This window comes from Heloderma suspectum, chromosome 4 (assembly GCF_057233095.1).
Source record: "Heloderma suspectum isolate Gila_16-S chromosome 4, 16-S_ref, whole genome shotgun sequence".
NCBI classification, from domain to species: domain Eukaryota; kingdom Metazoa; phylum Chordata; class Lepidosauria; order Squamata; family Helodermatidae; genus Heloderma; species Heloderma suspectum.
The window spans coordinates 174,748,453-174,973,971 of record NC_139461.1 but is presented as its reverse complement, the minus strand read 5'-3'; the positions used below and the strand labels follow the sequence as shown (position 1 = coordinate 174,973,971).

General features: G+C 43.7%; 1 protein-coding gene across 2 annotated transcripts; it reads right to left on the bottom strand.

Annotated features, from left to right (window-relative positions):
* Positions 1-2,771: 2,771 nt before the first annotated feature.
* On the bottom strand, positions 2,772-209,218 carry C4H1orf21 (chromosome 4 C1orf21 homolog). Of its 2 annotated transcripts, XM_084851363.1 has the most exons (6): positions 208,825-209,218; positions 137,040-137,259; positions 101,260-101,354; positions 42,557-42,633; positions 22,675-22,735; positions 2,772-6,050 (listed from the first exon to the last, which is right to left on the bottom strand). In XM_084851363.1, exons 2-6 carry the CDS (start codon positions 137,131-137,133, stop codon positions 6,012-6,014), a joined length of 366 nt encoding a protein of 121 aa, XP_084707489.1. In that variant the 5' UTR covers positions 137,134-137,259; positions 208,825-209,218; the 3' UTR covers positions 2,772-6,011. The 2 variants fall into 2 exon arrangements, with proteins under 2 accessions (XP_084707489.1, XP_084707488.1); XM_084851362.1 differs by lacking the exon at positions 2,772-6,050 and having other exon boundaries at positions 22,481-22,735.
* Between the last annotated feature and the right edge of the window lie 16,301 nt (positions 209,219-225,519).

Sequence of the window (225,519 nt, the reverse complement as noted above, 5' to 3'; positions counted from 1 at the left end):
GGAGTGGGGATTAAGGGGGGGGGGATGCATGCCATGAAGTTAAAAAAAAAACTCCCCTACCCATTATATGGGGAAGTTTAAGGATGGAAGAAAGGGAAAAAAGAACACTTTTTCCTTTCCCACTCTCAAGAAACCTTCTCAAGATAGAACAATCAAGTGCTGGGGTTTGAGCTTGCCAGCCAGTTATGACCTCAAGCCCTTTATAGCACCCAGGGGAAGGTTTCAGGGGTGTGGGAAAGAAAAAAGGTTGTCTTTTTCCTCTGCCCTCCCAGTGCCTCCCCTGAACTCCAAAACATTGGTAGAATGCTCCTATTCCCAGATAGTTGGAGCCCTGAACAGGAACACGTCTCTTATGGGCTGGGAATAAACTGCAACATTTTGTGTAAGTCCCCGCTTGTTCCCTATAAACAGCAGACTTGATTGGTTGAGCACCTATCAGCTAGGAAGCAAAACAGGGCCACCCAAAAATAAAGTGGTGTTTTTTACACACTTGGGGAACATGGCCTGACAAGGATCTGTGAACTTCTAGAACCAGCAGAATGTTGAACGGGGTGGAAAGGGAATTGGCCTGCTCAAACCTGTAACAATTTATAGAATATATTCTGGAGATGCATGCAAGAAGAGGTACACGAACTCGTTCTACAAATACTGATACTGCTAGGAAGAAGCCAAGAAGCTAGGAAATATCATCCAAGTATCTGGATAACTATTGTAAAATGACCAGAGTCTATGTGGAGATACCCAAAATATATTAGACTGGGAAAGAACAGATTTACATCATTAGTACTGTCCTGGCTGTGTATCCAACACACACAAGAATGCAGAATTCAGGCACAGAAATATAGGTCGGAAATCCCATGCCATTGCTTCATTCAGATGGGAATAAAGCCACATGGGATCCCAAGCCACATGGAAACAAGTCAAAACAAAGCAGTTTCCACCTGGCTGTGACTATGGCCTGGTTCACACAATGCAAGTCAGAGTAGGGGTTGAGTATGGGTTGTTCTTGAATTGTGGGTTGCTGTTACGTGTGAACACTGCACTATGGTTTAACTATGGGTTGTTAACCACGAACAACCCAGGAAGAGAACCCATGGTTTGTTGTTGCATTGTGAACTCTGGGTTGTTTGTGGTTAATAACCCATAGTTAAACCATAGTGCAGGGTTTGCACGTAATGACAACCCACGATTCAACAATCCACGACTCAACCCATACTCTGGAATGTCGTTACATGCAAACCAGGTCTATGTCTAAAGGGCACCTATGTGAAGCCAAAGAGAATGATGATAGGATGATTGGTTAGAAGCTATACTACCCAAAGCTGTGTCAGGCAAACTGAAGGAAAAGAGTGGCAAACCCATTTTGTCTTCCATAAAGAACATGTGGTACAGAAGCTAAATGACACGTTCTTCCAGGAAATGAGAACAAAATTGCACTTTAATACTGTTAAGTAGTTCCCAACTTCTATGTTCTGTCTTACAATATTGCGAATTACTTAACAGTATTAAGGGAGCAATTCTATGGCCGCTAATCAGCATCTAGATGGCCATAGGATATGTGGTTTTCCAGGAACTGAACAGCCCCGAGCTCCGTGCTCGGAAGAGGGGCATTCCGGGAGGTGTTCTGGGGTGGGGAAAGTGGAAATGCCAGTACAACACATCCTATGTGTCATCCGGCAGCCACCTGCCCCGCTCTGCCTTCCCGCAGCTAGACAGCTGATGCAGGGCAGAAGCGTGGAGGGAATGATCCCCTCCGCGCTTCTCCTGCCCTGCACTGGATAGGCGGTCACCTCCGAGTTCGGAGGCGGACTCCTATCCTCATAGGATTGCGCCCTAAAAAACATTTTTCTGCTCCCACTGGATTGGCTTTCTGTTCTATTTCTTCAGAGTGGAGGTGGCCCTCTTATGTTTCTTCTTCTTCTCTCCATCAGGAAAACATAGATTCAGGGAGAAAACAAGGTCCTCAGTTCTGAAGCTGCAGATATATATATATATATATATATATATATATATATATATATATTGCTAATCTATGGATTTTGATCTTCCACACAATACAGAAACCAAGTGCTTCAGAACTTAGTAAGTGCCTCAGGAGGAGAAGAGCAAGATGTGTACCATGAGATTAATTATCTCCCCTCCCAGTCCTTATATGGGAATGATTCAGGAGGGAAGAAAGGAAAAAGAGCACGTTTCCCCTTTCTCACTCTCCAGAAACCTCCCCCGTCATGCCATGCAGCAATAAAATGATCAGGTTGAGTAGCTGGCGGCCAGCCCCAAACCTGAACATTTTTGTGGTTTTTAACACTGTTAAGAAAAGCCCTCCTCACAGTGCTTTTTAACACAGTACGTTTTAACACTGTGTGGAGGATGATAAAGGGGAAGAAAGTCCCTTTTCCCTTTACCCCTTTCTGGAAATTCCTCTCCTTCTCCAAGCCCTGAACACCACTACAAGGTTCCTCTTCCAGGCTGCATCGCTGAACAGGAGAACTCCTCTTAGGGGCTGGGGATACACTGCAATATTTTGTTGTGGGCCCTCAGTTAACCCATGTATTTTATTCAACTTTTAACATCATGTAAATAAAAATGTGTTTCATATGTGGAATCCTATAATCCTTTTGGGCTCAGGGGGATTAACTTACCTGACCAAGGGTTCCTTGGATTGCAGACTCTGTCCCAAATTTTGCCTACAGGTTAAAAATTATCACTTTTAATGGGAAGTTGCCTTGCTCAAAAGTGGCATCACTTGTGAAATAAAGCCAACACCAGATAGGAGAACAGAAGCCTCTGTTTTAATTCTAGAGAAAAACCAGGATAAACTGGACTCTGATCAAACAAGACAAAGGATACCCAGAAAAGCAAGTTTAACTTCCAGTAAATTTGGAGAAACTAGTACTGATGAGACTATACACATATTCAGGAATTTATAGAATAGTTCATACGTGAATTTATTTCACACCTGGTTATTTTTACCCTTCCAGGCAATCCCCCTCCCCATACAAAACCTCCCAAAGGAGTGATGGCATTTAAAAAAAAAATGGAGAGCTGAAAGAAACTTGAACAGACTGTCATGGCTATGGTATTACAATTTGTGCAGCATGAATGTGATTTCCACATGTAAATTTTGCTTGTCTGTATTTTGTATATTGGCTTATTGTCACAGGAAAGCATTTCATATCATGGGTTTAAGCCCCCTATGGCTGCATTGGCCTCCAGAAGAGAGCAGGGTCCCTTCCATTGGGGGTTGTTATAGATGGCATTGGATGAAGATATTGTCAAGCACCCTGAAAATATTTTGTCTATCCCTTTCCTTTCACCATATTTAGGACCCTCTTTTCTGGAGAGGGTCCTAAAGGGGGAGTGGGATGGGGGGATGAATCCATGTAATCCCTTATCTTAATATATGCCTGCATGAAGTAGTCCCTGTACAAAAAAATTATTATAGGCTTCTCCACATGGAACTTTTCTCCTGCTATTGAGATTGGTTACTCACGGAAGTTTGTGGGTCCTTTAGATGATGTTGTCAACCTCCAGGGTGTCTCCCGCACTAAATGACCTTTATTCCATTTTTTAAAAGATCGGAGATAATGAGCTATCAAATTACTGCGCTTGAGTTCCACTTGAGTTCTCTCCATGAAAAGGGGAAAACCTCTAAGAGGAGCTAGATTACAGTGCCATCTAGTGGCTGTATAATGAAACATATGGAACACACAAATAAGGGGGGAAAGGGAAGGGGGGAAAGGAAGCACATGTAAAGAGAGTCTGTTGTGATCCTGCATTTAAAATGGAAGCAAAAAGCCCTGTTTTAAATGCAGAATTTTAAGCTGGTGTAGAGATGAACTATATCTGTAGGCTTACAATAGGAGGTAGAAATGATAAACAGAGGAAAGGAAGCAGCAGAAGGTAAGGGAAATTAAGAACAAGGTGCCAAGCTCATGGGGCTGGGAAATCAGAAAAAGCCTAAAAGAAATTGTCAAGAGGTGAAGCAATGAGAGTATCAGAGAGAACAAACCTGTTCTCATAAGAAGGTGTCAAAGCAGGAAATGAAGAGGCATGGAAAGGAACTGGAATAATATGAGGTGTAAGGAAAAGACCAGAACCAGCAGAAACTACGGTCAGAAGTAAAAAGGGTGAAAAAGAAGCCAATGAGAACAGATTTAAAAGTCCGATCAAGGAGCTTAAAGTGAATAAAGAAAAGAAAAATGTAATCAGTGAAGATAAGGAAAGGGTAATAGGTGAATCAATTCCATCTTAAAGACCTCTGTTTTTGTGTGACATACTTTAGAACACAGGTATCTCTTAAGCAGAAAGTACTGTTGCCTTTCTCCTGTGAAAGACTTCAAAACCACTTAACAGAATAACACCCAAAAGCTTACTGTTAATGGCATGTAGGCAATACTTCAGTTTTTAAAAGGTTAGGCACCTACCTCAGAATCAAAATGCCCCTGAACAGTCAGCTATACACCCAAGGCTTGAAAGACCACCCTCTATGGCATCAGCTAAGGCTGATAACGGAGCAGAACTAATGACAGACAGAGGAATGGGACCTAGATGACTAGCCAGAGCCACTGTGACATCAGAACAGATCATTCATCAAACCAGAGACAGGCAGAGACCAGAGCTGGAGAAGTTCGACAAATCTCACAGTCCATTGTACTGATGGGTCCTTAGCTAGTAAAGCCTAATTTATCCAGCTGGGCACACAAAGACCTAAAACAAAACAAAACAAAACAAAACACCACCCTACATGCAATGTCTATCTTGATCCTGGGTAAAATCTTCACCTTAACATATTACATATTCCACAGACTGAATTAAAATGTGCTTTTTCAATTTGTACAGTTTTACTGATGAGCTGTCATCTTGATACCTTAATAAGGCAAATGAGGAATTTTAAAAAATCATCTTCTATTGCTACGAGAAGCATTTTTTGTATGGTTAAACCCCTCAGAGACACAGAAGAGAATCTGTCACCAAACTCTTTAAAGAATAGATGTAACAGGTATGTTAAAAAATAAATGCAAAAGTGTTTTTTTAACCTTAGGATTATTTTTACTCATGACAATATTTGTTAAAAATATTACATCTGCCTTTGAGAAGAGAGAGTATCATCATTTTATAATATGGAAAAATAAACTCTACAGACATCCCAAATTGACACATAGGCGCTTTAAAATAACATTCTCTCCCAATTATAATTCCAAAGGGGTGCTTTCCCCAACTTCTTTTATCCAATTATCCTTAACACGCTGGACTGTATGAAGGGTGTAAGACAAGAATACCTAAAAACAGTAAAATGTTTATTTTCTTAGAAAAAAAAGAGGGATTCAAACTGATTGCGATCACAACTTCCATTTGCGGTCAGCAAAGCCAATATTGCAAGCTTATTCCTCAATTGAAATACCGAGTAAAAGAAACTGGTGTTTTTTAAAAAAAATACAGATTTCTGCTCCTCCATCACCATATCCAGTATTTGTGTGACAACATGCTTTTTAATTGATAACTTCTTCCTAGCAGAGAAACGACGTCTGTCATGGCAAAGCATCCCATCTCCAAAGCTCTACATTGTCAGTGTTAATAAGAATTCCACAACCCACTGGTGGGTTGATAAACAGGGTGGACTGGAAGATTCAACTGCTCAGTTATGGAAGGTTTTGTACAACACTACCTCAACCAATAGTAAAAAGGCCAATAGCCCAAGTGAAATCTACAGTGTCACTCAGATTTTATGTCAAAGATTTGCTGTGTTTCTGGACACCAGATAATTGAAAACTTGCAATAAGTTTCAACTAGCAGCAGCAAAGGCAGTTCCATACAAGTTGTTCTTCTTTCCTTTAGCAATGTTCATTGTATGGTCATTAAGAAACAATGTAACTGAATGGAGCATACAATGTGGAAATGATCTTTTGCTATGTAGTGCTGTTCACTGGAGAAGACTTCCAAGAAAGATCTTGACTGGACCGTAATCTATTTACACAGTAGTATTCCTGTTTTGAATGGCAGAATTGGCACTATGTGATATCCTCTTCTTCTGAACAGTAATCACGACCCTTTAAAGAGAAAAACATTTTTTTTATAAAAATTATGTTAAAGTTATTTAAAACAATAGAATCAAGGACACACAATAGAAAACTATGATGTAGGTTTATGCAAGTTCCATTAACATTCTAACTTATATGCAACAAACTTCTCCATAGCATAGGAAAAAACAGAACTAGCTACACTGATTCTCACTCTTCTACAGCCGGGGTTCACTACTATGATGCTTTCAGTAGTATCTACAACATGTTGTTAGACCAGACTGTACAATTGAGTACCATGCTAATGAAGCACTTACTAATGCAGCAAGTGTGACAAATGCAATACATAGCTATGAGATTCTCCTTAGATGATACTGGATGTGGTGTGAGAGCAACCATAGAATAGCAACCATCCTTCTCCATGTCACCTTGAAACAGGGGTTAAACTTTGCAGGAAAACATCATGAGGACTAAGGTTTATGTATCAGTGCTGCATTCAATTTATGGTGGAATGGCATGTTCCTGATGTGTTGGAGCCCAAACACCTCACAATACATACAAAGTGTTGCTGGTGGGTCTAGGAGAGCAGTGGTGGTCTAGCTAGGGAGGTGCATTTCCTCTCTGTGTGTGTGTGTGTGTGTGGTGTTTCACTGTTTTGAGAAGGAGATATAGATATAGATACGGATATATAGCTATAGCTATATATAAGTATAGATACTGAAATGGATGGATGGATGGATGGATGGACAGACAGACAGACTCATCTGCTGTGGGGTATTTTTTTTGGTGTGGGGTGTCTCTGTACTGTAGAGCGCTGTGTCATGTTACAGGGGGATAATATTCACAGGGTTCTTACAAGGCGTGGGAGGTTCACGCCTTATAAGAACCCTCCAGGGTTCTCCAGATGGCCCCACCCCTTTGCCTGGCCTCACCTACCCTTGGAATGCTGTCCCCAGGAGCTTCTCCAGAACTGAGTTCAGCCCTCAAGCTGAAGTGGTTTCCCACCCCTGCTGTAATGATTGATGTGATAATTCAAGTTGCAAAGGCAGCCCCACATACAACACATTACAGTAAGCTAAGCGAGATGTTAACAGAGCATGAATAATGACAGCCAGCCAATCTCTGTCCAGGAGGGGGTCACAGCTGACACACCAGTCAAAGTTGGTGGAAAGTGCTTTCTGCCCCGTTAAGTAACTTGGGCCTCCAAAGATAAGGCCAGATCTAAAAGCATTCCCCCAGCTGACAACTTGATCCTTTCAGGGGAGTGCAGTCAGACACCACCTCCTGTCAGACAAAGCACCCACCAGCTGTACTTCTTGTCCTACCAAGATTGAATTTCAGTTTATTGGCCCTCCGCCAATCAATTTCTGATGCCAAACACCAGTCCAGTACCTCCACCATGTCATCTGAAGCTGATGAAAAGGAATAGTAGAGTTCGGTGCCATCAGCATACTGATGACACCTCACCCCAAATCTCCATATGACTTCACTCAGCAGTTTCATGTATATGTTAAATAGCATGGGGGTGGAAACAAGACATAGCCTTGTGGCATGCTACAGCCTAACTACTATGGGCCACGAGCCACAGTCCCCCTGGCACCACCTTCTGGAAACAGCCACTGAGATACAAGAGGAACCCCCACAGCTGGTCCAAAAGGATTCCATGGTCAATGGTACAAAAAAGCCACGGAGTAGTCCAGAAGATTTAACTGAGTCACACTCTTCTGGTCTTTCTCCCAGCACAGGTCATCCCCTCAGGACAGCCAAGTCCATCTGGGTGCTAAACCCAGGCCTGAACCCAGTCTGAAATAGGACTAAATCATCAGTGTCATTCAAAAATGCCCAGAATCGCACAGCAACCACCTGCTCCAGCATCTGGCTCTAAAAGGGTATACATTTATGACTGCCAGAAGGCTTCTTTGGGAGTGTCCTCAAAGCTGTTTCCTTTGACCACTTCCTCTAAATCAGGTCGGGTAAGCAACCCAGTGCCTCCCAGATGTTTTAGACTACAACTCCACACTAACTGATCGCTGGCCATACTGGCTAGGGCTGGTGTGGCTTGTAGTTCAAAACATCTGGAGGTTATTAGGTTGGCTACCTCTGCTCCCTGCTCTAGGGATTAAGAAAGCAAGAGGAGGCAGCAGCCAGGTCCTACAAAAAGCAGTCCATGTAGAGGAGGAGGAAAAACCGGCTCCTTGCCCTCCTCAGCAACCCAGTCACTAGGGGATTTTTGCACCCTGCGTAATTATTATTCCTTGATTTGAAATTCAGCTCAAGCTCTCGTTCTACTTTTTAAGCATCTTGTCAGCCTTCTGATTACTTTGCGTAGGCAGCAGCAGCACTTGAGAAAAAGAAAGGAGAGGGCGAGAACAGACACACTGGTTAAGAAATGAAGGATGCAGCCCACGTCTTCCTGAAGCGTGACAGGTGGCTCTTCGGCACACCCAGTCTCCGAAACCAGCCACCATGAGAAAATGGGATCACGGCTACACGTATTAATTGAATTAAGCAGCTAGCATAATGTTATGTTTGGATATAGGTCACTATCATACAACCTTCATACTGATCTGTTTCACTTTGGAGTTTTGCAAGTTGAAATATGAATTAATTTTCCACCTTTGCTTTACAGCAAAGGCATAAGAAACAGGCTTTAACCAAATCACTTCTAAGACGCGAGGGCAGGCCATCAGTTTATGTACACAGATTTACTAACCACTGTCTCCCACATTTTGAAGGGAGTGAAAGCTCCCTTTGGAATAAATGTTTCCAATCCTTGGATTGGATGGAGGGAGCCAGGGGGCTCATGAGAAGATCTACCTCTGGCTATGGAGCATGGGTCAGCATGGCTGGGCACCTGCCAAGGCCCCACTGACAAGAGCCCCCTGGGCTTGCTCCTCCTCTTCCTCTCCCCTTGTTCACTGCAACCTGCTTATTCACCTGTCTCTCACTCTAGCCCAAGCAGATGAGGGTGGTGGTGAGAAGGAGCAGCAAATGCCACAGACTACTTGTTCATAGGATCTCTGCCTGTCAAGTGAGCAAGTGGTACCAACACTAAGAAAGAGGATGAGAAGCAACAGCAGCTGGTGACTATGATGGTGAAAAGGCAGACAGAGGGGGCCCCTTGAGTGCATCTTGCCCAAGGGCCTTCAAAAACTGGAGCCAGCACACTTGGCTAGACCAAGCTACTAGAGTACAATCCCTTAAGGCAGCCTTACCCAACCTGTCACCACCCAAAATGTGCCGGACTACAACCCCCATCACCCCATACAAGTGTCGTGCTGGCCAGGGATGATGGGATCTGTAGTCCACCACATCTGGAGGGTGCAGGTTGGGGAAGGCTGCTTTAAGGCATGAGCAGACAACATGGAACCAACCAAGTATTTTTATGTATCCTAAAGTTCCACATCCTGCTAAAGCTAAGTAAGGGCTCCATCACACAGGCAGAGAATTCCACATCAATGCCAGTTCTTTCCCCATCCAGTATCACTGCAGGACTGGGGCGTTCTCTTTAGATGGCTGTCCCCATCATGTTATTTTTTGTTTCTTTCCTTCTCTGACGGGGGTAGTGAAGCCGCTCAGAGGCATCGCCACCTTTCTGCAAAAAAGCATTACACACGATTGGGGTGTAGTGACAGCTCCTCCCCGGTTCCTGCCCCTTTCCTAGGGATGGGGGAGAATTTCTCCCCGAAACTTCGGGGGGCCGAGTGCCAACGCATTCGGCCCCCCGAAGGTTGTTCGGGGATAAATTCTCCGCCCCCCCTCCCCCGCCCCCAGGATGGAACCTACCTTTCACGAATGTCCCTCCTGGCGGTGGGTCCCGGCAGTGGTTCAGCAGGTCTTCGTCAGGGGCAGGGGTGGCAGCCGGTCTTTCGACAGGCTGCCGCCGCCGCCATTACAAGAAAAGTAAAAAAAAAAGAAAAACGCCCCTGTGATAGGCTACGTGACGATTAACGTAGCCTATCACGGCTGACTTTGCAAATCTAGCCGTGATAGGCTACGTTAATCATTACGTAGCCTATCACAGGGGCGTTTTTTCTTTTTCTTTTGAAGTTCGCGGCCGGGGAGACGGGGCTCTTCTCCCCGGCCTGAATTTCGGCCGGGCGAGGAGGGAAGCCTCCCCCCCGGCCTGAACTTCGGGGGGAGCAGCGAAACGCCTCCCCCGCACCGCGAAGCAAGCTGTGAGACCAGGTAAGTGACTTTCGTGCATCCCTACCCTTTCCCTCTCCTTGCACGTTACTGGTAGATGGGGACTGACATGCAGACAGTCCCCTCACCAATCTCCCCACCCCCCCGCCTCCCGGGTCAATGTTTTTGACAATCTCTGCCATTTACTCAGCCATTTACTCAGTGGGAATGCAGAGCAGGGGGGTGTCCCAGCAGGGCGGAAAGCCAGCACACTGCTCTGCCGACCTGCCGCTCTACCGACCTGCCGCCTTGTTCAGAATGCTGCAGGCCGAAAATGGCAATGACCCAAAGTGGTGTAGGCCTGGGAAGGCAACACGCCCCACAGCCTGTTGTCACCGCCTTCACCATCATGACCGCCCCTCCCAACAACCCAAAGCAACCACCCACAGCTGCCAACATACAGCGGTTCATTCGCGCAATGGGAGAAAGACATGGGGAAGTCACGGTGCTCCATTTGTGCATATTTGGAAAAATACCACATTTTTCTGTTTGAGGAAAACATGGGACAGGTGGGTGGAAATGGTGGGATCATGACTGGATGATGATGACATCATGTAATGGAGCCGCGTAATTCCATGAGTGGCCAATCATGAATGTGCAATAAACTGGAGGTGTAGAGATGCCCTAAGTGTTATTCCCTGGTTTGGAATGCAGTCAAGGGTCTTGTTTTGCTTTTTAACCATCTTGTCAGCTTTTGGACTCCTTTGCATAGGCAGCATTACATTCGTAAGTATCTGAATCCTAAAAACCACAGGCTGTATTTGCAAGGGGAACCCACCCTGCCCCCCTCAGAGTTGGAACGAGGTTTGATAAATGCAATGGTGTTAACAACAAAAACAATTCTGAATTATTAAAAACAAGAAAGCATACCCGACAGAGGCCAAATTCAATTCACAGCTAGATTTTTCAGGGTTGAAGACCTTTTGAGGATTGATTCAGGCTTTTTTCACATTGGAAGAGAATTAGGGTAGGAATATTGTAGAGTGAGGGAAAGATGAGTCATCATCTAAAGTTTAGCTCTGGCCAGGTCTATGAAAGTGATACCCACATTATGTTAATTACATACGACTGAAATACAAATTAGATTAAGCACTGTAGCTGCAAGCAAGTAATGATTTATTTCCTAAATGGCACATGAGTAATATGAAGGAATGACTTGTGTCCCAGAAAATATCAGACAGGAACCTTTTATACTACTATTTGTGTATTTTTATATATTTAAAAATCTTAGATGCACAAAGAACAGATGAATATTACCTTGCTATTATTTGTCATTCCAGTATAACAAGTATTGTCCAACATCCAATAAAGTTCTTTCCTTGTTTACCATCTCATGCTCTCACGATGTTCATTTTGTCAGGAGTGCAATTGAGAGGCAGTGTGATATAGTGCTTAGAGTGTTGGACCAGGACCAGGGAGAGTTCAGTTCAAATCCTTACTCAGCCATGAAGCTGACTGGGCGGCCTTGGGCCAATCACACTCTCAGCCTAATCTACCTCATAGGGCTGCTGTGATGATAAAATGGGGAGGGGGGAAAGAACCATATATACAACCCTGAATTCCTTGGAGGAAGTGCGAGATATAAATTTAAATGAATAAACATAGTTCAAATTCTTCTAAACTGTCCTGAAACTGATGAAACTAAAGCTCCCCCAACCCTGGCTGCCAATTTGATACAGTAGATATATTTCTAAAAGTTCCCAAAAGAAGAAAGATAATCCAGGTAATTTCTAATACAAATATTGGGTGGGATCAGCATCTGTCTTATGCCTGATTTAGAGGGATTGCCCCTCCCTACCTCACCATGGCTCACCCCATAAAGCAGGGTCCCCAGGGGGGCTGGAGGGGCTGCCATGGGAGGGGGCAGGGAAGTCCATGTCTGCCAGTGCAGTTGCTCCAGTGTAAATCTGGATCCAACCCATTCTGTTCCTATAATCTTAAAAAATCATAGCTGTTTCTATTTCTAGAAACTGTTGGATGTTCAAAGAAACACTTAAATACATGTAAATAAAGACTCAGTTCTAGCATATTTGGTTCTCACAGCAGCAGCATACACAGAGGTCTCAATTTGAATTTAACACAGCAGGCTCCTTGCTCCCCGCCCCCCACCCCAATTTTTTACAGATAAGGACTGCCATCATTCTCATATTCTTACCGGCATACTGTATGTGGTCTACAGTGTCATTTTATTAGCTGCTGTATTGTTTTAAAATGACAGGTTAATAAACAAACTGACACCACAGGAATACAGAAGTTCTGTAAGCTAAATGCCTCTTTTGTGTAGCTATAAAGTTGTCCACAGTGTGAGGTTAGGGAGAGCAATATGTATCTATGGCAACACAGCGTCTTCTATCACTCAACGGGACTCCGTTTTCTAACTGCCATTCAAAGGAAGTAAAGGCAGAGGATGGGAGGCCTGTTGTGGTGAAAGTAACTGTGCCAAACAGTGTCTCCTTTAGCTATTGCAAAGAGACATCGTCGCCTTTTTCATAAATAGCTCTCCAAAGCAAGGAAGAAGCAGCTCACTACTACAGGAGCTCCCAACGTCTGTTTTCCTGGCGTGCCCAGAAAAGATGGAGCAAAATTGCAGGTGAGTGTGCGTGCATGCACATGCAATGTGTTCACTCTCATTTCTTGCAAAGGAATTAATGGATCTATCAAGAGCACACCCACTTTAGCCAAATTAGTTTAGTAGCGTTACTGGAATGGCAGTCGAAGTCACATTTCACAGAACCTTCTGTTTGTTGTACAAAAAGGCCGCCCTGTACCTCTCAGGCAGGAGCCCTTTTCACAATTCCACAACTGAAGTGGTTTATTGTGGCACTGCAATGGGATGGCTTATGCTGGCATTAGCCAATGGTCTCAGATTTTTCAAAAGTACACATGCACACAGGTAGAGAAAATCCTTCACTGAGCAATGGACAGCAACATTATGAATGGCAATCCAGCCCTCTGAACCGCTGCACTGGTGGTGCACACATATACACACCTCTTCTAAATGCGCTTGTTTTGATCCTCAGTTTTTAGGTGACTTCCCACTACCCCCTTTGGAAAAGTCCCCTTCCCCTCCTGAATTTGCCTGCAGCTGAGTCTGAAAGGAAGCCCTCCAAATAGAAAAAGGAAGTCAAGGTGGTGGTCCCAACCCGCACTCACCTGAGCCTCCCGCTCTCCACCTTCTCCTTTCCACACTCCAAGGAGGCTGCCGTTAGTGTTGCACTTCTACAGGGCAGCCCTGCTGGCAACTGCTCCCTTCCTTCTCCTTGAGACTTAGAGCTAATGGAATGTTAGACAGATCCCAGAGCCTATGTGGAGCTACCAGGGAGGCACTAAAGCAGGCAGAGGTAACCTGGTGCCCTCCAGATGTTTTGGACTGCAACTCCCATAATCCCTACCTAGCATGGCTAATAGTCAGGGATTGTGGGAGTTGTAGTCCCAAAAATCTGGAGGGCTCCAGGTTGTCTACCCCTGTACTAGAGAGACTGAGATTGGTTTGTGTGGGTTACATTTTTGCTCATGGTTCACATTACTCTCACAGTGCATCACACACGCACACGCACACGGTGGAACTTAACACTGAAAATGAAATAGTGGCACTATCAATCTACTCAGGGCCAAACTAGATGAGACGTGGCAGGCACATATGTTAGAATGGTCTGAGACCAAATTCCAACGAAGTGTGGGGGTTGAGGTGAGATTTAAAGTGCAGCTTGGACCAGCAGGAAAAGAGAATTAAATTCTTTCTCCCACACAAAATCTCCACAAATTGCTTCTATGAAGCTGTTCCCCCCCCCCCCATGAGACTATAACCTGGTTTGCATATAACAACAAGCCACTGTGGGTGAATTTCCCTGTGGGGTTTCTTGTTGCGGTGGCGGGCACCATTCTGAATATCCGAGCCATGGAGAGGGCACGCTGTAACTTGTTGTTATGTACAAACCTGGCAAGGGTGGGCTGTTGGGGTGGTTAACACGCCACCCACAACTGTAAAACAGTCTAAGGGCTCTGGGTGACTTGTCAACCACCCCAACAACCCACCCTTGCTGGGTTCACACATAACAAGAAGCTACAGTGTGCCCCAGCTGTGGTTCGAGCATTCAAAATGGCTGCTGCCACTGCGACAACAAGCCCTGCAGGGAAATTCACCCATGGTGGCATCTTGTTATGTGCAAAGTGGGCCTATGTGACTAGAAGCAAGCCCCAGAGGAAGAAGAAAAAACAGGTTCAAGGAAACTGGGGGGGGGGGGAAGGGTGAAGGAAGGATTCAGCCCTGTGAGCCATCGCACTACCTAATCATGTTGAACTTCGAATTTCCCATCCCCCATGCTTTATAGGAAACATGTACATCCCAATTTAGGTCATGTTGCTGTCACATCGAGTCTCACTCTTAGAACAGATATATGCAGTTGGAAGTCTCTGCATCAAATCTGGCTCCAAATGCTTCCCACCTGGTTTTCAGCAGAGCCCCTGACCCCAAGAAGGGAGGAGAACCTAAGGAAGAGCTATGCTCTTTAACTATAATGCAGCTTTGTGCAGGTACACATCCATGGGTGGAGCCAGTGGCTGGGTTCACACAACACAACTCATACTCTGGATTGAGTGTGGGTTGTCATTGAACTGTGTCTTGTTGTTGAACCTTGGGTTCTTGTATTGTGTGAACCCAACTGTGCTAACAAACCATGGTTTGTTAAAATTGAACACCACTGTTTGTTACCCACAAACAACCCACAGTTCACAACCCAACAAACAATGGGTTCTCTTCATGGGTTGTTCGTGGTTAACAAACCATGGTTGTTAGCATGACTGGGTTCACAGAACACAACAACCCAAAGTTCATCAACAACCCAGACTTTGTGTTGTGTGAACCCAGCCAATATTGATGACCCTTCAACTCAGCTACCCAACCCTCCCACACACACTCACACGCGCGCACACACACACACACACACAGTAGAAAGTCAGTTGTCAACCGGGACTCAGGACTTCATCAGGAAGATGGCATTGCTCCATTTCAGCTGTTTAGCTTAAATTGTTTCTGAAAGGTCCTATTTCAGGACTGGCCCAAGACATTTCATGCCTGCGTTGGGAAGTCAATGCATAATCCCCACTCCCACTGATTAATTTGGGGTACTATCTATCTAGCAGTTTGTCAAAATCAACAGGAACTGGAGTCCAATGAATTTTGATAAGGCTTACATGGAGAACTTCCCTCTGGATTGTGCCCCAGTCAGGTCTGCCTCCCACTCTGCACTCCTTAGCAGCACCCAAAATCTAACACCTGACCTTGCCTCATGGCAGGGCTCTCTCTGTCTTCCAATAGCAAGAGTCAATTTCAGATAGTATTGCCTGAATTCAGCGACATTCTTCACAAGACTAATTAATTCACTTCAGAGAACGGGTCACCTGTGGTGACTCTCCAAGAATTCTCAGTATTTTATTCTCATTGTTTTGTTGCGTCTCATAACCCACAGTTTCAGAAACTAATTTTCATGGCTTGATTTCTAAGGTCAAGCTAGTGACTTGTCCTTCTGACCCAATCCCCTCTAACTGACTCCTGGGACTCATTCCTCAGGTCTAATTGATGCCATTATAAATTCTCCATTCTCCACTGGGAATCATCCCTTGCGATTTTAGCAATGCTTTGGTGAGTCCTATTTAAAATACATCTTTAAGCTTATTAAGCTTCCCCTAAAAATCTACCCTCCACCATTACCTTGGCTTCTTTCACTTCCTTCTCATTTGTGTAGCCTGTTACTTACTTTGGATTATATATTAACAGCAGGTTCAAATTTGCATATGAAGCCCAGGGCTCTAACGCTGTAGCAGGAGATTGGATCCAACTTGCTCTGTCACACAAGGGGGAGAAGCAGAGGGAATCGGAAGTGCCAGCTATGTCTGAAAGTGGCCAACTGTGGAAAACAATGTTAATGGCCTTGAGAAGCTGGACTGGGGATGTCGTCAGCACCAAATGAAATGGGACTAGTAAAGTTGCAGCCCATCAAACCCTTTTCCATATTAATTTATTTCAAGGTGCCCAGAGTTAGCTGATTATGAACACATCCAAGTACCGAAAGCCATATATGTGCTTCTTTTGCAATTCCTTTCTTTCAAAACCTAATGGTACATATTACCAAGATGGATGCTAGCAGATATCTCCATCTGGATGTTTCAATCTGGAACTCAGTTAATCCAAAATGACATAGTCTGTATCACAATAAACAAAGGAAGGCAGTTTTGTGTATTCTTATACCATGTTGTCTTTGGACAGCAAAGACAGCAAACTTCAAAGTGTTTCAGCTAGCTATCCTGGATCACAGAGTGGGGTTAATTTACAGAAGAACAAAAACGGCAGCTCTTCAATGCAGCTCTTCGATGTTTTATTCAGGGATTAAATGGCCTGAAGTTTTTGAACATGTATTGACTTCATCAGGAGCAGAGTCTATATAATGGCCCAGTCTGGACAATCTAACAACTCATGACGAACAAACCATGGGTTGTTTGTGACCATGTATATGCAAGTGTCTTAGTTCCTGCCTACTTGCCTGCATCTGCTTTTGTGGCATCCCTGGGTTGTCATCATGACATCTGAACCAAGGAACTCTTGTGTTCTTCAGGAGTTAAAGAAGGACTAACTCAGCAATCGTACATGGTGTATTGTCAGATTAACTCTGGTTTTTTAACCCCTAAACAACTCAGAATTCCTGGATTCGGATGTCATAGGGTGTACCTGGGTTGTTTTAGAAAGCAGAGACAGTGAGCAAATGGGAGGCAGCATGTATGAATGTTCCAGCACGCCCCCACCAATTTCAGCATTAAACAACCCAGGAATTGGTTGGGATGTGTGAACTGGGTGAATCACTCTTATATTCTAAATGAAGAAATGTTCTATTGCATATCTTTATGTGCTATAAGAACATAAGAAGAGCCATGCTGGATCAGACCAAGGGTCCATCTAGTCCAGCAGTCTGTTCACACAGTGGCTAACCTATTGACTGGGAACCCACAAGGAGGGCATGAGTGCCACAGCACCCTCCCACCCATGTTCCCCAGCAACTGGTGTACATAGGCTCACTGCCTCTGGTAATGAAGGTAGCACACAGCCATCAAGACTAGTAGCCACTGATAGCCCTTTCCTCCAGGAATTTGACCACCCCCCTTTTAAAGCCATCCAAATTGGTGTCCATCACTACATCCTGTGGTAGCAAATTCCATAGCTTAACTATGTGCTGCGTGAAGAAGTACTTCCTTTTATCTGTCCTGATAAACCTGTCCTATATATGTGCTATAGAAGTCTTCTGAACTAATAACTGAGTGTGCCTGTTACTTTTATTTGCTGCTGTGCCCTTCTGATTTGTTTTTTTGTTTTTAATATGGTTGATTTACAGCAGACATTGCCTCAATGCAGGAGGTGGGCATATGGTTCCCAACATGCACTTGTAACCTCCATGTGCCATATGTCTTGTAGAATTGTCCTCTTTATAGGTCAAAAAGTTAAATTCATGGAAGCTTCACATTTATGGCCCTATTCGAACTACAGAAGTTGTTGCTATTGCACATTCATTCAGCCATTTTTTCTGTTGGTAGGTGTTAGAAACATGAAGTAGTGATGAACAAAAACAACCACCAACTTTGAACCAAAATTGAGAGCACTGGAATTCCTCTAAGGAAAAAACAAAAGCAAAATGGAATGGGTTCAGTTGCAAATTATCTTCTGGCTTGAAATGTAGGAGACAGGTATCCTGGCTCGTAGCAGATAAAATGGAAAACTTTGCCTTGGTAGGTGAATTCCTGACCCTTGGGAGGAAACAATTTTAAATGTGCTAGAAGCCACCAACAAGGTTATATCCAGCCAAGAAGTGAGAACAATGGGTCGCACTCCTTCTAGGATTCCTCCTCCTCCAATTTGTTGTAGGAAACAATTCTAGGAAATGCACAGCACTCTCATTTACTTATCAAATTTAAAGGATACCTCACATATTATGCCAGGGAAATATGATTTTCCAAACAGGAAAACTAAATTTTCTGTAGAGGTATGGTACATACCTATATGGCAAAATCAAAAGTTCCCAGAGGCATGTACCTATATCACATGCAAGATTCAAAACATGTTATTTTAGTTAGTCATTCAATAGGGGCCAATTTTAACTGGTAGGGATGTGAGTCAAGGGCACACCTCATTTTTTGTTTTTATTTATTTTTTGCTATTTTGGTTTTGATGTGTTGCAATGAGAAGGAATGAAACATTATTAAACTTTGGGGAGGAGGAGGAGCTGTTCTTTACTCTGTTGCAAGTTCTCACTCTTCCTTCAACCACAGAGAGAATCAATCACCCATCTTCTGCCTTTGCCAGGCACACTAAGGATTATTACAGCTTTCAGGGATGTAAGGAAGACCACTTTAGAGACAGCCACCTAAAGACTGTGGCCATAACCAGGGTTAGGTGGACTTAGGTCCACTGGACTCTGTCAAGCCCCAGGTGTCATGTTGCCACAGGAGTCATCTTCAGAGGAGGAGCCAGAAATGTCAGAACCAGTTGGCCTCTCAGGAAACCCTGCAGCTAGCCAAGACAGTCCAGGACCTTCAGGGCTGATGCTTTTGAATCTGCCTCCTAGCAAGGCAGACAGTTCAGCTTCTGAGGCAGAGGGAGATGCTGAGCTGCCCCCAGCCCCCAAGAACGCTGGCGCCTTAAGGTCCATGATAGGGTGGTTGCCAGGCGAAGGAGTGCTCACTTACTGAAGAGGACTGCTCGTGAGTCAGGCCCTCCTCATGAGGAGGACATCCGACAATTATTTATTATTTATTTCATTTATATCCCACCTTTCTTCCATCGTGGAACTCAAGGTGGCTACATGTGGTCCCCGGATGGTCTCCCCTCCAAGCATTGACCAGACCCAGACCTGCTTAGGTTCAGCAAAGTAGCTAGCTGTCTCATGTGCCTTCCAACCATGCCTGGGACAAGCCTCTAGTGAGAAGCAGCTGAGCAGTGGGTGGGGTTCTAGTCGCTTTAGCTATATAAGCTCTCACTGGCAACTTGACAACTGTTGGAAATAGTGCCTCTGCTAGCTCCAGTATCTGCTACCTTGCCTTGTGATGGATGTTCTGTGCTACTGGCTCTGCTTCTTTACTGAGTAATGTACCTGACTGATTTACTGTGTTTGACTTCTTGCTTGTTACTTTGACCACTCCTGCTGTTGCCTGATCCTTGCTGCCTGCCTGCCTGCCTGCCTGCCTGTGTTCTGACTTCTGCCTGGATTTTGACCACTCCTGCCTTAGCCTAAACCTCTTTGGACTGAAGCCTGCGCACTTGACCATTTGCTTGCCGAATTAACTATTCTATTGCATTGCTCCTGTATTACTTGCAAAGAGCCAGGACTCAGTCTAGAGCAGGACAGTATCAGTGAAAGACTTACTCTATGTTCGGTTGTACTTAATGCCTTTAAAAAGATGATCTACAAATGTCATGTCAGTTGCCTAACCCATGCATTGTGCATGCATGTCAAAACTTTGACAGTATTTATTGCAGCATTTGCAACAAATGAAGGTGGGACTACAGAACTAGAGCAAAAGGATGACTGCTTATTTCATATCAATATGTGTTTCCAGCTTCTCTCACCTCTGGGCTATATACAGCTCTTTTTTCCAGATTTCTCCCTACAGTCTTCTCTTCTTTCCATTCCTATGACCGCTAACAATCTGACCTAGAGTCCCCGAGCCAGCTGCTTTCTCAAGTCCTTCTACTCCTCTTTCCCTAATCCATTTTATCTGCCTTTCTAGTATTCGTGTAGTTTGGCCAATGGCAGCCAGACTCTTTTGTCTGTGCCACCCCTCTGTGACATTAGGACAGCTCAACCAACCATTGCCTGGGATTTCACCTCCACCACAAAAACCTTTTAATGTATTATAGTTCAGAATTCACCACTGTAGCGGTACACATGAAATAAAAGCAGTGTGTTCAGATGTTCTATTTAGCCAGTGTGCTTATTATTAGTCCAGGCATCTGCAATGACAGTTGGATGAACTGTCTCTGATACTGGAGGTAGCACGTGGCCATCAGGACTAGTAGCCATTGATAGCTTTCTCCTCCAGGAATTTGTCTAACCCCCTTATAAAGCCATCCAAGTTGGTGGCCATCACTACATCTTGTGGTAGCAAATTCCATAGTTTAACCATTCACTGTGTGAAGAAGTGCTTCCTTTTATCTGTCCTGAATCTCCCACTGATCAGCTTCATAGGATGACCCTGGGTTCTTGTATTTTGAGAGAGGGAGAAAATTGTCTCCCTATCCACATTCTCCACACCATGCATAATTTTGTAGACCTCTATCATGGCTCCTCTTACCCTCCTTTCTTCCAAGCTAAACAAGCCCAGCTGTTGTAACCTTCCCTCATAGGAGAGATGCTCCAGCCCCCTGATCATTTTAGTTGCCCTCTTCTGTACTATTTCCAGCTCTACAATATCCTTTTTTAGGTGTGGTGACCAGAACCATACACAGTATTCTCTAAGTGTAGATTAACGTAACAGCAGGGTCCTCTATCAATTAACTGCACAAAAGCTACTCTTCCATTAGAATATCCTTCATTTCAAATTTTGCCTACTATCAAAACCAAAGCGGAAAAAGAAGAGCCAAATTCTAAGATATTGTATTGCATTACAATGCTTTCCAACCCCCAAAAGAAAGATATTGGGCTATTTCGGACATAATGCTACATCAGAGTTTAGCATTACAAGAATGAGACTAGTCTCCCTCCTCCAGCACAGTCACAACAAGGAGTTTGGACACATTGGTTACCTTAACTATGGATGGTGGAAACAAGCCAACTTCAAGCCATAGTTAATGAAGCTGCCTTGTTTTTACTAACCATAGCAAAGATCAACCACAATTTAGGATCCAGGTGATATGCTAATTTAAAATGGAAACAGATGCTTCCAATCTCCTCCTTGCAGCCACCCGGGGGTAGGGGGGGCAGAGAGCATGTAATCCCGGGTCAGAGTGGGAGAGCTAAATTCATTCTCGAAATGCTAAACCATGGTTTAGCTGAATGTTCCAATGCAGCCATCGAAATGCCATATGGAAACACTTGGGTAAAAGGGAGAAACACACAACACTCTTACTAAATGCTTAATTTAGCTTCTTGCATGAAGAAATAATTTTCCCCTGTGCATTTAAAAGTAAGTTACAGTTTTGAGGATTAAAGTTGTTTTGCATTTGCTGATGTCACCAAATGGAATTACTTGTAGTTATTTACTGTGTTCCTCCCAGTAATGGCCAGAAGTGATTTTGTTACTTAGGATAATGACAATATGTCCCACCTGGGATGAATGTGCTATGTTCTCAGAACAATCGTTTAATGCTTCTGTAGTAAGGGACAAGGAGCACCAATCAGAACAAAAAGTACAATACTACACGTGCTGAGCTGAGTGTTAGGGACTGGGGCCCACTGGGGTCAAAGATGGAAATTGCAGGAAGAACAGACATAATAGTAATCAAAGAAGTCTCCTTCCATCAATATGCCAGGGCAGGGGAGATAATACACTCTTAAGTGTATTAAGAGAGCCAGTGTGGTGTAGTGGCGAGAGTGTTGGACTGGGAGCTGGGAGATCCGGGTTCTAGTCCCCACTCGGCCATGGAAGCTCACTGGGTGACTTTGTGCCAGTCACACACTCTCAGCCCAACCTACCTCACAGGGTTGTTGTTGTGAGGATAAAATGGAGAGGAGGAGGATAACGTAAGCCGCCTTGGGTTCCTTGCAAGAGGAAAAAAGGCGGGATATAAATGCAATAAATAAATAAATAAATAAATAAAGTGCTACGAAAGCTTCCAGGTCAGGGTTGCTCACTGGTCTGAGCAACTAAGAGACCTGTTCTTCTTGGCTACAGACTGCTTGCCCTGTCCTCAGGACCTGCATCTGATGCCGAGATACCTCCAATGCAGGTTCATCTAACAGCACCGGTGTCACAGTTCCTACTGGAGCAGAACACTCCCCTCAAAGTAAGTTCTTCCCCCTTGAGCTGCTTCTCACTGCAAAATGCCTGCCTTGGCGTTTGTCTGTTCCTACTTACAAGGAAACAATTCAGAAGAGTTTTCACATCCCATTTAAATTATGGCCAACCAACAAAAGATTGGTTCAGCACCCACAAGTTGGTTCTCACTCTTGCAATAAATCATGAAGACTGTTCACACAGCAACTGCAATGTGTGAAACTGCTATTATCGACAAGCAGCTGATTACTGCAATTAGAGTATGATTATCGTAACATGAAAACTTGTCTTGTGTCAGTAATAAATCCCAAATGGATTTTAGTCTCTTAGCACAAAGGTTTACATGTCCCAATATGTCAGATTCCATAGTTATTTAAAACATTTCTATACTGCCCTCATTCCTCTTTAGGATTTCAGGGTGGTGTACAACCAATTGTATCACAGTACCCATATAATGATCAAACTGATAAAGTATTTTCTTAGTTGTTCTTACCTTTTCAATTTTCTCATCCAGCATTCTGAAGAATTCTTGTTGGCTTTCAGAGATGTGCATGCTGAAACACAGAAAGAACAGTACATTGACAGCCTCAGTGGTGTTTACAAGTTGATAGACTTTACTAGAAAAACACAGCTCTTATGCCAAGCTTTTAGGCTACCATTTTCAGCAAAAGAGAATCCAATGCCATTTCTGTGTCAACACTAGCAAATGGTTCGTATAGCTAATGTATAAGATGCTCCCATCACCTCTCCTAAGTTTGATGGATATGCAAAAGATGCACTGATTCAGCAACACAGCTAGTCACCCACCCATATATCCCCCCCTTCAGCTTTTCTTAAACAAGCTTGAAAATCAGTCATCTGATAAACTAAAGCTTTAGCTGATTGATGACTGCTTTTATATCAGTGAGGGCAAAGGTTATTCTGTGTTAGGACTTTGTCTGATGTTTTTACACTGATTTGGTGTGTTTCTTTAATAGATCTCAACAGATGTTTTAATAATATGTGCATTTAAAAATTCAAATGATTGGTTAGCAGGCAAATTACTTACCAACTAAAAACATTTACTCAGTTGATAGCCCAATTTAAACACACACAGACGCCCACACACAGAGTTCTGGATGCTTCTATTCCCCTGCCAATACAAGGTTTTGAGGGGGAGGGCAGACTTTTGCAGAATCAGTTTCTTTGTGAAAAGTGCGTATTAGAGATCTGTGGTGATTCTGTAATATTTGTTCATTCACAAGTATACAAAAAGAGAAAGAGGAGCAGATAGGTGCTCCAACCAATAGTCCTAGCCTTAAAGATGCATTAGCTTTCCCCCAAAATGTACAAACCGTCACCTGGTTTCCAGAGCTTTCGTTGGTTACACAGCCCCAAACTGTGTCTACAATATATTTAGTGCTAATTAAAGAACACCTTTAGATATTACCTAACCAAAAGCCTAGACTGTCGTCTCTTCACTTAACACAGCACAGTGGGCTGGTTTGTACGATCAAACATCCCACCGTCTGCCAGCGGCCATTTTGAATATCCACTACCTGGCTGTGGTGTGTTGTGCCATGAAAATCCGGGAGGAGGAGGTTGAGCAAGGATTAAACAACCCTTGCATAACCTAACAACAGATTGTGGGTTATGCAAGAGTTGTTTAACCCTCGCACAACCCCTGCTGCCCAGGTTCGCATGATATGACAAACTGCGGCCGGGTGATGAACATCCAGATCCCACCCGGCACGCCCTGCAACTCACCGTGGCTTAAATGTTTTGATCATGTGAACCAGGTCAATAGCATTCTCATTAACAATACACTCCTCCATGCAAGGACATTTGAAATACTGTCTAAGAGGAAAACAGATCCTGTTGCCGTCTTCTGTTTCAACAGTAGTTTACATACAGCAGTTTTAAAAGGCACTCCCAAGAACAGAAAGCAACTGAGCAGGGATGGCTACCAGAAAAACATGACTGTCCCTGGACCATTAGACCATACAGCAAGCAACTGCCTAATGGCAGACTTGAATAGAAGGGACATGGGTTCTGGTTACATTTCTGCCATGGTAGAGAGGGAGCTAACCTAGACAGAGAAGGGCCCAGTACTCGGATTCAAGGGGGTTAGTGGGGGCTTTGGCCCTCTACTTTTTGGGAGGGTACTAGGGGGGCATGGTTTGGCTAAAATTTGGGTGAGACCAGAGGTGAGAACCGTGGATTTAATTAAGCCCCCCCCCCACACACACACACACCTCACCTTCCAAATAATTTGGGCACTACAGGTGCTTGTGTTGAACATCACGATTTCACAAAGCAGCCCACAGAACCCAACTGGGTATTTGTGAGAGCAAAGCTGGCATGATTTAGAATTTTATCCTCGAAGACCCTTCTGTAGAGTCCAGATGTAGCACAGTAATGCTTTCCATTAAACCCATTAGAAATCTCTGGCCTACACTGACTTTTCCCAGACCAGGTTCCCCATCCCACCTTCATTTCTCTTCAAGCAGAAGGTCAGATAATTTACTTCCATTAACAATGCAGTACACCATGGGGCCCAGATCAGTGAGACTATGTTTCACAGTAGTGTGCAGGATTGGGAAAATACTATTATTAGTTGTCGGCAAAGTGCCGTCAGTGCATTTGCACAGTACAGGAGACAAGACGACAGACCCTGCCCCAGGGGAGCATAAAAGCTGAACGCACACAGTAAGAGCAGATGCCTTCACAATGCCAGAGGACACAGGAGGCTCAGGGGATGTGTCCTGAACACTCTACGTGCACGCATTAGTCAGCGCACTTATGAAATTCACAGAAACCTTTACAGTTTGAGAGTGGTGGTTGATTGGTTGGTTTTAAGAGTGTCTGGCACACTGGGATATGTGAAAACCTGAACTCTAGAATGAAAGACTCCTAGGTAGTAAACAACTAAATGGCACAGGATCAGTTTACATCCCACACTCTGTGTGGCCAGCTCCCCCCCACCCCGCCATTCATAAGTGAATACGATCTATTTTTTCCAATTTATTAAAAAAAATAAGGCTGTGTGTATGCTGTCATTTTGTGTGTGAGAGCAGAAAATGTGTAGAGTATGGTACTGGGCACATAATTCAGCTTTCTGAGAATCTTAGCTTTCTTTTTTTTAATGTTAAAAAGGCATGTTTCTAGTCCTTATAAGGCAGTGAAAATATGCTTAAAAGTAGGCAATTTTTGCTTAAATCTTAGAAGACAGAGGAGGGAGACTAGACAAGATTTCCAGTAGTTGGAGGCAGGACCTCAGCACTCTGTGGAGCATCTCTACCCTAGCCTAAAATCCTGCATTTAAAATGGGGCTTTTTGCTTCCGTTTTATTTATTTATTTATTGCATTTATATCCTGCATTTTAAATGCAGGATCACGATGGTGTCAGGGTGAAAACTGAGCCCATAGAACCCCAGAGCAGTTCTGATTCTGAGGAGGAACAGCAATCCGTGGGAGAGGAGCACGCTCATCTCTCACAGGCACAGCAGCTGGCAGAGATTCCTCCTGCCAGCATTCCTGAGATAGTGACCCTGGCAGCGAGAGAGTGCGGGAGGGGGGCTTGCTGGAAGCTTGGCGCGGACGCCGGGAGCGCCGACAGCTGGAGGGCGCGGAAAGGAGGTGTAGCGCTCGTTTGGCATGCAAGCAACGGTCGCGTCCCGAGGACCCAAGGGAAAGAGGGAGGATCTCTCCCTAACCCATAAGTTCAGGGTCTTCCCGTGATTCTCCTTCAAATGGGGACCAACTGCCTAACCTGGAGCCTAGGCTACTCTGCTGTTCCTTGCTTAGTCACTGGTGATTAGCATCTGAAAGAGTCATTAAGTTGTAAAAGGATTAAAGCCTTGAAAAGAATCCTTTTGTCTGTGTCTTGAGTTAGCTATTGGAGTAGCCTGAAAGAGGCTGCCAGGGCACTCCTGACAGATGGACTCCCTTTACATGTGCTTCCTCCTCCCCTTTCCCCCCTCCTTTTCCTCCTCATCTGAGTCTTCCATATTCCATCCCATTGATCTAGCTCCTCTTACTGTGGCTTTTCCTTTTTCACAGAGGGAACTCAAGCAGGGTAATTTGATAGCTCATTCTCTCCAATCTCTTTAGCAATGGAATAAAGATCATTTAGTGCAGGAGATGCCCTGGAGGTTAACGATGGCATCTAAAGGGCCCACAAACTTCCATGAGTGAGCAATCTCAATAGCAGGATAAACGCTCCATGTGAAGAAACCCTGTATACCCCTCTGCTGCTTCCCATGACTAGCAGAGCAGCATAAATTATGCAAAATAGTAAAACACACGCACGCAGTGGGACATACAACAAAATGCTGCACTGCAGAGTGCCACCAGAGATGCCCCATTTCAGGATATTCTGTTCCTTTCCCCACTCCTGCAGTTTTCTGGGGGTTTTGCTGAACACATACTCAGCACTATGTGGCCACTGAGTATGCTCGGTCCTTATTGAGCGGGGGGGGGGGGGGCTTTTACCCCCTTTGGATCCCCCCCTTAAAGATTTTTTGCAAACCTTGGGGATCTTCCAAACATAACAATACCTCTGTAGTTGTGTTTCAGCAAACCAATTTGGTTACAATCCCGCCAGCACCCATCTGCTGAATTTGCTCTTAGAGGCAGCGATGATATAGAATAAGATTATGGAAAATAAATTTGACAATCATACTTCAATTCTGGTAAGTTATTTCTGAGTGGTTAATAAACATTATCGTGGCCAATTTCTCAAGACATGTTATGCACTTACATTGGTGTACCTACTATCAGAACAAGCACTTAGGGCATTTCTATACCAGCCTAAAATCCTGCATTTAAAACAGGGCTTTCTGCTTTCGTTTTAAATGCAGGATCACAACTGACTCCCTTTACATGCGCTTCCTCCCCTCGTCCCGTCCCGCCTTCTCCCCGTATCTGAGTTTTCTGTTATCTTTCATTCATCTCGCTCCTCTTCTTGCTGCTTTAAGTCTTTTCACAGAGGAAACTGAAGCGGAATTTGATAGCTCATTATCTGCAGTCTATTTAAAAACAGAACAAAGGGCATTTAGTGCAGGAGGGTCATGGCAGGGTCACAGCCTCATGTAAAGAGCCTGCAAACATCTGTGAAGGAGCAATCTCAATCGCAGGATAAAAGCTCAGTGTGATGAAGCCCTCAGAGAGTGTGACTGCTTGCTCCCAAACACAGAATGGGGGGAAGCCAAGCTTTTACCAGGAAAATGCAAGTTAAACAAAAATCAGAGCCAACTAGTTATAAGAGAAGGGCTATTTCCAGGTGTTGTTTTTTAAAGGAGAAAAGCTACATCAAAGGAGAGCTTGCTGAATTCTCAACTCTTAAATTATTAAGTGTGGGTTTTTTTTAAAAAACACACAACACCTGCCCACACATCTAAATTAATATTTTTTCACTGTGGTACTGTATGCTCTGTACAGCGCAACAAACAAAAAGGACAGTTTTCGGCTCTGGGGAGGCAACAGGGAAAGTAACGGATGAGAGAAGCAAACAAGGGATGAATGGGGAAATCCTATGCATGTTTAGATAGAAAAAAGTCCTACAACTCCCAGAATTCTAGTTGGGGAATGCTGGGAGTTGTAGGACTTTTTTCTGTCTAAACATGCATAGGATTGATTGCACTGTTAGCCTTCCTCCTTATAAATCCCACCGCACACTTCTGCAGGTACCCAGTGGAGAATGGTTAGCGTGAGGGAGGCTGTTCGCCAGCAGCTCTCTCCATGATTGCAGCAGCACTTCCGTCATTTGCTCCTATCCTTTCCATGAGGGACTGTGGAAGCATTTGGTAGTACTTCAAACTGGCCATGAGGCAGCTTAATCTTTTTAACAAGCAAGCACTTTTTTAAGATGGAAGGATAAGGAGCCTAATAAATAAATAAGGAGCCTAATTAACTTGGCTAGCAAATTCCAGTCATACAGACATATGCCCTAAGTCCTCTCCTTCTCAGATCAAGCCAAATGCAGAGTAATGGAGATGTGATTCTGATATGCCATTTATAAAAGGTGATGTGGCAATTCTGCAGCAGCTGATGGCCTGCTTGACATGCAGATATGGTAAGACTCAGCCAGAATGCCCATCAGACAGCTTGCTTATCCTATAATGTCATCCAAGGCAACAGCAGTGCAGCATTTGAAATTCAAATCTGCTTCTGTAAGTCTCTAGGTACCAATCACAGTAAGGTTTGTTCACAAAACAAAGGTTTCATTTTTAGGAAGACAAATTACAGGGATGGAACATCTAATTACTAACGAGGGATGTATGTTGAAAAAGTTCAATAATACACTTGTGATGTTAAAGATCTGCCAAGTGCCACTATTATAGCCCATTATATTTTTCCCATTATTACACAATTTCATTTTTACAATTTGAAGGGGAAAATAGGGAGAGAATGAAAACAAGGTAGTACTACAAATAGGCATCAAAAGATTATGTCCCTGAAACAGCAATGTAGTGGCTATACATTAACAACATTTGGCCTCTCATCGTAGGGTTGAGTTTCGATACAGTTTTGAAGATTCAAAAGTAACCAATTATATTGTAAGAAGATTTGGAATTAGTCACGATGAAGCCTCAAGATCCCTTCAAACTTTGTCATTTCTGATTCTAGGATTTCCCTGAAGAGAGTGATCAGTATGGATTGCCCCGAGGAAATGTCTTTTAAGATCTGACAAAAGACTGTTGATAGGTGGAAATATTCAAGGTGATAAGTCTCAATGGGAGCTCAGATGGACCAACAAGACATAGGTGGTGGACGGAGATGACTCACTAGATCTAGGGGAGTGGGCAAGCCTCTGATCCTATTTGGAAGAATAAGCCATGGGTTAACTTGGACTTGTTTAACCCACGAATAACACCAAGTGCCCTTGACTGGACATCGCAGAAACAACCTAGGTGTGTCTAGGATGTGGTGCACATCCCCGCAAGTCATGGGTGGGTTAATTAACCCACAAATTGCCACCAGATGCCATCACTACATGCCAACAGGGCCAATGTGTACCAGGAAATAAAAGGACAAACTGGGAGCTACGGGGGTTCTGAAAGAACCGGGCAGCCCCCTTGAAATCTAATGAAGGAGCAGTATCTCTTGGTGTGTTAATGCTGTGAGTCCCCATCTTTTGCTCAACCTGTATATATGTGTAAATAAACCATATATCACAATGCACCAATCTACCGTAATTTTATTCCAAGGAAACCAAAACCCTGGGTAATGCTTACATCCCTGGAGTACTCACTATCTGGGGAACTTGGGGACCAAGGGTGTAAGAATACCAGCACTCTCCCTTGGTACAAAGAAAACAAAGATCTGTCACCACGAGATCTTTTGACATCAACATACATAAGAGGAGCCACTGAGCCATGAATATTTTGTTGTTGTTGTTCAGTCGTTCAGTCGTGTCTGACTCTTCGTGACCCCATGGACCATAGCACGCCAGGCCTTCCTGTCCTGCGCTGTCTCCCGGAGCGTGCTCAAATTCATATTCATTGCATCCGTGATGCTATCTAGCCATCTCATCCTCTGCCGTCCCCTTCTCCTTTTGCCTTCAGTCTTTCCCAGCATCAGGGTCTTTTCCAGAGAGTTTTCTCTTCGCATTAGGTGGCCAAAATATTGGAGCTTCAGCTTCAGTATCTGTCCTTCCAATGAGCACTCAGGGTTGAATTCCTTTAGGATGGACTGATTTGACCTCCTTGCAGTCCAGGGGACTCGTAAGAGTCTTCTCCAGCACCACAGTTCGAAAGCATCAATTCTTCGGCGCTCAGCCTTCCTTATAGTCCAGCTCTCACAGCCATACATTACTACTGGGAAAACCATAGCTTTGATTAGACGGACCTTTGTCGGCAAGGTGATGTCTCTGCTTCTTACTATGCTGTCTAGGTTGGCCATAGCTTTCCTCCCAAGGAGCAAGCGTCTTTTAATTTCATGGCTACAGTCACCGTCTGCGGTGATCTTGGAGCCCAAGAAAGTAAAATCTGTCACTGCTTCCATTTCTTCCCCTTCTATAAGCCAGGAAGTGATGGGGCCAGATGCCATGATCTTCGTTTTTTTAATGTTGAGTTTCAAACCAGCTTTTGCACTCTCCTCTTTCACCCTCAACAAGAGGCTCTTGAGATCCTCTTCGCTTTCTGCCATTAGGGTGGTATCGTCTGCATATCGGAGGTTGTTGATAATTCTCCCAGCAATCTTAATTCCGACCTCTGATTCATCCAACCCGGCATTTCTCATGATGTACTCTGCATATAAGTTAAATAAGCAGGGTGACAATATGCAGCCTTGTCGTACTCCTTTCCCAATTTTGAACCAATCGGTTGTTCCATGTCTGGTTCTTACTGTTGCTTCTTGACCCTCGTACAGGTTTCTCAGGAGACAGGTAAGGTGGTCTGGTACTCCCATCACTTTAAGAATTTGCCACAGTTTGTTGTGAACCACACAATCAAAGGCTTTAGCGTAGTCAATGAAGCAGAAATAGACTTTTTCTGGAATTCTCTTGCTTTCTCCATGATGCAGCGAATGTTGGCGATTTGATCTCTAGTTCCTCTGCCTCTTCGAAACCCAGCTTGTACTTCCGGTAGTTCTCGGTTCTCATACTGCTGAAGCCTAGCTTGTAGGATTTTGAGCATCACCTTGCTGGCATGTGAAATGAGCGCAATGGTGCGGTAGTTTGAACACTCTTTGGCGTTGCCCTTCTTTGGAATTGGAATGTAAACTGACCTTTTCCAGTCTTGTGGCCACTGTTGAGTGTTCCAGATTTGTTGGCATATTGAATGCAGCACTTTAACAGCATCATCTTTTAGGATTTTAAATAGCTTGGCTGGAATACTGTCATCTCCGCTAGCTTTATTGTTACTAATGCTTCCTAAGGCCCACTTGACTTCACTCTCTAGGATGTCCGGCTCAAGTTCAGTGACCGCACTATCATGGCTATCAGGGACATTAAGATCTTTCCTGTATAGTTCTTCTGTGTATTCTTGCCACCTCTTCTTAATCTCATCTGCTTCTGTTAGGTCCCTGCCTTCTTTGTCCTTTATCATGCCCATCTTTGCACAAAACGTTCCCTTGAGATCTCCAATTTTCTTGAAGAGATCTCTAGTCTTTCCCATTCTGTTGTTTTCCTCGATTTCTTTGCATTGTTCACTTAAGAAGGCCTTCTTGTCTCTCCTTGCTATTCTCTGGAACTCTGCATTCAGTTGGGTATATCTTCCCCTTTCTCCCTTGCTTTTCGCTTCCCTTCTTTCCTCAGCTACTTGTAAAGCCTCATCAGACAGCCACTTGGCTTTCTTGCATTTCTTTTTCTTTGGGATGGATTGAGTTGCTGCCTCCTGAACAATGTTACGGACCTCCGTCCATAGTTCCTCAGGCACTCTGTCTATCAGGTCTAATCCCTGAAATCTGTTCCTCACCTCCACTGTATATTCATCAGGGATATGATTTAGGTCATACCTGAACGGTTTAGTGGTTTTCCCGACGTTCTTCAATTTAAGCCGAAATTTTGCAAGAAGCAGCTCATGATCTGAGCCACAGTCAGCTCCAGGTCTTGTTTTTACTGACTGTATGGAGCTTCTCCATCTTTGGCTGCAAAGGACATCATCAATCTGATTTCGATATTGACCATCTGGTGACATCCATGTGTAGAGTCGCCTCTTGTGCTGTTGGAAAAGAGTGTTTGCTATGATCAGCACGTTCTCTTGGCAAAACTCTATTAGCTTTTGTCCTGCTTCATTTTGTACACCAAGGCCATGCCTGCCTGTTATCCCGGTGATTTCTTGACTTCCTACTTTAGCATTCCAATCCCCTATGATGAAGAGGACGTTTTTTTTTTGGTGTTAGTTCTAGAAGGTGTTGTAGGTCTTCATAGAACCGATCAACCTCAGCTTCTTCGGCATCAGTGGTTGCGGCATAGACTTGAATTACTGTGATGTTGAATGGTTTGCCTTGGATTCGTACTGAGATCATTCTGTCATTTTTAAGATTGTACCCCAGTACTGCTTTTCCCACCCTTTTGTTGACTATGAGTGCTACTCCATTTCTTCTAAGGGATTCTAGCCCACAATAGTAGATATGATGGTCACCTGAATTAAATTCGCCCATGCCTGTCCATTTTAGTTCGCTGATTCCCAAGATGTCGATGTTCAATCTTGCCATCTCATGTTTGACCACCTCCAGCTTACCTTGATTCATTGACCTTACATTCCAGGTTCCTAAACAATATTGTTCTTTACAGCATCGGATTTTCTTTTCACCACCAGACACATCCACAGCTGAGTGTCCTTTCGGGTTTGGCCCAGCCGCTTCACTCTTTCTGGCGCTACTTGGAAATACCCTCTGCTCTTCCCCAGTAGCATATTGGACACCTTCCGACCTGAGGGGCTCATCTTCCGGCGTCATATCTTTTAGCCTTGTGATACGTTCCATGGGGTTTTCTTGGCAAGAACACTGGAGTGGGTTGCCATTTCCTTCTCCAGTGGACCACATTTTGTCAGAACTCTCTGCCATGACCTGTCCGTCTTGGGTGGCCCTGCACGGCATAGCTTATGGCTTCACTGAGTTACGCAAGCCCCTTCGCCACAACAAGGCAGTGATCCATGAAGGGGCCATGAATATTTAGTGTCCAATAAACAGGATATACCATGAGAGACAATAGGGCTCAAGCAGAAACATCCATGAGGCTTAGTCTGTTGCACCTGCTCATGGTGCTCAGGTATTATGACAACCAATTATTTCTGTACATTATTGAAGGATTAGGGCAAATATATGCACACTAAGTAGGCTTCTGTAGGAATACAAAAACACAGGAAGCTGCCTTATACTGAGCCAGAGCATTGATCCATCTAGCCTAGTACTGTGGACACTGACTGGCAGCAGCTCTCCAGGGTTTCAGGCAGGACTCTTTCCTAGCCCTACCTGGAGATGCCAGGGATTGAACCTGGGACCTTCTGTATGCAAAGCAGGGGCTCTACCACTGAGCTACAGCCCCTCCCTATGGAACAGTATAACTGAGATGTATGTCAGTTCATTCCAAAATAGGAAAACAACTACTGAACTAGAATGCAAGTTATCAACTGGCTGTAACATTTGTTGTGCTGTGTAGAAAGGAACAAGTATTGGGGGCTGGGTAGTGAGGAGAAAGTAAAATTGTTCTCTTCTTTCTGAAGGCTTTTCTTGCAAAACCATGGTTCTGAGAGAGAAAGAGAAAGAGAAAGAGAGAGAGATTGGTATGCCTCCCTGAGAAAGCAAACTCACATCACAACCCCATGGCTGTTTACTCAGAAGTAACTCCCATGTTGTTCAAGTGTACATAGGCCTGAGGCCTAAGTTGCTGAGGGCAAGAGCTTCAAACTTCTTTAGGTGAAGGAAGGTACATTCTATAATAGAACAGATGCTTTTAAACTTGTATCTTACCATCAGTCTAGGTGCTTGAAAGATGATCCTTAATATGCCTTCAGAAGACAAAACCCATTCAAAGGAGAAGCACTTTCAGGAAGTGCCCAGGTAGTCACTTCTGAACCAACCAAAGATCCCATTCTCCGTTACCATTAATAGTATTCTTATTATCAGTAGACCTGCAATGAACTGTTGCAGTGTATCCTCACTTTTCTAAGGGGCTGTTCACACAACACACGAACCCACACTCAATGGTTGAGCATGGGTTGTTTGAACCATGGGCTGTTTCTTGAACCATGGGTTAGTGTGTTGTCTAAACACAGCACATTTTCCGCAGGGTGGGTTATCGTGTAGTCTGAAGGCAGATAGGGTGGTTTGTCAACCATCTAGTGTGGCTTGTGCCATGAGTTCTCAAGGTAGCTTGTTTGAGAAAAGTAAGCCACACTGTATGATTAACAAGCCACCCTGGCTGCATTCGGTCAACACGATAACCGATGGCTCAACAAACAACCCACACTCAACCACTGAGTTTGGGTTTGCGTGTTGTGTGAACAGCCCCTAACAGGAATGCTAGCCAGCCCTGTCCTCCTCCAGGATACTCCATTCCATCCCCCATCTCTACTCCCATTTCTATTTTCCTTTTCCAACTGAAACTCAACAGTCTGCAGTTACTGAGCATGCTCAGCTTCAGCCTCATTTGGCTGTTTTTTGGAGGAGTGGGTTGTCTCTTCAGGGTTTTTTTATTATTATGTTCTGCAAACCTCTCTCCCAAGAATGCTCATACCTCCCTCTTGTTTCCCAGTGGCCCCATTTTGGCTCTGTTTCTTCTGGCACTCATCAGTTAAGTTTGCTATTAGAAGGAATGATTAAACTAGTTTATCAATAACCTTAATTGTTGAAGGTTTCTTTGCCATTGTTGTGTAAATTCATTTTATTCGTAACTAATCATTTCATGCTTTGAGTTATAGTCAACTGCTCTTTTAGGAATAGAAAAACATTGGAAATGTTCTCTTTGGCTTGATTTCTGATTCAGACAGTTTTAGGAACACCTTGTATATAAGAAAATGAGGACATGCATTAAAGTGACATCCCACAGGGTTTTTAAGTCTAAGGGTGCAATCCTATGCACGATTAAACAGAAAGAAGTCCTACAACTCCCAGCATTTCCAGCCAGCAAGGCTGGCTGGGGGTTGCTGGACATTGTTGGACTTATTTCTGTCTAAACAGGCATAGGATTGCACGCAAACTGTACTCTTTATTTAGAGTGAAGATCATCCAAACTAGCCCTAAATACTTTAAAGCAAGAGAATTCACAGAGAATAATTTCCAACTGAATTGGGGGGAAGGGGTGGCCTGAGTACTCCCAGCAGCTGTGTGGGCAGGAAGCTTCAGTCTGTTTCCTGCCTCCCAACTGAGCAGAGCAGAGCAGAGGAAGCTGCTCCAGGGACTACAGAAGCAAGCAAGCTACCAGAGAGCGAGCGATCAGAGCGAGTGAACAGGGGAGCAAACAGGAGTTGGCCAGGGGATTTGCAGTGGTAGAAGAGACAAAGGAGACAAAGGCAAAGAGGTAAGTGGGCTGGAGGAAGCCCAGAGGGCTGTCCTTTGTCCTTCTGAGTGGCTGTGAGCTCACCAGGTGCTCCTGAAAGCACCAACTGAATTGGGGGTGCGTGGCCTGAGTACTCCCAGCAGCTGTGTGGGTAGGAAGCTTCAGTCTGTTTCCCGCCTCCCAGCTGAACAGAGGAGAGCAGAGCAGAGGAAGCTGCTCCAGGGACTACAGAAGCAAGCAAGCTCCCAGAGAGCAAGCAATCAGAGCGAGCACACAGGGGGAGCAAACAGGAGCTAGCCAGGGGAGGTCAAGGGGGAGGCCCCTAACATTTGTTTAAAAACCTTTTTTTCATTTATTTGTCTTGTAACACACACTTCCATACCAGTGGGACTCTGCTTTTAACCTCCAGTAAGTAAGGGCCAGGCACAGGCTACTCTAGAACAATCAGAAAGCCAGACACAAAAAGGAAAACAGACAATGGAAGGACAAGACTCTCCAGTGGTGGTGACATGCAAGATGTGTGCAATTTTTGTTTTCTTGCCTGAGAACAACATGGCCTACACCTGCAACAAGTGCAAGTTGATCACACTGCTGGAAGAAAAAGTAAGAGGATTGGAGCGGCGAGTGTCAACCCTCCAGGGAATAAGAGAACACGAAGAGTTCTTGGACAGAACGGTGGAACTACAGCAGCAAAGCGAAGTACAGGAGCTAGAACAGCAATAGCAAGCTGAGGCAGAAGAGGGAAATGCTGAGGTGAGGAAAAATGAAGTAGAGGATACTCCTTGGAAAAGGGTGACAGGAGCAGAAGAACCAGAAGCCACTCTGCACCAGTGAAGGCAGTGGAACTAGGGAACCGTTTCCAGGGACTTGAGGATGGGACTGGAGGACAGCTTGCAGAGGAAGAATTACAGGGGAGTCTGCATGAGAGTGAGCAGCAGGCTGAAAGTCAGTCAAGCAGAGGTGATGAAACCAAGGCCTACAACAACAACAACAGAAGAGGAGTAGTAGTGGGAGACTCCTTGCTGCATGGGATCGAGACCCAAGTATGTCACGAAGACCGTGGACTCGCCAGGTATGCTGTCTCCTGGGAGGACAGATTAGAGATGTGAGTGAAGGGTTGCCAGCACTCATAAGGCTCACTGACAGGTATCCCTTTCTTCTCATCCATGTGGAAACAAATGATACTGCCAAGCGGAGCTATGAAGAAATTAAGTCGGACTTTGAAGCTTTGGGAAGGAAACTCAAGAACTTCGGGCCCAGACAGTTTTCTCATCCATCCTTCCAGTAGTTAGAAGAGGGATAGAAAGGGAAAGAAAAATACTCTGGGTGAATGACTGTCTACGAAGGTGGTGCCGACGAGGGAGATTTGGATTCTAGGACCACGGGCTATACTTCCTGTTAGCAAGGGACGGGTTGCACCTCACAAAGGCTAGGAAGAATGTATTTGGCCACAGCATGAAGAACTTTATCAGGAGGGCTTTAAACTAAATGCTATGGGGAAGGGAGACGTAAAGTTGGGGGTAACAATGGACGCAGGCTCATGCACCGCAACGGAGAGAACAGCTCTAATAGTGCCCAATAATAGTCTTCACAAACATGTAGGAAGAAAGCCAAAATATGAAGCACATGGTCTTCAGTGTCTATATACTAATGCCCAGAGTATGGGAAACAAACAGAATTAACTTTTAATTTTAATACAGGAGGGAAATTATGACTTGATAGGTGTAACTGAGACTTGGTGGGATGAGTCTTTATGACTAGAATACAGCAACTGAAGGATATAACTTGCTCAAAAAGAACAAGAGGAACAGAAAGGGAGGTGGGGCTGCACTATATGTGAAAAATACATATCTCTGCACAGAAATACAGGAGGATGAGCTTGGTAGGGTTAAAATAAATGGAGCAAAGAATAAAAGGAACCTGGTGGTCGGAGTCTACTACCGGCCACCCAATCAAGGGGAAGATGAGGATGAAACTTTTGAAAAGCAAATAGCCAATGTTTCAAGGAAGAATGATATAGTAATAATGGGGGACTTCAATTTCCCCGATATTTGTTGGGAGACAAATTCTGCAAAACATAGCCCCTCCAGGAAATTCTTGATTTGTGTGGCAGATAGCTTCCTCCTACAGAAAGTAGAGGAAGGAACTAGAGGATTGGCTATCCTTGACTTGATCCTAACCAACAGATGACTTAGTGGATAAAGTAGCAGTTACAGGAACTCTGGGGGAAAGCGACCATGTTATACTTGGGTTCTTGGTTCTAAGGCAAGCAAAAGCCGAGTGTAGCCAAACGCGTACCCTGGATTTTAGGAAAGTGGATTTTAATAAACTCAGAACAATGATCAGTAAGGTCCCATGGCAAACGACTCTAACGAGAAAAGAAGATGGGTGGGAGTTTTTTAAAAAGGAAATTCTCACAGCACAATTACAAACAATTCCAACAAGAAAAAAAAAGTGGAAGACAGCGGAAGAAGCCAATGTGGCTTCACAAAAAGCTTAGAGATGACCTGAAAACAAAAAAGCACACATATAGGAAGTCGAGAGAAGGCCAAGTAACAAAGGAAGAGTACAGGCAGGTAGCACAGAATTGCAGGGATGGCGTCAGGAAGGCTAAAGCTGAGAACGACCTGAGGTTAGCGAGGGATACTAAAAGCAACAAAAAAGCTTTCTTCAGCTACATGCACAGTAAAAGACAGAGGAAAGAAATGGTGGTTCACCTATTAAATAAGGATGGCAAATTGTTAACAGATGAGAAAGAAAAGGCAGACGTGCTCAATTCCTACTTTGGCTCTGTCTTCTCCCAAAAGAGGGTCTATGACCCCCTGGCAAAGGCGAAGTACAGGCTGAAGGGGAAGGATTGCAGCTTGAGATCGATAGGCATATGGTCAAGGAACACCTAATTACTTTGAATGAGTTCAAATCTCCAGGGCCAGATGAACTGCACTAGAGTAATAAAGGAACTAGCAGAAGAACTTTCAGAGCCACTGCCTATTCTCTTTGAGGAATCATGGAGGATGGGTGAAGTGCAAGATGACTGGATGAGGACTAATGTTGTCCCTATCTTCAAAAAGGGTAAAAAAGAAGAACCTGGGAACTACAGACCAGTCAGTCTGACATCAATCCCTGGGAAAATTCTGGAGCAGATTATATAGCAATCCATCTGTAAGCACCTTGAAAACAATGCAGTGATTACTTGAAGCCAACATGGATTTGTCAAGAACAAATCCTGCCAGATGAATCTGATCTCATTTTTTGATCAAGTAACCTCCCTTGTGGACTGTGGGAATGCTGTGGGCATAATATACCTCGACTTCAGCAAAGCTTTCGACAAAGTGCCCCATGATATCCTGATGAGCAAACTAGCTCAATGTGGGCTAGATGGAACAACAATCAGCTGGATCCACAGTTGGCTACAGAATCGGACTCAAAGAGTGCTTATCAATGGGATCTTCTCAAACTGGGGAGAAGTAATGAGCGGGGTACTGCAAGACTCAGTCCTGGGCCCAGTGCTCTTCAACATTTGTATTAATGACATGGAGGAGGAGGTGCAGGGAATGCTGATAAAATTTGCAGATGACACAAAATTGGGCGGGATAGCTAATACTTTGGAAGACAGAAACAAAATTCAAAGTGATCTTGATGGACTGGAGCACTGGGCAGAAATCAACAGAATGACATTTAATAGGGATAAATGCCAAGTTCTGCACCTAGGAAAAAGAAACCAAATGCACAGTTACAAGATGGGGGATATGTGGCTCAACAACACGACAAGCGAGAAGGATCTTGGAACTGTTGTCGATCACAAGCTGAAGATGAGCCAACAATGTGATGTGGCTGCAAAAAAGGCAAATGCCATTTTGGGCTGCATTCATAGAAGCATAGCTTCCAAATCCCAGGAAGTATTAGTTCCCCTCTACTCAGCACTGGTTAGGCCTCATCTGGAGAACTGTGTCCAGTTCTGGGCACCGCACTTTAAGAAGGATGCAGACAAGCTGAAGAGGATTCAGAGGAGGGTAACAAAGATGATCAGGAGACTGGAAACAAAGCCCTATGAAGAGAGACTGAAAGAACTGGGCATGTTTCGCCTTGAGAAAAGAAGACTGAGGGGAGAGATGATAGCGCTCTTCAAGTACTTGAAAAGTTGTCACAAAGAGGAAGGCTAGGATCTCTTCTCGATCATCCCAGAGTGCAGGACACAGAATCATGGGCTCAAGTTACAGGAAGCCAGATTCCGGCTGAACATCAGGAGAAACGTCCTGACTGTTAGAGCAATATGACAATGGAACCCATTACCTAGGGAGGTGGTGGGCTCTCCCATGCTGGAGGCATTCAAGATGATGCTGGACAGCCATCTGTCAGGGATGCTCTGACTTGGATTCCTGCACTGAGCAAGGGGTTGGACTCGATGGTCTTGTAGGCCCCTTCCAACCCTACTATGCTATGATTCTATGATTTCACTTACAGAAAGTCTGTTAATATTCTAAAGCCACAAAGCATGAGCAAAGCAAGCTATTTAGAAGGCAACATGCCACAGTTTAAGTACCAAGTCTCTGTCCCTGTAAGACCTTTGATTTGTAATATAGAGGGTGCTTTAGATATGGAGGTAATCATCAGCTCTGTTACAAGCAGGTAATGGCAGAAGATATAAACATGCTTATTAAAGGCAGAGGTGTGCAGAGCACGGATGTTTTCAAGGAGAGAGGAATGTAATGCTACTGAACTCTGTTATCTAAGGGTTGTTGACTGCTTCACAGCTCATGGTCAAAACCTCATCATCAAGACCATTGTTCTGATGTTGACAGTCTACCTATAGCCTAGTTCCCAATGAGGTGGTAATCTGTGCCTAGGCAGTACCAATTCAGGCCGCAGGTGGGAAATCACATGAGTGAATGTTCCTCCATTTAAAAATATTTCTGCACAAAAGAAACTCACAAATTGGAGAGAACACTACATGAGAATTCCTCTCTCTGACATGCTAATTTTTTATGTGCAGGGATTATCTGTGTGTGTGTGCGCGCGCATGCGTGCGCAGGGGGAAGAATGGAGGAGCATTCACTCATGTGTTTCCCCCTCCTGCAATCTGAAGGTATATAGCCCAAAAAAAGTTTTACCACTTCAGTGAGAAGTAGAGGACAGTATCTTCTCATATTACACCCTCCCGCCGCACGTATCCTTGTAATTGCTAAACCATTATAGAAACTGAGAAATGAAGACCCCATCTTCCCTGCATAATGCAGTCCGTCGGTGGAGGTCTTGTCGGAAGCCTTGTTAATAACAGAAGTGAGAAGAGTGGCGAGTGAGAGAGAGCCTTCTCAGCAGTTTTCTTAAGGCTTTGGAATGTCTTTGGTAGGATACATTGGTATCCTTTTGGCTTACTACAGACTGGGCCTGTTCAGACATCACGCTAGGCCATGATGGTCAGGGAATATGAGCAAACCATGGCAGCTTAGTTTGTCATGGGTAGGGACCACCCACTAACCATGGTTCCAAAAGAACCCTGGCTAACCACCACCCTGCAGCAGGGTTAAAGGGCCTGGGGTGGCTTACTGTTACATGTGTTGCGCTCCCTGGTTGCTAAAATGGGCTCCAGGTGGTGTACAGGCAACTATAGAGATGGCAGCCTAGAGCATCTCGCTCTTCTGCTTGATGCTCTAGCTGGCACAGACTTCCTCTATGGTCACCGGCGCATTGCGATGGATGGAGCGGCCAGCATGCATGTTTTTGTGGCACGAGGGCCGCTGAGATCAGTGGCGGCAGGAAGGTGGTTACAGTAACCGTGGAGGAGGATGGTTATGGGAACAACGCAGCGCCACATGGTTCCTGGTTGTGTGACGGGCGCGCATGTTGTGGTTACGCTACCCCGCCCCCATGGTAGTTACCCTAACATCCTCTCTCTGTGCGTGTCTGAACAGGCCCACTGTGCAAGATCTATTTGTCCCAGCAAGCCCTTGGAGGCTGGTATTTTCTCACTGCAAAGTTTTAACCATTTTCCCTATCACTGCATTTTACAAAGTTAAAATTGCATTTTCATTGTTTCAAATGTTTTACACTATTTTCTGTGTTTTACATTATTTTGTCTGCAGCCCTGAGTGATTCTTGATCAGACTGTTAAATAAGCCATTTACCTGGTCACCTCTGGCAAGTAAAAACTGCCTCCAGGCAATCACGGAAGAAAGGTTTGGGGGTTCTCTCCCTGTTAAACCACAAATATCTAACGTAAGAAAGTGTAGGCTTGTAAAGGTTTGTGGGCTAAAAATGTTTGCAGCCTAAAAGGAAAACATTTCTTGCACGGTGGCCTTTAACTGACTAATTAATTAATGGTAGATATAAATAGGCAATAGAAGCGATAAAGGGGGAACACTAGGGAAACAGGAGCAGCCCCCACCCTGAAAATTAACTGGGCCTCTTCTAGTGTTCCACTCAAACATTTAAATCTCTCGTGGTGGTGGCGAGGCGGACATTGTAAGAAGCAAGGGGGTAATTCCCAGCAGGCTAGCAGAGAAGGCACAGAGTGTTCTGTCCCTTCTCTGCCAGTGCACTGCATTTCTATCTTGGCCACAGAGAAGATTTCCCCTCCTCCGTAGCCGGTATAGAGTTGTTTTCTGCTCCCAGGTCAGGGAAGAAGCCCCCTCTGTGCCAGCAGCAGAACAGAACGTGTTGTTACCCAGGAAGGGATGCTCAAACTTTCATAGGAGTCCCCTTGTCTTTGCCCAACATGCCCCCTAGTGCCAGGTATAGATGCTGGCTATGCCCATCCAGTGAGATAAAAGGCCATTTCACACATACAGAGAGGTTCTGCTCCTCTAAGAAGCCCACTGTCTCAACCTCTATACAACAGAATCAGGTTCTGGGACCTGAAATGAAAATTTCAGACAGATTTCAGGACGCAACACCATGGCTTATTTCAGACATTCCTCCAGACCAAACTTTGAACTATCCATAGTTTAAAATCCAACACATGGCCTGAGATTGCAAACATACTAAGAAGCCACAATTTAGAACTGATTCTCTGCTTGGTTTCCATCTGCTCCAGTCTCAAGGTGCGATTGCCTCCAGAAGTGAAACAGTTGATGTCACAACTATTCATCCATTCACACATCATCAAACTGTAGTTACCACAAGCCATGGATTGCAAGCCCACTTCAAGCCACGACTTCTGCTTTGCTGATTATTTCAAATATTTCCATCTCACTTTCCTATTTTAAAAAATAGTGAAAGTTGCAAACACCACAATATCAATTTAAAGCCACAAAAGGATTATTTAAAATATAGAACAGCCAATCCCCAACTAAAATTAGCAATTTAAGCATGTCAAAAAGCCTGATAGTATGGGGAGGGGGGGAGAAATGTGGGAGAAAAGAAAGGAAATACCACTTTGGGGTAGAAAGATTTTCATTAAAATGTCATTTCATTTCATTAAAATAACACAAAAACAAAAGAGATGACTTACTTGGCTCTAGGTTGATGTACTAATCCTGGAAGTTCTTTATTAGGCTTAAGTCTTACATGTGAACTGGCACTTTTTTCCTGGGAAAACAGAGAGACAGACATAGTCTATTTAGATTTCTTTAAAAATATGGAACATTTATTTGCCATAAAATAAAGCAACTGCATAATAAAGAGGCCATGTATAAATACTGCAGTTTAAAAATATAGGAAGAGTGTGTTACAGTAATGAGCTATGACAAACCAGCTCAAAGTTCAACATCCTGTTTGAAAACTTTGTTTGAACACCTGATTCTAAGAGGTAAGCCTTTTCTCTCTCTTTTATAAGGCCGAAAAGTGCTACACTCCCAAGTCTTGAAAGAAAGGCTAATATAATGACAACACCCACACCCAGATCTGGTTTGCACATAACTACAACCCAAAGTATGGGTTGTTGCCTTACTCAGAGTTTATCCTTGATTTGACTGCCATGCCAGATGATTGTGCAATGTGCAGGTTCCCCCCTGCCCCAATTCCTGGGTTGTTTGATTCCCTCCTCTGCCCACTCCCTCCCTGTATCCCAAATGCTTTTGTGGCAATGTAATACTGGCATGTAGATGCCTGTTACTTTTTATCACTCTTGCCTGCTGCCTCTGTAGCCTGGCAAAACAACCCATGAACAACCCATAGTTTTGGGTTCACATGTAATGACAGCCCATAGTTAAAACAACCCAGAGTCTACAACTCAACAGTAAATCATGGGTTCTCTTCCTGGGTTGTTCGTGGTTAACAACCCATGGTTAACAACCCATAGTTAATCCATAGTTCTAGGTTTACACATAACAAAAACCCAGGAATCAACAACTCATACTCTAGCTTGTTACGTGTGAACCAGATCACTATATTTATTCTAGAACTCACAAGGTGGGTGGGTGGATAATGAAAAAGAAGTGATCACTTTAAAACTACAAAAAGCTTGGAATATGGTAATAGAAAGAAATGTCACTGAAGAAGCTATTTTATGTAGAATGTACCAAAAATCATCTTATGGAGTACAGTCAGTGGACTGAACTTGGTGTATAGCAAAGCAACAGATCAGAAAAAGCAACACGGGGGTGGGTGGGAGTAATGGGATGATACAGGACTTCAAAATCCTCCAGTCTAAATTCAGAGCAGCCATGCACCCACTTTGATTTACTGTTAAATGCCAAATAACATGACGAAAATATTATCTCGAAAATTAATAGGTCAACAGACCCTCAGGATTTTCTCTTGGGCAGCATTCTCCAACCCGATGCCCATCAGATGTTTTGGACTTCAGATCCCATCAGCCCCAGCATGCATGACCAATGGGTAGGAATGCTGGGAGTTATAGTCTAAAACATCTGGAGGGCACTAGGTTGGGGAAGGCTGCTCTAAGGCAGGGGTGGACAGAAAGTAAGATCTCCAGATGTTTTGAACTTCAACTGATCATTGGCCAGGCTGGCAAGGGTTTCTGGGAGTTGAAGTCCCAAAAATCTGGAGATCTATTTTCTGCCCACCCCTGCTCTAAGGAATTAGTACCCAAGGTGTTTCCAGAGCTATATAAAGAGCTGTTTATTCTTCACTCACCTGTCTTTCCCAATCCCAGGAGCTTTCGAAGAAGCAGTGGCACACTACACCTACAGTACCCACAAAAACAGGTCTGGATCCTCTTCAGCAAACCCATAAACCTGTTTTTCAGTTATTCCACTCCATTCTGCAAGCATGATGGAATGCTCCCTCAAGAAAACAAGAACACAATCCTACACATAGAAAGCTACACAGAGAAATCCTACACATATCAGGGGGCAGTCTAGGCTGGAACCCTCCTGACATTTAGGGCCCAAATGGGAATGTTGCCTGTTAGACAGAAACCTACAAGCTTGGAGGCTTCTGAAAATCCTATGCCCTACTGGGCTGTTCCAGCAGGGTGGAAGGAGGATGGAGGTAATGTCACCTCCTCTTCTTCCTAAAAACAGCAACAAACCAGCTAGATGAGCCTCTGAGCCTGTCTAGCTGACCTACTGGCAGTGGGTGGGGATGGGTGATGGAGAAGCCATAGGATTCTCTGGATCCTGGCCTCTCCTCTTCCCTCCCTTCCCCGCGTACTGGAACACCCCCCTTTTTTTTGCCTCTTCAAGGTCATTCAAAGTCACTACTGTGACCTTGATAAGCAGCCGGTGCAGTTCTTTCCGCAACAGTGTAGGGAAGGAGAGGGATCCAATGTCAGATTCCCCCTCCCAAGGTCACAGCTGTGTCTACAGCCTTGGCTGGAGGACTCCAAAATATCCTATGTTCCCAGGAACCACAGGATTGCTCTGCCTGTTGTCTGTGTACAGGGAACTTTTGGGGGTATGGTGGTGCAGTCAGTAGTCACGAGCCCCAACCTGCAGTTCTGTTTGGCATGGTGCAGACAGATTTACCATCTCAGCAAGAACTAGGCCAGAGTCTCAACCACTTGGATCACTTAGGGCGCAATCCTATTGAGATAGACAGTCGCCTCCAACTTCAGAGGAAGTTGGAGGCAACCGCTTATCCAGTGCAGAGCAGCTGAAGCATGGAGGAGAGCATTCCCTTGGTACTCTGGCTGCCTGCAGTTTTCCTTAGATGCCTGATTTGGGGCGTCTTAAGTGTGGCTTCGGGGAGGGGGCGGAAACGGGGCTGGAGACTGCATAGGAAGTTGTCTAAAACAGCTCCTGCAGCCTCCTCCCCAACCCACCTCTGGGAATGCCCCCTTTTCAACCTGTGCTCCGTGCTATGAGCATGGACAGGCACGGAGGGGCAAGCCGGCATGGTTCTCTCCACACTGGCTATGAGGAGGAGGGGCGGGGAGCACGGTTTCCCAGCTACGAGCTCGTAGCGCGCTCTATGAGCTCGGAGCTGGGAAACCAAAAAATCCTATCTCCCCCAGACTACAGGACATATAGGACTGCTCTCTCAAGAGCTTAGTGCTTTTCATTAAAAGAAGCTTTTGAATGCGTGGATACAGAAACTGAATAGCTACACAGCTAATGGATAATTCCACCACAACAGTGATCATTATAATAATTACAGGCTTCCTCTTGGTGCCCCGACACCTTCTAGGGATGCAAAATCACAGGTTGAAAATAAGGAACTAGGATTTAGATAAGCAACACTATGGGGCTGGCTTTAGTTCAAAGCTATCAGTCTTGCCAGACCTTTCCATTCATTCTTCAGTAGTACAATATAGAGCCTCAGAATAAAGAGTACAGCCCATCTGCTGAGTTCTCTTGATCCTACAGGGCAACTTTTAATCTTGCTTTGCCATAGTTATTTCTGGGTGTATTTTCTGCTGACATGCATGATAACCAGACACTACTGTCAAACTGAGAGGGGAGGAGGGAGGGGAGCAAAGAGAGCTAATGAGATTGGAAGAGGCAGGCGATGCTGGAAGTGTATAAAGCCAGAGGTATAAAGTCAGTGTTTACTCGTACATATCCATGTGGTGCATTTGGCTCTTGGCCATGGACCAAATGAGATAACCAACGATGATAACAATTATTTGAAATATATCCCCCACCCACCCAATGCTGTCTTACAAATGTTGGAAACCATAAATATAATAGAAATGTATGTATGAGTTTGCATTTGATATTTGTATTAATACTCAAGTGGGAGAGGGTGCTGGATTGCATGCTTCTTCCCTACACCCCCTTGCTTCCACACCATGAATTTCCCTTGCTGGGTCCAACAGTAGCCAGCTAAGCACTAACTAGAATTTCCCCTTAAACCTAGCCTGAACCAAAATTAAACCAATACTAACTCAGGATTTCCAAAGAAGGGCAATGCCAAAGGGTGTTCAAACTACCGCACAATTGCGCTCATTTCACATGCCAGCAAGGTGATGCTCAAAATCCTACAAGCTAGGCTTCAGCAGTATGCGAACCGAGAACTACCGCAAGTACAAGCTGGGTTTCGAAGAGGCAGAGGAACTAGAGATCAAATTGCCAACTTGAGCTGGATCATGGAGAAAGCAAGAGAATTCCAGAAAAACGTCTATTTCTGCTTCATTGACTACGCTAAAGCCTTTGATTGTGTGGATCACAACAAACTGTGGCAAATTCTGAAAGAGATGGGGGTACCAGACAGCCTTACCTGTCTCCTGAGAAACCTGTATGAGGGTCAAGAAGCAACAGTAAGAACCAGACATGGAACAACCGATTGGTTCAAAATTGGGAAAGGAGTAAGACAAGGCTGCATATTGTCGCCCTGCTTATTTAACTTATATGCAGAGTACATCATGAGAAACGCCAGGTTGGATGAATCACAGGTTGGAATTAAGACTGCCAGGAGAATTATCAACAACCTCAGATATGCAGATGATACCACCCTAATGGCAGAAAGCAAAGAGGATCTCAAGAGCCTCTTGTTGAGGGTGAAAGAGGAGAGTGCAAAAGCTGGTTTGAAACTCAGCATTAAAAAAATGAAGTTCATGGCATCTGGCCCCATCACTTCCTGGCATATGGAAGGGGAAGAAATGGAAGCAGTGACAGATTTTATTTTCTTGGGCTCCAAGATCACTGCAGACGGTGACTGTAGCCATGAAATTAAAAGACGCTTGCTCCTTGGGAGGAAAGCTATGGCAAACCTAGACAGCATAGTAGGAAGCAGAGACATCACCTTGCCGACAAAGGTCCGTCTAATCAAAGCTATGGTTTTCCCAGTAGTAACGTATGGCTGTGAGAGCTGGACTATAAGGAAGGCTGAGCGCCGAAGAATTGATGCTTTCGAACTGTGGTGCTGGAGAAGACTCTTACGAGTCCCCTGGACTGCAAGGAGGTCAAACCAGTCAATCCTAAAGGAAATCAACCCTGAGTGCTCATTGGAAGGACAGATACTGAGGGTGAAGCTCAAATATTTTGGCCACCTAATGCGAAGAGAAAACTCTCTGGAAAAGACCCTGATGCTGGGAAAGACTGAAGGCAAAAGGAGAAGGGGACAGCAGAGGATGAGATGGCTAGATAGCATCACTGATGCAATGAATATGGACTTGAGCATGCTCCGGGAGAGAATGCAGGATAGGAAGGCCTGGCATGCTATGGTACATGGGGTCACGAAGAGTCGGACACGACTGAACGACTGAACAACAAACTCAGGATTCCACATTTAACATCACTGCAGATGGAACAATTAAGCATGATTAGATCCAGCAGGGGAAAATTTGAACTCCAGAAAGGATTCAATGGTCTGCTCATGATTACTAAATGCAGCCTTGCAAATAAGTCCACAAAAGTTATGAGCTTGAAAAAAAAAGTACTAGCTTGTCGGGGTGTTGACAGAAGAGTGACAGAGAACTCTTCCCTCTTGCAACAGCCTGCTGCATTTCTACGCTGGTTGCAGAGGAGGGACAGAGCAACCTCACAGATTGTTCTGAGGATAAAACAAGAAAATCCCGTTAGCCACCCTGAATTCCTTGCGGCCAGGGCAGACACTGACCTGATTTGCATGTTCCAACAACCCAGAGTAAGGGTTGAGTATGAGTTGTTGTTGTTGAATTGTGGGATGGTGTTGAATTGTGGGTTGTAGTTACATGCAAAGCCTGCACTATGGTTTAACTATGGGTTGTTAACCATGAGCAACCCAGAGTTCACAATCCAACAACAAACCTTAGGTTCTCTTCCTGGGTTGTTCGTGGCTAGCAACCCATAGTTAAACCATAGTGCAGGGCTCACATGTAATAACAACCCATGATTCAAGAACAACCCACACTCAACCCCTACTCTGGGTTGTTGTTACATGTGAACCAGGTCTGTGTCTGCCCTGGCCCCAAGGAATTCAGGGTGGCTAACAGGGGATTCTCTTGTTTTATCCTCACAACAACTCCGTGAGGTATCTTAAGCTGAAAGAGGCCACTGAGAAGCCTCCCAGTGAGTTTTAGGGCTGAGGAGAAGTTTCAAGCCAAGTCTACTTTGCTCCTGTTCATCACTCTAGCCACTACTCCACACTCTCTCAAACTCAAAGCCATTGCTAATACAAATGCAAATGAGGGCAGCACCAGGCAAGACCTTCAATCAATGAACTGGTTCGCACAATCACCACAGTCCACTGTGGCTTATTTTAGCCACAGTGGGTTGTGGTGTGTGCTGGGCAGCTTTTAAATATTCAAGCCGCAACCATGGCTTGTTGTGTTATGCGAACCTGGCAAGGGTGGGTTGTTGGTGTGGTTAACAAACCAACCACAGTCCTAAAACAGCCCACGGGTTCTGGGTGGTTTGTCTGAATATTCAAAGTGTCCACCCGCACATGCTGCAGCCCACCTTGGCTTAAATGAACCACGGTGGGCTGCATGATCATGTGAACCCGCCCACTGTGACTGTGGCTCAAGCCAAACTATGGCTAAGGAAGCTTAACTATGGTTTGGCATGATCTTTGGGGCTGATAAACAATGGTCCTCGATCAGCCAGCAAACCAAAGAAAAAGAAAACATGGTTTAAATTGCGTTTACAAAGCATGGCTTGTGCTATGATTTGGTGTGGGAACTGAGAAACATCACTCCTCCTCTGGGGGCTGCTGCACTACAGAAAAAAAGAGTGCTGAAAATGAACATAGGCAAGCCTCGCCAAATCAGCCTTCCCCAACTAGGTGGCCTCCTGCTGTTTTTGGACTACAACTCCCAGCATTTCTGATCACTGGCCATGCTAGCGGGGACTGATGGGAGTTGAAATGCAAAACATCAGGAGGGCGCCAGGGTTGGGGATGGCTGCTCTAAACCATAATGTGCCTGAACATTTGATAGCTGAAAGCATGGTTTGTATTCTAGGCTGTAATTAGCACAAATCACGGCAAGCCATCATATCTGAATTGAGCCTTTGTATTTATAGCTGTCACATACAGAGCATACTATCCAGAGGCTGCCGTGGACAGACTTAACAAAAACACATTAGTCGCTAAGTGCATCTAAATTTATCTATCAACTTAAATTGTGTTGTCTAGTAGCAAACAAGGCAACCCTCTTTTTATTTTCCATCTGTTACTCAACTGAATTAATAAGTAGCAGGAAAGGAATTTAACAGCAAAAATAAAACTGAGCCTAATCAAGACTTAGGCCACTCACTTTTAAGCGAGCAGGTCACACTATTTATGTAAGTCATACTTTATTGCAGGCGTGTATTCACAGAAATTCCAAAGACTCATTCACGAAGACAGATTTTTTCCCCCGGAGAATATCTCTGCCAAGTATACATAAATTAAAGGCAGATTTATTACAAGTTCTCTCTGGTTTCTAGTCCCAAACAGTATTTGTCCTTTGTCCTAAAATGTTATGAGTGTTTTAGAAAACACAGTCAAGAGCTTTTCCCAAGGTTGGTGAACCCTCATCTCTGATACTGGGCATCTGTGGCAAATATTTGCCAACACTGGTCTGACTTTGAGGTTTGATAACTTAACCAGCTTCATTTTTTTCTAAGGCCCTAAACCCCAATTCTTTTTTGGTTGTTATCATTTATTGTTTATTGAAAGTTTTTTGAGATTTTTTTAAAACAACAGAACCACTCTCACTTCCCAATTACATAGTTGATGGTACAAGGTATACAACAATAATCCTCCATTTCCCATGTTTCCTTCCCATCACCTTTCCCCCTTCAGGTAGGGATGTCAGAGAATTCCACCACGGACCCCACGAGGCAGGATTCCAAGAATCCATCCCCGTTGGGGTCTGTGGCGGAACGAAGCACTCACCTCCATGCCCCTCTGGAATCTGTCCAGGCCAGCTCCTCCACGTGGTGATGCTGCGGAGCTGGCTGCCAGCTCTGCAGCGCTGGCGATACAGCCGGCCGCCATTGCCATGCCGTATCGCTGTGCTAAGTCTGGACGCAAATGGCGTCCACTATGCCATTTGCGTCCCTGTTTTCACGCGATAGGCTACGCAAATTATATTTACGTAGATATTTGCGTAGCCTATCACGTGAAAAAACAGGGATGCAAATGGCGTAGTGGACGCCATTTGTGCCTGGATTTAACACAGCGATACGGCATGGCAATGATGGCTGGCTGCATCACCAGCACTGCGGAGCTGGTGGCCGGCTCTGCAGCATCACCACGGAGCGGAGCCGGCCTGGATGGATTCCAGGGGGAGGAGGGATTGCTTCCCCCCCCTGCGGACCCCCCCACCCGGAACGGGGTAAGTGATCCACCCATCCCTACCTTCAGGTCACTGACAAGCACAAAGTTCTGTGTCTTACATATTAAACCATTTACAGTTATCACTTTCCACATAATAGCTATTATGGTATTATAGTTTTAAAAAAGAAAAAGAAAACAAAATAATGGGGGGGTAGGAAAGGAGGACCCCTTCATGGATCACTGCCTTGTTGTGGCGAAGGGGCTTGCGTAACTCAGTGAAGCCATAAGCTATGCCGTGCAGGGCCACCCAAGACGGACAGGTCATGGCAGAGAGTTCTGACAAAATGTGGTCCACTGGAGAAGGAAATGGCAACCCACTCCAGTATTCTTGCCAAGAAAACCCCATGGAACGTATCACAAGGCTAAAAGAGATGACGCCGGAAGATGAGCCCCTCAGGTCGGAAGGTGTCCAATATACTACTGGGGAAGAGCAGAGGGAATTTCCAAGTAGCGCCAGAAAGAATGAAGCGGCTGGGCCAAACCCGAAAGGACACTCAGCTGTGGATGTGTCTGGTGGTGAAAAGAAAATCCGATGCTGTAAAGAACAATATTGTTTAGGAACCTGGAATGTTAGATCAATGAATCAAGGTAAGCTGGAGGTGGTCAAACATGAGATGGCAAGATTAAACATCAACATCTTGGGAATCAGCGAACTAAAATGGACAGGAATGGGCGAATTTAATTCAGGTGACCATCATATCTACTATTGTGGCCAAGAATCCCTTAGAAGAAATGGAGTAGCACTCATAGTCAATAAAAGGGTGGGAAAAGCAGTACTGGGGTACAATCTTAAAAATGACAGAATGATCTCAGTACGAATCCAAGGCAAACCATTCAACATCACAGTAATTCAAGTCTATGCCCCAACCACTGATGCCGAAGAAGCTGAGGTTGATCGGTTCTATGAAGACCTACAACACCTTCTAGAACTAACACCAAAAGAAGATGTCCTTTTCATCATAGGGGACTGGAATGCTAAAGTAGGAAGTCAAGAAATCACCGGGATAACAGGCAGGCATGGCCTTGGTGTACAAAATGAAGCAGGACAAAAGCTAATAGAGTTTTGCCAAGAGAACAGGGTGATCATGGCAAACACTCTTTTCCAACAGCACAAGAGACGACTCTACACATGGACATCACCAGATGGTCAATATCGAAATCAGATTGATGATGTCCTTTGCAGCCAAAGATGGAGAAGCTCCATACAGTCAGTAAAAACAAGACCTGGAGCTGACTGTGGCTCAGATCATGAGCTGCTTCTTGCAAAATTTCGGCTTAAATTGAAGAACGTCGGGAAAACCACTAAACCGTTCAGGTATGACCTAAATCATATCCCTGATGAATATACAGTGGAGGTGAGGAATAGATTTCAGGGATTAGAGCTGATAGACAGAGTGCCTGAGGAACTATGGACGGAGGTCCGTCACATTGTTCAGGAGGCAGCAACAAAATCCATCCCAAAGAAAAAGAAATGCAAGAAAGCCAAGTGGCTGTCTGATGAGGCTTTACAAGTAGCTGAGGAAAGAAGGGAAGCAAAAAGCAAGGGAGAAAGGGGAAGATATATCCAACTGAATGCAGAGTTCCAGAGTATAGCAAGGAGAGACAAGAAGGCCTTCTTAAATGAACAATGCAAGGAAATCGAGGAAAACAACAGAATGGGAAAGACTAGAGATCTCTTCAAGAAAATTGGAGATCTCAAGGGAACGTTTTGTGCAAAGACGGGCACGATAAAGGACAAAGAAGGCAGGGACCTCACAGAAGCAGATGAGATTAAGAAGAGGTGGAAAGAATACACAGAAGAACTATACAGGAAAGATCTTAATGTCCTTGATAGCCATGATAGTAATGTCCTCGATAGCCATGATAGTGCGGTCACGGAACTTGAGCCGGATATCCTCGAGAGTGAAGTCAAGTGGGCCTTAGGAAGCATTAGTAACAACAAAGCTAGCGGAGATGACAGTATTCCAGCCGAGCTATTTAAAATCCTAAAAGATTATGCTGTTAAAGTGCTGCATTCAATATGCCAACAAATTTGGAACACTCAGCAATGGCCGCAAGACTGGAAAAGGTCAGTTTACATTCCAATTCCAAAGAAGGGCAACGCCAAAGAGTGTTCAAACTACCGCACCATTGCGCTCATTTCACATGCCAGCAAGGTGATGCTCAAAATCCTACAAGCTAGGCTTCAGCAGTATGCGAACCAAGAACTACTGCAAGTACAAGCTGGGTTTCGAAGAGGCAGAGGAACTAGAGATCAAATCACCAACATTCGCTGCATCATGGAGAAAGCAAGAGAATTCCAGAAAAATGTCTATTTCTGCTTCATTGACTACGCTAAAGCCTTTGATTGTGTGGATCACAACAAACTGTGGCAAATTCTTAAAGTAATGGGAGTACCAGACCACCTTACCTGTCTCCTGAGAAACCTGTATGAGGGTCAAGAAGCAACAGTAAGAACCAGACATGGAACAACCGAGTGGTTAAAAATTGGGAAAGGAGTACGACAAGGCTGCATATTGTCACCCTGCTTATTTAATTTATATGCAGAGTACATCATGAGAAATGCCGGGTTGGATGAATCAGAGGTCGGAATTAAGATTGCTGGGAGAATTATCAACGACCTCCGATATGCAGACGATACCACCCTAATGGCAGAAAGCGAAGAGGATCTCAAGAGCCTCTTGTTGAGGGTGAAAGAGGAGAGTGCAAAAGCTGGTTTGAAACTCAACATTAAAAAAACGAAGATCATGGCATCTGGCCCCATCACTTCCTGGCATATAGAAGGGGAAGAAATGGAAGCAGTGACAGATTTTACTTTCTTGGGCTCCAAGATCACCGCAGACGGTGACTGTAGCCATGAAATTAAAAGACGCTTGCTCCTTGGGAGGAAAGCTATGGCAAACCTAGACAGCATAGTAAGAAGCAGAGACATCACCATGCCAACAAAGGTCCGTCTAATCAAAGCTATGGTTTTCCCAGTAGTAATGTATGGCTGTGAGAGCTGGACTATAAGGAAGGCTGATGCTTTCGAACTGTGGTGCTGGAGAAGACTCTTACGAGTCCCCTGGACTGCAAGGAGGTCAAATCAGTCCATCCTAAAGGAAATCAACCCTGAGTGCTCATTGGAAGGACAGATCCTGAAGCTGAAGCTCCAATATTTTGGCCACCTAATGCGAAGAGAAAACTCTCTGGAAAAGACCCTGACGCTGGGAAAGACTGAAGGCAAAAGGAGAAGGGGACGGCAGAGGATGAGATGGCTAGATAGCATCACTGATGCAACGAATATGAACTTGAGCACATTCCGGGAGACAGCGCAGGACAGGAAGGCCTGGCGTGCTATGGTCCATGGGGTCACGAAGAGTCGGACACGACTGAACGACTGAACAACAACAACAAAGGAAAGGAGGAATTTGAAAAGAAAGAAAAGGGAAATAAGAAAAAATAACACAAAGCATGTTGTTGGTGGTGCAAGGAGAGTGGGCACCAAACCCCCATTCTAGGCGCCTATTCGTTAGTATGTGTGCATGTTGAATTTTGTGTCCTCCTGCCAGCATCAAACAGAAGGGGTGTCACAGCACCTTTCCTCTAACCAGACTTTGTAACTACACAGATACACATTATCCATGCTACATCCTTTCCTGTTTGGCTTTTCACTAGCCCTTCCCTTTATAGTCTCTCTGGGGACCTGTCAGCCACCCATTGTTCCATGCCACCACAGAAGTGGACGCTTTTGCCAATACTGTCAGTTTTCTCTGTAAAAAGATGTGACTTGAGTCTTCAAGCCAATTCCAATTGCCTGGAGCTTGCCCAGAAGCCAAGTAACCCATGCAGCAGATTCCATTTTGAAATCCTTTGAAATGGCTTGATATAAAAGACCCTCTGAATAATGTAAGTGCTGGGGAACCTGCCTGCCATCCCACCTTCACCAGGCAGCACAGAAAGACATGTTTGCCTAGTTAAGGCTGCATTTGCCCCATTTGTATGCCTTTCAGACAGATTTGCTACTGCTTTCTTTTCTTGTATACGCACATGATCTCCAGTTTCCTCTAAAATAAAGCAACTTTCCCTTTAATTGCAATGCTATGTCTAAAGCAGGGGTAGCAACCCCAGACCTTGGGGCCGAATCTGACCCTCCAGGGTTCCCCAGATGGTCACACCCCCTTCCCCTGGCCCCACCCCTTTCCCTCAACCACTGATTATTTGGTGGTTCCCCAGATTGGGGGCAGGTTTCCCCCCATTCTAAAAGGTTGAAACGCCTTTCGTAAGGCTTCGTTACTGGCAGTAAGAGCTTTAAGCTAAAATATGCTGATATTTTAATTTTTGGTCCCTCCCTTTTTGCCTTTGGCCACACCCACCACCGGAATGTGGCCTCAGAGTGCTTCTCCAGGACTGCATCCACCCCTGGGCTGAAAGAAGCTCAACACCCCTTGTCTAAAGTAACTCTGTTTTGTGAAATTTTGAACATTTTAAGGGAACTGCCTGAGGAGCAAGGCTAGGAAGTCAGTAAAAAAAAAAAAAAAAAAACAACCCACCCCTGCTTAGCCCCAAGGCTCTGTGACAACTCCCTACTATAAAAACGCTTAAAAATTTAGGAAGGAGTGAAGTGCTTTGCAAGGAGGGCAACATCCCCTGGCCATTTTTTGAACAGGAGAAAAAGCTGCAATATGATGTGCTTGTCATAAATTGCTCAAGTTGAGTGATAAGCAGCAGCTAGTGTCAGTCATAAAACAATGCAAGGTCAAGAAGCCAAGAGTATCAGTCTAAAGCCAAGGAAAACAAAACCAGATACAGGGTCACCCTGAAGAACAGTCAGAATCGTTCTAGGTTTGAGAATAATCAGAGCTGGGTCCAGGAGCTGGCAGAAACATTTTCTGCTATGGATGAGCATCAACAATTGCTTCCAGCACCTGAACTGGGTTTGATTGAGGCTTGTCTTTTATGCAGAGGCTGATTGATAAGTGAGGCCAGCCAGGTCGAGCTGCAGATGTCTTCCGCCTGCTCATGTGCTGGGCCCCTCCCCAAACGCTCTCAGGCTGAGGTGTTCTGTGTCCTCCTCCATCCCAAACAGAGGTACAACACTGCTGGTCCAGCCCTACATTTAACTTTTCTACAATGTGTGTAGGCAATGTGTGTAGGCAATGTGGGAAAGAATCCCTTAGAAGAAATGGAGTAGCACTCATAGTCAACAAAAGGGTGGGAAAAGCAGTACTGGGGTACAATCTCAAAAACGATAGAATGATCTCAGTACGAATCCAAGGCAAACCATTCAACATCACAGTAATTCAAGTCTATGCCGCAACCACTGAGGCCGAAGAAGCTGAGGTTGATCGGGTCTATGAAGACCTACAACACCTTCTAGAACTAACACCAAAAAAAGATGTCCTCTTCATCATAGGGGATTGGAATGCTAAAGTAGGAAGTCAAGAAATAACTGGGATAACAGGCAAGCATGGCCTTGGTGTACAAAATGAAGCAGGACAAAGGCTAATAGAGTTTTGCCAAGAGAACAGGCTGATCATAGCAAACACTCTTTTCCAACAGCACAAGAGGCGACTGTACACATGGACATCACCAGATTGATTATGTATCGAAATCAGATTGATATGTCCTTTGCAGCCAAAGATGGAGAAGCTCCATACAGTCAGTAAAAATAAGACCTGGAGCTGACTGTGGCTCAGATCATGAGCTGCTTCTTGCAAAATTTCGGCTAAAATTGAAATCAGAAGAACTATACAGGAAAGATCTGAATGTCCCTGATAGCCAGGAGAGTGCGGTCACGGAACTTGAGCCGGACATCCTCGAGAGTGAAGTCAAGTGGGCCTTAGGAAGCATTAGTAACAACAAAGCTAGCGGAGATGACAGTATTCCAGCTGAGCTATTTAAAATCCTAAAAGATGATGCTGTTAAAGTGCTGCATTCAATATGTCAACAAATTTGGAACACTCAACAATGGCCGCAAGACTGGAAAAGGTCAGTTTACATTCCAATTCCAAAGAAGGGCAACGCCAAAGAGTGCTCAAGCTACCGCACAATTGCGCTCATTTCACATGCCAGCAAGGTGATGCTCAAAATCCTACAAGCTAGGCTTCAGCAGTATGTGAACCGAGAACTACCGGAAGTACAAGCTGGATTTCGAAGAGGCAGAGGAACTAGAGATCAAATTGCCAACATTCACTGGATCATGGAGAAAGCAAGAGAATTCCAGAAAAATGTCTATTTCTGCTTCATTGACTACGCTAAAGCCTTTGATTGTGTGGATCACAACAAACTGTGGCAAATTCTTAAAGTAATGGTAGTACCAGACCACCTTACCTGTCTCCTGAGAAACCTGTATGAGGGTCAAGAAGCAACAGTAAGAACCAGACATGGAACAACCGAGTGGTTCAAAATTGGGAAAGGAGTACGACAAGGCTGCATATTGTCGCCCTGCTTATTTAACTTATATGCAGAGTACATCATGAGAAACGCCGGGTTGGATGAATCACAGGTCGGAATTAAGACTGCTGGGAGAATTATCAACAACCTCCGATATGCAGACGATGCCACCCTAATGGCAGAAAGCGAAGAGGATCTCAAGAGCCTCTTGTTGAGGGTGAAAGAGGAGAGTGCAAAAGCTGGTTTGAAACTCAACATTAAAAAAATGAAGATCATGGCATCTGGCCCCATCACTTCCTGGCATATAGAAGGGGAAGAAATGGAAGCAGTGACAGATTTTACTTTCCTGGGCTCCAAGATCACCGCAGATGGTGACTGTAGCCATGAAATTAAAAGACGCTTGCTCCTTGGGAGGAAAGCTATGGCAAACCTAGACAGCATAGTCAGAAGCAGAGACATCACCTTGCCGACAAAGGTCCGTCTAATCAAAGCTATGGTTTTCCCAGTAGTAATGTATGGCTGTGAGAGCTGGACTATAAGGAAGGCTGAGCACCGAAGAATTGATGCTTTTGAACTGTGGTGCTGGAGAAGACTCTTACGAGTCCCCTGGACTGCAAGGAGGTCAAATCAGTCAATCCTAAAGGAAATCAACCCTGACTGCTCATTGGAGGGACAGATCCTGAAGCTGAAGCTCAACTATTTTGGCCACCTAATGCGAACAGAAAACTCCCTGGAAAAGACCCTGATGCTGGGAAAGATTGAAGGCAAAAAGAGAAGGGGAGGGCAGAGGATGAGATAGCTAGATAGCATCACCGATGCAATGAATATGAACTTGAGCACGCTCCAGTTGAGAGTGGAGGACAGGAAGGCCTGGCGTGCTATGGTCCATGGGGTCACGAAGAGTCGGACACGACTGCACGACTGAACAACAACAACAACAATGTGTGTAATCTCACTGCCTTCTGTCGGATGCAAGAACTGGTGTGGTATATTGCCTAGAGCGTTAAGCATGGATGCAGGAGTTCCAAGTCAAAATCTGCACTTGGACATGAAGACCACGAAGTGGCCTTGGGCAAGTTCCAGTCTTTCACGCCAACCTACCTTACAGAATATAAAATAAAGAGTCCAGAGTGCAACAACATGAGCTTCATAAAAGACTACACAATGCCAGATCTGATTAATAGAATGATGAATAAATAATGGTCAAATGCAGTTTTCTAGCTATCATTTCTAGACAAATGACAAGAGACATTTTTTGTTCACGCCATATAAACCACAACTGTTTCCTACTAACCCTGACTGAACATCGGGAAGTTTTAACACAGAATGAATCAAGCACACCTATAAAGAAACTTACAAACAAGCTGCCGAACGTACCCATAAAAAATTAAGGAAAACTACTGTAACACCATCTTGCTCCATGTTTTGTTAATTTAACACATCATAAATAAGCCCTGAAAATGGCATTTTCCTGTAATCTATAGGCTGTAGTTCCCTCAAATTCCAATCATAAAATGTTTTGGCCAAGCTCCAAAGGCCTACTTTGGTTGCACTGATGGGCTCAGGTGTACTCAGGGGATTTTTTGACTCTCCTTCTTTGAGTAGCAGCTCCCCCCACCTCCAGCCTCACCACAAACTGCTTTTGAAACTCCCTTTGGTTTCAAAAGTGATGTACAACATAATATAGTGGCTTGATGCTCAAGACGTACAAGTTGAAAGCTCCATAGGTATTTATTTCTTGACCTTTGCCAATGGGGCCTTCTAACTTAAGCAGACTAAGGCCAAAGATATTATACGTTCAATGTTGTTCAAAGTAACAAAACCTTTTAAGAACCAGAATATTAGTTTAATTAGAAATGTGAAAATACGTACAACACAATGGCCCACTTTGCATATAATGCAAAACCATAATTTAGCATTACCCGCATGAGGCTCTGCCTGATGCACTCCTCTTTCCCATATCCTCCTTCGGTGCAGACACGAGGAAGAGATCGAAAGTTTTCACTTCAGTTTCAACTAACAGAAGTTACTTGTTATGTCTGAAACAAGAACTGTGGTTAGCGTTAACTATGGTTTAGGAAATGAGCCACGACCATTAATCACTGTTTGAGATTGGCTTGTTTCCTTAAACTGTAAACACTAACCAGTTTGTCTGGGTTCAGACATAATGAGTAACTATTATTTGTTTTAAACAGAAGCGAAAGCTTCCAGTCTCCTCCTCATGGCACACCAGAGGAGGAGATGGGAGGGAGAGTGCACAAGCTTGAAGCTCACTGATCCTCATGCATGTAGCAGTAAGCTATGATTTAGCATTACATGCAAAGCAGCCTTTAACAACTACTGCATTCCAATCCTAAATAGGTTTACTTGGAGGCAAGCTCCAGTGAGTTCAATGGGACTGATTTCCTAGTAAGTATGCAACAGATTGCAGCCATAGCTGTATTAGGTAACTTAAAATGCAGAAGGTTAAACATATTCTCAGTTTAACCTTTATTCTTAGAACAATGAACTTTAAAAAAATTCCTGACGTTTTAGTCAGGAGAAAAGTTCAAGTATGATGTATCCCTAGAGATGAACTCTGAGGAAGAATAAGTGAGGGCGGTACTCAGGCCCCATAAGAACATATGTTTCCTTGCAGATTCAAGTGACCAGTCAGATGCCTTCGGAAGGTCAGAAACATGACATAAAGGTGATGGCCAGCCTGTTTGTTTCTAGCAACAGGCAAAAAGAGCTATTCTATCTCTGTTGGTTCCCAACTAACAACCATTTATTAGGGCTGCACCAAATCTTATCTCATCTCAAAAGTAATGCTTGTGGGACAAATGGGGGCAGATATATTTTCCTTTAAAAACTGTTAGCATGTAATCTTTTTTTCTAAAAAAATGTTTGCTGCCATTGTTTCCCCTATCTGCTGCTGCTTCTGTGCCGTCTTTTATCTATTTACTGTATCATCTACTTTCTGAATTAGTCCTGCACGATTCCAGTGAAATCAGGGATCACACAGTGAACAAGAAGATGTCACATTGCTACATAGTCAATCTAACTGGCTATGAGATAATAAAAGCAAAGACAATTGAAAATGAGGTCAATGCTTCTTGGTTGTCACATTGGTGATCCCACCTAAATTGGCAATCTCACAGTGAATGAGCCAAGGTCTTGATACTACATAGCCAATCAGATTTAGCTATGTTCTAATGTTGTTGTTGTTGTTCAGTTGTTCAGTCGTGTCCGACTCGCCGTGACCCCATGGACCACAGCACGCCAGGCCCCCCTGTCCTGCACTCTCTCCCGGAGCGTGCTCAAGTTCATATTCATTGCATCGGTGATGCTATCTAGCCATCTCATCCTCTGCCGTCCCCTTCTCCATTTGCCTTCAGTCTTTCCCAGCATCAGGGTCTTTTCCAGAGAGTTTTCTCTTCGCATTAGGTGGCCAAAATAGTTGAGCTTCAGCTTCAGTATCTGTCCTTCCAATGAGCACTCAGGGTTGATTTCCTTTAGGATGGACTGATTTGACCTCCTTGCAGTCCAGGGGACTCGTAAGAGTCTTCTCCAGCACCACAGTTCGAAGGCATCCATTCTTCGGCACTCAGCCTTCCTTGTAGTCCAGCTCTCACAGCCATACATTACTACTGGGAAAACCATAGCTTTCATTAGACGGACCTTTGTCGGCAAGGTGATGTCTCTGCTTGTTACTATGCTGTCTAGGTTTGCCATAGCTTTCCTCCCATGGAGCAAGCGTCTTTTAATTTCATGGCTACAGTCACCGTCTGCGGTGATCTTAGAGCCCAAGAAAGTAAAATCTGTCACTGTTTCCATTTCTTCCCCTTCTATATGTCAGGAAGTGATGGGGCCAGATGCCATGATCTTCGTTTTTTTTATGTTGAGTTTCAAACCAACTTTTGCACTCTCCTCTTTCACCCTCAACAAGAGGCTCTTGAGATCCTCTTCGCTTTCTGCCATTAGGGTGGTATCGTCTGCATATCAGAGGTTGTTGATAATTCTCCCAGCAGTCTTAATTCCGACCTGTGATTCATCCAACCCGGCGTTTCTCATGATGTACTCTGCATATAAGTTAAATAAGCAGGGTGACAATATGCAGCCTTGTCGTACTCCTTTCCCAATTTTGAACCAATCGGTTGTTCCATGTCTGGTTCTTACTGTTGCTTCTTGACCCTCGTACAGGTTTCTCAGGAGACAGGTAAGGTGGTCTGGTACTCCCATCACTTTAAGAATTTGCCACAGTTTGTTGTGATACACAATCAAAGGCTTTAGCGTAGTCAATGAAGCAGAAATAGACGTTTTTCTGGAATTCTCTTGCTTTCTCCATGATGCAGCGAATGTTGGCGATTTGATCTCTAGTTCCTCTGCCTCTTCGAAACCCATCTTGTACTTCCGGTAGTTCTTGGTTCGCATACTGCTGAAGCCTAGCTTGTAGGATTTTGAGCATCACCTTGCTGGCATGTGAAATGAGCACAATTGTGCGGTAGTTTGAGCACTCTTTGGCGTTGCCCTTCTTTGGAATTGGAATGTAAACTGACCTTTTCCAGTCTTGCAGCCATTGTTGAGTGTTCCAAATTTGTTGGCATATTGAATGCAGCACTTTAACAGCATCATCTTTTAGGATTTTAAATAGCTCAGCTGGAATACTGTCATCTCCGCTAGCTTTGTTGTTACTAATGCTTCCTAAGGCCCACTTGACTTCACTCTCGAGGATGTCCGGCTCAAGTTCAGCAACCGCACTCTCCTGGCTATCAGGGACATTCAGATCTTTCCTGTATAGTTCTTCTGTGTATTCTTGCCACCTCTTCTTAATCTCATCTGCTTCTGTGAGGTCCCTGCCTTCTTTGTCCTTTATCATGCCCGTCTTTGCACAAAACATTCCCTTGAGATCTCCGATTTTCTTGAAGAGATCTCTAGTCTTTCCCATTCTGTTGTTTTCCTCGATTTCTTTGCATTGTTCATTTAAGAAGGCCTTCTTGTCTCTCCTTGCTATTCTCTGGAACTCTGCATTCAGTTGGATATATCTTCCCCTTTCTCCCTTGCTTTTCGCTTCCCTTCTTTTCTCAGCTACTTGTAAAGCCTCATCAGACAGCCACTTGGCTTTCTTGCACTTCTTTTTCTTTGGGATGGATTCCGTTGCTGCCTCCTGAACAATGTTACAGACCTCCATCCATAGTTCCTCAGGCACTCTGTCTATCAGGTCTAATCCCTTAAATCTATTCCTTACCTCCACTGTATATTCATAAGGGATATGATTTAGGTCATACCTGAATGGTTTAGTGGTTTTCCCGACGTTCTTCAATTTAAGCCGAAATTTTGCAAGAAGCAGCTCATGATCTGAGCCACAGTCAGCTCCAGGTCTTGTTTTTACTGACTGTATAGTTACTGAAGGCAAATGAAGTCAATTTGGAGCGAGGGCAATGCTTCCTATATATTTTTCAGTTATTTCAAAGCAAATAACTGAAAAATGGCCAAAGTGCCTTTTGAAGCTCCTGAAAATGTTCACAAAAGGTAGTAAATACCTTTGGCTCAGGTGTCGTCTTTCATATCCAGTAGCTAGCCCTATTGCACTAGCAACAGCAGCCTGAGGAACTGAGATGCTCTTCTCCCACAGTATTCTAATCACATAAGTAAAAATAAGAGTAATGTATCCTTGCTTTAAAACCAGAATTTTTATTTCTATGAACCTGGATTGTTTTCTTTTTCTGCTACTCTGTTCCCTCTCTGCCTGATCTCTTATTGCTTTTAATGGGAAGGATGGGAAGATGTGGCTGAACAAGAAATCAGCCAAAAAGTTCCCACCTCATTAAATAATGCTCACTTATGGTAGACAACCCTATGTATGTCTACTCAGAAAAAGTCCCATTGTTGTTTAATGGGGCTTACTCCTTTGTAAGTACTCTCAGTTTTGTAGATTTGAAATCTGACTTCGCATTTTGTGGTGGGCGTGTGATAGGTGTGCCTAGTGCTTGTGTCACCCTGTGACGCCCCTTCACTCCTCCCCATTCCTTCGTGGCTGTGCAGTTACAGAGGGGCAGGGAAGTGTGCTCATTTCTTCAACCACAGTTTCGCACACCTTCGCAGCTTCGTATCTTTGCAATGGCTGCTTTGGAGTCAGTGGCCCAGGGCTGGGAAGGAGCAGAAGGGTCCAACTTCACTCCAGCCACCATTTTAGAATGCTGGGTAGCCATGTACCTCTCATGGGCACATGCCTTTGCGTGTGCGAACCATCGCAAGAGTCTTGGGCTGGAGAACTGCCGAACAGTTGGCATGGTAATGAAGGAGCAGACCACCCACATTTTACCTAATGAGGAATGGGCAGACACAAAAGAACCCCTAAAATACCAAACAGCACTAAAACCCAAAGTGTTGCATCCCCACCCTCACGTGCCTGCGCACCAGCACATTTAAATATAATGGTTAAAAAAGGGTAGTACAACTACCACAGTTTACTTCACTTCAACAGCTACATGTCAGGGCACAGCAGATTTTCCCGTTGGAGCAGTCTGCAGTAAATTGCGCATGTACCACAACAAAAGCTAATTCTCAGCTGCAATGCTGTGCAGTTATGACGGAGTGAAGGTTGAAAGCGGTGCCGTGTAGATGGCCCCTAAGAAACATATTAAATAAACAAATAAAATAAAGAGCAATTATTTATTTAATCTAAGGGGTAGGGCGCAAATTAATTGAATACTTTATTTGGGGCAATTTTGATAGGAAATTAATTGGTTTGCCTTCTGTGAAATTTAAATTTTAGCAATTATCTCTAAATTTACATATACATATATAAATTAGCATATGAAAATGTATGTCCTCTTTTTTGGTGGTGCAATACCTCCACTTTTGGTGATGCATAAGTGGGTACCCTACAGCCCCACCACTGATCGACTGATGTTTAATGAATTTGTCTAATCCTTTGGTGGATTTAAAAACTATCATCACATCTCGACAGAGATTTTCATAAACTAATTATGCACGGCATGAAAAAGTGCTTTCTTTTGTCTGTCCTAATCCCACTGCCAATCAGCTTCTTGGGATGTCTCAAGATCCTTCGTAACAAATACCCCCACCTCCCATGTTGAGAATTCTGCTTTAAACATGTATTTTTACAGTTCAGCTTAAAAATACTTAGTTAAGTTCTGATACATGCTGTCCAAGAGAAGATATCATTCTGAGCTTAATAGCTGGATATTCTGCTTGCCTATTTCACTGAATAAATGGTTTGCTATAATGATTTCTGAACATTTTATTTATTATTAAATTTATTAATCGCCCATCTGGCTGGTCACCCAGCCACTCTGGGCGATGTACAGCGTACAATAAAACAGTTTAAAACAATAAAATTCTACAGTAAAAACATTTTCTAAAATACCCTAACCCACCCTAAATGCCTGCCTGAACCACGTTTTTAATGCACGACGGAAGCTCATTAAAGAATGCACGATGGAAGCTCATATTACCATCCATACACACACACACACACCCCTACATTATTTGAGGATTATTCATGTACAGTCTCAAGCCAACATCAAAGCCAAAATGAATATATGTGCTAGATGTGTTAATTATCTTTTCACTGCACTAGGGCAGCTTCACTCACAAGAATTTCAGAGTATTAACAGACAGTAGCAACTGCATGACCAGGTGCTATTTGTATAGTAGAAACCCCGTCACTATAATTAAGTCAGTGTTTTCACTACAAGCCAATTTCAAACAAGTTTATGAACTCCATTTTAAATAATTCTCTCTATAGACCAGCCTTCCCAACTTGACCAACTCCAGATGTTTTGGACTACAATTCTCTGCATTCCTGACCATTGGCCATTCTAGCCAGGGCTGATGGGAGGTGAAGTCTCAGTATAAGCCACAATAGTCTCCTACAAAGGCGATGATCTATCAAGTGTCTCTTATGAATAATTTAACTGCTATAAAAGTATTATCAATAATTTACTTACTCTTCAAATAAACATTATGCTGGGGAAGTTTGTTCACTGTGAACCATTGTTCAGCATAGAATGTTAACTCCCCTCATGTTACATTCACACAGGTCATTTGCTGGTGAAAGAACATACAAAGTCTTATACGGAGTCAGATAATTTGTTCATCCTGCTTGGTACTGACTGTACTGGCTTTGCCACAACCTGGTGCCCTCCAGATGTGTGGTACTGCAACCCCCATCATTCCCATCCAGTATGGGGAAGGCTGGTCTAACACTTACTGGGAGCACCTCTCCAAGTCTCAGGCACCCCAAAATCTTTGCTACCCAAAATCCTTTTTAGTACTGTGGATGCTGGAAATCCAGTCTGCATGCAAAGCACAAGCTCTTTCACTGAGCTCTGCTCCCTCCATCTCAAATGCAATAGAAGAATTATTGTCGGACAAACTTCCAGCATTCCAGATCAAGCTCCTTAGTCGTTTTCCTTGCAACTCTGGCATTACATAAAAACTAGTGACAACAGGGTGATCTAAATATAGATTTCTGGTCTTGTTAGATTCTATCCCCACTTCCTTCTCTTAGTTTATGCGAGCAATTATTTTGTTCTAGTAATTAACTTGTCACCCTGCCAGAAACATATTCATGTTATGCAGGGCCACATCCTTCATTTCCTACAATCACAGCCAGTGCAAAACAGTTGGAGATCATCGATTATGCTGCAAACTTACAAAAAAGTGGTATTTAGATGCATTTGGTGGTGGGAGAATAAATTCAGGTTATCATGTGGCTCTACGATTTAGTACCGGAATTGCACATCATTTCCCAAATTGGCATGAAATGGATACACACATACACAGAACCAGAGCCACTATTACAATATTCAAACGTCCTTCTATCAACAAACCATTGAAAAAAATCAGCACTCTTAACAGGAGCCCCTTTCAACGCAATCATGGAAGGTAATTATCATTTTGCAGTACGGATTACGTCATGTTGACGCCTGTACACACAGCCATCACATGAGTCAATAGACTTTGGTACTGCTCCATTATTGATGCACATTTTGCCCTGGGCTCCTAGAAAATACATTTCATGAACTGCCACTGGAGTGAGGTTTTTTCTTTTTCTAGAAGAATACTTCGTAATTGAGGCACTTCAGGCAATAATGGAGCCTGGCCTGTTCATTTTACTAGATGTTGCACAGCTATTTCCCAAAGCATCTCACTGCTGCAACACAAAAAGCACTTTAAAATATGGTTTATGGTTGCATTCTGAATATTGGAGAAACAAACAATTCCCCATCTCCCTTTCCCCTCAAACCAGACCAAGGTTTCCATTTCAAGCAAAACAAAGAACCACTTACAGATTTCAAAAACAGGAAACAGATTGGTAATGTTTGCAAGACTGAGGTCTTGTGCGTCTTTTATGCACCTAAAATATCAGTATGCCTGAAAGCATGAAAGGGAAAACATAACAAAAATAGAAGCACTTCTGAGTCAAGGAGTCAGAAAATCCCTAGAATGTCAACTTTGTCCTTTTCTTTTAGCAGAAAGGACTGTGTGCTATTGTTTGCAAACAGCCAAGCTTTATTTAAGCCACATCTTCCATATAAATCTTTTAAAGCCACTTAATATTTATCAGATCCTTTGGGTGAATAATAAACGATTGTGGGAGGCCAACTCATTTGTGTCCTTGAATCATTTTCTCTTCAGAGGGAAGAAGTCCAAAGACAACCGGGGACCCACTGGGAAGTTCCTTGAGCAAGGAATGAACCATTTGTGTTCCACAACACTTAACACTTCATTAGCACATTCTCCTCCAGTAGCCCCGGAGGAATTTGCAAACAGTAATGAATTGAGCCTTTTAGTTGGAGGAACCTTTACGCTGTAATTGTTCGTCAGCTATAGCAGGTACTAACTGCAGTTCAGAGCTGTTAATACATTTGGAACAACCTTCTGGAATAGCATACTAGCAACCTAGCAATTGGTGGTATTTCTGGAGTAGCAAAGAAGAGCTAGAATACCAAAGTTGCATTTCCTATTTAGATAGTGACACTGTTCACACAGTCACCGTGACTTAAACACCACGGTTTGTTTAAGCCTCAGCACAAGCTGGTGTGAGCTGAATGCCATTTGCCTAATTACCCTCCTGGGACATGGCTTGTCATGTCATCTGAACCTGGGTGGCATGGCTTGTTGAGGGGGAAACAACCCTCAAATAATTCAACAACAGGCCACGGGTTATGACGAGATGACAAGCACCCAAACAGCCAAATGTATCTTGTTTGCAAGCTATATTTGGCCCTTTTGGTGCTCCATAGTCACTATGGAACACCCAAAGGGTTACATTTCACTTCAAAACAAGGTAAATTTAACCACTGTAGCACTCTGCAGTGCCACGGATCTATTTGCCCGCCAAATTTCGGCACTTCTTTTTGTTGGGGGGGAGCAGCCCCATGGACTGCATGATGCTCCATAGACTGTGCCCTAGCCAGGATGGGTTGGGGGACAAAAATGGCTCCTGGACCTCTGGAGGTTGCCCACCCATGGTCTACATCTGTAATTTGAGGCATGGATTTGCTTGGGACAAGATCATTTGAGGGTGCTTCACACATCCCTTTTTAAAAAGAAATATTCAACCTAAGATGCTTTTAAGTAAGTCTTTGAAAGAGTAGACAAACTTGTGCATCATACACATGCACTCACTTTGGCTGTGGCTCTTTGCCTAGTCTACTTTCAGTAGCAAGCCTAGCTTTGATATTTCATACTGTGTGAAACAAGCCCTGAGCCATCCTCTCTCACAACCTGACCAGGAAAGTAGGAGGAGCTCAGAGACATACTTCCTTCATGGACCTGCCCCAAAGCCTCCCAACTAAAAGCCAGCTGAGATGCTGCTAGGTCCTAGAGGGATGCAGGAGGGAAGGGAGCAAAGAAAATCCTATATGCTACCAGGGAAAAGATGCAATGCACTCCGAAAAAGTGTTCATTTTGCATTTTTCCTTTCTGCATTAGGTCCTAGGCTGAATTCATAAGGCTCACATTTTATCCTCCAGGATAAAATGAGGAGGAGAAGGACCATGTAAGGAGGGATGTTGGAGAAATCTGCAACGGAAACAAATGAGTTTGGATTGTCATGAATCCAACCTGCAAATTCCGCAGCAGACCGGCTTTTCTCCTGTCGGGCAGATTCCACAGACATAGGGGCCACTTTTCTAACTTTCCTGAAATTTGAGCAAATGTCATAGAAAAATATTCAAAATAAAAAACCTGGCCAAAAATGGGTATTTCCTGCATAGGCTAAAGGGTGAAAATGCACATTTGAGAGGTAATTTGCACATTTTCACACATGCAAATTTGCACAAATGCACATTTGCGAATTTGCACAAATTCGGGGGGAATCGAATTCTGTTGATGGGCAGATGCCTGACAATCCTCAAAACACAGATGGAACAGATTTTATACAATGCGTACATCCCTACATGTAAACCACCTTGCAAGAAGAAAAAAGGCAGGATATAAATGTAATAATAAATAAAATAAATTGATCATACTAATACTAGAGCTTTAGTTTACAGCCACACCATATAGAAATCATGTCAAAAAAGAAAGAAAAGGAAATTCACAGGTGTGTGTGTGTGTGTGTGTGCATGCATGTGTGTGCACGCACATACATACTTTTTAAAAAGCAGGTTCAGCCAATTATCACAGACGACACAGCAAGTAATATGTAAAAAGCTGAGCTAAGAGTCCTATACTGTTATCTACCTGGTTGGGCATCGTCAAATTAATCTTGTGTATTTTCCAGTTAACAGATAGCCCCATAATGCCTTCCCTTTACTGTCAGAATTGCTTACAGCTTTTGTATGGCAAGCTGCCAGCTCAATAAATCATAAGCAAGCAGTTCACAGACAACTTTTGAACTTCTGCAGATCCTTTAGCAAGGCCCTTCCACATACCCGCCAACACTTCACAGATGAAAACAGGCAGATGTGAATTTGTAACACTTATTCTTATACCAAGCATCATTGCCTGAGCCCTTTTCTCCCTTTTACACATGCTCGAAGATGGCTCCTTCTCTGCTGTACACTGTATACATTTATTCAGAGACAGCCCGATGCTCACAGGCGTCAGAACCAGGAGGTTTCCCTAAACTTGCCATAACAATTTACTTTTTTAAAGCTGAAAAAAGTTTAATAGAATGTTTAATCTCACCATGGATCTCACTGAACTCGCTATGGAATAGCTGCAATTCACACACATTCAATAACAGTTACTATCTGGATAGACCATTATGGGGAGATAGGAACAGTGCACTGTCCATGTGTATACACTGAAATGCATGTACAAGATGCAGCTGTCACCTCCCCTACTCAAAGATTTAAGTTTTAGCAACTCAGGAAAGGAAGTGTAACTTGCATGCATACGAAGAGCATTTTTAAAAAGCATCCTCAATATCTATCTAAACAGCAAAATAGGAACAATGGTACCAGAAAATATTTATATGTGCATAGATTTATGTTATTATTTATAAATATTCACATTTAAATTCTGTTTTCCTTTGTCTCCTTAGTTTAAAGGAGATGCATTCTTTCCAGTTGCTGTTATTTTGTGTACTTATTCCTGGTCTGTTGACAGTAATAAAACGGTTGCTGAGGATGGAGAGCGAGAGAGACCGTCTTTAGAAAAGAAGGAGAGCTTGAACTCATGCTGCTCGGTAACCTCTAACTCTCAAAAGGCAGAACTCTAAACAGAAGCCTTTGAATTAAGAGTTATGAGAGCACACCTAAGGGAGTTTCAACCACATTTGTATACATGCTCACACTTCATCCTAAAATTTATTTTCTTAGCCGGTACCAGGTGTCTGCTGTGCCTATCAAACAATGCCGCCCTTACACAATTGCTCCCCCACATGTATGCCCCACTTCCGAGTGCTCTTACAATTGTGTTTCCCAAGCTTCTCATACCTGACATATCATCCCCCACCGTCAAGCTAAAATTAGGGGTGCGCATCATCCTTTCACTTGAACCGGTCTATTTTTCGAGTGTGCAAGAGCAGCCCCACCTGCAAAGGATATGTCTTGATGTCTGTGTGAGCCACTGTTCTAGGCAGACTTGGCATCACAGAGAGGCGAGCACAGGGTAGTGACTCATGAAGAGATGCAATGGGCAGCATGGTCTCAGGGCAGATAACTGTGTTGCATCGTGAGTGATGGAATCCTAACCAATGCAGAGATGCAGCAGAATTACCCCCTCCTACAGTGAAGGCTGATTAGGAGGCAAGGCAGAGTACCTGAATCATGCAGAGATACAGCAAACCGTTTCCTTCTGTGCATATGGCTTTTGTGCTCAAAGGAATCTTTTCCCTCACAGCACTTCAACAATTCTTTCACCCGGCACACTGTTTAGAAATTACTGTCTTATACAATGACCTGGTTCACACATAACACTAACCTATGGTTTGTTGCCCTACTCAGGGCTTGTATGGCAGACAATCAAACAAACCATGGTTTGTTTTCTCAATATCTGGGTTGTTTTATTTTCCTCCTCCTTTGCTTGCTCCCTCCCTGTATCTCAAATGCCCTTGTGATGCTATAGTACTGTCATGTAGAGCGGCTGGTGTTTTTTTTAAACCACTCTCACCCACCATTTCTGTAGCCTGACAAAAAAAACCATGAACAATCCATGGTTCTAGGTTCGCATGTAATGACAACCCATGGTTTAAACAACCCAGAGGTCACAACCCAACCACAAAACATGAATTCTCTTTCTGGGTTGTTTGTGGTTCATACATCATGACAATCCAGAATTCAACAACCCATGGGTTAGATAAACTATGGATTGGTGTTATGTGTGAACCAGGTCAATGACTGCACTTCAAACACACATGCACGCACATGCACACACAGAGCAAGAGGAAGATGGTAGGGTTGCAAATCTCAAACTATGCACAGGACAAAGTTCTACTCAGCTAGAAAGACAGAATATTGGCAAAGATGGTTCTGTGTTACTTGAAGCACCAACTGATATTCTCAAATGTTGAAAATGATTGGGGGGGTTGTTCTTCTATAACACCTTCCCACAGGTTAAGGCAAACAAAGGATCTGGACTTTCTCACTAGTGGCATCCAAGCTAGGGAATATCCTCCCTCGTTCACCTTTCAAACACATTAAAACAATTTTGTTTAAACATGCCTTTTATAGGACTGTCCAACTGTTTTACTGTACTATGGTATGGTTTTCCATGTCATTTTTTGCATGTTTTTAGTGTCAGTTGCTTTTCTGTTTCTATTTGCACAGGTAAGATGAACATAAATTATTCTTTCATTTTTTCCAACTCAGTCTGTCTTGCAGCCAAGGTACCATGAACTGAAATACATTTTTCCCCAATCTGCAGGATGGCACCAACCAGATGGCTATCCTGCTAACCTCCTCATGTTGATCCTCCAGCAACCCACCTTCAATGACAGCAGTTCTGAGTTTATTCAGTTTCCCTGAAGACTCCAACATGGCCAGCTTTCTGTTTCCTCCGTCATTTATCCTCTTTGCTGGAAGCCATGCTGAACTCCAATAAACAGCAGCTCATTTTAAAGAGGACTTGATTAAAAAAAGTTTTATAGGCTATGCTGACCCCTGCTGTTCCCAAATGCATAATTAGGGCTGTAATTCTGTGGATGCAATACTGGCCCATGGCAAAACAATGGAACATTAGCTACAGTTACAAGATCACTATACTTTTATCCCCTGTGCTTTGGACATACAGCTGCCTCAACCATGAAATAGACAGTGGTTTTCCAATGGCTCTCTGGGGAACCCTGGGGATCCTCAGAAGCTGATCAGCATAGGAAATTGCCTTATACTGAGTCAGACCCTTGGTCCATCCAGCCCAGTTTTGCCGACACTGACTGGCAGTGGCTCTCCAGAGTTTCAGGAAGGGTTTTTTCCGGCCCTACGTGGAGATGCCAGGGATCGAACCTGGGACCTTCTGTATGCAATGCATGTGCTCCACCACTGAGCTACCCTAACTGATCCCCTCCCATTCCCCAAATTCTCTAAACATGCCAGAGGACTCAGTGGAGGTGTGGAGCCTGTCTTGCCTGCCCAGAACTAACCCTTCCTGTCTCTGGGGTTCTCTGCTATGCACAGACACATCGGGGATAGAGAGGGGTCTCACTTTGTGTTGGGCTATCAGTGGTAGATGGTATCCAGAAAAAGATTTGTGGTTGCCACTAGCCAGCTGGTGAATGCATTTACAGAATCCTGTTCTCAGACATCTCACAGCTGACATGCATTCATTCTCTGAATCAAAATTTGGCGAGACACTTCACTCTTGCACCCAAAAAGGTTTACTTTAAGAGTGCATAAAATTGAGAACCACCTAACTTCAGGGGAGCTCATCACCAGCCCATTTGCCTGAGTCATTGGTCTAGCTGTGCTTCCTCACCACCCTGCTCTTGCCTCCTTCCAGTCAGGAAGCACACTCAGAACAGGGACTCATGAAGAGATGCAATAGGCAGCCTCCTCAGAGTGGGTAATCCTGCTGTGCCTTTGTGTTAGGAGTGCTTTAATCGCGTCGGAAGCAGAGACATGGCAGAATTAGAGGCTGGCTGGAAGGTGTATTTCTTTTGGCACAATAGTAGTTCTCTCAAAGCACGCTAATAGTTCCCCGACACTGTCTGGGAATAAATGGCCTAGTATAACACAGCCCTCTTCCTCAAATGGGGCAGCAGGTTGATGGAACTCAGAGGCACCACAGAAGCACCACCATGCCTGGGAAACAGCAACCAAGGGAGAAAGAGAGATACTAGCAGCCTCTCTCACTGAAACTGCTCTTTGCTGTAAGACATGGTTACAGAATGACTCCTCTACATAACCAAATATATGGATTCATAGACAACTTGACAGATTTTCTAACTGCCGAGACTGTGTGACTGGAGGATGACGGAGTCCGTTATCAGGGAATTCCTAATTTTGTGTATTTTGATCCTCTTCTGTATTTTGATGGTGCTAGAATTCAATAAAAATAAACACCGTTAGAAAAAAAATGTCATTGTCCCGAGAATAGATCCCATTTAGATCTGACCAACGTTAATAAGATACTTTCTAGACAAAGATCGGCTTGGTTTGGTTTGGACAATCCTCTGGATGATTGGGAATGAGCCATGAGCATTCCCCCACCTCTCCTGTCATGTGGGAAAGCCTATGGACTAAATAAACATGCTTTTCAGTTAGCTGGTCGAGATTCACCAGTTTGTCTGGGTTCAGACATCATAACAAGCTGTGGTTAGTCTAATAAAGCTTATGAAGGCTCTTCCTTGTGATGCATACTTTAGCTTAAAACCCTTACTGCCAGTAACCAAGCCTTAGGAGAGGCATTTCAACATTTTGGAACGGAGAAAAACTGCAAAAAAGCCAGGAAACCACCACATCATTGGTGGTCAGGGGGAAAGGGGTGGGGTCAGAGAAAGGGGGTGGGACCTTCTGGGGAACCCCAGAAGGCCAGATTTGGCCCCCAGGCTTGAGGCTGTGCATCCCGGAGCTAAATAGAAACTCCATGTTCAGAGGCAGCAAACCTCTGATTACCAGATGCTAAAGACAGCCAAAATGAATGTGGCTGTAACCTCCATGTGCATCTGGCTAGATACTACTGAAGACAGAATGCTAAACCAGATGCAGGTCTTATTTTATATAACTGTTATGATGAAATTAAAAGTTCATTAGTGCAAATGTCTAGGTTGGGGACCAGAAAAGGTAGAAAGAAAATTTTGAGAAAGTTAATATTTATCTTATTATCTAAATCACATTAAATATACCAGACTATATATGGTTTAAGAATGTCAACACACTCAAATGATTTATCTAGCAAATTATATACACATTTGGATGGGCAAAGACTGAAGACTGCATTCACCTGCAGGTCAATAAACGCTAGATTGATTCTTGGATCAAATGTTATGCTTGCAAAGCCCCTAAGAAAGCTGATGAACACCACACGTGACATCTTATTTCTAGTGCATCCCTTTGACTTTCCATTCTACACACATTGGAAAATGATTAGTATGTTTGCCTTCTATGCTAGATCTGATTTCTCTCCCTGCTGCTCTGCATTAAACATGCAAAGAATTCTTAGATTACTCCCGAATGCCTTTTGAAACAAAAACCAGCATTACACAAACGTCTAGTCACCCGTTTAAACACGACATTCAGCATGAAGAACTATTATTAGCTGGAGCTGTTAACCTAGTTGCATTCAGGTATAACTAAACGGTGTGGACTGCTCACCTAGTTACCTATGCCAGGTAAGCATCACCAACAGGGAAGCCACAAATGTCTAACCTAGGCTACCAATCTTTTTGTTTTGTTTTGCCAGCTAGTCATTTTGTGGGTGTGTTGGCAAGGCTGGTATGGGCCATCTGAACAGGAGGTTTGAAAAAAGTGCTGCCCATTACAGCCACACTTTCAGGAAGGTGGTGGAGGTAGTATTTGCTTTAGGGCACAATCCTATGCATGTTTAGACAGAGAAAAGGCCTACAACTCCAGCTGGGGCATGCTGGAGTTGTAGGCCTTTTCTCTGTCTAAACATGCATAGGATTGTGCCCTCAGTCTCTCTTTATCACGCTCTTCTTAGCACAGACTCATAATGAACAAAAAAATCTTCCTAAAAAACAGCCAGAGTCTGCAAGATAAATATTTTAAAGCAGCCTTCCCCAACCTGGCACCCTCCAGGTATGTTGGACTACAACTCCCAGCAATTGTAGTCCAACACATCTGGAGGGTGTCAGGTTGGGGGAAGGCTGCTTTAAAGCCTCACAAACATCTATGTATGTGCAGTAATAATATGCAGAAATGGAACAATGTAGGACGTCAAAAAGAAAAAGCATCAAGACAACACTCTCAAAGAAATGCCTGTTTTATAAGGAGAGTCCTTTGTGGATAAGCTGACGTTTTATAAAAGAAGAAAGAAGAAGAAGAAGAAGAAGAGAACCCTTCTCACAAACAGATAAATATCTCTGGTCCCCGTCCCCTACCATACACATTTCTTGCACTGCATTTTTTTTAATCCATGAAATCTGTTGCTCTTTTTCTCTAGGGGCTGCCCTTGTGTGGAATCATGGCATATTCACAGTCCTGCTTATAATCCTAAGAGCTCAGCATTAGCTTGCTTGTGCTGTGGCCTCCTGAAGGTGGTCAGCTTGGCAGGGCTGGACATGGTATCTTGGGGAAAAAAGAAAAGTTCAGGTATGTTGCTGTCTAGGGGTGACCTACACGCTTCTGGACAGTAGAGAAAATCTGGATTTATGAGGATTCTATCCGGGATTCAAAGGGCTCACTCAAAAGGCATGCGGTAGCCCAAGTGAACATTGGTGGTAGTGGTGGTGTGTTGATTCTATTTTAGTGACTGATGACTCTCATGTTGTATCATAAACCGCTTTTGCATGTGACATGAAGGGCTGCTGTTAGAGAAGCACATGTCTAGAGACCACTTGGGATCATGGGAACTGAATTTTTGCAGGGTTCACTTCTCAGCACAAAAACTGCCATTTCGAGAGGGCCAGTGGAGGCAAACATCCTGCTGAAAGACAAGACAACCCTCTGAAAAACAAACAGTATTGTGTTGAAATAAATGTACAGCACCATCCCTCCCATTGCTATTAATTTAAAATAGTTATAGCTCACATTTTGGAGCCATAACCTCCCCCCAGCCCTCCCCAAGCAATTTGTTAATAGTGAAATCCTGTCCATGTCTACTCAGAAATAAGCTCTACTGAGTTCAATGGGACTTACTCTCAGGTAAACAAGTCTAGGATTCCAGCCCAAGAGGCGCACAAGGGATGTTGTTGTTCACCTCCTTTATAATGGCAGTTGCTGCTTTAAAGACAGCAAACATTTTTGCCCCCCTTTACAGATGCCTGGAAAACTTGCCGGAGCCTCTTTTTCATGAGGGCAATTTTTTATTTTTTTTTTAACAAAATGGACCCTCTTGCTCTGGCTCAGCACGACAGGTTTCACAGTTCTCTGGATGCCAGTTCCTTCCTATGAGTAACTCCCTCTCCTCATATAACCTGGCTGAATATGACTTCCAATCTAGACGGTGCCTGGGAAGGAGTCATTAATGAATCAGAAAATGTACCACACTGATTTAGAAATGCCTATTTGAATGGCTAAACAGAATATAAAGCAACACAAAGCAGCCAAGACGTTTTTTTTGCTCAGGACAACTAAAAACAGCCATGAAAACGGACAGCGAGGAGTCAGAAGAAGCTGACAGCATTTTATACAACAGCATGAAGTCAGCCATGCTACTGGAAGGCTTGGTCATTCATTGCCCATGGGCATAAAAATCAAATGTGTAAAAACAATGACAAGTGCCAAAAAGGCAAAAATGATGGTGGTGGGAAGATCTGAATCAGATAACAGGATGTACTTTTTTACCATCGGGTATTATCTAAACAATGTGCTCACAGTTCTGAAGTATTTTCTTCATAGGATTTTTTGCCTCCAACATGTAGGATGGCTTCCTCATGAGTGGTTTTGACCTCTCCCATTTTCCTGCTAGCAGGTAAATGGATAAAAAATACATCAATATATTTTTCAAATCACCAGACTGGCCATTCTTTTATTTTTTTTTAGATTAAGCTTTTAACTATTTCTATTCTGCCCACCCATCATCCAGAGGAGACGTCACTGAAGTTACAGGACAGAACTTGGGTTATAGAGAAAACAGTTCCTTTCCCCACCCTACTGCAAACTTCAAGACAGTGTTAGTTAAATGCCTGGCATGCCAACGGCCATAAGAATGGACAAAAAACCTGCATGATGTAAGGACCCTGGCACTAGTAGTGTTCAGCAGAGTATGTGCGACAGCTTTTTGTCCCCTTCTCAACTACACCCCAGAACTCTATGGCAGTCAGTGAAAACTGGGCCTGCACCTAACTGCGGGGCCCTGATACCTTAGTCACAGTAGAGAGCGACCAATAAAAATGGGCTGCTGTTAGAGAAGCACATGTCTAGAGACCACTTGGGATCCTGGAACTGAAGTTTTGCAGGGTTAACTTCTCGGCACAAAAATTGCCATTTCAAGAGGGCCAGTGGAGGCAATGTTATTGATATTTGCTACTTTGTGTTTCAGTGGTTGTATGTGACACAAGAAAAACAGCATGGACGAGTGTGCCTTAGCCTGTTATGGCAGTAATTATCGGTGGGACCCATACTTCAAATATATTCCTGAACCAAGATCCATAGTTCCATTTGGCAGACAGATTCCAAATGCAAAAAACACCTTAACAAAATAAAAGTACATGTCTGCTAGAGCTAATGCAGAAAACAGAAAAAAGTACCTTACAAAGTAAAGGACTGTCCCTACTGGAGAGGAACCCAACTTACATCTGGAACAACATGTTAATGAGTCCAAGTTTGATTAGGGGATTATCTGCAGAGCTAAAACTACCCTGAGGTGTATATCTAAATATCAGAAAATACAAGCCTCTCCTGGATCCGATTTTTTTTCCCCCTGTGCAGTTTTCTCATCCAAGAGCACACCCTTAAACACTGGGCTTTGTTTCAGATGTAAAGACCCAGATTAGATCAGGCATACTCAAGACCAGCAAAGGCCCACTGTTTTGATTATCCAGCTCCTGCCTGTTCATGTTCCTGTCTTCCAGGAATAAACTTTTTCTGCCATGGAAAATAACTGCCCATACTTGCAACATACCATGAAGCACTGTTAACAATCAAGGGTATGAGAAAAGGGGATACAACTTCCACATTGTAGAAGGAAGAACTGTAATTAAAATAAACTAATTACGGCACAATCCTATGCATGTGCAGACAAAAAAAAAAAAAGTCCCACAACTCCCAGCATTCCCCAGCCAGCTGGCTGGGGAATGCTGGGACTTGTAGGACCTTTTTCTGTGCATAGGATATATAGGATAAATATGCATAGGATTGCTCCCTTAAAACTTTTTTATGAAGCAAAGCAATTTGGAGCAGAATAAATGTGCCATTTCAATGAGGATCATGAAAGCTTCTGGGTTGCACATGTGCCAGAGTGGAGTGAATGTTGGACCTAGGTGACGTGAGTTCAAATCCCAGCTCAGCCAGGGACTCTGAGATCCTAATGATATAGGGTGGAATATATATATATATATTTTAATGGCTACTGAAAATATAAGTGCAGAGGTGGTTAGCTTTGACAATAAAAGGGAGGAATTTGCATGTAAGAATGAGCACGCAAGCCTCAGTCAAGTCATCTCAGCCTCCGCTCTCCCATTTATAAAATAGTAATAAAAGTGATTTAACTTACAGTGTTGTTGAATGGGACAAGCCACCATTAGCTATCATCCCCCACTCTACCCTGACTAGACATATTCCTAGTTTCCAAAACTATGCCCAAGGCTATGCACGTTTTACAAAGAATCAAAATCCTGCAGCAAGAAAAACTATAAAACTTCCAAAAATTACACAAATCTGCACAAGGCCTGGTGCAAAGGTGACACTATCCAATCTCCTATAGGAGATAATACCCCCATGGCCTCACCCTCACCCAGTCTTCCCTCTCACACACAACGTTCTCCATCCCTTTCATTTATTGAACTAACTGTACTCAGCATAACATTTACCCTGGTATTTTTCGCTAACCATGGTCAGCTCCAAACCACAGTTTGCAAATTGGCTTCTAATGATAGGTGCAAACTGGAGCTCAGTGCTAACTATTCCCAGTTGTGGAATGCCCTCCCCTTGGAGGCCTGACTGGCGCAGACAGTGGTTTCATTTTAAGTTAAAACATGGCTCTTTATCAAAGCCTTTGAGGACTAAATGCATTCCCTAAAGTAGCACACTGTTTTAACTGTTTTATTGTTTAGATTTTAAATTGGTATTAGCTTGCTTAATGGTTTCATATGTTTTTAGCTTTTTAAATTATTTATTGTTTTATACTGTTTAAATTGATTTTAACTGTACGCCACCCTGAGATCCTAATGATATAGGGTGGAATATAATTTTTTTTTTTTAAAGAATGAGCACGCAAGTAAAACATGGCTCTTTATCAAAGCCTTTGAGGACTAAATGCTACTGAAAATATAAGTGCAGAGGTGGTTAGCTTTGACAATAAAAGGGAGGAATTTGCATGTAAGAATGAGCACGCAAGCCTCAGTCAAGTCATCTCAGCCTCCGCTCTCCCATTTATAAAATAGTAATAAAAGTGATTTAACTTACAGTGTTGTTGAATGGGACAAGCCACCATTAGCTATCATCCCCCACTCTACCCTGACTAGACATATTCCTAGTTTCCAAAACTATGCCCAAGGCTATGCACATTTTACAAAGAATCAAAATCCTGCAGCAAGAAAAACTATAAAACTTCCAAAAATTACACAAATCTGCACAAGGCCTGGTGCAAAGGTGACACTATCCAATCTCCTATAGGAGATAATACCCCCATGGCCTCACCCTCACCCAGTCTTCCCTCTCACACACAACGTTCTCCATCCCTTTCATTTATTGAACTAACTGTACTCAGCATAACATTTACCCTGGTATTTTTCGCTAACCATGGTCAGCTCCAAACCACAGTTTGCAAATTGGCTTCTAATGATAGGTGCAAACTGGAGCTCAGTGCTAACTATTCCCAGTTGTGGAATGCCCTCCCCTTGGAGGCCTGACTGGCGCAGACAGTGGTTTCATTTTAAGTTAAAACATGGCTCTTTATCAAAGCCTTTGAGGACTAAATGCATTCCCTAAAGTAGCACACTGTTTTAACTGTTTTATTGTTTAGATTTTAAATTGGTATTAGCTTGCTTAATGGTTTCATATGTTTTTAGCTTTTTAAATTATTTATTGTTTTATACTGTTTAAATTGATTTTAACTGTACGCCACCCTGAGATCCTAATGATATAGGGTGGAATATAATTTTTTTTTTTTAAAGAATGAGCACGCAAGTAAAACATGGCTCTTTATCAAAGCCTTTGAGGACTAAATGCTACTGAAAATATAAGTGCAGAGGTGGTTAGCTTTGACAATAAAAGGGAGGAATTTGCATGTAAGAATGAGCACGCAAGCCTCAGTCAAGTCATCTCAGCCTCCACTCTCCCATTTATAAAATAGTAATAATTTTACAAGCCTGCAGGATGCTCCCATCTTCTAACTATGGATAGATCAGATAGCATTAGGCCTAAACTGAGCTCCAGAAAATTTGACTGGTAACCTAGACAGCTGAAGTGAAAGATGAGCTGAAGTCATCCTCCAGATCCCCCAGATGAAGGGGTGTGTGTGTGTGTGTGTGTGTGTGTGAGAGAGAGAGAGAGAGAGAATGAATCACATTCCAGACTGGATTTTGGGGAAGATGGTGTTTTCCTGGTTAATTTACTGAATAATACTGACATGTTAAAATAGTTCCTAGTATTATGCAACTATGCTAAAAACCAAAATGACTTGTTTGAACACATACATCCCACAGCACACAATTCTATTACAAAGTATAAAACTAATAAGAGAGAATAAGTTCCAAGTGTTACTCAGCAACAGTTCTTAGGAAGCTGTAGTATCCAACATCAATCAATATGTGGCAAAGACTCGTTGTGATCTTACAGAGACTTAGAGAGGGCAAAAAAATACTCTTCTTCAGTGGTGAAAGCAATAGACTCTAAACAGGATCAGTCTTGTATTACCCTATTTTTGGCGATGAAGACATACAACTCTGAGTTTAAAGAGAAATCTAAGGTTTAAGTTCTCTGTGGCTTTTCAACTCTCCTGTTAAATTTCAAATTATTCTTAATGATCCACAGTCTCACTGTTATTTGCAAATGTAATCCCGCAAACAATCAACAGCAACATTTATGCAGATTTTTTCATCTTGAATTATCCTAAAGGGCTCTTCACTCCCCTAAATCGTGAAATCTGTCCATTATATGAATCATATGAGTTTATGTTGAAATAATCAGATAGTTGTTTGGGTAATTGCTTCAGCATAACCACAGACATTTCTCCAGGAGTAAAAGCAAACTCACAAATGATTTCTTGCTTCTTGTCTCCTCACTTACTGGGTGAATTTTATAGAAATTTTATAGACCCAAGGACTCAGGGTGGGTGGATGGAAGAGATTATTATTAATTAGAACATATAATACAAGTAATACCAAATGATTCAGAGAAACATTGTAGATTTGGGCTGGAAAAGGAATAATATCCAACTAAAATCTTTTATAATTTCTTACTTCTGTTGTTGGAAACCACAGCCTCTCATTACACTTGCAATATGTGACAGCCATACAAAGAACTCCTGCAATTCCAAATACACCTGCCTAAGAGAGACTGTGGTAGGAGTGACACGCAAAAAATGAAGATGTTACTATAAGCAATGAGAGAGCCACAGGACCATCTTCAGTCTCTGAAAAGCTGTTGTCTGCACGCAGCCTAAAACAGATATAGGAAAGAGGCCAAAGAGAGAGAAGTACAACAGGCAAGTCTTATGATGCTAAAATCCACTCCAGAAAGACGACATGACTCAGTCTAATTGATGGTCATGAATAGCCTCTCCAAGTAAATATAACCTCGGGATCACTCTTTCCTCATTATACAGGCAGATCTGGATTTGTCACTCTATATTAGCTACACAACAACAATTGAGGTAACCTGCACTTCTAAGGCCATGCAATTTAACACTCAGTTCATGGCTAGTTCCATTCTAGAGAATATTCTTCTTCTTTAGGTTAGGCACCTATTGTGCCCCTTTATGTATAGATACAACACTTTGTCCAAGGAAGACCAAAAGACACCTCTCATGGGGGCTCACAGCTATGAAAAAAAGAGGCTTCTAGAAATCAAGCCACACATCTTTTTTTACTCAGTATGGGCCTGGGAATAGAACTTCTCCGTGGTTAAACCAATCTTCTGTTAACAGGAACATGGGGTTCTTAAAGCAGCCAATCTGCTACCAATCTCCATATGCATTGTGTGTTCCCCATTCATGGTGATCAGCATCAATTTCTCCTTTAATTAGGGTGAGCCTATTCAAAAGGGGCAGGGCTCCCAATCCCTGAAGGACACTGAAGGAGACAGAAGATCTACAGGCTGTCACTTTTCTTTTCTGTGTTGCAATACTGACAAAAAAAACTAGCCCCTGCTCAGCAGTGCCCTCCCTCAGCTTTCATAAGAGGGACACAAGCCCTTTTGATCTTGTTCAAAGCAGGTGCCCAGATGTTTGCTGTCATATTTCTCTACACGATGCTTTCTTAGTAACTGTATTGATCGTGCTGTGCAGGGGTTGGCAACCTGGCACCCTCCAGATGTTTTAGACAACAATGTCATGTTGTCTAAAATGGGGATTGGATGTCATGCCCCCACTGGAGGAGTCCTCTTCAGAGGAAGAGCTAGAAGCATCAGAAGTCCAAGGTCCCCCAGATCAAGGATTGCCACCAGACCCAGAGGAGCTTGAGCCCTCAGAGGAAATTGTGGCAGGGCCACCCCTGTCAGGGGAAAGCGATTCTGCCTCTGAGGCAGAGGCTGAGCCACCCCCTGGCCCCTGGGAATGTCGTCGTCTCAAGTGACAGGCTAGTAGGGCTCCTGTGTGAAGGAGTGCTTGCCTCCAGAAAAAGTCTCCTCAGGAGAAAGTGACACCTCAGGAGTAAGGCTCTGGAAAGGGACGCTTGATTACTGCAGCTGAGCGCTGGGTGGGGTACAGCAGGCTTTGGGCTTAAAAGCCTTCACTGAAAACCCAGCCTACATTGGAACAACCTGGCCCATCCAGCCTCTGCCATGCCTCCTGAATTGTGCTCTCTGATTGATGGTTTGTTTCCTGAACTTTTGGATTGCCTAATGACCCTGCTTCTGGACTGCGTTGATCTCTTGCCTGTTATCTTGGGCATCTCTACACCAGCCTAAAATCCTGCATTTAAAATGGGGCTTTCTGCTTCCGTTTTAAATGCAGGATCACAACACTCCCTTTTTCACCTGCTTCCTTTCCCCCTTCCCTTTCCCCCTCCTTCTCCCTGTATCTGAGTCTTCCATTATCTTTCTTTGATCTCGCTCCTCCTCTTGCTGCTTTTCCTCTTTTCACAGGTGGGACTCAAGCGGAACACAATGGGGTAATTTGATAGCTCATTATCTGCAATCTATTTAAAAACAGAACAAAGGGCATTTAGTGCAGGAGATGCCTTGGAGGTTCACAGCATCATGTAAAGAGCCTGCAGACTTCCGTGAAGGAGCAATCTCAATTGCAGGATGAAAGCTCTGTGTGAAGAAAGCCCTTGACTACTCCTGCTGTGGCTAGATCCTAGCTGCCTGCCTGGTTGCCTGTGTTCTTGCTTCACCTGGGTTTAGACCACCTCTGTTGTAGCCTGAACCCTGCTGGTTAACCACCTGTAGGGTTGAGTGTTTGCTGACTCTACTACATTTACTGTTGCTACAGCCAACGCCAGACAAACAACTCCCATAAACCTCAGCCAGCATGGCCAATGGTCAGGGATTGTGGGAGTTGTAGTCCAAAATGTCTGGAGGACCCCAGGCTGCCTACTCCTACTGTACAGAAAGGCAATAACACTATAGCAGCCTTCCTATAGATATGGGAATTCACAAAGATGTCTTCAGGTGTTCAAAATAAAAAGGGCATGATACATCAATGAGCTCTTTCAAATCCCTTTCACTGAAACAATGAGCTATGTACAAGTTCTGAGTTCCCAAACCCCAAAGTTCTTTACTGGGCTCAGCATAGCATGAAATAGACCATGTTGCAACTAAGCAGTACTTCATATGTGACTTTTTCCTAAACAGTGATCATTTTCACATAGGGAAAAAAAAGCAATTCTATGTTAACATGGAAATGTTGAGCTCCAGTGCATGGCAGGAGGACATTCTGTCCTCTGAAAAGCTCTCACTCATGCCCCAGAAAGCACAGCCAAAATGTCAATCACTCTCAGAGGTGTAGTCCATCTCCCAGAGGGTTGTGCCAAAAACAAGAAGGAACACCAATATAGAACGGCAGCAAAATAAATGGCAGCAGGATAGAACAGATGGCTGGAGGCAAAATGGTAATACCACTTCCTGTATTCTAAGTTGAACTTATGAATAAAGAAATTATATGTCACGTAGACTGCTTGTCTTTATCCCTATGACAAGTGGAGAAGTCTACATTGGCCAAAAGGGATCCTAATAAATGACATGTTCACAAAACAAAATTACTTCCATAGTTACATATCATAAAACACAATACAGTTCATTGTGTAGCACAGCCCTAATCAGTGAATCTGTGTTATTTACTTTCATACACCTTAGCATTTGTTATGACTGACTGCCCAAAATGTAAAAAAAATGCCAACCATCACAAGACAATCCCATGCAAATCCCAGATGGTGGATGTGCAAACTATGGAATTAGGCCAATGAACTTGGATAATCAGCAAAGTCTCCATTCTTTGAACATTCATTGTAACATATATATATTTATGGAGGGAATTACAAGGATACAAAGAAATGTGTGGCATTGTTTACAGTCACAACAAAATGGGAAGGATTTGCCAAGGATGGCTTTAGCTGATGCCAGCATGATCCCAACTAACTGACAAGCCACATCATAAGCTTCCTCTCTCAACTGTGGACCCAAAGCCAAATAAGAATGAGGACCAGTTTGGAAGAGCTCTATGTGAGTAGAAACATATACTCACTGAAGGAGCAGGACTGCAGCCACCCACATCGCTCATCAGTCATGTCTGTCTGACCTGCAGGCCTGCTAGGTGTATGTGCACACAGGTCAATATGCACAGGCTGAAATGCACAGTAGTTACCTCCTACCCAAGATTTGAAAAATGACAGCGTTGTTTGGGCCTGCGTTGATTAACGTAATGCACAGACTCCATGCATGTGAATATCTGCTAGTGTCGGACATAAGACAGCCTGAGTGTCGAGAAGGACCGGCAGTCACAATCCTGCCCCCACATCACTGGTCTCCAATGAGGAATATTAAGCAGCTTACAGAATATTGGTAGATTTCACTGCTTAGAAAATGAACGAAAAGAAAAATCATGATGTACATCACAATTTCAGGTAATAAGGATTGGACTCTTTTTTAAAAAACATGTTTTTTTAAAAAAAATCGCCAAAGACAAAATTATCTAACCCTAGCTATGCACACTCTTGCCAAGAACTCCCCAACCTTGATAAGCAAGAGCACTTGCTCTTGGACAGGTTTTCTGCCTCTAATTTAGTTTCCAAGAAAATGCTGGGTTTACTAATCTAGGAAAACAGAGCAGAGTACAATTATTAAAAATGCATTCATTCTTCAGAAGGGAAATATATAGCAGATTAGAGACAGCATAAAAACTCTCCTGCTGTAAAAGCTTATCTGTGAATTTTGATCTATCCAATCACCAGTTGTTCATTCAGCATTTGAGATCTGTATTTGACTCCCAACGATGTTGGAATTCAAAATCTGATGTGTGCCAGTATTTGATTTTAGACATGCAATGATCTTTTGGCCTTGACATTTAAAGCAGGGATGGGGACCCTGTGACCCACCAGATGCCGTTGGGACTCCAACTCCCTCAGTCCCTGCCAACTTTGCCAATGGTCAGGGACGGTAGAAGGTGAAATCCATAATCATTTGGAGGGCCACAGAATCCCCACACCTGGTTTAAATGGTCGAGGGCTTGCATCCCCTTACAGCAGGGGTGGGCAACTTGTGGCCCTCCAGATATCTTGGCCTACAACTTCCATCAGCCCTAGCCAGCATCACCAACGGTGAGGGATTGTGGGAGTTGTAGGACAAAATATCAGGAGGGCCACAAGCTTCCCATCCCTGATTTACAAGGCATCTGTTCCTATACCTATTTCCCTATGCCCTCAGATCTGCAGGGAAAGTGCTGCTTCACAAAGGTGAAAACTGCAAGGGTCTAGATTGCCCCAAAGTGGAATCTTCACCCAAAGTGGGTTTTATTGCGATGCATTTTAGATACTAGTTTGTTGGAGCTCTTTGCTTCATTCTGTAAGCTGCTTTGGTTGGCATGTAATGGCAGAGAATGTGGCATATAAATATTTAAGTATTTTACTATTACATTTATAACCCACCTATTTTCCTCTTGCAAGGAACCCAAGGCAGCTTATATGGTCGTCGTCCTCCTCCTCTCCACTTTATCCTCACAACAACCCTGTGAGGTAGTTTAGGCTGAGAGTCAGTGACCGGCCCAAAGTCAAGTGGGGACTAGAACCTGGGTCTCCCCAGTCCCATTCTAACCACTACACCAAACTGGCTCTCTAAATAAATGATTGTTTTCCTAGTTCTCAGCTTGCCATACTGCAGCACTCTTCTTAAATACAGGTCATACAGCTTTATTTTGGATTCACTCAATTGTCGGCAAGTTTACGGTGCAATGTCATCAGATAGTACGTCAAAGAGATTACTTGCCTCAAATCAATAGTTGCTACTTATTTTTAAATGCTTCCTTAAAGCAGAAAATAAAGAATATCTGGCAAATAGATGAAAGCGTGAAGTCAGCAAGCTAAAATAATTGAAGATCCATATACTGACAATACTGTTGACACAGAGCCCTTTTTAATTGTCTCACCTTCACAACAGGTCACCAAAATCATAGCTACAAAAAGATGTCAGACTTTAACGAGCCTAAGGGTGCTTCAGGACAGAACTAGATGAGGCAGCGATCATGGGGTTGACACCTGTGTGACGTTCCTTCTCCTCTACCTGTAATTTGTAGCTAAGGAAACACATGATGTGACATCTTTGTACCATGTGTCAGATGTCACATGGCACATTTCCTTAACAACACTTTAGGGTAATAAGGAAACGTAATATAGGGCTGCTTCTTTTGACACTACGCGATGACTGTCATGTCTAGTGCTGGAATAAATAGATGGGTTTTGCAAGACCAGGCCATAGCCATGATTACACATGGCCTATATCAGAGTCTTTATTCTAATCCTAGCCACATAATAATCTCACCTAAAAATTAGTTTCAACAAAATTCCACCCATGTTTTTCTGCTCTACATGTACTTCTACATTAACATGTTGCAATCCTTACAGCAATCAATGTAAGGGAGGATAGTTTTACTGGCATATTACAAAATGGGGGGACTGAGGTTAAGGAGGTGGGGGAACTCGTCTAAGGCTACTTTAGGCAGAGATTCAAAGTATGGACACCCTGATTTGTAGTTCAGTCCCTTGGCCATGACACTATACCAGCTCTGACACAGTTTGTTTCATTTTATTCATTTATACCAAAAACATATTTTAACAGCTAACCCAAATATAGGCTCTCGGGGTGTCTTAAAAATTAAAACACATAAATGAAATAATCATACTTAAAACAATGTACAATAAAAAGCCAAACTGACCAACAACCATAAGCAAGCTTCAGAACTATTAGCAAACACAAGTAGAAATTCCTTTCTACATTTAAAAAACAAAACACCCTTTTTCACTCATCAGTCAAATGGACTTCCTTAGGCACAGATTTCCAAAGAGAAAGTACCACAATCCAGACAGCCCTGCTCCTTCTTATCAGCTGCCTTGCCTAAGACTGAGGCAGCACTGAGGGCAGGGCCTCCTGAAGATCTTAACATCTGGGGAGGCATGCATGTGGCCGGTTAATAGAACTAATTAGTGTTGTATATTGGGAAACACCAAGATAGACAATCAAAGGAGGAGAAAAAATTCTGCCTACACATAACCAATTATTACTTCATCCGTAGCGTCATGCCAACATCTCTTAATGATACTGACTGTCTGCATATGTGTTCCTGCCTATATACAGAACAACCACATTTCAGACACGTGCCTATGTTATCCCAACTAATTTAAGTTGCTAGCTAACTAAAACATCAAGTCCAAAGCCTTTTGATTACTCCTGTAAGGATTGTGTTAATGGATTAATGCTCATTTTTGAATTTCTAAATTACAGCTGGATTTATAGTACCACAGAGAATCTTCATTTGACGTTCAATTAAATCTTTCTGTAAAAAGGAAGTACAGCAAATCTTCTGAACATTTACTACACTTGCAGAGCTACCTACATGAAAAGATGCAAGATCAATATATTATTCTCCCCTCCATACTGTTTAAACTTCAGTATTTGAAGTCACAGACTTGAATTTCACCAGCCTTTCATTTTCTTGAGGAACATATCTTGATAATAATTGTGATAATAGAGACAAATCTGTCTCTAAGGAAGGGCTTTCCAACCATTCCCACCATCTTATTAAGAGGTTCATGAATCCCTCCTATCCAGAGATTAGAAAACCTGTCACCTAATCCTCCAGTGCTCTTAGTGCATATAGGAAGGATGATTCAAGCCCCAGACAATCTGCCTCTGTTGTCACTGCCAGTCACACACCTACCTTCAGCTGAATTCTAGGTTGCTATATCAATAAATACACATTCTCCAAAGCTATCTTCACTGCTCATCCCCCCTTCCAATCAGTGTGTGTGCATCTGTGCCCATATGGGGGCGCTGCAGGCAGTGGGATCATACGCTTCAGTCCTCTCTATACTCTGGAGCAACTTCCTCATTTCCACCTTAAAAAGTTAAAAATTGGCTGGGTTCACACATCACAAAACCACGCAGGAATGGATATGCGGCAATTCCTGGGTTGTTAATTAGAAGTGGCAACGATGAACACACAGTTCAGGTGTTCGCCTCGTCCCAACAATTCCTAGGTTAAACAACCTAGGAGTGATGTGCGAACCAGGTCTCCATGTCATCACCAACGCTAAATGTGATTAAGTCGAACCTGGGCCGTGTTTCCACAACAATGAAAGGAGAAGCTAATGGGGAAGTACCAGATTTTTAATTTTTTTTTTAAGGAATCGGCTTTGCTGCAATTTGGTCCATGCAGGGCTCCAGGAGCGAGTGCTCCGCACCAGTAAAAATCACTTCACAGAACGTACTTTTGGGTGGGGGTTGAAGTGAACGTCATCTGACTGGCAGGAGTTGTTCAACCGATAAGAGGGGCTTCCCTCCTCCCCGCTTTCTCCTTTCCCCTGAAAGTTCAGATGCACCTGCATTTCAGGAGCAAGACTCAATGAGCACAATGGGAGTTACTTCTGAGCAGACACACATATGCTTGTGCTAGGAAAGAGGGGAGGAGAACACAAAGACGGAAACCACTCTCTCATTTTAACCTGCAGTATCTCTATAATGAAGGGTCGAAGTAGTTTCTTCCTAATGCAATAAACCAAACAAAGGAGAATTGGAGCCTCGAGATCACGCTTTACTGCAAATTAGAGAATTGGGCTTTAAACTGTGCCATGTCAATTGGGGGGGATCTCTGTAAGTTCTGTGGGCACTCAGAGGGCAAGCCTCCTTCAGCACAATGGGAGTTGCTTTTGAGGAGACACGAATGGGTTTGTGCAGGGACAGGAAACACACAGGAAACACCCCTTGACCAGGGTCACGGTGAAAGGCACACCCCTGGGCAGGGCTAGCAAACCTGAGGTCAATGCAGGGGTTGGGGCAAACAGCAACTATACGGGGGAGAACCCGGCTTAAGGAAAAGATTCCGACTTTAAGCAGTCTCAGGAAATCTGTTTTTTCCGTGATAAGCTCCAGGGTGGCTGCTGGATGGCCCCAACGTCATGTATCCCTAATGACCTCCACAAACAGCCAGTTTGGAGTAAATCACTGGTGGAAACAGGCCCCTGGATACCTGTTAAACAGTATTTGAAACCAACTTTAAACCATAGGTTCAAACCCTAGTTAAACAGGAGCCCTGGTTATTTTTAACTATTGTTAATATTGGTGCTCACCATGCTTAATCATGATTAAGGCAAGAAGGAGGGAATTCACTCCGGAGACAAGAGGGAGTTAGGGGAAAGCAGAGCGTTAGCCTACCACCCACTCATGATCTCTTTAAAACGTGGTTTAAAAGATGTCTGCAATGATAGTGATTTTCAGCAGCTGGACTTTGAAGTTTCAAATTTGAGTGAATGTAGGGGATGATGAGGACAATCATTCATGCCCTAGCATGCAGCCCAATTCCTCTCCACCCCAACTCAGAAGCAGGGCTTCTAGTGCTACCATTCGGAGGTGTTGTAGAGCTATTCCATCTTCTCTTTAATTGATTTTTTCTGTAAAGAAAAAAGGCAGAAGAAGAGGTAGGAAAACATGGGAGGTTTACGAATGGAAGGCAATGTTGACTGGGCCCTCTGTAAAATTTCATGAATGAGGCCACGTGATTGCACAATAAAAGCCTCATCTAGAATCACCCGGAAGAAATGAAGGTCCAGTTCCTCCACCAGTCCCATTCTGGGAACATTTGCAAACAACTGATTACATTAAAAGTCCACTGCCAGTGAGCAATCCCAGTCCTGAACAAATATGAGAATCTAGCGAAGGCACATGGAAATTGCTGTTTTATCAGGATAATAAAAGTCCGTTATCTTCTCTAATACCAATCTAATTTCCAAGTCCTGATTAAACATTAGATATCTCATCAGCTAGCTGGACAGGTTAACATTTGCTCTGCATATATCAAAGAACAGAAATTATCCTTCATTGATTTTGCTTTAAACAAGATGAACATGTTAAAATATTTACCCTGAAACAAAACCTGCTTGTATAAGGGATCTATACAAATTCGCCCTACTGAATTTCTACTCTTACCCTGCAGCACAAATGATTCTCTGTTAAGTATCACCACCCACAATTTTGTAGCACGGAGACTTTTTTCCATTACCAGGCCTGTTTTGGAAAGCAACTGTGATATATGGAGGTGGTAAAATATGTTTATAATACTTGAAAATATAGCTTGCTTATATCAGCATGAAATTCAAAGACTGGGGACTCTAAAGAACTGTTTACAGAAAGCCAGCTCTTGACACGGCAGATTATTAAAGGCCCTTTCTTCTCATTTGACTAGGGGAACCCCACAATCATGTAACTGCATTTAGGTAAACAAAGTTTACTTCTCAGAAGAGAAGGGGCCAAATTGACTCAACAAGTTGTGACAAAAATATACTGTCAAGTCCAAGAGGCTGCACTTTGCATAAGAAAAAATTGCCTAAGAGCAAGAAGTAATAATAAATGGGATTCTGACAATTCCCATCAACGTTTGCGAAGTTAATAAGCTTTTTGATCTTAAGTATACCAAAACGCATCTGTCAGCATCCTGAAACATTTCAGTGCTAACCATAAAGACAGTATTTTATTCTTTACACCTGAAGTCTCTCTCTTTCCCCCAACACTTCCCACCGGGGGGGGGGGGGGAATACACTGCTAAAGAGAGAGGATTAAACACTAAGTGCCTGTTTGCACAGTAAATTATCCTGGGATAAAAATCTCTAACTCAAAACGAATCAAACCGATGTTTAGAATATAGCAAGAAATTGCCTTAGATTCTACTATTATACCATATGCACAAAATTCTATCACATAAAAACTTCAATTCAGAATAAAGCTGGCTTGTAAATATCCACTCACCTATGGTGAGTGGATCCACAGTGCTCCACAAATAATGTTCTGGGCTTTGTAGCCAAAAATTGTTCCTACTAGCCAGCAAGAAAATGGTAAAAGTGCTTTTTCCTTTCTGCCCAGCACGTGGCAGCTGGTCCTTACCAGTCTTGTTACTTTGTTGTTTCTTATCTTAATCTGCCTTTCTTTCTTTCTGGTGTAGAAAGGCTGTGTGCACGTGAGAGAGAGTGAGAAGCCCGTTGCAAGGAGGCTGGGGAATGGAGAAAGGCTGAGGAGGCAGAGGCACCAAGAGAAGTAAAAGGGCTGTCTGCCTTCTTGCAGTCAATCAGTTTATATAGCAAACCTTCCCGTTGTTCTTAAAAAGTATTTTAAAGTCTACCTACAATTGAAATGAAGTGGCAGGAGCTTGTTGACTAGGAGGTATTTGGAAGGGGTGTATTCTCAGGGTGAAGGGTGGAGGCTGGGGCTGCAAAGGTGGAGGAGGATGCGGCTGGAGGAAGGAAGCAAAGAGACTGCATGGGAGAAGCACAGAGATGCAAAGTTTCTAGAAAGTTTGAAGCCATGGTGAGATAAGCCCCAGAAATTTGGGGTGGGGGGACTGAAAACCAGGCAATTTTTTTTAAGCCCTCTTGACAAATCTGAAATCACTTTATTACTTATGGAACATGAAATGTTATTTTGTATAATTTGGTTTACTCATAAAATTATACTTAAAATTAAAAACATTTAAAAGTATACCCAGTTAGTAAATTTCACAATTACTGTTTACAAATTAATTTTAAATTTCATATACTAAACAGAACAATTTTATGAGAGCTGGTGTGGTGTAATGGCTGGTGTAGTGGCGAGAGTGTTGGACTGGGAGTCCGGAGATCTGGGTTCTAGTCTCCACTCGGCAATGGAAGCTCACTGGGTGACTTTGGGCCAGTCACAGACTCTCAGCCCAACCCACCTCACAGGGTTGTTGTTGTGAAGATAAAATGGAGGACTATGTACGCCACCTTGGGTTCCTTACGGAGGAAAAAAGGCAGGATATAAATGTAAATAAATAAATAAATGAGCAAACCAAGTTTTACGTACTACATTTCAGGAACTTCAAGCAGTCTCTGAAACACTGGGATGGTGCACGAAGCCAGGGACTCGCTCCTCCCTGTGCCAGCAGTGTCCCTTTTTCTGTGCTGACTGAACTCCTGGAGAATCACTAAATGGGCGGAGCAGCTGATGTGGCCACAGCCACCAATGTCATCTGGCCCACGGAGGCATATGCCCCACCTCTGTATTAGGAAAGGAGTGTTCATTTATGTGCATGTGTTTGGCAAAACCCAACTAGCTGAGAATCTTGCACCAGTGCCCTTTTCTGCCACGGGTGCTACAGTTGATGGGACGTGAACTTCAAACCCTAATGACTCCAAGCAGAAGATGACAGCGCGGTGTCAATATGCTGCAAATGTCCTCCTCAGTTTTCACAGAGACACAGTGGAAGGAGCCCCTGGTGCTCCTTTCTGGCCCCCTAAGGTAATCTTTTCCCCACTGGGGACCAGGATGGGCTGGAACAGAAAGCATCAGGCCCCTTTAAGTTGTCCAATGAAACATACTGGACCATGTGAGGGGGCCTGAATAATTTTCAGGGCAAGCAACCTTCTGCTCACCCATCTCTAACACAGAGTGAAAACTATAGCACAACTGAGATAGAAAATGCACAGATTTGACTATTAAGAATGACAACACCGCATGAGGAGACCATTTCAGATTCAGAAGACACACACAGGGCTTAGTTTGATCAGGTACGACTGTCATATTTTACCATCACAAAAACAAGAAATAAACCAAGAACAGAGGCATGTTACAAATGTGTTGGGGCAGGCATAATGTGAAGCAACTGTAAGGCATGGGCAAAGTTAACAAATAGGAAGGGGTGTGATTGCAACATTGCACGACATTGCAGAGCTGAAAACTGGACTTGGAGGTTGGAGGAGGACAGTTTTTCTCATTTGAATAAGAACATCCACAGTTCGGACACCAAGGCCACTGTGCCTGTCAGGGACCTATCTGTCATACACATAAAGCATGCCCCATACATGCCATAACCCTGAGTTCATTTCTTTCATCCTTTCTCCTCCTCATTTTCACTTACGCAAAACAGCCAGGAGGGAATCTCTACAGGAAAGCACATGACCAGCTCATCTTCACAGTGCACAAACCATTCCCCTTTGCTTCCCCTTCAAAGCATAAGGACTTTAGTGCCGCAGGCCACTGTCCAAACACTGCATTTGAGAGTTGAGAGCAATATAAGAGCAGAAGCAAGTATTTTTCAACTTTAATGGCTTTGCGTCCCCACTTGTTCGGTTTCCTTGCAGCTACTGGGCACCATCATCCCAGCAATACATGCAGTCCTGTTAGGTATATGGAAACAAAAAGCAGCAGCTCATCCCCGTGTTAAGCAAAACCAAAGGCATTATCAGGAAGTTTTCTAAGTTAACACTTAGCCATGGTGTGGAATGTTGAAATCTTGTGTCCAAAGCCATCCCTGAAAACAAATCATGGCTTGTTAACCAGCTACAAACCACAAATAGAAGCCACAGTTTGTCTGCTCATCTGCGAGACAATTCATGGTTAAATCAACAAACCATGATTAACATAAAACAGGGGTGGGCAACTTTTGCCCTCCAGATGTTCTGGCATAATCCTGCACCACTGGTTATGCTGGCTAGGGCTGATGAGAGTTGTAGGCCAAAACATGCATGCCAAACATAAGTTGCCCACCTCTGACAAAAAATATGGCTTAGCGTTATGTGCAAACGTAGCCAGTGAGTGGTTCAAATTCACAACAACCTTGAGACTGGTCCCCATGCCAATCAATTGCTCAAACGTTACTGTCTGTGGTAGAGCAGTGCCTCTAAAATGTTTTGAATCTGGCTGCCAATGGGCCAGTTTGCACGACACAACACAAGAGCTCGCTCGATTATTTAACCCATTATTATTTATATATAACTGATTATTTAACTGTGATGCTGCAGTGCATGAAGGGCATGTGCAGCCACCATTTTGCATATTCAACCCCTGCTTTGGGGTTGTCGTGTCGTGCGAACCCAGTAAGTGTGGGTTAAACAACCCTTGCATAACCCTAGAACAGACCATGGGTTATGCAAGGGTTGGGTGTGTGCCTGAGTCCACAGCAGTGGGCTTGCATACATGAAGCTGTGTGAGAGGAGATGGCAGACAACAAGTTGTGGGCTTCAAAAGACAGAGCTAAAGTTACTCTACCTTTCAAGGCTCACAACACATAGACCTGGTTCTGCAGCTCATTGTGGGTTATTTAGCCCAAAATGAGCTACGCTCATACATATAGTTTCATGTATGGACTCGGGTACTCATACATGCAACTGCTGTGGGCTCGGGTATGAACCCAACACTGGCATTAGATGGGGACTAGAACAGGGCATCTTGGACTCCCTCCTAAAACCAGCTAGTCAGGGAAGAAGGAAGGAATGCGAACGAACTGCTGTGGCTAGAAACACCTATGTACGTTTCCTACCCAGCTTGCATGGCTAGCATAGCTATTTTGGTGACTGCAGTGCTAAATGTCTGCTACTGCAAGGAATTTGTCTCTGGCTTTGGTTGCTGCAGGATGCAATCGCTCCATGGAACTTTGTACTTCCAGGAGAGCAGGGGATGTTTGAGAACAGCTGGGTTAAAATGTCACCTACAACATGTTTGCTTTCAGTTTGCAGTTTGCTATAGAATTGCAATTCAATTCCTATATTGACCATTTTGGAGAAAGTGCTGTTGCAAAACAAGCATTGGACAAAAAGCCTAAGATGTTTTCCCTTTGCAGTTGTGGAAGCCCAAACAATTTCATGGTGCCAGAATTGTCTGCATCCTATGAAGAAATGGCCTATTCCGACCCCATACTGTCTAAGAGTGTAAAAACTGGTGTTCTATACTTAGGCAGCTGCACAATGCAGACTGCGTTTTGTCCCTTCTGGTCCTGAATGCATGCAGCTAGAAAAGGGTGCTAGGATGCTGCCCAGCAAAAGTTCCAACAGCTGGTGTGAAGGAAAGCCTTCTGTTAGCCCCCACCTGCCCACCCCCATACTGAGCCCTGAGCAATTCCTTCTGCTAAGGAACCGGGAAAGTATAATTAGTAATGCTGTCAGTTTGTGACAATCAAACGTCATGGAAAAAATGATGAGAAATTTAGTCATATGGACCTCACAGAATGTCAAAAGCAGCAGATGCCTCAACTCATAAACAGATGCCCATCATCCTTTTTTTAAAACACACACACACCCACACACACCAAAGATACTTAATTTGCGAGAAATAAATGCCCTGGTCACTCCTCATTCCCTTGTCCTCAACATCCCCCTCCATTTCATAATGTTTCCTCTTTGCCTCCTTCCTTTTCCCTTTCCTAGAATCTCTCTCCTCCAGGTCATCAATACGGGGGGTGGGGGGGTGGACTGTATTCAACAGCTAATACTATTGGTCCAAAGAATCAAAGCTTCTTCTGGTCATCATTGCTCTCTCTCCATTCCCTCTGGTGAAGAACTTTACCTGAGACCAAATGCATGTGCCAGGTCGATGACTCACAAGGCAGTATACACCTGATCATGTTTAGCGCATTTTCTGAGCTGAGCTACATCCTACCAGGTTGTTGTTTTTTAAGTGAGACTAAATCACATACAAATGTAATCCATAACTCATCTATCAAACAAACAAAGCCCAGTTACTGAATGAAGCTATTAAACAGACTGTTTACATGATCCTTTTAGCTTTAAAAACCAAAATCCGTAAGGTAATACAAAGAGCACACAACCAACCAATACAGCCTCAGTGGGAAAGACAAATGCCAAATTACATGAATACACTATCAATCTCATTTTACCTGTCTCAGAGGTAACATTTTTACACTGAAATGCCATTAGCACTCCAATTACGCCAGCACTATTCTAAATGTTAAACAGGATGTTATGATGGCATTTTTGTGAACTTAATGCACTGTTGTCAAGTGAAAACAATGAATTCTTTCAGAAGTGAAGATAAACGGGTCTTTATTACCTTATTTACATCAGTCCCATACTGGTATGTTTAAATAAAGAAAAGACAATTTCAGCCAGGGTTTTGCTAGCTCCTTCCAAAAGTTGTTTTATTTATCTGTCAGTGGAATTTCTATCCTGCCTTTCTAAAATACAATCAAGGCCGCTTACAAACGTTAAACCCAGGGGGCAAAACAGTATGTTCAGGACTTGCTTTGTTTGTCTGTTTTCAAGCTATATTTCCAATATTTAGGAAGCCTTTGGCTGCCAGTTAATTATCTATAGCTGATCAATACACCTTAAACAAAGGATACAGCAGAAATGGTTTTAGGTGGGTTCAGTCTTTGGTTTCATACAAACAAGAATTAGTAAGGGAAACTTGCTTGATCCATTTTTCATTTTTGTTTTAAATATATATTTACAACATCACATCAAATTATGAGTTGCATAAAATAAAACAAGAACGTTGCTTGTTCTTATAAAGGAAAACATAGCTAAAAATGTCAAAATCTGAAGAGCTTAACAGGAAATAGTATTTCCTAAGCATTTTGTTATTGAAGACTTCTAGCCGAAAAAGGAGAGCTCTCATCTCAGTACCAAGTTTCCTATTCAGTTCTAAGCAGCCTGTTCAGCTAACAGGCACAGGCCGATGAGCCGCTATCTAGAAGCTACCTCATTCCAAAATAAAATCATAATTACACTTTTCTGCAGACTGTAATTCCTGTAGAAATTAACTTACTGTTAGTATTAACATAAATTAGGGTTCACAGTCTTAGGGTGCAATCCTATCCAGATAGGTGGCCGCCTCCAAACTCAGAGCCTATCCAATGCAGGGCAGGAGAAGCACGGAAGGGATCATTCTCTCTGCACTTCTCCTGCCCTACATTTTCGGCTGTCTAGCCGCAGGAGGGCGGAGCGGGGGAGGAGGCTGCTGTACGACACATTGGATGTGTCGTACAGGCATTTCTGCCCTCCCCGTCCCGGAACGCCCCCAGACATGCCCCTTTTTGGCTGCTCTGTGCTCCTCTTGCGAGCGCAGAGGACGGGGCTGTTCTGCGCTGCCTCCGAGGCAGCATGGAAGCAGGGGGAGGTTGGTTCTCTGGGAACCAACGTTGGAGCACAGATTGTTCTCTGGGAACCAACCTTGGAGCACAGGTTGTTCCTGAAAAACAAGATATCCTATGGCCGTCTAGCTGCTGTCTAGCGGCCAGAGGATTGCTCCCTCCATTGTCTTATTGTTACTAAATATTCCTAAAAAACTGAAACATAAAGAAAAGGTTTTATTTCAAGTTAGATTAATTTTGAATCATATCTTTAAAATAGTACTTTAAAATCTTTCTGGACAGCTACATACTGAACTTTTTGAAGTCTGTGCTTTATACAATACTTTCTGCTTCCATTTGATAAAAAGGTCAAAAATGTTTTGTCCTTAGATAAAAATAACAAGGCTTCACATTCTGGAACTTTTCAAATAACCCTTAATGCTGGTCATTAAATCTTACAGTTCTTCATTCTACAAATAATCTCTTGGCTTGTGCAAAGGGCTTTAACTGCAGCATTCTCTTCTTGGATATTATCCAGGCCACCTTGACAATTGTTTTTTGATACCAGTTACCCAAAATTCATTGTGAACCTGCTTGCATCTTCCCTTTAATTTTTTGTTTTTACTTATTTACATGTTTAAAATTCTTAACTCTGTATACATTAAACATTTGGCATTTTCATTAGAAATCTAATGACAACAAATCTTCTATTGCTGTGAGAGAGGTGGGTTAGCAACAGATTTCCTAAAACATCCATTCTGATTAGCATTGCAGCCGTTTCCTCCTCCACCTAGATACACTTTTTTATATTTAAAGAGGCCTATGGTCTGCATCTGCAAAACAATACAAAATCCAACAATAAATCCAGATCAACAAACATGTTGATCAGTAAATAACGCCAGCAGAGTTATTAAACACCTCAGCAACAAAAACACTAATTATAGTGAAGAATGCATAAACTGACTTTTAAAGCTTTATCAATTTCTCAAGCCTTTAAAAAAGCAACTTCGTAAACCACTTACAGCATGAAAACTGTTCTGAATTATTTATTTTGCCATCATAGTTAGGAGGCGCAATCCTATGGCCGCTAGACAGCGGCTAGACGGCCATATGATTTTTCGTTTTCTAGGAACCGAGCTCGGAGCTAGTGTTCCAAGTGTGATTCCCAGAAAACTGACTCCCCGCCCCCTCCCCTGCCCCCTTGTAGGCAGCGCAGTTTGTCCCCAGCTCCATGCTTGTAAGAGCAGCGCGGAGCAGGGGGGAAAGGGGCGTTCCTGGGGGTGGGGCAGTAGAAGCGTTGTTATGACACTTCCTATGCATTGTCCAGCCCCCTCCCCGCCGCTCTGAGGTGCCCCAGCTAGACAGCTGAAATCAGCCATCTAGCTGCAAATGCAGGGCAGCCAGAGTGTGGAGATGATCCCCTCCGCGCTCCATCTGCCCTGCACTGAATAGTCGGTCGCCTCCAAGTTCAGAGGCGGCTGACTCTTCCGATAGGATTGTACCCTAAGGGAGCAAGCATATTTTTTAACCAATGCCCCCAAATCCCCTTACCTTTTTTATTTGATCAACCTTAATGTTTGCCAGTGTTCTAAAATACAGCACCACACACCTTTTTTTCCTGGAAATCACAAATTAGCTGGGAATCCCAGAGGGGAAACTAGGAAGTTTTTTCAGACTTTTTGATAGCAAAGGGAAACCTGAAAAGGTGAACCAAAATATGATTTCTTAAATAGGGGTTTTCTAACTGTGCTCCAAGGAATCCTGGGGTTCCTCATCAGAAAGATACCAAAGATTCCTTAAGGAGAAGAACAGTACTGGGAATCCAGCTTCCCTGAAAGATAGCTTGACTATTGCTCTATCAGTAGTCTAGACTATCAATCTTCCTTTGCAATGTGCAGCCACTGGAGAATGTTGCACACTTTGGGAACACAGGACAATGGTGAATCCTAGCAAGCCTTACTGTTGCTTTCCATGACCTGAGAAAGTAATTAGAATACACTTTGCAACATGCGGGGTTTCCGTGACAGCCCGAGCTGATGTGGAAATGATTCTCTGAAGGCAGAAAGGTTTTAAAGCACTTCCTTAAAGGATCAAAAGCAGCACTTCCTTTATCACTTGATGGGTGTCTTGATCTTATTTCTCCTAACACACAACTAGGGGTGTCAGGGAGTTCTCCCAAGCTTGGCTCGGATACGAACTCTGGGATTTTGGAAGAGAGACGAGAGACAAGTCTCCCAACCTCAAAACGAGAGACAAGTCTCCCAACCTCCACAATGCCTCTTCCCACTTGGATCAAGAGCTAGGCACTCAAGGTCCTGCATCCCTGTCTGCCTCTACTGCCCTCCCAGTCCCCAAGCCATCCCTATACTCCCCAAACACCCCCCTTCCACTCCCTTTCCTTGGCAAGAAGGAATGAGTAGCAATGATGACAAAGAAGGGAGAAGAGAGAGACTTTCCTGCTCTTTTTCAGCCTTCCCCTCTCTGTCCCATCTACATGACAGGATTCAGTGTATTGGGAAGGGGTAATTCTTTCAGGGCAGCTTCTCCTGATATTCAACTAGAAATTCTTACTTATGTTATTTCTTGCGCTACTGTGGAGGTAAATCCACACCACAGTCTTAAACTGGTTCAACAGTTTAAACTGTTGGCAACTGTTAGCTCCACGAGGGGTGTTAGGATCTCTAACAGAGAATTCCCTGGATCCTTTGGGGGTAACCATGACAGACTGGCAAAAAAAACATTATAAATTTGTAAAGCGGATATGCCCTGAGAGATATTATCATGGAAAAATGAGAAGAAACAATGCTGAAACTATACACAACACTGTGCATAATTAATGCTAAAATATAGTTTTGTGCCTAGGCAATCCAACTGTTGTACCAAGGAAAGCTGAATTGTGTGGGTTGTATAAATTACACAAATATGCATAATTCTCCTAATTTTACAAACTTATTCTGTTTTTCCTAGTTACTGAGGAAGGGACAAGGAATTACAGAGGATACTTGATAGTCCTCTCCCATCCACTGGAAATCAATTTCAGCAACCTCTCTGTCTTCCACAATTTCAGAAAACATTATCCATGTACTTTCAAGCACATATTTGCAGCTATAAGTTTCTTTTTCTTTTTTAAATGAAAGCCATGATTCTCAGGAAGCTGAATTCTGTACTGTTTCTGGCTCTCCCACAGACTTGCAGGACACACAGAACCCTGGCAATATGCAACTGAGGATAAAATGAGAGGATAACACAACCTGTAAAGCTGGGAGCAAGAAAATAACTCTTATCTACAACAAATTACTGTAACATTCATTCCTGCAAATTCTCTCTTGTAAGCACATTACATATCTTTAAGTGTCTGACTTTGCACTCTTTAAAATTCAGGGTGGGAGCTCAGAGAGTAAATAATGACAGACATCTCTTTAAAAGTAGGTAGTTTCCTTCTCAAAAGGCAGTAAATTCCTGTGTTGCTAGCAGCTCCTTTGCGTACAAACACATTCATCATGAGCCAAGCAGTATTACCACTTGCAAAGGGGTTGAATACAAATGCCCATTCTACTGGAGCACACATCACAGTATTAAGGGTGGGATAATTCATAAAGACAAGCAGGGAAGGAAGCATTTCACACTTTCCCTCTGAGCTATAAATAGTTATGGCATTTTCAAGAAAACTCTACTCCAGTGCACTAAGTGTTCTACATGCTTTATATTTCATTACAGACACAGAGCTATGCCCAAGTTGTTAAATAAGTAATAACATTCAACCCTTACCAAGTTTTCCTGGTTTCGCGCTGCTATTTTCTGATCATCTTCTCCCCCGTTTTTCATGTATTTGACTTCTTCCACAGGTTTGATCCTATACTCATCTGAGGAGGGAGAGGGGGAGAAAGACACATGTAAGAACAGTTATAAAACCTATGGACCTCAGCAATGAAAAATGCAGATGGCTAAAAGAAAAAGGAGTAAAAGCCCATGAACATTTCATGTTTCAGGTACTGGTCTAATGGAAGACTCCTCTCTTGTGCTGTCCCTATAGACTTGAAAGCCTTCCTGGAAGGAATAAGTAACAAAAAAAAACCCCTATGACTTTTAAGTGCACTAGTATGGTAAGATCACTTTGAGATGCTGCTAAGGACCACCTCTTGGATTATAATTGAATGGGTACATGCTACAGACTGTTGTTATTTACCCATTAAAACATCTGAAGCACATGCATATAGCTTATGCCATGGAACTATGTGCCAGAGAGCAGGACCATTTGTGGCTCCCCAGCAGAAGTATTCATGACATACACGAGGGATCAGGAACTGATTAAAGAACAGGAAGCAGAGAGTAAGAATAAACTGACATTTCTCACAATAGAGGGATGTACAAAGTTGGCCCCTCCAAGGATCTGCATTGGGATCGGTGCTTTATCATTTGCTGATAAATGATCCAGAGTTAGGGGTGAGCTGTGAGGTGGCAAGTTTATCAATGACACCAAATTATTCAGGGAAGTAAAAACAAAAAAGGGACTGAGAAGAGCTCCAAAAGGTCTCTCCAAACTGGGGGAATGGGTATTCAAATGGCCGATGCAGTTCAAGGTAAGAAAGTGTAAAGCGATGCACACTGAGGCAAAAAATTCTAACTTCACATATACAGTGAGCAGGCCTTGGTGGATAGCTCAATGAAACATCGCCCAACTGTGCAACTGCTGTGAAAGAGGCAAGCTCCACATTAGGAAACAAACTGAAAATGAAGTTCATAATGCCTTTACCCAAATCTATGGCATGACCACACTTGGAATACTGTGTACAGTTCTGGTCACTGCACTTCAAAAAGAATTTTGTAGAGCTGGAAAACGTGCAGAAAATGGCAACCAAAATGGTCAATACCTCTATGAGGGAAGTTCATGACACTTGGGGGCTTTTTAGTTTAGAAAAAAGGTGACTAAGTGGGAACATAATAGAGATGTATAAAATGATGCATGTTGTGGAGAAAGTGGACAGAGGGAAGCTTTTCTCCTTCTCTCATAATACCAGAACCTGGGGTCATCCAATGAAGATCATTGGTGGGTGAACCTGAATGACTGGAGATTCAGAACAAATGGAATTATTTCTTCACGTAGCTATGGAATTCGCTATTATAGCCACGAACTTAGACAGCTTTAAAAGAGGATTAGACAAATTCATGGATGATAAGGTTATCACTGGCTACTATTGAAGATGTCTATAAATTACAGGAAGGTGCTATTACCCTCATTTTCCTGCTGGTGAAGCATTTGAACTAAGTGTGTGTAAGAGAACTTCTTGGTGGATTATGCCCTGTGTAAATATGTAGGAGGTGGCTAAGGTTAGTCTGACATGCTTCAAAGATGTACGCTGTATCACACATTGACCAGCCAGATGGACTGATCTAGTACTGAGCAGAGGGCCAAAAGATCCCTTTGAACCAGCCTTTGCCAAACCATTGGCCAAGCTAGTTGAACATGATGGGAATTGTAGTCCAACATATCTGGAGGGCACAAGGTTGGGGAAGGATGATTTATACGCCACAATTTTCTGCCCAAGACACGCATCTCTTGAGTGGTTTCCAAATGCTAAGTTTCAAGTGCCCTCAGAAATTGTTAACTGAGGTTAACATTGGACAGACATAATACAAAAGAGGGGGCAGGGGGAACTTGCACAGAAAGTGAGGGGGAGACTGGAGAAGGAAGCGCCTGCTCCTCCAGCACAGTCTCCTAACCGGCATATTATGATTACACTATCCTCTTCCCTTCCCAGAACGTTAATGACCAATATCGTCTCAAACGTTCAGGAGACGTCTGTAGTGCTAGATATATTTTTGTTTGTCGTGCTATGAAAAAATAAGGTGAAAACAGATGCTGTCAAAATGAAGAATGACTTGCCAGAAGTAGTTTGAAAAACTTGAAATATTTGAGTTCCCTGCTGAGAAAAGAGAAGTGTCTTCTAGGTAATTTGACTGTCAGTGTTAAGAGAAATATCTGACTAATTATGACCCTATAGCTGTGTAAGATAAATCACATTAAGGATAAAATATCTGTATTGAATTGGCCCAGTGCCCTTTAGATTCAAGAACTGGGCCATTATGAGCCCAATAACTATCGTTGTAGCTCAAATGCCGACATTCACAATTGGTGATTGCTCCAATAATTCATCCAAATGTCACTGAAGCTAGATTCCTTTTACTTTCTCCATTTCATATTGGTAGGTTTACATGGTGACAGATGAGTTCACAAATGGATGCTCATCATTAAACAAATCCAGTATCATGCAGTGATTGCATATTATACAATGCATAAACAATTAATATAATGTGTTACTGCTTTATTTAATATTTAAATTACTTTGTAGTTATTTGAAAATATTTGACCAGTAAACTATTACTTTGGGGGAGGGGTGTGTGAGGCTGGTCCAATAACTATTTGGAATTCTATATTTTAAGTCTATTTATTTATTACATTTCTATACCACCCAATAGCCAAAGCTCTCTAGGCGGTTCTCAGCAATTAAAACCATGAAATACAACATGATAAAAGACAATATAAAAGTTTAAAACTACAATACAAAATAAAAATAACAACCAAAATAAAACCAAGCAGCAGTGCAGAGATTTAAAATACAATTATATTTTATTTTCTATTTTACTTGTTGTGGCCTTTGGCTGATGCATCAAATCTTGTGCATGGTTATTAACATGCCCTTTGCACTTAATTTCCCATACTTTCATTCAATTCAAGGAGCATACCATATATCACACTCAGTTCTTGTTTTATAACTAATTATTTAAATGTTCTCAAAAATCTCAGTAAATGTGCAAAAGTTCTTAATACTATATTCAGAAATGGTCTAATATGAAAATATTGGAACCATAACAAATGTTCACCATCCATCTTCATAATAATATCATATATTACTATTTGGGATTTAGAGCAGTCACAGCTAAAGTAATTGGTTTCATTTCCAAGGTAGAATCCATTTTGCAAGGCAGTATGGAAGAGCCACAACATTTCTCTCAGCATAAACTGTGTCATGTGGCATATCAGGGGAAAATTAGATACTTAATTTTGTCTATCACATAAGAAGTGCCTTGCTGGATCACACCAAGGATCAATATACCCCTGCATTCTATCTCCAATAATGGCCCACCTTAGGAGGCTCACAGGGAGGGTGTGATGTGGTTATGAGCAGAATTTATAAATTAGACAATTCGCACTTAAAGTACCAGCTCTGTCTAGTGTTTCAGGCTTTGTGTTCTGATGATGCTCTATGATGTGGCTTGGGTTGCAGGGTTCTGCTATGGATCAGATATGGGTCAGGTTCTTCAGGAAGCAAGACAAATAGAGATCAGAACCATGGAAAGCTCCAAGTGGGGCTGGGGCTGGAAGCTAAATGGGATTGTCTGTATGTTGCTCCAACAGAGCGAGACTGAGGCTTAAATAGGAAGTTACCGACCTCTAGTTTGGTTAGCTCCACCTCTACCTCTACTGAGACTTTGGCTCTTAAAGGGGCTTGGTCTGTTTTAGCAGCCTCAGGCTATGGCAGCATGGGAGTGGTTGTGGTATGCTAGTGTCTTCATGGTCCAAGTCCTCAGAATCTGAAGGTGGTAATGGACTCTCCTCTGGACATAGGGCAGCCAGCCCCTGGATTTCCTCTGGAGAACTGGGTCCTGGATAGAAGATCGGGATGCCTTTCCATGGCTGAGTCTTCTCCTACTTAACTCTGGAGCCTCTTCAGAGGACAAGGGGTCAGAATGGTTCAGATGATGGTTCAAGGTGCTGGTAAATGACACTCTGCCATGAACTCACTTGGCAGTCTCAGGACAGAATTTGACAATGTGGAGAATGTACGACTGCCACCGAAAGCAGCAGCCTTACATCTCTTCTTCTTCTTTCCCCTGGTAAAGTTAAGGGTGCAATCCTATGCAAGTTTAGACAGAAAAGCCTACAAGTCCCAGCATTCATGACTGCAGCTGGTGGCTGATAACAGGGTTGTAAACCTGTTCAAGGCTGGGAGAGGGAAAAGGAGGCTGAAGCGGGAAAATTTACCAGTTCATTCAAATCCAAGGAAATGTAGCAAAGAGAAGTCCATTTCCCAGTCCAAAGTCCAGCACACAAGGGAACATGAGCAAGGCTGAAGTTCAGGTTTGGGGTCGAGGCGAGGTTGACGACGATGTTCTCCAGCTGCCTTGCCCCTGCCTACTTCCTGCTTTTAACTGCAGCCTCCTGAAGCATCTGCATGCAATCTTCTTGCTTCTGAGAGACCTACCTATGTTGTTCTTTTACATGCAGCTGCCTTTGCTCTGCTGGGCATTTTGCCCTCTGAATCCTCGGGGACGGGGGGCTGTAGCCGGGCAAGGAACATCCACAGGAGATGAGGGGGCTTAGGCTCCTTCTGTGCAGGTCCCTTCCCCTGGGTCTGGAGCCTGCCATTCCCCTTCATCCTTGAAGGAGTCTGAGGGAGGGATGATGCTTTGTCCCCCAGACGCTGTCTAGGGGACACAGGATTGCTTCCTTGTTAATATTAATTTATATACTGTGTTCCCACAAAAGTCACCAAAGTGGCATTCAACAATTCAGATAAAAGCTAATAAAACCATATTAAAATGGCATGGAAACAATATTAAAACCCGCTACTCACAATTTTAAAACATCAAATTAAATAGATGTGTCTTAGCTCTTTTCTGAAAAGCCAAGAGAATGTGGATCAATTTTAGCTTTTAAGGGAGAGCACTGCACAATTCGGCAGTGATACGGGAGACATGCTTTCACGCACGCCTAACGAACGTCCTCAAAAGGACCTCTCCTGCAGATCTTAAGGACCAGACAGGTTCATAATGAGATAGCCAAGTCCTAAGCTATTTAAAACTTTAAACCAACACCTTGAATTAAGCCCAGAAAACAACTGGCAACCAGGGCAGATCTTTCAATATAAGAGTGATATGACCATGATACTGTGCACTGGTTAGCAGTCTAGCTGCTGAACAGTCTTCAAGGGTAGCCCTACAGAAAGCATGTTGCAATAGTCTAACTACAATGTAACCAAAGCCTGGTGAACTGTTGCCAGATCAGACTGGTTCAGGAATGGTTGCAGCTAGCACACTAAACGTACTTGTGCAAATGCAAAGCTTGCCGCCACCACATGTTGAAAATCCAAAAACCATGTGGGATCAAGGAGCACTCCCAAGTTACAAACCTGACCTTTCAAGGGGAGCACACCCTCTTCCAGGACACATTGAATCCTAATATGTAAGCCAGGCTTTCTACTGACCAACAGTACCTCTGTCTTGACAGAATTTTATCTCAGCTTGTGCAGCCTTATCATGATTGAAAAAAGGCAACCTTCAGGAATATTGCCTGCTTCACTGGAGATAGGTAACAAAGAGCAGTAGAGCTGAGTGTCATCACATATTGAAGGCATCTCATTCCAAAGCTATGGATGACCTTTCCCAGCAGTTTCATGCATATATTAAAAAACATAGAACCTTGAGGGACACGATAGGTCAATGACCATTGTGTCAAACAGGAGTCCCCCAACACCACCTTCTCAAAAAAATACTACAGACCAAGGCTAGTCCTGCTTTGGCCAATGTGTGGTGAGGTGAAGGCTACCATCTGTTTACTCAACCCTTGCCCTTCCTGATTGAGTAAATTGGCCAAAGCGGGACTGGCCTTTATCATTAAGGGTAGAGATATGAAGGCCCAGAAAAATTAAGAAAAAATGTTTTTCCCCAAGGACCGTTTGTTCCCCCCCGCCTCAAAATTGAACACTTTTGGATTATGAAATATTTTCTTTTAGAATTTAAGACAAGGTGTTTATACATTGTTACCCAGCCTTTACCTCCCCCCCCCGCCAGCAAATGATTTCTAAAAACGATGTAATAAGAAGACATTTATAGAAAGAAAGAAAGAAAGAAAGAAAGAAAGAAAGAAAGAAAGAGAGAGAGAGAGAGAGAGATTAAAATGTATGGAAATAATTAAGCTATGGGGGAAAATGTTTTTTAATCCTTTCTGTAAGATTCCTAGCATAGTTATTTCTTCCATTCCTTACTAAAATTATCTTTTACTGATAGACATTTCAGGATGCTCCAAGTCATGCTCAGTTTCCTAACATGTGAAATAGAGCACTATATCATAATATGGAAGAAAATGTGTGTTCTTCACAGTTTGGGTTTTGTTCTACAAAGTCCTATGTTTCTGGACTTCTGGTTAGATGCTGTAGCTGTCAATTAATGTCGTTCTAATCTAAAATCCACATGAGAAAAAAACACTGTACATTATCCCAGCCCTGTCACCAGATGTGACAGGAGAGCATCCCATCTATGTTTCTTTTTAAAAAAAAATTAACTTCAAGGCTTGGGTCTATAGAACTAGGGATGGACAGATGCCACTGCGCCCGTGCCCAGCAGGTGCTCCAGCCATCGCCGCCGCTGCTTGCCCAGGTGAGTCGGGCCATGCAAGCCCCTGGAGGGCTTGGCGACCCTTCTGCTCGCATCTCGGCCTGGCTCGAGCACGTCTTTCCTCCGCCCGTCCTCCTTTGCAGCCACCATTTAGGCCATTAATAGGGCCATTTAGCCTGTGGCCCTAAAGGACCATTTCTGCAGCAATAGACTTACAAAAAACAAGAGCCCCCATCTTGCATTAAAATGGCGGCTGCAAAGGAGGATGGGTGAGGAAGGACGCATGCGAGCGGATAGGCCCATAAGTCCCCTTGCCCTGCCAGTGCTGCTGCTGCCACAGTAGCCAGGATGGGGGCAGGAGGAGAAGGGAGCACCGCTCTACTTTCTCCTTCCCCCCATCCCAGCTACTGTGGTGGCATTGGCAGGGCAGGAGAAGGATGAGAGGGAAGCCCCTTTTGCATCTTCCTGCCCCACCGGCGCTGCTGCCACCACAGTAGCCAAACTGGGAGGGGGAGAAGAAAGCAGCAGTGCCGGCAGCACAGGTTGGCAGTGAGAGGTGAGCTGATCCCAGGTGATGCTGAGCTCTGGGGCACTCGGTGTTTGGGTCTGTCAGCGCCTCATGGCTTGGTGAGCGGGGACAAGCTAGAGACAAGCTACCGCTAGAGACAAGCTTTCAAAATGAACTACAAATAAGATGTGCATTCATGGAAATTATTTACAAAAATGAATAAAATGTCACTCTTCAAAGAAAAGGTTGAGATTGCCTAAAGTTTCTTCAATTAAATATGACTGCTTACCATTCCTAAGCTGAGTCCCAGCTAAATAAAGTCTCAATAGCTTTTCCTTCAGATCAGATTTCCCTAAGTTCGACCCCACAAGCAAGAACAGGCTTAGGAATTTCCCTCAACTACCTTTCAAACAGGAACAGATGCTGTACACCAGTCTTCCTCTGCCTCCAGTTCTTCCTGTTTCTTCTGGCCTCTAGGATGATTCACATGTTTCCAGGACTATTTGCTGACGCTCCCGCTGGTAAGACATGGTGCACAATCCAACGCTGCCCTTATGTGCGGTACCAGCCCGCCACTTCTGGTCTGCAAGCAGTCCCTCCTGCTTGTGGAATGGTGATTTAGCGCTTCCGGAGGCAAGCCAAAATGAGCGGAAACGCTTGTTCCTGGAAGGGGCAGGTTGGTGGAGTGCACATCAAGGAGCTCTGCCACCAACTTCCCCCTTCCAGAAATGAGCATTTGGGGGCTTGCGTCCAGAAGTGCTAAATTGTCATTCTGCAAGCGGTAGGAGCCACTTGCTGACCGGAAGTGGCAGGGCTGCTCCTGGACTTGAATCGGCAGCCAGCTCCACTAGCAGATGGGCAGCATTGGATTCTGCCCATAAAACAGGAATCTAAAATATGTGATGCATAACTTAGTTTGCTCATAAAATTATCATGTTTAGCATGTTAAATTTAAAAGCCAGGGCCTGCAGGAGAGGCCACCACCACCACCACCACCGGGGAAGAGGCGGGCCTGCTGCTGCTGGGCCTGCTGCTGCTGCCGCCGCCGCCGCTGCCACCACCACGAGGTCTTCCCTGGAGACTTCTGCCTGGCAGACCGCCAGTCCCTGCAGGACCAGGCCCCCAGGTACCGAGCCAGCTGTGCTGCTCCACCTGCCCTCCCTGGAGGGGCTACAAGAGCTGGCTGGCTGAGGTGGCCTGGGAGAGCCAGGGCCTGCAGGAGAGGCCACCACCACCACCGGGGAAGAGGCGGGCCTGCTGCTGCTGCTGCTGCCGTCGCCGCCGCCGCCACCACCACCACTGCCGCCGCCGCCACCACCACCACTGCCGCCGCCGCCACCACCACCACCACCACCACCACCACCAGGCCTTCCCTGGAGACTTCTGCCTGGCAGACTGCCAGTCCCTGCAGGACCAGGCCCCCAGGTACCGAGCCAGCTGTGCTGCTCCACCTGCCCTCCCTGGAGGGGCTACATAAGCTGGCTGGCTGAGGTGGCCTGGGAGAGCCAGGGCCTGCAGGAGAGACCACCACCACCACTGGGGAAGAGGCGGGCCTGCTGCCGCCGCCGCCGCTGCCGCCACCGCCGCTGCCGCCGCCACCACCGCCACCACCACCACCAGGCCTTCCCTGGAGACTTCTGCCTGGCAGACCGCCAGTCCCTGGAGGACCAGGCCCCCAGGTACCGAGCCATCTGTGTTGCTCCACCTGCCCTCCCTGGAGGGGCTACATAAGCTGGCTGGCTGAGGTGGCCTGGGAGAGCCAGGGCCTGAAGGAGAGGCCACCACCACCACCACCGGGGAAGAGGCAGGCCTGCTGCTGCCGCCGCTGCCGCCACCGCCGCCACCACCACCACCACCTGGCCTTCCCTGCCCTGTGGACTCTGGCCTGGCATTATTTTTAAGGGTATTTTTAATTGTTGTGTGTGTGTGTGTGTGTGTTTTCTTTTTCCTGGGGAATTTTGTTGTGGTTTTAGGGGTGGGTAGCCTGCCTGATAGGCGGGAGCGAGGGGGCATGTGTCCACCTGATGGAGGCAGTGGGGGGAGTGTTGGGGGCCAGAAGATACCGAGGCTGGGCGGCAGGCGCTGGCGGAGCGCTAGGGGCAGGCCATGCCAGGTAAGGGGAACAAGGGAGAGATGTGTAGTATCTGTCCCCTGCTCCGGGCCTGTCCAGAGCCAAAGGATGGCTGGGGGAGGCGTGACCCCATCTTCTGGCCTTTGTTTGCTGCTCTGCAATGCCAGGTCTGTTACCCAGAAAACCTCCCTCATCCACGACATGATCCTGGATGAGGGTGCAGACCTGGCATGTATTACGGAGACCTGGCTGGCCAAGGCTGCTGCTCCAACCCTTGCAGCCATGTGTCCAGCTGGATTTTCGTATGCACAGCAGCCGAGGGCTGGGGATCGGGGAGGGGGAGTGGCTGTTATCTACCAAGAGTCCTTGGTCTTCACCAGACACCCTCTCCGGGAGACCAAGGTTGCTGAGTGCATGTACTGGAGGTTGGGCCCAAAGGGCAGTCTGGGGATTCTGCTTGTGTACCGTCCACCCCGCTGCACGACTGACTCCCTGGCCAAGGTGCTTGAGGTGGTCTCTGATGTGCGTGTACAGTCCCCTAATTTACTGGTGTTGGGGGACTTCAACGTACATTCGGAGGCCATCCTCACAGGAGCACCTCAGGACTTCATGGAGACCATGGCCTCCAGGGAGCTGCACCATATTCTAACTGGGCCCACCCATGTAGCCGGTCATGCACTAGACCTTGTGTTTGTTTCTGGAGAAGTGGGGAGTGATCTGGAAGTCGGGGGTATATCCACCACCCCCTTGTCATGGTCAGATCACTATCTGGTGACGTTGGACTTCTCGGTTCCACAACCCCTCCGCAGGGGTGGAGGACCCATTAAAATGGTCCGCCCCAGGCATCTTATGGATCCAAATGGATTCCTGAACGTGCTTGGGGATTCTCTGGGGCATGCCAACGGCGCCGGTGGCGGAAGTCTCGCTCCAAAGACGATCAGACATGGGCTAGAGCTGTATCTTCAGCCTATCACGTGGCGGTGAAGGCAGCAAAAAAGGAATATTATGCTGCCTCCATCGCGTCTGCGGAGTGCTGTCCCAGGAGGCTGTTCCAAGTGGTCCGGAGCCTGGTCGGTCCTGTGGCTCCAGAACCACTGGAGCATTCTAAGGCCTCCTGTGAGGCCTTGGCAAGGCACTTTGCAGTTAAAACTGATCAGATTAGGTGTGTTACTCTGCACGCTGTGGATGCAGTTAGTGAGCAAGAGGCGGCCTGTGGCAAACCGGTTTTGTGGGATCGGTTCCAGCTTCTTCCTCCTGATGAAGTGGACAAGGTGCTTTCATCGGTACGGCCGACCACCTGCTTACTTGATCCTTGCCCATCTTGGCTCATTATGAGCTGCAGAGAGAGACTGGGTGAGGGGATCAAGGTGGTGGTGAATGCCTCCCTTGAGGAGGGAGTGATGCCATTAGCCCTCAAGGAGGCAGTGATAAGACCGCTCTTAAAGAAGCCCTCCTTGGATCCTCAAGTTTTGAACAACTTTCGCCCAGTCTCAAATCTGCCATTTTTGGGCAAGGTGATTGAGCGGGTGGTGGCGATGCAGTTGAAGGCACACTTGGAAGAAACTGATTATCTAGACCCATTTCAGTCGGGCTTCAGGCCTGGGCATGGGACAGAAACGGCCTGGGTCGCCTTGGTAGATGATATGAGGAGGGCTCTGGATAGGGGTGAATGCTCCTTCCTTGTTCTCCTCGACCTCTCAGCGGCTTTCGATACCGTTGACCATGGTATCCTCCTGGACCGCCTAGAGGGGTTGGGCATTGGGGACATCGTATTGCGGTGGTTCCGGTCCTTCCTCTCCGGCAGGTACCAGAGGGTAGCACTGGGAGAGGAGGTTTCGGACCCGTGGCCACTTACTTGTGGGGTGCCACAGGGTTCCATCCTCTCCCCGATGCTATTTAACATCTATGTGAAGCCGCTGGGGGCTATCATCAGGAGGTTTGGGGTGCAGTGTCATCAATATGCGGATGACACGTAGCTCTACCTCTCGTTTAAATCTTCACCAAGGTTGGCCGTAGAATCCCTGTCCAAATGTCTGGAGACAGTGAGTGGCTGGATGGGGAGGAATAGGATGAAGCTGAACCCTGACAAGACCGAGGTACTTTTGGTGGGAGACAAGAGGAGGCTGGGGGATGCTGACCTGGTGTTGAATGGGGTACGGCTACCCTTGAAAGACCAGGTCCGCAGCCTGGGGGTCATTTTGGACTCCCAGCTGTCCATGGAGGCTCAGGTGTCAGCTGTGAGCCGGACAGCGCTGTATCAACTCCATCTGATACGGCGGCTGCGCCCCTTCCTTCCCGACCATCTGCTCCCATCGGTAGTACATGCCCTGGTCTCCTCTCGTTTAGACTACTGTAATGAGCTCTACGTGGGGTTACTCTTGAAGACGGTTCGGCAACTGCAGCTGGTACAGAACGCGGCGGCTCGCCTGATTAAAGGCAGCCGCCGGCGAGATCACATCACTCCAGTGCTGAAGGAGTTGCACTGGTTACTAGTTGTTTTCCGGGCCAAATTCAAGGTGTTGGTTTTGACCTTTAAAACCCTATATGGTTCCGGCCCAGCCTATCTTAAGGAGCGCCTCCAGCAGCACCAGACAGGCCACTTAACAAGATCAGCCTCGGATGGCCTTCTCTCTGTCCCATCAGCCAGGACAGCTAGACTGGTGGGGACGAGGGAGAGGGCCTTTTCTGTAGTGGCCCCCACTCTGTGGAACTCCCTCCCTAGGGAACTCCATCATGCCCCCTCTTTAATGAGCTTCCGTCGTGCATTAAAAACGTGGCTGTTCAGGCAGGCATTTGGGGTGGGTTAGGGTATTTTAGAAAATGTTTTTATTGTAGAATTTTATTGTGTTAAACTGTTTTTGTTGTATGTTATACATCGCCCAGAGTGGCTGGGTGACCAGCCAGATGGGCGATTAATAAATTTAATTTAAAAAAAAAAAGTATTGGTTATTCAGACAATATTCAAGTATACGTTATTCAGACAATAATTACAATTTTACAGCTCTTACTTTAAAAACGTTTTTAAATACAATTTTAATTTTGTGAACAAACCAAGTTATTTATTTATTTACAATAACTATATTTATATACCTTCCACGTCAGAATATTTCGGAGCGGTGAACAACAAAGTAAAACAATAAAACACCAAGTTAAAAGAGTTAAAACATTTTTTTAGAAGACAAATCCCAACAAGATGAAATTTAATAAACTGCAGCGGGACATGCAACAAAGGCCTCTCGAAATAACACAATGTTGGCACCTGCCTGACCTCTAAAGGCAGGGAATTCCACAGGAAGGGGGCCACCACACTGAAGGCTCTTTTCCTGGTGGACTCCAACCAGGCCATGGGTCCATGTGGAACTACCCGGAGCATGCCCTCTGATGACCTCAGTGACTGGGCAGGTTGGTAAAGAAGGAGGCGCTCTCTCAGCTATCCTGGTCCTAAGTTGTTTAGGGCTTTGTTGTTGTTGTTGTTTATTCGGTCAGTCGCTTCCGACTCTTCGTGACTTCATGGACCAGCCCAGCCCACCCCAGAGCTTCCTGTCAGCTGTCACCATCCCCAGCTCCCCCAAGGTCGAGTCCGTCACCTCCAGAATATCATCCATCCATCTTGCCCTTGGTCAGCCCCTCTTCCTTTTGCCTTCCACTTTCCCTAGCATCAGCATCTTCTCCAGGGTATCCTGTCTTCTCATTATGTGGCCAAAGTACTTCAGTTTTGCCTTTAATATCCTTCCCTCAAGTGAGCAGTCTGGCTTTATTTCCTGGAGGATGGACTGGTTTGATCTTCTTGCAGTCCAAGGCACTCTCAGAATTTTCCTCCAGCACCACAGTTCAAAAGCATCTATCTTCCTTCACTCAGCCTTCCTTATGGTCCAGCTCTCGCAGCCATAGGTTACTACAGGGAATACCATTGCTTTCACTATGCGGACCTTTGTCAGTGTGATGTCTCTGCTCTTCACTATTTTATCATTGCTCTCCTCCCAAGAAGTAAACATCTTCTGATTTCCTGGCTGCAGTCAGCATCTGCAGTAATCTTTGTGCCTAGAAAGACAAAGTCTGTCACTGCCTCCACATTTTCTCCCTCTATTTGCCAGTTATCAATCAAGTTGGTTGCCAATAATCTTGGTTTTTTTTTAGGTTTAACTGCAACCCAGCTTTTGCACTTTCTTCTTTCACCTTCATCATGAGGTTCCTCAGCTCCTCCTCACTTTCAGCCATCGAAGTGGTATCATCTGCATATTGGAGACTGTTAATGTTTCTTCCAGCGATTTTAACTCCAGCCTTGGCTTCATCAAGCCCAGCACGTCACATGATGTGTTCTGCGCACAGGTTGAATAGGTAGGGTGAGAGTATACAACCCTGCCGTACCCCTTTCCCAATCTTAAACCAGTCCGTTGTTCCGTGGTCTGTTCTTACCGTTGCTACTTGGTTGTTATACAGATTCCTCAGGAGGCAGACAAGATGATTTGGTATCCCCATACCACCAAGAACTTGCCACAATTTGTTATGATCCACACAATCAAAGGCTTTAGAATAGTCAATAAAACAGAAATAGGTGTTTTTCTGAAACTCCCTGGCTTTCTCCATTATCCAGTGGATATTGGCAATTTGGTCTCTAGTTCCTCTGCCTTTTCTAAACCCAGCTTGTACATCTGGCAATTCGCATTCCATAAATTGCTGAAGTCTACCTTGCAAGATCTTGAGCATTACCTTACTGGCATGTGAAATAAGTGCCACTGTTCGATAGTTTGAACATTCTTTGGTGCTTCCCTTTTTTGGTATGGGGATATAGGTTGATTTTTTCCAGTCTGTTGGCCATTCTTGTGTTTTCCAAATTTGCTGGCATATGGCATGCATCACCTTGACAGCATCATCTTGCAAGATTTTAAACAGTTCAGCTGGGATACCGTCATCTCCTGCTGCCTTGTTATTAGCAATGCTTCTTAAGGCCCACTCAACCTCACTCTTCAGGATGTCTGGCTCTAACTCACTGACCACACCATCAAATCTATCCCTGATATTATTATCCTTCCTATACAGATCTTCTGTATATTTGTATGGCTTTGTACACTGGTACTAATACCTTAAACCTTTCCCAGTAGTGTATAGGTAGCCAGTGCAGTTCCCTCAGCAAAGGAGTTGCACGCTGAAAAGGGGCAGCTCCCGATAACAGCTAAGCTGCTGCATTCTGCACTAGCTCCAGCTTCCTGACCAGCCTTAAGGGCAGCCCTACACAGACTGCATTGCAGTAATCCAGTCTTATATATATATAAGTTATATATAACTTGTCAGTGTGGAAATTGAGCCCATAGAGCCCCAGAGCAGTTCTGATTCTGAGGAAGAACAGCAATCCGTGGGAGAGGAGCTCGCTCATCTCTCACAAGCACAGCAACTAGAGATTCCTCCTGCCAGCATTCCTGAGATAGATAGTGACCCTGGCAGCGAGAGAATGCTGGAGGGGGGCTTGCTGGACGCTCGGCACAGATGCAGGGAGCGGCGACAGATGGAGGGCGCCGAAAGGAGGCGCTCTGCTCATTTGGCGCTAAAACAACGGTCACGTCCCAAGGACCCAAGGGTAAGTGGGAGGACCTCTCCATAGCCCATAAGTTCAGAGTCTTCCCACGCTTCTCCTTCAAACGGGGACCAACTGCCTTACCTGGAGCTTAGGCGTCTCTGCTATCTACCCCAGTGCAGTTCCTTGCTTAGTTGCTCATGATTAGTATCTGTAAGAGTCATTAAGTAATAAAGGGATAAAGCCTTGGAAAGAATCCTTGTCGTCTGTGTCTTGAGTTGGCTATTGGAGGGGACTGTAAGAGGCAGCTGGGGCACTCCTGACATAACCCCAACCTGGTACCCTCCAGATGTTTTAGACTACAATGCCCAGCATTCCTGACCATTGGCCATGCTGCCCAAGGTTGATGGAAGCTGAAGTCCAAAATATCTGGAGGGCACCAGGTTGGGTCAAGGCCGTCCTAAAGCAACAAAGTGACTTTATATCTGTAAAGTCCACTAAAAGGTAAGTATTGCTTATTCAATTTCCCCCCAAATTTCCATTTTTTCCCATGGACCAGGTTATTTCCATGGCTTCAAAATTTCTGGAAATTTTATATCTTTAGTTAAGGGACATGATTAATGCCTCCTTGTGGGAGAGGCATGTTCCCTTTTCCTTAAATGAGGCAGTAATAAGACCTTTATTAAAGAAACCCATTAGACTTGGGAAATTACCGGCTAGTTTAAAATGTACCCAAAACCAACCAAAATAATCTGTCCATGACAACAGACTCACCAATAACTCCTCCACCCAAACAGAATATCAAATCAAGAGTGTGCCCTGCTGCATGCCTGGGAGTCATTTACTAGTTGGGACAGGGCGATCGTTGCCATGGTGGACATGAAATCCTGAAGTCACTCCCAACTGAGTGACCTCTGCATGAATGTCGGTATCACCCAGAACAAGAAGCCTGAGGTGATCCAACGTCAGTACCAAGATTGCCCCAACTAACTCAGGAAGTTTTGGCAACAGGATGGATTGTATACCAAAGGAATCCCTACATGAGGGGTCCCCAACCTTTTTGGAAACTGCTGTGGGCACCACCACAAAATGCCAATTCAGTGGACTGATAGTTTGGCATCTACCTGTCCCATCTATAGATCTTAGGCTGTGTCTTATTCAGCAAAACCTTTTGTTTCATGTCTATTGGGCATCGTGAAGTCTCTTTAATAATTCAGCTAATTGCAGGCAGTGGAATATAGCTAATGCTTCTTTTAAACATATACTTTGGCAATGTCCAATAGTTGCTTCTTTGGGGGAGGAGGTTATTACACAGATACATTTTGTACTGGAACAGTCTTTAATACTGATGTACACGCTCTTTTAAATTATTTACCTGCTTTATGGAAACTAACAAATAATCAGTGTAAATGGATTCTCTGTACCCTTTTGACAGCTAGAAGACTGATATTGCAGCACTGGAAGGAAAAACACTCACCTCCTATAATGCAATGGACTGAGAACTTGCTTATAACACTTTCAATATCTGAATGGGTGGCATATAGATGCCACCTTCAAATGGATACTTATTTGGATATTTGGTCCGCTTTTGTTGGAGCCTATGTATAATTGCTAGAAAAGTAGTATACATTTCATTTACGTATCCATGTATGCATATTAAAAAAGGAGAATTTTTTTAAAAAACCATTTAAAAGTTTTGTGGGTGCCTGTGGACATCATATTGGGGACCCCTTCACAGGTGCCATTGGAGGTGCCCATGAGCACTATGGTGCCTGCGGGCACCAAGCTGGGGGACTCCTGTCCTACACTGTCCTGGCCACCCAACCACAGCTGCATACATTTAAAATTAGCAGACTGCTGGATGGAGCATCTAGTTGGTGAGACAGAATTACTAAAAACTGCTGCCACTACACCTCCCCAACCCTTAGCGGCTGGGCAGAGCTGGGCGAGACAGACTCCCCCTCTCTTCCCTCAACCAGAACTCTGTGATATATGCCAGGTCAGTATTTTCATCCAGAATCAAGTCCTGGATGAGTGATCTTTTCCCAGCGAGTGACCTGGCTCTCAGCCTCAGCCCCTTTCTCCCCAATCCTGAAATGCGGAGATAATAATGCTGACCTACCTTATGGTTTTGCTTTAAAACATACTGCAGTAATATGTGTGAAGCACTTTGAGTACTCTGAAGTACTACATAAATTCTAAGCACTCTTTATTAGGAAAATAAGCAAATAATTTAAAAAGAAGTATATTTAAAGATACTATTTTCTCTTCTACTTAAAACCAATTGATGGGCAAAACACAGAATAAAGTAGACTATTTTACTTTAAAATAGTAGACTATTTTACAAAAAGGAAATACCCCAAGAATAATTTTTAGAACAAGCTGGGGGGAGAAGGTACTTTGTGAAATGATCTTTGTCACCACCACCACAAACAAAACAGTCGAAAAGAGACACAATGGAGACAAGAACAAAATAGCAATAAAGGGGCAGGGAAAAGCCAGGCATATCATGATTGCATACATAATGCACTTCTCCAATCCAGGGCATAAAACAGACAGGTATAATAGCCTTAAAAAGTAACAGTGATTATGCAAATAAAGTTTGGAAGAAAAAGGGAACCATCAACAACATGGCATATAGATATCTAGGTATGCATGCTCAACTAGGTATGTTAGAGGAATGCTCAACTAACAGTAGTACAAATAAATAAAGATTTCCATCTGGAAACAGATAATTCCACCACACAAAGCTACCATGGCAACATAATGAAGAAGCACAGTGTTCATTAATAATGGTCTCGGTGATAAATGAGCACATCAGCATGGACTACTGAAACAATTACAAAGGAAGAAAAAATGGTAAAGGAAGCAACGGAAGGAATGGTTACAAGCACTATGTGGAGTCCTACAGCGAGGCATTAGAAAGAAGACAATGAAAACCACCACTGTGTCTCCAGAACCCAATCAAACATATCTGAATGTAATTAGATTCTCTCAGACACAGACTTGGCCAACTAACTGGTCACGTATTATCAACTAAACGTGAAATATTTAACACATTAGTTAATTATGACCACCACCATCAGAGAATTCTGCTAATTAAAAATGCTTCTAGAAGACTTCAGAGTCCAGTCTCTGCCAGAAGCTTTATAGAGCACCATGAAAGGTTTCTTGGAGCCCCCAGCCTTCATATTAGTCACAGTTCTTCAACACATTTGAAGTATGCCACAGTAATAACTTGTGTGTTTGCTTCATACTTCCTCCTGTTCAGAGATGACTGCAGAAACAGCACATGGTGAATGTGAGAAGCTAGGCCCTGTAATGATTGTTTTCAGATGGATCAAGCATGTCTTATTGTTACATGTATGGGCCTTGAGCTCACGTGCTACCCCCTCCCCAGCACAACCATGAGGCGGAGATAGGAAGTATCTAGTTTCAACTGAAAACTCCAGTTTTCAATTAACCACAGTTTACCATTATGTCTGAATCCTAAACTGTAGTTAATCTAACTATCTTTTATTGACAAGCATAAGGGGGAGCCCCAACTGATGAAGTGCCTCAACCTCCTGGACAATGCATTAAGCACACAGGCAAGTTAAGCACCTGTATGGGCAGAGGGTAAGTGCTACATTACGGTTATCATTTAATCATCATCAGCTGAAGTTAAAACTTGGGCTAAATCTGGAACTAAATGTGAGGTGAGGAATCCTTTAGACATTTACAGTTCAGAAGCGATATTCTAGGACAGAAGATCCTGTAGAAATGTACAATTCCTGCAGTTATGTCCTAGCAGAGAAGCCTTGAGTGGCTGTAGCAAGCCTCAACAAACACCTAGATTAAATCCAAGTTTGGAAAGGGATAAAAAAAAACCCTATATAGTTCTATATTGACAAGGGCTACAGTGCAGACCTAGCTAGAAGAAAAGTCTGCTAATAAATAAAAAATGTGGGCTTAGCTTATACTTAGAAAGCTCAGTTTATGCTCAGTTTGGGGTCTTTTGTGGAGCTCACACACTAAAGTTTAGGTGTAGACCTCAGTCCAATTTAACGGTTCAGCTTTTAGTTCAGTTTTAAAAACCAAACTGTAACTCTACAGAAGAACACACTGAGTCAAGTCTATAGCAAGTCATACCCTTGCATTTCCAGAGGGGCTCTAACTACATTACAGTAGTTTAATTCACACCCATTGTCCTCTCCCCTGAGAATAATTACCATTCCTGCAGGGTGCAACTAGCTACCCAGGCCTATAAAACTAGGGCAGGCTTGTGAGGGAAAGCTCCAACTGACAAAGCCTCTCAGTCCTGGTGACAAAGCATCAAGGTAAGAAGATGTTAGGCAGGCAGGCAAGTTAAGCATCCCTGCTTAACCATGTATGCTATCCCGAACTCCTTGGAGAATGGGTGGGCTGAAAAATCTAATGCAGTTTCCTAGCCCTTTTAGTTCCAAAGGGACAAATTCATGGCGGATAATGCTATCAATAGCTACTTGTCATGATGGCTATATATTACCTCCAGTTTCAGTGGCAGTATACCTTTGGATGCCAGATGCTGGGGAACATGAATGGGAGGATGCTGTTGTGCTCATGTCCTGCTTGTGGGCGTCCCATAGGCATTTGGTTGGCCACTGTGGGAATAGAATGCTGGAATAGACAGCCTTCAGTCTCATCCAGGAGAGTTCAAATGAAAAAAGCCAGCATAAACTAAGGTTTGAAGTTGTTTTTTTTTCTGTAAACCATAGTTAAGATTATCCACAGTTTGCCCAGGTTCAGACATAATGCTAAAGTGTGGTTAGTTTATTTTATTTTTTTATTACATTGATTACATTTATATCTCACCTTTTTTCCACCTTAAGAAACCCAAAGCAGCATACATAATCCTCCTCCTCCATTTTATCCTCACAACAACCTTGTGAGGTGGGTTGGGCTGAGAGTCTGTGACTGGCTCAAAGTCACCCAGTGAGCTTTCATGGATGAGTGGGGACTAGAACTCAGATCTCCCAACTCCCAGTCCAACACTCTATCCACTGCACCACCCTGGCTCTCTAGTTAAAAACAAAACCGTCCGATTTCCTCCTTATGGCCATGCCAGAGGTGGGAGCACATGGGACTGAGGCTTATTCGTGTAACAATAAACCACAGTTTATCCTTACATCCAAATCTAGCCAATGTAATTGGGAGAGGAGAGGCTGCAGGGTCAGGGTGCTTGCCCCTAAACAAGAAATGTCTATTTGTGTAACCCTAACTCCTCCGGGAGAGTGCGCAGGACAGGAAGGCCTGGCGTGCTATGGTCCATGGGGTCACGAAGAGTCGGACACGACTGAATGACTGAACAACAACAACAACAACTCCTCCAGGGCTGGGAAGTAATCAGCCCTCTTGCCTCTGCCACACTCCAATAAAAAGGTAACCTGGCAATTACACAAGAGAGTTCTTGATATTATAGAACATTTGACAACATATGATTTCTATTAATTGATCACATTTGAGTAATCGGCTCTGGCCAGCAAACCAATACTATGCAGTAATAAAATGAAGGTCAGAGATTCACTGAACGTATGCAGAAATCTCTTAACAACCACGTCCATTCCTTATTTTAAATACACTTAGAATACCAGAAAACAGTGTCATGGCAACAATCTAACATTCTAGTAGCCTACAGGGAAGGTCTGCTGTTCTGTACACATCTAGAATGGAAATCCATTATGGTATGTGTAGCAGCTTGTGCTGCTCTTTATTAGTGCTGAATCAATGCAACTTTGGGGGCTCTTTCATTATTTATTAAGCACTAATAAAGAGCAGTACAAGCTGCTGCACACATTAACATGCATTTTCATTCCAAACATGTACAGAATAGCCAAAATTATGTGGCAGGGGATAAGCTTTGCTCTCCATTTAGTCATGCATTGCAGACTGTGTTATTTATTTTTATTATTAAATTTATTAATCGCCCATCTGGCTGGTCACCCAGCCACTCTGGGCGATGTACAACATACAATAAAAACAGTTTAAAACAATAAAATTCTACAATAAAAACATTTTCTAAAATACCCTAACCCACCCCAAATGCCTGCCTGAACAACAACGTTTCTAATGCACGACGGAAGCTCATTAAAGAGGGGGCATGACGGAGTTCCCTAGGGAGGGAGTTCCACAGAGTGGGGGCCACTACAGAAAAGGCCCTCTCCCTCGTCCCCACCAGTCTAGCTGTCCTGGCTGATGGGACAGAGAGAAGGCCATCCGAGGCTGATCTTGTTAAGCCGCCTGTCTGGTGCTGCTGGAGGCGCTCCTTAAGATAGGCTGGGCCGGAACCATATAGAGTTTTAAAGGTCAAAACCAACATCTTGAATTTGGCCCGGAAAACAACTGGTAACCAGTGCAACTCCTTCAGCACTGGAGTGATGTGATCTCGCCGGCGGCTGCCTTTAATCAGGCGAGCCGCCGCGTTCTGTACCAGCTGCAGTTTCCGAACCGTCTTCAAGGGTAACCCCACGTAGAGCGCATTACAGTAGTCTAAACGAGAGGAGACCAGGGCATGTACTACCGATGGGAGCAGATGGTCGGGAAGGAAGGGGCGCAGCCGCCATATCAGATGGAGTTGATACAGTGCTGTCCGGCTCACAGCTGACACCTGAGCCTCCATGGACAGCTGGGAGTCCAAAATGACCCCCAGGCTGCGGACCTGGTCTTTCAAGGGTAGCCTTGTTACATTGTTATAGTGGCTTTTGGCAAGCAACTTCCAATGTTTTTAGCCACTTGCATTCACACAGCTTCCCTTTCCACGCTCTCACTCATTCTGGCCGACACACATCCAAACTCAGTAGACTACTGGCCACACAATCTGTGTTGTGTGTGGTGCAGAGTGGTAGGCGGCAGTATTGCAACTGAAACTCTCCCCACGACCTGAGTTCGATCCCAGCGCAAGCTGGGTCTCGGGTAGCCGGCTCAGGTCAACTCAGCCTTCCATCCTTCTGAGGTCGGTAAAATGAGTACCCAGATTGCTGGGGGAAAGGTAGTCACGACAGGGGAAGGCAATGGCAAACCACCCTGCTATAGTCTGCCATGAAAATGCCAGCGTAAGCGGCGTCCCTCTAGGGGTCAGCAGTGACCCGGTGCTTGCACAGGAGGAGCCTTTCCTTTCTACAAGAATCCAATGAAGATCAAAGATAGCTGCTTCTTAGGGCATCTGTACACCAGCCTAAAATCCTGCATTTAAAATGGGGCTTTCTGTTTCCGTTTTAAATGCAGGATCATGACTCCCTTTTTCACCTGCTTCCTTTCCCCCTCCCCTTTCCCCCTCCTCCGCCCCGTATCTGAGTCTTCCATGATCTTTCATTGATCTCGCTCCTCTTCTTGCTGCTTTTCCTCTTTTCATGGAAGGAACTCAAGCAGAACAGAACAGGGTAATTTGATAGCTCATTAGCTGCAATTTATTTAAAAACAGAACAAAGGGCAGTTAGTGCAGGAGACGGCCTGGAGGTTCACAGCGTCATGTAAAGAGCCCACAAATTTCCATGAAGGAGCAATCTCAATCGCAGGATAAAAGCTCCGTGTGAAGAAAGCCTTAATCTAGACCAGGGAAGGGAAAGTTCCTCTTCTGGTCAAGCTACTTTGGGATCTCTTCCCATTCCTGAGGGCCAGCAGGCACAATTGCCTTGGTTTTCACCTGGCTCTGCTGACTTCTGTAGTAAGCCGTGCTAATGGCACAATCCTGGAAAAGAATGGAGCTAGAAACCACACATGGGTGCAGCAAGACAAAAAAACAACATTTAAAACAGATATTCTGTGAACTTCAGGGGGGAAAATCAAGTAGTTAGGGCTGATCTTTTTTTCCTACCCTATCTTCCAAAATATCAAAACCTAACACTATAATTGTGGCTACTTCTGCAGTCATGATTCACACATACACACAAATGCAAACAATGCATATGGTGTGGGTGTAGCCACAATATCACACTTGTTTCCTGTACATCCCTCCTCTTCCACTGAGCAGAAAATACTCCTTACTTACACGGAAAGAAAGAGGTGGACAGAGAACTAGTGGTGAATCCACAACCATTTATCCACTCTTTCCTCAAGACCTCAAAGTCAAGGGTAGGCTTGTTTTAGAATAATAAGTGGAAAGTATTAGGAAGATTCTGATTAATCTTTTTTAAAAAAGAGAGAATTAGCTTTCAAAAGTAGCAACTCTTTGGGTAGAAAGAAGACAAATGTTAATTAAAAACCTTTAAAAGTAGATCTGTTATAAAACCAAACAACGAGCTGGCTGTCAATTTGAAAGCTACTTTGTCACAAGCAATTCAGTAGCTATGCCATCCCTAACGTACTCTCTGCACAATTAGAAAAACAATGCAACAACAACTGGCCATCCATACTCCGCCCTTGCCATTCTTTGTATCAGAAGTGCAGCTGTATCTTTCAGATCATGTACCTGATAAGCTTCCTGGGTGTAGTTACATTTGCTTCACTGAGTAATTGTAAAAAGTAACTAGTCCTATAAAAAACACAGCCACAGTGGTCCATCGGGGGGGGGGGGGAATCCCCAAACCGGTATTTCCCCAACAACAACAAAACTCAGGAAAAAAACAGATATTTTTCCATGGCTTCAAAATTTCAAGAAATTTTTTATCTCTAGGGGGTTCAATCTGAAATGACTGGAATGGCTCCAATCTGGGGTGCTGTCCCAATCAGATTGCCTGGACCTTTGCTTGCAGGGCAGAGTTTTTTAAGTCACACCAGTCAAGCATTGGACTCTGGTGGATTGAGTCCTGCTGTCCCTGGGTGTTCGTCCAGATCCTGTGGTGCCCAATTCTGAACGGCACCCACAAACACGCTCATCGCTCCTGGAAACTCTCTCCCTGCTATTGCTCTTGGCTACTCCATTTCCACAGACCTTGCTTAGTGTCCTTGACATTTTCGCCCTGGTCAGAATGTGACTGTAGGACTCCAGTGCCAATACTTCTAAAAAGACACAACGTCTGCCTTGCAAATAAGACATTTGTGCGTATGTCGCTTCCCCTCTCTCTGCCATACACACCTTCCAAGTGATTATGCAAGTTTGCCTGACATTCTCCTCTACTGGAGTTTGCTTTGTGTTCATTAAATAAAAAACTCCATGATGCTTGTAAAAGAAGGGAGTGTCTATTGTTTGATTAATAATCCTTCCTTGTTCACAGAAATATGTCCCTGAAACATGGCACATATTTTATGGGAGTCACTGCATGTTCTTTTAAGCTATTTTAAGTGCTGCTAGGAAGGGAGAGAAAGAAGGGCGATTATTGGAAAATTGTCGGTGGGCATGTGGAATCAACTGTAGAACAGGCAGGTGTTAGATGAATGAATTACACAAATCCTGCCTTTTTGCTCAGGAATTCAGAGCAGTGTTGACAGGAATCCAAAGTGGTCACTCATGCAATTTCTGGCCACACATGAACCTGCTTAAGTTCAGAGATACAACTTTATAAAGTCCCCCCACCCCCATATGTGGTTTATCTGCAGGTGGAACTGGAGAACTCAAATTATAATGTCATTAAAAGCCATTGCTGCAGGTGCCAAGCACACCTTGGTGGAAGAATTACTGTACTACCATGGTATCATTTTGAAACAGACTTGATTTATAGTTGGTCATATAGGTACCTACCAAAGAGACTACATACCAGACTCCCCAACCTGGTGCTCTCCAGATGTTTGAACTACAACTCCCAGAATTCCTGACCATTGGCCATGCTGGCTGGGGCTGATGGGATCTGATGTGCTAAACATCTGGAGGGCACTAGGTTGAGGAAGGGTTCTATATACCATGAATATTAGTCACTGCCCCAGAGTGAATGCCCTCAAACAAGAACACCAAAGGAAATGTGGAGCTTCAATACAGATAAGTTAACTTAACAGGGTTAACTGTTAACAAGGTTAAATTAAGTGAATTTAATATCTGCAAATATTCGACATATGCTATTTTTTCAAGGACCCTGAGCAGACCCCTAGCTATTAGTATTCCATGCAACCATTACACATCTGTTATCAGGGGACATTCATGAAGTGGCTAAAAGCAATTACCTTTAATGGAACAATTTCTGCTGGTATAGGCAAGAGGCAGGCAAGCATTTGAGACACACAGAACGCTTTATCAGGTTAAATGGAAATTTATTGTATGCCGGGGCATGATAGGGAGGATTAGAACACACACACAAAATTGGCTACTAGTCACTTCAGGTAGATAATGGCCTAATCCCACTTAGAGCCAGTTTTTCAGTTGGCAGATCATACAAAGGAGGCATGGACACCTACACAACTATTAAATGGTACAGAAGAGGGAATTTCAGTTGATAAAGAGTTTGTCACACAGGGATGAGAAAAGCCGCACCTACTGAGATTCCCTCTTCTGTATAAATATTAAACAGTACAGAAGGCTTGCCTTCCTTTGAATCTGGTCAGCGAAGGTGAAACAGAAATGAAAAACAGAGAGGCCTTTCATTTTAAAACCAATGATACATTTTGACTAACAAGGTGTCTGACATGATTGCATTGCCTGCAAAGTTCTATGTATACCTAAACTATCCTCATTTAAAAAACAGTGATAGATCCCATGGTTGGGAGGGCTCTCTGTCTGAATGGAAGGCACACAAGACATTTTTGGCTGATAGGGTGTTAGAAAACAGCACCCCTCTGTCCATGTTATAACTCAACTCCCACTGACAAGGAAACGTATGTACCTCTAGGCCTGAAACGTTTTCTCTTGGAGAATTTTACACATCTAACATTCTAGGTTTGCTGAAACTGGATAGTTATTTTCCAAGGTTAAACCATTACAAACCTAAGAGAACACAGGGTAGCCATGGTTATAAGCAGTCTCAAGAAGTTCTGTTGAATTCTTCTAAGGACTCAAGCAAATGTAGCTAAATAACAGTTGGGGCCTTATATAGCTGCCCTCACCTCACCTTTTCCGCAACTCATTTTGAGAGCTATTTTTGGTACCAAGTAGAAGAGTGCCAACTAAAACAATTTAGAGTAGAAAGGGTTGCTTCAGCTGTAAATGCAGCTCAAGTGGTTTTGAGTTCTCATTTCAGAAAGTAGTTTTTCTACATTATGAACTCCAATTCTTTTGTTTGAAGAATAGTGATTCACAACAAATATCTTTCCCCATGGATTATGTAAACCCCACACAGGAAGGGAAATGAGGCATCCCACAGGAACAGGAATCACACATCGGCCTGGTTCGCATGTAAGAACAATGCAGAGTATGGGTTGGGTATGGGTCGCTGTTGAATCGTGGCTTGTCGTTATGTGTGAACCCTGCATTATGGTTTAACTATGGGCTGTTAACCACGAACAACCCAGGAAGAGAACCTATGGTTTGTTGTTGGGTTGTGAACTCTGGTTTGTTTGTGGTTAACAACCCATAATTAAACCACAGTGCAGGGTTCACACATAATGACAACCCACGATTCAACAACAACCCAAAATTTAACAGCAACTCATACTCAATCCATACTCTGGGATGTTGTTACGTGTGAACCAGGTCATTGTCAGTGTGGTGTAGTGGCTAGAGTGCTGGACTGGGAGCCGGGAGATCTGGGTTCTAGTCCACACTTGGCCATGGAAGCTTACTGGGTGACTTCAGGGCAGTCACAGACTCTCAGACCAACCTACCTCACAGGGTTGTTGTTGTGAGGATAAAATGGAGAAGAGGAGGATAATGTAAGCCGCCTTGGGTTCCTTGCAAGACGAAAAAGGCGGGATATAAATGCAATAAAATAAATAAATATATACGTTTTTAAAAAGGACAATGTCTGGGACATTTATATTCTTTGCTACATTTCAATAGATGTTGCTAACCATCACATCCTCCCTTCTCTCAAGTCCTGCAACATCTGGATATGGATTAATAGCAAAGAACAGCATAACTGAAAGGGCTCTGGGCCGCAATGATTCAGAAAAACTGGATGTGATGGCTTTCCAGAGATGGAGTCTTTCTAGTTACTGCCATGTCACAACAAACATGTAAAAACTCTGTATATAACATAACTTTGTGTAACATGGGGCATCTTGGTTTAATGGTGCCTTGTAACGGACACAGTTATGCAAGGGAGAAGGTCACCTTTGCTGAACAGAAACTGATGCCCACGAAGTCATAACCCTTTTCTGACCGTTCTACACGCACACCCTGCTTGAATGAAAGCCCACTAGCAGAGCATAAACATGCTCAATTTCAAACTATATTTTTCCATTTCTCCATAAGAATATCTTTTCAACAAACCCTCATACTTATAACACATGTATACCTGTAAATTCTTTGCTTGTAATCTCTGCCTGACTGGCTCCATGAAGTGTGGAGCTGTTATGAGCCTCTACCCCAAAGGAAGGCGAGGCACCAACACCACAATACCTTCAGGCATCCTACTCCAGCAGAACAACAAAAAGATTTTGCAAACTCCCTACCACAGAGGTACCATTAAATATATTTGTCAGCTGATTAAATAATTGGATGATTTGGTTAGTTAAAAAGAAGACAACCAAATAAAAAATGCTTGCATGCAAACTAACTGAAAGCCTTACAGCCTTTTCAGCAGCCAATGACTGATGTTACAAAATTTGGGTCTCACATTCCCTGGAGCAAGTAAGACACCTACACTCTGTTTATACAAAATTATGGAATGCCTCCTGAGAAAGTAATTATTTGAGAAGAAACAATGCTAACCTGTTATGTGTTCATCTAAAAATCATCAGCACCACATACAGCCCCAAACCCTGCAAGGTGATTAAATGGTGCTTTGGGACAAATGCAGCCTCTGCTGAGATCCACTTACTTTAAGGAGACACATTTTACTTTACACACATTTATTTTCAAAAAGGTCTGATATTCTTAAACATGGTCCAAGAAAGGTGAACCACTTTGGTTTTGTGGATTCAAAAATGGGGAGCATAAAATAGGGGGGGAGGAACCTTTGCCCCCTTTCTTGCTTAGTATTTCTATCAAATAAAGTAACTTCACCCATCAAAAGTACTCATAAATTTTAAATTTCATTTTCATTACAACTCTACGTTGACAATATTTTATATTGTTTCAGATATTCTTATGAAAACCAACATATTCCTCTGGCTGACAATTATCTATCTTACATTTCCCACATGCTGAAATAGAAATTCTTATTGGTTCTGCCATGCAAAATACTGATTCTATGCCTCCAAGAACAGTGTACACTTAATTTTCAAATCCTCCACAACGGGTAATGAGAACTGATAATTTCCTGGATAATTTAATAAATTAACAGCAGATACTAAGGCTGCAATCCTATCCTCCCTGCAAGGGGATTGGATTTTTTGGATCTCCCCCTCTGAGGGTGGAGAGTAAGGTCTGGCCTCAGAGAAGAAGACTCGGCCTCACTAGCTGCCTCCATGAGGCTATGGAAAGGCCTCAGGTGGTGCTTCTACAGGCATCTCTACACCAGCCTAAAATGCTGCATTTAAAATGGGGCTTTCTGCTTCTGTTTTAATGCAGGATCATGACTCCCTTTTTCACCCGCTTCCTTTCCCCCCTCCCCTTTCCTCCCTCCCCTTTCCCCCCACTCCTCCCCGTATCGAAGTCTTCCATTATCTTTCACTGATCTCACTCTTCTTGTCACTTTTCCTTTTTTCATGGAAGGAACTCAAGCAGAACACAACAGGGTAACTTGATAGCTCATCATCTGCGATCCATTTAAAAATGGAACAAAGAGCATTTAGTGCAGTAGACACCTTGGAGGTTCACGGCATCATGTAAAGAGCCCACAAACATCCGTGAGGGAGCAATCTCAATCACAGGATAAAAGCTCTACAACACTGGAGAGCACAAAAAGGTGATCCCTGAGCATGTTAGAAATGGCTGTGGATCTACAAGATCCTTAACCTTTTTGGTGGCCCTGACACACCACTGGAATGGGGGGGGGGGACTACACCAGCCACAGAGCTGGCATAGTTCATTTCCCTCCCCTTGGAATCAATTGGAGGGAAACAGTTTCTCACACACACACACACAGAAAAGGGGAAGTGAAGAGAGAAATGCTGTTCCTCCCTCCATTTTGCCCTGCCAGTGCAAGCCCATCAAGGGCTCTGAACAAAGTGGTTCCTCCAGCTCTGGATCTCCCCACACTTACCTACTGGTAGGATTGCTCTCAACCATGACCCTGTTCTGATCCAGTAACTCTCCATGCTATAACACAATACATATTGAAATTAAGAGAGCAATTATAGGCCCATTTAGCCATTTGTCCTTTGTTTATGGACGGAAAACCAGTGACAGTTATGTGGCAAAGTACTGACACCTCTGAAGGGAAAGAAATCCAATTTGTTCTCTGTCAGACTCCTTGTTCAATGGGAATGAAAGACAGCAACAAGGATACGCTACACTCATATTTTTCTTCTCAATTGTTCATGACCTCTTAACAAAATAAAACTTCTCACGCACACCATAAGATAGGAAAAGAAAATGGAAAGGAACAAGAATTTGTCTTCTCAGATTCCCAACAAAATCCTTCTATGCAGGAACAGACATGGCACTGGATCTTTGCAAACCGTGGGTTTGATCCAGATTTAGGCATGCGCCATTGGGTTGGAGGAAGCGGTCTTTCCTGCCCCCTTCTCCTCATGGCAGGCCTTCCAGACCCCTGAAAATGCTACATAAAAGCTCAGGGGACCCTGCTGAATGGGGTGAGGTGTGGTGTGTGTGGAAGGGAGGGAGGGAGATCCCTCAAAATCAAGCAGAAGCACCTTCCATGAGTGGAACCCTTCTGCCCATGGAAGGCAGATCCTCAATCCAACCCAATGTTTTGCAAACCAGGAGCCAGATCTAGGAATGTGCACTTATTTCCTGTGATGTGTGGGCTTTCTGGGAAAATTTGAACCTGAAACATTTCCACGATACCCAAAGGTGAACTGAAATATGTGAGTAGGGTGGGGGAGCGGGGAATCAATAAAGTGCACTAGTGTGGTTTAAATGCTACAAACAAATCCAAAGCTTACCTTGGAAATTATTTTTTTTTTTACTGAAATACCTGTAAATATGACAACTCAGCACCACTCACTTTCCTTACATTATTTATATTTTATGAAAAGAATGAAGGAACTGAAAACTTTCAGTTCCTTCATTCTCTTCACTTGAAAAAGAGTTAATTACAGCTTTGATTTTAGATATGACTGGTACTGTACTCATTCCAATTGCTCGAAAAGATTTTTATTGTGTTCATCCATTTTGTTAATAATTTTATGAAACAATGCATTTCTTTAAATGGAATATTTTCCACAGAAAAATATAGAAGCAGAAAATGGTCTGCCCCAACTCAATGCTTCCTTTCCCAGTCCTTTGATAACCATGATTTCGTGTTACCATAGCTCCTTTGTAAAACAGAGAATGAACCAATGATTTGAACTGAGTTTTCAAATTATGGTTATGGGGGGGGGGACCTGGTTTACATCACCTATAGCTTGTGTTGGTGAATATGTAACATAAACCAATGTTAAAATACAGGGTCAGGGAGAGAGAGAACTCTAGAAAAAGGAGGGAAATTATGCTTCAGAGCCTGGCTCCTGATCGGCAGATCAATGGTTTTCAGGGAGCTGGTGTAAAACTTCAGAAGTTTCACCCTTCATCACAAATCTAAAAAGGGGTCTATATTTTGCTGATGCAACCGCCCTCCCCAAAATTACTTTTTTCCTTAAGTTTTTAAGTGATCCAACTTGAGTTTTATATTAGGACAGCAATAGTACTGTTTTACCGAACCATAATCACTGGATCACACATGCAAGTAATGCAATTTTGTATAGTGAAAACCTACAAATTAGCTTTAGCACTCTGTTTCATGCTATGACAATGTGGTCCCATGTGCTGGAAACGTTGGTAACCTCTCCATTAAATCTGTAAGTAGGAGAGTTGTGGCTGGACAGAGAGGCAGACTCATAGGCGGTTACTTTGTGAATGTCACTTTTTGCTGATTAAGAACAAACAAATCTTACTGAAAATTCCCTGTACCAGCATCAAAGCCCACATAAAGCAATCTAATGGACTGAATAGTTCTTAAACACCCTCATTACCTTATTGCATTTTTTTAAAGGTTTAACAGGTAAAGTTAGCTTCTAAGTGTTAATAAGTCCGATTACTACTTCTTTTTAAAAGGGAGCTGCAAACTGGTTTTACTGGTAGATAAATCAGCTAAAGCTTTCATAGACCCACTGGTAGGAACCATTTTAAATCATCGACAAAGTTTAATCAGTGCAGCTGTGAATAAAAGACACTTGTTTATTTTTGAGGCTATTTTGATTCCATTACGTTACTATAATAGGTGGGAAAAGAATATTAATCATGGCCTTTCCTTCCAGCGGTGATTAGTGCTCTGTTTATGACATTTTAACTTGTCTCACACAACCTTCAATATCTCAAAAGTGTGTCTGTACTAAGGTTTTGGTAATATGCACATTTATTTAATTAATTAACCAATTAATCCATTAAAAACCAATGATAAATCAAACAAATTCTTTGACTGGTCGATAATCCTATTAAGAAGCCACTGTAAAAAAAAGGTTAACGTGCTATGATAATTATTTGGCTGCGTGGAATGTTATGACCGGGGGGGGGGGGTAGTTTTTGTATTTTGATTACCAGACACTCAAAGTAATATACAGAAAGAAGACTGAAATTTATTACCTTCAGACACTGATCCTAACTCAATGAACACTTATAATACACTGAAGCCAAGGGAAATAAGCCTAATTTCATGTACCCTATCATATCAACACAGCAGTACATAAAAGGGGGGAGGGGTTCTGGACCAGTGCTTATATTCTTTTTATCTAAAGGCAGGAGTAATATAAATAAAAATCAATCATAAGTAGTAAAAATAAATATTTATCTCATTTATTGGCTGCTCCTATTGACTGAATGAAATGAACATCTAATTTAGATATTCTCTAGTGGCACCTAAAGTGAGACAGACAACTTTTAAAAATAGCTCTTCGTCCTCATGAAGTGCATTAAAACATGCAAGAAACTACTATATTGGTCAGTCTGCCAGAAATGTAGTTGCAAATGTAATATGAAAAGCTATTAATTCAGAAGGAAATTTACCACATGCCAGTAACCCAAATTATGGAAATGAAGTGGAATAGTCCTGAGGTGGCAGAATGAACTATCCTATTTCATACTGCAGGCGAGAGATCACATTTTTGAAGCCCCACTGCATTTAAAAAACCTCCCTGAAAATAAATAAATAAAAAATAACACAGCAGGGAGAGGCCCCAACCTGCTTTTCTAATTTTGTTTTTCTTGCAAAGAGAGTATAAAAGTCTTGTGGCACTTTAAGGACTAACAAATTTATTTTGGCATAAGCTTTCATGCATGCATCTGATGAAGTGGACTGTGTCCACAAAAGCTTATGCCAAAATAAATGTGTTTGCCTTTAAGGTGCCACAAGACTCTCTGTTGTTTTTGCTGCAACAGACTAACACGACTACACCTCTAGAACTTATTTTTAAAAATGACATCCAACTCTACTGTTCTGCTTATTATGTAGACCAGCCTGTCAACAACTACACCATGTGAGTAAGCCAGGAAATGAAAGCAGACCCAGTCAACAGCACACACCTTGTGTTGGTCATTTTCCCCATGCTTCAAAGGAACTAATCACTATCTATATGTGGCGCAGGAGACTTCACTGTAAGTATTCAATTTTTTTAAATTACATTTTCCCCCTTTTCCCTATTCCCCTTTCTCTCCTCCCTGATCCATTTATTTTCTCTTACTTTGGGGGAGGGGGGAGCAGAATTGCCAGGATGGTCCCTGCCCACCTCCCAAGTTGGGAGGAAGGCTGCCCACACATCAGAGGGCAGCAAAGACATTTATTTATCTGGGATATTTATATACTGCTAAATATAATAAAATCTCTATGCCATAGCAAGCAGACTTGTTGAAGGATGAGCACCCCTGCCCAACTAAACAGCATTCTATTGGAGTCCCCAATGCCTCCTTTTCCCAGCCAGCTGCAAAAGTCAAATGTATTTCTCCCCAAGCTTTCTCAAGCCCCCTTGTAAAGGTGAAGCAAGGCTCTGGCCTCAGCAGCCACCAGTTATCAATGCTGCTCGTTGAAGTCATCTTCTAGCCACCAAGCAAGTATTTTCAGCTAGCTCCAGAAACATCACCCAATGCTCAATCATCTCTCCATGTGACACACCACAATAGCATCTCTGTTAAAGTTCCCAAAGGTGTGAACACAGTGATCTATAAGCAAGCAGGCTGGAAAGGGAGAGTTGCCGACAGAGATGAAGTCTGTCAGACAAGCCACCCTGCAGTTCCACACTGCAGCATTTTAAAGATACAGGAGAAAAGAGCTCAAATGAGGTATTGTAAATTCTACAAAGAGAGTGAAGGGTTCAGAAGTAGGGCTTCCAGACCCATTTTTATTAGTACATCAATGAAAACTTAGCTGCTAATCGGGGCCCGGGGAGAGGGGGATTTCAATTGGGGAGGGCAAATTTTACTGAGGAACAGCAGCACACATTTATTTTTAAAGTATATTTTATTTTTAAAGTGTATCGCTGGCTGGGAAATGCTGAGAGCTGTAGGACTTTTTTCTGTCTAAACATACATAGGATTGTGCCCTCTTACACTTCAGTATCTGAACGTGCAAATATATTGGGGCTTGGTAAAATACAAATTTTTATAAATGTAATCCATTCATTACTTGGTTAAAAGGCAGCAGATTAATGTTGAAAGCCACAGTCATAACGCCTCATTCAAGGTATGCAAATTCTTGCATTAAATTGAGTGGTGCACCTCTACACACCCATTCCTACCAACCAGATTAAGGAGAATTCCCTATACTTCACACCAACCATTTACATTCAGCATATGCTTCGGTTGTCTTTAAGTACTTTCACATTTTGACAAGTCTTGTCTGTTAATAGACTGAAACTAATACTCTGTACTAAGGGAAGAACAGAATATTGTGTACCTTTGATTGGGTTTTTTTTTTCTAAAAGGCCAAAGGAAGAAAATAAACAATGTAGCCACTGAGACTGCAATTCGAAAGAAAGATCAGAGCAGGGATATTTCCCACTCCCATCCTTTCTCCACTAATAATCCTCTCCCAGCTGCTTTCACTCCCACTGGGGAAAAGATATGGATACCTTTTCAGCAGAAAAACAATGCGAGGGAAAGGTTAAGAAGATCCTCTCTCCCCCAGCACTGCTCTTCTGCTTCAAGTTACAACTCCCAGCATCTACTTTATGAAAAAAAGAGAATAAAAGACCTGAAAAAAGATTAATGGAACAACGTGTAACATGCTGTTCCACCACAATCTGATGGACTACTGTAATCATTTTCTATGTGTCTTAAGACTCAGTGGCCTAGTCTGCTACCGTGTCATCCAACACGGCATGCCTTGAAGTGAGAAAATTATGACATCTCTCATTCACGGGGCTCGCTGCTCTCTTTCCTTAAAGCATTTTCTGAATTGTTTCTACAGACGTGTCATGCGTGGTTTTGTTCAGGATTAAAACAACAGGAGTGTTTAATAGCAACCTTTAAGAATCTTGTAATGTCACAGATCTAATTCACATCCTGTAACGCAACTGCTTACCATGGTTAGTACAACTTTAGGGCAAAGAAAGGAGAATGAGCACACACCTTTTCAAAATCCAAAATCAATCCGTCAGCTTATTATTTCAGCTACAGAAGTCTCAGAATAAGCATAAAAGAATGTATGAGAGAGACAGATAAACCTCAGTTCACCTCTTCAATAAGCGTGGCAATGTTTTTAAGTTTCTCCTTGTCTTTCCCAAATGTGTTACGGTATTCCCAGAAGTACTATCTGCATTAGTGCAAAAGCAACTGGAATGAACAGGGATTAGGGCAGGGGGGCTGGGGTATTTTCAAAGAAAACGGCCAATAAAGTGTAGGAAATGAGAGCACCATACAGAAGTTAGAAGCATGCGTGGTGAGGAGGTTAGGAGTTTGCTTGTCCACCCAGCCATGCATTGGACTTTAGCATTTGAATGGAGGACAAGCTAGGCCTGTATAAGAGAGATGGACTCCACTTGAACCAAAATGGAACCAGACTGCTGGTGCTAAACATAAAAAGGGCGGCAGTGCAGCTTTTAAACTAAACCCTGGGGGAAAGCTGACAGGAGCTGGGAAGCATCTGGTTCAGGTTAAATCATCCCAAAGGGATGAAGACGAAAATGTTTTTGATTGCCCAAATGTAGAAGGGGAGGAAACAGGCCAGGAGTACATGGTAAAACATAATAGCCAATCAAATGGTACATCTGAATGGAGGAAAATAAATGTAGCTGTAGGCCCCAACCACGTTAACTGTACATTCCAATGCTGTAGTGTTCAGATTGCATGGCTGGGGCCTGCTCATCTTCAGGCTCTATCAATGACAGCCCCTAAGCAAATGCATCAGTCCAACGTATGGATGTCAGAGAGGTGTGGCTGGCATTCTGGGTGGAATGGGCAGGGCAGGGTTGTGAAGCAAGAGCCCAATTTCATCACTACAAAAGGAACTTTTGTAACAACGTTCACAAAACTGTGCATGAGTTCTATTATTTTGTATTATTTTGCACTAGTTATTCTACTTCTGGAGGAGAAAAGACCTATACATTGAACTGAAAATCTCCAAAGCCAAAAGGGTTGCTGAACAAGTTATCACTAGTCACTGCCCATATACTTTTCAGGCTCATCTTTGCAACCATAAAAACTAGAAAGTTCTGTTTAATAGAACAAAGGCAGATTTTCAGGAATTTGAATGTTGCACCCAGCACCACATTCTGTTGCTTTTCTGTGTTCACCAGGACTCAAAGCATGTTCACCACCCCAAACAGAACAAACATTTGTAATGAAAACCACTTATGTCCCAAAATATGGCATTTCAAGAGTACGTCAAACCCTTGGAACTATTCTTGAGGAATAAGAGAAGTGTTCAAAAATGGGGGGGGGGGTGACAGGTGGGACCTACATAGCACTTAGATAGGAAAGTAAGAAGGGTGAAGAAAAGTGGAGAGACTCAACAAAATGGTCAAGAATCACAAACAATGACACTCACCACCAAATACATCTCCATTCTGGTAGTTTTTCCCCTTCTGAGCTTCCTCTTCATTTTGTACAGCAGAAACATGCTTGGCTGATGCACAGCCCATAGTTTCATTTAGTCACCTCCAGCTTGACTGAGCCGCAAACCATTTCTACAGACGTGCACACATGTTCTCTTTTTTTAAAGAAATAATCCACCTTCCAGCTTTGCTGTCAAGACACTGTTTTTTAACCTGTTGACATAATACAAGAGAAACAAGACAAAAATTCAGTAGGTGTACAAGTCAAATAGTTAACATTGATGCTCTCCATGGTGGAATATCCGGACAGAAGGAAGAGCAGGCATTCAAGAACTCTCCTGCGTATGCTATAATAAGACATTTCACTTATGTAAAAGTCATGCATGAGAGATCAATTGTATCTGCAGGACTTTTACTCTTTAACATCCATAAAATTGTCCAGGGGAGGTGTTTTTGTTTTGGTGGATGAAGGGTTTTTTCCCCCTTAATCAATAAAATTTCTCATTGCATACAGAAGATGATGGTCCATTTAATTCAGGGCTTTCATGTATGTTCCCAAAAGTTGTATGTGTCTCCACTTCAAGGTGATACATCTCAGGAACCTTCCTCCTAACATATGTTTCTTATCTATGTCACTTGTTCTGAAACTTTAGGAATAAGGTCAGCTATCGCTCACTGACGGTTGTTGATAAGTGGCTGTACAGCAGCTTCATGCATGTCTGAATGCTATTAACTCTCTATATCCGTATCAGTCTGGGTGTAGTACCATAGCTACACTCAATCTCTCTGTCATCTGTAGTGTATCAACTAACTAACTGAATCATGGTAAACCCACATCATGGGTTCAACTTCAGCCAGTCACAGTTGGTATATGCAGCTCCCCCTAACATACATGGCTTCCTAGAGAAGGAGGAGGTTCATATAAGCAAAGAAAGATGCATATTCAAGTATCATATTTCTTACCAAGAGAAAGAGATGCACACAAAGTTGTATGGACACAGAACTCTCAGCAAGTACTACCCCTGTGCCAACATAAAAATATATTCATTTTGAAGCTGTATTTTTGCATCTCTCAACATTTCACCACTGAGGGTGTCTCAGAAACCCTGGTTCTTTTAAACCCTGCACCTAAGAGTCCAGGTACCTTGACAGTTTACTTGGTTAATCTCCCTGTATGTCTGTTTCCATGAAGTTTTGAATGGGGAAGCTTGCGTTGGAATCCTACAAGGCAGACTTACCATTACCCTCAACATCGGCTGCTTTTGGACAAAACAATAAACTATATCTTATCATTACAGGAACGAGCCACAACTAGCTTGGTACTCACACACTCCCTCCCCTTCCCTCTTCTCACTGCAAGGAGATCAGAAGCTTTCACTTTTGCTTTTGATTAAACACAGTAGCATTCCTGTCCCATTCTGTGGTCTCTTAAGGCTTGCAAGGGAAGCAAGTAGCATCTGATGGCAGTCAGAACAAAACAAGAAGAAAATAGGACCTTGGATAGCTCCAATTGGGTCCTGCTACAGGACTCTCTCTTACTATAACAATAGGAGGATGTTGTCTCAGCAGGCTGACAAGACCTGTGGTGTGGTCAGCTCCACCCCTCCTGGAGGAGCTGACTGGACTGCTAAAGGGCCCTCAACTGATTTTTTTAGCCCAAGACTTCTATGAGGTTGGGAAGATGGAGGTTCTGCCAAGGATTCATCTTCTGAGCCAGAGAATGATGGCAAGGCTGTGTCCTCTGGCAGAAGGGGCCTTAAAGAAGACACTGACTGTCCTACCTCCAAGCTGGCTGTGCCTCATCCTCATCAGAATCCTCCGCTGAACACTGGAACATCTGAGGGCTGGGGGCAACTATGGTTAGCTGAAACAAGCCATCTTCATAAACCAAGGCCTGAAGCTGGCCTGTTTCATTACACCATATTTAAGGTTAACTACAGATTGTCTGAGTTTGGACATAACGACAAGCCTCAGTTAATCAAAAACAGAAGCAAAAGCTTCCAATCTCCTCCTTGCAGTTTGTCAATTGAGGGGGGAGCAAGCAATTCCAAGGCTCACTGTAGCTCACTGCCATAACAGTAAGTACACTATAGTTTATCATTATGTCCAGGACCTGCAGCCATTATGTACCACCTATATTTCACGGTACTTAGACCAAAGTTAGGTCACATGTAACTGGGGCTTCCTCATGCAAAATAAGGGAACACTGCAACGTATGTGACACTTGTACAGTTTCTCTGCCCTTCAGTAAAATACATTTAAGAGATTTACAAGCCAATGAAACTAAACTAAGGAAAATCCTCCTAATCAGTCAGAATTTCAAGGAGATTCAAGATACACTGAAATAAAAGGAAGCAGATCCACACAAGGCTGATTTCTTTTCTGTTTGAAAAACCACAAGGCAGCAAGTACAACACAAATGTTTGAACAACCTGTTGCAATATGGTTTAATTTCAATGACCACAATCTTTCAGGTTTGGAATATATTTCCAATAGAAAAGCCATCTAATCCTGGGATAGTAGAAGCAAGAACCATTACAGTTATTATCAACAATATTTATATACAGCTTCTCATTTGAAACAAATCCCAAAGTGGTTTACAAAAGAAGAATAAAACAAACAACAACAAAACAAACAAACAAAGAAAACAGACACCACCACCACCCCACACGCGTACACACATAATAGTACCATGAGGCTGGTACAAAGATAGCTCATGGTTGGCAGGTTTGTTTTCAATAAATGCCTAAAACATGCCAGTGTTGAGGCCTGATGTACTTCAGAGGAAAATCATTCTACAGGACACGTGCCACTGCAAAGAAGGCCCATCTCCGTGTCATTGCCAAATGGAAATCCGTAGGCTGCAGCATGGACAACAGGGCCTCCCCTGAAGCTCGCAATGGCCTGGGAGGTTGGTACAGGAGGAGGCATTTCTTGAGATATCCTGTCCTAAACTGTATAGGGCTTTGTATATGAATACTAACACCTTAAACATAGCTCAGTAACAGAATAACCTTCTGGATAGACCAGACTGAACCACTCTAAACCCTATGACCCTGACTTGGAAGAAAATACTTAAACTTTTAGCAATGGCGGTAATTCTTTTCTTCTTCTTTTTTAAACCTCTCCTGCTCTTATATAGTAGAAGTTACCTTCCTGGGAATTCTCTCCATCCTCAGTATTATAGAACAGTCAGCTTAGCTCCCAGTGCAGTAGTTGTGTTACCAAAAAAAACGAAGAAACCAAGAGGTTTAAATAATATTATGCCACTCTGTTTTGTGCAGTTGTTTACTTACATAAATATCTGTGTTAAAATAGTGTCCATGTTTCTGGATGTGTGCAAAAGCACAGCTGTGCACTAACTTAGTGGGGGTGGGAGTGATCAGGATTCATAAGAGAATATATCTCAGGACAAGGGGATTGTGGTAGTGCATGCCATACTTGAATCTGTGACTGAGCCTGGCTGGCTGGGCCTGGCTGGCGCCTTTTGGAAAATTGAGTATGTACCCTAGGAGGCTTCCCAGAATCCTTTGCAAGGGCTCTGTGGCACATGTGCAGGGATTTTTTTGACAGACATCAATATGTGGAAAGGATTTCCTGAAGTCAGAAAGTTTGAAAACCACAACTGAGTTGAGGGCATGTCAGTACATGTAGAAGAGCCAGGAGAAAGAAACCCTTGAGCATGAATGACTCAAAGAGTGCCATGTATTAAGAAAAGCCTACAATTCCAAGGCATAAATGCTGGCAGATAGCGGCAGTTTTTCAATGAAACAGACCAGCAGCAGTAAACAGAAGCAATGCATTTGCTAAATAGGTCATTGTTTCAATAATCAACTCCCCCTTCCAAACCCCTGCTCACGTCTCTCAACTGTTCTGATGTACCATCTGGTATCGAAGAAGCCATCTTTACATCTAAAGAGATTTTTTTAAGCCTCAAATTCACACTTACTTAAACACTAGATTTGGACTTTTGTAGCTAGGGACTCTATGAGAAGGAGTTACAAAGAGCCGTGAAACACAAATAGGTCGAATACAATTATGAGTTACACAGTGGCGTATTTCAACAAGCGGCTCAATTGATTTTCCTGTTTGTTATTTTGTTGCAGCTTTTTTGTTTTTAAATTTGCCCAACATGAAATCTCCAACAACTGTGCTACAATGTGAATTTAAAGGAAATTCAAAGGCCTTCTTTGCTAACTTTCCTACTCCCTTTTTGATAGGACACAAGAGTTATTTTAAGTACAGTCACCAGGAGAAGATCAGGTTGATAGTTTCAGCCTAACTCATTGGTAGGAAAAAAATGTATTTTTAGGAAGAAGTGGTCGAAATGAGTTTGCTACATTTCTCAGGTCAACATAAAGCCTATGAAATCCAGAGCCATTTGAAGACACACACACCCTCACCCCAAGAAGAAATGCAGCAGATAACAAACAGCATGTTATGCACATATGTGTTCAACTTATCACATTTGCCTTTCTCCAAATAGCTCAGGTGGTTCTCATCTCATTTATCATCTGAATGACAGCAATTGGCAAAACAACTCATCCAGTGAACTTCATGACAGGGCAGGGATTTTCACCCAAGTTGCCCACTCCAAGCCCAACAACACTACACCACACTGCTCTATGCTATAGAATGCCAAGCCTTAAGAGGTTTAGTTCTACTTCATGAGTTCTTCTTGGTATTTGGTGCACCCCGGGAAGTCAAGAAACTCAAAATTTGCTCAGAATTTTCAAACAGTGGGGAGGCTCATGTGTCTTCCAAAGATGGAACCATTCTTTTCTGCCTATTCCACATCTTCATACCTCCCTTCTACCCTTCTTGTAATTTTTCTAAACATCATATCCCTCCATCTCTTGCACCCTTGCAGATAATCCACTGAAGATACTGCCTCATGAAATATATATATCTATTAGCCTACGTGCCCCCCCACACACCTGTACAAATAATCTGTGGCTCACTGGCAGAAGCAATTTTTGTTAAAGCCCCACCAATTCTCCTCCAATTTGCAAAATCCCTGCTGCCTGCTTACCTGAAGGCAACTCTTCCTCAACAGAGGTGGCCAGGTAAGAGACTATTTACAAGACCGATCTATTCCCCTCTCATTACCTTGCAGTATAACCCTGCCCCCCCCCAAAATACAGACTATTTTACTTTCATACTTTAAGTATCCTACAAACAGAAATTTTTCCCTCATGGAAGGATCAACACGGCAAAGTCATGTATTTGCATGTTTTCAAGATTCACAGATTACATGAATGCATACTTACAAAGAGTTTTGGATGTAAACAAAACCGTGTAATAATGCAATCTTGGGGGGGTTCTCCACAAGCGATTTACTCTGAGCTGGCTGCATTTGGAGGTCGTTAGGGACACATGACATCATGGCCATCCAGCAGCCATCTCAGAGCTTATCACAGAAAAACCGGATTTCCTGAGACTGCTTAAAGTCCAATTCTTTTCCTCAAGTTGGGTTCTCAGCAGTATAGTTGTTGTGCGTCCCAACCCCCGCATTTACCTCGGGTATGCTAGCCCTGCCCAGGGGTGTGCATTTCACCGTGACCCTGGTCAAGGGGTGATTCCTGTCCCACCAATTAGTGTCTAATCAGAAGTACCTCCCAATATGCTCAGTGAGGCTTGTCCCCTGAAGGTGCACATCAGAAATTACAGAGATCCCCTCACTTGAAATGACACAGTTTAAAGCACAAATTCCCTAAAGGCTGTAAAGTGCGATCTCAAGGCTCTGATTCTCTGTTATTTGGTTTATTGCCTTAGGAAGTAACTACTTCACACCTTCTTTATAGGGATCCTGTGCAGCATCAGATTAGAAAGGGGGCTGGTTTCCCATCCTGTGTTCCCTCCCTCCCACATTGTCTTTCCCAGCAGAAGCATATGTGTATCTATGCAGAAGTAACTCCCATTGTGCTCAATGACACTTGTCCCCAAAATGCGCACTCCAGGGAGTCACTGAGATTCCCATGAACTGAAAAGGTGCATTTAGGAGCCTTAATGTCGAAGCTTCGATTGATCCAGCACAGCAGCTAGAACACTGTGTTCCTCCTCTACTGACTGTTTATTTAACAAAGTGAGTAATGTGTGGAAGGGGAGGGAGGGAGATTGTTCGGCAGGGAGAACACTCTGTTCTTTTAATGATTGTCACGTTAAGAAAGTACTTAATGCAGGTGCAGGGAGGGGAGAGAGAGAGAAGGAGTAATATTTATCGAGACAAAAGGTGTTTCCCATTTCCCATCACAAACATATGTGTGTCTACTCATAAGTAGCTCTCACTGTGGTCAATGAGGCTTGTTCCTGAAATGCAGGTGTATCTGGAGCTTTAGGGGAAAGGAGAAAGGGCAGGGGGAGAGCCGGGGTTGGGGGGAGCCTCTCTTATTGGTTGAGCAGCCCCTGCCAGTCAGATGATGTTCACTCCAACCCCCACCCCCACCTGGAAGTATGTTCTGTGAAGCAATTTTTACTGGTGCGGAGCACTCACTCGTGGAGCCCTGTCTGGACCAAAGCAGAGCAAAGCTGATTCATTTAAAAAAAATTCAGTACCCCTCCATTCGCTTCTTCCATTGTCGTGGAAACACCCCCTTGGTTTGTCAAGCAATTTCCTGATTGAAGTATGAAGGGAAATTGTAGGTATGCAGGGTGTTAATGAGGCTTGGAAAGTAGAATGGATAAATTTTAAACTCAAATATGCATTTTACTCCATGTAGCTTTTTCATTAGCTTTGTAAATGTAGGAAATGCATATTTTAACCAATTCAACTCTTACTTAAGCCAGCAGTTTTAAAACTTTCCACCTGAAGGGACCCTTTTCACACTGGCATGTGTGCTGAGAACACTCTAAGCATCTACAGGGGAGCCCTGGGAACTGCAAAGGATTTTTTAAAGAATGTACATAGAGTCAGGCCTTTGAGGCTTCACTTCACATAAACAGAGCGTGCAGCTTGCATGGAGCTGCACACTGAAGAGGAAGTTTGATAGTGGTGGGAAAGCTGTCTTTCAAGGAATTTTGTCTGCTATTACTGATAATTCCACTGAAAAACCACTGATAAGCTTGCATTCTCCAGAACACAATCTGAAAACTACTCACAGAAGCAATATAAGATGCTCATAGTTCAATTACTACAATTAGTTTGAATACTGAAATAAAATAACTCTTAATGTGAAAGTCTGAGAAACCCTGCATTCATCTGCTTAATCATTCCGTCTTTATTTTTTATTATGAATGAGGGCCTATAAAAATCAGTGAAGTAAATGATTGTTTACATTAAAAAACACCCTCTTGTCTTCCTTTGCAAAACAACCTCTTTGCAAAGAAACACATTTTTAGATCCTTGACTAAAAGAATATTCTGAGACATGCTCACATGTTTCCAAAATGAAATAATTGATCACAAGGTATTTAAACACATAAATCTTGGGCTTTATTCCCAGCTTTCCCCAACAAATTACTCAGTTCATCATCATTTGTAGACACAATAAACCAAATGGTGAAATGAATCCATTAAAGATTATTAACAAACAAAAAGCACATTATACAACACAAACAATGCAAAGGCAGATATTTATTCTGGTTCCCGGACTCAGGTCCAAAGACATACTACCATGGCCCCCTGCAATGTTTTTCAGAACAAGTTAAATTCAAAATAATATGCAATTGCTCTGCATATACAATTTAAACAGAATCCGCAACAGCAGTTCATTAAACAAGAACACAAGAGAAACATCAATACAAGCACCATTTTCCCCCATTTATTTATTGTTCATACAGATGTATATTCACATTGACATAATCATGTTAATAACCCTGATTCTCTCCTCTATGAAACTTGGTGCTTTCATTATTGTGTTTTGATTACCTCTGCCTATCACCATATTGCATTTGTATTAATGGTATGCCTCAATGAATCCAGGCAGATAATCGAACTGAGTAATCACAACATAAAGGGTGTAGTGAGGAAGGAGTGGGGAGGGGGAGAGAAGTACCCACCACAGGAACACTCAAACTAGCAGCTGTAGAGAGACAGCAGTAAATAAATTCCAAAGGGATAGCCAAGTTAGTGCTGTTGCAAAAATAAAGAGCCCTGTGGCACCTTAAAGACTAATGATTTTATTGTGGCTGCTTACAGATTATTTTTCTGTACATATGTAAGTGTGAATTTTATCAGTCAACTGAGGATACCATTGCATGCATCAGATAGAAGCGGGCTCTAGGCCATGAATGTGTGCCTCAACAAAATCGTTGGTCTTTATAAAGTTGTCACAAGGCTGTTTGTGGTTCTCACCCTTCAGTAAAATTTTTTGTAAAAACAAAACCTTGAAACCTGAAAGGTTAAGAGGCTAATAAAAAGGTAAAGGTGTCCCCAACCAGTCGTGTCCGACTCTAGGGTGCGGTGCTCATCCCCGTTTCTAAGCCGAAGAGCCAGCGCTGTCCGAAGACGCTTCCGTGGTCATGTGGCCGGCATGACTGAACACCAAGGTGCACGGAACGCTGTTACCTTTCCCGCTGAGGCGGTACCTATTTATCTACTTGCAATTTCTTGCTTTCGAACTGCTAGGTTGGCAGAAGCTGGGACTGAAGACGGGAGCTCACTCCGAAACGCGGCACTCGGGTCTCGAACTGCTGACCTGCCGACCTTCCAGTCTGCAGTTCAGCGTCTTAACCACTAAGCCACCGCGGTCCCTTAAGAGGCTAATACTGAAGCATTATTTCATGCCCATCTTATCTCTAAAACTATATTTCAGAGGTCTATTTAATACATCCCCCAAGAACAAGACAGTCTCTAAATTAAAATATAATGATGATGATGATGATGATGATAATAATAATAATAATAATAGATAATTTATTAAACACACATGCCTGTCAGTTTTTATTAGCAGAATGACAGACATTGCTATTAGTGGCTGTGTCATTTTATACCACAACAAAACCTGTCCCAGCCTCCTCCACCACAAAACAACTACACATCCTTGGATTCCAATATAAACTTGCTAATTTTGTTGTTAGCCATTAATCTCATTTCTAAATACAAGAGCCACTCAACAACACCAGTGATTTAGTAGCAAGTGGCACGCTACCCCCAACCCATTTTTAGCCCATTAAATGCTAATGCGTTTTTTTTCTAATGAGGATACATTATGTGCACAATAAGACATGACTAAGTGAAGGGTTGGGGGAGGAGGAAATAGAGGGGGTCACAAGTGAATTGCCCGTCGCTGGAATCTAACTTTTGGCAATGCAGTTTGCCCCATGCAATCCCCAGGAGAAAAAATGAGGAGAGGAAAGAAAAACCTGGAGCACAAACTGCACCATCACCACCACCATCAACCTTGCTTCTGTAAAGTCAGTCACCAGCTACTGGTGGGAGGGAGGCTTGCTATCCAGATAACCTCTAAGTGGCAAAGAAGCATCTGGATGCTCAAAATAAATGGAAACCAGACCAACAAGCAGCTGAATCAAGAAGATGGAGCAAAACCGTGTACACAATTACACATTGTCACAGTTTAAACATAAACCTCTACTTTTCTATTTTAAGCTCCTTTACAGGAAATGAGTTGAGGATGATAGTAGTACTCTCTGACAGCACATATGAAACAGCACATTTAGCATGCCTTACGCTGCTGGTTTTCAAACCTTCTGCCTTTAGGAAACAGTTTCCACTCTAACTTCTCTTCAGGAATCCCGAGTGCCCATCACATAACTCATACACACTGCAGGCATTTCAGGGGCGTATTCTAAGGCACAGGGCCTTGTGTGAACTGGGAGGGTGACCTGTGACTGCATGCTGCATGGAACTCTAGTACTGTTGGGCAAGATAGATGCTTTCTTGGAAGCTTCTCCACCATTAGTGATCTTCCCCACCAAGGACCCCTGATGAGTTTTAAAGGAATCCAAGGGTACCTCAGAACTATTTGAAAACCACAGGTTTATGCTGAACATAAGTCTTAATATGTTTCAATACTTTGTTAACTGTCATGAGAGCCATCGTTGGGAGCATATATATTTTACAGAACACGTACACACAGAGGAGATAAGGGTACAATTCAACACCACCACCACCATGCACAGCTTCAAGTCAGAGCACCACCCTTCAAATCCCCTGTGACTAAGCTTGAGGAGTGGTACTCTGGCAACCATCAGGTCCTGCTGGTAGGCATTCACACTCATTAATTAGGCTCTAGACTCTGTTGGGTTAACATCTGCCTTCCCTGGCGCTCCCATTGATCTGCAGAGCCTGGTCCTACTTTTGCTAGTTGGAACTTGTACTTTGGACAGATTACCCAGAACCTGCTACTAAATCAATACCCATCAAGGCTAACTTAATGCCTGCAGGCTTACATATAGCCTGTATGAAATAGGACACCTTCTTCAACCACCTATGTTCAAGCATGGTGGTGCTCTTTGCCCAGGTCAGAGAAAAAAATCAATGATCCTTGCAACCTGGCTTGGGACCACAATACCTGACAGCCCGCCTCTCCTGAGATGAACCTACCCGTACTCTACGTTCAACATCTAAGGTCCTCCTCCAGGTGCCTCCTCCAAGGGAAGCTTGGAAGGCCGCAACGAGGGAGAGGGCCTTCTCAGTGGTGGTCCCCCATCTGTGGAACAAGGTCCACAATGAGGTCCGCCTGGCACCAACACTGTTATCTTTTTGGCACCAGGTTAAGACCTATGTCTTTTCCCAGGCATTTGGCAGCACATGATGAGTTTTAATCAGCCCTGGATGTGTCTTTAGTTATGACTGGCAGTTCAAAGTTGTTTTTAGTTATATGTTGTTTGTGTATATTGTCTGTGTGCTTTCATGTAAATGGCTTTTAAACTTTTCATATTGTATTTAATGTTTTAACTTCTATAAATCACCCAGAGAGCTTCAGCTATGGGGCGGTATAGAAATGTAATAAATAACAACAACAGAAAAACATCACAGTGACCTAATGTCTACGCCTGTTGCCTTTTTGCCTCAAGGGCTGGGTAAGGTGGTATGTGCGGTTACATTAACACTCCCTGACCCCTCACTTGCTGAAGGCAGGCACATTTGCTGCAGGTGAGCAGGTAAGTGGCTAGCTGCATCTTTGGCACAGTAGACAGCCAACTGAAGACTTAGGGGATCTTCACACGGAGCTTTTATCCTGCTACTGAGATAGGTTACTCATTGACATTTGCAGGTCCTTTAGATGACGTCATCAGCCTCCAGGGTGTCTCCCACACTACATGACCTTTATTCCATTTTTTTTTTTAAAGATCTGAAATAATGAGCTATCAAATTACAACGCTTGAGTTCCACTTGAATTCCCTCTGTGAAAAGAGGAAAACTCGCAATAAGAGGAGCTAGACCACAGCACCATCTAGCGGCTGTATAATGAAACATATAGATATGGGGGGGGAAGGAGGGGAAAGTGGGGGGAGAAAGTGCATGTAAAGGGAGTCTGTTGTGATCCTGCAGAAGCCCCATTTTAAATGTGGGATTTTAGGCTGGTGTAGAGATGCCCTTAATCTAAAGCTTAATGAAATTAGGGTTTATTGCCATGAGATATTATTGGCCAGGTATCAAGTGGGTGATCCCAATAAGCAAAGTACCAGACCAACCAAAGTTCTTGGCTCAGTACCAGACCAACTACCCACTGATAAGTGTGTAGCCAATCATTATCATGTCCCTATGGCAGGACCACCATAACTCTGTGCAAATGCCAAATATTGCACCGGTATTTGGAAGGAGGTGCGCACACACGCAGCAGCATCAAATATTTGTTTGGCTTTTTTTCTCTTTTCCTTCTAAGAGAAATCACTTGGCATTTGGTGAAATACTGATACGTGGAAGAGCTTTCAGTAAGGCAAAGCCCAATGTCATCTGACGGCGGGGGGGGGGAGATCTGATCGTCTTACTCATTTGCAAGTGACCTTTGGAAACACGTGATATCTGTGATCACCACCACAGACAGCAGAATAAAAAAAGAAAAAAGAAAAAGCCACATGTTAAGTTACACTTAAAAGTAGATGCTAATCCTAGGCAGGCAAGGTAAGCCTTTATTAGTCAATAACATTTTCCACAAGTCAGTTTCTGAAGGACAATCATCCCATCCAGGCCAAACCCATTTCCAGGAGCAAAAAATCCAGCTATCTGCCATTGAGCTTTCTTTTCCTCTCTTTCACTGCGATATGTAAGCTGAGCCCTACAGTTTTTTCCAGACCCTTTGAAGAAGTTTTGGTTTGCCTTGAAAATTGGCTAGTTTATCCTTCAACATCACAGTTCATATGTATTTTCAGACATTCCGTTTTCAATCTGATGTCCTTTTTTTCTTTTTTCTTTTTTTTTAATTAAGGCCGATTTGAAGAAATGCTTCAGCTATTTTTCTCTGGTTTCAGAAAATGTGGTCAACCGCAGTTGCAACTAAGTTAACACATTTTGTTAAAAGACCATGATGGTAGACAGGAGAAAATTAAGTTTATTGAACACTGGAATATATTTATTATGCACTGGAAATTTCACAATAATGTCAGCTCACATGCTATGTTGGCAACATTATAATGAAGCTTTCATTTTATTTTTATAAAAAATAATTCTCAATTAATTAATGTAAAAAAACAACTTTGGCTAGCAGAAAGTAAGTAGGTTAACATCCTGCCGGCAAAAAAAAAAAATCTTTGGAAAAAAGCCTGGCCGGACAGCAGCAATAAACAAGCATTTGAAATTATACTTGTCTCCAGCTTTAAGTGCTTTAAATAATAATGATGATGATCATGATGTTTCAACATATCTGGTCTCTACTTGAGCAACTGGTCTCTACTTGAGCATCCCCTCTGTCAAGGATGCTCTGACTTGGATTCTGTTTCCTGCCATTACTGTATGGATAGAATAGCCACTGCAGCTGAAACACAAACACACACCCCAACACACACTACCTACTAGGTATTGATAAAAAAAAACAACCACTAGGTATTTATGATTTGCACATACAATTATTATGGCTTGTCCACCTTCCTGTTTTTAAAAACTTTAAAAAACTTTAACCTGCACTAAAACTAGACAGTAAACATCACCAAGGACACCCACATTAACCTGTGGAAATTAGAAATCCCTGACCGGTTCCTTCAGTGGTTCTCTGGAGCCTACTGGCTCCAGGATTTGGGGCCAGGGTGGGGGGATGGGGGACGGCAATGCCTCTGGCAAGATACCCTCAGTGGGTCCATCTCTCCTCCCTACCACTGTCAGGAGAAAGAGGATCAACAGGAGCAGCAGCTGCTCCTTGTCACTATTGGTGCTTGCTTACCTCCTCCCTCCTAAGACAGCGGACAGACACATGAGCAATGAGTGCGCAGTGACAACGGCCAAGAGGAGGAATAGCAGCGATAGCCAACTTCTTCCTCTCCTGAGAGAGCAGGTGGGCAAATGAGTGATGGCAGGTGGAGGAACAGCAGCAGCTGCTAGCTTGTCTCACTTTCTCACTCTCAGCAGCAATGTGGACTGGGCCCGTAATGGGCCCAATCCTCACTTCTGCCTAGAGCATGACGGGGGCAGCCAGAAGGCAGCAGCAACTGCAAGTCCTTCTTCTCCTCCTGGAGCCAGAGGGAGAGAGTGGCCAAATGGCCATGGCTGACAACAGAAACAGCAGGCCTAGGGGGCTCTGGCAGTCAATCCCCTGATGTGTCCTAGGTAATGGCAGGTGCCCAGCAATGCCAACCCCATTAACCTTGAGAGAGCCCCATGGAATCTAACCCCATTCATCCAGATTTGCCCTCTCCGTTCAAAGGCCAAGGCTATTAGCCACGATAAATACAGAGAATCTCTTTTCAGAGGCAGTAAACATTTGAGCATCACATACAGGAGACGAATGATAGGGAGTGGCTCTCCCCTTTGCACCCTGCTTGTAAGCTTCCAGAGGCATTTGACTGGCTGCTGCTTAGGAACATCGGAAGCTGCCTTACACTGAGACAGACTATTTGGTCCATCTAGCCCAGAATTGTCAACACTGACTGGCGCTGGCTCTCCAGGGTTTCTGGCAGGATTCTTTCCTGGCCCTACCTGGAGATGCTGGGAATCGAACCTAGAACCTTCTGTATGCAAAGCAGGGGCTCTACCACTGAGCCATAGCCCCTGCTTGAAACAGACCACTGTACTAGACAGATGAAGGGCTGATCCAGCAAGGCTGTTCTTTTTTTGGTCTTATATACAAGAAACTGCAACTAGCTGTGTAAGCAGACTTCTAGCCACTGTGATTGTATTTGAAAAAAGAGTGAGGGAGACAGGAGCAGGCAAAGGGAACATCAGGGCCTGCTCCAGTTGGACTGCCCCTCCTTTGGGCGATGAGAGCGGGGAGCGGGGCCATCCCACCAGGCCTGCTGACAGTCTATGTAATTTTTTCCCCCTCTTCCCTCCCCATCGCCTTTTCCTTGTGTGTCATGTCTTGTTTAGGTTGTAAGCCTGACAGCAGGGACTGTCTTCTTTGTTCATTGACTGTAAGCCGCTCCAGGAGCCTTTTTTGGCTGAGGAGCGGGATAAAAATACTACTATGAATAAATAAATATTTATTTATCAAAGGGTGGTACCCTTTGGCAAAGGGTGGTCTGGACTGAAACACCCACCTCAAAACTCTCAAGACACTGTGGACAGAATTCTAGTTTACCAAGCAGACTGATATAAATCAATTCAACCCAAGATGCTACACATCTATAAACAAGTTGATGGCCAGACTAGATTAACTCCCAAATATCGGGTGACCGATTGCATCAGATGTAATTGAGGGTAGGGGGTGGGGAATGTCTCTTAGCCACAAAGTCTGAGCATAGCACACATTGCTAATCAATCAAAGAGACATGGCATTTGGAGGAGTAGCACTGATTAATGAATGCCTCAGCTGGGCAGTGACACATGAGGCTGAATGCACCAGCTCCTCCCACGCTGTTTGGTTGCTCTGAGGGGAAGGGCTCTGTTCTTACTGGTAAACACAGCCATAATTATTTTTAGGAAATGTTAAGGTTGGTTCAAATTAAACATTATTAGCATTCTCAGGGATGACTCAGTTAGCACAAAGCATTTCCAGGTCTGGTTTCCTGGAGGCAAGGTATTAACGTCAGGCCTACTCTGCTTATATGAATATACACCTATGTTGCCAAAGAGTTTCATGATACAATTTTTTTAAAAAGCTGGCCAACCATGGCCAAATTCAACTCATCCTTTCTGGTTAATATCAAGAAACAAAATGCCAATGTTAAGCTCGCCGGTTTCTCCTCAAGTTTCCTCTCAACAAATCTGGCAAATTAAATTAACTATTCTCTAATGTTTAAAATACCTTAGCAATGTCTATCAAGTATCAAACAGGGAAAATTAACGATATGCATGTAGCAGATTCTAAAAGAACAGTGTCTACACTTACAAAAGAAGCTGCATGGTATCAGAGAGAATTCAGACGTTTAAATCTTCCATTGAAAAAAGAAAAGAAAAAAACCCAGATATGGACTCAGATGAATTTATTAAATTGCTCATCTGCAACCCTTAAAGTAGGAAATTTTTGCATGCTGCTCGCTCTTGCAACTGAAAATGACCAGCCCATGTACAAGATTTCTAAGATGTTTACCCTGAGCTATTTTTTAAAAGTCCGTAATCTTGTTGCATATCATTACAAAATATCAAGCAAAGCATTCATCTAAGGTGGAGATGCAAGAGTGGCTGATCTTAATGTCAGCTGAGGCCGCTGAACATGTCAAGCAGGGAGCTCCCTCCAAAAATAAAAAATATAAAGAGACGGGAGATGCCAGTTTTAGATCCTGCAATTTGCAAAGATGCCGTAAGCACAAGCGGGCTGGACTAGAACGGGAACTGACAGATTCTCTACGTCAGCACTCCCACTGCTGATGAATCTCCTAGGGCTGGAATACCGTTAGATATAAAAGTAAAATAAAGCTTAAAGGTGGAATAACGCATAGATGGTTGTGGGTTCAAACAACTGCCAACCCTCTGTCAGAAGCTGAGATACATACAGATATATATACACACACACATTTACAACCCACTTGGGAGGTGGGGATCTATTCAAGTTCTTGCTTCTTTGTTTTATCACTGGGTATGTCGATCAGAGCATGTGCAAGCAATTAATCCTGTCATCTGCTCCCCTAACAGAACATTCCAAAGCATGTTTACTAGAAAGCCCTACTGCCTACAATGGAGCTTACTCCCATCATTAAGAGGGGCCACCTGGGCACGGGCTCCGGATCTTTTTTGAGCTGTGCCCCGGATCTTTTGAGCTGTCCTAATTGCCTTTTTTTTTTTACATTTTCCCATTGACTTGCATTGGAAAACAAAAACGGCCATATCTTTTTTACTTTGTAGGATAAATAAATGAAATTTGGAGGCTTGGTAACCCCCATGGAACTGATTGAATCTGCCAAATTTCAGGCAGTTAGGTCCAGTGGTTTTTGTGCTAGTCACAGGTAAAATTGCTATTTTCAAGAAAATCTGTCAAAGCAAAGAGCTATATATTTTTTGTGCTTCCACATACATGCTTGGAATTTTGGGACCTGCCAGCCCCCATAGAGATGACTGAGCCTGCCAAATTTCAGGCAGTTAGGCCTAGTGGCTTTTGTATTAGCCACAGGTAAAATTTGCTTTTTCCAAGAAAACATCTCAAAGCAAAGAGCTATAATTTCTTTGTTCTTCCACATAAGTGTATGGAATTTGGAAAGTTGGCAGCCCCCATGGAGCTGATGGAACCTGCCAAATTTCAGGCAGTTATGTCCAGTGACTTTTATGCTAGTCACAGGTAAAGTTTGCTATTTTCAAGAAAATGTGTCAAACCAAAGAGCTATATTTTTTGTGTGCTTCCACATATGTGCATGGAATTTGGGGACCTCGAAGCCCATATAGAGATGACTGAGCCTGCCAAAGTTCAAATAGTTAGGTAGAGTGGTTTTTGTGCTAGCCACCGGTAAAATTTGCTTTTTCCAAGAAAATCTGCCAAAGTAAAGAGCTATAATTTTTTTGTGCTTCCACATAAATTCATGGAATTTGGAGACCTGACAGGCCCTATGGAGCTGACTCAACCTACCAAATTTCAAACAGTTACGTCCAGTGGCTTTTGCGCTAGCCATGAGTAAAATTTCCTTTTCTCAAAGTCTAAAACAAAAAGTAAAAACTGTCAAGTCACCCAGGGGATTAGAGATCCTAATCAGAAGGTGTTTAAGGTGACCATTAGGAGGTCACTATCCCTAATCTCTGGTGTAGGGTTTTTTTGAGGGGTAAAAAACTTCTCTCCCCCTACTTTTCTTTTCTGCTCTTACATGCCCACTGTTGGGGGCTTGCCTACAATGAAATTTTGAAGAGGGAGAAGGAAGAAAAGAAAGAGCTCCATGTGAAATACTGGTATTTCACACAGCATCTGATTTTACTGCCCCAAACTGGAACCTTTGGCTTCTGCAGAAGTTTAGTAGCTTCAGTACAGCAAAGGATCCAATCAGCCTCCATAGACGTCTTTCTCCCCCTCCACTTTAATTTCTCCTAAATAGCTGTAGGACTCAAATAATCCCAAGGGAGGGTTAGGACTATGTGGCTTCATGATCGAGAAACTGCTGGGCCTTTTAAATCGGTGCTACAGTTTGAAAAAAGCTAGAAAAAGCCCTCAGCCACCTCACCTCATAAAGTTCATTTAAGTACATGCAATCCTTACATACCCGCCACAGCCTCCTAAATTCCTCTAAACCTCTCTAAAAGGAGCCACTTGGCTTAGGGAATTCTCTCTAACCCCCACCCCTGTGCACATTTCCAATCACCATTCTTCTTTTCTTCTTCCCTCCCCTCCCCTGTTCTTTCTTTCTCTTCTTTATTCCACCCAGAGCATATCTTGAGGAATTCTTAAAGAGAATTCTCTTCGGTGGGCAAGAGAAGTTCTGAACTGTATCTGACTTTATACAAACAAACAGGAGGGTTGGTTTTTCTCCTTCTCACTCAAGCCTTTAAGAAAAGTGGGTTCACATAGTTGCAGAGAAACAAATCTGGGGCTGTTTTGTTTGTCAGTTGCCATTATCCAGCAGTAGGAAGGGCTGTAGCTCAGTGGTAGAGTGCATGCTTGGCATGCAGAAGGTCCCAGGTTCAATCCCCAGCATCTCCAGGTAGAGCTAGGAAAGAATCCTGCCTGAAACCCTGGAGAGCCGCTGCTGCCAGTCAGTGTCAACAAGACTGCACTAGATGGACCCAGGGTCTGACTCAGTACAAGGCAGCTTCCTGTGTTCCTCTGAACAGAAAGCTTTAATAAAAATAGGAGTTTTTGGTTTGTTTTTTTAAGTGGAGAGGAGATAAATATTGCTAATTTATGCAATCCTATGTATGCCTACTGAGAAGTCCCATTATGTTTAATAAGGCTTACCCTCAGGAAAGCATGAATAGGATTCCAGCACAAGTTACTTTTGCAGAGAGGTTTGCACCTTGATGTTCTGCATGTTTACACAGAAATGAGTCCTGAGTTGTGAGCATGGTACTGCAGGCTTAATACAGTGCCTACCCAATTCTGTCTAATGAATTGACTACCCTTTCAGCTCAGTCCTATGCATGTTTTGTCATTTGGGGGTTGGGGGGGGGGGTTGCATGAACTCTAGCTTCAGTGATGAGGGAAAGGCACTTAGTGCATGCTCAGAGTTTCTCCATAACTGAGCCCTAGTTTTGAAAACTGGTGAAGTCTTGGCACAAATGAAGTTATGGGGAGGAAGACACAATGAGTGCTTGTGCACAGAGAGGAGATGCACAAAACAAGACATCTGTTTTTATGAAAAGTTGCTGGAGGATGGTAGGATGAGGAGGGATGGTTGCATGGAGGGGAATAGAATTGGTAGGGGGAGAATGCAAGTGCTCAGTGGTGAAAGAAGAACATTCTGCAATCTCAGAGGCAATCTCTATTTAAGAACACAAGAAGAACCATGCTGCATCAGACCAAGGTCCATCTAGTCCAGCATTCTGTTCACACAGTGGCCAACCACATGCCCATGGGAAACCCACAAGCAGGACATGAGTGCAATAGCACCTTCCCACCCATGTTCCCCTGCTGCTAACATTGATGAAATGTAAATAAATTCTAGTCATTCTAAATTAGAATGCATGTACATCCTTCAGAAACTTTGCAGGTTTCTTGCCTGGGGGACACCTCTAATGACCTGTGCATTTTCATACAAATTTACCCAAAAACTACTGGGGAAGGGGTGAATGGAAGGGAAAGTAAATCACTCCCTCCCCCAAACTGGAGAACTCCCTGTCCACATGAACTGCTGCACCTATCCTTCTGAAACATTGCTGGTTTCTTACTTAGGGACAACTGTAGGCTGTCTGTAACTTTCAGAACAATGGTCCACAAGGAACATAGGGAGATAAGTATGTCCTCTTTTGGAGACCTCAAAATGTCAAGGCCACCCTTGCATAAAAACCCTTGTGGCTATCATTCTGAAATTTGGCAGACATGATCTCCTCTGATGGGGCAATGAATCCTGAAATTTATATCCAGTTCTTCCAAGGAATTAAAATGTTATTGGCAGTTCGCTTTAAAAGAAAATCCAAATATAAACCCTGCACCTATTTTTCTGACATTGGTCAGGTGTAATCCCCTTCTAGGGGGCTACTATGCCTGAAATTATCCAGTTCTGACCAAGAGAAAAAAGGTACAGGGTTTTTTTGTTCTAATTTCCCATGGTAGTCAACAGAAAGCATAAAGACTCATTTTTCTAAACGTTGACTCAGGTTTGGTGCTGAGCTGAAGTGGTCCGACTACAAATTGGCCTGAGCAGAAGTGGGATGTTTTCCAAAATGCTGAATTGGGGTCTGAGTTGAAGTGGGGTGGAGGGTCAGTGCACACTTCTTATGTATGTATGTATGTAATCTATACACACACGCAAGCACACTGCATGCAAGCACCACACACACACACACACACTCACATATATTAATTAGACGTGTGCTTAGACTTGAGTGTGTGTGCGTGTGTGTGTGTGTGTGTGTATGCAAATTTGTGTTATGGGCCTATGCCCTGAATCTTTTAAGACTCTAGCAACGCCCCTGCTCCCAGGTAACAGCATACAGAATTGCAGCTTCAGTCTATCAGCCTCAGCTGTCCAAACCTCTCCTGACTCCACCTCTGCCTTTCTGTTCCTTATACCTGAACCCTCTCTTCCATAAGATCCATGTGGTGCTATTCTCCCCCCACCTCAGTACCCACCCTTTTCCATGAAGCTCTCCATCTTCACGCTCAACAGAAATGAAGCCTCAGTGCATGTACCTGCATTTGCTCACATTCATTCCTTACTATGTTGGTTTCAATCCCATTCTCCTCCTTCCTCTCTTGTTTCCCTCACTATTGAAACCTGCCTTTTTGCTTATGCAAGTCTATAAAGTGCAGTGATAGTGCCATAAGAATGATGACAATACAGCTTCATGACATGCGACCTAATTCACATGATCACCACAGCCCACTGTGGTTTATTAACCATGGCGGGTTGCAGACCCTGCAGGCACCACGCTAGTGATCCAAGGGCCACCACCACAGCTTCTCGTTACATGCAAATCCAGCCAAGGTGATTTCTTGGGGTGGTTGACAAGCCACCCAAAACCCATGGGCTGTTTTAGGCTTGCAGGTGGCCTGTCAACCACCCCCAACAACCCATTTTCTCTGGGTTCACAAGCAACAAGAAGCTACGGTGAGCCCCTGAATATTCAAAATGGCCACTGTGACAAGAAACCCCGCAGGGAAATTCACCCACAGTGGCTTCTTGTTATGAGAAAAGCGGACCACAGACTCAGATGGAACACACACACATACATACACTGCTCCTGACTCAAACGTTATGAGATTAACATTTTTTTCAACTGACTGAAGATCACTCCCTGTATTTCTAAAGTGGTATGCCCATATGTGAATACCCCCAGGGCTGAAATGGGAGGTGGTGGTATCCTTGTAGAAAAGGTTTCGGGGGCAGGGGATTAATACAATGGTTGAAGAGTGCTTGCTTCAGTGTGTGAATGGTGTTTCAATTGTGTTTTTTCAGTCTGAGGGCTTCTCCACACGAGTGATTTATTGCACACACATGACTGGCCACTCACGGAAGTTTGCGGGTCCCTTACATGCTTTTGTCAACCTCCAGGATATCTCCCACACCCTCCCCCAGTAATCTTGCTTTTAAAAAGATCGGAGATAATGCACTATTTAAAATTATTGTGGGATATCGCAAAATATCCCCATTGTGTAAAGTCTGCGTTGCACTATAATGCAGCCACTACATGGCGCTGTTTCATTGAACGTTATGGAGCATTGCCAAGAGGGGAAGTTTACATTTACAAATCACATGGTCGCCGTTGGTTACGGTCTAAAGAATCCCGTAGTGAATGTGGAAAGACTCCAGAATAAGAAAACAAGGTACGAGTGCGTTTTTTTCCTTAACGTAAAGTTGCCCTGAATATGTGCATCACAAAGACATAACATGCCTGCTTCCTAAAAGATTCACACCCAAGCCAAACATCACATTTGCACTTCCACTAACAGACTGGAATATAATTTTCCAGATACATTTATGAATATCTGCAAAAGGAAAAACATGCCCTAAGACTACTTGAAATTGATAACTATCCTTCAGTCTGTTTATAATCCCTCCGAATAGGGACTCTGCTTTATATAGCACATAGCATATGGTCACCATGAAATAAATATCAAACATTAGGAGAAAGGCCGTGCTGGAGAGAGTCACCTCATTGCTTACAGACAGATAAGAATCAAGATACAACTGATACCGTTGGTTATTGTTCATTGTAATTCCATTTATTGTCAGGTGTTTCCTAAGAAGAACAAGAAAAGCAATGTAAGCAATGGCGCCATTTAAGATTCCTGAATTATGCAGCTTCAGACAGCTGGTAAACATGACCTAATGAAACCCAGTTTGGAGAGTAAGTTCCACTCACAGGTCATTCTTCAAGGAAGGTTAATCCAAAATAAAACCTAGACTTTCTCCTCAGTGCTACACACTTGTGTGAGCCCTGATCCAGCAGCAGGAGCATATTATCCTGCCCACAAGGGAAGTAAACCTTGCTGCAGGATTGACAACTTGAACTGGTGCAAAAGGAGAGGAAGGACTGCTTTAGAAAAACAAACCACACATGCAAATTCAAACGCTTTCTAGATGTGCAGGCTAGGGCTGGAGGGAGTGAAAGGATATTCTTCAAAAGAAAGGAATTTAAAAATGAAAAGAAAAATGTTGAAGGTAGAGTTGCTTGTGTTTACCACCTGTTATGCCCATAGAAATGTAGTCTTCAAAGTGGTTTTCTCAAGATAGACTTACAGCAGGCCCCTAAATGGGGTGGTTCCAGAAGGTCAGAAGTAGCCTTTTCTCTGCTGGATCCAAACCCCTTTCATTCTCTTGTGAGGCCCCAGGATCAGGCCCATCAACAACACCAGCCTACAGCTGGCATAGGTAATTCCCCTCCCTCTCAATCAAAATTAATGGGTGAAACCAGAAATTAAAAATTAAGAAAAGAATAAGAAAGCCAGTGTGGCATAGTGTTTGACTGGGAGATGTGGGTTCAAGTCCCCACTTGGCCATTGAAGCTCACTCAGTAACTTTAAGCCAGTCACTGACCCTCAGCTCAGCCCACCTCATAGGGTTGTTGTGAAGCTAAAAATGGAGGAGGAACAGGATCCTTGGAGGAAAAGGCAGGATATAAATGTAACAAATAGTAATAGTAATAATAGTAATAGTAATTATAATAACAATAACCACCACCACCACCACCACCGGTGAAATCACCGTGGGGGGGGACTGGCTCCCCACCTCCCAGCCCAACTGACACAAGCTAGCACGGCTTTACAAGTGGAAGATCATCCAGAAACTCGGTGTTCAGAATAACATGGAAAGTCTCCATAGATAAAGGAGGCTTTCCCCTTCAGAACATCACCCTCCACATGTAGAGGGCAACAAAATGGCAATTGAGGGGGAGGGGGGAGGGGGGGCACTCTTACTCCTTGCGTGCTAAATTCTCTGAATAGAGCTTTAGAATACTCTCAATGCGCTATAGCCCACCCCAGGATTTTTACTGAAGGGCGATAAAGAAATTTCTATAGTAAATAAATATAAATGCTCCTACTTCTAAGGTGGCCCCAGGCCCTGGGAAAATTAGACTTCCCCAGCCAATACCGCTGTTCAGTATTGCTGAAAAATGGAATACCATTGAGAATGGAAACATTTACTTGAGAAAAGACCTCAGGATGCTGTTCAACATATTAGTAAACACAGTGCATCATGGCTTGATAAACTGACTTTCTGGACAGACAGATTCTTATCCAGTGGGGTAAACAATCCAGAGAGTCCAAATTCAGTAAGGGACATGCTTCTCATCTCTGCTTGGTTTTTAAGTCCTGTTTTGGAGGCAAGAAGAGGAAACCTCCAAAAGGGTGGGGAATGTTTTCCTTTTAATGGTTAACACTTGTCATGGTGTGTTGCTTTTCTTCTTTCTAATAAATATCATACTATTAAAGGTTAAGAGGTGTCAGGAAATGGAGGGGAAAGTGGCAAACACAAGCAGGTCTACCTTCACCATGGTGAATCACTCATAATGCAGTTATGCAAAAAGCATTAAGAGGGTTCCTCACAGTTGGTAGGAAGGCAAAGAAGCTTTGCACCAGTACCAACCCAGAAGGATGGGAAGAAGCACCATAGCAACAAGGAGACACACAAAGGAAACATCGCTGCTTAGCAACTAGATGCTATTGGCAGCAGTTTGGCAGAAGACTTTTAAAATTAAGGGAGGAAGGAAAGAGGAAATGAATTATACTCTCTTCAGTGAACATTAAGGTGGAATGATGCCTTAAGTACCTTGGAGGAAGAGCAGGAAACAAATGTGACCAACACACACAAAACCCACTCTAGATTCACACTCGTATCATTTATCAGTTATAACTGGCAATGTATCTGTCAGAGCATTCCCTATCATACACACAATTTAAAGCCACAAATATGGGCACTGGGCATTTTTGGTTTTAGTTACAACTCTACCAAGGTAACCTAAGTTCCATTACAACAAAAGCTAAATTCTGTAGCCTGCATAAATCAGTGCAGAGTGTATGTGCACGACTGTCCTATTTTGAATGAGTTATGCTGCAATTTCTCCTATTTCTCAGAATTTATTCCACTTACATAAGAAGCCACATGATGGGACACTTAAAGTCTTCTCCTTTAGAAGAGGACCACAGGAAACTTATTTCAGCCATCTCTCTGGCTTCGAGATTGTGGAAGTGGTTCCAGCATCTCTCTTTGGAACTAAAGGGCTAGAAAGCTGCCTTTATGAAACACAGAAACCAATTAGATTTTTTTATTCCACCCATCTTCCAGAGTTCAGAACTGCATACAACAACCCAGTGAGGGAGGTTAGGATGAGACACAGTGACTGGCCATGTTGACCCAGACTAAGTTTAACAACTTAACCACTACACAACACTTCTTTTCTGTTTCCATTTCCCATCACACTCACACCCTCAATTACATACCAATGTACCCGTATTATTGTTTATTATTATTTATTTGGCTCCATCAAAGTGCATGACACTTTACAAAATTCAAGAGGACAGGTCCCTCTCCCAAGGGGCTTACAATCAAATTCAGCATGGGGAAGACAAATGGAGGAAGGGGTAAAATATGCATTTATTTCAACTACATGTACTTAGGCCTACTTACAATAGGATACGGGGAGTAGGATCCAAAGACTTCACAGAAAAGGTGGGTTTTGAGGAGGGATTTAAAGGATGTGGGAGAGGTGTTATCATGAAGGTATTCTGGGAAGCAGTTCCAGCTATAAGGAGCAGCAAAAGAAAAAGGGCAGAACTGTTTGCAGGAGCAGGGGAGCTTTGGATGGCAGAAAGTGGTGGAGCTGAAGGAGCAAAAGGCACGAGGGGAGTGTCCATAGCTCTGTAGTAGAGCACCTGCTTTGCATGCAAAAGGTCCCAGGTTTAATCCCTGGCACCTCCAGACAGGGCTAGAAAAACTCCTGCCCGAAACCTGAGAGAGCCCCTACTAGTCAGTGACAATAACACTGGGCTAGATGGAACAGTGGTGTGGCTCAGAAAGGCAGTTTCCTAAATTCTTATGAGTAGGGGTATAAAGGAATGTAAGGGCAGGTAGATAATCTCATTATATAGCTTAGTCTCTAGGTGACACGTGACTATCTGGATGGAGTCAGGAGTTTCCTGTTGCTGTCCTGTTCCTGTTGAGGATATACTGAAGTAATAGCTTAGCTTCCTGATTTAAAACATGTCTTATTTATATATTTATTAAACACATTTTTATTCCACTTTCTTTGCCCTAACTAGGGCCCCCAAAGTGATTTGCAAAACACAAAAACAAAAATTAAAACTAAGACTTTAAAATGGAAGGGAACAGAATTAAAACCTTTCATCATATGTTAAAAACCATTAAAAGTCAAGTAGAATAAGAATTCCCTCAAAAATGCCATCAGGGATGGGGCTAATCTCACCTCTTTTGGGAGGTAATTTCCTTCAACAGGTAATTTCCATTTCTGCCACAGAAAAGGCCTTGTCTTGCATTCCCACCAACCTAACATCTTTTGGTGGTGGAACATAGGGAATTTGCTAATACCTCAGCGGTAGAGGCAGTGGCTAGGGTTGGTCCATTTCAGTCAACATGCTTTTAGATCCTATAGCTGCAACATACTTTTAGATCCTATAACTGCAACCTGTGCTTAACTCAGGTTTTAGTATTTTGCTGAATTCATCTGATGGGATAGGGGGACTGACAACACATTTTCAACCTACATGTTCAGTGCTTTCATTTGATATCTCAGTGATCCCTCTACAACAGGGGTGATTAACCTCCTTCAGCCTGTGGGCCTAATCCATTTTGGAGGACTTGGGGGGCTGCATTCCAGTGGTGGGTGGAGCCAAAAGCAAAGGAAACAGGACCAAAAATATCAAACATACCAGCATATTTTAGCTTAAAGTTCCTACTACCAGTAACTAAACCTTAGGAGAGACATTTCAACCTTTTAGCTGGGGGGGGGGGGACTGCACAAAAGCCAGGAAACCACTAAATAATCGGTGGTTGGGGGAAGGGGTGGGGCCACAAGAAGGGGGCATGGTCATCTGGGGAACCCTAGAAGGACAGACTGGGATCCCAGGAGGGCCAGATTTGGCTCCCGAACCTGAGATTCTGCACCCCTGCTCTACAACTATCATATGTGCCCTAGTATACTATCGGAAGCTTACTTTGAACACAAATATATAGCTATTTTTCTGGAAGCAAGTTACACATTCTCTATTGATGTTGCCCATGACATGCCACCTTCTCCGACTTCTACTTCGTCAGCCCCAGGCATAGGACCCTGGCAAGTTGCCCAGTTTAGGATGGGCCATGCACATGTTACGCATGATAACACACTGGCTCTAGCATCAGGTTGCTGGAGTTCAGCATGATGTAAACTGGTCCTTCCTATCTCCAGCTGTTACAATTCTATTGCAAGTCAATAATTATGGAGTGTGTCGGCCAACAGAGCAGGTATTAGTAGCCACCTGATTACTGGGAAGTGCTTTAAAATAACTAAAGTGTGAGAAGCACTCAGTGAAAATCAATTCAATCTTACCAGCCCCATAGCATCAAAAATTTGGTTAATCTGGAAAATTGGAGGGGGGGGGTGCTTTAAAAAACACACCACTCACCTTCAATAATAATTTTAGCAAAACATAAGCTCATACTGGCTTATTCAAACATTAAACAGAAGGAGCTTTAGCATTACATGCTGGGAGGCAGATCTCCTCCACTAGTCTGCCATGAAGCCTTCCCACAACCTATGACCAAAGTTAAGATTGTTATTGTTGTTGTTGTTGTTGTTATTATTATTATTAATTCAGTGTACGAGTCACCCTACAGCCAACATTCTCAAGGTGGCATACAAAATAAAAGCAGAACCAAGAAAAGACATTAAAAAGTATTGTTTTAAAAGCAGCAATAAAAATACAGCATTTAAAAGAGTTAAATGACTGAGCAGCTAAAAAACAGAGAAGATGGTTTTCAAATGCAGCATTACACATATTAAAAAAAATAGAGAAAGCAGCAGTTAAAATACTTTCCAAAGGTCTGGCAGAATAAAAAGGTCTTTGGCTGATGCCAATATGTTGATAAAGCAGGTGTCAGGCAGACCTCTCTAAGGAGGGCATTCCACAATTTTGGAGGCCACTGCAGAAAAGGCCCACGCACAAGTAGCCAACCTTTGAATTTCAGTGTGGAAGGGGGCACTCAGAGCAGTTATACCGCGCATAACACCTGAACATTTCCTCTGAACGTTTCCCATCATTTCCACAACACACTTTCAGCATTTACAACACCACCCACATGAGTATTGCATGGGAACATGAGACAGGAATTTTTTATTATTATTATTATTATTATTATTATTATTATTATTACACTTCTATACCACCCAATAGCCAGAGCTCTCTGGGCGGTTTACAAAGATTAAAAACATTAAAAATACAATATACAGAGATTAAAAACCATTTACATAAAAAACACGTGTACAAACAATATACACAAAAGAAACATATATCTAAAACAGCTTCAAACAAGCATTCTCAAAAACAAAAAACCATAACCACAAGACATTCCAGGATTGATAAAACACTTATCGTATACTGCCGAATGCCTGGGAGAAGAGAAACGTCTTAACCTGGAGCCGAAAAGATAACAATGTTGGCGCCAGGCTGGCCTCATCATGGAGATCATTCCATAATTTGGGGGCCACCACCGAAAAGGCCCTCTTGTCGCCGTCTTCCAAGCTTCCCTTGGTGCAGGCAGCCGGAGGAGGGCCTTAGATGCTGAGCATAGTATAAGGATAGGTTCATGTCGGGAGAGGTGCTCCGTCAGGTATTGTGGTCCCAAGCTGTTTAAGACTTTATAGGCTAAAACCAGCACCTTGAATCAGGCTCGGAAACATACAGGCAGCCAGTGTGAGCAGGCCAGAGTCGGTCTTATATGTTCGGACCTTCTGGTCCCTGTTATCAATCTGGTTTCCGCATTTTGCACAAGCTGCAGTTTCTGAACCGTCTTCAAAGGCAGCCCCACACAGAGTGCACTGCAGTAACCTAACTTGGATTACCAGAGCATAGACAACTGAAGCCAGGTTATCCCTGTCCAGATAGGGGCATAGCTGGGCCACCAGCCGAAGTCGGTAGAAGGCACTCTGTGCCACTGAGGCCACCTGAGCCTCAAGTGACAAAGATGGCTCAAGGAGAACCCCTAAGCTACAAATTAGGTCCTTCAGGGGGAGTGCAACCCCATCCAGAACAGGTTGAGCACCCTCCCTCCGGTCAGAAGAACCACCCACCAACAGCATCTCAGTCTTGTCTGGATTGAGTTTCAATTTATTAGCCCTCATCCAGTACATTGTCGCAGCCAGGCACCGATTTAGCACATCCACAGCCTCACCTGAAGGAGAGGAAAAGGAGAAATAGAGCTGCATGTCTTGTAATGTCAAGATCAGGGTCCCTCTAGTCCAGTGTTCTATTTCTAACAGTTGGCAGCTGCCTCTGGGGGCTCACAAGAAGGGTAGGAAGGTGCTGGTCATCTCTAATTTTTTTTTCCATACTATGGAATATTCAGAGTTATAGTTTTTCTGTACTTGGAGGTTCCCTTTAGGTATCATGCCAATGCCCATTGATAGACCCATCCTCTCTATGAATTTACTCAATAGATTTTGAGTCAATAAAGATAGTGGCCATCACTACACCTTGTAGTAGTGAATTCCAAAACCTAATTTTAAGTTCATCTGTCCCTGACTCCACCAAGGTCACAAGTTGTCAGGTGCCATGGGGTTCAAATTCTGACCCCAGAGGAACATGTGCGAGCACCTTGAACCTTATGCTACCTGAAAAACCTCTGTATTCTGGGCCGTCTAGGTTGAATCTTAAGAAGGGCTAGATTAATTTGTTATGAAAGTCACTAACAATGGCAAGGTAAGTGGAAATATAAGGTCTCTCTTCCACTGTATAGCAGCAGAGGGGAAGGCAAATCAGTACTTGATCCCAATGAGGTTTGACAGACATGGACAGAAACAAAACAACAATAATGCTCAGTGAAAAAGGGGGTTATTATTTGCACGCAACATTGGCTGTTGCAAAATGAGGGCAGTATTTTGTAGCTAGAGAAATGCAGAGTCAATTTATAAGAGTCTATTATTTATTCTGAGATCCATTTCCAGCTGCTTAGAGCTTAGGAGAACTCCTGAGGATTCTTGACTCAGCCCTTCCCAATCTCCATTGACGGAACTGTATGCTATGGACTAGCATCCTCCTTTTTTAAAAAACAGAATTGCAATTCCCAACATTGAACAGATGCAAAGAAATATGATGTCAGTCTGTCTTAGATGGGGGGTTGAAATTTGGTCTTTTAAAGGTTGCCTTTTGGCATCAAGAGGTTGCTTTGTTCCATTGACTAATACTTTAAGTTCTCACTGCCCCTCACCCCCTGCAAGAAACGCTAGAGGGATAAACACTAGCCCAGGGACACCAGTAAGAGAAGAGGGGAAAATGTTCACAGTTCTGTCACTCCCTTTCTTACCTTTTCATGTATGTAAAACCTTAACACACCATCCCATTGAACAGCAAATCCTTGGTCAGGGCAATATTAAGCCCTCAGGTATCTCAGTCTTAATCCTGGGGTATTATCACACCACCAAGAGTAAGCAATCTGGTTTCCTCCAGATGTTTAGACTACAAATCCTGTAACCTCAGCCAGCATGGCCAATTTTCATATTTTAATATGTGCCTGGGAAGTCCATTGAACAACTCAGGGGGTCGGGGAGGCGCCACCATAACTGTGGTCACGGGTAGAGGGAGGTATGGTGTTGGGGGATTAACAGACCAGCTGAGGAGAAGAGGGGCTAGACACCTTATGGCTATCCCCTCTTCTGGCTCTTCCCCGAACCTGATGGCGACCTTACCAGTTTGCCCTTGGGTCTGGTGCTGCTGCTGCTGAATGCCAGGTCGGTTCAAAATAAAATCTCCCTCATCCATGATTTGATTGAGGATGAGGGGGCTGACCTGGTATGTATTATTGAGACCTGGGTGGGGGAACTGGAGCGGTTACTCTCTCCCAGCTGTGCCCTCCTGGGTACTCAGTGCAGCACCAATACTTACTCGAGGGTTAGGGAGGGGGGGTTGCCATGGTCTATAGGAATTCGATCCCTCTCTCCAGGCTTCCTGCCCATTCAAGTGAAGATCTTGAATGCTTGTACCTTGTGTTGGGTACCCGGGACAGATTAGGGATTCTGTTGGTGTACCGCCCACCCCACTGCCCATCAGACTCCCTGCCTGAGCTGACGGAGGTGGTCTCAGATTTGGTGTTGAGGACCTCTAGGATGATGGTCCTGGGGAATCTCAACTTCCATGCCAAGGCCACTGTATCTGGGGCAGCTCAGAACTTCATGGCTGCCATGACAACCATGGGGCTGTCCCAACATGTCATCAGCCCAACACATATAAAAGAACACACACTTGATCTGGTTTTCTTGACTGGGCAGGAGGATGGTGATCTGAAATGGGAGGAATTCACATCTGTCCCTTCATCATGGTCAGATCACTTCCTGTTGAGGTTTAAACTCCTGGCAGCCTTCCCCCTCTGCAAGGGTGGGGGACCTATTAAAATGGTCTGCCCCCGGAGGCTAATGGATTCTGATGGATTCCAGAGGGCTCTGGGGGGTTTTCCTACTGGTATGGCTGGTGCTCCTGTCGAAGCCCAGGTCACTCTGTGGAATGCAGAGATGACTCGGGCGGTTGACACGATCATGCCCAAGCGTCCTCTCCCTCTGAGCAGAGCCCGGCCAGCTCCTTGGTATACACCTGAGCTGAGGGCAATGAAGCAAGAGGGGAAACGGCTAGAATGCAGGTGGAGGAAAACTCATGCTGAGTCTGACCGAACACAGATAAGAGCTCACTATCGAGCCTACTCTGTGGCGGTGAGGGTGGCAAAGAGACAGTTCCTTTCCACCAGCATTGCGTCTTCTCAGTGTCATCCAGCAGAGCTTTTCCGAGTAGTTCGCAGCTTGTTACATTCTGGGCCAGGGAAAGAGACTGTGGAACCCTCGGTTACACACTGTGATGAGTTTGCACAGCGCTTTGAAGATAAAGTCGCTCAGATTCGCCATGAATTGGACACCACAATTAATGCAGTTCCATTGGTAGAGGCGTTCAGAGCACCGTCTGGTCCAGTTTTATTGGATGAGTTTCAGTTATTGGGCCTGACGATGCGGACAAGGTGCTTGGCCAAGTCCAATTGACCACTTGTGTGCTTGAACCTTGCCCTTCATAAGCCTTCATGGCTTATTAAATCAAATAAGGAGGGGATGTCCAGCTGGGTCCAGGAGGCTGTAAATTCCTCCTTGAGAGAGAGAGTGGTGCCGGCCGCTTTAAAAGAGGCGGTAATCAGACCACTCCTAAAAAAGCCTAACCTGGACCCGGAGGATATTAACAATTATAGGCCAGTGGTCAACATTCCCTTCTTGGGCAAGGTGCTTGAACGGGTGGTTGTAGGACAGCTCCAGGCACTCTTGAATGAAACGAATTATCTAGATCCATTTCAATCGGGCTCCAGGCCTGGTTTTGGAATGGAAACTGCCTTGGTTGCCCTGTGGGATGACCTCTGCTGGGAGACGGACGGGGGATTGCGACCCTATTGATTCTCCTGGACCTCTCAGCGGCTTTTGACACCATCGACCATGGTATCCTTCTGGATAAGTTGCCTGGGTTGGGAGTTGGAAGCACTGCACTGCAGTGGTTCCGCTCCTACTTGGACGGCCGACTCCAGAAGGTGGTGCTGGGGTATTACTGCTCTGTGCCATGGCAATTATGCCATGGGGTTCCACAGGGCTCTATTTTATCCCCCATGCTGTTTAACATCTACATGAAACTGCTGGGGGAGGTTATCCGGAGGTGTGGGCTGATGTGCCATCAATATGCAGATGATACCCAGCTCTATCTCTCTTTTTCATCAAACCCAGGTGAGGCAGTGGCTGTTCTGAATCAGGGCCTGGGCATGGTAATGGACTAGATGAGGGCCAATAAACTGAAACTCAATCCAGACAAGACAGAGGTCCTGTTAGTGGGTGGTTCGTGTGCCCGGCTAGGTGATATTCAACCTGTTCTGGAGGGTGTTGCACTCCCCCTAAAGGATCACATTCATAGTTTGAGGGTGCTCTTGGATCCAGAACTGTCACTTGAGGCACAGGTGAAATCAGTGTCTCATAGCACTTTTTATCAGCTTAGGCTGGTATACCAACTACGCCCTTATCTGGACAGAGATAGCCTAGCTATAGTTATCCATGCCCTGATAACTTCTCATCTGGATTACTGCAATGCGTTATACGTGGGGCTGTCTTTGAAAACAGTCCGGAAACTTCAGCTGGTCCAAAATAGGGCAGCAAGATTGTTAACAGGGACTGGCCAACGAGCTCATATTATGCCAGTACTTTTCCAGCTGCACTGGCTGCCAGTCCATTTCCAGGCCCGATTCAAACTGCTGGTATTAACATTCAAAGCCCTTAACAGCTTGGGGCCAGGTTATCTGAAGGATCGCCTCCTCCCATATGTGCCTGCCCGGACCTTAAGATCATCCTCAGCGGCCTTCTCCGTGAGCCCCTGCCAAAGGAAGCGAGGTGGGTGGCTACTAGGAGGAGGGCCTTTGCTGCTGTAGCACCCCGGCTGTGGAATGAGGTTCCCTAGTGAGGTTCACCTGGAACCTACATTGTATTCTTTCCGGCGCCAGGTGAAGACCTTTTTATTTTCCCAGGCATTTTAGCATTTTAGCTTTCTAGACTTTTAGCTTTGCTGTTTGAAATCTGTATTTTAAATTACTGCCCTGCTGCTAGGTTTTATTCTGGTTTTATTCTGCTTGTATTGTTATACTGTGGTTTTAATGTTTTATATATTTTATATTGTTTTATTATGTGCTCCTTGTTTTTAATTTTTGTGAACCGCCCAGAGAGCTTCGGCTAGTGGGCATTATAGAAATGAAATGAAATAAAATGAAATGAATGAATAAATGTGCCATGGGAGATGTAGTCCAAAAATCTGGAGGAACCAGGTTGCCTACCCCTGTATTACACATTCACCACATGGTGGAAGGTCTGAAAATTCCCACAGGTATGACAAACATAACGTATAATCAGGGTCCCAGTGGAGATCAAAGAGGTAAAAGACTTCTCAGGGCTCCTGCGTTCTTTACTACAACAGGAAGATGGTCCTTCTGTAACCTGACAAAGGTCTTAAGACTCAACCACAGGCTTAACTTAACCACAGGCTACAGCAGCCTTCCCCAACGAGATATCTCCAGATATTTTGGACTACAACTCCCATCAGACCCAGACAGCATAGCCACCTGTCAGGGATGGTGGGAGTTGTAGGCCAAAACATCTAGAAGGATTCAAGTTCATGAAAGTTGAGGTACAGCAAGATTTGATCCACCTGAGAAAGCATTATTGTATGAGGGGAGCATCATAAACACACACGCACACGCGTGCACACACACACATCATGACAAAGAGGAAGGAAATAAACCATGCAACATGCTCCATTTTCATTCCTGATGTACAGACCCAGACATATCAAGACTTGAGAGTGATTTTTAGGGACAGCTTATAAAGGTACTAAAGAGCACCTAAAATAATATCTACAACAGCCTAGCAAAGAAGTCCACAAAAATTACTAGCCCCCCAATCACTCTTTTTACTAGTCTGCCTCCCTAAACATACCAATGTTATTCATTCAATCAGCAGAATAAAAGACCAACTAGCTCCATTCCAGTTTTACAAGAGTTTCTCTATCAGGCAACTGGTTATTTACAAGCCTGATCAAAGGCTTCTGTCTAAACTGAGGTGCCTACAGATGTCTACCAATCAGGTATCCTCAAAGCTCTATGCCACAGGTAGGCAACTTGTGGCCCTCCAGATGTTTTGGCCTACAGTTCCCATCATCCCAGTTCCCAGCATAGCTAATAGTGAGGGCTGGTTGGAGGTGTGAGCCAAAACATCCTGAGGGCCACAAGTTGCCCACCCCTGCTCTATGCCCAATATATATATTACTATGACAAGCTGCTTGCTGATCAGCCAGCATTCCCAACAGTGAAGGGAAGATGAGGGAAGTTATGTGAACAAAAAAAAGTTTTGCTGGCTTGGTTATCATTTCAGCACTTCTGGTGTGTTGTTCTCATGTGTTATGAGCGCCTACAGCAAAATGTCAGTCTCATTACTACCCAGTAATGAAACAGATTTGTCTTGAAATGCCAAAGGTTATGGGAAAACAGAAAAAGCTGGATAAAAATCAGAAATATAACCCATTTATTAGCTCTTCAGAATGTTTTTCTAACAACACCGTGCAACCAGAAAAATTGAAGGGGGGAAAAAGTGCTGTGCAAGAACTATAAATAGTAGCCCCAATACCTCAGTTCAACTGATCAAAGGATAACCTCTATTTTCCACCACGTACAATATCATAAACAAAACAACACACACATCTCTTTCTGAATCTAAGGATGTCTATTTAAGCTTTCCTGTCCATTTTGAGAAAAATTCATCCTGGTTTTTTTTTAAAAATCATAGCATAGAAAAACAAAGCCTTAATTTTATGGAGAAAAAGTAACTTAATGATGTTACTCCCACTAGAAAACATATAAACGGCTTATTCTGAAAGTAAAAATGTGCCTGCCATTGTTTCACATGACCTTTTGTTTCTTGTACAAAAGCCCAGGAATAGTTCACTGCTTAGAGAGGGAACAGAGATAGTGAGAACATTCCAAACCATCACAGATAGTAAGAGCAACTTTGGGGGGTAAAGACTAGAGCATTTGTGAAGAACAAGGGGGGAAACTAGATCTCTCCGATAAAAGTTAATGGAGAAACTACATTTCTACATATCCTCTGGGTATGGAAGAGGGTCTCAAGAGTAAAAATTCATGATTAAAATGAATTCACCTATTATACGACAACATTAAAGTAAGATTCTGTCCTGAAAATGACAACTTCTCCAGGAAGTGTTCCCATTCATGTCTCCTATTCAGGCTAATGATAATATTTAGCACTTAATATAGTGTTTTAGAGGGTGCAAAACACTTCCTATACATTATCTCAGTAATAACATAGGACAATGGACAACATTCCATTCAAAGGAGGCTTCTGGGTTTTGTAGTCCTTTGCTGTCTCTTAATGTTCAAGAAGGTGTGGCTAGTTACCATACACTCCTATAATTCATTCATTTGCTAGCTTAGAAATGTCTCACTGCATCTGATGAAACTCACTTCCACGTAAGTGTGTAGGCTTAAGAGTATGTTCAAAGCCAACAAGGGATAGTCTTAAAAGCCAATTATCTCCTAGCTTATAAAGGATTTTATTAAAATGCCAACATCCCCTTTGTCAAACATCTGGTGTTCATGTGTTGCATTTGTTAATGTAAACATTTTAAAAGCAAACATTTTAAAAGCAATCCGCAGAATGGAAACAATGATTTGTGTTCCATTCAATTATGCTGCTCGAAATTCTCCCTCAGGGAGTCTATTTTATCCAAACTGAGAGAACTCTACCTCTCAAACTTTCAGCCAGACAGAAAGTTGTTAAAGGCTTTAGAAACTTACACCTGTGTTCATTGGTGCTAAACAAGATAAAGTAAATTGTGTAAACATCCAGGGCAGTATCCAGTGCAACACTACTGCTAACATTTATTATACTTGTGTAAACAAGCACAATGCTAATAGTGCTTGCTGGTGCAATGGGTTTTCTGGGGAAACCTGCTGCACCAGCAACTGCTACTGACATTGTGCTAGACGTAGGGATGGGCAACATGAGGCCCTCCAGAGGTTCTGGCCTACAATTCCCATAAGCCCTAGCCAGCACAGCCAATGATGAGGGATCATGGGAGTTATAGGCCAAAAATCTGGAGGGCCACAAGTTGACCACCCCTGTGCTAGAAGTTGTGTACACTGGTACAATGTAAATTACATTAGCGGTAGTGTTGCGTTGGATACTGTCCCTAATCGACTTTTCTTTTTTCTAGATGTCACAACAGAGTCCGGGGATCAGGTTTCTTCAGAATCTCCATGAACTGATTTTCCTCTTCCAAATTCTGAACCACCATGAAATCTACTTTGAAAAACACATCTAGTTTAAACAGAATCTCCTATTTAAACCTTAGGATCAAGTCCTTCAATTCAGCTGTCAAAAACCTAATCTCCCATCTTCTTGTCAACAATATTTCTGGATGACTCCCAGGATTCAAACTACCTCCTCCTTCTTTAAGCAGCTATACACCTGCAATCCTAAACAAGCTTACATGGAAGTAAGCCCCATTATGTCGTTAGGTTTAAATCAGGGATGGGTAACGTATGGCCCTCCAGATGTTTTGGCCTACAACTCTCATGAGTTCTAGACAGCATAGCCAATGGTGAAGGATTATGGGAGATGTAGGCCATACCATCTGGAGGGCCACAAGCTGCCCAACCTTGGTTTAAATGCTTTAACAAAAAATAAACTTCCTTTCTTGTTGATCTAATTTTGCTTCTTTACTGTTAGTACTCGGGATGACAAAGCTGCTGAATCCCCAAACCTTTAGCTTCTTAACTTAGCTGGTTGTTGACCTTTTGGAAGGCCCTAAAAGAAGCCATTAAACATCAGCTCATCATACCCCTCTACTAATCATTTGTCTTCATTTTGTGGTACCTGCAAGCTAATGTCACTTGTACCTCTCGGATAAGACCACCAATTCCCAAGCGATGTAACAAAGATCATTTTGCTTTTCCAAAGATAGTGCCTCGATTATCACCGAGAAAAGTAGAACCTCACGAGTCCCTGGTGTAATTTAATTACGTCCCATGAAAAGAAAACATTAACAATAAGAAAGCTCCAGAATCAACCAACACTGAAGTTGCTCCAGCTGGGATATAGTGTTCTTCCAGTTCTCAGTCCTTCAAAAATTTTGGTATGCAGCTTTAGGAGACAGAGAAAGACAACATGGAATTCAAACCAGGCTATGACCATATGAGTAGATGCTTTATTCCTACAGTCTCTGTGGATCCTAAGATATTCCTAGAAGATTAGACTAAACAACAGTGCCTTAATATTTACAAAAATGATTGCAGTGGAAGGGCTGTGTTACCTAAAATTACAAAATTAATATATAACATCTTAACATCTTGGTCTTGTTTAGTCTACAGATTTTTCCCCCGTTTTAAAAAGACAAGGAAATTGAAATAAAGTAGACAAATCTGCTTAGAAACTGAGCAACAAAATGAGTTCTGAGTGGCTAAGAAATTCTGATCATAACACAGCCTCCATGATGGGCATAACATTCCTTAATTGGGGAAAATGTGAATGAATTACCTCAGGATAACATAATGCATAAAACATTCTTGACTACTGCACTACAGATCTGTTACATGACTGAAAGGAAAACCACTTGGAGTGGGAGTACACATTATGTTTAATATAATAATACCACCTGTCATTAGGATTTTCTGATAAAGCATGAAGGGTTTCTGTGGTCAGAAATTATCTGAGGAATTCAGTAACTCAGTATTTCAGGTTAGCCTCGCAAATTAAAACAAACATATGTACAGGATTGTAAACAGCCATGTATATCCCTGGTCACCTGTGGCAAGGAAGAATTGTCTTCTGGTAACCAAACAGGGAAGTATTTGGAAACTGGAAGAGAGCTAGTATTTAAAAAAAAATCTGTCTATGCATCACAAATAACTTACATTGGTATGTGTGGGCAGGTAAAAAATAAACTGTGACCTAATAACTGTTGTGGAATTACTTTGCACTGCTGGCTTAACAATGGTGGAATGACCCTGGAAGCCAAGTAATCCCACTCCCAGCGCTAAAGCAGAGTCCTCAACACGGGGCTTGCCTTTTCAGTAGAGACTGTAGAAGCTAGGTTTCTTTTTTAATGTTTGGGTTGTTACATTTCTATCCTGCTCCCACACAAAGGACTGATGTCCACTTAGCTTCAGCAATGCTACAGCATTAGGTGCTTCCTAATCAGAGGAGATGACCAGGCTAGCACTGAAAACCAAGTAATCCCACTCCCATGTGGGATTTTCAAATCTGAAAAACACATTAAAATAATATAAATTTTAATATAATACGCATGCATTTTTAGAAAAACTGTATAGTACATCCACAGACATTTTGAGTGCATAAAGGTTGCTTTTTCACTGCCTACCTATGTTATACTGACAGCCAAGAAGAACGAAAAGGCGAGAGAAAAAGAAAAGACACTCTTCAAATGCGCAGAAGCCCTCTTGCCTAGAAGGTCTTACTCACCCTACGCAAGCAGTCATTTACAAGACTGGAGAAAAGCCACCAATTTGTCAAAACTGTGGTGTAGTGGTTAGAGTGCTGCGCTAGGATCAGGGACAGGCAGGTTCAAATCCCCACTCAACCATGAAGTTCACTGGGTGACCTTGAGCCAATCAGTCTCTCTCAGCCTCACAAGGCTGTTTTGAGGATAAAATGGAGAGGAAAATCATGTAAACTCCCTTGAGCTCCTTGGAGGAAAGGTGGAGTATAAACATTATACAATACAATACAATACATAATGCTTCTTTAAAATGTTTGCACATCTTCTGGGACTTCCAACTTTTTCTTGGGGCTGGTAAAAATATTGAAGGCTGTTTAACCTTTCATACTGGTAAGCCATTTCCCCTCAGGCTAGAAAAATAAAAACAAATAATACCAACTTTTAATAATGATGGGATAGTTTTTGATACTAGCTACAGAATAACTCATGGATCACTGCCTTGTTGTCGCGAAGGGCCTTGAGTAACTCAGTGAAGCCATAAGCTATGCCGTGCAGGGCCACCCAAGACGGACAGGTCATGGCAGAGAGTTCTGACAAAATGTGGTCCACTGGAGAAGGAAATGGCAACCCACTCCAGTATTCTTGCCAAGAAAACCCCATGGAACGTATCACAAGGCTAAAAGATATGATGCTGGAAGATGAGCCCCTCAGGTCGGAAGGTGTCCAATATACTACTGGGGAAGAGCAGAGGGTATTTCCAAGTAGCGCCAGAAAGAGTGAAGCGGCTGGGCCAAAGCCGAAAGGACACTCAGCTGTGGATGTGTCTGGTGATGAAAAGAAAATCCAGTGCTGTAAAGAACAATATTGTTTAGGAACCTGGATGTAAGATCAATGAATCAAGGTAAGCTGGAGGTGGTCAAACATGAGATGGCAAGATTGAACATCGACATCTTGGGAATCAGCGAACTAAAATGGACAAGCATGGGCGAATTTAATTCAGGTGACCATCATATCTACTACTGTGGGCAAGAATCCCTTAGAAGAAATGGAGTAGCACTCATAGTCAATAAAAGGGTGGGAAAAGCAGTACTGGGGTACAATCTTAAAAACGATAGAATGATCTCAGTACGAATCCAAGGCAAACCATTCAACATCACAGTAATTCAAGTCTATGCCCCAACCACGGAGGCCGAAGAAGCTGAGGTTGATCGGTTCTATGAAGACCTACAACACCTTCTAGAACTAACACCAAAAAAAGATATCCTCTTTATCATAGGGGATTGGAATGCTAAAGTAGGAAGTCAAGAAATCACCAGGATAACAGGCAAGCATGGCCTTGGTGTACAAAATGAAGCAGGACAAAGGCTCATAGAGTTTTGCCAAGAGAATCACGCTGATCATAGCAAACACTCTTTTCCAACAGCACAAGAGGCGACTCTACACATGGACATCACCAGATGGTCAATATCGAAATCAGACTGATTATGTCCTTTGCAGCCAATGATGGAGAAGCTCCATACAGTCAGTAAAAACAAGACCTGGAGCTGACATGAGCTGCTTCTTGCAAAATTTTGGCTTAAATTGAAGAACGTAGGGAAAACCACTAAACCATTCAGGTATGACCTAAATCATATCCCTGATGAATATACAGTGGAGGTGAGGAATAGATTTCAGGGATTAGACCTGATAGACAGAGTGCCTGAGGAACTATGGACGGAGGTCCGTAACATTGTTCAGGAGGCAGCAACTCAATCCATCCCAAAGAAAAAGAAATGCAAGAAAGCCAAGTGGCTGTCTGATGAGGCTTTACAAGTCGCTGACGAAAGAAGGGAAGCAAAAAGCAAGGGAGAAAGGGGAAGATATATCCAACTGAATGCAGAGTTCCAGAGAATAGCAAGGAGAGACAAGAAAGCCTTTTTAAATGAACAATGCAAAGAAATCGAAGAAAACAACAGAATGGGAAAGACTAGAGATCTCTTCAAGAAAATCGGAGATCTCAAGGGAATGTTTTGTGCAAAGACGGGCATGATAAAGAACAAAGAAGGCAGGGACCTAACAGAAGCAGATGAGATTAAGAAGAGGTGGAAAGAATACACAGAAGAACTATACAGGAAAGATCATAATGTCCCTCATAGCCATGATAGTGCGGTCACTGAACTTGAGCCGGACATCCTCGAGAGTGAAGTCAAGTGGGCCTTAGGAAGCATTACTAACAACAAAGCTAGCAGAGATGGCAGTATTCGAGCTGAGCTATTTAAAATCCTAAAAGATGATGATGTTAAAGTGCTGCACTCAATATGCCAACACATTTGGAACCCTCAACAGTGGCCACAAGACTGGAAAAGGTCTTTCCAATTCCAAAGAAGGGCAATGCCAAAGAGTGTTCAAACTACCGTACAATTGCGCTCATTTCACATGTCAGCAAGGTTATGCTCAAAATCCTACAAGCTAGGCTTCAGCAGTATGCGAACCGAGAACTACCGGAAGTACAAAGCTGGGTTTAGAAGAGGCAGAGGAACTAGAGGTCAAATTGCCAACTTGAGCTGGATCATGGAGAAAGCAAGAGAATTCCAGAAAAACGTCTATTTCTGCTTCATTGACTACGCTAAAGCCTTTGATTGTGTGGATCACAACAAACTGTGGCAAATTCTGAAAGACATGGGGGTACCAGACCACCTTACCTGTCTCCTGAGAAACCTGTACAAGGATCAAGAAGCAACAGTAAGAACCAGACATGGAACAACCGATTGGTTCAAAATTGGGAAAGGAGTACGACAAGGCTGCATATTGTCGCCCTGCTTATTTAACTTATACGAAGAGTACATCATGAGAAACGCCAGGTTGGATGAATCACAGGTCGGAATTAAGATTGCCGGGAGAATTATCAACAACCTCAGATATGCATATGATACCACCCTAATGGCAGAAAGCGAAGAGGATCTCAAGAGCCTCTTGTTGAGGGTGAAAGTGGAGAGTGCAAAAGCTGGTTTGAAACTCAACATTAAAAAAACTAAGATCATGGCATCTGGCCCCATCACTTCCTGGCATATAGAAGGGGAAGAAATGGAAGCAGTGACAGATTTTATTTTCTTGGGCTCCAAGATCACCGCAGACGGTGACTGTAGCCATGAAATTAAAAGACGCTTGCTCCTTGGGAGGAAAGCTATGGCAAACCTAGACAGCGTAGTAAGAAGCAGAGACATCACCTTACCCACAAAGGTCCATCTAATCAAAGCTATGGTTTTCCCAGTAGTAACGTATGGCTGTGAGAGATGGACTATAAGGAAGGCTGAGTGCCGAAGAATTGATGCTTTCGAACTGTGGTGCTGGAGGACTCTTACGAGTCCCCTGGACTGCAAGGAGGTCAAATCAGTCAATCCTAAAGGAAATCAACCCTGACTGCTCATTGGAAGGACAGATCCTGAAGCTGAAGCTCAAATATTTTGGCCACCTAATGTGAAGAGAAAACTCTCTCGAAAAGACCCTGATGCTGGGAAAGACTGAATGCAAAAGGAGAAGGGGACAGCAGAGGATGAGATGGCTAGATGGCATCACTGATGCAATGAATATGGACTTGAGCATGCTCCGGGAGAGAGCGCAGGACAGGAAGGCCTGGCGTGCTATGGTCCATGGGGTCACGTTGTTCAGTCGTGTCCGACTCTTCAACAACAACAGAATAATTTATTTGCCTGATCCAAGATGATCAAGTGAGAACTGCCACATGCCAGGCTATTCTGGGTTCTCTTCAACGAACCCAAGGTGCTAAGATAATGTAAGGGTGACACCCCTGACTCTGCTCCAGGTCCTTCACCTCTGATAATGGCCGACTGCCCAGCTGAAAGCAGGAAGAAGCCTCTGGTGGTTTTTAATGGACACCGCTGGAGAAGGGAAAGCTGACAGCAAAGACAGGAGAGTCTGTGGGCATCTCTACACCAGCCTAAAATCCTGCATTTAAAACTGGGCTTTCTGCTTCCCTTTTCAATGCAGGATCACAACAACTCCCTTTTTCACCCGCTTCCTTTCCTCCCATCCCCTTCCCCCTCCTTCTCCCCATATCTGAGTCTTGCATTATCTTTCATTGATCTCCCTCCTCTTCTTGCTGCTTTTACTCTTTTCATGAAGGAAACTGAAGCGGAACACAACACAACAGGGTAATCTGATAGCTCATTACCTGTAATCTATTTAAAAATGGACAAAAGGGCATTTAGTGCAGGAGATGCCCTGGAGGGTCAGGGCGTCATGTGACGAGCTCGCAAACTTCTGTGAAGGAGCAATCTCAATCACAGGATAAAAGCTCAGTGTGACAGAGCCCTGTATTTTAACTTCTGAGGCAGTTTAGAAAACGGAAGAGTTTAGAAAAACTTTTTAAAGTGGCAGTACAAAAATACAGAGCTCTTCCTAAATTCAAATTTCAAGACTGCTTAGGCATTCACACATCTTTTCCATATAGCACTCCACGCCTCTGTTAAAATGCCACCTAATCCATTTCTGATAGTTATGTTGAAGCATTTTTTTTTGCCTTTTCAGTGCCTGGCCTTAGGATCTTGCCAGAGTTACACTGATTTCTCTCACGGATCAGGAAAGCAACCTTGGCATGATCTTTTATTCCTCCCTCTCCTTTATTCCCCTTGGTTCAGTCTTGTTGCCAAGTCACGTCACCTCTCCTTGTACAACAAGGCTGAATCTACACATAGCATTTATACCGTTACCATACCATTATCATAACTATTGGTACACATGACACCAATGGGCACCAATAGTTATGAAAATGGTATGATAACAGTACAACTGTTATGTGTAGATTCAGCCCAAGTTTTTCCTTTCTACTCACTCCCACCTTGACTACTGCAACCTTCTTGCCTCTGGTCTTCTAATGCCACGCTTCAGGACTCTCACCTCTGTCCAGAACCCTTACACCAAAATTATTCACCTCTCTTGACATTCCAATCACAAGACAGCCCCTTTTCAATCCTTACATTGGCTTCTTGTCTGCTTCCAGATCCAGCATAACCAACTTGTCCTTAATTTCAGCTTCAGCTATTGGGCGGTATAGAAATTTTAAAAATAAATAGATTTATAGGCTTCCATTGCCTTACTCCCCATTTATCTTTCCACACTCATTTCTCAATATTTTCTTGCCCATAACCTTCACTCCTGCAACTCCACCAGCTTTACCTAGCTAAAAGTTTCTTGCTGCCCCAAACAAAATTCACTCTTTCTCCCTTGCTGCCCTTTATGCCTGGAATTCCGGCCAAGAACACCATTTATCCCTCTTCCTTCAAATCCCACCATAAAATATTTTCTGTGAAGATTTTAAATTAACCCCTTAGTTTTCACCTCCTACTGAAACTAAGCTTAACTACTTGCCACTGAACACATACTGGGCCTATTCGCATGTCACAACAGCGCACCATGGGTTAATTTACCCGTGAGGGCTGTCACATTGTGCCAGATGACTGAAGGGGCCATTTTTGCATGGCACCCACAAGCGCCTGGCTTGCTGTGACGTGTTGTGTCGTGTGAAGCCAAGCGGCAGGGGTTGTTTGGGGGTTCGACTCCAACCTGCAAATAACTCTAAAACGAATCCTAAAACTCTTCCCCAGGTATCCCTGTTCCCAACTTCACTTCCTCCTTCTATTGTCTTCCACTGTGCAGAACTGCAGACTGCATGCTTCTCAGACCAGGGACTTGCCTCTTTACTTTTTGAATAGCAGCGTGCCATGGTAGCGTATAAACAACAACAACTATTATTATTATTATTATTATTATTATTATTATCATTACTGCATTTATTTTAGAGCCTCTATCTTCCTTTTCTCCCCAGCTGAACAAGATACAGTAAGCTTAGTACCCAATTAAAATATAACAAAGCCATTAAAGTGACAATGAAGCCCTGTTCCCGGAGCACTGCTACATTCCAATATGCAGCCTCAAGCCTCCGTATATGCTTTTGTTCTTACATATGCAGATAAGCCCATAACAACTTCAATAAAAATGTCTACCCTGGAACAAATCATTTACTCAAAATGTTAATAGGTGAGAGATACTAAGAGTGTAGCTGGATTTTTAAGATGTTCATCACAGAGATAACTTCAGTGAAACTGGCCCAACACTGTGTAGTGTTGTACAATTGCCTATAAAAATCCTCATTTTATACAACGTTATGGTTTTCATTTTCAGATATACACTCAAGAGATTCATGGCAGATTTAGAAATAAAGGAAGACAACACAATACATGGGGAGGAAAGGGGGTTGATTGGTGAGAAAACACAAACCTGTCCAATTATATTTTATCTGACTTGTACCTAAGCTTAACAATTTAGACAACTCTGAGCAGAGCAATTAGAATCTCCAAATGTTGTCATTTTTCTAGACTGGAGAACAAAGGCTGAAAATAGATTCTGTGGAGACTGCATGGGTACTGGTGAAAGCAGCAGCTCCGCATCTTTCCATCTCCCCTGGTAATGACTAGTAAACTAGAACACAATGTCCCCATGTTGTGCATTTCCCTTCCCCTTCAAATGGCAACCAATGAAGTGAAGCAGGTGATTTTCCCTGCCCAAAACAAAGCTGTCATTTTGGTTTCCTAGAAATTACCGGGGGAAAAAGAGGAGACAAGGCTGTTACTTTTTGGTAGTAGCCATTAATATCTAATTTGAACTGTCTGAAGAACATTGTAAAACGAGCAGGGAAGATACGGATCGACTTTGTTTTGATCATTTTCCTGTATTCATTCTAGACACAAAACAATAATGTAGGAAAATGGCTCTAATAACTGTCTGCTGAATAAGGAATTTTAGTGGATCAGTTTTTAGTTCAATTAACATATTACCAAAACCTCAATATATGTGCTTGAGATATCAAAAGGAAGCATAAAATAAACACTTGCAATGAACAAAAAGCTACCACCCGTTGCTAGAGAGACCATGGATTGGATTTAAAAAGCTAGTTCCCAACACTCCATCCCACTCTGAGGGCCAAACTAAACATTTGTTAAAACATGCATACTAGGGCTAGGCATGCTAGCTTAGAACTCAGCCTGGAGCTACACAAAGAGGGCCTTCATTCTAAATGACTAGACCCACAGCCTACCCCAACCTGATGCCCTCCAGATATTTGGGACTTCAACTCCCATCAGCCCCAGCCAGCATGCCTAATCATCAGAAATGCTGGGAGTTGTAGTCCAAAACATCTGGAGGGCACCAGGTCTGAACTAAGATCTTCCACATTTAATTTCCCTTCCATATGGACAAATACTTCCCATTCTCTCCTAGAGAGAGAAAGAAAATGCCATGCTTGGAGAACCCAGTTCTGATGAGGATAAAACCTGTAAGATCCCACTAACAGATCCATTTTATGTGAGAATACTGCAACAACCAGAAGTCCTTGAAATGTGCAGAGTCTTTCTCCATGTACACCCCACCCATTATAACAATGGGTTGGCTTTTTCCTTGTGTGCATTTATATAAGCATCATACTCACAAAACCAGTTCCCAACATTATTTTCCACTCTCCCAATATTCCCTTGAGAAACTTGGAATAACTAAGAAACAGAACCTGGAATGGGGCTCTGCAAATAGGAGAAGGCTTGATTCTTAGGTGTTCAGTATCTCTTCTAGAGTAATCCACCATAAATCTGGAAATGGAAAAGCTTACTTGGAACAGTTTTCCATAACCTTCCTAAACTTAAGAAAAATCAAGAGAACCTCAAATTATAATTAAGTTAGCACACCAACAAAATGGTGTTGGGTGCCCCACCCTACAGAGATCTACATGGGGATCCTTTCATACACAAATACCATTAGGATGGGCAGGATATTTTGCTAGTTTTTCATATTTTCTTTCATTCCCTACTACTGTACTATCCCAGGACCAAAATAGCATCATCACCAGAATAGCCTCCAATAATAAAGGAAAGTACCCTTAAATCGCAGCCTCATTGAATATAATTGGCCCCCGCCCATCAGTTAACCTACCAATTAATACTTGCAGCCCTACAAACCAGAGATCATGCTAAATGAGGATAGTGGTGTTCTTAAGACAGGACTAGCTAGAACCCTAGAATAAACTCTTTACCTTTCAACAAGTGGCTATCTATATAGCATAAAGATCTTCTTTAAAGTTTAGATTTTCTTAAAAACAATGGAAATATAACCCTGAACATGGCAGTTGACTGAGCAGGTTTTTCCTCCAAAGCATAACTAACACTTTCTAAAAATAAATGTTTGTGGTAAAAACACAAGACATTTTACGTGTACATTTAAAAGTTATTTTGCACTCTAGAGGCATTCATGCCCCACATTGCTTGAACAGCAACATTCAAAGTACAGACAAACATATGCAGTGCCCAGCACAGTCACACTAAAATTCTGCTTTTCCTCTTGAGACGTCATACATAGGCCCTTTATACTTCATTTACTGAAGTAAAACAGGTGCAGATTCACACACAGAGCAAGTCTTAAAGCATTTTTCAGAGACAGGCCTTCCAAAAATTGGGCGCACAGCACTTCAATGATGGGAGGGGCCACAGCTCAGCGACAGAGAATATGCTTTGCATGCAGAAGGTCCCAGGTGCAATCCCCGGCATCTCCAGGTAGGAGTATGAGATCTTGCCTGAAACCCTGGAGAGTCACTGCCAGTCAGTGTTGACATTACTGGGCTAGATGGGCCAATGATCTGACTCACAATAAGGGAGCTTCCTAATGACCAGAAAGCAGAGTAGGGTCACAATTTAAAACTTTGGCTGAAGTAAAAATGAAGATCTTTGGGTTGGGCTAGGGGAGAGATAAAAGGCTAGCTCCTCTTTAACCACAGTTAAAAGATAGGTAGCCTGCTCCATGATTATGTAGTTCCTTGAACTTCCCTCTCTTGCCTCAACCAAATCTAAGGGTTAAGTCAGCACCGGCATTAACTGAGGCTAGAGGTAATTCACATTCCGATTAGCTAGGCTTCCCATCTTTTCACTGTGGTTAAAAGGGAATCATGGCCCCAGTTCGAACATAATGCTAAGCCCTAGTTCAGTGTGTGCCTCTGGCTCACATGTTCCCCCCTCCCCTCCTCTCCCCTCCTCCAGCGTGACCACAAGGAGGAGGCCCAAAGCTTTTGCTTCTGTTTTAGCTTAAGCACACTTCTCATGTCGTCCAAACCAACATACTTGGGTTAATGCTAAGTATGGCCCATTTGAAACACACCAATTTGAATATGGTTTGTTTGAAATAGGCAAACTTAGAGAACAATCCTATGCCCTATAGACAGAAGGCTTCTCCACACAAGTGATTTATTGCACGCTCATGACTGGCCACTCACAGAAGTTTGCGGGTCCTTTACATGACATCGTCAACCTCCAGGATGTCTCCTGTACCTTCCCTCAGTAATATCGCTTTTAAAAAGATCAGAGATAATGCACTATTTAAAATTATTGTGGGATACCGCAGGTTATCCTCAGGTGCAAAGTTGGCATTGCACTATAATACAGCCACTAGATGGTGCTGTTTCACTGAACCTTATGGAGCATTGCCAAGAGGGGAAGTTTTCAATTACAAATCATGTGGCCGCTGTTGGTCGCAGTCTAAAGGAGGCTGTAGTGAATGCAGAACGACTCCAAAAGAAGGATGCCTGGTAAGGGTGTGGGTTTTTTCCTTAACGTAGAGATGCCCGGAGTCTGGGGGCCAGAGGGTACTCTGGATCCCTGGATCCCTGCCCCCTTCTCCTCACAGCTGGTACAGAGAGAACCATGCCAGCTGCCTCTGCGAGGTCACAAAGGTGACCCTGGAGGTAAGGGAAAGGGGGAATGCTGGTGGGCGGGGAGGCGAGGGCTTATGCCATATCCCCAGGCCTCCCCAGCCTCATTCCCTCTCACTCCCCAATGCCTCAGGTAGACAGGTGAAAATACCCCTCTAGCTGGAAGAGTGCAAAGGTGAAGATCGCCTCCATGTTCCTCCCACTCTGCATAGGATCCCAGGACCTGTTTCAGCAAGCAATTTACTCCGAGCTGGCTGTGTGTTGAGGTCAATAGGAATACATGACATTGTGACCATCCAGCATCCACCCCGGAGCTTATCAGGGAAAAACTGTATTTCCTGAGACTGCTTAAAGTCTAATTCTTTTCTTCAAATTGGTTTCTCCCCAGTATAGTTGCTGTGTGCCCCAACCCCACCCCTGCATTGACCTCGGGTATGCTAGCCCTGCCCAGGGGTGTGGCTTTCACCGTGACCCCGGTCAAGGGGTGTTTCCTGTGTGTTTCCCACCGCTGCACAAACGCATTAATGTCTCCTCAGAAGTAACTGCCATTGTGGTCAATGAGGCTTCTCCCCTGAATAGAGATCCTGTGGGTTAAAATGGGGGCTGGTTTCTGTCTTTGTGTTTACTGCTCTCTTTCCCACAACAAACCCATTAGCGTCTCCTCAAAAGTAACTCCCATTGTGTCGAATGAGGCTTTCCCTCTGACTGCCCACATCAGTACTTAGAGAAATCCCCCTCAGCTGAAACGGCACAGTTTAAAGCCCAATTCCCTAAGTGCAGTTAAGCGAGATCTCAAGTCTCCAATTCTCCGTTGTTTGCTTTATTGCCTTAGGAAGTAACTAATTCACAGCTTCGTTATAGAGATCCTTCACAGTATCTGTTTGGTAAGAAAGGGAGCTGGTTTCCCAACCTTATGTTCTCCCCCCCATCGTTCCCAGCACAAGCATACGTGTGTCTACTCAGAAGTAACACCCATTGTGTTCAATGAGGCTTGGGGCTTGTTGGGAGGCTTGTCTTACAGATGCACACAAAGGGAAGTAACTACTTCGCATGTTTGTTACAGAGCCTGGGCGGGGGGAGCCTCTCTTATTGGTTGAGCAGCCTCTGCCACTCAGATGACATTCACTCCAACCCCCCACCCTACCCGGAAGTAAGTGATGTGAAGCCACTTAGAATGGTGGGATGTGCACCCTTGTGGAGCCCTGCCAGGACCAAAAGCGGCTACAAACATGCGGGTGAGCCACTCCTCCCTTCACCTTTCACTGTCATGAAAACAGGGCCCTAGTCAGCCTCCAACTCTAGAAGCAGACGGGAATCCCGATATTGCGTCCTTAATCATTCTCATCATGCTAAATTATGATTTAGTGTGATGTTTGAGCGCTGTGAGTGTCACAGCTACATGGGGAACCAGAAAAAAAAACTTGCACCATCTGACTTACAGTTTGGTTTAACAGAAAGTCATTTCTTCTGCCCCTTCATGGATCACTGCCTTGTTGTGGCGAAGGGGCTTGCGTAACTCAGTGAAGCCATAAGCTATGCCGTGCAGGGCCACCCAAGACGGACAGGTCATGGCAGAGAGTTCTGACAAAATGTGGTCCACTGGAGAAGGAAATGGCAACCCACTCCAGTATTCTTGCCAAGAAAACCCCATGGAACGTATCACAAGGCTAAAAGATATGATGCCGGAAGATGAGCCCCTCAGGTCGGAAGGTGTCCAATATGCTACTGGGGAAGAGCAGAGGGAATTTCCAAGTAGCGCCAGAAAGAGTGAAGCGGCTGGGCCAAAGCCAAAAGGACACTCAGCTGTGGATGTGTCTGGTGGTGACAAGAAAATCCGATGCTGTAAAGAACAATATTGTTTAGGAACCTGGATGTAAGATCAATGAATCAAGGTAAGCTGGAGGTGGTCAAACATGAGATGGCAAGATTGAACAACGACATCTTGGGAATCAGCGAACTAAAATGGACAGGCATGGGCGAATTTAATTCAGGTGACCATCATATCTACTATTGTGGGCAAGAATCCCTTAGAGGAAATGGAGTAGCACTCATAGTCAACAAAAGGGTGGGAAAAGCAGTACTGGGGTACAATCTTAAAAATGATAGAATGATCTCAGTACGAATCCAAGGCAAACCATTCAACATCACAGTAATTCAAGTCTATGCCCCAACCACTGAGGCCAAAGAAGCTGAGGTTGATCGATTCTATGAAGACCTACAACACCTTCTAGAACTAACACCAAAAAAAGATGTCCTCTTCATCATAGGGGATTGGAATGCTAAAGTAGGAAGTCAAGAAATCACCGGGATAACAGGCAGGCATGGCCTTGGTGTACAAAATGAAGCAGGACAAAAGCTAATAGAGTTTTGCCAAGAGAACATGCTGATCATAGCAAACACTCTTTTCCAACAGCACAAGAGGCGACTCTACACATGGACATCACCAGATGGTCAATATCGAAATCAGATTGATTATGTACTTTGCAGCCAATGATGGAGAAGCTCCATACAGTCAGTAAAAACAAGACCTGGAGCTGACTGTGGCTCAGATCATGAGCTGCTTCTTGCAAAATTTCGGCTTAAATTGAAGAACGTCGGGAAAACCACTAAACCGTTCAGGTATGACCTAAATCATATCCCTGATGAATATACAGTGGAGGTGAGGAATAGATTTCAGGGATTAGACCTGATAGACAGAGTGCCTGAGGAACTATGGACGGAGGTCCGTAACATTGTTCAGGAGGCAGCAACTCAATCCATCCCAAAGAAAAAGAAATGCAAGAAAGCCAAGTGGCTGTCTGATGAGGCTTTACAAGTCGCTGAGGAAAGAAGGGAAGCAAAAAGCAAGGGAGAAAGGGGAAGATATACCCAACTGAATGCAGAGTTCCAGAGAATAGCAAGGAGAGACAAGAAGGCCTTCTTAAATGAACAATGCAAAGAAATCGAGGAAAACAACAGAATGGGAAAGACTAGAGATCTCTTCAAGAAAATTGGAGATCTCAAGGGAATGTTTTATGCAAAGACGGGCATGATAAAGGACAAAGAAGGCAGGGACCTAACAGAAGCAGATGAGATTAAGAAGAGGTGGCAAGAATACACAGAAGAACTATACAGGAAAGATCTGAATGTCCCTCATAGCCATGATAGTGCGGTCACTGAACTTGAGCCGGACATCCTCGAGAGTGAAGTCAAGTGGGCCTTAGGAAGCATTAGTAACAACAAAGCTAGCGGAGATGACAGTATTCCAGCCGAGCTATTTAAAATCCTAAAAGATGATGCTGTTAAAGTGCTGCATTCAATATGCCAACAAATCTGGAACACTCAACAGTGGCCACACGACTGGAAAAGGTCAGTTTACATTCCAATTCCAAAGAAGGGCAATGCCAAAGAGTGTTCAAACTACCGCACCATTGCGCTCATTTCACATGCCAGCAAGGTGATGCTCAAAATCCTACAAGCTAGGCTTCAGCAGTATGCGAACCGAGAACTACCGGAAGTACAAGCTGGGTTTAGAAGAGGCAGAGGAACTAGAGATCAAATCGCCAACATTCGCTGCATCATGGAGAAAGCAAGAGAATTCCAGAAAAACGTCTATTTCTGCTTCTTTGACTACGCTAAAGCCTTTGATTGTGTGGATCACAACAAACTGTGGCAAATTCTTAAAGTGATGGGAGTACCAGACCACCTTACCTGTCTCCTGAGAAACCTGTACGAGGGTCAAGAAGCAACAGTAAGAACCAGACATGGAACAACCAATTGGTTCAAAATTGGGAAAGGAGTACGACAAGGCTGCATATTGTCACCCTGCTTATTTAACTTATATGCAGAGTACATCATGAGAAATGCCGGGTTGGATGAATCAGAGGTCGGAATTAAGATTGCTGGGAGAATTATCAACAACCTCCGATATGCAGACGATACCACCCTAATGGCAGAAAGCGAAGAGGATCTAAAGAGCCTCTTGTTGAGGGTGAAAGAGGAGAGTGCAAAAGCTGGTTTGAAACTCAACATTAAAAAAATGAAGATCATGGCATCTGGCCCCATCACTTCCTGGCATATAGAAGGGGAAGAAATGGAAGCAGTGACAGATTTTACTTTCTTGGGCTCCAAGATCACCGCAGACGGTGACTGTAGCCATGAAATTAAAAGACGCTTGCTCCTTGGGAGGAAAGCTATGGCCAACCTAGACAGCATAGTAAGAAGCAGAGACATCACCTTGCCGACAAAGGTCCGTCTAATCAAAGCTATGGTTTTCCCAGTAGTAATGTATGGCTGTGAGAGATGGACTATAAGGAAGGCTGAGCGCCGAAGAATTGATGCTTTCGAACTGTGGTGCTGGAGAAGACTCTTACGAGTCCCCTGGACTGCAAGGAGGTCAAATCAGTCGATCCTAAAGGAAATCAACCCTGAGTGCTCATTGGAAGGACAGATAATGAAGCTGAAGCTCCAATATTTTGGCCACCTAATGCGAAGAGAAAACTCCCTGGAAAAGACCCTGATGCTGGGAAAGACTGAATGCAAAAGGAGAAGGGGACGGCAGAGGATGAGATGGCTAGATAGCATCACGGATGCAATGAATATGAACTTGAGCATGCTCCGGGAGAGAGTACAGGACAGGAAGGCCTGGCGTGCTACGGTCCATGGGGTCACGAAGAGTCGGACACGACTGAACGACTGAACAACAACAACATTTCTTCTGTCTGGTAGTCAGGGTGTAGAGGTCTTTCGGTGTTTGTGGAAGATGGCCGTAGCTCCTTACTTATATATTCTTGGCTGCTTTTTCCCTAGCTAGACATTGTGATGTCAAAGCATCAACAGTTGCCCATCCTAACTGCCAAGGCCTAATGGCTAGAGTAAAGGAGAAGACCAGCCTAACTCTGTCCACATGCCAACGCTTCAACAGATGGCCCCGCACTCCAGTCAACAGAACCCCATCTTAAGTCAGCCAAGAGGTACCCTATGGGTGCACTGCCTATACTAGTCTCTCTTGGCAACACTCAAACCGCAAGTTCTGAGAAGAACTCCTACAACCTAAAATGCAAACCAAGAATCTGCAGAGGGTGTGGAATAAATTAAATTTTAAGACAACATCATGAGTCAATTTAGAACTCTCTGAAAAACACAAGCTTTTATTTTTAATGAGGATCCAACAATACTTGTCATTACTTGCCCAGTTCCAGATCAAACCAAGTGGAGTTTCACTACGTGGGAGCTCCAGATCATGTTGGATTCAGGACATGGCTCCCATGCCACTAAGGTAATATCTGAAGAAGCCCCAAGCTTTTCCAGGAGCAATTTTTTTTATCATATTACAGAAAATTGTCATTTCACTTTTAAAATAAGACACCCGCCTGGTTGCCTCACCTGGGCACTCTGTAAGCAGGAAGGATCTGATTTTTTAAGGCCTCTGATGTATCCAAAGTGACTAATAATGAGCATGTGAGGGCAGGAAGCGAGTGAAGGTTTGTGCAGTTATTTGGAAGGCTGGTAATATATATTTAAAACTTCATCTATGAATATTCTATCAATTTGATGCATTGCAATACATTCACCTTTTTTTTTTTAAAAAAAAGGCAATTAAAGTCTCACACCTGGAAGAACAGCACAGGAAAACAAACATCTGTATAAAACGCCTAAGTAAAAATGCACCTCAAGAGTATGAAGTTCCTCAATTGACCGCTCTCAGGTTTGCATGTGTATTTCACACATGTGTGCACATATTCGCTGCATTGCTCAAAAACGAAATCCCTAACTGGTTAGACATCAAATCTAGTGAACTTAATATCTCACCCTTCACCACCACTGCTTGCAAGAAGACAGGTCCTGTTCTTTGCCAACCATTCGAAAGATAGTCCTGCCCAAAGTGATGTGAGCCAAACACAGACTGCAGAGAGAAACCCAACAAACATTCCAAGGCATCTGTGCAATGAAGCAATGCTAGAGAAGCATCAGGAGACAAGAAGGAGTAGAGAAAGAGACTTCACCCAAGCTGTTTAAATTGCTCCAGCTGTATAGGCAGGCGCAGATCTCATTTGGCTGCGCTCAATAATCAAGCAGCCCCATTGAAAGCATTGCCACTTCTCTCTCTGGGATTTGCAAAGAAACTGCACACACACAAAATTACTAGCCCAACTACTGGCATCTTAATCATCACACCAACAGCCTGAAAGAAATCTCTTACTCGTTTCCTGGAGACAATTTTTATTCTTCATGAGCAAGACCAGCTTGATTCAGAAGGGCCAAGAGACACATTTGGGACCCCAACAAGGAGGTAACCATGTCCAGTTGCTCCTGTGCACCAAGAGTTGGGTGGGCAGGGAGAAAAACAGTGGTCAGAGTAGCAGGTAAAGAGGTCACAAAGTAAAATCAAACCACTTCCAATTATTTCCTCCCCTGATATTTTATTGTGTCAGTGAAAGTTCCTTAGAATAGATCAGGAATATGATTATTAGTAGTAATAGTATTTATTAAATTTATACATCGCTTCCCACCAGAAAAAGCAGTCTCGAAGAGACTTACAGACACACACACAATACAGAAATCCATCATTAATATAATAGAAAAACCTCCAGAAAACCCAAAATCAATATAAACCAGAATCAGTGCAATACAAATAGAGTTGGCACCAGACAAGCTTCCTTAGGGAGAGTGTTCCATAAACACAGGGCTATCACAGAAAAGGCCCATTCCAGAACTGACCAACAACCCCCCACGCACACGCACACACATGAAGCTTCTCTCGGAGGGAACACACAGAGAAACACCTCTGAAGCCAACTTCAGGGACTGGGTAGGTTCATACAGGGAGAGGCGGTCCTTGAGGTATTGGGTTCCCAAGCCATGTAGGGCTATATAGGTTAAACCCAGCATTTTTAATTTGGCCAGGAAACAAATTGGCCACCAGTGCAGGTGTGCCAGAACTGGACTTACATGTCCATATTGCCTAGTCCCAGTCAACAACCTGGCCGCCAAACTCTGCACTAGCTGCAGTTCCTAAAGCATCTTGAAATGCAACCCAACATACAAAATATTGCAGCTATCTAACCCAGAGGTTACCGGAGCATAGACCACTGATGCTAGGGTATCCCCATCCAGATAGGGTCACAGCTGGGCTACCAGCTGAAGCTAGAAGAAGGCACTCTGTGCCACGGAAGCCACCTGAGCCTCCAATGACTGTGATGAGTCTGGGAGTACTCCCAAACTGTGCACCTGCTCCTTCAGGGGGAGTGTGACCCCATCCAGACCTAGTTGCTCTTCCCCCATCCAGACAGAGGAACCACCCGGCAGTACAGACTCAGTCTTGTCTGGACTGAGCCTCAGTTTATTGGTGCTCATCCAGTCCATTACCAAGGCCAGACACCGGTTTAGCACATCCACCACCCCACTTGCCTGACATGAAAAGGAGAAGTAGAGTTGGGTGTCATCAGCATTGTGATAACAACGCACACTTAAACTCGGGATGACCCCACACAGCAGTTTCATGTCGATGTTAAACAACACAGAATCAACCCCTATGGAACCCCACAATGGAAGCTCCATGGAGCCGAGCAATACCTCCCAAGCACTACCCTCTCTCAGGGCTGAGTCCAAGCCCCTGGAGATGTCTGACAGCTCCAAACGCTGGGAGAGATTCCTCGGAAGGCCTTGACAAACAGATGGCCCAGGCTGAGTCACTGCCCCCTCCCGCCACCATAAGATCTCAAGTACCTGAGGAGAAGGAAGAGGGGCATGACTTCAGAGACCCTAGGGTGCGTTGCAAAGCAGGAAAAGTCAGGGACAAGGCTCAGGCTCTCCTCCAGGATAGCCACTCTTAGAGGAGGAGGGAGCTGCCCCAAGGGAGGGGCATAGCGGTGAAGAAAGGTTGGCCATGAGGTTCACGGGCAAATTGTCAGCAAATTCCCTACCCTCTGGTTCATCTTCTCTTATTAGAGATAGCAGATTAGTTGTTTAGGGCCTGAAGCAGTCTGAGAGCTTCCTTGAATCTGCATGTGTAGAAAGGCTAGTCTCTAGCAAAATGAAGTCGTATTAGCCTGAAGCTTTGTCTCTATGTGGTGTTGACTCCGAAGGGGAAGGATGATCGAAACCTGACACCCTCTGGAAACAACCATCCAGGTTGGAGCGGAACTACTGCCATGCAGTGACCTCAACTCCCAACATGGACAGCTACTCCAGGATACTATGATTGATGGAATCAAACACTGCTGAGAATTCAAGGAGTATCAACAGGGACACAGTCCCCGTCTCTCCTGGCACGGGTCACATCTTACAGGGCAACTAAAGCAGTCTCAGTTCCAAAACTGGGCTGAACCCTTACTGAATTAGATTCAGAAAATCTGCCTCATCCAAGAGTGCCTGGATTTGGACAGTGACCACCTGCTCAAAGACCTTACCCAGGAAAGGGATCAGTGCAACTGGTCCAAAACTGTTCAGATCTTCCAGATCCTGGGACGGCTTCTTAAGTAGTGGTCTTACCACTGCCTCGTTCATAATATATCAATGCGGTCCACTTAGAACAATCCTTTTCATTCAGTAGTACATGGGAGTTACTATGTGCACAGTGAAGCTTAAATTTGGGGTCCTTCACCATACACCAACATTGTCCAATAGCCAGAGAATAACTGAGTGGGAAATGGAGGGGGAAGGAAGAGGGAGACAGGCAGGAGAATGCCCTCTAACAACTGAGAGAGTCAAAATATATAAAATAAGTGTGCTTATTTTTAAATAAACCAAGAGGCAAAACAAATAGTAAAACCTTAATCATTTCCATGGTACCTAGCTTGTGACATGACATTGCCAAACAACTATACTTCTTCAAAACCGTACTTTTGAACTTTAAATATTAACTTAAATATTATTAAGAGCACCATCCTATGGCCGCTAGGCAGCGGCTAGACAGCCATAGGATTGGTTGGTTCGTGGAGAACTGCCTCCCCACCCCCTCCCCTGCCACCTTGTAGGCGGTGCGGATCGTCCCTGTGCTCTGCGCTCAGAAGAGCAGCACGGAGCAGGGGAAAGGGGGTGGAGCAGGGGGCAGAGCAGGGAGTTTGTACGTGCCAGTATGACACTTCCTATGTATCGTCTGGCCTCCCCACTCTGCATTCCGATGTCCTGCAGCTAGACAGCCGAAATCAGCCATCTAGCCGTGAATGCAGGGCTGCTGGAACACAGCACAGAGGAGACCGATCCTGTCCATGCTCCTCCCACCATGCACTGGATCAGCGGTTGCCTCCAAGTTCGGAGGCGGCCATCTCTCCACATAGGATTGCTCCCTAAATTACTTATCACACCAACACTTTGTACATTACGTCACCACAAATCCCACTCCTGGGTTTACTAACATTTTGACTGCCACAATTTCAAACTTCATTACACACTAGCAAAGGTGCAAGATCAAGTTCCCAAGTAAAATAAAATATTGTACCATAGTCACAGGCTCAACAGGCAAGCTTCAGTAGATGCTACAAACAGATTCAAATGGGTAGTTGTAGGATAGCAGTGATGGGCGAGGGGGAGACCAACCCAAACTTGGTTGATCCCCATAATTACTGTTTATATTTTCTTTGTTGCTGCTTCTTCCTGTAGTACTACTATTTCATGCTCACTGCAAATAGAGAAGGACCTTTAAGTACTCAAAAGTGAAGAATTGTCAGCATCTTTGGGTGAATGGGTGGTAAGGAAGCAGTTAATGCAGTGACACAGAGACTCATATTGAAGCAGGCTTAAAAAAAAAAAAAACACAGATAGTTTATCTGTATGGTGCTTACTCAACCAATTTATTAAACCTACTGGCCAATCACCAGGAACGTTGCTGTTGGTAACCCTGGCACAAGAACAGAGGAAACCCCCGATGCTGACAAACAGCAAGCAAGAATTTCCTCAGGGGTGAAAGTAATGCTTTCCTCTATTTCCCCCACCAACAACAACCTAATCAACATTTTGTCTGAGATGCAAACCCAGTGACACACCCTCAAAAGGTTCACCTACAGGCCCTTGCACCATTTGGGGGGGGGGGGGCAATGATTTTCCCCAAGATTACTAGCTCCATTCAGGGAGAGGGAATGGTGCCGTTTTTCACTGAAGCTGTATTTGCAGTTTGCCGCTACACTATCGATACCTATTCCATCACGCAGCCTTCGACTCAACTGGCACCAAAAAAGCAAACCACACTACAATTTGTAAGCTCACGCCCTGGTTTGAGCAGCTTAGCTTTTTTGAGGAGTACAGAACATTCTTCAGGCAATGTTGTGGGCTGGGGCGGGCGGGATTAAAGAGCGAAACCAACAGAGCAAAGGAATAGAGAAATCACAAGGGAAGAAAACAGTACCCGATAGCAAAGCAACGTGATTTAATTTCTGACAGCTAACATTCCTAAGCACAGTTCCTAGGAACACAGTAGGCCCTGCTTCCAAATGAACATGTTTAAGATCAGGCTGAAAGAGAACTACTGAACTGCAACATAATTAAGAGAAATTGTCAGGAGCCATCACAGTTATTCTAATCTCCTTATTCTTAACACCACCGTCCAGAATGCTCTATTTATTTAGGTTTTATAGCTCATTCTATCCCCAGAGAAATGCTGTTATCCACCCTTAGCTCTACCTAATTCATCTCCATAACAATCATACGGTACAGCCAACTTATACCCATTTTACAGACTGATGAACTGAGGCACACAGATATACTCACAGCCACCAGTACGGTCCATAGTTGACCTGAAATTTGAATCCTGACCTCCTGGTCCCAGAATGAACAAACGGCAAGCTGAAGAGCAGAATCCTTAGGGGTGGGCATTTTCTGCTCTATCTCATGCAGCAAAATGTCTTGGACCAGCCTTGTCAGCAACCTTATCCACACTACCCTACTTCCTCCCACTGCGGGCTTCTTCTGCCACTTAATGATTGTACTTTACTGTTCATTCAGTTCAGCAAAGCAAAAAGAAAAAATCCCTTTGTGAAAGTTTGAGGCAAAGGGAAAAAGGGTCAGGCTTAGAGACCTGGGTGGTTTTGTTGGGAGGGGTACCCCTGAGAGGAGTAGTTTCATTTCCCCAGTTAAGTATCATTTCTTCAGGTTTGAAACAGTACTTTCAGTTTTGAGAGAGATGGGTATAAAAAGAGAGAGAGAGTCAGAAAGACCAGAGCAGTGAGAGCAGAGTCAGAAGACCAGAGGAAGAAGCAGCCTGGAGAAGTCTAAGTAAAGCTAGGGTAAAGGAACTTGCGTTCTACAACTTTTATTTTCTCTTAATGCCTTCTGTATCACTCAGCTCTATTGTGTAACTACCTTCAGTTATAATTTGCTTGCTTTAATTTACCAGTAAACTGTTGTGGTTAACACCCAAGTGTCTAGACTGTCAGTCACCCCACGTCTACAGCCTAAACTGCACATTACTGGACAAGGGACATTTAAAAGAAGGAAGGTGGGACTCTTAAGAAGGCAAGAGATCCTTAAGGAATTGCTCAGAGGGTCCAGGTCATAAGGGGAACTCTGAAACCTTACTTAACAGACATAAGAAATCCATGGCGAGGACAACTCAGATACAGTACACTTTTGGGTACGAGATGGGCACCCAAGAATTAAGTTATGCTGGGTCAGGTCATTAGACTGGTTCCTCATTTTGCATTCTTTAGGCAATATCTCAGTCCAACCCCTCATTTGCAATAACAGGGATGATATTCATCTACCTTGCAGGGTTGATCAGTAAGGATTACTGACACAGAGGCCATGTTCAGACAATCAAATCCTGGCTTAATAAATTGAGGTATGCATGAGCCTTGTGCACCCACTTGTAGCCCCTTTGCTCCTCCTTTCATGAAAGTGGGGAAACAAGCCTGAACATAGTTATCCATAGCTCCCAATTACATCTGAACCAGGAACTAAGGTTAATGACTTCCAAACAAGCCAGGATTCAGAAGCCAACTTTAAACTATGGCTTCATATCCATTTGTAAGCTATTAACCATAGTTTCCCAGTTCGGATGTAATGAGATGCTACACTAACTCTGGCTTCCTGGTGTTTTGAAACACTGAATATTTCAAGTAGACTTCACTATATAATTAGTATTAAGTCCTTTCTGTTTTATTTTAAATCTGCTGCCTCTCAGTGTATGGGTGACAGCCTAATCCTTTGCATGTTTACTCAGAAGCAAGTCTGTCCGAGTCCAACAGGGCTTACTTCCAAGTAAATGTGCACAGGATTGCAGCCCAACTTTTGTAATTCGGACAGGGAATTATTGTTCATTCTCCCCATAACACTCATGATCTCACAAACTTCTCATGTCTCTAGTCTTCTTTTCTACACTAAAATCTTCAAACAGTAGGCCTACCTTAACAAAGATGATCCATTCCCTGGTCATCTTAATTATTTTTTTTCTGTACCTTCTCCAGTTGTACTGTTTGTTTTGGAGGTGATCAATACTCGACAGCATCCTTTGCACTGAACAGGGATTATAGTGACACCTTGAACAGCAGCCCATCATGCTATGCCAAGATTTCATGTATCACCTCAGCTATTTGATTAAGGGATTAGTTTATTTAAATAATGTAGCTACACCAACTACGATGTAATGTTTTCTGACCTATAAATAAAAAAGCTAGTCATCTGCAATTGGAGGAACCATTATATATACAGCCAAAGAATCATAATGAAACAACATACACACACACACTTAATGTGAATTAATCATTCAACAACAGTCACCAGCACTGGTCTTTCCACTGCCTTTAACTTTTTACAAATTAAGGACATTTAATACAATAAGCCATACCCTTCAGCAGGTTGCAAACCTTGCTCATTTTTGCAGAGCAAACCCACAGCATCCCTAGATCAGAAGTTAACTCGATGACTGATGGACAGGTTTAGCCACATCCTTTTCAACCCTTTCCACTCCACCCTTCCATTTTTGTTTAGAGCTCTCCCTGTTGCAGCGACAACTTAGGGCACAATCCTATGCATGTTTGGGCAGAAAAAAGTCCTACAACTCCCATGCTGGCTGGGAAATGCTGGGAGTTGTAGGACTTCTTTCTGTCTAAACATGCATAGGATTGCGCTGGTAGTAATATAAACCAATACAGCAGGGCTTACATAAAATGAAGGTGTAGGGCAGACCTCCCCAACCTGGTGCCCTCCAGATGGATTAGACTACAACTACCATCATCTCCAGCCAGCATGGCCAATGGGAAAAGTCAGGCTCTCCTAATCCTACAGAACTATCTCATTTCAATTACCACCTGAATAATCTGTCATTTTTTCCTGTTTCAACCATGGTAGGTTTTATAATCCCATATCTGTTCACTCCTAAATAACTTTACCTTATTAAGAAGCGATCTTTATCATGCCTCTTGGCCTCAGCTACATCTACAGCTCAACTTTGCCAACATTTTAAGACAGAGATGGCCAAATTTTGTACTACCAATTCGTCAGGCCCTATGGTTAAATTGGTGCCACCTAGAAGAAGGCCTTCAGAAACATGGGAGTACAAGAGCCAAGCATTACACACAAAACCCAAAGAGAGGTTTTTATCATTAAATTGTGGAACATCTCAAACTTTTGCAAACAGGTTTAATTTTCTTTACAAGTGAAACTGTAGGCAAAAATATTAACACATAAATTTGGCAGGGGCAGGTAAGCCTCCTGACAAGGTAAAGGGAAATTTTCAAAGATCCGGACACATCTGGATATTATGGTGATATTAGCCCATAAGCAGCTGATGAATTTAGGACAGTGAGTCTGCCATTTACTAGGTTACCAAAAGTTGGGATTTTAGAATCCCAGGGCTCCCCAGGACATAGTAAGAGAACCACTGCTCTATAGAAGTCCATTTAGAGACTGAAAATAATGTATTTTACTGCTGCTACAGAATGCTCATGGGGTTTTTTGTTGTTGTTTAAAGGTAGATATTTCTGACCACGTAAGTCACAGGCCAGACACCCTGGTGCCCTCCAGATGTTTAGGCCTAAAATTCCCACAATCCCTGACCATTGACCGTGCAGGGAAGGCAACCAAAAACATCTGGAGGGTGCCAGGTTGCCTACCCCGATGTAAGATTTTGCAGGTCTAAGGCGGCAAACACTCCTTCCATCAATAGGAAACAAATACATACATTGACATCAGAGGCAGCAGCGCCATACTCTTCCCCTGAACAGACAGTTGCACACCAGACTACTTTGTTTAGAGGACCTTTTCCTAATATATTTTCTGCAAAGTGAATTTTATTAAAATATGATTAAGAAGTGTGAGGCTGTAGAAGAAAAAACTTTTTTCTCCCATAGCATCAGTTTGTCTGAGGGGCTGCTTGTTTGGCCCTGCGGCACTTTTTCAACACAAATGAGACACCTTCCATCTTGAAAATACAGCAAAAATGTCAAGAGACAGAATGAAGAAATCTATTCATCTTTGAGTGCTGAAAAAATACTTTAGACTGTGACCAGGAAATGGAATTCCCCCTCCCTTTTCAAACTGATCTTAGTTAACACCAACCACCATTTGGTAGTAAATATATAAAGATGAAATTACTATCAAATGTTACATTTACAAGATCTTCTTGCGATGCAAATTGATGCACACAGATGGAAAAGAAGAGACAGAAGTACCCCAGCTGCAGCTTTGTAAGGAGGGTATTTGTGCATTTCTACCTTCTTGAGCTTATCAATGGACACTTAGTGTAAATATATGGATGGAACATCTATAACTTCAGACATTCATTATGCCTCAGCTACAGGGCTGTGCACTAGATGGCACATCACATGGGGATTCCTCCTGCCCCTGCGTCTGAATGGAAATACACATGGGCATCTTATTTCTCACTAAGGGCGCAATCCTATTGGGATAGGTGGCCACCTCCAAACTCAGAGGCAGCTGGCTATCCAATGTAGGGCAGGCAGAGCACGGAGGGGATCCTCTCCTCTGCATTCTGGACACCCTGCATTTGCGGCTAGACAGCAGATTTTGGCTGTCCAGATGGGGAATTCGGAGCGTGGGGGGGAGGCCAGATGGCGCATAGGAAGCACTGTAATGATGCTTCCGCGGTCTCCTCCCTGCCCCCAGGAATGCCCCCTTTTTGCCTGCTCCACACTGCATTTATGAGCACAGAGACAAGGAAGAACAGTGCTGCCTACAAGACAGCAGGAGAGAGGAGAGAGGTTTCTGAAACCAAGCTCAGAGTCCTGGCTCCAAACTTGGTTCCCAGAAACTGAAAATTCCTATGGCTGTCTAGACACTGTCTAGTGGCCATAGGTTTGCTCTCCCATTACCATACAGATTTTAAGGTTCCAAATCACAGAAGATTCCTTCAAGGATGGGTTATCTACCTGTGACTAAAGCTAATACAGCTACCGCATGTTGCACTCTAATTCTACCCATCCAAACAAGTTGACGTGAAAGAGTCTGCTGGAGCAGTGGAAAAGGTTTATTGGTAGTACATCCAAGACACTGAACAACCCATGTTTGTTCCCCTTATGCAGGAGTGGGCATCCTGTGGCCCTCCAGTTGTTTTGGCCTACATCTCCCATCAGCCCTAGCCAGCATAGCCAATGGTGACAGATGATGGGAGTTGTAGACCAAAGCATCTGGAGGGCCGCAAGTTGCCCACCCCTGCCTTAAGGATCAGATTTCCCTCAGACTGGCTTGTCCAGTTTTACTTCCCCTCTTCCACTTTTTCAGGTGCAATGCTCAAGCAGGGCAACCATCAATCTTCTCTTGTACTCTGGGTGCTTTTGATGAGGCTTTTTATCGCGTAATCGCCTGGCCTCATGCATGGGATTTTACAGGGGTTCCAAAAAATACCATCTTACACTTGCATTCCTCCCATGTTTTCCTACTGCTTCTTCCGGCCTTTTTCTTACCGCAAAAAATCCATGAAGGAGGAAAAGGTAGAATAGCTGCCCAATGTCTTTTGATTGGTAGTGCTGGGAGCCATCCATCTAGAAGCATCCTTAGAGTAATTTCAACCATACAATGGCACCCAGCCAAACAGGTTTCCCCTATAGCTACTGTAAATGGATGTGCCAGCACAGCCGAATACCATATTCTCCCAGTTCCAGAACGTACTCCAATACTTCAGAGACCCGTGTCTGGGAACCCTGGTCCCCAAACAGCCACAGAGTGGCAGGTGAAGGTTGCAATTTGCAATGGGTGGGCAGGAGGGAGAGAAGGGAGGTGCCTAAACCTTCCCTCACCTGGTACACTGCCCCTTGCAACCACCCCCAGGAGCCAGTTTTCCTCACCACATGGCCAACACACATCCAAAACCTGGCTGTGGGGAAAGCCACTGGGGAAATAGAGGCCAGCAGTGAGAAAGCAACAGGTGGGAGACAGGTTAAGCATCTTCCCTCCCTCCTGTCCACCCCTTCGCTGCTGCTGATCACAGTCTCCCTCCACTGCTTAGCAGCTGTCCAGTAGCAACCCAGGTTCCCAGATCAGATCTGCTGCGAAACCTCTTAAGTCAGCCCTGAGCCAGAAGAGAGATCATCCACTTCTGATACCAAAAGCATTATCTAATACATGAACTTTTCTTACTTCCGAACTTGGGGAGTTTCCAATGTGTACTTTTGTAGAACAGTTTCAGAAAGCAGATGTGTTTGTTTTTCGTTTACTTGAGGAACCTCTTTCAAAGGATACAATGAATAAGTACACCACACCAAGAAACTCTACTTAAACCTCATCTGTACAATGGCAACAACTAAACATCCCCAAAGCACTGAAGAAGGAAAACTTTCTCTAAGGAACAGCAGGAAATAAGCTGGAAATGAAATTGGTCCCCCAAACATAGGGAGACAATCGCAGTCACCCCACACCCCTTCCTGAGCAATCTTGTTTCCTCTTATATGGAAATTATGATTTTGAGTTTCCTTGAAGTTATTCTGCTCTCAACAGGCCTACCCGGATCACACAGAAAGTATTAGGGTCAACAGCTCCCAAGAATTAAATGATTTGTATAAACTGCACGCTAAGATCCGATGGTACAATATAATTCATTTTGCTACAGGGCACGGTTTAAAAGCAGAGGCAGCGTCAAATTTGTAGTACAGGGTTACAAGTCAGGGTCCATTATTGCTTGCACAACAGTGCCTGGCAAAGGTAACACGCATCAAGTTATAAGGGGGCATTTGCTGATGAAAATGGAAACTTAGTGAAATCTATAACTGTTCTGGCAAAAGGATCTGAACCTTAATCAGCAGTACAAATTTTGGGGATTGCGCAGTAACTCTAATAAGGAAATTTTCTCAACAACGGATTTCCTGGTGCTTAATATAAAGCTTCTTAATGCAGGGCCTAAATCTTCTTCCCATCCCCAAGGTGTTGCACTAGCCATTTAAAAAGAATGTCTTGTGTTGTGTTTTAGCAGAAATGAAAATTGCAGAAGTCACCCAGGCTGAAATATATACGTGAATTCCAAATTGTTTTGGTTACAAGAAGAAAAAGAGGGAGAACAGCTAAATTTCTTCTTGCATATCTCCAATTAATTAAAAAATGCATGCAATACCCATATATCTGCATATATCTTGGGTACTCAACTTCAATGTACATTTTAGTCCATCCCCTCTCCATCTCTGGCTTGCACAATACTCCAAATATATAAACACAGGAGTTGAAAAGTTTGCTCCTGATCGTTAAGTGAAGTATCATAAGCCATTCAAATAAATCCAGCATGGGTTTACGACAAGGCACATCCCTGTGGCCCAGAGACCAGCCACTTAAGATTTCAGCAAGGGAAAGCAGCAAGATATATCAATAGTTCAGCTCAGTTTTATTTACTTGCATTAACCAAAGTTCAGTGCAAATATCTTCTGTAGAGTAGCCATTTGGATGTCTTCTGCACCCAAGGAATGTGTCACTAAAGAGTCACTAAAATACATACCATTACAACAGGCAGTTTCCACACAAGGAACAGCAGTATCTGTTAGCACCTTATCTCCGAGTTTCTCAGTGGCTTTAACGAATAACGTTGCCCCGTAAGTTCTTAAAACATCTATGTTGGCAAGAATGTAAACAGGTTTTTTTAGCCTTTATAAATTCCAGTTATTTGCTAATGAGATTTTGTGAAACTCTGACTCTTGGATCTTTGTACAGTGCACAATAAAGAAGATAGCGCAGCAAATTTTCATTAGTGCCATATTCATGAAAACACTGTGTGTGGAATATGTATCTCCACTGAAGAGAATAATACTCAACATTGTTTAAAGCCCCGTTCTTAAATAGGTTTCAATATTAAAATGTGAAAAAACAGTATCTTTTGAGAACATCCGGTATTATTTTCTTTATTTTTACACCTCAGCAATAACAACAACAGTGTTATCAGAACAAGTCAAACTTTTTTTAGTTACACTAAAGGATTTCTGCCTTCGCCATGCATACTAGGCAATATCACAATAGCCATTCAGTGCACAGAACCTAAAAGCTGGATAGAGATGGTTGCTCCTCAGGCATAATCGAAAATGTAGGCGGAGCAACTACTCCCATCCTTGCCTTCTGAAAGGGCACCCTTGCTCTGACCCAGCTGTGACTCTACCCACAGTGTCACATGGCACAGCCATGCCTTGGAACATAGGTAAGCTTTCTGCAAGCTCCCATCCACTTTTAACACCAACCTCCAACTACACTGAACAACGCAACTGCATCACAAAGGACCGTTGGCATAGCAACAGACAAGCCCACCATGGTGTTATTTTTACCAGAAGCCTCAAATCCCATGCATACAAACTCCATTTTCTTGTCACAGTAGCAAGGACTTTCTTGAGCCCTGCACGTCTTACTTGCTCTAGCACTGGTACCACAATCCTGAACTCTAGCATGCGTCACTGCAACACGAGCGTTTTATGACAGGTCATTACAGCGCAAGTCCCATCCTAATGCAGTTGCTGCTGCAGCAACAGCAAGTCCTAGAATTGAATGGTAAAACATTTAAGTATTACCCCCATCACACACCAAAAACTGCTATAACAACACTGCTTAGGTCAGAAACATATACTACATGGCATTTACTGAATGGTTAAAGAATTCTTGCACATCTCAATTACCCTTACAACAGCCCTGTGAAGTAGGCCAGTTATTAAATCACAGTGGATGCGTTGGCACATCACAAATAAGCAAGAATTCTTTAGGAGGAGCCAAGGGGGAGCGAACAATGGAGAAGCGTGCACAGGCAAGCTGGCTCATTCACAATAAGCAAACATTCTTGAGAATTCTGGCTTATTGTGACATGCAGATACAACCCTTTGTTGAAAGGCCTCGCTTTAGAGGCCTATGTTACAATGTATTTTGCATCTTCCCAAGAGACACGCCAAAAAAAAAGGAAGGTGCAGCTGTTAAGAGGGAGAGAAACGGGGGCCTAAGAAAGGAGAAAGCCTGATGAAGGTCTCAGAGTGAATGGACCGATAGAAGACACACACACGTAGCCAGGAACTGCAGAGGTGTGGACAGCGATGTAAGGTGGAATTTTTTCCACAGAACATTTTCCAATGCTTTATTTTTTTATGGAAAATTTTCCATTTTGTAAGTTCATTAGTGACAATGGATATATGTTAATTGCAAATACAATATTAGGCAAGCTTGGCAATTTCAAAGTTGTAATTAATATTTTTCAGGTGACTATCCTTAGAAAGTGTGCAAGAGAAAACATATATGTCTTTGAAATACATGTATTTCTCAGTGTGAAATAAAACTAATAGGTAGTGACAGAGAAACCAACCACTTCAGTGGAAGGGAGTTGAACTCTGTTGAAATAGGTAAGTGGCTGCCAGCATAGCGTACACAGTTCTTTGAGTTGCTAAAACTTAAGTGTGTCAACATTTTCAACACCTTTGTTTTCCTTAAATTTAAACCTGTAAGCCTTACACTGTAAAGGAAGTACATGCTATTGTCTTTACAGTTTAGCAAGTATTCCAATAAAAATGTCTACATAATATAACATTAAAATCACATTAAGTGTGCTTTAATCTTTTCCCTCAAATATTTCAGGTACATGTAGTGTACTGGAACAAAAAAATTAACAGGGGGCACTTTGTTTTTAGTTTTGTTTACTAAATACAAGTAAAATAATAATGTGAAATTAGATCACTCTCTTGGGCATCAGAAAATGTTCCTATGCAAACTGAAAATTTTCCAGTGCAAATTAACCTCATGTGCATTGGAAAATGTTCCAGTTCAAAATCTTCTGAAAACCCCACATCACTAGATGTGGAAGGCTGACGTTCACTTTTAGATTGTGAAATAATTGGCCAAAGATTCTGGCTGCAGTCTCCACACAACAACTAGCCTTCTTTATTCATACATGATGCTCAGTTTTCAGCAAGCCCATTCTTTTCAGCAACAGAAAAAGAGCTCTGCAGAACAAAAGCAAAGTTTGAACGCATCTGCCCCAGTACCGATGTTGCAGAGGACTGTATGTTGCAAGATGGCACAGCACACAGATGCCATCTAACAACAGCAAACCCCAGAGTCTGTTGCAAGACATAAAGTGAAGAAGAATGGCTTTCAGCCACCCAACGTTATTGCACAATAAAACACACACCCTGCTGTGCTTTGCTGCCACTATAACATGGGCTATTAAGCCAGGAACATAATATGGATTTTCAAAATAAATAATGGCATGCAGAAAAACAGAAGTCATAATCTTTGTGTCACGTCACCCAACAGCCTATTATTCAAACACTTGGCAACATACCTGTAAATTACAACTTTTAACAATGCCAATGCTTAAATCTTCCTCCCTGCCAGCGCCACAGTGCAAGTGCAATTTCTGACAACTCACCCATGTCTTTAACCTTTGCAGAAAACTAATCACAGTAATGGACACACCTCCCAAGGCACACACCATCAAAATGCAGAGTCCAAGAAAGAAAATATTTGACTTATTTATATGTCAACTTTATGTTGGTCTTAAAACTGTGATGCCATTAAATATTTTAAAAAATTAAAAACACCACCACATGCAGTCCCTGACATAAGGGATTAAAGGGAGACAGCAAGAATTACGTGCAACTATAGTGATGTATGAGGGTGGGTCTGAATTACCTCCTCCCACCACACTGCCTAATGTATTGTGTGTGTTTCTACATAAATACTTCAATTAATGGTTAGATCTTCCTCGGTATACAGCAAGAAGCATATAGCCACTTACTTGCAGCATCCTATTACTAAAGTCCGTGGTGTTGTTTTTCTCACATGGAAATATTACAATTATTACATTCCCTTGAGGGCTGCAAGAAACTTTGATATTGCCTTCAAAATCAGGCTTATAAGAAACTACTTATCTGGTTGCCTGTGGTTAGTTAGATTCACTCCTCGGCAACCGGGCAAAGTAGCTTTACAAAATTTTGAGGTGGGTGGGTGCCTTGCATTTTAGGTCACAAATTATTAAAACAGGTACACCTGGGCTAGTCAAATGTTTTTGGACTAGCAACTTTCAGGGCAGTCTTGCAAATACACCCACAAAAGAATAATACTGGTGCCTAGACATTTGAAATAGTCTTTCCAACTCTGATCTAGAAGGCAAATCTTCTATCCAGTTCATTCATTCCTTCAGTCCTCATATGCTTAGCCTCAACGAAAGAATATCAATCGGATAGGGAACAATGCCCATTTTCAAATGATAAATCATACACACACAATCACAATATTTCTAGGCTGCCTTTAAGAGCAAAAGTTCTCCCTAGGAGGCTTACACAACAAAATCTCATACAATAAAACCCTATTAACAATGATAAAACAACCAAAATTAATAAAATCAACAAGGATTCCAGAAAGAATAGGAGGAGTCCACTTCACCAAGGTTAGGGCATAATGTTTTTAATTATAGGGAAGTAGATTTAGGTACAATGGGGGGGGCTCACTAACTGTTAAGAGCTGCTCATTACTGAAACAAGCTATCTAAGCGAGCTTGTAGAATCTCCTCCCCCTGGAGTTTTTTGCTTTTTAAATGGACAAATATGTGTTGGGAATTATTGAAGTATAAGATTCCAGCCTCAGGAGCTGGGGTTGGACCAGATGATTCATCAGTTCCTTTCCAACTCTGTGGGCTGGTCCACACCTGCATGTATGCCACTTGACTTCTCAGTATTTGATGAAACCCCAACTGAACGTGTGACCTGATTCCACCAAAAAGGACTGCACTCGAGGTCATGTCAGTAAATATGGAAGTTCTGACTGCAACGTCTGATCTGTTAATGACTCGTTTATATGCACGTCTCTGAGTAATGAACATGTATACATGATCCAGCCCTACCATTCTATGAATATTCTTGCCTAGCATACAGAAGGGGTGTGAAGTGGCTTTCAAGCCCCTGAACAGGAGAGCTCACAGAAGCTTGAACATCTGAAGGGAACCCTGGCCAAGGGGCCATGGAAGAGGAAGGAGGAGGAGAGGAAGGACCTGCAATATAATTGATCTTTTTTAAAAGCACTGGGAGAGACAAACAAGCCAGCTCTTCCTCCAATGTCACAGACAGGAGTGACAACCCCCACCCACCCCTCTTCCTAGCCTATGATAACCCACAATGAATGACTGATGCTCCTTAAAGGAACAAAATGTCCATACCTGTCATGTGGGAGACAGAGGGGAGATGCTTACATTACTACTCCTGACAACACTGAATGCAATCTGTAAACGACCAGGAAGACCTCCTCTGGCCTCCTTGGCAGGGAGAGTAAAAAGGCATCACTGCAAAGTGTGTATGCATCCAACGTCACGTCAGGGTAAGCACAGTCTGACATCTACAGTTAAGTCAGTGATGGTGTAAATGCTGGCTGTCTTACAGTCTCTGCATGTTGAAATGCATTTTCTGTTAAGTAAGGGGGGGAGGGAAGCGGGGGGAGATTCGAGATCATCACAGAAGTTCTTTTCTCTGGCCAGTTATTCCCAACGGGAAGCCTCTAGACAATTATCTGCGTTGTTTAACTTTCAGAACCAGAAAAAAACAAGGGTGTGTTAATTTCTAACTCCTCTTCTGGTTACCCCCTTACACTACTGCTAGCAGCTACATGACTGGAATATATTCCAGTTAATTTAGCCTCGTGATATAAGCATCAAAGAATGAGACGTATCCCTGTCTGGGGAAGCAAAATTTGTCAAAACCCAAAACACAGAAATCCATTCTATTTCTCTACCCTCTGAAATAATCAGAGAACAGACAGAAGCGCTTTGTAAGCTGCAAAATAATAATAATAATAATAATAATAATAATAAATCCTTCCCTGATCAGGCAAGCCAGCCTGCCTGCGCTTACCTCGTAAGAGGCATTAATGATACCATATGGAGGCGGAACAGCACCAAAATGCTAAATAAAAAGGTCAGCAATGCATGGGCGAAGGGGGGGGGGAGATGGAGCCAAATCCCAGAGGCCCTAATCACCTGCAAACATGCATAAACAAACACACACGCACCAAGGAGCAGGAAAGATGATCCGCCCTGGAAACTTGGCTAGGGGGGAAGCTCGGATGGGTTTGCACGGCTCCTCTCGCAGCCTATGCAAACGGCAAAGCTACAAAAGCAAAGTCCAGGCCTCCTTAGGGCTGGAGGAAGCAGCAGCACCCCCCCTTTCCCTCTCCAGCATCAGCTACTACTGCAGCAGCGGATCCTGATTCTTTCCCCCCACCTCAGTCTTAGCAGGCCTTCACTGCATATGTAGATGGTGTGTGTGTGTGTGTATATAGATAGATATATACACACACACACACATACGCACGCACGCACAAGGGGGGGACGGGGACGCTGGAGGATTCCTAGGCTGCCCACTTACCTCGGGAGCCCCGCCGCCGACCGGCCTGGCCCCGCTGGCTGGGTCGCGCGCTCTCACTCCGGGCTTGCAAGAGGCGCCTGCTGCGCTCCAGCACCCGCTTGGCGGTGCCGCTCGCCTGGAGAAGCGCGCAGATGAGATCCGGCAGGGAAGGGAGGCAGGACGGCGGGCGGATCGTATGGATCTGCCCGAGCTGGCTGGCGGGCAGGCGGCAGGAGCCCGGGCGGGCGCTGGGCGGCCTCTCCGGGGAGTAAGAGGCGGGATGGAAGCGAGGAAGGGGCGGGACGCGCTGCGTTGGCGGCTCTGGAGAAGAGAAGAAAGGGCGACTCGGCCGGGGGAAAATAAAGGGGAGAAGACGTGGGAGCAGCCGGGCTCGCAGCAGCCCGCTCCCCGCTACGCATGTCCTAGTGACAATCGGAGCCTTCCGGGGCGAAACTCCTCCCTCCAGAGAAGAGACGCCCCTCGTCTCCTGGCTCGGGGAGCCTTGACATAAAGCCGCCGCACGGGCTTGCCCGCCTGCCTCCGCGGAGGAGCCCGCAGCGGAACCAGGCAACTCGCCGGAGCGACGGAGGCGTCAGGAAGAAGTGGTAGAGTCCGCAGGTGACAGGCTGGACTGTGCCACTTCAGGCTGCAGCTGGGGGCGGGGGGGGGGGTGTCATGTTTTTTGAATGCTCTTCTGTCTTAAAAGATACATGAAAAAAGGGAGCTGAGAACATCACAAGAGCCGTGCTAGATCAGCCCAAAGGTCCATCTGGTCCAGTATTCTGTTCGCACAGTGGCCAGCCAGCTGCCCACGGGAAACCCGCGAGCAGGACCTGAGTGCCACAGCACCCTCCCGCCCAAGGTCTCCAGCAACTGCTCTACATGGGCTGGATCTTTCTTCCTCCCCTGCTAGTTCACTCCACGCAGGAAATTTGTTTTGCTGCGGGGGAGCATTCCGAAAGGCAGTGTCTCCCCCTGGAGTCTAGAGTGGTACAGTCCAGAATCCTTCCCCCCTCTTGGGACCCATTTCGAGGCAGGGTTTACACATGCAGGAAAATGAGGTGTTGGAATACTGGTAGTGTGGACACTGTACCACTTAAGTCTACAAGTGGGAGATGCCCTTTAAAAAAAAAAGAAAAAAGCTCTCCCCTATAGCAACCTAGGAGAGGGGAGAGCATGGGGAGCATTCAGAATAATATCCTCCCTTGCAGTATGAAGAGGGGCAGTCCATTGTACCAGCGAAAGCCAATGTGGTGCGAGTGTTGGACTGGGACTCTGGAGATCAGGGTTCTCGTCCCCACTTGGCCATGAAGCTCACTGGGTGACTTTGGACCAGTTGCTAACTCTCAGCCTAACCTACCTCACAAGGTTGTTGTGAGGATAAAATGGAGAGGAGGACCATGTAAACAATCTTGAGTTCTTTGCAAGAGGAAAAAAGACTGGATATAAATGTGATGATGATGCCACCTTAAGAATCTTCAACCGGATTCTATTATATGTGCAGACCAGGCCTGGCATTTCCCAAGTGGCATAGGGCCACAACAGCACACCTCCTTCCTATGCTACTGGAGTAACGTCCAGATCCCCAAGGGGAAAGCCCACAACACTGCTCCTTCCCATGCCGGTGTCGCCCCAGTTTCAAGAGAAATTACACTGGTCTAGGACAGAGTTGCTTCCCTCCCACGTGGTTGGGAACTACTGATATTATTACTCCAGAAGCGTGGGAAGGAGCCTTGCTGTAATGGCTCCTACATTCGTGGGAAACGTCAATTGGCTGTGTGGAGAGACCAGCTCCTTTTGGCTTGTCCTCTCCCTATAAGAACTCTTAAGTCTTGTGGCAGTTTGAAGGCTAACACATTTATTATGGCATAAGCTTTTGTGGACTGGAGTCTACTTCATCAAATCCCTAAAGTGTTATGCAGAGTTACAAGCATATGTACGAATGGTTGGGAGGGGAGGATTGTAAACAATGAGGCCAGAAGTAAATGAAATGCGGGAAGTTCAGTCGTTGATTATTACCTTATTAACAACAGCCATTAACAAAGCAGTTGCTGAATAATAACAGAAGTGCCCATGCATTAATGAGCTGATTAACACATATAGTGTAATTAAAAAACAACAACTTTGTCCCTATCCAAGGCTGGCCTGTTTCTCCTATGTGGCAAATGATGGCATATATCACATTGGGAGATGAGCAGGTGTATGAGCCCCTGATGTTGTGGCTGGCATTATTAGGTCATGTAATATTGCCAAGGTAGACATGGGACAGCATTAGCATCTGGACCTGCCACAGGGTCTGTTTCCTGTGTTTGTGTCTCTGTTACGTGATCTGTTGTTGCTGGTGAGTAGCTATGTTAGGCTGGGTTGCTGTCTGTAAACAAGTACAGGCCTACCACCCTAGGTCTGTGAGGGGGAAGTGTCATTGTCCAAATGGTATTCTGTTGTTTCCTCTTCTGGGTCTGTCCTGTAGTAGATTATTCCTGGGTGCCACTTTGGACCTGTTGATCTGTTTTTACCCCCCACTTCATTGTAGTCTGAGAAATGCCTGATTTAAATCCTTCAGTTGTGAGTACGCCCAATTAATGTGAACAGATATGGTTACACAGTAGGCCTTGGTTTTAGACAATGGATTTTGTGGTGTGCTCTGGGTGGAAGATGGAAGCATGTAAGTATGTGGTCAGTAGGTTTTGATATAAGGTGGTACTTTTTTTTTCCTCCCCCCTTCTCTCTTTTTCCTTTTGTGTTACATCTTTTAGATCGTAAGCCTCAGAGCAGGGACTATATTGTTATTGATTTGTAAGATGCTCGGGGAACCTTTTCAGCTGGAGAGCAGATTAAAAATGTTACAAATAAATAAATGTCCAGCTTTTGTACAAGCTATTCTTCTTTCTATCGTTTTGCAAACTACTCTTCTGCTTCAGAGCTTTTATTCTCTCAACCCTTGACAGAAGCAGGGAGATTTTGGAAAATGCATTACCCTTAGTTCCAGTTTATGCAATTAACAGAGTCAAGTGGTAAAGTTTTGCCTGGACTGAGTTACATGAGGCTACCGAAGGATGGGGGGTGCATGTCTAAATTATCTCTGACATACTAATTTTCGATGTGCGGGGGGGGGGGGTATTTTGTTGCTAGGAGGCTTTAAACATGCATTGCCCCCTCTGCACCATAGAATGGTACACTCCAGGAAAAGCTTTACCCACTAGTCAACGGAGCCTCAGATTCAGATGGGGCTTCCAGCATACTATGAATACATTGCATAATATATGCAATTTAGAATATTATAACTAGATACAACAAACATATAATTGATTTACAATAGCATCCACTAAACACTTCAGAGATGGGAAAGGATCCAAGTTGGGCACTAAAATGATCAGCAGCACGTTAATATCAATAACACTAATCATTCTCTAAAGGAGAATGCTCTAGTTTTATTCTATTAAATGCAAAATAAAAGCTTGCCTTTTTTAAAGCAAGCAACAAAATGAATGATACAGCTTCTTCAACTATAGACATAAAAAAGATAACAGTGACCCTGCCAAGCTCCCGTGGATCTTTATGGAAAGATACTTTTTGGATCATGAAATAGTCACTCCAACGAACTCTCTGGAGCTCACTACAATACCAATTGATGAATTACTTGTTTGATTATTCTTCTGTTATTGTTTTATACACTTAATGTTGTTGATTGTGTATTTTATTGATGAAATGTAATAAAAATATTTTTAAATTGATTTCATATGTCAATATATATAACTCATAGCACCACAGTGAATGTATGCAATATACATTCTAAAAACCTTTTCTAAGACTTACAAATCCTTCTCCAGATGAATCAGTCTGACAAGCCAAACAGGAAATAACCTCAGGGCATGGTTTACATGCTTACCTGACCACAAACCTCGTAGTGTGCAGTCCTATGCATGTTTATTGAGATGTAGTAAGCTGCAGATCAGTAACAGCCTACCAAACTATGTTGAAGGTTATGCTGTTGACATACAAAGCCCCAAACTACTTGAGACCAGGATACCTAGCAGATAGTCTTCCTCTATATATACTCAGCTGATCTTCAGAGGCCGCCTTGCTGATCGTTCCACAACCAACAGAATGCCGCCACATGACATTTCAGAAGCTGGACTTCTCTGTAGCGGCACCCACCTTCAGGAATACCCTCCCCATGTGGTGGTATAAAATGTGGTTTGTTTTAAACACCTCCTGAAGACATACTCATTTACACAGGCTTTCCCTGGCTTGTAAGTGACCGTCACGATGCTGCTCCATTTTATCATTTTCTTTATTCTTTCTTTCCTCCTTTAGTGTTGTTATTGTAGCTGTAAGTGTTTATTAAGTGCATGTAAACAGTGATTTTAAATATTTTTAATATGTAACCTCCTTACAGATTTTATTATGTTAAGTGGTATATAAGTATTATTAAGAAATAATGAATAAGTCAGACCCACAGTGATCAATGGAATTTACTCTTGAAGTGTGCGGCCTTAGTGTGGCGGAGGAGCAAGTCTATTCATGCTCAACTCACCAAACAATAAGGGGAGGAACTCAGGAAGGGCCAGGCCCCCCAACTTACCTAGTTATTTTAAAGGGTAGTCCCAGTTTACCTAGTTATAATCTTGAGTCTCAGTATTTAACCTTTTACTTGTTTTGAATTAACAGTAAACAATAGAAATATTTAGAAAACCTACTTTAGAAAACTTAATTAAAAACTTAATATTTAGAAAACTTAATTTCATGTCCCCCATCTATAAAGTGAGTAGTTTTTTCCTCTCCTGTCTTCTAAAGACAGGCTAGAAAAACATGGCCATTTTTAGAAACACTTAATTCCTTGATCATATGCAGCATATATGACTGGATGTATCTAGTCTCTCGGATGAGATCATGTGCTTGAGTTATTGCTCTGTGCACATTTCTAGTTCTTGTTTTGTGCTTGTGGCACATTGTCCTAGTCCAGAGTATGGTTGACTGAAAGCAGTGGCCTCATCTCATCGATGGGGCTTCACTTCTGGATTCCACCTCTGCCACACACGTCATATAATCTCCAGAGAGGCCTGGACGTGAAGAGGCATGTTTCTTCACAGTCAAAAAAAAGGGGCAATGAAAAGAATACAACAACGGTATACAACGAGGTTCCCATGGGCACCAGTGCACCTTCGGACACGATCCTTGGTGCTGTATCCCTCCCATTTGGGTTTTTTTTTTTTTGAATTAACACATTGGGCCAGTTCACACAATCATGGTGGCTTGTTAAAGTCATGGCGCATGCCGGATGCCATTTGCCTAATCACCCACTTGGGTGTGGCTTGTTGTGTCACCCAAACCCGGGCACCATGGCTCCTTGGAGGGGGAAACAACCCTCAAATAACCCAACTGCAGCCCATGAGATTGCTCTGAAATAGGTTTCTGGTGCTGAAAACTGTGGGTTCACAGTTGTTGTTTAGTATGTTGGTTAGATATCCAACCTCTGCCTTGTACTCAGTCTTTCGGGCAGGTCCTCTGCCATGCCTCCCATGGCAACCATTTTGTGGTGGGGCCCAGAACAGTTTCTCACATAGCCAAGCCACAGCCCAAAAAGATTGCCTTCCCCTGGACTACATGAATCAGGGCCCTAAAAGTATTGGCCCCAGTGTGAAGTGCCCACTTCACATTTTGTGCTATGGGTATGGTGGAAGTGGAATACTTATGCCCATCTCCCCATCATAGGAAGAGGCAAATCTGCCAGATAATCATGTGAGCCTGCTTCCAGTAAGAGGGAGCACAAGATGTCTCACCTCACTATCTACAGTACTCCCAAACTACAACGCTTCCTGTGGAATCCCTCCCTCCTCTTTAGCCAGCTTTACAAATTAACTTTTATAAGTGGTGCCATAGGTCTGCCCCCTACCAAGACATCAGAAAGCAGGCTACCCGCACTGGTTCCTAGCTCTATTCCTCTGTGCGTATGCACACACAGAGCTAGCTCCACTGAAGCCAACGCTAACTCCTGGCCAGATTAAAAGTAAAGGTAAAGGTGTCCCCAACCAGCCGTGTCCGACTCTAGGGTGCGGTGCTCATCCCCGTTTCTAAGCCGAAGAGCCAGCGCTGTCCAAAGACGCTTCCTTGGTCATGTGGCCGGCATGACTGAACACCGAGGTGCACGGAACGCTGTTACCTTTCCCGCCAAGGCGGTACCTATTTATCTACTTGCAATTTCTTGCTTTCGAACTGCTAGGTTGGCAGAAGCTGGGACTGAAGACAAGAGCTCACTCCGTCACGCAGCACTCGGGTCTCGAACTGCTGACCTGCCGACCTTCCAGTCTGCAGTTCAGCATCTTAACCCAGGTGTCAATCCCTGGCACATTTACCTAGCAGTAAGACCCACTGAATTTAGTGGAGCTTCTGAGTAAAACAACATGCTTAGTATCTGGGCCAGCATCAGAAGTCGGAATCAAGCAGCTGCCAAGGGCCTGGGGCCCTCAGGGGCCTACAACACCAACTCCTGCCCTGCCCCATAGACATCCTGCAGTGAACCTTTGAGGAGGCATCAGGACTCAGTGGGGAAGCCCTCCCCTCCAGGATACTGTCAGGCTGCTGCTGATGTTATCCATGGGCACCATGCAGCCACACTTCAATCTGAGCACCAGTGTGGGACACAGAAGGAGTTGACTGGCAAGGAGGGGGTGTGGCCATGGCAGCTCAGGTAGCTTAAAAGTGCTGCCAACCAGCTGGCAGGCAGGCAGATGAGGTAAAAAAAAGGGGGGGGGAAGAGGAAAAGACAGGAAAAAGAGACAAGGGTTGCAGAAGGGAAGGTGGATGGAGGAAAGGGAGGTGCCACCCATCACTGGTGGCTCATAAGTAATGGAACAAACCAACATCATTTCAAACTTAAGGATCGCCTTTAATACCTGGATGAAAATCCTTTGCAGTCAATGACTGCCTGAAGTCTGGAACCCATGGACATGACTAAATGCTGAGTTTCCTCCCTCAAGATGCTTTGCCAGGCCTTTACTGCAGCTGCCTTCAGCTGCTGCTTGTTTGTGGGTCTTTCTGCCTTCAGTCTTGTCTTCAGGAAGTGAAAAGCATGCTCTGTTGGGTGGAGATCAGGTGACTGACTTGGCCACTGAAGAACATCCCACTTCTTTGCCTTGAGAAACTCTTGGGTATCTTTTGCTGTATGTTTTGGGTCATCATCCATCTACAATATGAAGCAGTGTCCTATCTGTTTGGCAGCATTTGGCTGAATCTGAGCAGAAAGTATATCCCTATACACTTCAGAATTCATCCTGCTGCTTTGATCAGCAGTCAGGTCATCAATAAACACCAGTGACCCGATTCCATTGGCAGCCATACATGCCCATGCCATCACACTGCCTCCACCATGTTTGACAGATGATGTGGTATGCTTTGGATCATGAGCTGTTCCTTTCCTTCTCCATACTTTTCTCTTCCCATCATTCTGGTACAAGGTAATCTTGGTTTCATCAGTCCAAAGAATCTTATTCCAGAACTGGGCAGGCTTTTTTAGGTGTTTGCTGGCAAAGGCTAATCTGGCCTGTCCTTGACCATTACCAGTGGTTTGCACCTTGTTATGAAACCTCTGTATTTACATTCATAAAGCCATCTCTTGACTGTAGATATTGACAATGACATGCTTACATCCTCAAGAGCATTCTTGACCTGGCTAGATGTTGTGAAAGGGTTCCTCTTCACTATGGGCAGCATTCTGCGGTCATCTACTTTAGTTGTCTTCCATGGTCTTCCAGGCCTTTTGCTGTTGCTGAGCTTGCCAGTTAATTCCTTCTTTTTCAGGATGTTCCAAACTGTTGTGTTGGCCACTCCCAATGTTTTTGCTATCTCTCTGATGGGTTTATTTTGTTTCCTCAACCTAATGATGGCCTCCTTCACTTGCATGGACACCTCTTTGGGCCTCACGTTGGGAGTTCCAGTGAACAGCTACCAAATGCAAATGTAACACTCAGAACCACCTCTAGGCCTTTTATTTGCTTGATTGGTCATGGGGTACCCAGGAAACAGGCCACACCTGGCCATGCAGCTGCTTGTCAGCCATTCGTTCCATTACTTATGAGCCACCAACTATAGGGGTGTGTGTATGCCACTGGCTGTCCTTCCTGAATGGTTAGTGCCCCACTTTTGGCAAACCCCTTGAATTACAGCTGAAAGTCCTGACTTCTCTCCCATCTGGGTGTGTTTCCTCTCAACTTCAATGTGGTGGTGTACAGAGGCCAACTGCCAAAACAGTTATCCTTGTTCCAATATTTCTGGCCCTGACTGTATATAAGAGGCTCCTTTGCCTACTGCATCCGATATACTCAAATCTGTGCAGTGCAGTCTTATGCATGTTGATTCAGAAGTAAAGCTCACTGTGTTTAAAGTGGGGCTTAGTCCCTACTATGTATGTTTAGGATTGCAGCCCCAGTGACTGAATCAGGCACAGCTTGAAGAATAAAAATACAGTCAACACATATCAGGGGATCAATTCAGTAGCTCAATTCAGATTCACACTTTGGCCTACACTTTGATTCAGGATCTGGACTAGCAAAGCTTTTTTCAAGTCCTTTTGTAATGGATTGCCTCTCCAATACATCTACAATGGTGGGCTTCTCATGGCCCTTCAGATGGTTTGGCCTACAACTCCCATAATCCCTCACCATTGGCTGTGCTATCTAGAGCTCATGGGAGTTGTAGGCCAAAACATCTGGAGGGCCACAAGTTGCCCACCCCAGATTTAAACCTAACCACATAATGGGGCTTACTTCCGTGTAAGCTTGTTTAGGATTGCAGGTGTACAGCTGGCTAAGGCTGATGGGAGTTGTGACCATCCACATGTTTTGGCCTATATGTTGCCCATCCCTGAATGCCGTATCACTACAAATCCCATTTTAAACTTATAACATGTTTTCATTTAAAGGGGGAAGGTCCAATAGAGGAAAGGCTGTGGTTAGAGGAGAAAGGGGCCATGCCAAATGGGTCCCACTCATACTCAATTGCCAAAAGCCTCATGAAAACCTGGAGCTGGTCCTATGAGGGATTTAGCTGTACCATCAGGGATAGGCATGGTTGGGCACCTGCCAGGGGCCCACAGCCCAGCAGAGGCCCACTGACAAGAGCCCCCTGCAATTGCTTCTCCTCTTCACCATTGGTACCTGCTTGTTCACCTGCCTCTTGCTCTGGCCCAGACAATGCCAGTAGAGAGGAGGAGGAGCAGTAGATGCCACAGCCTGCTTGCTCTCTGGCCCTCTGCCTGTCAAGCAAGCAAGCGGTAGTAGGGATGGTGCGGGCACCTGATTCCATCTGGGAATCTGGCGGAACCACCCCTGCCCACACCCCTGAGCCCTGCTCGCTGATCCCCTGCCACCGCTCTCTCCCTGACCATGCTCGGTGAGTGGCCTGCACTTACCCCAGCAGCCTTGTCGAGCTCTGCAATCGCCATTTTTTGAAAAATAAAACGGCGATCACAAAAATGCACTTAATTCCATATGCACAAAAATGTGTGAATTTGCAAATGTACATATTTGTGCATGCGAAAATGCACATTTTGCAAATGCACCTATTTGCATATGACCGAAAGTGCACGTTTTGTTAAAATGTGCACTTTCGCACATACGCAGATAGGCGCATTGGGAAAATCTGCATTTCACGCATATGCAAACATGTGCATTTTTGCGATCGCCATTTTATTTTCCAAAAAATAGCGACCACAGAGATCAACAAGGCCACTAGGGTGAGTGCAGGCTGCTTGCCAAGCACGGGAGGGGCTCGAGCGTGGTCTGGGGACTGACAAGCGGGGGCAGGGGCTGGCTGGATGCCCAGAGAACCTGGACAGGGGTGGGTTTGCACATCCCTAAGTGGCAGCAATGATGAGAAAGAGGATAAGGAGCAATAGCAGCTGGTGACAATGGCGGTCAGAAGGTAGACTCACTTAGGGAGGGGGCCTATTGAGGGTGTCTTGTCCAAGGGCCCTCCAAAACCTGGAGCCACCCCTGTGTACCATGCATCTTTGTTGAGAAAATGTTGCAAGTAGATTTCTACAACATCCTGTTGAGCTAAGCAAGATACTTCATCTCTCTTTTGTTTCAACAGAGTTTCTGCAGACTGACTCAAAGGGCTGGTAACACTGCATGACTTAATCTGATGCAGCCCAAAGTGGGTCTTGTCATTGTGGCACTTGGTGACTGCAACTCATTCGGATGCCCTCACATCCACAGATAACTGGAGTTGTGGAGGTGTTAAAACAATTGATTAGTTGCAGGACCTCAGGCTATGCAATTCACCAGAAAGAATTCAGCTGCAACAGAGGGCCTTTCACCCACTCAGAGTCTGACGGGAACATGAACATTTCCTTCTGGAGTCCCAGTGAAACTAATCAACTTGGAATGTTGCGCTTCTGAATGCAGTTGTGCAACAATGGGGTTTTCTGGCCATTGGTGAGCATGAAAAAAAGGCACCTAAACACTAGGCTCCAGGAAAAGCAATGAAAGAAGAAAAAGAAAAGAAAAAACACACTGAAATGGTGAAGTTAATACAGTTGCATGACACAACAATGCACAGAATACTGTTGGTTATAAGTAACACAATGTCTAAATGACTGAGCCATGATCCAGAAAATCCCTGGTTCAAACATCATCTCACTCATAGACGCACTAGGTGGTCTTAAGACAGACTGCTCTCTGCCTGTTGCAGCCCCTACATCAAGGGTGCAGAACCATTTTCACTCCAAGGCCAAATTCCATCTTGGAGCAGCTTTCAGGGGCCACATTCCAGTGGTGGGTGGGGCCAAAAGAAAAGGAGTGTTGGTCTAAAAATTCCCCCAAATACCAGCAGCTTTTAGTTTAAAGCTCCTACTGCCAGTAACTCAGCCTTAGGAGAGGCATTTCAACCTTTTTAGAATGGGGAAAACGGCATAAACCTAAGAAACCACCAAGCAATTAGCAGTTGGAGGAAAGGGGTATGGCCAGGGAAAAGGGGTGTGGCCAGCTGGGGAAGCACAGAGGACCAGATCAGGACCCGAAGCGGGCTGGATTTAGCCCTTGGGCCTGAGATTCTGCACCTGTGTCCTACATCCACAATATGGTGGTCATTATACCGACTTACCTTACAGGGTTGTTGCAAAGGTTACAGAGATAATGGATGCAAAGCACTTCGGACATGCTAAATGGCACTTTGTAAATGCTAAGCATGACAGGATACTTGCCATGTGTTGTGGCTATCTTTTAGGAGAATGGGACGGTGCTGTTTTGTTGCATTCATTGGGCACAGCCCAGTTAAGCACTTTATAGTGCAATCCTATACATGCTTATCTGGAAGTAAGTCCCACTAGCTTCCATGGGGAGGGTCCATAGCTCAGTGGTGAGTATATGTTTTGCAGCCACGTGACTCCATGTTTAATCTCTGGTATCTCCTGGTCACCTATGATCTCTTAGGCAGCAAGGTTGGGAAAACTTCTGCCTGAAACCTTGGAGAGCAGCTTCATTCATTCACATGGAATTACTCTTTAGTAAGGGTGCTAAGAATTGCAGCTTCATTCCCATTGATTTCAGTGGAAAACCTTGCTAAGCACTTTTAAATCACCCCCCCACACACACACACACACACACTTTGGCTGGATCATGCCCACAGGTTTGGTCCTCCACTGCCGGGATTTTATCTGATTGTATTGTATATTGTCTTTTGGGTTTTAGATTGTGATTTTATGGTTATAATTCATTGTGGTTGAAAACTATGCCTAGAACATTTCTGGAGAAACAGCCTGTCACTGGAGGAAAACAAACAAATGCAGTGGTGATCTCATCTTGTGTAAACAGGTGTAATGAGCCACATGCTAATAGTTTTCAGAAGTCTAGTTGCACATTACAGTGATTATAATGAATCAACCCACATCATCATGGTCATTTATTACAATTTTAAAAATCTTACCCTTCTCCCAAGCAGCTCAGGTTGGCTCATGAGGTTCTTCTCCCAGTATTTTATCCTCACAACAGCCGTGTGAGGTAGATTAGGCTGAGAGAGAATGACTGGTCCAAGGTCATTCTCTCTCATGAGCTTCATGGATGAGTGGGGATTTGACCCTAGATCTCTGTGGTCTTAGACTGGAACTCTAACCACTACACCACACTGGCTCCTTTCACAATAAAGCTATGAATCATGAATCCACAATCCTAGTGCCACAGTGATGCTACATACAGGTTGGCATAAACATCCATGTTGATTTTGCAGCCATCAGGTTATTATCATGCATGTGTAAGCATGCATGTATGCATGTAGCATGACTGCAGAACAAGACAGTAATGATTTTGATGCATTAATGGGTTATAATAGATGTAACTAACACTGTTATTACCTCTCAACACCTCAAATGCAAAGTCTTTCAGTAGAGTAAGTGCACAGTTTACTGATAATCAAGTATAGAGAAATCAGACAATGTACAAGTTCATATACCAGCACAAGGTCTTCATCCCATTATCGGGACAGCCTTTGCAGGCAAACATACCATAACATGTGTCCAAGTGCTGTTTGATCAATAGCTGTGATTATAAAACATGCAACAGACCTTGACTTCTTCATTTCACATGCAGCAGCAGTGTGAGAATCTGGTTGTCAGATGAATTATTTTTACAAATTATGGGTTGAATCCAGATTTAAGCTGGATCAACTGCACTGATAGAAGTGGACTTCCCCACCCCCTCCTTCCCATGGCAGCCCCTCCAGCCCCCTTAAAATTATACACAGAGAGTCAGGAGACACCTTCCACAAGCAGAGCCTTTCATCTCATGGAAGGTGCATGTGATCCTCTCGCAGGCATATCCTGGATTCAACCCTGTGATTTTAAAATTGCCCCATATTTTGTAAAAACTGACACCCAATAAGAGTTTTGAGAAGGCATGAAGATGTCTTCCTCATCAGACAAACAATGCCTAGTAGCTAACTTAAGTCCCATTCATTTCAGTGAGACTACTCTACGTAGGACTAATATTGGATACTACCCAGTGCTTCCAGACAATGCTTTTATTATGCAATCAGCCTGCCTCATGCACAGAATGTTACAGGGGGTCCAGATGACGTGGTGTTCACTTTGTAACTCTCCTGTGTCTCCCCAATACTACTACTGTATTTTTCCTTAGCAAAAACAAATCTGTTAAGAAACCTCTGAATAGCCACACAGTGACTTTTGACTGGTCCTGCTAGGAGCCCTCCATCTGGAAGCACCCAGAAACACTATAGATACCATATAAATCGAGACACCATGAATCAGCCTGCCTCAACCAGGGACCCTTCAGATGTATTGGTCTACAACTACCATCATCCCCAGCAAGCAAGGCCAATAGTCATGCTGGCTGGGAGTGATGGCAGTTGTAGTCCAACACATCTAGAGGGCACCAGGTTAGAGAACACTGCCACAAATGTTTGATTCCTAGAGCAAAAGTTCTGGAACTTACTCCCAGATAAGCAAATGCTAGGACCTGGTTTAATCCTAAGCGAGAAAGACAAGATCTTGTCAAAAAGGAATCCGGAGGCAAGTCACTAAGGAAGAGAGATCATCATGTAGTTACATTTCACATTTTGAGCTTTTCTACACGAGGCATTTGTTGTGCGCTTGTCATTCCCTGCTCACAGTTGTTTATGGGCTCCTTAGCTGATGTCATGACCCTCTATTTTTGCTTCTGTTTGTAAACAGCACTTTGTTTGAGTTTTTTTTAGAGCCGGGAAAATTGGGTATTATTTCTGATGGTGAAAGGAAGCACAATTCCCTCTTGTGTAGTTGCGCTATTCTACTATATCACAGTGCCACCTAAGGTTACGTAGCAGAAAAGCAGTAAAGGAAACACTCCTCATGTAGTGCTCAGATCTCAATTCTGTAATGAAACCAGAGGAAATGCAGCAGATTAACAGCCTCGTGTAGAAGGGCTATCATCACCATCATCACAACAACACTACTGTAATATAATTTAACTTCAGAAAGGCAAGATTAACACAACAACATAAGTTATGAAATAATAATTAGAAATGAATTAACACAACTTAAAATCACCTCCAAAATAGATATAAACTGTGTTCTTTAAATTATTATTCATTTTAATTCTCCGTAACAGTGCCCTGTAATTGGAGGGGGGCTTTCTAATGTCTAATGTGGTGAAGTATGCTACCTATCTCACCCTAAGGACTGAAAAGTTGCAAAGATAACAACACCTTTTTAAAAAATGCCCCAGAAATTATCCTCAGAACTAAAGGTCAAGGACATGTAATTGAAAAATCTATTGTGACATTTGTAGGGTATCAATAACCATGTAGTTAAGTTAGATCTAGTCTATATTATAGACTTTGACTAGGTCCTTCACCAAATTTTATTTACAAAGCTAGACGTGCTGGTTTTAAAAGAAAGGTGTAAAATCACAAGTGATTTGGAAAGGGGGAACACGGAACTGAGGCCACATATTAACTGCATTATTTATTTGTGTTTCCAATTTATATCTCATCCTATCAATTTCAAAGCCCTGCAGGCAGCTCACAGTTTAAAAATCAACATAAAATAGATTTAAAAAATCAAGTCAAATTTGTAATAAAAATAGCTAAAATTATGTACAACCACAGAAGAGGATATAAACAACAACAACAAGGAATGACTCTACCAACACCCAAAGGCATAATGGAACAAAACATTTTAAAATATTTTTAAATATGTAGCTACCATCGTGTAGCTACCATGTAACCATGTACCATGTAACATCCATCATCCCTACATGGGCACTCTTTGGAAACGAAGATGGCAGGTGCGCCCGCAGCCTCAGCAGCAAGGACTTCACTTTGCAGTGCACCTACTCAACAAAATGTTTAAAAAGAGAAAAAAAAAGGTTGTCGAGTGGCAACATGCGTCAGCCCTAGTATGCAGCTGCCCATGTTAATGCTTGCATTTGTTTCCTGCGACTGCCATCTTCTCTGGCTGTCTCCTCTGGCTGTGGATTGAGCTTGCACCCCAAAGTCCAGCCTGAGCAGAGCCACAGTTATATCCAAGAAACAGAATTGGTTCCCAGTGGATGATGGGTCATGGGAGAGACAGGGGAATGTAGCATTCTTGTAGCTTCCTGCAATGTGTGGTGCCTGTGGTGAAACCTCAAAATCTGGCCACTGTCAGAGATGGGATAATTTGTTTGTTTGTTTGTTATACTTCCTCCAAGGAGCCCAAGCCAGCATACATGATCCTCCTCTCCATTTTATCCTCACAACAACTCTATGAGGTAGGTCACGTTAGGTCAGTGACTGGCCCAAAGTCACCCAGTGAGCTTCAGGGCTGAATGGGGACTTGAGCCTGGATCTCCCGAGTTCAGGTCCAACACTCTTGACCACTACACCACACTGACTCTCAAGAACAGGGATAAAATGCTTCCAATATTTCACAGATAAAAATAGGGACATATATATTTATAACACATTGGGCTTTTCTACACGAGGCTGTTAATCCATCGCATCTACTTTCGGTTTCGTCACAAAATTGAGATCTGAGCACTACACGAGAAGCATTTCCTTTCCTGCTTTTCTACTATGTAACCTCTAGGTTGTGCTGTGCTGTAGTGGAATACACAACTACAGAAGTGGAGATAATGTTTTCTTTCACTGTCAGAAATAATATCCCATTTTCCCTGCTCAAAAAAAAAAAAAATCACTGAAAGTGCTGTTTACAAACAGAAGTGAAACTGGAGGGTCATGACATCATCTAAAGAACCCACAAACAACTGTGAGTGGGGAATAACAAGCACACAATCAATACCTCATGTAGAAAAGCTCTTACTCTCACACAAAGATCGCTTCCACCACAGCTCTTGGGTGAAGGATCTTCTGTACCTCCTCTTGTATGTTGCATTCATTGATTCTCCAAGAGCCTGTCTTAAGCTGGCTTCTAAAGTATAGGGATGTTAGTCAACTGTTGTAATTTAAGTGCCAGTTAAAGACCTATTATTTGTGCAGGCTTTAGAGGTATAGGCAAGTGCTCCATTTGTTTTTTTATTGATGGTATTGATGGTTTTATTGTATTTTATTATACATTTATGATTTTAGAGTCATTATGTTAATGTTGTTTATGTGTGGTGTATGGTGTTTTATATAGGCTGTTAGCCACCCTGGTCTCTTTGCAAGGCATGGTGGGATATAAATCTAATTAATTGGTTAATTAATAAACTTATCTCAACAGTTCTTTATAATGCACACACACGCAGAACTAGAATGCTTAATCCTACAATGGATCAGGTTGTATTTGCTATAAAGTAGTTGCAAGGCAGACATACTCAACAACATTTACTGCCTGGATAGGTGTTATGAGGCTGTGGGAAAGATGGAAGGGAAGGGTTGCACCCATGCATTTTCATCTTCCATGTGTGGGCATTAGCATGCAGGGCGGGCGTCAAGAGTAGGCGTGGTTGGGCAGCAGCTGAGGGTGCACACCCCAGCAGGAGTCCACTGACAAGAGCCTCCTTGCATTCCTCATCATCTTTGCAGCTTTGCAGCCTGCTCGTTCACCTGCCTCTCACTCTGGCCCAGACAACAGTGGTGGTGAAAAGGAGGAGCAGTACAGCCTGCTTGCCACAGCCTGCTTGCTCACTGGCTCTCTACCTGTTAAGCAAGCTAGTAGTAGCAATGATGGGAAAGAGGAGGAGGAACAAGAGCAGCTGGTGACAATGGTGGTGAGAAGGTAGGCCCACTGCAGGAGGGGTGTCA

Coding starts and splice junctions, on each gene's coding strand:
- C4H1orf21 (XM_084851362.1), bottom strand. CDS start 137,133: ATGGGCTGTGCATCAGCCAAGCATGTTTCTGCTGTACAAAATGAAGAG. Junction 101,355..137,039: donor GAATGGAGATGTATTTGGTG/GTGAGTGTCATT, acceptor CTCCCTCCTCAG/ATGAGTATAGGATCAAACCT. Junction 22,736..42,556: donor GTACATCAACCTAGAGCCAA/GTAAGTCATCTC, acceptor TCTGTGTTTCAG/CATGCACATCTCTGAAAGCC.